Here is a 276,066-nt window from a genome sequence, read left to right on the forward strand (position 1 = left end):
AGCTATTTTATTTTATAATCCAACCCTCAAGTTTACGTGACACTTGCTACGAGAGCTAAAATAATTCGTGAAAGAAACTACATTTCTTTTAGGTGATGGGACATTTTGTTATGTTCTTTAAACTTTATATCAATCATGAGATGGTGTCGTATATGGATTTGAAATTTCCTTTTCCATTGCAGTTATTTGAAAAATTCCAAGTCAGATAAATATGCAATTAAAAATGGACATAGTACATAATCTAAAAGTATATGTAAAGAGTAATGTTTTTCGAAAAGTTTCTAACGTTTTATGAGGAAATAATAGACGCACAACGTTTTTTGTTTTATATTATTTTGTCGAATTACGTACGATCCATTTTGTTCTGTTGGGATAAACACCGCGACATTTCACAGACTTGGTTTCATGTTTGTACGAAGGTACATTGTTGTAAAAAACACGTTTGCGAAAGAAAGACACTTTCCAGACAACCTAATACGTCATTTCAGAGATCTATTCCAGCAGAAATGCTGTTTCCCATATTTAATCTACTCCTCTATTTTTCAGAATAGGCATAGCTGCCCCCAAAAGTTTTTACAAAAATGATTTTTTTATAGAAATAGATATTTTATAGAAAGGATATAGCACGTTCAAATTTTAAAAACTCATATGATGTATACGAAAACCTTCGTGTATAGATCTTCGCAAACATTGAAAAGCTGAAGTTTCAATAGGGATAGTCGATATTTGACTCGCTAATTTCTTTAGATTCGCGTCATTTTAGATCTCCATACTCTGTATGCTAGAGAGAATTCTTGCCGTATTTCGAATGGAAGTCCACGAATAATTTTCAGACACTCCTCGGTCACAGTTTTAGTTTGGACTGGTATGTTCAAATTGGCGTGACATCAGCCAATCTAGAACGGTTATTAAGAACCCAGCCCTTAATGATTTTATTTCCGTGGCACTTAGGATGTTACCCAGTCGTTAAAATAGTTGAAATAAGATTACAATTCAGCTTCCAACTGTCGCACTTCTTGCTTTCTCCTTTTCTCAATGATATCGTTTCTATAGTGAGAATTCAATTTTTCGCCATTTGTACATTTTAAGCAATTTATTTTTCCAACCAGTTAAGACATTTAAAAGGAAATGCGCATGTTTCTCTTCTCATCTAGTAACAACTTTAAAGATATTCAAGTAAAAAATTTACATTTATTTTAGTCTAATGTATAATTAAGTAGATATATATCTTATTGTATCATTTCATGTTTAACGTCGAATTGAAATTCCCAATTGTCCATATTTTACACGAAAATGCATATTTTTCCAGGTCAAATACAGGAACTTCAATTACTTCAATTATTTCTTGAAATTTCAACATCAAATTTCGAAAATCATCAATAATCTTTGACATGCCGTCTGCCTGCAATGATTCACGCTATTCCCCAACGAGAAACAAAAGCAAAGAAAAGGTTCGAATCGACCAAACGTAGAACGACTGAAACCAACAATGTCAATTCATAGTCCCCGTGTCCGTTTGCTGATACCAAACGCAGAACAATATTTCACGAAATCACTTTACCACCCGCGGCTCGTTTCCAGGTCACTAGACAGTTCTCTCCAATCGAACCAAAAGCAAACCTGTCCAAGAGGCAGACTCATCACGGTAATAATAATTCATACGGAACAAGAACAACCGAGGCTCGAGGCTTCCCCATCCCCTTCTACTACTCTCCACGTTGTTCTAGTTATACAAATATGCAGCCCCTTTCATAAGTATTACATCACATTCTAGTTTCGTATGAAACGTGATAAACGATCCACGTTGTTAGGGAAATAATTAATGGGTTAGAATTTTGTACTTGTACGAGATATTAATTCAAAATACGTACATCGTGGTGACAAATTGTGAAATACATTAGCAATAATTCTAGAGCTTTTTGCAAATTTTACAACTAATGGGTTCGTAACAAAGATGACTTTTGGATAATAATGCGCTTTAAGTTGCGAGAAGCAAACCTCGCGATACGGTGAAATGAAAACCCATCTACGTCTTGACTCAATTCTGCCAAATGACCAAATCGGACAAATTGTGAATGTAAACAACTAAATAAAAAAAAAAAAAAATAAACTTCTTGACTCGTAGTTAGAACAAAGAAAATACTTAATCTCATTATACAGATGTATCTTTGATAATTGGTGAAATTTTTATTTGCACGTCGAATACATGAATTTACAATTTAAGATTCCAAATGCAGTTTAATAATTTCCTAATAGCTTGTCAGATTTACTTTACTTTTTACTTATGAACGAGAATTTACATTGGGAAGTGTACGAGAGTCGAATCGATCATCGTTCTTGTTTTTTCATTGAACATCGTGAACGTGGCTGCCGGCCAGATTCTCCTGCGCTCGTGCTTCAGCATCGTTATAAATGTGGTATTCGTTTAATGTTGCTGCTATCGTCACCTAATAGCAATAACCTCGGAAATCATAGGTGTCGACTGCGTTCTTAATCTCGTGTTATATGTTCATGAAAGAACCGCTCGTTAGAACTTGTAATAGAACGGAAGCATAAATCCGACAGGGATTATTATTGCTTTCGATTAATTGACCGTTTGATCGATCGATCACGGTCGATCTTTAATTCGGTCGAGTGGATTCTTTAAATTTTTCGCGATTTTTGCATATACATATAAATAAGATCAAATTAGAAAAAATTATTTCGTCTGAAATTAAGTAAATACGTATAAAATATAAAAAACAGTTTGAAAAGAAATATTTTCAAAACAAATGGAGTTAGAGATATTTTCAAAAATATTTTTACTTCCTTTTCTTTTAAAGTATTAATAATTTTATAATATAATTAGTTTATTATTTTGCTAACTTTTAAATGGTTTTAAATTTAATCATTATACTTATATCTTATCTTTCTTGACAACATTCGAAGCTACCTAAGAAAAATTTCAGTGTATTATATTTTGATAAATATCGAGCAGTGTTATGTTTCATTCCGTATAATTTGTTACGGTATCGATATCATTGTATCCTTCTGACATTTATACTATTGTGTCTCAACGAATTGCATATTATACGAGCTCGTAAACCTTGAAATTGTCTGTTAGTTTATCACGTAGATAACATGGCGGACTGCCAGCTTGCGAATATTTTGCAAGCTTGCTAATTGCTCCCATAACGATCGTGCAAGCATAAACCGTATAGTTTCCATCGTGTGCATTTTGCTTCGTATACAGGATAAGAAAATATCAAAGGCTAATCACGTCGTATTCGCGGTCTCTTCCTCCTTTCGAAATGATGTTATACCTTCATTAAACTCTATACAAAATGTATGACGGAGATATTAATTAAGGGTTCGTTAATTCAAACGGAAGCAAGTAATTAAGGTTTACAAACGACAAAGGGATACAGGTCTGGACTAAATAGAAATTCTAGCTAAGAACATACGTAGAGTTAGTTACCTTCTCTAATTAATTTGAATTGTGAGATTTTAATAAAATTGTTAAATTTAATAAATTAACAATTTTTTAAACTTACATTCCTTATTTTCTATTTAAACATTTTTTAAATGTTTTTAGGCACAGTTGAAACAAGTTTCATAATACTCTAAAAATTCTATTTTCAGTATAGAATCTAACAAAATAAGAAGTTTAACATAATTTTTACATATTTGTGATAAGCGGAATCAGATAACGTAGCAGTCAACCTTGAGATAATGCTCCATAAATCACAATAGCACTTCAAACGTTATTTCGCTGGATATATACGTTAAAACATTTCGTGTTCGAGCTTTAACATTTTATGTTCAACAATTTTAAAATACACGTTACGTTATTTAAATACTTATGAAAATAATATATATCTAAAACACTACTCTTACAGAATTAAAACAGATTTCAAACGATGATACAACTTGTCAATTTCATTTAAAAGTAAATGTTAAAATGTTACGCGTTAATCTCAGACACAAACAGTAACATCGATGTAATCCAACATTCACACATGAATATATAATTAAATAAAAAGAAAGAGAGAAAAAGAGATTGTCGCGCGAAAAAGCATATTCGAATGGTATGAAACGGTCTCCGTTTCCACGGCCGCCACCTGTGTATACATATGTAGACACAAAGGGTTCCTGGGGCTTGCAATCGCGCGCGGGCGCGCGCGCGTTCGAGCATCCGTATGAAACCTGCGCGCCACGAGGTAAAGCCGCCAGTGCCATTCGTCGCCGCAGTGCGATACGGTCGATAGAAGAAAACGTGGCCGACAGTCTCCGGTGGTTGCAGCTGCCGCAGACACCGTCGCGTCGCCTCGTTCCCTCGAGCCACGTCGACATTCACAATCCCGTACCAACAATTTTCCTGGAATCGCCCTTCGACGCGTTCTTCCCTCGTTTCACCCCACGAGATCAACGTTGAGGGTGGCCACGCTCGAATACGCTTCAATCCGCTTCAGGATGCCGTGCGTACGGCATCATGACGCAGAAACGTTTGGCTAGGATTCCCGTGAACATGACGAGGTAATCAGTATTCTGACGGGGTGTGCCGGGGAACAGCTAACAGCTGGCTTCTTCGTGAGACGAACAGAGTGTTGTTTTTGGCTCGTGTTCTGGACAATGGTTATTGAAAATGTTTTTTTTTCTTTCATTTTGGAAAGGGGCGGATTATGTGTGGAGTGGATGTTGAAGCGAGGGTTCTTTTGGGGTTGGTAAATGACCCAGGTCTGGCATGATTCGCGTCGCATGGATCACCGATTGTCTGTGTTATCGTCTCGTAATTTCGTCAAAGATATTGTTTAATTGAATAGGTAAAATAAAAATGAGTTATCTTATCTGGGTATCTTAAATCGTCTTTAAACAGTCCATCAATTCAGTATCACAATACAATTTTTGTATACGTGGATATGACAAATATAATCGGAGCAAAGAGAATGAACGAGAAATATCGAAATCGAATACGAGCCAATAACAATTCGAGATGAATCGAGTGGCTACAGTCTGATATCGTTCCAATAGCTATCCACGACCACGCGATCCCGGGCACGATGGAGCGGTAAGACGAGTAGGACCGGCGCGGAAGTGCAACGACGATTCCGTGGCCGAAAACGTGCGTGCCCGTGTCATCAATGGACTATAACCGTTCGTGCGAACGTAAACGATCGTGGAACACGGCCGCGTGGTCGGGCCATGACATTGGACTTTCGTAGAATCTGTTTACACGCGTGGCTGCCTGTGACAGCGCCCAGTCAGCAGCCGATCGCGAACGCCGTCGCAAAAATCGTGCCACCAGGGATCTCCGACCTTCGCGCCAACGCTCATCAATCACTATCGACATCTGGAGTTAACGAGTTACGTAGTTAGGGAAGCGGTTCCCAGTCAGTCAGTTTGTAACAATCGCGTGAATCAGATACTACGACGTTCGGCGGTCGTGTTGCACGTGGATCGAGCGAAGCTCGAAGGAAAAGTGTACGATATCGGCAGATATCGTTTAGTGATTCGTAACTTCGCTTTGTATAGTTTGAGATTGAGGTACCATTTTATTAGCGAATCGCTATTAAAATAGGTATAATCGCTGTGATTCCCTTAAATGATTATTCGTATACGATTTAAAGCCCAGACATTCGCAAAGAGTCTATGTGAAGTTCGAAGTGAAATTCTGTCAGTGCAAAAATTCCAAGAGATACTCGCGCACGTAACAGTGGAGCAATCAATTGTCAGCAACGTGAGGCTCCATCAACGTGGCTGCTTTCCATCTCTACCCTCCCATCGGATCATTTCCACCCCGTTGAACGATCGACGTCGCGATTCTCGAAGGACCGACAGTCTTGCAGTAGGTGGGTTGGCGCCACAGGGTTTGCCAATCGATTTCAGTCTCCTCTCGAGGATGTTCCGCTTCGCGACGTAGCGTTTCGAGTTTTTACGTCGTAGTCACGTGCCAAGAAGCGTAGTGTGCCACGGTGGGGGACCAGTCCGTGGGGCTGGTCGTCGATCGTCACATCGAAGGGGGACACAGTGAAGGGGATTTTTCTCGGTACCTACCTCGACATCGTTGTGGAAAATCGATCCGCCGTGGCAGCCACCCCCGTTGCAACCACCCGGCGCGGTGCAATGACCTCCAAACCGGGAAGGTCCTACAGCATGAGGTAAGAGGATCGTTAGGCAGGGAAAAAGGGGAATAAAGAAGAGGCGAGGGAGAGACGGAACGGAGAAAATAGCCTCCCTTTTGCCATACGTCCCGACGTCTACGACTTTCGCTCGACGTTTTTCTCTATTTCATTTCCGGCCGCATCTTTCCGTGGCTGGGATTTTAAAGCGGTCTAAAGTTGAAACGCCGACTTAAGGTTCACGAGCCCGCAATCAGCTTAACGTTCGACCACGCCGCTGGAATTTACGATGTGTCGTTTATAGGGAAACGATCGTTCCATTTTCGAAACCTGCCGCACGTTTTTTGGTCGCGTGAATGCGCGTAAACCAGTGACGTTACACGCATGTCTTCTCTCGCTTTCTCGCTTTCTCGCTTTCTCTCCTGTGTTCGGTCGCGCCTCCTCGCCGTTTAAACTCGTAAGGGATGAGGAACGACCGGTAAAATCACTGTCGCGATACGCCACGTTGCTCTGCAAACAGATCACAGTGCTTCCGTGTTAGATACTTTATGAAATGGCGTCCATTAAACTCAGGGGTAAAGTTAGAACTCGGCAGAATAATAGGGATGTGCAAATATTAAGTACATATTCGGATACATTATCGAGGAAGCATATATTTTTTCCAAAATACAAAATTTTTCCGTTAAACAAAACTGATGTTTTATCGAACAAGCCTGAAATTCTTCGTCATTTTGAAACAGCACAATCAAACGCTTTAACTGTGTATCTGTTCTCTTTCTCTTTCAAGAAACCAAAGTTGTTTCGAATCTATTGTATCCGTATCCTTCTGTATACGACTGGCTTTATTCTTCTCTCAGTGCCCATTATACGATTCTTCTTTAAAATTAAAAGCGCTATTCAAACAGCGAAGAATGGAAGCTACAAGCGATACTTAACGCAACTACGTTATAGATGCTTTATTGCAGAGGAAGCAATTTTCTCAGTATCCTGATATTAATCCGCGGGGCATAATAACGTGTCGATTAAAAATATATCATCGAGTCTCGTACCTAATAATCATAGTTCCATGTTTACCAAATAGAAAGGAGGTGCAGGACTTGTAACTTAAGACTATTAACGCCAGGAAGATCGATCGTTTGTTTTATTTTCGTATTAAGTCTTCAATTTCGCTAATCTCCCCTGAAATAATTTCCTTATCGTTTCTATTTACTATTTCAGTTTATTTGAAGGGAGGAAGCATGTTGAAATAAATTTGAATTCGTGTCCTTGATTTCCTTCGTGGTCGTAAACTATCGCGAAAGCACAGCACCCACGCAAACGACGCTGCGTGAAACTTTTTAATTTGCCGGAGAATCGACCGGTCGGTCGATGCAACCAGGGGGAAATGTTGCGAACTGACTGACGGATAATTATGTTTCAGTCTGAAAGGGCCTTTCATACACTACGTGGCGAGATATTCGCCACGGCGAGATTATTCCCCGACTAAAGGATATTTCTGACCAAGAATGTGCAAAACTATGCTCGACAACTCATTTCTACGCGGAGATCTTATTCGGAGAAACGTATTGAGCGGAACAATAAACCTTTTGTGTGGTGATCTTCGCAACGGAAATATTGTAACCCTTTCACTGTCGCAGCCTCCACACGGTACAAACGTTCAGTATGTAATTTAACAGATGTACATACTTATACAAGTAAAAAGTTGAAAGTATCATCTTACATTCAATACTAAAAATGCAGAAATCTAAACCTAAATCTAAATTGTTCATTTCGAATTCTCCGTCATTTTATTACACTGTTAATAAGTTAAATAGAGTGAGTAAGTCTTTAGAAATTTTATGCTATCCCATTAACATACATTCATAGATATTAAATAGAACTAACGCTGCAATAATTCTTTACGTTCGAAACTACTACTTTTACAAAAAGACACGCTTCGTATTATTTCCAAACTATGAAGAACGACGTAACATTTTTACGTTCTCGTACAAAGCGTTTAGCTTATTTCACAATTTTTATTCCTTTTTTCTCATCGTATCCGCTACTTTCACCAGCGTCACGTTTTGACGATTAGTTATAGGTACTCTCAGCAGGTTTCCTTCTTTTCTTTTTTCTCGGATTTCCACTTAACTTCTCGCCGTATTTCCGGCTCTGGTGTTCCTACAGTGACTCGACACTATGATACACAATATGGAAGAGAGAGGGAAGAGGAAACGAAAGAAGAAAAAAAGAAAAAATGAAGTTGTTTCTTGTTATTAGAGCGTTACGCGACGAAATCGAAAGATTTATAGCATCAAACAGGAACTGAAAACGTAGTTGGAATTTCGTTCCAGCCCCACTATCTTCTTGGCTCACTGGTTGCGTGTGTTTGTTCCTTTTGTATCGAGCGTGAGTTCTTACGTCGAATCACCTACTTTCCGAGACCTTCGCTGCTAAGCTTACGTCGCCGGCTACATTGTGACCGTAAACAACTTGTTTCCTTCTTCTATTTCACCCCCTTTATGTACTATCTTCGTTGAATTTTATGGGTTGCTAGTAAATCGCTGTTTCTAGGACGCAAGCTCCTCCTTCTTTGGAAGGTCATAGGATTTTGTATATTTTTAACATAGTGTTTGATTCATTGTTATTGGAAATGTTTAATTGTCTTTCACTTGCCATTGCAGGCAAGTAGTAATTCTATAAATTGATTATATCGAATGGTTTTCGTTTCTTAGAACTACAATGGTCATTTTGCTGCAGTGTTTTTTGGAAAAGAAGTTTTGCACTCCTTTTGGTCACTTTATAAAGTTTGCGTCGTACAGATTCACATTTTTGATAAAATTGAGTACGCTTAATCCTCCATGGACACTCATATTTTTGCACTTTCCGTTCACAAACTGAATTGTGTATGTTCACATTTATTTCCTTCTTTTTTTTTTACTGTCCGGTGTCTTGAAAAAACCTAAAAATTGTCTGTACTTATCAAATGGCTTTTGAATGGCTTTTTAGAAATAGTAAAAATTCGCTTGTGAAAAATTGACGAGTAGAATTTCGTTCGGGACATGAACGACCCGCGTTGCCTATGAGAAGCTAAATAACCAATCTTCTTGCAAATTCCACGTACGGTATTCGCAAGTAATACTGTTTTCCCACGCAGTAAACGTAAACCCATCATCATACACAGGTCGAAACGAAACTTCCAAAACATTACCGGTGTATCCTTAAGAAGAAAACGTTTCTACTTGGCACGCAAACAATAAATATATTCATAGTCGTTCGTATATGCATTTATTGCTGTTGCCGCATCTCATATTCAAAGGCAATCTCCCGAGGAGAAAGGTGCGGCATGGGAATGGCAAGTTGCATTTCATGCATCTCGTGGTTCCCTTTCTATTACTTATTCATCGTTACTAACTCGTGGTATCGATCTTTTTAAATCGTTTATTCTAATTAACTGACATTTCACGACGAGGAAACGAGCTGCAATTTATGAAGCACATTATTATTTTTATTTTCTCACGACTTTTCAAATATATCATTACCAAGGTTATGATCTTTTTTATTATCTAGGTATTCGTTGACATTTGTTCTAGGAGTAAGTCGTGACAATTAATTTTCCATTTAGCTTTACGATCACATTTTCGATATTAATATGCAAATAGCATGTCGTTTGACAGGATTTTCGCTCGAAATCGTTGAATACATATTCTGTCCATCTCACGATATATCGATTCTTCCATAATTGAAGCGATAAATGTATTGCTTCCGCCAAAACAAGTTAGTCGTTCGTGTTTTCGTCCTACCGACGTTCGCAACACCAAAACAAGTTTAGTTTCAATGTGTCATCTTATAACAACCAACCATAAAAACCTAAGGCGCTAAAACAGACTTAAAGTTTTAGTTCTTTGTTCGATGGTCAAATTAATTGTTGACATTTGGGAGGAATGTTTACAGTGACACACGAAAGTATGTATGTTACGCGTGTTATATAAAATATCACTGTAGTATGACACGAACATTTATTACGTTAATATTTCTGGATATAATTACCTAGATCATTTAATTAGCACTATTTGTATATTTAAGACAATATCGTATATACCGCATCAAATGCTTTTGTGATCTCTACGAAATGTATTAGATATTTATGGTAAATGTCCTGTAATTTCTGCATACAATTTCGCATTTGTTAGAAACCAATGTTCACCAATATAATCGTAATAGTCATGTTTTACCACAATGTTGTTGATATATTTCAGAATATTTGAAAATAGTACACATAATATATACGGAAAAGTTCATGGTAGATGTTCAAAGAAGAACGTGTCATTGTGTTGTATATCTTATAAATAACCAGTAACAAGCGCAATCAGCTTTATCATCTCTTACACGAATTACATGAGTCACATTTGATAAGACGAATTACAGAGTTTTATTTAGTTACGATGTATATTTCATAAAAGTGATAAATTCTTTATTTAAAACTACCTAACTATACATACATGTATCTCTGAATTCGTAGAAATGTTCAAATATCGAGAAATTTCATAGAACTGTGTTATTTCTTCAGCGGTCGTTATCTCGATTTCTTATGTTTTGCTTCATTTCTCCAGCAAAAGATCGAAATTGTGTGTCTAAAATAGACTGATAAACCCTGTCTACTAGTGCTATCGGTTAAACGGTTAGAAACAGGAACCACACCCTTTCTACTTGGACGATATCACGATGGGGTCGAAACACGTGTTTGGGAAAGGAAACCGTCGAACCTTCGATAAGTTCAACTGCAGAGACGTGGCTAGCGGATAGATATCGCTATCAGCTCTCCTTCAACGAGAAGCGAGTTTATATATAGAAATATCGTAGCAGTCGGTCAATTGATCGATGAGCCTATTTTCGAGGAGGGTGCAGCTCCGTTAATGTAGAATAAAGGTATCCGGGTTAATAACACGTGGAAAGCACTGCCAATCTAACTGTTCTCGAATTTCAATAATCTTAAGAACTTCGGTCATCGATCGGTTATATGAGGTCTACACGCCAAAAGAGGCGGGAACCAAGACTTTTAATGTCTTTTAGGTATCGACGAGGATATACGATAATATAAATTTCTTAACATTTCTGTGTGGAAGAAATATTTGTATAAAAGGATTTTCCGTAAATTGGACGGAATTATTAATGCGATTTAACGTTTAAACGAATAATTTAAAAAGAAATGAAAGCACAAGATATAATACAAATAAATACAAGTTACTGAAATAGAAATTGATGTATTTCAGATTCTCGATTAATTTCACATTCAATGCAACGCTTGTACTTATTTTCATTTCGAAACAATTACGTAATTTGTTGAACATTTTTATATTTGTTCTAAATTACTGCGTGCACGTAACATCATAAATTTATTATATAACAAGGAAGTGGCGATATAAGTAGTAAAGCAATTAAGAGTTTTTACCGCATCTATTTTTGTCGATATCTCTGAAATTATTTACGAGGAAAGAGCGTCTAGTTGATCCTTACGTCACTGAATTACCACAAATCACCACGTAATCGTTTGTCCCGTCAATTACAGCAAAAATTATTATCGCTTTAGGAATAAACTGCAGCCATATAACAAATCGATTGTACGATTAACCAAACTCAACGATACAGCGCTAATCATCTTCGCTTTAGCCATAAATTAATTAAGTTGCATAGAAATCTCTCTGGAGAGCTCACGTTCGCTACTCGAGTTCTTGAAATACCTATATATACACGCGATACGTTTATAAACACAATTCGCATTTTCATAGAAGATAATCGCGGCGAACCAATTTCGATCGTTATCGTCTATAAAATTGACATAGCCGTGGTTTCGCGACGATTAAGAGCATATTTCAGATAACGTTACCGATAAATGGTCAATCGAGAATTGTAAATCAGTCGAGTTTGTTCAAGAACTTGTGTTAGTATGTTGAGTGAGCTTGCGTAAGTATAATCGGCGATAGTCTCCAACAGTGACAAGGTTAATTATCGTTAGAACAAACGTCCATTATCATGACGCTTCTAATGTGTTGCAGAACAACTCGAAGGAAGTTGTGGAAAGATGATATTCGTACAATGCGTTTCCTTTTCATTTTATTTGATGTGCGTGAATTCGAAGCATTTACTATGAACTTGAAGATTCGTTTCCCGAAGTAAGATAGAAAGTCGTGATGTTCTGTTTCGTTAGCCTGGTTTTTTTAAACAGAGACTCCTGCGATTGTTCAGGTCAAAAACGAGCCACCGACCATTTAACTGTTTCACTTGACCCAAAAACGCCGTCTCAAAGCGTAAAGTGCGACGGTTTCGTCACGCGTTTCTGCTTCGCCGTGTGAATCGCGCAGCACGCGCGATATCCTCCGCTTAAAAGGTACGTCATACTTCAATATCAGCTTATTATGTAAACAATTGCCGAGCGTGTCTATATCTGTCCTATCTGTATGTTCGATGTGTCTGGTTTACGAGTTTCGAGCATCCAAAACAGTTTTCATCGAGTTTATTTATTTATATTCTACTTGACAAAGAATTCCGAAGAAGCTGTTTAGAAAATATTTGCATCTTCGCTCTCAAGATTTTTTATATTCCTGGTTATTTACATTCAATTTTTCTTACAGGAAATAGATATTTATTACTAATTGCGTTACCGACGATGATATTTTTCCAAGAAAAAAAAAAAAAAAAAAACAAACGATATTTTACTAAAAAAAAGAGATAAATCATTTTTAGATTTTTATGTGCAATCTCTGATTTTATATCAGGCAAATAACATAATCTCAAAGGATGTCTTACAAGCGTTTCTCAAAGAAGAATTTTATTCTGAAAAGAATTTAAAGAGTTGTCCATAGTTCTTTATATTCGTTTCAAGGCACATGAAAAACTAACGCGTTGCGCGTACACTGTTTTACTTCTTATACAAACTGCCGATAAAACAGGTATGCGAAATTGGATGTAATCGATCGAGCACGTATTTATTTTGTACGGGTGTTATCACGTGCGCGAATACAAGGCCACGAAACTTTTATGTCGTTCGCACGCAATCCAGCCAGGGAAGTTCGATCGGTTCCTAACTCGTAAATAAACATGATTTCTCGCTTAACTGGGGAAAAAACTTGCTTCATCAATCGTGTAACTTCGATTCCTGGAATTTGTATTTCGAACTTTAATCTTATCTTTTATTCGTGTCGTTACTTCGTAGGTGATTATCTATTTTCACTGAACATCGTTCCAAAGGAAATACGATTCAACCATTTTAGTTGAGTTAATACCTAACCAGCACACTTTCAATCGGTCAAAAAAATTCTCCATACACTTTTATGTGTCCGAATTACGCAGAGAAATTGACAACTATATTTGTCACAGAATCGTGTACATTTAAGCAAGTACGTATCGGTAGAGAAATAGCAAAGACAAGCGCGAAATTCAACACGTAATCGTAAATAATTCAGTATTTTTCTTTCTTTAAAAATTTGCATAGGTCGTGTAGTAGATTTACACAAGTTATTTACAAGTAAACAAAAAACGTATAGACAGTTGCGGCATGGATCAGGAACGAATAGCAATTGATATTACAAAACAACGTTCCTAGAAATATTTGAAATATGTGAATGGAAATCGTTGTTACGCAGGTGAAGAAGTTGCTTCTGCCTTTCGATTCACATTCGTGCTTTGTCGACAAAGACAAAGACGGGTTCCGAAATGTCCGGTTTGTCTTCCGCGTGGCGAATTCACGGAACGTAATCTTCCTCCAACAGCTCGTCTGCATTATCTGACAATGGCGAGTTATGCAATCGACTGACTAATTATCGGTCATTACGCGGTGCCGGTGGCGCGTTCCTGGTTGCGTCAGTAGCCCATTTGCACGGTGGCTCGCGAATAAAGGAGAAATTTCAATGAAGAACCGCGGAAAGAAGAGGTTTCGAGGTCACACGGAGAATATACAATTTTATGAACGAAACGGAGGATCTTTGAAGGATTCTCAGTAAATGGTGACATTATAGAAATTTCATAACGTAGAAGCGGTGGTCAGCAATGAAACTCCTCTTGCTTCTGTTAGCAGGAAACTTTTCGTGTTACGAAACTTTTCTGCGGACAACCGAGGATATAAATAGAATGTATGGAAGAAATGTTGTTCGATTGGTATTATGCAATAGGTATCAAGGCCAAAGATCAGATGAATGGGATTAACTTTTGTGACCGAATGTAAATTTCAACATTTACATGCATACAAGTACATCGTAGTAAAAAATGTTGTTCGAAAAAGTTTTCACACGAGTAACGAGTTTATCGCGTAAAAAACAGAAAGACAAATGTAAAAGAAGTGGTGCAGAAGTGGAGCTACGCAAAGTGCACAAGCCAGAAAACAGACGTTAACCTAATTAAGAAATGAAGAAGATTCCAATCTACTCGTAATGAAAATTCATAGTTTATCATTTTCCCTTTCTTCGTATTTCGCACGGTAATATTGTACGAAAATATTAATCTACAAGTATAATTTATTTACAGTATTAAATTACCGACATTCTACCAAATTACTCGGCATAATTCAAGATAAACAGAGATAAAAAATAAGAGTTTCATGCACACCGATCAAATTTCTTCGGTTCTTATTTCATACGGAATCACATAGATCAATCTTCTTCTTAATTTATGTCACCTTAATTACGGACCAAAAGTCGGATAACGTAACGTAGCGAATGGTTACGTAAGAACGTCTGACATTCGCGTGTAACTTGCAATATTTCTTCGATGTTTCGTCGATTTATCTTTTTTTTTTTCTTCTTTATTATCGTCAATGATATTCCAGTATGGGTACGACCTCGTGGATCGAATTACAGTACCTATGCACGTAATGATCCGGACACCGGAAGTCAAGCCGGTGATCTTGATAGCATCATTCTCGAGAGACGCGCGTGCAATTCACGCGAACCCATTTCACGATTGTGTCGAGTTGTCATAAATAATTTCATCGAGTTGTATCGAGCGTGGTTTATCTTCATCGTCGAAAAGGCGATTGTTTGCATATTTTGTAATTGGTATGGAAAACAGTAACATCGTTATCCAATATACGTTGTACATATAAATAGAAGAAGAAAATGTTAATGCAAAGGAGAAATTTATAAAAGAAGATACATATATATAGTTAAATCTTTTTTTCATATGAAACTTGCTTTTTATCGTGAAATTTGTATTATTCTAAAAATACGTTCTATACAAGAAAATTTTAATATGTTTATCGAGGGACGAATAATCACCATTTTAACAAACGAGGAATATCTTACTTCTTTCAAGATTTTAGAAACCTGACGCTATATGAGGTCACCATCTGCTCGACTGCCGTTTTATTAACATTTCTGCTTAACCACTTGATTACGTCTCGCGATAAAAAAGTAGTGGAAATATTATCTATGTTCCTCTCGGGAATATAGGCCATGACCTAGCAGCAGCAATGGACGTTTTAAATTACTTTCTGTGGCATGATTTTCTTATTTCTTTATAGGTATCCGACATTTACGAAGAAACATAATGCAGATAAAATTGTCAGACGTAAAAAGAATTTGTCAACCAGTTATAAATCCAATTATAAAATCGAGGAAGCTTGGAAGTCATCAGGAAACATAATTCTGTTGTCAAATTATTCTGAATAAGTGAAACGTTTCATAAATAATTAATAGAAATCATTCATAAAATCTAAGAACCAACAAATCATTATAAAGTGTAATTCTATCGCGAAATTATTCTGAAAAAAATTATTTTACTTTCCATGTTTCGGATAGTATACCGTTTCGTGCCAAAATGGTGTTATGCTTTTCTGGGTCGATCGAATTGTACCGGTAAAACACGTGATTTCGTTTTTTTTCTTCGGTGCACTGTTTCTTAACTTTTTCACAAAGACAACAGCTGACATGTAAGAGTGGCGACCGGTTATCGTACGTTTTCGTTCGTGCCCTGACCGACAATGAATGACATTGTAATGCAGATTGCACTGCTCTGTCTACAGTGAGCGTACTCGGCCTTGAACGACTAACGTTATTCCGTGTCGCGTTCTCCCGAACGCAGTTATGCAACGTTATCAACCCTCAGCTGTTTCCAGGTCTAATCGTTTAGTCGTCTAAACGTAATCACGCGATTTATCGTGTGAATGAGTATAAAACAATGAGCTCGTGTTGTGTTATCACTGTTATGTTACCGGTGGAAGTACTAATTGCTCCTTATCTAAATCATGTTTCTATGACGTCGTTGGAATTTAAATCAGTCGGATGAAATGGAAATTTGTTTTTAACTGATTGTCATTCACGCCCGACTGCTTGCGGGATATTTTTATTTAATTAGTAGGAAACCATTTAATTTCAGTGTTATTTTTTCCAACCATAATTCTATCTTATATTCCATTGCAGATACGATATTTAATAAAATTATATATATGGTAAAATTTGATAGAACGTCTACTTATACAAAATTCTATATGGTTATTGTCAATTTCTCAGAATTCATTCAATAAATAATTATTTCATATTTGCAGTGAACCTACTCTAATTGGAAATCCAAGTAAGATTTAACGCGAGACGTTAATAGCAATCTCATTTGCAGAAACTTCCAAGTATAAATCCAATCTATGGTATTGGATAAATGACGTCAATTACTTTCCATTTAATATTAATGTACACAGTCGCTGTAGGGTGCAAAAAATATATCCGCTATCATTTCTTCGTCTGTGAATCGTACGTGGCTCCTACTCATTCTCAATTCACGAGCGTCAGTGTCGGATTATCGATCGAGCACGGTGTTGTGGTAGGTCATGACACATATTGCACGCGTGTCGTTCATGCGATGGCGTATAAGCTCTGTAATAAGTATGATATTTTATTTCTACTAGCGATGGTCACGTGCGTCGCTTGCGGTCATGCAAATCTCTCTGAAAACGCACTTCCATGTCCGGTTAGCGTGCAACTGACGCTGGTTTCGCGCTCAGAACGGTTATATACTCTTCGTCTAATTGCAACATTGACGGCTCGCGATCTTATCTTTTACGCGTTGCTTCATTAGCTTCCAAGAACAACGTTGTGCCTTTTCTCATTGCACGGAGACACTCCTTGCAGACTGTTTCTAATTGTTTATAATTTTAGGTTGAAATAAGATGGAGATTCTATTTTGAAGTTTCGAATGCGTACTATTACTGCTAGACTACTGACTGTCCTATGTAAAGCGATGAACGTCTATCTTAGTCTATGTTAGATGATTCAACGGAAGGCATTGATAATGCACGCGACAAGGAATACCGTCGAGATGTAATCGAAGGTTGAAAACGATATTGCAGAAATGAATACGTATAGATCCTGTTAACAAGGCCTCCGACATTCTCAGTCTTTTTTTTGGGATCCGGTGAAACTCGTTGCCGTTCCTGTTGAAGCTCAGCTGGACCTCATTTAGATAAGTTTCATGTTTTCAGACCTTCGCTCGATTGAAATTTTATTCGCCGATCGAATCATTCGGTGTCACATTGTTCTTTAATTATAATATATGTTGTTTGGATTAACCGGTGCTCGGTTTGAATTAATCGTACAATATACATTCAAATCCTAAATATAAACGCAGAAATGTTCCTTCAGCCGAAAAAACATTTCCATACGAACAGCGGGTGAATGCTTACAATATACAAATGGGGAAGGGTGAGTTTATCAGATAGGTGAATCATAACGGAGGAATTATTGACACAAAGTCGATTCAATGGTCTCAGGTAACCACATACAAACCGTAGCCAAAATTTCTTCGCTAGGACGCTTCCTTTCTTCAAGGTACCTCGTAAGGCTTCCATTGTCCTCGTCGTAACAGGCCATTTTGCGTTTCAGTGTTCTTCATGCCGCGCCACGGAACACCGTTTGTTACGCGATCGTACGCTGTGGTGAATAATGGTCACGTATCGCTAGTAAATTAAATTTGCCGATAAATTATGCAGATAAGGAAAAGTGCGCGTACGGAATGGAAAAACGTTCGTTTGTTTGGAGTTTAGTTTTTGTGTATTTCATAAGCGCTACACTGACACTCTTAATAGCATAATAATGAGTAATCATGGATAAGTGATTTTGCGTGTTCCATTAAAAAAAAAGAGGTTAAGCTTTTCAATTACATTAGTGTCGCGTTATATCGTAAGTAAACTTGTTCTATACAAACAATGATACACACTACGTAATTCCGTAAATTATTTTTCAATTTGAAACGACATTCTAAACAGATAGCCAATATTCACTTACGACCATATTTTACGATACAAAATATACTTAATGCACCCTAATTGCAAATATGAATTACGAATATTCTTATAAAGACGTCCATAATGTATAGTAAAATTAAATTATTATCCATTGCCGGTACACGTGATGTCAGAAACACAAATCACAAGAGGGCTATAAAGTATCGAACCGTGAACCATTCTATTCGCGTCGACCTTCGAGTTTACACGGCCCATAAAACCGAAGTTTTATACTTTAAAGCGTTATTCCGGCGACAGAATTCTTGCCGCCTGTTGTTTATCATTGTAACCGTCATGAAACGTGTTTTTGATGGTCGAAGCGTGCGATTAGATTAATTAATGGTGTCTTCGAGGCAAAATCGAACGACGACGATCAATGGTCACTCGAAGGAAAAGCGCTCGGACGTTGGAACAGGTGTTAAGCCAGTTGCACGTGTTCTCCGTGAACACGTTGATGCAGGGGAGACAGAGAAAATGAGCGAAGGAGAGGAATACCGTCGTGCTGTTCCAGAGCAGTGATTCCGGTCAGCCGGAATAGCGGTACTCGCTCGGCCGTACATCTTCGTTCTCCAATTATTACGCTGCTTTCCGCGGCGCGCACCGTACTTACGCCTTGTCGCGAAAGCGGAAGAAACCGCGCGCAGGATGCGTTTCGATAAAATCGTTTCAGTTTTTGTTTCTCTCGGTCGTCTCGGCCGTCTCGATGTCTCTTTCTCTCTTTCTCCCTCTCTCTCTCTCTCTCTCCCCGTCGTTTTCTCTTTTACTCCTCGACGGTGGTTCCCTCCGGTCTGTGTAATTTAGTGGAACTCATTGCCGGGTTTCTTTTCTTGTCGCGACAAGAAGAGAAAGAGGAGATGGAGAAATTGCTAGAGGAGACTCTTTCGCTTTAAGCTCGTACGTTTATTCCTGTACGTGAAATTCGAGATACCGATCGGTCTGGAATTTCCTCGCCTTCCAGAAGAATCTTTACCGTTGCTGGAAGTATAATGGAGAGCAGGAATTCGTTAAACCTGTGTTTCTATAGCGCAGAGTAGGTGCAATTGGAAATTAGAACGAGTGAAAGGAGAATTTGGAAAACAGGACGATGCAAAATGTAACAACGCGTGTTTCGATCGCGCTGCGTTTCAACGGGAGAATCTGCAGCGGCAATTCGTAGTGAGTTTCGTGTATCGTAACGTTTTGTTCGAAGATTTTATCGTGTGATTTTTTTTTTAATTGGCGAGTAACAATAAATAAATAAATAAATAAATGTTAGAATAATTAGGCTAAAATTAGAGATGTTAACGACAGGTCGATTATCTGAGTCACGAGTCAATTTGCTATGTGCAACAATTTTATACAAACTATTATTATTTCAAAACTTCAGAAGTGCTTATTTTGTTCTCGATTCATAACTACGAGAAATTATAACCGTGTCCGGTTTTCTAATCACATGCTTCATTTAACTTACCGTAAAAACGTTTAACGTCTGTTACGTTTTAACCACGAAATATATCTATATCCTTAGGAGAAACACGATCGTAAAAGTTTCAAATTAAAACATGAAAGATGGTCGAAAGTGTTTTTATAAATTAACGGTATACACGCTATTTTCTCGTGAAAATACCTATTTTGCTCTTTTAGTAATTCGATATAACGAAAGAGACATCACTCGTTTTATACAGAAGACGTAGTAAAATAATTAATACATATATATAACGTATGGCTCATTGCGAAAACAAAAATTCGCAACAGTTATCAACTATCCCTATTTGTCAAGCAAAGAGCGATACATTTTATCCTCGTATAAGCGAATAACCTCAAACTAATTTAACGAACAATAGCCAAATCACTTTACCACTTCGATCAAATCCATCGAAACATCGCAGCACTTGAAAACTCGCGCATCGCACGAACCACGAAACGAGGTGTATGCATATTCGGTCAAATTTAACGCGAATAAGAGAAAAACAAAAACAAATTACAACAAGACGGATTAAAAAAGAAACGCGAATCTTCTGGAAGGCTGCACAACGACGCGCGGAGCGACGCTGCATCGTGCGCGTTTATGAATGCGATTCCCTAGAAGCGTACAGCGGCGCTGCAGCTGCGCCGGGTAGTTGGTTAAGGCATGTGCGCCGAGTAACGGCTAATTGGCCACCTTTCCTCTCCGAGACCGGAGAGGCCCGTCTCTCTTTCTCGTGGCCCGACTCTCGTACTCTCGTGCCAGTTTTGTTCGTTCTGTCGTGCGGTTTGTATCGAGAGAGCCGAGTTAGAGTGCCTCGACGAAAGGATCCAGTGCCACGGTCCGAGCCATGGAGTCTTGTTCACGCGCAGCTTCGAAACGAGGACGCTTCCTTTGATCCCGCGTTCGATTGTCACGTCTTTTTTCTCACCTCCATAGTTCGTGCCGACAACAGATTTCCTACTATTTCTCGAAATCCATCACCACAGTGTCTTGTTTCGTGTTTCGTGTTTCAGTTGGACGAGACTAACGATCTCAGGTTGGATCGTTGATTTTGACGGGAGTATATCGATCTCGCCGTGAGAAGATCCTTGCTTCTGTTTTATAGACAGCATAAAAGAGGTCGACGTTCGAGGTTTGCGGTGAGTTCTTTTTCGTTCCCTTGTTTTTTAGGCTCGTTTTCTTTGATATATAGGGGTTCGTGATCGAACGAGGGAGATAACTATAGGAATGTTGGTATTGGAAGAACGAGTTAGAGGTTCTGTTTCGGTTCGATGACTTAAACTGGCAAGTGTATTCAAAGTAATGCCGTGTTCTCGAAGTGAAATGTGGTTAGGGTATTTCGTAACGTGTTACTATTAAATTGGACTGTTTTGTTTGGCGAGAAATAAACGTGAAAGAACTCGTGACTTCGTCTTTCGGATGGTCGTTTGTCCAATCTGAGGTCATCCGAGGGCACCTCGTGGTTAGGACGTTATAAATATGTAAATGAAGTATGTGTAGTCGTAGTAAAACGCTTATGTTGATGAAGATATAGAACTGAATTTGAAAAGTAATGTAAAAAACCGTTCATATTAACGAACGCCATTATTTCATATAAGCGAAGATACTTTTTTTAAACAAAAAACGATATTTGTATTTTTATATTACGTGAAAAATTCTCCAAATTCTTTTAGAATAGAGTCAGCATGGTCTTATAATTGTTTACTTTATTCGGTAATCATTTTTTCTACTATCCGAATATTCAAAATAGAAATGAAATTTTAGATAGGGGTATACACAAATCGTGTATTTTCATTGTAAGAATAAAGTAACGTTATTTAATTTATCGAAAGCTAGTGTATATTTTTTATTCATCAGGATTTACGAAATGGGATTACATAATAAAGTAAGGACGATAAGAAGAGATGAAATTGAAAGTGATTCTTCGCTAATTTAGAACGATCAAAGCATCAAAGTATTATAGTAAACTATGTACGTGTGTATAAACTAGATGTTGAATCAGAAGCGAATACGAGTATAGTACGATTCTGGTATTCTAGCTGTTTCAGAAACACTGATTTACTGCAATTGTTTTTCTGTCGCAACGAAATGCGGGTCGAATCGCGCGACTCCGATTTACGTAACTTAATCGTCATTTTTTGCCTCTATACCTGTGCTATTTTACTCATTCGTTTCATTTCCATAATCCTTGGCTCTTTAAGCTAAAGATAGCGAAAAGGCACAGTTTATAAGAAAAAAAAATTAACAGTTCCGTTTAAATACAAGCAAAGTACAAGTCGCGAACCACAATGTTCGTTCATCCGAGCCAATTAACTATCACCCTGACACAATTTTTTACAACGGCAAAAGTAACTGATCGTAAGATATCCAATATAAAGGAAACACCCTATATACATGTACATATCTCTTTTAAAGAACCTACACGCTTGTAACACCATTCGCCATAATAAACTATTAACTGGTATCATTGTCATTTCACGCGAGCCACGTTCAAGTTTTGATCCAGATTCGGATTAAGCTCTTGCTTCACCGAAGAAAGCCCAGTAACACTTTCAAATGATTTACGATCGACGAGCTTTACTTTTTCCTCTGGCGAGTGCATCGGAGCCGAACATATCAATCGGCCGTTTCCAATCGCTGATTCGCAATTTCACCGTTCCGAGCACGACCCCGTATCGTGCTGCGATCGTAAAAATCATTGTCAAGCGTCTTCTTCGGCGTGCGAAACGGTCCCTCGAGTATAAGAGTAGATCCGCAAGAAATTGCGATGCTAGAGACACCCACTATACTCGCCCCTCCGTTGATTAGACGTTCAGAGAAATTCAGCCTTAATTGCCCGCGGAACGAGAATCTGACTACGCGTTAACGACGAGGTTAACGAGGAGTCAGCGGGCGTAGTTTTAAGAGTAACGAGGTCCCGGCAAGCAACCGGCTTAATCGAGTGGATAATTTCGGGTTGCAAGCGATTTCCCTCGAAAGGGAATTCCAAATTATTGCGGATACATCCCACATACTGTATTAGGGTGAACAAGCTAGGGTGATATTCAAAATAATACAGCAAGGTGTTAAAATTGGTCAATTGGTCAAGCGTTGAAATTTATGCGTTGGAGCACGCGAACGAACAAATTAACAGAAATTTAAGGCGACGAGAGCGCGATGTGCATTTTAACGCTTTTTATTACGTACGGAAGATGTGTTGGAAGTAATATCATTCGTGTGATGTTAGGATATATCCGGTGTATATTTTCATTAAGACACGAGATATCTCGTCTACGGATTTATACTAGCAATGAGAAACAATAATAAATAATATCCTTGTTATTTTTCTGTTGTATGAATAGAGATTTTGTTCACTGTAAACTGCTACGAAAAGGCATACATGCAAGTGACTTCTTTTCTTATTGAGGTTTTTAATTTGTCATGATTTTTTCCTCTTTGTCGTTGAGATCGAGACGCTTGTTGTTTATATTGAAACTTTAGAAGAATAATTGCTATATGTAGAATCAGAAGAATTGGTATAGTAACGAGTCGATCTGACATTGAAGTTACGTATGTACGTCGTAGTAAATCAGTTCGACAATAATAGCCACTGTTATTATGTAAATCCTAATGTAAACAAAGAGTTTTTATATCCTGGAAAGAAAAAGGTTCCGGTTCTGCGATCAGAATTTTTTTCCCGTCCTTAGAAAGAATACGATAACAAAGTGTAGCCACTCATTTTATTTACATCCTGTACACAGGGTGACACAGGTAAAGTGACACGACATTTTTTTTTTTTTCTAAAAGATTAATAGCGACATTCACTGCACTTTTTATATGAAATGGTAACTGAGATTTGATTTCTTGTTTTTTGAAGTCTTAGTATGCATATACAAACACGTATCTTCAAATCTTTTTTGGAAAAATTCGTCAATGTTTGAAGCAGGCGATGATACCTACCGTAATCATAAATAGTGTCAACGAGCGACTAAATTATGAACAATTGCAGGTCTTCGTTCTATGTGCTTCATTATACGTTGCACGATAGTGTTAGGTTGTTCACTCATCGCTATGAATACCGAGCTCATAGACCAAGAGATGTTATTACCACATTCGTCGTAATTAGATGTATCTACCTTCCCTCGGCACGCACAAAAACATATTTCCCGTTATAGCAATTCTTGCAACAATAATTCGTAGCCCCGAAGATTGTTTGAAGAGTTAAGAATCGTACGAACCCCGATGAAAGTGAAATTCAGCTGAATGCTATTATTGTATGTTCGGTAATTATAAATTTAGTTCGAAAGGGAAAATGAAAGTTTGTTGTATGAATTGAAATGTTTGACAGATCTGTATTGGAAGTGTAAATATGAAATGTAAATTTGATTCGAAAGGGAAACGAAAGTTTGTCGTATGCATTTAAAAAAATCGACGTGTAACTAACAAGTAGTATAATTTCAACGATTCAGGAAACAACATTATAATCAATTAAATTATAGAGTTGGAAATTTCTAAATTATTTCTTATATTAAACACGTTACGATATTTCTATTGTTTTAACTTTTAGCTTGTAGAAAATGTGTCACTATTGTCATAAAAGTCGAATAATTTATTTATATACATTAATTATGTTTGTCTATCAGGAATGTGATAATAAAGTTTATAAAAAAAATTAAATTGTTTATACACTTTGATAGAATAATAAGCAAGTCTAGGTAATAATAAAGATATCTGAAGTATCTCAAAAATAGATCAAATTTCTATTGTTTTCAAGATAGGAAATATTTGCTAATTAGTCTGTAATTATACCAAAGTAAATTATAATATAGTACGGAGATTGCCATATAAAGTAAGAATATGTGTACGTACCTTCAATGTGTAAGGATTACATGTAGGAAAACTATATCTTTGATTCTAAAACGTACACCGTTTGTCAGATATCATTTGTCATATTATCGCTCTACTTAGCGATTGATTTAATTAAATTGCATTACGATGATTCTTCTCTTTAATGCCGTTATAGCTGACGCCTACAGGCGCTTTATCATTGATTTTATCATTGCGATTTACGTCTAGAAAATAAGGGATCAAGATAAGTTATCCGATACAATGATCCTAAATTGACAGAGTAACGTTACATAGATATTCTAAAATATTTTTATTTTTGCTGCGATTTTTCCAAGGAAATATAGTTATTCGAGTAAATATATTCTGTCTGCTGTCTTAAAAGTGCTTGTAAGTACGATAACTGCAATTCACGACTCGTTATAAATATATTTACCTCGTTAACAAGTCACGCAAAGCAGAGTAGGCATTACAAGTATCGTAAATATGCGCGTATATGTTTTTCGTATGGGATTGGAAAACTTATGACGTTCCCACGAGGAGAAAAAATTCTTATAAGAAAAGAACATCGTGTAATTTATTACTTCAACACCGTTAAATTCTTACCATAATTTTATTTTCTAACCGTTCCATAACGTGATTTTGTAAAATACGATCGTCACGATTCTCTAAACTGCTTCCCAAAGCGTTTGTTTTCACACTGTAACGCTAAGAAGTTGAATTAGGGTCTCGGTTTATTGCCCGCTATGCTAATAGGTTTCAAATGTAGATGACAAATTTGCTTTATTATACATTAATGAGAATAGCACAACATAAAAATGTTTAATTTGCAAACTTTGGAACACGAGAGCATCTTATGAATAGACTGCAGATGTTAATGAATAGATATAACTAAAGAAATTGAATCCAAATAAACATTTTTATTTCACTTATGAAATATTATCACGAGTACTTTATTTTTGTTTTCAATATTTTATATATTCTTTCATATTAGGCGCAGTCTGTAAATTTTTATACTTTTAAGTCTTCCATAAATGCGTAAGTAGGTATTCACGGTCTATCAAATATTATAATAACAATCGTTTTCGTTTGTACATGTTATTAGGTTATTCGGAAAGTACATAACGTTTCCAAGATTGGAAAATAATCATTTATTATAAACTCGTGCGAAGTAACGGAATGTTAAATTCTGATAAATGCTACTTATTAATTATTGTATGTATAGAATAATTAAGAAAAGAAGTGCAAGATTAATCAATAGAAAAGATGTTTTTTAGTGTATCAAATCAAATCAAAACAACAAAGACAATGTATCAATAATGAATATGCCAATATTGTTCTATATCACTCGAACTCCATCCGTCCCATTATAAATAGCCAAAAGTTATTACAAAAGGAATAGCGTATAAATTGTTTATAAAAATATACCACGTTTAAATTTTTCTTAAATTTCGTTTACGAATCTTTCGAACAATTCAATATTATCATTTATATTAGTTGGACAAAATTTCATCTTGTCTTTTATGAATACAAATACTAAAATTTCACCACATTGCTATTTATTCGGACGAACGAGGAAAGAATTTACAAAGTAACAGATTCTCAGCATGCGTCTTTGAACAGAATCGTATTTCATAAAAAATTCATTAAGAGAAAAAGTTGCGGACGTCGAGTTAATCGTAGCATGAAAAGCATTTTAATTTTAAACAGGGAGCATTCGATGCAAATCCCCTCACTCTGCAATCTCGAATAATCTGTTTCAGGTCCCCGCGAATCGGAGGACCCCTCTCTCAGTCGTTAGCGATGATTCCGCCAACGATGCACGGCCATGAATTCAATCAACCTCTGTCGAGGGTGGTTATGGTCCGTAAAACGGATCAAAGGACCTTCAGTAAGGGTAGACGGGGTGGAGAACCTCTCCTGGAAACGGTTACCAGGGAAACCGTCGAGCTTTTCAACGGCGGTCGTGCTGAAAGAAAATACACGTCCGAGACTAGAGACATCGTTACGCCAAAGTCGAACAGGTATGCGTCATTTTTTCTTAATTATATTGACTGAAAGGGAAAACCGGGAGAAACCAGACTTCCTGGAACGTGAATGAAGCGATATGTTCGATGCGTGTATGCGAAGAAATTTCGTTTCGGTAATGTGCTTCCTTCTAGGTAACGTATTTGCAACAGCGTTGTTGATACAACGAGAACCGGTTCACGGCTCTTAGAAATGCCGCGTTGAACGTATCGCTTGTTTCTGGGTAAAACTTCAGAAATGCAAAAGTAGTTTATGTATTTATCCTTTTTTATAGATGTACGTTTCCTTTTTTTAACAGTTAACAAATTTAGAGCCGTGTTTCCTAACAATTTTGGCTCCTGACTCTCTTTTACAACAACTAAATAATCTTTCCTCAATTTTTTTTTTAATCAAATATGACAATTCATTTTGGCTTACTACGACAAAGTAGACATATTAAAATATCTAAGCGCTACAAATATTTTTAAAACTAATTGCGAGGGCCACGAACCATATGTTGGGAATTCGGAGTTTAGAATATATTCGTAATATATATTTACTTTGTTCGAAACGAGTAGAGAATCAGTTTTACAAGTGAATTTTTGTTAGTCGATAAATTTCGTTATTAGCGTGTGTAGTTTGATATGAGATAAATATGGAATGAAATAATTGTAAAGTTCAATGAAATTAAGCTTTTAATGCATTTATAAAAAGATACTCGAACGTAATAACTGTAACGTAATAACTGTAAAGATGTATATCTTACTAATACATACGAGTATTCGAATACCTCTTTAGTGTACGAATTTCATTCACGTATTTATGCTCGTTAATCAGGAAATAATTTGTATAAATCATAGTAAATTTAGTACAATTTATACAATTTTATGACCGTCAGCTCATTCAATACATTTTTCTGTGTAGTGTAATTATAAACTATTAGTGAAAAAGTGCATTATTTGTAATAAAGTTTGCCCTTACGGTCTTCAAACACACATAAATATCTGATTTGAGACAGATCAGAACTTATCAATTTTTTTTCTTTGTTATGGTACAGGTTTCCTTATACGTGTAAATATACATACATACATAGGTACTTACACGTGTACATATTAGAACAAGATGTCCCGAGAGAAAAACCTTAAAATACGTAATATTATATCACTGGGATTCGGATAAGGGATAGACATTCGTTTACTTATGATGTCTGTTGATTTTGCACCATGTCTGCTACGGGAGAAACACGAGTAAATATTTGTATAGTATGCATTTCGATTTTCCTATACGAATTTCGTTATTCCTTTTTTAAGAACAACTTTTATTCGGTTCTTTTCTCGAGAACTGCTAATAAAGTCCATCTTATTAAAACGTATCATTTTTTTATGTTCAGTATAGCGTTTGTTCTCAGATTCGAAAGGAATAAGAAGGAAATAAGTTTTTAAACGTCGAAAATAACTCTTTTGTTTTAAAACAATCGATGATTAAATCAGACGTTTAATTTAGCTGACCTTTATTGACGTAATCGTACAATTTCGCGAACATGCGATTATCGAGCAGATTTGGTTTTATAATTTAACTTCGTCGATTTAATTCATTTTCCATTTAATCATCCACTCGATGTAAACTTCGAAAGCCATTCGCGCAAGCAATTAATCTCTCAAAAGAGCCAGAATAGTCGACGTTTCACCGTTGAATTCCAGCTGTTAGGTGACATGGATCTCGCGTGAATAAGTAATTTTGCTGGAAACACGACCCCTACGCTAATTGATTCGCGGTTAGATGCGTTTTCCGCGTTAATTTCACTCGGGACATCTTGAACGATGTATAGTAATTCTAAGTAAAAGTCAAAGGATGTCCGGCTTGTGTATATCGTAAATCGTTACCCCTCCTTGTAGTATGCCCTCGCTCAGCGTTAACGGAACGAAAAAGAAGGTGGTCGGCTTTGTCGACCAGTTGTCGCCCGAAAGGTATTCACCTATGGTGTGCAGACTTGTAGCCATGCCAAACGCCGATTCTAACGAAGCCGAGCAGCGCGTGAACGAGAGTACTCGACGATTCGATGGCGCAAGGGAAGAAAAAGACGAGAGAAAGAGAGAAGGAGAATCCACCGTTTGTACCTTTCAGGGCTTCGTTAGGTTCGGTGAATGGCCTTAGTGTTTAATAGTAATGACATAGTCGACGAATACGAAGCCGAGAGAAAGTCCATTTAGTGCACGAAATTGAAAGAAATATTGACAATTGTCGTTGGTATTTTATCGAGTGTAAAACGTGTAAATAAAAAAAAATCCTCGAATAAAACATTTACTCGAAGAAAATCAAATGCAATAACATTGATCACGAAGAATTACCGCACGCATAGAAGAAGCTAAACCTACCAGGTGAACGTAAAATAGAAAGGCAATTGAAACCGATAGCATCACGGTGTAATCGCACGAAGCTCAACACTCGCGCAACTCAATTCCCATTCTTTCGTCTGCGATACTTAAAACACCAAAAAATTCCTATGATTCCATCGAACGAGATATCTTTAAAAGTAACCGGTGAAAGTTTTCGACGATTCTTAAACGAGATCATCTCGAGCACTGCAGCAGGGAATCAAAAGCAAGATTCTCGTGCGTGCAAAAGTCCGGCTGTCCAACTTTCCAAATTTACGTTCGCGAAGAACAATGCCCTTTCCATCCGTGCGTTCACCGTTTCCCCTGAAAGTTCGCGCTCGAACGTTCGCGAGGGTTAATAAATCGTTGTCGACGCGCGAGAAGCAGCGGGACGCGAGAAAGGACGGGGGAACGTTTCTTCTGGTGGCGAGTGGCGACCGTGGCCGTGGTCGAGGAGACTCGTAGGAAGAAGGAAGTAAAAGCGTGCACGCGCGGACGACGGCGTATGGAAGCGCGCGCGCTCGCGTGAACCTGAAACGGTCGCGGTGCGCGCGTAATTCTTGCCGTGGCATCTCGCGTGTTCCACGACGTTCTTGGTGTCCCACGCCGCTTTCTCTCGGCTTCTTCGTCGTTACTTCACCGCCTGAATGCTGATACTGTAAATACGCTGAGCTGTTGCCTGACAAAAGGAGCAACGATGGCTACGACGGTCACGTTGAAAATGTCGTGCCTCGCTACGATCTCCATTTTCAATGGAGGAGTCATTCACTGTCGCGACGTATTTGGACGCTTCGCCGGGTTTAATTGAGTTTAGCGCATTGAGTTTGTAATGCCTGCGTGGCGATGATGTTGGTTGCGATTGATTATCGAAGAATAGAGTCGCATTTTCAGATGGGAAACAACTGGCGGAAATATTTGATTATTTATCGTAAGGAATTTTTATGAATATATTGTGTATATTGTGCGGAACTTTTTGAAATTTTAGGCGATGTCTGAGGCAGCATGTCTGACATTTTGATAAATTATTACAAGTATTCTGGCATAATTTTTAAAGGTTATCTATGAAGTCCTTGTTAACGCTATATCGATGCATCTGCAATTATTAAACAAACGTAACAATTATTTTCCCAATCGAATAGCCGTTCGCATTTAGATCCACTGACGAGCAATAAAAGAGAATTAGAAGCATCGCAGACACGATAGATACTCGTTAAAAGTTTTTCATGAACATATATGTCTTAACGTATGAATCACTTCTTGAGTACATTAAAGACAGATCTTCAATTTTACAATGTCTATTTTTTTTAAGTATTATTATCTATCGCCAAATAGTTAGATTGTTAGATTATATTTCTATGTATGATATTAAACATTGCTTGGATATTTTCTCAGAATCGAAATATGAGAACCACTAAAGTCGCTTAGGATCTTTCATTTAATTCCTCGGTATAATACTAAACCCACCAAGAATTTCATGATTCTTCGTACGAGACTCGTCTCGCGTAAATTCATCGCGTCGACGAACGATTGGCGAACAAAGCCAGTTCCATGTCAGATACAATTACCAGGGATAATCCTTGGTCGTTTGCTTTTGTTGGGTCGTTTATCTCGCTCTAGAGTATTCTAGACGATGCTATTCGTTAAAATGACGCGGTATGAGGCGCCGACCATAAATTTCACGCGCATTTGCAAACGACGCGTCGGGAAAGCAATTGTGGAATAAATTGTTAGCAGATACTTGCGACAGATTCACACGTAACGTTATATTTTCGTGATAATAGACGCATAAATGGACAAAGAGACTCGTTAACGATGCTATATCCTGCCGGCATCACAGTATTCAGCCCACAGTGGAACATACACTAGAAATAGATTAGAGGCACTCGTACAATTTCACGAAGCACGTTTAAACGATCTTCTTGTTCGACCGCTTCGGCTCGCGTTTTGCATGTGCCGCAACGATTTTTCCTTTCTGACGACGCACAGAGGGAGATCGCCGGCAGTTTCGCGCACGCTTTTCTCGACCTTTCAGCTTTTGGCCACGCGAGACACAAAAGGCTTCTGTTCGCAGATCCGTCGACGGAACTCGGATGGATCGTCGAGTTCCGGGCGAAATTGTACGGCGCCGGCTTTAACGCTGCTTACACTTGTTTAATTTCGTTTGATTCAGCGTCTCGATGAACGAGAAACGAGGCTGAAGAGAAGCGGACGCTAATTTAACACGTTCCCCGCCGTTAGCTCTTTTTGCTTGTATCCTTTAAGGAGCTGTTGAAGTTGAGAATTCCGCTGGCATCTTTAAGGGAATGTTTTAACAAAGTAAATAAAGAATGTTTTAGCATTTAAGAGAATGTTTTAGGAGAGTAAATTGGCGAATTGTTTAAATCGTCCGATTATAGTAATGGCACCTGGGTATTTTGATCCTGTTGCTTCAATTAATTTAGATATGTCCTGTATCGATCTATTTGTAATCCATTCATTTCTTAAGAACCATTCCTTTCGAAGCTACAACTTTAATAAATTCGGAGAATGATTTGATTTTAAGAAGAGATTTAACGGGCCTGATACACGGAACTGAAGATTTGACAAACAGCTGGTAAAATTCCGATAAACGCAACGAAATTGGAGAGTTTATCGGGCATGTGTTAAATCCACGTGAATCTGTGATTCGTTCGACGATGGAATTCCAACGAACTATCAAAAGACGTGTCGCGCATATGTTGCAGGCAGTGTGAACGCTTTAAGAAAAACAGACAAGGATCCTCAGCACGTAGCGAAACTTGTGACGAATAATTGGAAAGGCGAAAGCGGATTAAGCAGAGAAATAGCAGGACACCGAAGACTAAACATTCGTTGCGGGAATCGAATAATTTCAAACGATTAAGCGACTTAGCGAACTTTCCATTTAAGCCTTTGGGAAAGATGGTATTTTGAGAAAATGTTTGCCTACGAATCTGCAGAATTGCTTGCCATGCTTTTCGCTTTAAGTGTTTGTCGAGTCGGGTGATATAAAAATAACAAAAATGTATGATTCATGGATTAATAGCTGGAACCGAGTTTCTTTTTCTTGTTCATCCATCTTTCAACTTCAGTCCACTCGTTTCCAAGAAAACGATCTTACTACCACCACACTCTAGCGAAGAATTTTCGAAACTGCATCGTACGAGTATCTTCAATTCCAGATATATTATAAATAAAATTTCTAATCTAGACAGGTCAATATAAACGTAGCATAATCTACAGATAAAATTTAGAATTAGAAGTTGACGTGATAAACAAAGTTGATTCGTGAATTCTACAACCCCGTATATATTCAATTTTTTCCTATATCAGTCATGGTCGTTCTTTAAATTATTGTCTTCGTATTTACCATACAACACGTATGCATACTCGATTATCGGAATTCTCGTGAAATTCAAACAATCAATTTCTCACTCCGATTAGCTTGTACCCCGAAAAGAATGGTTCTTTAAATATATCCAATCAAAGCTCCTTTCAATGCACAGCTGACTTGTACGCTGCTACGAATACAAACGGTTCAATCACACTGCTTTTTGATCGACTCCATTGAGATTCGACGTACGTCGAAGCTAAATCGCCGACAGCTTGAAACGCCGGCGACACAACGCAACATAGACCCGTTGTTTCCGAGGAAACCTTTCATAGAAGTTGCTTGTCTAAATCTGTGCACCGCTAGCCGCGAGTGTCACTGCCTCAAATCTGAAAGGCTCGCTGTGCTTCTGCATCGAGCGTATAATCGATTTACTGATTTTCAGGTCGAGGACGGATTCGGTGAGATCGAAATCTCCTTTGACAGCGTCGCCAGCGTCTCCAGGGCCACTGTCGAATTCCTTGCACGGCAGTTTCCACGGTAGTTTAGGAAGCGACGGCATGTCTTGCAGCAGTGCCAGGTCATCGTCGGCCTCCCCCGACTCTGCAAGATATTCGTCGACACCGGTAAATATATTTTTCCATGATCGATCGTATTGCGATCGAAATTCTGCTTCTAAAGAATTTTCTGTTATATAAGAAGGAGAGAAAGTTACACGATTTTGAAATACGAGGGTGGAATTCCATTCGAAGTGGAACTGCTTGTGAAACAAAATTTTAGTTAGCGTCGAATTAAACGAATTCCTGTTTGTTCGCTCCATCTATCAAACAGTATATCTTTGTTATACGCAGAAAATAAATTTAATCAAATTTCATTTTCTATGATAAATCACAGACAATGGAGAGAGTCGATTAACTCTTATTATACAAATTCCAGTTATATGAACCGCTTGTCCTTCGATTCAGATAAATGAATTTCTACCGTATAGAAACTTAAATGCGAAGTAAAAGTTGAACATTTATTTGAAAGTGCATTAAATTCTTCTTGCAAGTATCTCAAATGGAAAAATTCCCATATGTCTGACATACCTTACCTATGTACTGGTAAAAGAGTTACAGCGAGAATGTCACGTAGTAGATACAGGAAATCGTGAAATTAACAAATTACCGGTTGTCTCCTCACGTCGTTTGAATTATTTCGCGATAGTTTGAACGTTTCGCACGTAAGGCGAGACATTCGAACTTCAGATATGATAGTCTACATAAAATTTATTATAAGAATACGACAGAATAATGGTTCAAACTGTTACAATAGACTGTGTCGAGTGCCGATTTTAGGAAGATTTATATACCAAGGTTTTGGGTCCTATGGAGGGGTTGTCACCCCTGCGCCCAGCGCCTGTCAGAAAGCGCCTATCATGTTACTGTCTTCTGGGTTTGGGACACTATCTGGTTATTGTCTCAATGGCTGTGCCCTGCAGGATGTTGGGAGACGTGGTTATCCTATTATCGTTTTACGAGCTTGCGACAAAAACATAAAATCAGTCCTCGGGCAACATCGTAATATCTTTTTATCCTTCTGAGATGTTTTTCAGGCTTACACGGTATCGATCTAGAATTATCTTTTCTTTTGTAATACATAATTCTCCATACTTATATACGTATATAAACCCAGACGTTAACTTTTAAATTAGTACATTTACATCCAGTCCATTAATTGCATTCCTTAAACCCTAATTACCGCAACATATCCACAAACTATCGATATATAAATCATCCCTTGTCAAGAAGAAAACGAACGGCGATTTCATTTTCATTATTCATCGTCAACGTGGACGAAACGCGTGAAAATCGAAACGAAAAGGAACAGACAAACACGCACGAGTTACCGTAATCGGTTACCGTTTGAAGGGTTAAACGGCGAAGTAAATCATCGTCACGCGTTCACGCGATCACGTGAATCCTAACTCCGTGTGTAGACGAGCGAGCGACATCGGGGTACGTTGGCATCTGTCGATGACTCAGGATCGTTCCCTTTTCGAGAGACACGTCTAGTGAACGGCTGTGCATAACGCCTCGGGAAATCGTTACTCTCGCAATGATGACTAATCGTCTTCGAGAGTCGAGTTCGCGTGCTGTGTTGATTTTTCTCGGCTCGCTTTTACACTTTGCGTCCATCCGCGCTGTTCTTCTATTTGTTCTATTTAATCTTCTATTTATTCCTTGTACGCGAGGACACTGTGCTCTCGTTTACTATGACTCGCGCGCAGATCGAAGAGAAACGAGTATAAATAGGAAATTGGCAGGGGGCTGAGTTCTCTCGAGACTCGTCAACTACTTGATTTCGGACGAGGTTTCTCATTTCCGCATAGAATAATTGCGTTAGACAAGGAGGGTGGAAAATAAACTAATCTAATTAGAGTAGATTAGAGTTTGGAGCTTTTTGAACTTTCGCCTCATATCGGCAGATATAACATAAGAATTAACAACCACCAAAACCCACTAGTTATTCGATTACTTGACACGACGGATCAGATTCGCAGGCTAAAAAGCATTACCTTCTAGATTTAAACATTAGATAATCAAACATACGATAATCACTTATTATTCGTGTTATAGTACCACGCCAGAATAATTTAATTATAATTGTCAATGAGAATTGATTGTAAACTACTTCCAAATAAAAAAAAAAAAAAATATCGGCAGATGCATCGCGCAATTATAGAGGAGCGTGGTATTTGTTGAAGAATTAATTCGCGGCGAGTCTACATAAATTCGTACAGTTTCAATTGCTAACATTTTAAACGATAATACTACGTTTCTACGTTTTAACAAAATATTATATTTTATCGCAAGTTTGTAGCGAATCAAGGTAGAAAAGTATTCGCAAGTATTCAAGACCTACAAACTTGTTCTACGTCTTTGCTATTACTCCCATTTTCCATAGTTGGATAGTAGAGAACCTGTGATGGAATTTACCTTATTTTTCATTCATTTTCCCCACAAAATCAGTGTTTTATTCACGATATCGTTACGCAGCATCGTTATAACGAAGAATCTAATCAGAATCAAAATCTAGGACGATCTTCAACGTCTCGTTGCACTTCTATTTACACCATTTGTCTTGTCAGCATCCGTGGCCGCATTAATCAAATGGCCAACGAAGCGTCGCGTGACATTTGCGCGGAAATTAAAAATACGCAACGACCGGTCGATAGTGCATGTTGGACAAAAATATATCTGAAGTTGGCTTTTCTTCCGGCTATCGACCGATAAAATTAATTACTATGCCGCTGTTAATCATATAAATCTTTCCGTTTAATCGTTTCAACTTGAAAAATTACATAGATCCGTAGATCGATTACCGGGTCTCTTCTTATACTTGTTAGTTGCGGAGGAGTCGAAGCTAATCCGAAGAGAAACGCGCTACCGGAAACCCCAACGATAGAGGAGGACGTGCCGATTTTACGATAGCTTGCTTCCTGACTGTCGTGTGCTGGAAATGATCGCGTTACGATAGCACGATGGGAAATCATTTCTGCCAGTCAGTCTACTCCCCATTGGATATTCCGCATCTAGGTTATTAGGGACGTCACCGTCTTTATTGCTGGCTGCATTCGCGCGATCGCGTGATTTCGCTTTGACCGTAACGTGCACGCGTGCACATATACAGGGTGTGACAAAAGGTTGATTCGTCGTGTTATTTATGAGATAGATTTATCTTAATTTAGATAAAGTGCAGCTTGATTAATAGAAACTCCGGGTTAAGCCGTTAACGAGATTAAGCGAATGTTGCATCAGTGTAATCTTTCATTTGTAACTCTTTTCAGTTAATTTAGATTATTAGATACGTCGTTTAATGTTGTGCCTATGGAAGGAAATTCCAGGTATGTGCTTCGTATAATTATTTTTCGTCATTACTTCGTCTTTTTATCTAGACTTTAGAACCTTGACAAATTCCACGAAAATGAAGTATTTCATTATAGAACTTTGACAAATTATCTTTTTGTTTTTAGACATTGACATTTTGGCTTTTGCAATCGTAATTAGTACTTTTGTAATTTTGTTCGAGTTTTGCTATTAACTGCTCGCCATTAGGGAACGATGCTGATGGATTAATACTTTCAGTATGAATATAACCGATGTGGGAAGGTTTTCTTTTCTATAGACCCTGTATATGCACGTACAAGGAAAACGGCTATAATAAAACTGCGATCGTATTGCTATTCTCTAATTGCAATAGCTGTTTCAGCAAATTAAAGCGTAGGAGCGTTTGCTTTGAGACGATCAGAGGGCGCGATGTTTTACGAGAAGGAATATTAAATTAGTTTCGGTTATATAAATAATTTTCGTGAGGTCAATAACCTCAGAATTAATTGGAGTAAATACCAAACTGGAATAAACATTTTGCACAACGATTTGATATTACTGATCAAATTAGTTATATAATTAAAATATCTTATTCTTTTTAATTCTGTACCAAAGCATCGCGAACCCGATAATAGAGGAGACTTCTCTCTAGCTCTTGAAATCGAAGAAAATATTTGATATTCCGTGACTGAACGCAATCTTGATTTTATTTGCTGTGTATTTTATTTTTAAAAGGTTTCATATTGTTGTCCTATTTATATCGCACAAACTTTGTCTATCACGCGGTATTCTGTCTGTGTGTTGTAGATATCAAAGACTGACACACGTAAACCATCTGTGCGCAGATTGGGGCCTCCTAAGGAATTTATCAACGTTTGCATCGAGACGCACAATTTGTATCGCGCTAGGCATGGAGTACCACCTCTTCGTCTCAACAAACAGGTTATTTCCTCTTCATGTTTATCGATAAATAAACTCGGCTGGTATATGTATATATATATATAGCTGAATAAATTAAATCTTGCGTCAGCAGAACCTACGGTATTTAAAAATATTCTCTATCGTATTAAAACGTATCGTATATTTAATTATTTCCTTAAAGATTCGTTGTTTAAAAAGAATATTAATACACCCCCTTTCGTTTCAATATCAAGTACAGTATGATGATACTTTGTAGAATATTTTAACAATTTTTTCTTTATAAAGTTGAAATTTTATAAAAATTGTAGCATAGAACCGTTCAACTCTATATTTCATATTTCCTCTATTTGTTTGCAGTTATGTAAAACAAGTCAGGACTGGGCCAATATACTGGCGGCTAGGGGTAGGTTAGAGCACAGGGCAAACATAGATTACGGTGAAAATTTGTACTGTATGTGGAGTTCCAACCCGAAGACTATCGTAGGTGGCGAGGAGCCGGTAAACGAATGGTAACTATATGAAATTTACGTTCAATGAACTCGATGTAATTGATGGTAAGAATCGTGATAGCGATGTGTGGCGTCCACCTTTCTAATTTTATTACACATTTTATTCACAGGTATGCGGAAGAGGCGCAACATCAGTACGGAAAGGAGCCCACCACCCTAAAAACTGGCCACTTCACCCAAGTCGTGTGGAAGGACAGCACCGAGTTGGGCGTTGGAATGGCCAGGAATCGAAACGGCGAGGTTTACGTCGTTTGTAATTACAATCCAGCGGGAAATTTCTTGGGCAGCTTCACGGAGAACGTCCTACCTCCAGGAAGTCCGAGTCCTACTAAAAAAATCACCTTTTTAGATCCTAAATCACATTACACGTTAGACGAACAAGCGTGGCAACAAGAGGCTCTAGTCGTTCACAACGAATACAGAAGGAGACATCGTGTCCCAGACATGAGGTTAAGCGTAGAATTAATCGCTGCTGCTAAGGTAACACTTTTTACTCTATTCTGTTGGATTGATCGTAATTGTTGAACTCTGATTTTGATATAATCCTTCGTAAACATAAGTTGCTTATAAGCTTCGAACTATTTTATTGACGTTAATATCAAATAAGAATAAAAACTTTTAAATAGTTAAATTTATAAATGATAAAGCGAAGATTTTCAATTTCTCCATTAATCGTTGTTTCGATAATCAAGATTCTACTGTAATGTAATATTTTTTCTATGATTTAACATGATTTTGACTTGTATTTAACAACGAAACATTTTAGCAACGTTAAATGTATTTTAGCTATATTTTTAACTATTAAATTTGATATCTGTTCATAAAAAGATTCATTTTTAAAACGTCCTATTGCAAAAATAATATTTTTTGCTTTGTAGTGCTAGACTTTATCAACGGATCAGCAGTTCGTTCATGATGCTTTTAATTTACGTAATTGTAATTTGTCTGGAACTCCATGCGGTCATGACTTAGCTAGTTTGCAATTGATCGTGCACGGATGGACTCAAGAGTAACGCTCGATTACGAATTTTTTCCTCTATCTTCAGGCGTGGGCGAACACGTTGCTGAACACGAACAAGCTGATTCCCCAGTCGACTTCTCCGTACGGGGAGAATATCTACTCGATGCAGTGTTCCGATCCGAAGTTGATTGTACCAGCACGAGAAGTTGTTTCCAAATGGTATTCCGAGAGGAAGGATCACAAGTATGGAACGGAACCAAAGGTCTTAAACACATGTACGTAGCAAACGTACAAAAGCTAATTTATCGATTATCTTCATCAATAATATTGCTAAAAGTAATTTATTAAAAATATCGATCAACGAAGGCTGTCTAGTTTCTAAATAGTACTAATGTATATTTTCTTGCTGTTTAATCGTTAACGTTGTAAGACAATTTTTGCTAAAGTAAGCGTATCATATTTTATAAATTATTCATTTGTAATATTTTTATATCTAGCAACAAAATTGATATATGCTAATTTCTTGCGAGATAATAAATTCTTTACAAAATTTAAGAAATTATACTTTTTGATGGTACTCCTCTGTTACCGTTTCAATGACAACGATCAATTCTTTTTAACGTAAATTGCTGCATTTTCTATCGATTTTTTAAAATTTATAATAATAAATCGAGACATTAAATGTACAAGACAAAATTACGATTGTTAATAATTACCTATTTCTTTTTGTTTAGGTCATTTCACACAGATCGTTTGGAAAAAGACTGTCGAAATGGGTATAGCGATGGCTAAAAGGGACGGAACCTGTGTAATAGTGGCGTGTTACCATCCGAGAGGTAATATCGTTGGTCAGTTCACGGAAAACGTGTTGAAGCCTGTGAAGAGCCACTAGGTTAGTTCGTTAGACGAATCTGCCCACACTTGTCGATACTGTATTTAAGCGATGTATTTATAAAATCATGAATAGCGACAATACACATAATATATGTATATATAACAACACAGATGTGCATACACGTAGAATAAATGAAAACATTCCACGTACTACACGAAATCGAAACATCTCGTCTGTTTTATTAATCGTCGGTAACATAACATGGCGTTATGATATTGAATCCTAAACGACGATGACCACAAGATGTGTATGTACGCGTTTAATCTTTGAAGATCGGCTTCCGTTTTGAAAAAGCAGACTGTGACATTGATATCACTTTTTTAAAAGGAATATTTCAATCTCACTGTTATATAGGGGAAGAAGATATTAATTTGGTATGATGATAGTTTCTAGTTTTTTTTTTTTTGACATAAGTACTTTTAGTACTTTCATTGCTATTTTGATAAGTAAAGGAATAGAAATTATTTTTTGTTAAACAGCCGGTTGTCAAGGAACCGAAGAGTAACACGATAGTGATATGTAATTTCTTACGGATAAATAGTATTAATAAAAAAGAAATTGTCAGAGACTGATCGTTCCTTCGCTGTTTACCTCAGAAACATCACGAAGCGAGACATACCTGTAATTTTTCTGACAATACAACTACGGATAGAGTGTAGTATCGAATCGAAAGTATGTTCATTATTTAAAAAACACGTAACCATTATGTAACACTTTCTTTTCACTTCGAACAAACAAAACAAATTATTCAAGAACTATTAACTCAAACATTTACATCGATTAATATAAAATAGTTAGATTACAAATTACTAAACATGTTTCAAGCACATTCCTAAAAAGAAGAAAATGAAACAGACATTTGTAATACAAGTTTTCACTCGATCTACGTTACTCTAAGCGATGAAATGAATGGAATTGTACGTTCACGAAATAAAATGCGACGTATCAGAAGGAAACGATGTTACTGCTTTATAATAATTTATTTATAATAAATTTACATGCACGCATCGCGTGACAATGTGTCACGTGGTATATATATATATATATATTTATATAGATATAGATACATTCTCTCTCTGTTTTTCTGTTCTTCTTATTTTACATTACATACAGCCGTTCGTAGTTCCTTTCGTGGTCAAGGATTAACTTTTTAATTCGTATGTTGTGGAAACGAGCTCGACGACACTGAAAACACCACGCCCTCGAGATTCGTTCATTTCATGCTCCCTTTTCGATCTTGTCTGAAAGGAAAATAATTTTTTCACCGAAATTTTTATGCTTTGCGAATCGATCAGAAAAGGGAACATGTCCTTTCACGGCGCATACCGTACGATACATCGAATGGGAATAGTTTCTTTAGTTTTTTCAACGATTTTATACAGTTCGGGATTTGTTTTTCTAATTAATTGACAGAACGACAACTGTGCTATAAAATTTTAGGGTATCTACGAATGAATTAACAATCAAGACACGATAGAAATTAATTAAATACGAGAGATATGATCTACATTATGTTGCTTTTGCACTGAATGTTCGAAAATTTCGAAATACAGGTGAAGTAATGTTTTAAAATGATAAAAGAAATTAAAGATATTGTTATGATTGTAACATTGAAAGGAACCACTACTTTAAATATTTTGTTGAATATCTTCATAAGATACTTATGAACATATTTTTCATAAAACATGAATACTTCAACCTATTTCATCTTTATAACATACTCTAAAAATACAAATACTTGAATATTATTCAGCACAGCACGAGATTTTTTTTTTATAATAAAACATTAATGTAATTTTTCATTCTTCATTTGTTATGAAAAAATTCGCTCTTCGTCGTTATTTCATATTGCACGCGTAAATGACATTTTACAATCGAATTACACACATATTGTATGTTCTTTCGATCCTTATGCTATATTAAACGACGTCAAAGAGAAAATTTTCATCGAATTTTTCAATTAATAATCTAACTCTTTCATAGGAACAGAAGATATATCAAATTATCACTTTTAAGAGAAACGATGTCTTAATGACATTAATTTCTTCAATATATTCGATTGCTTAAAGCAATGGTTAAAATTTTATATAAAAATACGAGAAAACAGCTTATAATAAATATTTTCGTTCACGATTTGAAAATTAAATTTGGACTTTAGATTTAAATCTTTACGGACTAATTCTTCCCACTTAACTGGAAAAATCATTTTATTCTCAACTTCAAAGAATAAAATTGTAAAAAGAAGCACGATCAACGATACAATACTGTTTAAGCAACAAAATTTGCTCGAAATAAAAATAGAACTAATCGATTTTGTAGAAAACCGAAAGATACTCTGCTACGAGGAATCTCGTTAATAATTTTACCGAACCTCGAGGCGAACGTACATTCATGAAAAAAAATTTCTTATTACAGTAGATTTGACATTATTCATTATGGACGCGTAAAAAATTCACGCGTAATTCTATAATACGCTCCATCGAACGTTATCCGCACGTTTTGTCTTCGAGCTCTACGTACAAATAAAGAATACAATTTCAACGCAATATCCATGAAAAATCAATTTACCGTGAATAAATTACTTTCAAGTACGCTCTGTATTTTTCACATAAAACGATGGATTACTGGTCAAACCGCGCGCTGTGTATCGAAAAAACGAGAAAATGTAGATCGTCTCGATGTCGCAAGCTCGGCAGTTCGCTTTGTAATTTAACTCTCAGAACCCTTATGATCGACTAAAAATCGACAAGGAACTTGCGAAAGGGTTATCGATTCGAGGATTCACGCGCCGATAAATCAAGATTGTTCTTTGGTTTTTTTTTTCCTATGAAGACACGACGATAATTTTTTTTTTCTGATATATACTCGTCTGAAGTTTCTTAATATTACCGTAATATTAATCTCCATTGTTAACATAGCGATATATCCGCGAAATGTTCGTTCGCGTTCTCTCTTTACTTTATTTTACGTTTACGCTACCGTTTACTTTGTTTCCCAATTGATCCTTCTCTCGTCTTTCTTCGTATTTTTCTTTTGTTTTCATTTTTTCAAAGTCGCTTGTTAATAAAAAATGTCACTTGCCCACTCACGGATACCAGAGTTTCGCGGTTTTACATCGTTGCTAATGTTTATACAAATGTTAACAGAATCATGGACAATCGGTTTTCTTATGTCAGACGTAACTAGGATTTTTCACATACACTCGAGGACAGTTTTACTTTCACATCGCTTTTTGTCGAACAACAACGCATAGTAATAACACGCTACTCGCTTTAGTTTCAGGTCACATTTGTTTTCGATCGATTCTATGACAATTAATCTATGTACACTGCTGAAAGAATGTCTTTCTGTTAGTATCTTATAGAATTTCGATTACTTTTTTTTTCTTTTATTATTAAATATATCCCGTATTTTTTTTATGCTTTTATTGTTCTGTGTTTTTTTTTTTTTTCGTTTTCACTTCGGTCGTTGAGTCGGTAAAGATATAGGTAGCAGAATCCCTTTAGTATCGAAAAATACAAGATTCACAGGAATTTCTCCCGCAAGAAGATTTCTGTCGAAATTTCGTAATTTTTGTTTCAATCGTGTTTGTGTATCACGTTTTGCAATTTCGTTTTCTTAACACGAAGCTATTTAGTTCTTATTTAATCTTCTATAAAAAAATCTGAATTTATTTCACAAGTATCACCTAATATCGAACAGGAAAAAGAATCATTTGCATAAAAATGTAACAATTTCTTTCAACTTCTATTCTTGTTTTTCAATTTCCCCTACAAAAATGCATCTCTAAATTTTCGATTAATCGAATGTTCCATTAATTGATATATTAATCGTCGATAATCCAGATTTCACTGCATCACGTTACAGAAGATTAAATAAAAACTTGCCACGTATGAATATTTATCACGAGTGCTACGAGCTTATCAACATCCATCGATGTCCTCGAACTTTGAAAAGCTTATACATGTGTTTTCATTCGTTACCACGTTATAGCTATACTTTTCGAACTTCTACATGCTTTCTGTCTTTTATTAAACTAAACGTTTGTAGAATCCTTCGCATCGAGTTTTCATAATCAGAGCATAACGTACAGATCTCTGGATTAACCAGAGACTCGTTTTCGTTTTCGGTGCTTTCATCGGTCGTTAGATCGTAGAAAATCATCGTTGAAAAATACCACGGCTGCGTCTCAAACTGTGTACTAAACTCTACGAGCCATCAACGTCGACGAAGATGGTCGATGTACGTAGACGGGACGGGTTTCGTTACGCTAATCAAGGTGAGAAAGACAGAGAGTTAATGAGCGAGAGAAAGTCAAAGAGGCTGAAAAAACGGGCCAGAGAAATATATCGAAGAGAGTGTAAAATGCTCGCGGCCAGATCAACGATTTATCGCTACAGAAAATTCATTTGCATATTTGGCTAAATAGAATAATGATTATGTGAACTATAAGGATTGATGGGGAGATCGATCGATTCGCTTCATTTATGCTCTATAACGAAAAATGCAGAATCTGTTTGGCTTTAATCGGGCTCGTGCTCGGAAAACGTTCCACGCTGGGCCTTTTACAATGATTGTTTTTGGAAATTGTTTCGTATTTCGATATAGTTCGATGAACTTGAGTAGTATACGAAATTCATCGATTATAGTATATTGACAATATTCTTCGACTAAGAACCAGAAGATGAAGCTAATCCGATCGCTGATAATCGAACGACAAAACGGGCCGGGCGTAGCGGAAGCAGCATCGAAGCAGGTACTCGATAAAATGACGTTTGGTCGGAGAAACGTGTAAATTGGTCGAGAAACGATTGAGTCAAGAAATATAATATATAGATACAATTAAGTCGTTACTAACGACGGCTACGTATTCACCTAACTGATTAAACGGATTGTCGAAACTTTACTCTCTTTTTTTCTCTTGATTCTTGTTTCTCTTTCATCGCTAAGAACAAACAATTCGTCTGATTAAACATTATAAACTCGAAGGACTTCGATAAAAGATTTCAACGAGGATTGCCTTGTTTCGAACTAATCATAAGAAGAGAAGTAAAGATCGCGTTTGCTTAAAAGTGAGTAACCTTCGTTCGATCGAATGGCAACTACAATTTCGACTAGACGATTATCTTTTGTGTTTATTAGTCGATTATTTCGATTATTTCGCAAACGTAGAACCAGGCTTACGGACCATTATAATCGAAGAATTTTTATCAAGCTTCGTTCAAATTACTCAGTTTTAGCTCAACTCTTATCCGAGTTCAAACCATTGAAAATCATTTTACCAATGTGAACTTGTCATTTACTTGTCAAAGCGAAACTTTATTCTCAATTCTTCGCTCTTATAGGTCCTATCCTGTTCATCTTCTCTAGACGTATAACGATCCTCCACCAATCGGTGTTTTTCTGAGTTCCTCGCATGATATGATTAAAATGGTCATGTATTTATATTTATAATCATATTTATAAGATATACTCTTGTCGTAAATTGGTTCTAGTATAAAATTATCTCACGTTCACCCCGAGAACGTGACTCTACGTAAGAATCGGGGTTTGCACTAGGGAGACGTTTCTTTCTTCTTACCTACTTCTGTCGGCTATCACGTGTGACGAAGGACAAGAATTTATTTTCTTCAGCGTTGTATACTAAATATTATCGTATATAAACTGTTCGTTTTACCACATACGGGCAAAAATCGTACATGCTGATACTTGTTACGTTGCTCAAAAAAATTCCTGTCAATGTATATTTACGTGTTTTGTCATTTCTTTTTATCCGATAAAATGATAGCAAATTCAGAATCTACTAAGTATTCACAAACTCATGATTGGGTACAAAATAAGAGGTATAAAAGTACCTTACAAAAGGTACAAAAATGTTTACAAAAGTAAATGTCATCGTTGAAAATATTAAAAAATTTTACTATTGTATTGGACACTTATCAAAATCAAAATTATCTTGGTTTCGAACGTTATTAGTGGTAAAAAATGATACATAATTCATAACGTTAAAGTGCTAAGAGGTTTTCAACGCTTTTGTGTCCATAAATAAATTTCTGATTAATCTGCATGTGTGTCATATGCTCTAAACAATTTTATATTTATGTAATTTCGTACTGATATAAATTTTTAGGTTTCAGTTTCTTATCGAATAAAAAGAAATTATACTGTTTTAAATATTTAACGATAGAATTAATAATATTTCATTCAATTTTCAAATGTATCATAGAGTCGTTAAATCTTGTCCATCGTCGCAAGCTTTTTTCTTCTTCGTTTTAATAATTTCTCGAATTGATTAACTGCGTCACTGGACCTCTGGCACGCGTTACCGCGAGTTTCTTCATCTAGCATATACTCGTCGTCGTTTTGGATCGCTGAAAATTTCGATCGGATCCACGGAGGTCGGGACGCTAGAGTCGACTAGAGAGCAAAACGTTTTAAGAACATAGACCACTACACACGCCATGAGATATATCAATGGATATTTTAAAACGAAACTCGCAACAAATTGTGGTTGCTCGAAACGCGTGATCGCACTATCTACAAATAGAGAATTAGTATTAACATAGTATCGTACCTTCGTTGAAACAACTATACGTTGGTTGAACTGGGCATCGTTCGAACGAAATTTTCAATCGAATAACGCTTCTACATATGATTCATTTTATTCGTACTAATTTAAATAATTTAAAATTCGTATTAAACTTTGAAATTTTCAGTAACGCTAAATCAGAATTACGTATATATCGAACGAGAAGAAGTCGATAGGTTTATCAGAGATCAACCGATAATTTATCATTTGAACAAACGTAATTAGATCATTTGTTCGGCTAATTACGATTATGGCTTGTAACAATTACTTAATACGAGTCACGTTACAACGACTAACGCCCAGTTCCATCCAAATGTAGAAAACGAAGAATCAGCTTTCTGACGTATCACAGTCGCGACTATACGACGTCGCAACGCTTAGGTCCCCGATGGTTCGAGTCAAGTATCTTCGTTCTACCATCGCCGCTAAGCTAAACTCAAACTACCAAAGTAGAACGGAGTAAAAAATTCTTCTAAGCTGTTCACCGTAATCATAAAAGTCCGGCCACAGTGTGCCATCCTCCTCTGTGACATTGAAACACCTTTGCTCTCCGGCCGCCTCGTAATTCATCGTTATCGTCACTACCATTTAATCCCACCAAAATCGTCGGCAATCAGGATGCTGAGAATCAACATCCCAACTAGTGATCTTGACGTGTCATGTGGGAACGCTACAGCCATTTGTTTCGCACCATGCCGGAGAACCTGCGTCCCCACATAAGGTTATATCATACGATCGTCCCCTGTATGTACTGAGGATCCTGCGTACCGCCTTGGATCTGCGGCGACTGTGAACCTAACGGGCCCTGAAGATTTGGAGGATCGTACAATCCACCTAGAGATCCACCTAGACAAGGATCGATATTGGATCCCAGGGCAGCGGTCAACTCTGGCATAGAAGGCAGACCAACGTCCAGGATTCCTGTGTTGCTAGCTATAGCTGTCTGGGAGCCTTCCTCAGGTGGAGTTACTTCCAGACCAATGGATCCATTCAGCGCTATTTTAATCGGGTTGTGATTCGAGGGATGCGACAGAGCACCTAAACCTATGTCTTCTAAACTGCTTTTTCTTCTACTTATCGTCAGTCCTTGCCTCAACGAGTTGCTACGTCTCAGCAGAATGTCGTCGACCACTCTCAGAGAATTGGAACGACCACGTAGAGCGCCAGCCACCGTCGGACTGTCTGGTAAGGACAAGGAATTCGATTTGGTGGTGCTCAACGGAGGAGCTCTTGGCAAACCGATTCCCGATCCTCGACGACTTCCTGCCCCAGCTCCCGGTAAACCGGCCGAAGCCACCGCTGCGCTCATTTGCGATACCAGTTGGGCCGAACAGAAGCTGATGTTGCTCTTCCTCCTCGAATTGTGTCGTTCGAAAGTCTTCTGCGCGGAGAACGGACTTGGTCGAACTAGGTACACGATGTCACCTTCCTCGAGCTTCAGATCGCAGCTGGGATTGATGATCACGTAGGAGAGGCTGTTTCGCTTCTCGGAGACGTCGTCGTAATCGGCTACTGGGAGGTTCAACGACTCCATCCGGGAATGGACCAAGTTGGCGATCTCGGCTCTCTCGATCTGCTGGGCGTGGTTGTCTCGTGCCTCGTCCCCGAGGCTTACGGAGTACTGCTTTGAAAGAAATGCGTGGATTTTAGTTTCGATTTGTGGAATGGCGGAATATTTTTAGAACGTACGAATAACACATTGTTAGTGCTTTTTCGGATAGATCATTGATTGATAAATTATTGGCGAATTGGACGACTTGTTGACACTCTTGTATCCTTTAATTCCGTTTATTTCATTCCATCGATTTCTTGATTTAAAAAGCACGTATTGAGGTGTATCGAGGAAATTTTCAAGCCACGATAATGTTCACGAATTAATTCATATTTCTGTCAAACAGAGTTCGTTTAATAGCAGTTCTACCGTAATTGCTCGATCTTCAAGAATTACCTCACGTATAAAAATGAAAGAGCTAAATCGAGTAATTTAGTAACAACTTCAACCATTTGCCAAACGTTTATCAATCACCGTCCATCCAACGTCAAAAGGTCAATCATCAAAAAATTGAAGTGTGAGTGCTCTCGATGCTCGATCGAGAGGTCAATGTAGGCGGTGAAGACGAACAGAGAGTTCTTGAACGTTCACAGGCCGGAAGCCACTGACTGCTTTGGTACACTGGGCATGCGCTCTGCAATATGGTGAGTTTTCTTTTTTTTTTTTTTTTTTTGAACACCAGCGAAAGAAGAACCAAGGCGTAGAATGGAGCGATAGAGAAAGTAGTATACGTGATAGAATAGATAGAAAGGGGCAAACAGAGAAAATAGAGATGCGGCGTACGGGGATTATATAAAGAGAAATAGTATGGTGAACAATATACAACATAGAAGAAATCGATCGAGAGAATAAACGGCGACCAGACAACGTCGACTCTGTACTCACAGCTGAGGCACCCTTGTCGCGGGTGGCGCAATTCGCAAGGCACGAAGCTGCCGCCGAATGACGCACCTTGTACGTCACGCCGACGCCGGCATCGCTCTCCGCGTCTGAGTCGCCCTGCCAAAACGATAAGCATTTCTACCCTTACTAATGATAGCCCACCGTTCACATTTCGCACGCACGCCGCTGCTCGATCGTGGTTTTCGTTTTATTTCGTTTTCTTTTGTCATATGTACATGATCGGTGGCTACTGTGCTAGTATCGTGTACGTTCATTGACTTTTGTCTATTAAGCTTCCTCCGTGGAAGCGGCGTACAGGATGCCCATAAGAAGCGATGGGCTCGAGTCGCAGGTTTAATAGAAATGTCTTTTGATAAAGAAGCAAGAACATTAACAGAGCGTATTCGGAAATTCTGCAAGTATTTCGAAAAAAAGAAACGGTACTTTTTAAGTAGATTCGAACCCAAACGCGATGCATTCGAACCTTCTGTGAGTACTTGGGGGAATAAAGAAGGTAGCCTCAAGTGGAATTAATAAAATAGGTTGAATAGGCTCGAAACTATATGAACACGTTGTTAGAAATTATCTATTTAGCTTAAAACTATCTATCTTTTCGGCAATAATTTTTACATAGTTACAAGCGTAAATTATTTTTCACTTTTCGAATGTTCATTGTAATCGAAGCATACGTATGTTTTAACAATCCGTTCGTATAAATACTGCTAATATAATTAGACAATTACGATATACCGAACTTTATCCACAAACTAATAATTAATAGTAGCAAATTGCAACCTTCACAGGCCATTGTATGTAGGTATTGAATAAATATCTATATTATCCAATATTTCGCGTGATCGTGTACATACACACACACACACGCACGCGCGGAAGGTATACTAAAAATGAATCTCAATAGTCGAATTAACGCGTTATCAACGGAAGAAGCATTTCGATTTATAATAATAATATATATAATATTTCTAACACGATGCAGGTTCAAAGAAACGAACACGTTCAGGATCGAAGGACGTGCTACGAGCATCGTTTCAACAAGATGCAAGAGCCCTACATTTCTTTGATTCTCATTGAAAGGGATCAGATATCTCTAAAAAAAACGCTGCACGAGCTGACACCGGGATAGATACAGAGCATAAGATAGAGCGGGATTACAACCATGCGCTACTCACAGCTGCCATTCAAAAAGTTGTTTCCTGCCCTTATGAATATGTATAGTACACGAACCAATCACTTATAATTATAGTTGTCACTATCGAGAAAGAATAATCTTTTTACTCACGTGAGACGTGTCTGAAACTGTGGTGTCTTGCGTTCTGTAAATACCAATGGGAATTTCGCAAGTAGTCGAACACAGCTTTTGGTATAATCTACCATAGGTTCTGATCCACATGTCGTCCTTCGTAATTCTCATCTGTAATTAACCGGATAATGAAGCAATTTGAGGGGGTGGAGTTTCTTTCTCCCTTGGAAATTTAGATGTATTAGTTAATTACAGTTTGGGATGTACGAGTAATTAGATTAAGTTGGAAAATGTGTCTAATTAGGGGCGTAGTTGTGGTTAATTGGAAGTAGAATTATCGCAAAATATGTACATGTAGTGTAAAGTAATTGAGTTGGAAGTGTCGTTAATAGAGTTAAAAGTGCTGTTTTTTAGCTCGATCGATGAAACCATCAATTAAGACGGCGAGGTCAACCATTCCTTCGTATCTCTTTCACTTTCCAAACTTTTCGAGTAAGTTTTTACTCGGATAATAATTAAACCTCAATCATTTTTGTGTTGAAAAAATGTGCAATATAGAAATTGGTTGGTCTAAATATAGCGCAGATTTTTTTCAAGATACTCGTTCAAAATATGACTTTGCGGTATATGCGTAATTTTCATTTTTCAATTATTAGACTATTATTATTGTATAGAAAAAAAAATAATAAATGTTTGTAAACAAATAGAGTCATTTATTTCCTATTTTTTATACATATATATGTGACGTTGTGTATGTAAAGTATACTTGATTGTGAATTTCCAATGTGAGCGGATACTTTTGCGATGAACTCGACTGAGAAACAAGGAAGGATGTGAAAGAATACTTTCGAATCTTTTACCGATGTTAAAAATCCAGAGCCTGGCGCTTGATCCACACCCAACAGCAATCTCACGAACGTTATCATATAATCTTTAACAAATGCTTGATAAAGAAGTGTATCCAGCATAGAAGCACTGAAGACACTGCCAGCCGCAAAAGGCAATCGAAACATATAAGATATGTGCGAGCCTCTTTCCTTTTCTCTCTGTTAAAACAATTAAAATGATTCGAAATATACTCTTAATTACAGTTAAAAATTTGATTAATTTTTATACTACACAGAAAATTATTTCACCTTTGAGAATTCAATTTTCTTTTTATTATGGAAAAGTGTTATTTTATTAATTATTCATAATAGAAACATATTTCTTTCTGATGTGTTTGCAAAAAATGCATAATACACTAAAGCTTAAGACGAGCTTTACCATTTAATTCATTAACAATTTGTCAAAGATGAAAGGATTAAAGTGAGATAAAAGTCTGAAGTTTTCAAGAACAAAATTATTTTAACTCTTATAATATATTAAGATGCAAGCAAATCTATTTCATAACATAATACTATCATCATTAACTCCAAGTATTGAAGAGGTTTCCACTAAGTAAAGGTCAAGTATACGTGTTTATAATCACTAAAGGCAAGTAGCGTTGTAAGGAAATACGAGATAATCTAAGATAACAAATTTTACGTATTATCAAGCCTCATTGGAGATTAGTTACTTAATTAAGAAATCTCCGTAGTAGGTTACTTACTAATAAAGTAGAGTAAACTTGAATACATGGTAAACTTGAATGCAAATTGTTACTTCTATATTTAACGTTAAAATAATTTCATCGCTTCCTTCTTTATTTAATGATATTTCACTTTTTCACGTGACACACAAATAAGCATAAATTATTGTTTAATTTAATAATCAGTGGATTAATTATTATTGAAAGATCAAAGTCTGCTATTAATTACGAATTGCTCGAGCGCTTCTAAAAATTATCATTTAAAACAATAGAGAGAAATACCTTTTCCATTTTACTGAGATGAAGAGCGTACTTGTCGTGTGCCCTGAATTGCATGAAACGCATATTACTCGATTGTGAGAGCTCCGTTATGCTTTTTATGCTAGGAAAGAATCTGCAAATTCACAAATAATGCTTTCAGTAAATATATTTGTGTATATACATATTCATCACATAATGTAATTGTAAAGGAATTAAATCGAAATCAAAATGAGACAAAAATAGAATAAACTTGGAACTTATTCAAAATAATATACTAAAATATCAAGTATAAATACTAAGTTTAAATACGTATATATTTATCAAATAATATATGCCAATAAAATATAAAATAGTACGTGTATTAATTAAACATTCTCGAAATTTTACACTATATTTTCATGGTTTAGTATAATAGTTATTTGTGAAAGATTTTCAATGCTTACTTAAACATCGTCTGAACCGCGACGATGGTATTGCAGTCAGCCAAAGTGTCTTCTTCTGCGGAATTACTAAGTTCCTTGTTTACGACGACGACATTTTCCGCTAGAGTGATACCAGCGCGAAGAAGATCGTCCAAACAATCGATGGTACCTCGCATCCAGTATACCAAAGGAAAGTAAGACACCGCATCGAGGAACGCAATTTCCGGTGTCCGTTCCAGCAGAAGAATGATTGGGTTCAACGAAGTTTTTGACCTAACACAGATCATTGATTAGCATTATGCAATTTTTTTACACTAAAATATTCTTTTATTTTGAAATTTAATTTCCAGTAAGGATAGATTAGAACAGTTCTGAAGTATAGACAGTTTGTAAAGTACAGACTTTTGAATGATCGTACAAAGTTTACACTATAGATAAATTGCATACATCATTTTTTTGAGGATACCTAAAATGAGCCCTTAAAGGAATTATGAAGTTATAGATCCCATTACTAGCGTAATCAGCTGCCAGGATAATGGTCTTATTCTGCCAATTGTACTCTTTCGCGTTTCTGTAGCTACAATGTTGGCACACCTAACAACCAAGAACATTTGCAATTATAATTTCAGATCAGCATTCACTTTGCAAGTCTATCAAATATTCACCTGTGCAAGCTGAAGACAGCAGAGTGGTTTCTTTTCTTTCAGCAAATAACATAAAGTTGGCGAGACCCCTATGAAGGGTGAAACAGGTGGAAATCCTTTAACGATCCTATAATCACATCGACGTTGTATTAAATTGTTGTATAATTCATACACAGTATGCATTGCATTTGACTTTGTAAGCAGGTGTAAGCTTTCGAATGCATGAAAAGACATTTTGTTTCTTTCTGTTTGGAATCTTTTGTCACATCGAAATGTAAAGCACGAAGAACACTTGCTGCCTGATATTTATAATCGGAACCATTTTTTACATATATTAAAAACTATACAATTTTTAATATATAATATACATTTTTTTCTCTAATAACATAATAATCAAATTGCAATTGATGAACATCTATAAGAATATTCTTTTAATGCTCTTTTCAATTGTTTTATTTTTAAATAATATTTAAACTATTTTCCATATGAATTATTATAGACTGAAACGAAGAAAATGTACTTTTACACGATTCGCAGGTTTCAAATGCAATGTGTATCGCACTAATTATATCGATACAGTGATAAAACGTGATGTTATACTGTTGACGTGTACAACGTGACAAGCATGTGCGAATGTGTAGAATGATCAAAATATTAAAAACATGTACAATTTTAAAATAAAATAAGGGTATTAAAATAAGAGTCGTGTACTGAGTATCGAGCTATTTTTAAAAACTGATTCTTCAAATTATTTGAAAGTAAATAACTGCATCATTTTCAATTTAAATGTTAAGTTATTTAAGTTACAATACTGTCAGATAAGATTTTCGCGTGTGATCTACATACATACATGCATTATGCAGAAACTAATATTTTCCATCATTCTGCTATTTTTGCTGCATCTATTTCACATAAAATCATTCTCAGTTATTTATAGATAAAACTAATACGTGTTAGTGTATCAAAATATTTCTTATTATTATTGCCTATAAATATGAAACGATATGAAAATCATTTTACCTCGAACTATTTATATACAGATTTAGTTGTCGTGTGATTTTTTGAAATTTCGATAAACACATCTACAACATTATACGCAACAGATATATAAAATCTGACTACATTATATAAGGATAAATTAATGACGATATCGCGAAGAGAAAGAAATTCTCCAAATAGGTAAATTCATCATGCCACCTTTACAACTCACGTTTAAATAATATGTGCGTGACTAAAGAAGTCACGTGGAATAACATCTTAATGCGTTTAATGTTATCTAATGAACGATTTGCATATGAAAAATACCGAGTAATACGCGTTCTATAATATTTATGCTTATACTAAGCAAATACTAGCTTATAGTGACCAAAGTGGTAAATGAAAATGAAAATTATGAATATGAACAATCATATTTATGCTTGAGATAAGCATAAAGCACCGCGGTTGTTCGTACATATTCCAATGGAATGTATAAATTGTCAAAGTTTAAATGGAAAATACGCTTGGTATCTCTATATTATTCGTTTCTATGGGAATTTCATCCATTCAGGTCGGTACAACTTTAAAGGATGCATCGTAACAATTTCCTGATTGTTACGCGTTAGTCTTCTTTTATTTTTATTCGTTTCTTTTTTTCTTTTAATTGCGTTACGTATCCTGGCAATTGTAGACATAGTAAAAAATTTCTTTTTAATACGTTGCATAAAAAGTATGGTCAAAAACTGCAATTTCAATAATTTCTAAGGAAGCTGTTCGAAGCAGTGTTACGAATTACAATTATTTATCTAATAAATTTACTTGGTGCTACACGAATACCTTGAAAACCGATCAATCCGACCTGATGGAAAGTTCATTTCGGCTACGTCCAACATTTTCGTAACTTCATTCACCTTGCAATGCCGCGTGTTTCGTATCAGAATAACTTCAATTTCAGAGCTCGTTCCATTGCAAACGATTCAACGAGCCGTATTAAACAGCGAACCTCGATGCACGATGTAGATGATTAAAGTTTGCTTGAATCAGTTAATAAATTCCGAAGCTGCGTATCTACCGCGACCTCTTTATCAACTTCCTTCGCCCATTTTCTTCGCGTGTGTCTCGCGATCACGCGCCACAACTTCCGCTGAAATATGCATGCTGCGGAAAGTGTCTGGCTAATCAATCTTTTAAGAGCACGAACTAATTCACGCTTCCCTTTTCTCTATACATAATATTATGATAGGTAATAAGCGAGAGAACGTTTCCAAATAAAAACAGTTTTTTTTCCTATTAATAACGCGACTAAAGCAAGGTATTAATTAAGAAAGAAAGAAAGAAAAAACAGAAACAGAGGATTTTATAATCCTTAAGAGTAAGATAAAGCGTTGATTTCAATTACCAAAATATCACACACATATACACGAAACCCTTTATAGAGAAAAAATCTATTTCATAGAAGATTATTACCAATTTTATATTTAAATTGACGTAATTCTTAATTGAAAAATTCTTCTCTCTTAAATTTGTAAATTTAAGTTAAATTTGAAGAACAGTCACTTTATTCGACACAGTAGAATCAAATGTAACTTCGATCGTTGCTTTGCAGTGGTAACATATCGAAAATTCAAAACGATTCGACGTTTTCGTTCTGAACGTTCCCTCGACGCGACGCGAGGATAGTTTGTACGAAAGCATAAAAACGTGAACTCACCCTTTGAAACTGCTGGGCAAAGGTCGTGCGTGAAGACGGCAGTGCATAAAGACGATGCAAGAAGGAAGACATCGAAAACATCCATGAGGACATATAGGGTGTCAGGCAGGACAGCATCGAGCAGCGATTCAATACCATCGACGGTCGATTAGTGTGGCACAGGCATCGAGAGACATTCATACAGGACAGACCGACCATCAACGTAAACTTGCGTTTAATTGTATTTTAGGATGTTGAATGACAGGTTTCGCGTGACAACGACCTCTCGTGCTCCAAAACTTTTACCTTATTCGCCCTGTCTGTCTCTTGTCACCGTGACATTCGAACTTTTCAGATCGCTCGACGTTACACGCTTCGAGATGGAAATTTCGTCGTCGTCATCGTCGTTGTTGTCGTCGTTCGAAATCAAAATTTTTTCAATTCGACCAAATTTCGTTTCGAATTTTTTATGTATTGTATCGAATGGAAACTTTATTTCGAAAGTGTTTGCACGGATGTGACGAAGGTGTGGAAAAGTGTCGGATGGTAAATACTGGATGGGAAGAAGAGAAAATATAGATTTTGTATCTTCGAAAATAAAGACTGCAAGGAAGAACACGACGAGTTACATTTTTTCTGTTTTACAAGGAAGCAATTTTAAACTTTGAAAGATCGTCAGTTTATTTGATTTCGACAAATACGTGTGTTTTCACATCCCCTTTTAAATTTTCAAAATATTTTTCGTCGTAATACCGAAGCAACGAAATATCGAAGATATTAAAATACTGTTTGTTTTAATAATTATACCTTAGCTTTCCACGAAATTTTCCGATTTATCAACTATTTGAAAATAATTACATTTTCGAAACTGACAGATTGTTTCCATTTTTAATCGTGTCACGTTAAAATTCTCCCGTTTGATCATAAAATCCTATTAAACGGAAAAAATAAAAATGGCTGTACTTATCGTGATCTTCCCCTGTGATCTTCAAACACTACTAAATCATTATAAGACAGGAAATTGATATGGTTACGTTATGGGTACGTTACGTCGAATAGGCGATCAGAGGAAATAACATCTAGGGGTGCAGAAACAAGATGAGCATGGTGCATAGTTTCTGCAGCGTAGCTGCTAAACGTTGTTTCCTATAATAGATAGTAACTCTGATAAGATAGTACAGATTTTCGTTTACTTAATTAATCCTTAACGACAGACGATTCGTCTCAGAGATGTTTCAACGTTTACTTCATTACCACAATTTAATGGAGAATATTACGAGCTTCGATATTTGAATGTCTTTAATTGTAAAAAGTTTCACCAAAGAAATCTATATATCACTGAATAAAATCGAATCACGTTAATTTATATTATCGTACAAATTAATAAATAAATAAAAGTACCAAGTAATCCGACAGACTACATCTGTAGTAATGATAAAATATATGGACGTCTGTAATTGAACGATTGTGCGTAAACGAGATATCAAAAATGAATATTTTATCGACTGTACGATCCTACAGTGTATCCTTATTGCGTTCCAAAGAAAATACCGGCAATATTCTCATATATATAACGCTAAATAACAATCTAAATAGTTTGACGTAGTATAATGCAAAATCTAATATTTCAAGTAGCCAGTATGTTCTTCCTAAAAACTAATATCGAGAGGTATAATGTACAATATTCAGAATATAAAAACAATGACAAACATTCATCCGGTATATGTATAAATATATAAACAAATATAAGTATATATTCATATACCAATATATATTACATATGATAGTAATATGTAGTATATAGATATGCATATGTGTATATGTAGAAAAAATTTATACACAAAATACGTTCGATGCACAAGAGACTGTGCCATGCAAGTGCCCGAGATAGTGCATGATCGTTTCACTCGTAAAGGATTTCACGATCGTGCTTCAATACATAGATCAAAAGGATATGTCAAAGAGAGGAAACCAGCTTTCTCATCTATCTAATAAACGTATCTATAAATTTGTAGCGAGCGCTAATCTTTGACCGTCAGTTTCCTCGCGTTCATATTGGGTGTGCTAGGAAACCTTGTACCTTCGATCCTTCCGACCTTGGACGTAAAAAAGAAATAAAATGAATTGCGATCAGAAATCGATCATACTCACGCTATTTTCTCGCTGGGCGATCTCCAAGGTACGTCGTCGTCCATTTCGTCCTCAGACTCGTCACCTTCGTGGTCTAAAGACTCTTGACCGGGAAGATGCAAGGTTGAGCTCGTTAACATGTCCGGAACTGGTAAAATGCTCGGTCTCCTACTTCCTGCAACGTTTTGATGTAATTTCCTTTATAAGAATTCACATGTTATAGAACTTTATGTATTTTACACTTTAGTACGCACACGTTTTGTACAATTGTGTTTAGATGATTATTCTGACTCTTTCTAATATTTTCAAATAAAAATACACGATACTTTTTGTAATATAATTAGTCGAATTTATACTTCGCCACTATATGTTTCGGTGGCCTGGAAATTAAACGTTGATTGGCAGCGATTAAAAGAAGAATCACCATCGTTCCATTTTAAACATTATTTATCAAATACATGCTATAATAAATGATTTATTGCACTAGTACTCTGGATATCAAATAGTAACCGCTTAAAAATGTATTATTTGGCGTACATCATGCGTTTCCTTCAAAAATTGCAAAATTCTTCTCCTGTACCTATAATGGTTGACTTATACTACTTCCATATTTCCGTATCTGTCTTTGTACATGAATTTACAGATTTTAACTAAGCATGCGGAATAATATTGGTTTAATTATTAATTTACCTCTTCTTTGTGTGAGGATTTCGGGACTGAGCAGATTGGGATTCGGATCTAAGGATCGTGGAACGTCCAAATGATTTCCGGTTATCGGTGTCTGCGGCGAAGATCCTCCATCTTTCAAACACTGTCGCGAATCTCCAAATCCTCCTGGGTCTAAATAGGTTGCTATAAAATTAGAGGTCTGTTATTAACAATTATTTACATACATCTCCTAAAAATATAAAAAAGTTTCTAATAAAAATAGAAATACAGTCCGTTCATCATGACTGATAAAAAGAGGGGTATAAAAAAATATCCTTTAAAACATTTCATGAAGAAATATTAGTCTATGTGTAAATTAAAGAATTTTCAAAACTGTGTACTGTTGTTCACTTATTTTCAATAGTTTACATTTTCTGTGTATATTTTATTCTTTTATCACCATTAATTACGCACCGTTTCTTTTAATATCTTTTTCTCCTTAATATCTGTTCAATTTGATAAGTGATATTGAAAAATAAATTAAGATGTTACATATCTTCAGTTAGAATTTTTCTACGTATTTAGTAATTTTATTATAATGCAAAGTAATAGTGGTAATTTTATTATTTTGATCGAGGATTATTATTTGCAAGCTGAATACCTCGCTCTTGTAATTTGTATGTATTTGTATATGTATATGTATTTGTATGTATGTTTATGGAGTCCATTCATTAGTGATTAAAATAATGCGAACTTATTTTTTGAATTCAAGAGAAGAAAAGAAAGTAGGAAACAGTTCGTCTATATTTTAATAGCGGATCACATAGAAGATTTTATTATTATTTAATGTTAAGCACTTAAAATATTTTTTTATTTTGATATCCACCATGGTCTAAAATAAAGGAATTACATAAAATGTGTCAGTGTTGTTAATTCGAGTTAAATTATATTCGGAGTAAAAACTCTTATACATAAATTTCAATTCTATGCATGCGTATTTTTTTTATATAATAACATGCATCTACAAGTCACGAGAGAAAAGAACATTTACATAATGCAAAAACATTGCATTAAGTTATAAAGCCATGCTACTAAGCTTAGATGTTTATTTGTTATTCTTATCAATAATACAATTTAAACGGCTAGTACAAGCAAACTGAGTTAAGAAAATAAAAATATCTTTAGATAAAACAAGGAACTATTTATTTAAAAAGAAGAAAGTAATTTAGCAATTAATGCTGTAAGGTAGTCATTTATAATTTCATACATATTAACTTTCTATCTGCTTTTATACGTTCCAATCTACTGCATGCAGAACTGTAAATTAGTTACACAGCGACAGAAATGGTAATTAATGAGAGAGATCGGTACCAACAAAATTAACATATTAAAGTCTAATGCAGCATAAATTCATAACATTTGCGTCTAATATATGTATTATTCATTTGGTACGTATGAAACCCTGATCAATCTTACATTATTATACTACGTCGATCGATTTATCGTTCTGTTGAAATTTATACAACGTATTTTTTCATAAATCTTTCTCATAAATGATACGAAGAATATAAGTGTACCAATTATTCTAACTATGCAAATATAAAAACTGACGTCATATTTCTCTAAAAAGAATCCACCGTAAAATACATTTAAAACCCACAGAAAATTTGATAACATTAATTTATCAAGATCTTTTATATTGTAACGTTATGGTATAAAATATATAATTGTAAGTGGAGCTGTATGAAATGACAGAGTTATAAATTTGTGATAATTGTTGAATACATTTTTCCACAGAATTAAATGATAATGTGTTCGAAGCTTCTTACAGTTAATTCCATAACTAATTTTTATTCAATAAATATTCCCTAAATCTAATACTTTCTCAAACTATATCTATCTAAGTTATATTGAACCATATTCTTTGACAAATTAATTATTTATAAATCAATAATATACAGAGGCATCGTTAGAACCAAATCCACTCTATCGTTCTTCATTATTTCTACCGCATAACGCGAAATAAATGAAACATTACCATTTGCCATTAATATCATAGATACTCTTCTTATCTTTCTTACAACGATAATTCATTAATAATCGTACTAACTTCATCCTGTCCTTCGAACTTTCTTCCGATAACGTATAAAAATGCCCAAATATCCTTGCGTAAGATTAAATTGTCCATCGATATAAAAGAAGGGAAAACGGATATATCAAAGTACAGCTATAAATCGTATCGCCAAAATCAGATGAAAGAGACGAAAGGAACAACAACGAGAACCAATACCAAAAAGAGAGTAAGATAAAAGAAAAGAAGATAAGGGCAAGCGCATGCGACACTCACGGTGGACATTGGATGCGAGTATGTTGTGGTGTTCGAGTGGTGTGGGCGTGCTAGGGAGGACCTGCAAAATAACCTGTGGGGCCCTGTGTGCCTGTGTACCGTGTACGTTCTGTCCACGGGGCCCCGTGCAGGTCGTCTCCTGTCTGCAGCAAGCTGTTTCGTTCAGCGCATTGTTACAACTGTTGGAATAACGATGGTGCTCGTTGGCACCGGGCTTGTTTGCAGTACCGTTCCCATCACCACCGGCGATCGTGCAGCTGGTAGAGATCGTCGTCGTTGTCGTCGTAGTTCCTGCCCCTGTGCCAGAGTTCATCGTGGTAGTGGTGTTGTTCGTTGTTGTGTTAGTGGCCGAATTACTGTTCATGTTTCCGGTCCCATCGGTCTTCGTCTCCACGACTACTTGCGTACCCTCCGCCACGGTTCCAGTTTGGTTGTTCGCCACCACGAACGCCGAATTCTCCTCCTTTGTAATGCTCATGTAGTAACAGGTGTCCGTTTTCTTCATTATGTGTCGCGGACCTTGTGATACATTGAAGCGAGTTAGATAATTTTTGAGAAGCTCGATCGATGGTAGATTTTGATAGTTAAGAAATTAAATAAAAGATTTTATACGTTTTTGAGGAAAAATACGTCTTTCAGTGTGATATGTTGGGGCTAGTTGTTATTTACGTGGTTCTTGATTTTGAGTGTGAGAATACGTATAAGAGCGAGAATATCATGCGTGAATTATACGATATTCGAAAGTTACCAGGATTTAAAAGGATGGTATCTTCGTAAAATTCCGGAAGTTCCGCTGGGCGGACCGCGACTAATGCCACCCCATATTTACGATGACTGTGAAAGGACGCGTAAGTGAAGGATTTACCCTCGTACTCGCCGAAAAATCGAGAATCTCCGAGAATAATGTGATAAATCTCGTTTCCGGAACATTTACCGTACAGCCTGTGCCACTCTTCTTGCGATTGCTGTCCCTCTCTAAAAAATCAGGGACAGACCGATCAGTTTCTTCCAATAAACTTTATCACTTCCAATAAACTTCCAATAAAATTAATGACTTGCCATGACAAAACACTATTTGATTGATTTCTGTGTAATTCTTTCAATAGAATGATTCGCTTTTATACTTACTGTCCCCTGGAAGTGTGCAGTAGAAGAGTAACCAAGGTTGAAGCACCAGGGCACGTGCAATTATTCGCCAAAAGGGCGTACTTGAATTCGTCTTCGCACACCACGTGTTCCGCGAACTTCACGTGAAGTTTGTTCTCCGGACGGAAGATTTGTACGTACTGAGGAACGTTTGGTGCAAAATCCTTCACTGCCCACGATCTGTTACCGATCATCGAAATATCGATAAGACATTCTTCTTTATTCTCAGTCAATGGGAAAAATTATTGTATATTGTATGACATGTTATTCACATATTCTTCGTGTGTATAAAATTATTAAAAATTAATCGTCCAATAAGTTAATAATTTATCAATGTTTCATGTACGATTTTTCTTTTCTTTTTCAATTCTTCGAACGAAACTGACCTGAGTATCGTGTGCTCGTCAGCAGCGGTTTTGTCAGCGTAATTTCTTGCAGCAAGAACGAAGCAGGCTTCGGCCTCGTTCATTCTCGCCCTGGTAAGATCACTATCTTTCAAACACGATCCTTGAATATAGATTACCCTTTGCGCCCAAATGGGCACTTGTAGAATCATTCTCATCGTGGTATCCAGCTCCATAGGTGACAATAATACAACGTAGTAGTCCTAATTATAATTAAATTCATGAAACTTTCGTCAAGAATATACCGAAACTCTAAGCGTTATAATTACGCACGAAGCGTTGATATTGTTAAGATGTTGGTTTACATTTTACTTTAATTACTTTAATAATAAGGTAATGAATTATAATTGTTAAAATGGAATTTGTAAATTTGATGGCGTGCTATGTCAGTAGAAGAGAGGAAAATGGAGAAGAAAATCGAGAAGGAAATTAAATCGGCCAAGAGTAATTACACGATCGAATTTCTCACCTGTAGAAGGGGATGGGCGTAAAATTCATTTAGAAAATCCATGATGGTGTCGGCTTGCAGCGTTGTACTACATACCACCACGTGTTTCTCGCTTTGCGCTCTGTGCGAGGAATACGAGCCACCTAGTTTTTGTCTTTCCATCCACGTGAAAGCCAACTGTTCAAACTGTTGGAAAAATTTCGGATGTCACTACAAAGCTACTTGTCATTTATTAGCTGGCTGACTATAATTATTGTAGAATAATCGTATTCCCTATTTTTTCGAGTAAAATGCAAGGACAACTTTTATCGAGATAAAAAATCAATTTCGAAAGTACTTTTAGAGTTGTAGCAAATTATTAGGTCGTCCGAAAAGTCTCTTTCGTTCTATAAAGAAATAATGGATGCACATTATTTTTCGTTTTATATTATTTTATCGAATTACGTATGATCCATTTTGTTCTGATGTTGATGAAAGATGCGTCGTTGTGAAAGATGTGTCTGTAAAGGAAAGACACTTTTCGGACAACCTAATATATTGACAAATTTCTAGAGTTTTCACCGAAAGAGAGATTTTCTGAATTTTAAATTCCAACAATTTAAAAACTTGCTATACTTATTTTTTCTTTGCAGTAAAAGATTTCTAATTTTCATTGCAAATCGTTAAATATAATTTTATCGAAATTTATTTTTATTTCAAAATAAATGTCAAATAAAACTATACCATCGTTCGAAGAATTATCGTAATTTTACAATTATTTGAGATCAATATAACAGATTGAAAAATATCGATTAAAATAATAACATTACATTACGAAAATTATATTAAGTCATTAAATTCTGCCAATTCTAATTCATTATGTAGATGTATCTGTATCCTAAGGGTTCCTTTCATCACAATATTCGCGTATTATACGTCATCGACAGTCCTGACGGCTGAATCGCACGTTTATCGCTGTCATCGCAATCTGTGCCATCAACCGACAGCTAGCCTTTGATATCTCCTACTGTCATTAGTCAATGATTTCGGTCAACAAGTAGGATAGGGTATTTAGGTTAGTTTCCGCCACCATAAAGGATTTAATTAAACGTTTGTTACCGACGAACATTAATTAGATTACACGCTACACATCGAAATTTTATGAATCCTTTCATAAACACACAAAGGGCTGGCAATGAGTTTTGTATGCGACGCTATTTACTTCTATAGCGTAGATTAATTACTGTAGCGAAGTCATTTATGATGATAACTAGCTGTACCTTTCATTTACAATTATATTCACAGTTATACAAGCAGTATACGTATTATACATCGTTGACTTTATATCATTGCAACCATTCGCAGAGCTCCAAATAACATTCCATATTAACGGTTATTAGCTATTTGCTTATTCAATCATTAATTAACGTAACGATTAATGACACGACTATGGAGAGAGATTACTTTTTACTTTTAGTGTTTTAATTTGGTTGAGTCTAGTTAAGTTTAGTTAAATTTAGTTTAGTCAAGATATAAGTACTTGTCTTACTCGCTTGTTTTATTATACCGTAGCACACTCGTAAAAAGGATTATGTGTACTTGAACTCGAGAGATGTGTCGGTATCGCGTTTTAGTTTAAATTTGAATTGCAAACTGGGCTTATTAAATATAGATTATGTATAATAATTCAATGTGTCACTTGACACGATGACGCAGAAGTGAATAGCGTACTTATGAAATCTAGAAAAATTGTATTTCAGTAAATTTAAAGAGATCGTTCAATCGGTGAAATTTAGTCCTCTGTTTTCTGTATTTTAAATCACGAAGATCACCATTCTATTGTATAAAATACAGAATACAAATTAGAGTTAAATATCTTCAAATTAATTAACTTAATATAAGAAATATAACACGATAAAGATTACCAGGGATATTCATCATTATGAAATACCACGAAATACAACGTATAAATTAAAATTAAATAATTCAGCATAAAGTTAATTCACATTTTTTATAGTCGACTATAGCGCAATGATATCCGTTGAGAGTATCCCAAATAAAATTCCAACAATTAAGAGATGGAGTTTTATATTACGTATCGAATCTCACAACATTAAGTTTCTGATATCTCAATTGTCGTATAGGAATTTGTGGCCATTAAGTTCAAGTAATTTCCCGACCATTAAGTTCTTCGATATAAAAGTCTGATGCCATCACCTGCCTTTCGATTTTCGTCAGACAATGATCAGGGGAAAATCGATAGCGCTTTTACGATCGTCAGCAAACGCACGCGTCGCATCGTTTCTGTCGTAACATTCGTCGTTAAAAGGGAAATAAAGTTTCATGTGACTGGTTACTCACCGAACGATAAATATCGCTAGAATAGCAGAAAGTAATAGTCGAACACTTCCTGTCTTTGTGACGTTTCGTACAGCGGAAAATTGTGTCAATTGTCGTAAAAACGTTTTGCACGAATGCAAAATTAAACTGAATAATTTATTAGTAGTTATCGCATATAACACGAGACATTAATATGAAATTCAGCTATTGATATATTACTGTCCTATCGGTTTCCTCACAGTTAATTAAGAAATAGATGAAATATCAGCAAAACTATAATTCGTAAAACATAACACATACCTGAGTAGGTAGAACTATGAGAGCAACGCAGATCATGATGACCATGTAAAGCTGCGAGGGCCAAATGTCAGGTACAAAATCCCCGTAGCCGACCGTAGAAAACGTGACTACAACGTAATATGTGCTTTGAAACAGATTCAGATGCCTGTGCCCCGCTCTCTGGAAGTGTTGAATCCCACATACGCTGAAACAGGCAAATTAAAACGCGAATCATTAAAACATTTTACGAATCACGAGATCACAGATTTCGTCGCTCATTCAAGTTACCGTGTTTCAGAGACGATAATTTACGGACACGAGAATAATTCAATTGGCCTTACATCGGCCAATGTATGATTTACAGTCGGCTGGAACCGATTGTACAATTAGTAGTTCGTATTTCTCGAACATCAAGAGATACCATCGGATGTCCTTTCATCCTCGAGAGAGCAAAAGGATCGTTGAAACTTGGCGGTTAAAAAAACGTTTACCTCGTTCGGTAAACGCGAACTCTTTCTAACGAAGAACATTTAGAAACGACAGCAGTCCGTATTATGCATGCGGCCTCGTTCTCATATCTGTATCGAGTTTATATTTGTGCGAATTGGTCTTTTCTCTTTCTGTTCGTGTTTAACCAACTATTTTTATACTATAACGAGGTGATTGTATAATGAGTCCTTTTTTATTTACAGATGTATTTCAAATACCTTCTCATGTTTTCGTCAAGTGTTTTAAATTAAAATAAATTTAACGGTATCGCGTAAGATGTAATCGCTGGATTTAAAGAAATACTTAAGGATTCTTTCAGACAATTGTTTTCGATGTTTCGACGATAGGAGGTTTCAGGAGTTTTATCTTCTTTATTTTTAGAACTGTTCCAATATAATATAAGCTTTTTTGATTAGTTTTGTTAACAGTTGATAGATCTACTTCCCTCAAAGGAATACCCTTTATCAACGTGGTTGCTTTTCCAGCAAAAAAGGGAACAATTTTAAAACGTCGAATTCCTTCGCTTTCGTTGCATTCGTTAACGTTGTAAGATATTCTGTGTAAAAATCATTATCGAATGGAATTGATCAATTTGGCCCTACTCAAGGCAATATTCGCACTATATTATATTGAGGTTATTCGATGTATAAACAGAGAAAACTCGCGGATAAATTGTAAGGCAGAAAATATATTTAAATAGAAGTGTAATTATAAGTAAGAATACAATTTCAGCTGGTCCAGATCCGCACGCTAGCTGTGTTACCCAATAACTGAAAACCCCCAAGCCAACGTTGCCTGTCTACTGTTTGTGGTCTGTCTTCGTCGCAGTCTTTTTTGTCTACACACTGTCGATGGCTTCAGTGCTTAAGAAAACTAAAAAGACCAGATGTAGAGTTTGCTTAGGAGTGGTGACCACTTCAACATATTATTTATGGAAATTCAAACGAAACGTTGAAACAAAATCGCCTGATTCGTGCGTACGAATTTTCACTGCACATTTTGACCCGCGATTTAGTATTCCCATTCGAAAACGTTGCTTGGCGAGTCAACCGAAATAAAAAGGAAAAAAAAAAACGAAACAAAGAAACGTTGAATAGCGAGAGGAGAGGAACGATATTGCTTTTTTAATTGGACGACTTTCGTTTCGCGTTCGAATGCGTTCATGTGTATCAACAAATATCCAAACTATCCTCACGCTTTCGGACTCGTTCCTCGTTTCAAAACCGCATTGTTTCTCAAAATCGTTTGCACGTTTATTACGATTCTAGTTACTCCCACAGTGTGGTATCGATACCGCAGGTAACTTCGCGTCGATCGACGTACTTTCAGATTTTATATTGAGATATGATAACTGGTTTAATTTTCCAGAAAATACCTAAAAGTTGTCAAGTCGACTTAAGCTATCGTAGATTCGTGTTTTGACAAATTTCAAAGTTAGAGCAATAGTTCGTCAAAACAATGAAATATGTCGGAGATGTAGAGACATCGGGCCTTTCTTTTGGAACTTTGGGAAGATCCCCAATACTTTGGTCTAAACTATTTATTATAGCTGTACTTGGATAATAGAACTTAGAAGTAGTTGTTGTGATACGATCTGATTATGTTTGCCCCAGATTTGTGACAGTGGGCTTAGGCTCGAAGTGACACAACTGGTCGCCGAACGTAGCCACGGTCACGGGATGTACGTTTTTACTTAACAGTAGAAGTACCAATATCGAGGGACACATGCTGTGTTACGACCGTTCGCGGAGAGACGCGGTCGCGAGGAAAACGCGTCAGCGAGAGGCGTAAATTCTCGCTACGATTCGGTGAATCGACGCCGCGAAGTAGTCGTTCCCCTGTTTCGGTTAAGATAACAGAGGTGGTTAAATGAATATGACACAGTAGAGTAAGTTATATTTCACCGTTTATTCCAACAACTTATAACGAAGACAGTTACGCTGGTGCGTATGTACGAGATGAGTGAGTGACTGATCTACGGGTGTGTGTACCCGGTTAAAAGGATGTTGACCGTTCGAAGGATAGAAAATCAGTACTGTCTTGGGAGACGATGCTGTGTCGGAGGGAAGCTAAGGATGGGTGTGTCTAGCGCACGGGACCATCGGATTTGTTGGTGCCGATGTTAGTTAAGAGAGTGAGGGAATAGGCTTCGTTGTTAATTGGTTAAACGAAGGGTCTTAACCGCCCTCGAGAGAAAGTGGTTAGTGGGAGGAAAGTTGCATCATACGTGAGAAAAACTAACTTTCCCTTGTCAAGCCGTGGTAGACAATAGTCTTTGGAAATTCTTCGGAAACAGACGTTTGTTTGGTTTGAAGGACCTCTACTAGGAAATCTATGAGATTTATGGAAGGTACTTGAGACTGTTGAGGGTACGCAGTGAGTATCCGAAGACATCTGGCCTGGGCTAGGTAGAGTGTTACGCGACGTAACACGCTGTATTAACAAACAAGCCCCGGACAGGAGCAATAATGGCTCTGCGCGGGTCAGCCTAGTAACGGCGCCCGGAATTTTGTTGATATCTCTGGTCAATATGCAATTGACAAATACGATCGTATCAGTCTTTTATTCTTGTGATCACCTTGGAGAATTTACACACATCGTCTAGTCGGTCATTCAGAAAGATACCGAGCGACACAGAGAACGTCACTTTGAGTTTCAAAATATATTCTATTCAACAAAGAGTTTTCCCTGTTGACCGTGGATTCGTTATTGAACTTAAGAACATTGTCTTTAACATTTAGAGTGTCTAATTAGCACGGTTAATTGTCAAACTCTGTTAAATCAACATTTGTACATATAATTGTAAATATAATCTGCATTGAACAACAACGATGGCTTGTCCTAGTGAAGATACGTTACACGCCCCTAAGTCTAACGCCAACCCGACAAATATATGCAAAATTTTCGTTTCGCGAGCCTGTATATGCATACTTAATGATGCGTGCATTTCGATCTTCTGGCTTCTGAATGCGCGAACTCATACGAGCGTTAAACACATGAATCCAAAACACATGAATTTTTATGAACTCGGTTACACTGTACGCAGATAGTTGGTCACATGCCGCGTAAATTCGCACGACTCGATTAAACTATAGTTTGATTTTCGCCCGTGTTCCGAAAACTTTTCCATTTTCTAAATAATAACGTTCTAGCACTCAGAAGTTACATTCACCACATAATAGAATCGATATTATAAAAAAATGATCTATATCTTGATTTGCTACCAATATATCGAATACAAACTGGTTGATCCTATAAAAAGATTTGCCACAAGATCGACAACTTCATGATTTAACTAGATAATCGTTCTTCTGCCATATAATTACAGAATACATTTACAAGGATTATGCAGTACAATATATCTTGTTGCGTATCATGCGCAATGTGATGCGATCGGTTTCGAAATAAAAATTCTGATCTCCAAAATCGGACAAAATTTAAAAGATATTTTCATGAAAAGTTGAAGAAACTTTATTACGGAGATCGTAATGTCTTTGTCGAAACGATAAGTCGAAATTATATTTCTTTCATCATTTAGCAATATAAATAAGATATAGATATCGAATATAGATTTAGATAGCAGAATAAATAATAAACAACAGGAATTTTTGTGCAATTCGATGATTGTATAAAAACATCACGTTTATAGAGCAATCAAATATCTTTAGTAAATTTTCCTTAGACATGAACGTAGGTAGCTTTTCGTAGAACAAAATTTCGTCCAGGGTAACGATAATCATTTATAGCGCGTTTCACTTATTCTATCTATTTTCAAGAACGCAGGCACGCTAACCCTGCCGCATTATCAATATTGATTGTGTAGAAGAGTTGCTCGTTCCTTTCAACTCCGAGAATGCAGCTTATAAGCAGAGCCTGTTCCTTGTAAACTCTACAAGTAGTCGTTCTAACGAAGCGTGGCGGCAACTATACATCTTCTAAGCGCGACAAGCCCATTCGTAAGGCGAACGTCAAGCGATTTTCACAGTGACAGTGAAATAGATAACGTCTGGTCCGGCGCAATAACTGGACCAGAAGATAATAAATTTCGCTCATTAACCGGCGCGTGCTATTTACGAATGTGCGCAAGCTGTACGCATAATTTCGCCGCGCTGTTACCAGGTTAACGTTATCGTTTCGTTGTTTCGTATAAAAAATGTAACGTGACAGGTTGAACAGGTTTGTTTTGTAACGAATTAAAAAGCACGTTAACGTAAATGCTTGACATTTCGCAGTAATTAAATACGTGATCGTGAAACAGATTTTACGTTACGCAGTAATTAGGATGAGCAGCGTTTGGCTCGTTTATATTATTGAATTCTCCGTTTTTTAGATTTTTATGCACTATTGGATTCTTGAAAACGAGATAAATTATTTGTAACTTATTTTAAATCTCTATCCTTTCTTATCGTTTGTCTCTGTTAATTTTGTTGTATCATCTTAAACCTTGTTCTTCTAACGTGAATTCATTATATACAGGGTGGTTGGTAACTGGTGGTACAAGCGGAAAGGGGGCGATTCTACGCGAAAAAAGAAGTCGAAAATATAGAATAAAAATTTTTCGTTTGAGGCTTTGTTTCCGAGAAAATCGGCTTTGAATTTTCGCTCGGTACGCGTGCACTTTATCACGTCTCGTTATAACGGATCTCACTGTAGATCGTTGTCTCGATGGAAAAATTAAAAAAAAAAATTTTTTATTCTATATTTTCGTCTTCTTTTTTCGCGTAGAATCACCCCCTTTTCGTTTGTACTACCAGTTACCAACCACCCTGTATATTAATAAAAAAAAAAGTTAATGTTCAATATTAATCAAAAATGAATCCGTTGATCGATAATTCTTTAAATTAAACCAAATTCGATAGATTCGATGGTAAATTGTAACAATTCATGATAACTCTCAGGTACTCTGAGAGGTCTAACAAGGTTTAAGATGATACAACGAATTTAACAGAGATAAACGATAAGAAAGGATAGAGATTTAAAATAAGTTAGAAATAATTTACCTCGTTTTCAAGAATCCAATAGTCCATAAAAATCTAAAAAACAGAGATTCGATACAGAGATGTAATTTATACTCTTCAAAACTCGTGAAACTCAAGTTTCTGCGTTGCTTTACAAATGTTCGGAAACAATTCGACTCGAGCGTCTTTTCCCTTGAAACGTAGCCGTTTCTCTATGCCACGGCTGCGTTCCCAAAATATTTCACCGTGGAACGAACGAACATAGGCGAACCGTGACAACGTAAGTACGTGCACCTTACCTCGTTCCCCCGTTTGAGAAACGACTTCCGAATAATGCCGTGATCGGCCAACAGATAGGGGACATCCGACCAAGTCGCGGTGGCAAGGGCGAGCTTACAAGTACGCCGTTCTAGAATTACACCGTAAATAATGAATCAGGACGATCGATGGCGATACCAATCCATCTGCACGAGCCGCCACGATTACTTATTAACATTTGTCCCACATTGCGATCTGGGTCAATCAGGCAAGTTTCATCCCTTCGTGGCGCGATCGTAATCCTTACGAGGATATTGCATACATATGTACAATAATGTGCATATGTACGCGTGTTAACACCTTTGCGTATCGATCTTCCACGTAGGTTTCAGCGTGTACTATCTTGGACAAATCTTAACTTTCAATTGACGTCGATGTCGGCAGATTTAATGACAAGGCTCATGATGAGAAGTAGCCCGGAATAAAGGACCATACTGGAATATTTATAACTATTGTTACAGTGTGCTTATATAACATCTTTCTTGTTATTCATACCTATAGAATATATTAAGAAAGCTTAGTTAAAAAGCTTGGTATATATACTCTATAAACGCTGTACGTATGTACGTGTATGTATGTATGCTCTACAAGTCCAAATGTTAAGATATCTCTGATATTTATTCTACTTCCTTACATAACCAAATTTCTTTCAACGAACAGTAACAATTGTTGAATGATAAAGCAATATGGAGAGTGTCGAGATCATCGCTGAATAGAAAATAGCTATCCCACTGGTTGTTTAACTTTCCGTTTATCTCATTAAATAATACAAAATACAGGTGTTGGATAACATGGATGCAGGAAATTTTACATAATTCTCAAGCATAGAATATTATTTGACGTCATTCGCATAATAAATACACCGACGTCAAAGTTAACTTTTCGTGGTTCCCAGGCAAAGGAGCAAGTTAATAATACGTACGGGAGAAATGAAATGCTGGTGTTAATCCACTGAGGTATCTTGAATTATCAATAATCCTACGCGAATGTTATTATATACATCGTCATTCATTCTAAATGGATAAAACATCACATTGAACCCTCTAAGAGAATATCCCAGATAGATTATAGATTTAACAAGTACGCGGAATTATAGTTATTCTTTGGTTTTAATTGATAATTTTCGAGTTCCCTGGAATATTGCCTTTTATCGCTCGAGCAACGTCTAACTACTCGAACAAATGCACTGCCTTTAGAATGGTATAATGAGTTTTGATAGAAGATTGGAAATTGCGTTTACTAGATATAATAATCTTGTATCGCATCTATATAAAAGTGAGAACTGCATGTTAAGAATAATTATTTGAAATGGAAATTAAAAGAAAATTCTAAATAAATGTCTCGAAATTTCTGAATTACTTTTATAATACCAAATTTAATATCTTTTTTTGTAATTATCAAGATGTATCTTGATTGTCTTGTTGTCAAGATGTATCAAGATTTGTCATAAATTCGACGAAAGAACCTTGATTCGAGGAAATTAAGCCTGGCATCATTGTTTCTCTGTCTAAATCGTAACACCGTCCAGGAAATCTGAGAATTCGTAAATGGAAGCGTCTGTTCCTGATTGGCAAAGTTTCCTCGTTATTTGGATAATGTAATATGACTTGTATGCAAGCCACGTAACATGCGCTTTGGATAAACTTACATAATTGTTGTGGACGGCTAAGGAACCGAGAGAAAAGTCGACCAGCGCGAAGACGGAATTTTAATTCGTTCATTCGTTGCATCGAAGAAAACAGAAGTTATTAAAGGAAAGATAGAGACTATTTCATTACACAAGATGATTATGTTTCTGTTCGATAAATATTATTTTTTTATAATCGGAAAACGAAATTTACGTATGGTTGTAAATTTACGAAAATCGAGAAAATATTTTTCTTTTTATTATAAGCAAAAGATTATGTATTTAGTGTCTATCATGAAACCTTTAAGTTGAATAAATTACTTTGAACAGTGTTACATCCTATTTCACAATACGGTGAAATTATACGTGTTGATATTTTTATGAAAAGAATTATTGACTTACATTTGAATTTCTAAATTTCTATTATTTTAATAATAAATATTTAGAATAATTTATAATTTTACTCACCTAGTAAAGACAAGGCACAGTAACGTTGCACTAAGGATCATAAGTTGCTGACTTAAAGCTGATTGGGACTTCTGCATAGCTCTGTGTAGATCGTTCTGAAACACGAGTATCGATGATAACGAGATGAAGATGAATAATTTAATATTAAGTAGTATATGTCAATTACTTACGAACATATTCTGCAATGAATGTTTTGCCAACCAGCAGTTTAGGAATACCGGGATGAACAGATTTCGCATTGGTGGATAAAGTAGCTAAAAATATAATTAATAATTTGCTACTAATCATACTACTTGCTACTAACATTACTGTGTAATAATTTACTGTAAATAACTAGATATCGTTTAATATAATTATTACCAAAAGACATTTAAACATTATGAGCAAAATTATGTTGGTATTAATAAATTTTTGTATATAGCAGTAACAAGATTGGTAATGAAACAAAAATTTAAAAGTGATTTTTAATCGTCTTGTTCAACATAAAATCATAAAGTTATAAAAAATTATTCGTTCAACAGAAGTGTATGGTCCACACTCAGTACAATTTGCTAATATATTAGTTAATAAATTATTATACGAGAGGGCCCAGATATTGAACTAATTTTAATCTGTACTTGTGTATCATTTGTGAACAGAATAATTTTTGTGGAAAGCTAATTTAAGAAACGAAAGACTCATCTCATATACATTCTATCGAATATATATATTTGCAAACGCAACTGTAAATGCACGCAAGAATAATGAGTTTGCCTATTGTTCTCGCTTCTCTACCATCGAAGAACAAATATGCTTCAAGGTGACAGCAATTAGCGTCCATCACTGTTTTCTCCAGGTACTTCATACATCCATGTAACATTTCTTTGGAATAAAGGAAGCGAGATTATGTAAGAAATTTCGTTGATGACGAATACAAATTTCGAAAAATATATATATAAAAAAATGTAAAAAATGTACGATTTGAAAAGTTTGGAACCTCGAATAAAGATACTATATCCTAAATTTTCAAATTATAAATACGCTAATATAAAATATGAAATGAAATAGAATTGGTAACTTTCACACTTAGAGAATTGAATTGAAATTACATAAAGATGTGATTAATGTTTAGATACGTGATTAATTAGAAAGTTCGTGAGCTATTGGCATCAGTTCATAAGTTAATTGAAGCTTATAGACTGCCAGTTAGATGATCATAATCGTAAATGATCATTAACGTAAAAGGGAAAAGAAGTTCTCATGACAGACTTTTTAAAAATAAAAGTCGTTAAAAAAAAAGTATAAGCCACGCTCGAAAGTCACGAATAGCTCGTCATGTGATGTAAATGCTGACCTAAAAAATGAAACTGCACTTATTTTTACGTAATTTTAATGTTGTTCAGAATGTAGCAAAAACAAAACATAATTGTATATCGAGAGTCCTCATCTTTTTAATCTATTATCGAATTAAGTGAGATGTTCCATATAGACAGCATTTAATTTTGTTCGAATCTCCATATACATGTACAGAAAACAGTCAACAAAAATTGTATAATATATAATAATTTTAAAATTAATTCATAATTTTTCATTTCGCAATATATATTTTGATATTGCACGCGTTATCTAATTTATTTTACACGGTGTTTTTTACAGAACAAATTTTTAATTTCAATTTTCAAATTTTAAAAGAAATTTTATATTAAAACTTAACGTACAAAAACTAATTAAAACAATAATTTTGATATTAAAAGATTGTGAAAATCGTTAACTGATACAGTCAATAATTCGATGTCTTTAACATGCACACATTGGCTTAGACACATTTGTACACATTTTGTAAAATTTCTATTGTAAAATGACTATCGTATGGCTACTGTTAACGGGTTACATTTTTCTTAAAACCAGATTTATTTACGTTCCATAGAACAAATATTTTACGAGTGATTATAGTTCTAAGGAGCGATGACTTGGGATTTACTGGACTTGCTGAAATGTCACCGAGGTGACACAATACTAATGAGTCTGAGCCAATTAAATTCCGTGCACAATCCTCTGATGTTGTTAAATCCTGTTCGCTTTCAAATCAGGGTTGGTCCCAATAGGGCACAGATCGATACACCAAGATCGAATCTAATTTATCCTACGCGTTGAAGAAATACTATTAAATTAATACTACCAAATTCCTCAAATCGTGATTAAGAATTTTCAATTTATTAAAAATTGATATTTCAGCAGCCATTAAACATGGTCGTCAATTTATTTGGTCAAAATTGCGAATGTATTAATAGTCAGAAGTTTGTTAAATATCGACTCACTTTTTCTAGAACTCTGGAATCAGTAAGAGCAATAGCATACTAGAGGCTAGGCTCCCTTTCTTTACTTTCTTTCCCTACTTTCTTCTTTTCCTATCCATTATTAAATAATTCCATTATAAAGTATGAAATTACTATTTCTTTTTTTTAGTTATTTAAACAACGTGAAAGTTTAAAGATCGAAAAAATTACTTGTCACAATTTTTCTATGTGGTTCTCAATTGTTATAAACTTTTAGTTTCACATATGTAGTTCGGAAAAAGCGTCCATGTATGATATATATCTGTATACATCGACATTGTATATCGAGTCGGTGCAAAGCAACAAGTTCTTTACTCTTTCGGTATGATAGCTCGTTAACATAACCATGGCTGATCGACTATATATCGTGGTTCGAGATTCGACCAATAAAGCTCCATTAGAATCTTTTGATATTGCGTGCAGAAGGGACGTAAAACAGGTAGATTTTTATGGATTTCTCGGTGGAATGGAATTCAGAAGAAATCACACGGTTGATATAATTCGTTTTATTGTCTGCCGCAGGCTCCAAACGCCCGAGAAACCTTTTCCTTCCTCTTTCTTATCAAACCGTGTCTTAATAAACCGTTTCATGGCTTTATGTACTTCTGTCTCAACGTTTGGAAAATGTAATGGGCGAATTGTTCAGCTATTCTTACGATATTTTCTTTATATTCGTGAAATGTCTGTGAAATACGATTTCATTTTCCTGTTTCCTTGTAACTTTATTTCTGCTTCGTTTAATATCTTTTAGAGAAGCAATGTATCGTTGATTATATACATTATTAAGTACGTACAGTTATTCGCTTTTTTTAATTTTTTTATTCTATCGACAAGAAGTAAATAAAAAGAAAAAACACTATATTAAAGTATAATATACCAATGTACGTATTACTATCTTATATCTAACGCAAAGTATACAAAGCAAAAGGATGTGTCAAATTGTTAAAAAGCTATATGTAGAAAATATAGAGAGTGAACGACTCACCGTGATGGTAAACGGAATGGTGTTGACTAGTTCCAGGATGAAGTGGAAAGAGAGAAGCTGCTGCCAGATGTTTCCCTGTGAACATGACGAAGACAGCTCAAAAAACCCAGTGACAATTTAAAGAAAAATACAAGGTGCGGTGGAACGTTCCATGAACAACATCGAACAGCCGTTCTGCATTTTCTGTCCAGTATCCTTCTATAGTAATTATAATATACGTGCGTACGCGGGCCTTGTCAATGTTTCCCAGAATGTTACTTTAAATCAACAGGTGCCTAGTTAATTACCGAAAACCAATTTAATTCTGTCTCCGGATCTATAAACTGCCGGGCAAACTCGCATAAGTAAATATTAATTAAACCATCCTACAAATACAATAATCGCATGGTTTCGTTTAGCAAAATTATCCGAAATGCAGTATCGACGGATTTATACTTCGAAATACTTCGCGATCGGGTACATTAGGTTTATGTATCGGTGAATTGTTGATCGAAATCGAGTCGAAAGCTTAAAATAAGATGTAAAAAATATAGAAAATATATAAAGATATAAAACAATTAGTGAAAATTTTTCAGTGATTAAATTAAAAGAATTATCGATATGTATTTCATTCGATTATTATTTTATATAAAAGTTACGTTTAAGTTATAATATAGTATAGACGCAAAGTTTGTATTATTATTTTTTTTTCCATTCATTTTCGAAAAATTGTATCGAAACTAAATTTGTAAATAGCTGTGTACACATATTTATTATAGGATTAAATTGTTAAAGACAACTACAATTTGATTAAGTATTCAATGAATCTGTCTGAAAGCGTTCTAATACCATGTTTAATTGAAACAAACGACACGTTCATTTCGACGTGGAATCCATAAATCACTGTGGCACATCTCCGCGTACATACATCTTTTAACGTGACCTGTCAACGTATATCTGGTCGTAGGTAGAACACTGATCTGCAAGAGAACATATCCTATACAATTTCAAGCCAAATAGTCATTTGGCTAACAGAGATGAATCAACATTTTAGCTTTCACTGAGTTTGGAAAAGCTTGAAGAAATATTCAAATAATATACGTGTCTAGTTTGATGGATAAATTCCAATGACAGTTTAAAGATCTTTTAAAATCCAATAAACGATTAATTTGAATCTAATTTTTGAAACGTTGATAAATTTTGCATTTTAGATAATCATAATCTAATAAAACAATTTATCGAAGCAACTTTATCTTTATATCAATCAAAACTCAATGAATTACTTAACGTACAAACTTTATAACTTATAAAATTTCCCAATTAAATTTTTATGCTTAACTTCATTAAACATGTAATAAAATAATTCGATAAAATCTTAATTCCTGTGCTTAGTTAAGAATTACTAAATACAAAATGGTATTTAATAAATGTTGCTCGTTAGTATCTTTTGTGCAACTAAAAGAAAAGATAAAATCCGCACGGTATTATAAAATTTACTGCTGTTTTGCTGTCGTAAAGCTCCAAATTGAAACAATTTAATACAAAATACGATTCGCGTCAGACTTTATGCTCGTTGTAACACGCTAGTTGGAAATTTCCGTGTAAACCAAGGGGAATTTTACTCAAATGTAAGAGTCTAAGCAAATGCAGGGTATCAAACTGTGTATAATTTAACATTCTTATCTTATTGTAGGATGAACATGTGTTTCCACAACTTTGTTGAGTTTATTAAATAGCTAAACATCCTCAGAAACTATTAATAAATGTAAAGAGAACTGGTCGTTGACTATTTCGAGCTTGACTCGTTATATGAATTGTTTCGAATGAAACGAAATATGAATTGTTTAAAGATGTTAATTAGAATTTTTTCATGAAACTTCTTCCTTACGAGCATACAAAAATTATACACTTGTCTGATGAAGAATTTTGGTAAGAATTTTTTCTTCGTATATTATATTTTTTTCTTTTGTAAAGTTCAAAAAAGAAGATGTAAGGAATATATTTGGTTAAAGATTATTTAATAAATAAATCTGACGCGCGAATAAATTTTGTTTCGTTTATTTACATGAATTAAAAATTATACGAAATTTTACCAAGTTCCTTTCCTTTTTTGAATAATCTAATTAACATCTTATCGTGGAATCATAACACACATGCGTTAGTTTCGCCTAATAAATTTTAGGTAAAATAATATTTTGTAATTTTGAAGCTTTCCTAATATCTTTTTTTTTTGTTATTCACATTTAATACCGTTGAACTCAAAAATATGAAAAATTCCAAAAACAAAAATACGATGTACGAAGAATGTTTCGATACTAAATATTATTATTACGGTTCAAGTATTATTTTTAGTCTCTTTTCCGAAAGTATCGTTACAAAATTTCAGATACGGTCAAAATATGTTTTTCTTTTCTTGACTCATAGCAGCATCTACTTTCTTGGAACAATAGGGATCAAAGAAACAATCAAGAACGATGGGCTGCGCATATCTTTGAGATTCGTGAGGAAGCAGCAATTTTATCGCGACAGAGATCTCTTGATACTCCCTACGAGCGATATTACGTTTGAAGAAGGTTGAAAACACGATCTTCTCGAGACGTTCGTGCAACAACGGACTCCTTTATGCATTACGGCTTTCTACGTGTTGTAATCTAAAAACTGTTTAATTCGTGGGTTGAAAATCGGAATATGAAGCGATTAATGGTTTCATTGACGTACGTCACTCGTCTGTAATTTGTAATTCGATAATAAGCGATGAATAAAAATTATCATACAGATCGAATTTTTTAATTGTTTTATCGAATATAACTTTTAAGTATACAGTTGAAACATATTTTGATCTATTATTGTTAGATAATTACACAATAAGAATAAATAATAAGAAATACATAACAGACTACTTTTTCTTTTCAAAAACAGAAGACAATAATAATTATATAAGTAGGAATAGCAATTCTGATTCTTTATAATAATTATTCAGAATAAAGATTCTACACAAACGTTTCACGAACAGAAATTAATATAATAAATATTTGCAATGTTTTTTTCACAAAATATGGGATTGGAGGGAAGGTTAATGATTTAGTCGAAAGTGATTCAGTGGGCTGTATTTTTTCTAGATATCTATAGTTCTATTTGCATCTCATCTATTGGTAAAAGTACTAGTAAAGTGTAATACAAATTTTAGGTGTAGATATAAATAAAGAAAATCTAAATGTAGGTGGAGAACAAAATTCGATTGCATCTCATCTATAAGAAAACTGATAAATGAAAATGAAAATTTTAAATGTAGGAACAGATAAAAAAAATCTGAATGTAGGTATAAATAAAAGGCCAAGAGATAGTAAAATATTAAAGTTTGGAAGATATAAATAAACATTAATTTCCGTTCGCAATCAACGACCTTCGGATAAAATTGGAACGAAATAGCTAAGTCTGGAGTGTCTACGAACTAAATCAGCAGCTTTCTCGAAAGCTCATCAAAGCTTTAAAAATCTAGCAGCGGTGCTCCCACACGATAACTGGATCAACCTTTCCTGCAGGATTTCGCAATTATTAATATCCCCGGAGATTTACGAACAGCAGGCGAATGCAATTTTCATGGTAGAAAAACGTCTATCGCGCGACGAAAGGAGTATCTTCCTGAAGGCTGCTGCCCTAAACCATAAACATCCTATTAAACGTTGCTGCGGAGATGTAACACTCTTTCGAGAAGAGTGTGTCAAGGGATCTGAGATGAAAATCGTGTCAAAAATATTTTTCAAAGATCGTTCGCGTACAGTCGTCGAAGTTTTAACAAAGTAAAATTTATTGTAAACAATGGACAGATTTTTTAACGGGGATTCTGATTTCGTTTCTAATTTGGTCTTTTCTGGAGTTCAAGCACCGTTCTTTAAACAATTGTAGCTAAGTGTGTAAACGGAAAGAAATTGGGGAATATTAAAAATATGGGGCAGTTTTTGTTAATTGGTAATTTTATAAAAATACCCGTTGACCTTAATTTTGTTTTTTCTTTCTATTTAACAATGAATAAGTATATCTAAAACAATGAACAATGTGTGAACAAATTGGGTTTATAATTTAAAATAAGTTGCATTTACGTTTTGTTACTCATATTTTTGGATATTTAGAGAGTAATTTTATAAAACAATCTTTTAATTTCTATTTGTATCGGTTCTCAAACGTTCTATTAAATTTTTATATAAGACAATTTCTATTTATTTGTCAATTAAACTAGATATTAATTTATACGAAATTTTTGGAATTTTTCTAAGTACGAAGTGAATTACTGAATATAAACATTTAAGCTTGTGTTTTACATCATATTCTTAGCATTAAAGGGCAAATTTATTCGAACATCTATTTTCTTATATCCACCTTTTAAATTACTTTTATCCAACTGATGATCTAAGACTCCTAGTGACTAAATGAAGAAGATAGGAACACGTATCGTCTCACAAAACAGTAAGCCACTCAACCATCATTAGCCTTAGTGAAACTCTCCTCGATGAGACGGGCCAAATACACAACTACCAATCGTGTTCGCGAACGAATATACATGAACAAAATACAGCGTTTGCGTATATGTTCTGGAGTATTCGCGTGTGTCGAATAATATCCGAGCATTCGCTGTCACTTGGAGTATCGAGACCTTGCGCGCGCCCTCCTTCGCAATTCCGAGGTAGAATCGAAAGCCGTGGAACTGTGTGGTTCTCGGTAATCCTATTTTCTGACGGACTGTTTCGGTTAACTCGACAATCCGTCATACGAGAGATCACTCGTCGATTTCGAGCATGTCGACACTGTTTGGGAACTTTTCAAGCAGATTGTCCTCGAGCGAGGTGTAACGATCGCACGAAAGTGGTTTGTTGAAAGGTACAATCTTGTGTGTGTGTACTGCTCGTTTCTTTTTACAGAGACAGATACAAAGTTCGAATCTATGCAAATGCATTGTGTCGGAGGACACGGAAGGATACGAATAGATTGTATTGTAGATTGTATTGTCCTTAGAATATTTCATGAGACAGGAGATTGCATATTAGGTTTTCAAATATTTACCTTATAATTATTTAAAATTGATGAAATAATTGTTACGTAAGTTAAGGAATTCAATTTGTCTTCTGGTCAATTTGGTTTAGGGTCTTGAAACAACATTTGAATTATTGAAAATAATTTCTAGTTGGATATATTTATGCGTCAAACTTAACTTGGTAATTATTAACCGAAATAAAGATTTTGAAACCACTTGATCTTTATATCGTTCCAGATCACACAAACTATATCTTTAGGTCCTATATTACAGAAAAGAAGAAAGAAAAACTTTTCATAATGCAATTATTTGAATTTACGAGCAAGCATTCCCTATTCATACGCTCACCACATTAAATATAATCGTAGAATAGAAATATAATATCGACGCGACGCTCGTTTAACTGTTCAAACTACGATAACTCCGCGATTTAAAATCGCCGCGTCAGTCCATAAAACGGACAATATTAAAAAGAAACTGCGGCTAATAGGGATGACAAGTAGTATCGGCGAAACGCTCCCATAGAGGGTGGAACATACGTAAGAGAATAAATCGAAAACTGTGACAATAATATCCGGTGGTAACAATAACTGCGATAACAATAATAATAATAACGTAACAACACCGACTATGCCTTTAATGACGTCGATAAATCATGAAAATGATGGAAGACAGCAATATAGAGAAGAAACAAGAGAAAAATGGGTAGAAAAAGAACAATCTACGTAAACTACTAAAAAAAAAAAGATTGTTTCCTCATTCTCGTAATCGACGATTTTCTGTATGGTATCAGAGTTTCATAGAACTCTATAGGAATGTGTTTTGGAATTTTACAACCGGAATGCGTATAGGTACGAGCAGCAGCTCGATCATCACGTTTTACATGATATCAACGTAGCGTTATCGAGTTTGTCGGTTGTTAGAACGTGACGAATCGGGTCGCTGGAATGTTCGATTAGCGAATAGCGTGCTACCACCGATCGGCGACCGCAACACATCGTTAGAGATGTTATCGAGGATCCTGCACGTGCAAAGGCAACCGGCTTGTTACAATCCAACACCAGCGGTGAACGATAATTTCACGGGCCACGATGGCAGTAACTGCGTTTTAGGAGTTTCTTTGTAATTTCTATGACTTTCGTAATCGACTTGCTTCCGCTTTATGTCTTCACACGGCAAGCTTGTGAAGTTTACGAATGAATTTTTATATAATTTATGATGTGTTGGATTATCCAAAAAATTAGTAACGATTTCATGATTAATGTGTTTCGTCTGATATTAGAGTAAGTTGGGATTATTTGTTGAATTTCACACAAGGTAAACAAAAACATCGACGTCAATTATCGAAGAATTAGAATTAAATAAATTGTAAAATTGATCAACGAGAAAGAAGTTTACGAATGAACTTTTATACAATTTATGATGTGTTGGATTATCCAAAAAATTAGTAACGATTTCATGATTAATGTGTTTCGTCTGATATTAGGGTAAGTTGGGATTATTTGTTGAATTTCACATAAGGTAAACAAAAACATCGATGTCAATTATCGAAGAATTGGAATTAAATAAATTGTAAAATCGATCAACGAGAAAGAAATTCGGGATTGGGCCTGGTATATCAACGAAGGGTAGATGAAGAATGTCGAATACTAAGTGTGATGTACGATTCCATCCTATTCGTTATTTTGGGTATAACGTAGATCCACTATCATTTAAAGTAGAACTGCATCTATTGGAAGAAGATGTTAATTATTGTTTGATTAAACAAATTACTGCCGATTGAATTTATTTGTCTGAAAGTAAACTACTATTATACGTCATAATATTCCTTGAGTATCATCAAAGGCATATGTATATGAATTCCATAATTCATACTTGGTATCATTTTCATTAAAAAAGCCTTTGATCTCTAAGAGAATCTCATGAAAAGTTTCACTATTTTCATTTCTGTGACACATTAGTAGCTGAGTGGGTCAACCAAGAACGTTTTTCCATGCAAGTAATTCTAGAAATTGGTTATGATTATTACTCCACGACATTTAAACAAGCAGAAATACACGATACAACAGTTTAGTGGACACTGCTGGACACTATGTTTGACCGGTAATCATGATTTTGGCAGCAACTTTTATATTAAATTTGCAATTTAGAGTAGAACAGACGTACTTACATAAAAGTAAATGGTATCGCAGAATCGGTTGAAAGTTGAGAAAAGGCGATAAAAAAAGAAATTAAATAGTATAACAAAGTTCAAACTCTTATTGCTGTAATCTTTCTTTTGACGTAACGATCCATGCAACCCAGATATACAAAATGGAATTTTCTCCCTTTATTACTAAAATTATACTTTGTGCTTCTTGGTGCTTTGCATATGCAGTTAAAAAAGAAATGTTTTTATTTTACGTTTTTGACTAATAACATGGCTCTGAACTTTTAACTTACTATCATACAGCTAATATTCTTTGTATATAATTTATATCTCTCTATACTTTAGACACTTACTGTATGTGATCTTGTCTATATTATCCATCTTTTTCAACAAATAGGCATCGGTATAAATAAGATTGCATTTCTCAAGCAATTTCGCGAAAAAAATTCTGGAAGAAACGAGAATTCCCCTCCTTCGTTAGGAAAGAAAGAATTAATTTTGTAAATGTATCGTGACAGTAATAAAGTAGATCATAACGAAACAAGTTTTCTGCCTTTAGTCGTACAGGAAGTACATTAAACTGACACTAATTGCGTGACACGTTATATATATTTCTTATTTCTTCGAGTCCTAAAGCAAACCTTCAAACTTTTGAACCTAATTTAAACCTAACCCAAATCTTACTAGCCTTAGCTTGCCTAACTCTAAATATTTTTTTACAACTGCCTATGTATTAAACAATGTCCTTTTGGAAAATAAATATCTTATATAACTTATAAATAGTGTTATACCATAAATTTGAAAGGCAAAGTATGTTATATGTCTAATTCAGATCACATCGGACCGCGAAAAATCCACGAAACGGTCGGCATGGAATAAAAATATTCGATTTCTTAAACATCTTTTTCCGACAAAAGCGCTCGCAACCAGAAATGAAATTGGAATTTAGGTATAACTACTCAAGTCGAACTTTCATGCGTTCGTAAGTCTTCTACAGATTTCCCGGCTTACTTTTGAAGCGAAATAAGGAAAAACTTTTGAATAGAAGCCGACGTGTTTTGTGACTACCGTCAAGTCGAGCCGAAGTTTGCAAAATTTTGTACTGCACCAGTAAAATTGCATTGGTTTTATATTTCTCGAGGATCGTGCCTAAACTTTCAGTGTGCAAGATGTTTATAACTCGATCGAGTTTGACAGGGCTAGAAACCAGAACAATCGTTTTCACACTAATATTTATCCATTTATAATATGATAGCTCGTCGTCGATTTGTCGAGTTGAGAAATAATCAGGACGAAATTGCAGAACGACGAGAAAGCTGAGCGAGAAGCAGGGAGGCGTTAAAAATTTCGTGCTAGTTGCAATAGAAAAACTCGAATACATAAAAGAACAAAAATCACATGAATTTTTTATTACAAATATATTTATCACGAGTATAATCTAAATAACATGTACAGTCAGTCAAAAAAATCTATGTGTATTCATTGAATTGTATGTATCCGATTCATCGACAGAAACGGAGAATCAATTTTTTACACTAAAAAATTACACCAGAAATCATGATCATTTCATCAAATTATTTGGCTAAATTAAATCTGTCTTGTACTTGAAATTAAATCTGACGTATCTTGTTTCTAATATGTGTTATTTCTTTTTATTTTTTTTTTTTTTAACATAAGTCTCCATCCAATTAACGTAAAATTTGATACTAAAAATATTGTCAGAACTGTCTTCGCTATGATACTTCAAATCCAACAGATGTATGTAGACACTGTAAACTTTTGTGACCGACTATACATACATACACATAGGTATACAATAAATCGCAATAACCATTATAGCAAAGTTGAAATTTTAAAAGCGAAACACATAGTCAGTGAGGAAGTGATCCTTACGGGTGGAAAGAAAATTTCGTTGCCTGAACGGAATGTTCTCGAGAGCAACGAAAAGGAGACGCAAGAGGACTTCAGACGGCTCAATTGAATTTTTCTTATTACGCGTAAAATAAAAGCGAGCTTCTTAGGAATGTTCCGTCAGAATACGTATAAAGAATCAAATATTTCGCGCTTGCCGCAAAATCTCTCCTTCCTAGGAAGCGTTTTTAGTCACCGAACAAAGAGAGAGCTCTTTGTGAATTTTCCTGGCTCGCTGCAGTAAAAAAAAAAAAAAAAAATTATAATCCGTAGCAAAGTAGGAAAAAGCTACCCTCTATGAAGCCAGTAAATTGGTTGGAAAAGCTTCTAGCTAGTCAGCCAACTGGCATCTCTAACTTTCTGACTTTCGGTTACATACACCGCGCTATTCAATGCCAGTCAACGCGAACCTTCGACTTCCGTTTTATTTAGTCTAATTCGTTCAGCCAACAGCGGAACGGTTGGCGATTAGACGAGCGTACACCGACTACCATGCATAAGCAGACAATGAAAAGAGAGAAACACATAGAGAGGAAAACGACCAAGAGAGATATACGAAAGCCAGACGTGTAAAATAACTCGCTGCTTTATTATCGCACAGAAAAAGTCGGAAGGAAAATGAAATTCATCGACGGATGTCCTGCAGACAAACGTAATTCTGCAGATGGCATCTGGTCAATTAGGTTCTAAATGGTACTTTGTCGAATGAAATCTGTTAATGTATTTATTCGAGTTTCTTCTGTGAAAATTTGTTATTAGAGTTTAATATATGAAAAATTGTGCTAAGTGTTTGGTCATGTTAATGTAGGTACCATGTTTTGAAATATTTGCAATTCGATTTAAAAGTCTACATTCATATTACATATATTTTAGGTAAGGTAATAATTGTTCTTGCCAACTCTTAGAAAGATATAGTATCAGGATTGTTTGATGAAAATGAGTGATTCCATTTAAAGTATGAGAGATACTGTAATTTTTATCGGTAATTTTCTAATCTGAGTATCCAACTATATTTCAAATATATTTAGTAAAAAACACACAAACGTCGAAGATGGTCCTACTGAAATCGAGGCTCATTAATATAACGTACAATTAATTTGATGTACTTTAAATATTTGTATCATCTCTGTGAAATAAATACTTGTACTAAATATTTTGTAATTTCTATATAGAGTTTTAGATTTGTTTCAATTTGTTTATCAATATAATCACGACAGTCAGGTGTCTTTACAGTACTAATAACATTTTTTAATCTTCTGTATAACACATAATATATTCATAAGGGATGTCCACGAATGTTCTAATACTTTTGTGAGCCACTGTATGTTACATTAGCTATTTTCTTTAAAATATCGAATGACGTTAAAATAAAGTACTAAAATAAGAAAGGTACTATCTAATTTAAAATTCGTACGTCTCTGTGCGACAATGGAGAAACGAGATATTTCAGACGAGCGGCCGCATGTCCCATAATCGAGTATTATGCGTGAAATCAAATTTCCCGGGAATGAAAGGATGCGTACCTTGTAACCCAGATAGGCGAGCAGCAATGCTTCCGTAAGTGATACTATTGCCAGGATCACCTGGACGACCCACAATTCCAATGGCCTTCTCACCCATAAAATCGCGTCCCAGTTGATGGTCGGGTGCTCTTGAAATTCCTCCTCGGTAAGATTCTGGGATGCGAGGAACTCGGTTTTGTTGCCGGGCGTGCAACCGTAACTGAAAGAAAAAAGAAGGGAATTTGCCTTTTTTCCGGGTTTTAAAAGCACTACTGATGAAGAGAAACTCGGGCACAAAGCAAATTTTTTAAAAGCGTACGCGCTATAATTTCACGGAAATTTTCGAAAGTAGGTAGTCGACTATGACGACAGGGCAACTGCTTAATTCACTCTGCAATGGTATCTGACTAATTGTACCATGGAGTTTGAGAATTTGAAGATTAAATGCGACGAAATAATCCGATTATATATCGAATAGATTAAAAAATAGAGGCAATGTTATAACAATGTTAGTAATCTTTTATTTGTTGTAAAGAGAGAACTCAAGAAACAAAGATCACGAAAGAAGTTAGGAATGCAACGTTGGAAGGAAGAGTGGAGAGATATTGTACGCCGAAGGACGTACGATAAGTAATTTCGTACAGGAAGTAATTTCGGTAACACGACAGATAGAAGATAACGTGGAAGTAAATTGAAGATCCATAAGAAGGTAAGAGGGCTAAAAATACTTAAACAATATCGCGAATGTCAGATACTTGCAGTAGCAAAATGGTATATCAACCCGCGAAGTCTAATCTCGCTTTCATTTTCGGCTATGATAGCTCGTTCTCCGAAATATCATAATTTCGAATCGCGACTCGAAATGGTTTCCTTCGTCTTCGAGCAGAAATTCTTTCTCATCGTCGCATTGCAGTGAAACATTACCAAGTTAAAACAAAATGAGATAATAGAGAAAATCCTTTCTTTGTTTGTGGTACTGTAGAATTATTTTGATTAAAATATTTTTTACTTGATTGTAGATATATTTGGTAGGAATTTTTTTTCAAGAAAAAGAAAAGAATGTACAATTTTGATATCTTTGCAAGAGATAATTAAGATAGAATTAAAATTGATTATATTAAAAATATAGAATTCGTCGTATAAAAGTAATTAATTTCTTCAACAAGCAAAAGGATAATTGTCTTAAGAAAAACTGTAGCATAAACTTGAAACGAGAAATCGACATATACTCATAACGATCTTTTTTATATTGTTCCAATTTTAAGAAAGATTTTAACGATTGAAAATGCCTGACAGACATTAACACAGAGTTAATTAAAATAACAACATCGAGCTCACCATGCTGCGTAAGTTGGATCGTTGTCGGTGATCACTCTGAATATGTATAAGAAGCATGTTAGTAGCTTGAAGAACAAGTTAGCCAATCGTATCCTCAAACCTGAAACACGAATAATCATTATTAATTGTAAATAAATACAACTGGAAGTAATAATAAAGTGCGATTTGACTTTATAAAAAGTCCCATTTAATATCTTTCTTCTGTAAAATTGTTCTAATTCCATAGTGGTGAAACATTTATTTTAACTTTTAAACGTGCAATTTAGTCGAATCCTTTTATCACGACACGTCAACACGCGATAGGGTAAAGGTACGAGAAAATCGGTAGAATGAATTTGTCACGGATAAAGAATGCCCAGGTGGAAAGGTATCGATATTCACGATCTACAAAGAACAGTTTTTAATCGTCCCCTCGTAGCGTTGTGGAACATGGCAGGGCATCGATCTTTCGTTAGGCATACGGATAGATGCAAACAATCGATACCAAGAGAGATCGAGCAACGATATCGGTGCGACATCCGCTATCTGCTAGTGCCAGCAGCTTCAAAAGATTATGTCTCGCTGCCAGACATCTACATGGTTGTCGGTGTCACGATGGCATGCCATTCCCGAAATTACGTTTCTGGCATGCAACGAGCAACATGTCTCCAAAAAGAATTTCCAGCACCCTGAACTCTTTCACGATCAAAAGCTTGCCGATCTTTTCGAGCGCGTTGATGCAGACAGAATGACCTTTTGCCATCATTCGTCGAGTGTTTATTTTGTCGCAGACATAATATAATGTATAGTGAGTCATAGAATTATTTGCACAGGCGAAAGCTCAACAAGAATTTAGGAATAATAAAATAAAAAACTTTTCCATCATTTTTATTTAGAAATATAAGATAAGATTCTGTGATAATAAAATCGTAAAAGATATTTAAAAAAAGTTTCAATTTGCATGTACGAAGGAACACATCACAGTTATAACGTAAAAAGAATGCTTGTTTTACTGGGGGAAAGACGTATTACATTTCATATCATTTGTTAGATTCTCAATTGTACAAATAATCTTGCAACACACTGCAGATCTGACGTCTTATGAGAATTCGTATCACACGAACTGAAATATTACCATTGAAGAAAAAGGATTAAAGATTTTGTTTTATTTCTTACAATTAGCTTAATCATTGTAGTTAGATCCACGAAAAAAGATATGTCATGTGATGTAGTTCGTTATTAATGGTTGCTTGCAGACAGGGAATTAATCACCCAGTAATGAAAATTTGTGTTTTTATGCTTTCTGTTACATCTTAATAACGTTAATGGCATGGTAATTTCAAGGAAGTAATCGTATAAGCGGAATTGTCGAAGGAGAAAAAATGTCTACTTGATTACGTATTTGAAGTTAAGTAAATAGTAAACAGTAGTAGTAGTATGTAACAGTTTAAATGTAATACACTAACAAATTGCTTGACGTTGATATTGTTATTAATGAAGATATTTTTATAAACCAATTCGATGTTCATGGAGAACGAGTTAAAAAGAGTAGGCTCAAAATATGGTATCTTGAACCAATATGTGAATGGATTATATATATGTATTATCTTTTCTCTGAGAACTGGGAACAAACAAATCAAATATTCATACCTGCTCCGGAAAATTTTTTGAGATTTATCACGTTGAAATTCAATAAAATTATACTTCTATTCAAATTTTCGAAATTTCGATGTCTAAAAAGAAAATTTTTGTTAATTGACACGTAACAATTGTAATAATTAATTTGATCACATTCTGCCCAATGAATGAAGAGACTAGCATATTTCTATTAATGAAATATTCCACAAAAATGTTTCATACTACGAGCAATGGAAGAAAAGACAAGCTAAAGCTAAACTATTTTTAGACTATTCTGATAAAAGCACGTTCGCGATCGATCAGTTTTAGATGCTCCGCATTGTGTTACAAGTAAAGTGAAAAACGTAACACGATTTACGAGATGACATTGGCGCAATAGGTATATTCGTATGTACCGCTATAACATGAAACTCTGGCGTTAGACCGAAAGGTCTATTTAAAACTGCGACAATGAACTCGGTCTGCGAATGACGGTATAAGCTATTACATGGCATTTCATACGAAACGTATCAATGCATCTGAATAGAGGACACGAATTTACAAATAGGCTAAATCAATATAAAATATATTTCATCTATTTCATCCAATGGTCTATTTATGCGTTTAACTATTTTGATTTCTACTTGTGCAATTGCATGAAAATATCGGTGAGGTGTTTGATAAATTTTTCAATTCAAATGTTTTAATCCTTTACATTTTGAGGATTCTTTATCATTCTTTTCCGATTCTTTTACAGCCGATTAATGATACTACTATCTTTTTGCGATTAAACTTTTTCGAATCAAACTTTACGTTTCGAAAAGAACAAGGTTGGAAATATTTCTGAAATATCTACGAATTTATAATTTATTCATATACGTAGTTTAAAGGATCAATTTATCGGTCATTGACTTCAATATATAAAAACTATACTCGGTATACTTACTCGAACGTTGATTTTTGATGAAGTACAGCTGAAGTCGTTCCTTGAACGTGTTTTCGTTCACATAATATTCAACACGAACTCTGTAAAGAAGAAGAAATTAAAATTACCACTTGATGTTTCATAGGTTAAGTAATTCTAATTATTGAAAACAAATCCAATATTATGTACAGTATCGAGATTAACAAATTTTCAATTTTATCCGTTTGATGTCACAAGCTCGCAATTGTTAATGCCATTTTTATTTAATATCATCTTCTCACATCTCAAAACTTGATACCTTAACGCCTTAAAGGCAGGACAATAATGAATCTCTTGACCTAGGTCAATCTATAGCAAAGAGGTTATCGAATAGTATTTTTTCGTAAGTAAAAAAGTATTAGCTGTACCAAATTATAGCAAGATGCCTTCGACTCCTAATATCCTCATAAATCGTATAACGCTAAACAATTCCTCTGGGAGTGGTAAACTTTTCCAATCCAACTTATTCAGCTAATCACGAGTCGAAATATCGTTGAATGCAGCGTGGAACAATCGCAGTTCGGTGGATTTCTATGAAACGCATTCGCGTCGAAAGTTCTCACGAGGCAGCGTGCTGGTTGTTCTCATTATTAAGCAACAGCACTCCTATTATCGTTTGTTAAATCAAAATCAGTCTACCAGACAAATGGTTCGCATTACTATTGCAACAGCGACCGTCTAATAACCTAATCATTTCCACCGAGAGACGTAACTCCGATTGGTAGTTATTTTTCAGTCAGTTGAACGATGCGCCGCGATTTTACAACGTCGCGTGTCATCACTGGATCAACATCGACGACAACGACCATTCGCACGAAACAGGCTCTTGAATCGATCGTCGATCAAGGGATGTTCACGCGGAAACCTTTGTGCCTTGGAGAGTCATGCTGCAAGAGCGTGGTTGTACTTTCGAGTGTAATCAAGCGAACGATGGCGTGAAAAGAATTCCATGTTATAGTCGGGGCAGGGTTACGGCTTTTTGCCGCTTTTCGAGAGCTCTTCATTTGAAAAAAAAAAAACAGGAAGTTTAGGTTTTCAGGAAGTTTAATACTCTGAGAGTCTTTTGCAACGTTTGTTTGCCTGAGGTGAATATGCGATTCTTGTAATTATCGTTGGAATATGTTTTGTGATATCTCCAGTTTAGATATTCTTCTCATTTCAGTTGTGTTATTTGAATTATTAATTTTTAACAAGATTATGGTTTCTTAGAGATAAACGCCACGAAGAAAACGTCGTAATTTCAGAAAACGAAATTACGAATGTGGTGCGTGCAACAGGGACAATGAATAGATATAACATATACGACGGTATAGACGTTAATAACATGGTAAAGGAATATATAGTATAACAATTACCAATGCCCATAATGTATTTAAGCTCTTACTGAAAACACTTTTGAGATTTTTACTAGATTAGAGTTAAATTCCTTTGTCTTAAGTAATTTTGGAGTAACGCGCGTGATAATGAATAATTTGTAACAATGTGTAATGAAAAAACAAAATATGACGTGATATTATATGAGATAGAGATATGGATAAAATTATAATTTTATGTGATCATAATATTTAATTACCATTGTAACAACAGCTGTGTGTATGTCTATGTAATTTAAATACACATTTGTTTCATCTAATAAGTATCATAAGTCTATCATAAATTTATACATTTTTACATCTTTAAATTTCTCATAAATCCATAAACATCAATAGTGTACAACAAATGTAGGAATCGTAATTATTTTGCAATCGAAATCCCAACGCTGATTGATTTGACAGAACAATTTTCGCCATATAGCTTAAGCTGTAATGGTTATCGTATGTTTCACTCGCTTACAAACCTATAACTGACATTTTGGAGGGTCTCGGAGGAGGTTCCATTTCCTTGAAAGCGTCCTCGAGGATTTGTCAACTAGCACGACGTTGTCGAGGACATATTTATTATAGCACCGTTGAAGCTTCGCGAAATTAAAACTCTCGATGATATCAATTTTCATATCAATTACAATTTTTCGTATCATACACTTTTTAATATCTCATATATTCAATTATTTAAAATACAAAAGTATCGTGAAAGTTGACCATCCAGATGGAACTATCTCCTACACCAGATTCAGCTTTGATATATGTTTCAGTCGATTCAATTTCGTTCAATCTCGAAGCGATCCACAGATTTCAGCTATACGCACGGTGTCAAAATTTGAATAATTCATTAGACACCTACGTCAAAATAGCTTCACTCTCGGCCAAACTCATCATTTACAGCATTATGCAAATTGTACCAGTTACAGGTTTAATCTCGTACATTCAGCACTTCATTTCGATGCATTTAAACATCTACTTTGTCAACTTTTGCATTCTCGATATTTCGCTTATTTCAATGTCAGAATCTTTCTACTTTTTTTTTTTTTAATCGTTTTACGAGACCATCAGAAAGATAGGCGAACTCATCGACTCCACCTTCTATAAATTTTTCAGCTTCATTAGCCGAGTAGGTGATTAGTGTCTAACTTCTAGAAATAAACAACTCAGTTACTTCCATTTCATAAGTTTATTCGTTGCAGGCGATATAAATCGCAAGCTTTCAGGTAAGTTTTAAGAAATATTTGTAACTAACATTTTTCTGCTTTTCAATTTATGGAGTTAATCAATATCGCTACTGAACCCATATATTACGAGCGATAGCGATACGGGCATACTTCGTGTTTCGTTCTAACTTTAACAGGATACCTGGTCCCACTTATGGCAAGATGATTAAGTATTAACAGCAATGAAACGTTTTTTTAAAAGTATTGTAACTTTGAACGTATAAGAACGAATTTATTGATCAGATTGCACCAGGGATCTTCTGCACGATCGAATTAATTTACAAACTCTTTATTTAAGAAATTTACAAACTTATAAGCAGCACAAATACACTAATATCGCTAACTTACCGTGCTAGTGCTATAATGTATATATAATTTAACTTGAAAAAACTGCTTACGTTAGTCTGATTCTCACGTGCAAAATTACAGCAAAAGTTCCTGACAAGATCTATTGGTTGAGGTATGGGTGTGACTAACCATGTGAAATATGCCAGAGAAAACGTGTGTGAGCACGCGCGAAATCGGAAACGGAAAGCTCGCGCGCCGTTGCACGCTTTCGTTCGTGAACGTGCACTACCTTTGTGCCGAAACTTTCAGTTAGATTGCACCGCGTGATGCATCGGGCATCGGATATCCTCAGGCGAACGAATCCGGATTAGTCAGTCATGAGTGATATCATAGCGAATTGAAGGCGGCTTAAAGGCGCGTACTCAAAACACCGTTCGCAAGATGTTCGCAAACTTTTTATGACGATTTTGCGATGTTTTTTCAAACTCTGCTTATATTAAATTCACGAGAAGTATATTTTATTATATGTCAGCGACGACCTATTTTTAAATACTATCGAGCTCAGTTAGTTTGGTGTTATTTAGTTTTGGAATAGTTTGACAGGTAATTATTAGACTGCGCAAAGCAAAAGAGAGTTATGGACGCTTAAACGATTTGCCTATACACAATATTTCCTACCATTGTATCAAAAGTTCTAACACATATTCTGCATTGTGTAAAAGTCCACCTATTAAATTTTCGTTTTTACGAATGAATATGATATTATTTCGAATCTGTTACACTAGCTCGATTCGTGTTTAATTCAAGAATTATTAGTAATTTGCTCGAAAATATCGATTAATATATTATTTCTATTAGCTTTTGGTCGTAAAAATTTCGGTTTCAAAAATGTATATTTCGTGAACACATTCGCGAATAGTAGATATGGAAGAAGATGACAAACAGATAAACTATTCGTGAATATCAATGACTGTGCGTTATAATTTCTTCGTAGCCATAGTGATCAATTTTATCGTTTATTTTTTTAGCCATCCATATACATTTTCTATCGTGCCGTTCGCTTGATTTATCGGTCGGACAACGACAACTTTTTTTCTTGTTGTTCGCGGCACGGATAAGGAGCTTGACAGAACGATGAAGATAACGTTTGGACGGTGATGGCGTGAAAGTGCGAATAAATCGTTCGTTAGGTATATCGGCTATTTCTTTGTTTTTTGCTTGAATGTGAATAACGAGGATGGTGGCTTGATAAATTTTTGATGGCGATCGATGCCGAGAGGGCTGACCGTTTACGTGGAAGTATATGAGTTATTTGTTTTTGAGGCGAATGTTGTGACTTTATATTATAATGCTTTCGTTTAAAGTGGATATTAGCAGGTATTTTGCTGGCCATACCATTGTTCGTATGAACGTCCCGTTCATACTCGAAATGGTATGATAATTTGTAGAGATTTATCGTTTCCTGTACTGTTCAGGACAAAAGTTTTCTTACATATCTGTTATACATTTTTCAATTAAAATATTATTATAGGCATAATATTATATTATTGACTGGACACGTATCCAAATATGTTTAGGACACGGTTAAAATCATCGTACAACGTTGTCAAAGCTTAAAATTGATAAAGTGCTTAAGTAGCTCAAATATTATTACTACAATATTATTACAAACAGATAATTAAACGTATCATTGTAACCAGTACGAAAAGAGTTCTTAAATAACAATGAGAGACGAAGGTACTGTGCGAATACTTTTGTCTTCACTGTGTCGATATACATACATATATATGTGTGTATTTTATTCAAATAGATGATGTAAAAGTAACAGCGAAAACAGCGATTAAAGCTGTGTCATATTTCTTTCTAAATGCTCTATCCACCTCATAAATTATTTAGTTAGTTAACTCCTAAATAGCGAGAATCTGAAATTAAATGCGCGCATACCTTGGTCCGTCTCACTTTTTAATGATGGGAGAACCAACCACTTTGAATAGGTAAACCGTAAACTAATCATCCAAATGCAGCATTCCAGTAGCTCAAAGTCCATTTGTCGATATTTAATTAAAATGTGGTTAGAGAATTTAGAGCGTTGACATTTCCAGTATAATTGGAGTCGCCGAATTGATTCGCAACCAATAGGACTAATCTGCATGCGCGAGTGATTTCTAAAATTCCGATGCAATCGTCAACGAATCAGTCCCTTTGATCTTAAGCTGAAATATTCAGACTTGCGAACCTCATTTCTCGACCTTTTAGTTCGCAGACGTTTACATTCACTTTTTATTTCGCATTTCCAGTTATGTATCGTCCTTGACAATGTTATCCAATGACGAAAATTGATCAATTAAAATTTATTAAAAAAGTTATATTATCTCCTATTGGTTTTACTTTTAATGAATTAAGATAATAATATTACATTTTTGAAAGAATTGCCTTAAAAAAAAGATACATATTTTTAATTTGAAATGAAATACTGTACAAGGTGTCTTCCTTAAAAATGGTTACTTCTAAGTGTCAAAAATATCAACGGACATTAATTTGACGAATACGTCTTCGACAAATCAAGTTTTTATATCATATGTGCAATTCATTTTCGAAAATTAGGTACGTGTTGCGATATTTTATATGCAATAACAAGCTGTGCAAATGGAACTTCAAAGAACTTTTTTTAATTCTTTATGTACGAGTATTAAGAAATAAAACTTATACAGTTTCTAAAATGTAGCAGGAGAAATCGGATATTAGCACGTGGCACACACAGTCCTATAGCAATCAAAGGAAAGGGGAAACTTCTTCGTTTTAACGAAATTAATGACTACGCTCCCGTTTCGGTCCTCGCTAAAAGGTCAATTCACAGTAACGAGTTCCGGGAACTTTTTCTTGTAATTTAATGTACTATCTATGTCTTACTGCGTTCAGTAAGATGGGGGTTTTCGTCGCAAATATTTAGCTACCTTCGAATAAATTATTAGACCTTTTAACAATCGTTCAATCCGCGTACATAAAAAATATTATTATTACAGCACCACAAGTAAACATAAAATATACAAAGTCCGAATTGAAGGTAGAAACGTAGGTACATACTTTTCTAGACATTTTTACTGCTTACTACTGGTAAGTTTATTGTTATGCAACAAAACTAGAAAAGTATGTACCTACGTCTATAACACAAAGTTGCAAAACAGAATAACGAGTTTTTAACCTTCACTTCGGGCTTTATATGTTTTATGTTCACCTGTGATGATGTCATATTATGTCATACGTTTAAAACGTCAATAATTTTTACTTTTTATCAGACAAAAATCTTCCTAAACAAAAGATATATCGTTGGAAGGAGGCGATAATCATTTCTACCCATCAGCATCAACACCGAAACATTGTCTAATGAGATAACGTTTATAGATGTCTACGTATCGTCTACTTTCCCTTCGGTCAGCTCGACGGCTGACCACGTAATGGATTTTCCACTTCAGGAAGGAAATACTCGTCCAGCTACGGAATTGTACCTCGTTACTTGAACCCGAAACGCCACTCGGAGCAATTTATATAAATTGAGGGGAACATTCTCGTCCCCGGTCCATTCTCTTTGTCTTCCTGCTTCCGATCTCCGTGTTTGTCGCAGCTTGTTTGTCTCTATTCCCTTCAACCAACGCTATACTCGATCCGATCGTCGCGTCGAAAAATTTCGAGACGAGAAGCACGTCTTCTTCGAAATCCAGAAAGAAAGTTCGAGTATTGGCTGGGAGAATGAATTTCTTAAAGTATATTGATGAAATTAACGATGAAATTAACGATGAAATTAACGATGAAATTAACGATGAAATTAACGATGAAATTAACGATGAAATTAACTCTTAAAGTAAATAACCAAATAAATCATGTTTGCGCGTTCATTTCTTTAATATTTTGAGGATCGACGAATCAATAAAGAAAAGTAAAAAAAGATATTGCTTTCGATGGTTACAAATAACGTGATAATAGAGTTAACATGAAAAGAAAACTCAACAAACAAACAAGGAGTGAAAAATCCGCTGAAGAAATTCAAACACGCTCGAAAGACTAAAATGACTCCTCGATATTCGGAATTAAATTGCTCTAACGACCGTGTTCATTCCCTAAACTGAATTAGAATCAGCTCAAGTTGTTGACTTTAGAGTTCACGTTTGTTTACTGTTTGTTTGCTGTTTTCGTGGCTAGCTCAGTTACATTGTGCTATGTATGAGGCCTTTTTGATCAGGCAAATTCCGTAAGTCTTCCTTATTTTCAAATACTGCGAAATTCATTCGAAATATAAGCAAACCGAAGTAAAATTGTATACGACAGCTACAATAAGAAAGAATTGTTGAAATATTTCATGAAAGATAAAAGTTAATCTGCAAACAAGATTATTCGAACTAATTCGAAGAGATTACAAGAAACTTTATTTCTCCTGCAGATCTTCGTTGCGCCCTTAATTCTTCATTTAACTTCACCAATTAATAAACGAAACCGTTTAAGACTTCCAACTCTGCTAATGAAATTACCACGCGATGTTCGAAACACAATGACGATCCCACTGTTCGCCTGTTCAACACTATTCACATTTATTCGACCACAGAAATTTCTAGAAACTCATTTTCATTAGTCTTTGAATTCTCTGCTGACAGTAATTTCACGGTTTATATGACGTTTATTGCTCATTACCGGGCACGAGGATACTTAGTCTGACTCCACTTTCAAAAAGACACAACAATGAGCTTTTCGTATTACTATGTAACGTAGTATTACGTAGCGGAATTTATCAGCGATATATTACGTTTTGCGGGTTTATAAGTACCATACGATTCAGTTTCTATTAGAACATTAAAATAGATTTTATTACATATAATCGAACTTGACATTCGCTGATTTACTTGGATTCCTTTTTTTTTTCAAATAAAATGCTTTTTACAGTATCTTTAATGGTTAAATAATATTTGGAAGAAACGGAATATTTCATTGAAATATAAGGATTAAATATAGAGAATGAATAAGATATTCAGCGCAATGAAAATCAGCTATCGTTTTTGGCTGCGAACTTGAATTTCCGCGTATTTATTCAAAATCAAAACCTGTCACTAACAAACGCGTCGTCGAATCATAAACTTTGATGTTAAAGCAAATAAATTTCTGCGTTTCGACAGGTGAATTCGACAAAACAATTAACCGTTTAGTTGGTTTGACTATTGTCACTATAGCAACGCAAACGTATCACTTTGAAAGCTTCAATTAAAAATGTTTTTACTTTAAAAATAAATAAAATACCATACAGTAAAATTCTATAAGACAAATACATTTTCTATTCTTAGAACTAATTTAATACGTTAACGAAACTCCGGATTATTACGAATGTAATTAACGAAACAGAAGTTTTCCATATGCGTGGGGGAAATTTTCATAGACAAACAAAGAACGAAAATTTTCAAAAAATATACGCTTCAAATTTCAAAAGTACTTTTACCTAGAAAGTTATTTTTAGATCTTCATTTTCTCGTTGAACATTTATTTCCGGTGACTATAAGTACAGGCAGAAGCGTAAAACTACCGGTCTTTTGACAATTTCCTGAACTTGCATGCAGCCCGTTTATTCCCGCCCTCGACAATCGCTCAACTCCTCTCCTAAACTCTCCTTTTGCCCAAGTCTAGAATCTTTCGATCAAACGTTATTTCATTCTATCAGCTCTTACAGCCAAACCAAGGAATCACGTAGATTCTCAATCACAAAGTTAACTTACGAGTTACCTTAACCTTTAACCGTTACTCTGAGGCTCTAAAATACCACGAAGATTATAAACATTGTTATAATTTTATTCTAAAGAACGCATATCGCAAAGTCCCGTTAATCTTCGATTAAGTTAAATCTTATAATTAGACGATGGAGGAGGATGCCAGTCAGGCGGCCTAGAGCCGCTTCATCGTCGTCCCAACGGACCACGACTAGAAGGGGCGATAGCGCTAGGGGCAATGGCCCCCCTAACGCCCTAACAGACGGAGAATTTTAGAGAAAGAGGTGCAACAGAAGATAATTCATAAGAGGTTCCTGGAGCACTCCTGTCATACGCGTAGAATGGCCATCGTGGAGTTTTAGTCGGTAGGAGTCCGACACTACTCTGCTGTTACCCGATTATTAGCAACAGCGGAGTGTCCATGAGGACTCCACGTACAAAAAAAAAAAGTTAAATCTTATAATTATAAGTTGATATTAAAATTTGATTTCACCGTATCAGTTAAGAGTTAACAATGTAATTCTCATAGGCGTCTACAGGTGCTAGGTTTCATGTACTCTGTAACATAATTAAACCTATAATTCATAGATCTCACTGCGTTTCATTTTCATTCATTTTAATACATTAATTCGTAATACGAATAAAAAAGAAATCTTTTATTTTACCAGAATTTTAAATTCTGTTGTTTTGTACCAATATGGATAAAAATTAATAAAACTTCCCAACTCATTTTACTCGCAAAACTCAATCACATGTTTCCCTTGTCTTGCTTTACCTGCACCAAGAGGAGTAGCTTTTAACCTAAATTTGTTATTCTAAACGACACGTTGCATAATAATCTCCGACCGAAAAGACGTTGCTCCCGTAACGGACGGATTCTCGATAAACTCAAAAGCGCGGCTCGCTGTTCCGCAGTGCTTTTACGTAGCCTGTAACAGTGGGGGCGAAGAACGGTCTAAGAGAAAGAGAGAGATAGAAAGGTTTCGTGCAACATCGTGGTAATAACCCGGCTTTCCCTGGTTGCACGTAAGATTCGCCAGGTATTAACGGCCCGTAAAGTCGTCGCGCTAACGGTTGCTAATACCCCCGAGGTAAAGGAACGCTGTACATCGGGGCACGTCACGCAAACTACCGCATAAGCCGTGCTACCGTCGCGTCGGATAGATGGGACGTCACGACTCGTAAGCTGCTGCTCGATGTTCCGTCTTTCCTCGAAAGCATCGCTTGCGATCCTTATGTACAAGTATCCGATCCCATCGTCCATAAGTATTTGGACGTTCTCAAATTATCGTCAATGTACAGGGTGTTCGGTAACTGGTGGCATAATAATTTGTCATAAAAAAGAATAAATGGAAAATGTAGAATAAAGTTTCTGTATTTGTGGCTTTGTTTTGAAGAAAAAAATATCTTGAAAATTTACTCGATACACGCGTATTAACGCTGAATTTGGACATATCGAAATTCTGATACTCCCACATGACAAATAAAATACGTCTCATGTGATTTCAGATGAAATTCTTTGATCTAATTCTGGTCTCTGATCCGATCTCTGGCAATCGATCATTGGATATCGTATAAGTACAATGATTAATATTAATTAACGTATATAAGAGAGAAATAATTGAAGGTGGATGCAAATTTCACCTGCGAAGGTGCCTTAGTCACGTGACTCGAAGTGGGTCCGTTCAACGTTGAAATTTTAAAACCACAATCGCGCTTATCTGCAAATAGAAAGAGTCGCGTGATTAATAAAGTTTTCTCGATTTTCCTGAAAGCTATCAATTCCATGTTCTTCCGTGCTATCGGTGAGTAGGCCATGCTCTCTCCACCCTGGCTGATCACGAAATCGACGAAATCAATCGCAGGCCATCGTATTAACAAACTCCATTCAATTCCCCGGAATATCGATCGGTGTTCCATCCTACCGTTCAACGTTTCTTGCAGATATCTCGAATCGGTAGGGTGCAGTCGATGGACGATACGTCATACGCGTCCCGCGGCGATATTTACGAGCCACCTGACGATCGTAAATGCTTTTATGTATCGACAGGAAATTCGAACGAGCGTGGTTCCGCGGTACACGCCGACTGAGCATCCTATCCTGTATCGTGGCGCTGCATGAATTATGCAACCTGCGAACCGTATGCTCGTAGCTTGTTTAGCCGTCGATCGCTTCTACCTGCAGTAACATCGATCGCCTGGGAATGACCCACTATGCGACAACTTTCCGTTCACCGTGTACCGTTTCGATTGAGTAACGACGTTACCCTCGTGTACTCTGCTGACCATCGCTGCGAGCAACGCTCCAAGGATGCGAGCAACTTCGAGAAACTACATTCAAGGATCGGCCAGCAATTTTACTGCTGTTGTTCCACGTGGTTGTAGTAATTTGGGGGTTTGATTTGTGGTTTGGAATCGGTGCTGTGTTTGGATAGGGGAATTAAATTCTGCGTAAAGCTAAGAATAACGTTCGTGGACGATGGAAACGTAAAGGTTGGATGACTTGTCCGTGACGAGAACAGGAAGTTTAACTCTTTGACATTCTAAGAATTTTTAGGATTTGATCAGCCAAAGACGTTAACATATTCTTAAGGAACGTCTCCTTTTGTAAAGAAAAAAGATTATAAATGTTTCCAAATTTATTTAAACAGCAACCTTTCTTTCTGTTTCACTTTTCATCGATAAAAGTGACGTAAGAAACAGGTTTTACATTATTATAGTACAATGATATCACGTATTTCCTAGAACATTGCAGTTGTGCAATTCTGTACAAAGGCTTAAACGCTTTCGATATTCACAGAACGCAATGTAATTGTTTCACGCGAAGCCTCTTCAGTTATGGCACCAATTGATGCGCCAGACCAATCATGTGTTAATATAGAATCATGAAAGAGGCAGATGACCTCGATGTGTGAGGATAGCACGTAAAATGATGTTATTTAAAGCGGACAAAAAAATTAATTCAAATTTTATATATGAGAATTTGCGACTTAAATATTTTTTATTACGTTGGTAGTAGTAAACTATTCCGGCGACCAATATGGAAAAGAAGATTATAGAAATATAGATGACAGATTAAGCGAAAAAAGGAGACTAAGTGTAAGTCATAGGTTGCCATATAATCGTTTTTTATTTAATTAATTAAATTGTTCTATGATGGACTGACTGAATATTTATCTGCTCACTTGTGTTATTGTATTTGCCAGTGAAGTCTTTGAGTGACCTAAAAATAAAATTGATTAAAATGAAATAGCAATAAAAATGAAAATTTAATACTTTTGTTATTATTTCAGCTTTAACTTGCTTTGCAGGTAAATATCTGTGAACGTGTTAAAATGTCTGACAATATTTTATGGAGTCTATTCGTCTTTAGCATTCCATAAAAATTCATTTTGTTATTTTTCATGAAAATTATTTATTTAGTTCATAAAAATGTAAATTAAATCTTCGGTATAAACAATGCAACAAGTGGTTTACTAGAATTTGATACGCGTGCAAAATCATATTCAAATATCAAACTCGTTAGTTTCACATTTGTGCACGAAATTGTATAAAATATTTCTAGTAAAAAATATAACTTCAAAAGCCAGCATTGCCCTTTGCGTTAACGTAACATTTTATTTGCAAATTTTTTCTCTTGATTTACATTATTTGCATTCTGATAATTGACATTACGTCTATTGAACGAAAGCCTAAAAATATGCTGAATTTTCACCACTCTTTCTTACACATTTCTACAATTTTATAAAACTTAAAGTATGATGATAAATCTGTTACTTGATCCTCATTGGGTTAAGGTCTAAAAATAAGTCGAAATGAAATTTCTATTACGTACGAAAGTCGTATTAGTTTACGGTACAATCCATCGTGCCATTTTTAGATTAAGAACAGTCGAATTATTAACAGAACGTCCATCCTATTGTCAATTAAACGATGTTTCATCTTTTGGGAATTTGCCCAGGACTTGCAATTAGTAAGTTTCTAGCTATGTTGCTCCCTTCGATGTTATCCCCCCGGCAATGTATCGATTTGCTCTCGCCTACGCAAATATTTAGCAATGACGATATTAATTCGCCACATTCTATTCCCGTCTCGTCTTCAATCCGTTGAGGAAGTAAAGAGGAGAAGTCAAAATATTCGCTGCCACCTTTATAGAAATGCATGTTATTTGATTTGTTTCTAAATGTCTGGAAGAAAATTTGTGATAAAAGAAAGTTACGCGTATAGTTCAAACGTCAAAGGGTTGAAACGGTCAAACAGTAAAAGTCGAAATATTCTACAAACGATATGTCAAACGATTAAATCGACAGAAATTAATTTACCGTATACCTGACGATGGAAAATCTTTCTGCAAACATTGTTCGGTGAAATGAAATCAACGAACGTGAAAACAAAACCGGGGAAAACGTACACTTTCAGATATCCGTGAAAATATTTTTCCACCGCGCGATTCTGGACAAATAGAGCTGAATGAACATGACTGTTAATCGGCGGAAATCAACGTTCGCACACGACGAACGTACAGGACGCAAGATTCAGTTATGCAATTAAACGATCGGTACACAAAGAGACGTTTTATCCAGATATAAAATATCGTGTTTCGATATTCACACGTTTCTCATGATTAAATTATATCGCGCGCTGAATTTACACGTTTCAGTGTCGTGTCCGCCGGATAAACGATCACATGATTCGCTGGCAGAAACAGCATGCAGCCGACCGTTGAATTGCATTCATCAAACTTTTGTACGCGTGAAAACTTTGCAAACAGGCAAATTGTAACGTGTGAACGATCTAGATCAGGAACTAAATCTAAGAGAAAATATTATTAGGTTTCCCGGAAAGCATCTTCCTTTCGCAAACGTGTTTTTTTACAACAGTTCACCTTCATACAAACGTGAAGTTTGTGAAATGTCGCGGTATTTATCTCAACAGAATAAAATGGATCGTACGTAATTCGACAAAATAATATAAAACAAAAAACGTTGTGCGTCTATTATATCCTCGTAAAGGAAAGAAACTTTTCGGACAACCTAATATAAACAAAGAACTTCGAAGATGCGAAGATAGGCAAGTGCGTCTATTATTTCCTCATAAAAGGAAAGAAACTTTTCGGACAACCTAATATAAACAAAGAACTTCGAAGATGCGAAGATAAGCAACTGAGTTGAATAACGTAAGAGAATTTAGTGTCAGATATCAATAGAAATCCGATAAACTATTATTTGCGTAGCTCAACAATGTCTCAATAGTTTCGTTTCAAACTTTTAACTATATATAATATTACTTAATCGTTTTTTAAAAATTGTATCCTAACAATATACGAAAATGATGTATTGTAAATGTAATTATACTGTATTTGAAACTATAATTTACTTGGTAACGTATAAAGTATGGTGCTTTGCAGAATAATCTCTACGTAGAGATTTAAATTGCTTAATGAAAGAAGGAAGGATAGTTGCTCATCCTCGATGCATCGAGTAGATTCAAAAATATCGATCGTTTAACGAGCTAAAAGACGTGAGACCACAGAATTTTGAATTATATATGAATACCTATGAATAATATATGTGTATAAGTTAAAAATGTGGATGACTCACATACGGCATATGTATAAATTGAAAGACATAATATTAGAGGTTGCAATGATAATCTGATAGCAGCGTGAGTATTGTACGATCTTTTATCGTATCTTTTCATATCTATATAATATTTAATTTAATAAATACAGTTTTGTATTAAAATTTGTCGCTTTCTGCTTATAACGATCGAAGGATTAACATCCATCAATATCGACAAATATATTTCTAATGATTGAAAAGTAAAGGGCGGAAGAAATAAAAATGCGACACGATCGACCGTAACGACTCACATGATTAATTTTTCAGTAGAGCGATTATTCTTTTCTGCGAATGTGCATTCATCGTCTGTCTCGTATAGGTTAATTATATATGTGTGTCTTCGCGTTCTATAAATAGAAACTAGTAACATGTCGATACAGATAAATAAAACCCCGCAACCTTGCACTGCATTGACTGAATTATAGTTTCACAACGAACTTCGTTCGCTTTCCTCGATGCATTTCTCTCTATTCTTAGTCTCTTTATTGCATTTCGATGAGAAATGGATAGTTTACGCAGCCGTTTGTTACGATCACGTACGAATATAATTTATGTGCCGATCGAACACATATGTGGACGTAGAAGGGATTAGACACGGCATGAATTATTGGAAATGCACGAATGATACAAACGAACATATCGCAGAATGGATTAATATTAAATTGATCGTGTGTATAGTATTTTAATAAATGATATTGCAGGTTTTACTTCACTTGACAGTTCGCGATTTGTATATGCATAAATTTATTGAATACGTAAATTCAAATTTCTTATTTGTAAGCTAATCGATTATTTAATATAACGATAGAAATAAATTGGCGGGTTATTTAAGGATTTTATCGTACGAAGTTTCGTGCACGATTGTTAATTAAAGTCAACAGAACTGAAATAACGTGACAAGATAAAGGCGTATAAATTCGATGGACCAATTTCATTAAGGAGATTATTTCCCTCCCACGAAACTCTGGCCCAGTATTTAAATGTCAAGGGTTTACGATATTGCAACACGCGGAAAAATAGTTTCACGTCAATTCGTTTCTTTCGATTAAAATATTTTGCGATGTTAATGTTTGATAATAATATTAAAACGTCGTTATAAAATGTACGAAGGGTAAAAATGTATAGCACGTGAAAACCGTGGGAAACGATATAAGAAGATATTTCATATGAATACCTTGTTTCTATAAAAGAAATTAATTAGCAAGATGTCACACCGCCACAAGTTAATATAAATTGTACAACTTTTGATTTAAGTTTTAATCCAAGTTAATAATTTTAGTGAAATACGCGACTTTTGTTTTAGATTACGTTAAGACTTAGATTTTAACTTAAGATCATTTGGTCTTATCGGGAAAGTTATGTGTGGGGCGGATATAGAAGTAATACCTTGTGCAAATCCAGTTGAACGTAAGCTGCGACGAAGAAAACTGTGAAAAATCTTAGTTGTTCAGCAAAATATTGTCGCGCGAACCATGAAAATGACAGAGATATGAACCAACTTTTTACGGCTGTAACTTTTATGGATATATACTTATCAAAGAATTATAATGCTTATAAGTTTTACGTTAGATTTTTTCGTAACGATCACCTGAAGTTTCCTTTAAAAGAATGTATATCTGACAGTACTAGATACAAAAAGAAGTTTCAGAGGAAGAATCGAAAATTAGCTATGCCGTATCACGTATGCGTAGTTACAAACCAGACAACGATAAATATTTTACAGAAGGAAAGCACTAGAAAAAAGACTACTTTGCTGAGTAATGCAATGTATCGATCTAACATTAAGACAGCTACCATTTGTAATGATTTCTTTTTTACGTCAACTGACATCGCCCATTGTAATCATTATCCACGGAGTTACAGTTTTAAATAGATATCAAACATCTAATAGCAGATGTACTCCGCAATTGACCATTTAATTGGCCCTTTAAAGTGCTAGTTAAGCTCAATTTACAACACACGATGTTAATTCCGGCAATCAAACAAAAATATCTATTTTTGACACAATAATCGATCTTCCAAGTTTTGCGATGTCTTCGTCCACTTTTTCAACCATCATTTGCCCATCATGTCATTAAATGTAGAGCCTACGTTAGATCTAGAGTTCGAAGTAGACCTAGTTAGAAGTAGGTTCTATTTTTCATCGCTTCATTTCCTTCTCCGATGTTTTTATTGCGCAACTAAACAAAAGGAATGAACGTACAAACGAATAAGATAACGCAAAGCACGTAGAAATAATGTACGACATCACGACGAGAATGCTGATGTTTATCCTATTGGACGAAACATTATTGTCAATTTATTAATATTATTAATTGACAAATTATCGTAAAACAGACGTTCGAACTAATACTATAAATGGATTACAGATGTTTATGGAAATTCGTATTTTTATAAATACAATCGAAGAAATGGAACCTAACCGGAACTATGACAAAAGGGAGACGAGATTGAAGGAAGATTGGGAAGCACTGCCTTGAAAGGATCGTGAACTCGGCTCCAATCTTGATTTACGCGATAAAGTTTCCAATACGCATAACATTCACACGATCGGAATTACAGGCAATTTTTCTTCGATAATTTCTTCGTTGACGTGTTTTCCCGTTATTCCTCCCCTTTCAACGTTTCTTTTGTCGCATTGCTTCGTCGAACGTATATACAATCGGGTCGTGTCGCATTCCCTTGCAGACCCAATTACGGAAATAGCAGGCCGTTATCTTCATCGTGTTATCTGCGCGACTATTGCACGGAGAGAGAACTAAAAAAGGGGAGAAACGTCGTCAGTTGGTATCATGCGTGTTCGCAGATTGCGTGTGCTGGCGTGGTCGACCGTCGTTTCACTCTGTCGTGTGCAAATAAAATAGTAGGCTGGAGAATAGCCGCAAGTGGGTGTCGTAAGCGTTACACAATAATGGTAATGCTTCGTTGTTATTAAGATGAGACGTTCTCTACGCCATTGCAACACTATCGCGAAATACTGTTCGTCTATATATACCTTCGATGAAATACACCAAGCGATCGAGTGGGTAGCATTATGGGACTGATATGACCAGTTAACGACAATTTATGGAGGTCAATATTGGAGTTTCGTTTTCAATCATTTTCAATATCTTTCTATAGACATTGATAAAATGATTCACGAATGTATTTGTACACGCAGGTACTATAGAAAATTTGTACGTGTATTGTAGAGAACTTTGAAATTTCTTGATTCTGCTAGTACGATCTGAAGCTAATTTAAATGTATAAAAAAGTAACAAGACATTTACTGCTGACATACGTTTGCGGAAAAATTAATAAAACCCGAATTTAATTGCTTTATGAACGTTTTTATCAACGAATGTAATTTCGATCATCTTTCTTTTTCATTTTTAGAATCGCTTTCTGGCACTCACGTTGTATATTCCAGTTTTTATACAACATTTTATCAATTCATATGCCTTTTATAAACTTGTCGGGCAAAAATGATCGATATGGAAACTGCAGTACGGTGACATTCCATAGAAATGCATAACTTGAATGATCGAAGCTTCGCGCATTTCACACCTTCAAAATGTATGCACCGCGAAAATATCTAAGCGACCGTAAAACATTTTTACTCCTTTGATCGATCATATGCTAGCGTTATACTTACTTCCCTACAGATACGGGAATAGCATATGTAACATTGAAAAAGTTTCCTGACCATCGACTGTGTAACCGTGACGGTTGGGAAATGTGGATTTTTAGATTACGCGTGCTTCAAAGCAACCCAGTGGTTGTGCACAAAGGTAAAGATATTTCTAACAAATACGATCGAAAACGAAAAACAAAACACGATCCTTGTTTATGTTGCTTTCTGGGAAAGCGAAGGAATAATCTGTCTATGAATCAAGATACACTATATTTTTTATAATTTTTTTAAAATAAATTTTTTAAAATAATTTTTAAAATAATTTTAAAATAATTTGAATCTTCCGTGAAGATTCAAATTGTCTTAATAAAAGAGAAAAATTACAATTCTACTTCGACGAATAGAAAAAGTTTTCAAAATATACAGTTAGATGTTGAAACTTAAAATTGTTAAAGTTCAAGACAAGGAAACAGAAATTTGATAAAAATTTGGCACGTTTTGGTAAATTAAAATTTATCAAGAAATGAAGAAATAAGAAAATATAACGTGTAACTTGAGGATATCAAATCTACGCGATACGCACGAATACAAATAAACCTATGATACAGTTTGTCAGACACTCTTGGGGTCTATTGCCGCGTTATGCAATAAACTGGGGTCTGTCTCGAGACAGATTTTCTAGGTCCGTGTCCTACGATATTAAACTCATCACGAATGTTTATCGACCTGCATAGAAGTTTCTTAAAAATATGTACCCTGCAAAATTGCAATTCTGAGGAAAATATGAGAGCTGTGTCGCAGCCAAGTTAAATATCGCGGCAATGATTTAATATAGTAATTTAATAATTTAACATACGAAAATGTATGATGTAAAATAAAAAATTTAACACATGTTTAACATATTTTTTATTTAATCTACACTTCTATAATAATTTTATGTTATTTAACATTCTACCTGCCATAAACTCAATGTTTCAAAATCTATGTTCAAAATTGGTTCATATAGTAATTTTCAAATTATATCTAAATGAAGTTTCATAATAACACATTTATGCAGCAACATTTTTTAAAGCATAATTCTCGACGATACAATGATATTCCCTAAAATATTATTCATCAACAATTTTAATTACGTACTCTCCATTTTGGTTGTAGAGTTTAGGTACAGTATCAACTTTTCATACAGCATCTCATGCATAATTCTCCTACACATAAATTTACATGAAATTTCTTATTTATACATTTTTGCATCGATATTTTAAAAAATATAATTGTAATTATAAAAAATGCTAAAAAATTGCTTCGTTATAATATGAAAAAATTTAAATTTCTTCCTTAATACGACAAAAATATAAATGGCTTTCTTCTTTGTTCGTAAAGATTGGTTCGAAGGTGGCTAACGAAATACGACGAAGTGCAACGAACCAGGGCGAAATAAAATTAAGCTGGTCGATCTATTCATCGCGCGTTTCTTTTTAAATGGAAATTTCGTGTAAGCAGAAGCAACGCATACGAGTAAATGTAATCGATCGAAGACACTTGGTTCGTTGGATACCGAGCATCGACATGAAACGTGACAATTGTCCGATACAAGCTTTATGAAAATTCGATCGAAGACCATTGACTCGCGTGGACTGACCGACCCAGAAAACACGAAGCTGGTCACGATAAACTTAATACAGAAGATAACGTGAAACGGTCGCACGCAATTAATTTTAATATAATCATCCATGGTTACGTGAATTCGATGACATGCATCGATGCGCACAGAAGACAGCACGAAGGTTATTCACCTGCTCTTATTAAATCCGAGTATACAGAATGGTTGGTAACTGGTGGCACAAACTGAAAGAGAGTGATTCTACGCGAAAAAAGAAGTCGAAAATATAGAATAAAAATTTTTCGTCTGAGGCTTTGTTTTCGAGAAAATCGACTTTGAATTTTCGCTCGGTACGCGTCACTTTATCACGTCTCGTTATAACGGATCTCGCTGTAGATCGTTGTCTCAATGGAAAAATTAAAAAAAAAAAATTAAAAAAAATTTTATTCTATATTTTCGACTTCTTTTTTCGCGTAGAATCACCCCCTTTCCGCTTCTACCACCAGTTACCAACCACCCTGTATATTCCAGTCTTCGTAATCGGTCTTATAGAAGTCGAATAGACGAATAATCGTACTTTGTCAAAAATACGGAGACAGTGGAATTAATTCGTCGTACGAAATGCTGTTATGGATCGAAATTTTAGTAAAATGTTATTTCGTAGATTTGTGACAAGGTAATTGCACAATAATTTCAGACAGAGCACGTTTGTAAAACATCTAAAACTTAAATATTTGAAAAGTATCGAATATCATAGTTGTTAAATTACTTGTTAGTTAATACAATTATAATTCTGAATTATAGATACATTATAATATTAACTTTTAACCATAATGCAATTTATACCGATGTACGTTTGTTCTGATTTTCAGGGTAAATAGTAAAGAGAAGCGTCAAGCCGTATAGGAGACGGGATTATTATACTCTGTTTCACTTCTAATCTCTACGTACAACTTACAATTATAAAGCCCACGATGCTTTCAGCAAAATTAAATCGCCGACAACCAGATTATAGATTATTCGTTGTAATTCGAATTTCGAGAATAATACGAAGTGAGATATTTTATACAAAAAATGTTTTACGGCTAAGAATTATTTTATTTTATCATAAATCAAAATTTAAATACTTTTCTAGAAATTAAGCGTAGTGTTAAGTAATTAAGGTGCAAATTACAATTTTCTATCTCTGCTAGCACCGAAAATCCATAACTATTCTCTTATCACGGAAACATTTGAGAAAATCTTCCTTGCTTTACTAAAATATTTCTAAATCAACTGCAAGAAGTCCAGCTCGAAGAATCGTCGCGTAGCGAGCGATTCACATTCGCGTTTTAATGAACATTACTCAGTGTGCTATGCGAGATGGATCTTAACCGGACCTTGCGTATTTTGGCAGGAATGTTATGTTCATTAAGCCGTCGACGAATTTAATTACTAGCTAAGATAATCATTTTTAAATCCAGCTATTCAAGAAGAAGGCTATTATTAAAAGTTTCAATAATTAAATAGTCCGAGTAAATTCCACAATGCAGGCAGATTAAAAGCGTAATCGAATGATTTCCCGATTTGATTCAATACAGAGATTTCATTGCACAAAGAACTTGTACAAATAACACCATCGAAAGGTCACAGTAAAATGTTATTTCCAATAGAATGACGAATGCTATGAAGAATGGTTATTAAATTTTTATGTAATTACCACGCGATAACTTGTACGAGAGTGACACGTTTATTCGACAATCGGATGTCTTTTAACATAGTGCAGAATTTCAATTTACGAGACTCGTAAAACTCACAGTGACGTTTAAGTATCGTGGTTTTAAACACGAATACAAAAGTGAACGAACCTTTTAATGACTTTTAATATCGCATGTCTATAGATGAGCGTATATATCCCGTGCTAAATGTGGTATGATTTTCACAGGTAGTATATAAAGAGATATTAATATAATTTTATACGATTTTTCGATTCTAATGATTTAACCCAAATGAAGAAATAAGATGAATTCCTTAGAAACGATGCTTGTTATTTTAAATTAGTTCATCTTTTAATAACGATTAATTAAAGTTGTAGTAATGATAACGATAATAAAGAGTTAATGACTTGATAAAATTAATAATTTATGTAAATCAATCCTGAAGTATTAAAAATCGATATTATAAATAAAAGTTGCAGATTTTTCATTTATGGCGATCTAATTTAGTCTCTGATTTAGCAACTGTACTTTCGTTCAAATAATATTGTTGCTGAACACCAGACGATCATTGTTTTTCGACGAACAATGGATTTATGGCAACTAGTTACAGAAAATTGCGTCGGATCGTTTCAATAGTTCGGATGTGATAGTATAATGCACGATAAAGTTGTAAAGCCGCGAACGCAGTAAGCACAAAACGAGCAACTGATTGCAAAGACACGTGGTGACAATGCGGTACAGGTCGACAATATTGATTCGTAACCGCAGCATGGTGATACACTGGTCACGAATGGTCCCAACAAAGAGGAAACTGAAGCTAGACACGCCGCTTGATAACCGAGTTAAACGTTTCTAGTTACCTCGTCACACCTTTCAATGTCTAAAATCGATGTAAATGTACTGCGTGCGGTTCGAATCTGATTTGAGCTCTCCACATCTATATTTTCACCAGTCGCTATCCCAGTTCCATTTTCTGATAAAATTATCTTCTACCAGCTCATTGTTAAATCTACTTTCTACTATTTTCTACTACTAACCCTTATTCTAAATTTCTGCAGGATATATTTTTCCATACTTGACGTTATTGGATCCTCCGTTTTTTAACTTTTAAATACGGACCATTAATCTTTGAAAGAAATCTGAATTTTTAGTTTCTGATTTATCGGAATCTAGTGGAGAATTTTAACAGATCTGGCATGAAATTTTCAGATACGAAATACTGTAATACTAACCTGAATCATTTACTAATAACTAATACGAATCATTTACATAATCGCTCATCGAGAATATTCTATTATGCAGTAAAACCGTTTGTTTTACCATCTTCCGAGCGTTTAACTCGACGATACGGTGGATCAATGTTTGAGTAGAATGAAATACGTCGAGTATCGCGAGATAAAATTTTAATTTGAGGTCGCATCTGGTCCGCATACCTGTTTTACAGTCACGCGGACTCATAGAAACGACTGAGGTTCATTCTAAAATTAGACGACCGTCTCATCTTTTGTAATGACTCTCATCACCTCGAGAGCTCTTACTCGAACAATATATGGAACTAGGATTTCCTCCATATTTACACGTGCGCATATACATCGTGGCGTGTCTAAACCAAGATTTTTAGCTAGAAATGCTCGTTACCATTAGGCAAACGGTTAGGCTGTTAAAGGAAAAAAAGAAAGAGGAAGGGAAGTAAAAAAGAAGAAAAGAGAAAGAGTGGAGGATTAATTGGAACGTGACGAAATGAAACATATCGTATGTGACGCTTTAATCGCGACGAAACTTGCTTTCCGGTATTAATGAACTTGTGAATTTTTTAACAGTTTTTCTGTACTTTCATTACGTTGTATAAATCTTTATTTCCTTTGAACAATGGAGGGGCGGAGATTTTAATTTGCATAGCAAATGATTTCTAGTACGTGTTTGCTGTAATTTTCAGTTTATGCTATTTAGAAATAATGTTTGAACTCTTCCAGTTGGTAGCAACGACTTCATTATTATATTCATACGAATGTAATGGGAATATAACGACTTGAACCAGTTTTACATTCACGTGATGCGAATATACTGTGTAGTGCATTGTATAATTAAATTCTAATTAAGAACATTGTGTTCTAATTATAACTGTATGAAATGCTGGAAATGTAAAATTTTGATATTTTGCAAATTAATAAGTCAAATATGAAGTAACGTAATAACAACGATAATATAATATTTGATTTTACAAAACAATTATTCGACGAATGTTCCTTTAAATTTAATAGAATTTTAACTACCTAAGACTACGATTACGTGATAAATACGATAATCCTAATCTACGGTAAAATTTATAAGAAGCATTAGACGCTGAGGGAACTGAATGACTAAATATACGAAAGACCAGGAAGGATCAGCAGAGAAGGAAACGAACCCATGAATCGTTCAGCGTCGTGTTCCCAAGCAGATTTAGTAATCCACAGTGGGGCGTCGATCGAGCTTAGGAAAGAACGAGCGGCGCAACGTTTTCTCGACTCGATGCACCGCACGCTTCTGAGAATTGCTTTTCTAACAGATTAACCGCGTTTCAGTTACGAAGCACGGGCTTCGTAAAGCCGACGTGACGGATCGACTTCCGCCAAGTGGTTGTTCCTGCTCCCATGGCGAGGATTCCGCCAACCTTTTATTGACGAAGAAAAAGGGAAGAGGAAGAGGAAGGAAAACGAAAGAAGAGAGGAAGAGACGAAGACACGAACGAAGGAGAACGAAGAGAAACGAAGAGAGTGAAAGATGGACGAACAGCGGAAGAGAGGAAGAGGATGAAAGACACAAAGAGAAAGCTTCGGTGGTCTCGGTAATTTAGTGGAGGAATTTAGACGTCACACGTCACTAACACGCCCTGAAGCCAACAGGAAAGTCCTTGCATGTAGCTGGTGGGCATGTCGGAAGGACATTTGATCGCTCGAGTGCCTGTCGAGACTCTTGTTTCCCTTGTATTGACGTCGATCCGTCGAGCAAATAACTTCCGGTGAAAGACAGTGCGAACACGCTCCCCTCCTTCCGTTCATATTTATGCAATTTTCCTTGGAATTTAGCTACTCCCTGTGCTTTGATAGCGAGGATATTGGATTTTCCTTTCTCGTGTGTTTTCATTAAAGATTTAAGCGTGTCGAAGGATCTTTAATGTTAAGCCAGCTGGTGTTATTTAGTACGTAATTATGAATTAATACATGAGAAAATATTGCTTATATTATTTGAAAGTCGAGTATCAATTTGGAATATTGAAAGAAAGTTTTCTCATATTCAGATCATCGATATTCCTTCTCCCTCCCTAGCGTTCTCCTTTTTGGAAGTAAAATGATAAATCCAATATATCCTCTAATGGTGTAAGTTTGAACGATTTCGTTGGGCGATTTAAAAAGTCATCTTAATATCTGCAATTATTTGAAGAAAGCCAGTCGTTCGAATACCGATTCGTATTAGCAGGAATAAATTCGATACGTTGTTAAAATCGACGATGTCCCGATATTACGTGGAATAAATGTTATGTGCAATAAATATTCACATATCGATATGTCGCTTTTATCGTATGAAGCTGAAATATATCCGATCTCAGAATCGGTTGATCCCTGATCTTTTATTTATACAACACCTGTTTCATATTTCTTATCTCAACGTTGGTAGGTATTCCATTTATACATATATTCGCACGCTGCAGTCGTTCATGATCTTCTGCCACGTTTCTTACGCGTTCCTCCCGCCGCTTTTCTTGCATTTCTAACTTTTCCAAAATTAATATCCACTTCTTTGGGCATAAATTAAAAAATACGTACGACACGCGCACGTATAGATGACTAAAATGTGCCTTCCCATCTACGTAAAAGTATAATATAAAACCTGTTGTATTCTCTTTTGTAAACTTCATGATTTTGCCTTCACAATATTACGTTTGATTACAGGATCATCGGAAACGTACGAAGTTCGAAGCTTTGGAGGCTCGAAAGTTCACAGAGAAACGCTTTTAAAAAATTAGAATATTTTAAACAGTACCCTTTTAATATTAAAGTTGAAAAATTATACAATATAGCTATATTATATTAAAGTAAATTGACGTATCTGATTAAAAATGATTTTTATAAATACATATGGGAAGAGATGACTAGTTATTTGGTTATTGCAAACGAGGATTACGTGGCTTAAAAAATGTTGGAAAACACCGCTTTAAACTCTAATCAGGAGAATGTGGCAAACAAAAAAAAAAGATAAATAACGGTGAATATAAAAATTTCTGGTTTCTATTTAACGTGCTCGAACGTTATATCGAGGGAAGAGACGCGATTAATTAGAATCAAGGATTTTCTCGAGGTTGAATGACGCGATTTGAATCAAAGCCATTATATGACGTCGATTCGGATTTTGTGACGTGATAAAGTTGGTGGAAGATTCCGTTGGTAGATCGAACGCGAAGGAACAGTTTATAAGGAAGAGGAGCGTGATGTTACGATCGTAGGGAACGTTTAATAATGCGAAACAATTTCTAACGGATCTGGAATGTACAGATAAATCACGTGCGATACTTTTATGTCTATTCGTATATATTAATATATATATAAATGTGGATTACAAAGATATAAATCTTAATATTTATTGTTTATTTTTGCCTATGTCTCTGTCAATATTTATTAGCTATTTTCGTTCATTTAAATGGCTAACCAAATATACGTGTATTGTATTTCATTCCTGTATTTTTACGAAATATATTATAAAGCTTATTAAGTTAATATTCGCGTGTCAAGAAACATCAACATGACACATATGTCATTTTCATATCTTTTTATTTCAACAGAAAAACTGTGACATGGATTGATCAAGGTTAATTTTTTATGATGAATTTAGCAACTAAGAAAAAATCTTCCATACGTTTTTATCCACGTATCGTTCAGGTTGCGATAAAATTGAAAGGCTAAATGATCAAGGACGAAGGAAAGCTGTTCGAGTTAGTGTCCGTTCTCGACTCCTTCGTTTATGTAGGAAAATAAACTTGCCAGCTAGAAACAAAAGCAACTGGACTCTTCTCCAGATTCAACTGTTTTATCGTACTCGTTGCACTTGACGTTTATATGTACGTTCCTTGTCAAGGTATAAAGTTTTATGAAAATGTGTTCCTTTCTTTTTCTGAAACTCTATTCTACGCAACCTTTCGTTTAAATCCTTATTATTATTATGACTTTCTACTTCTTTTGCTGGAACAAATTTTCTGGACAATGGAAATCTTTTATTTTTACCGAATCTTTTATTCGCACTCTTCTATTATTTTAAACACGTGCGTTCAATTTAATTAACTTAAGAATCAAATCTTGTCGACTAGATTAATAAAAAATCTTAACATTTTAGTAAGGAGATAACTTTGTTCCTTGTGTTAAGACGTAACGAAGAAAAGTGTGATATGAATTTAAATTCGCGTGGCTCCACGCGAACTGTATCGCAAATTTAAATATAACGTCGAGGAAAAGGATGATAAAATTTGAGACCATCCATTGGAAATCTTTTCCGCTACTACATGAAATTTGAAAATTTCTTGTCAAATATACCACGCTTTTGTCTATTTTCCGCTACGGTAATAATTTACAAAATTGTTCATGGAGATATAAAAATTTCTCTTCTTAAAGTAAAGTGCACGTTATAGTATTTAGAAGTCGACGTAAGTTTTCTTATAGGTTTCGTTATTTCTAGTCGCGTTCACAAAAATATAAATTTGCATACAAATTTGCAGTCCGTTAGTAACTTCCTCAAGTAATAAAAATTCTATAAAAACTTTACAAATTATAAGTTTGATTTTAACCTGATTGTTATATCTGTCAAAAAATTGCAAAACTACGAGAGAGTTGTCCCAGAGCAAAGACTTACAGCAAATTAATGCGCAAGAGAACTCGTTAAATATTCTAATACCCTTTAACTTGAAGCATATTTACGCTTCTGTTCAAACACCAGTCCAAACTAAACCAACATCGTAGATCATAATATATCATCAAAATACATATATCATCCGCTGCAATAACTTAACGAAAATGAAATATCAGTCAAGAACACATAACACTACCATCTATCAATCTCCTCCTCAACATTGATATACGGTTTGTTTGATAACCCTTCAACTATCTAACGGCAAGAGGAAACGTGAAATAAACTTCCTGATAAGTAGAAATTCTGACCAGACGATTGTCCAAGGGTGGCAATTGTCTGGTAGGGCGTCGCAGTAGTTCAAGCACTTTCCGATCAGACAACCGTGAGCCAATGTATGATCGGCCAAAACTTATTTCCCACGGGTGCCATGATTCGATTCTACTCGAGAAGTAGTAGAGAGGTACGCGCAGTTTCGCTCCATGCCGCGTTTTTTTCTCCCTTCATTTCCCCTTTCTCTCTACAGGGTTTTCTTATCCAGTAGCATCAGTCTGGAAAAATCCTGCGGGTCTCGCGAGATCAGTCTTTGAGAAAGATGCGGCTGTTGCGTTAGGGAAACGCAAAACACCGGCTTTCGATTACCTGTTCGACGTTACGCATGAACATCTGGGAGAAATTGGAATTTAAAAGTTACCTTTTAGTCGACCCTTCGATCTTACTTCGATGAAACGATCGATTAGAATATGTACTGGGTGCTGGGACCATAGAAAGAATTTTGTGTAAATTTAATCATTTCTATCGTGACAACCAGATTTATTTAATCGGTGTATACCTACAGTTTTTTTTTCTTCACATCTTTTTTATATTACATTACATGTTCATGGTGCCAAATTTGTTGTAGTCGTACGACAGAATTTCTCTTTTTAAGATGTATTTTAAAAACAATTTATCATACTGACGAAGAATGTTCAAAGATAAAACGTTATTCGAAATCAGGAATACTGGAATTGCAATATTTCTTCATGCAAATCATTCCGATCTTTCAGTGTGGGTATGTAAATTTTGCTTTCTATATGCATAGACCAACTCCCATTCTTTTTCCACAGCGGTAATTTTATCCTATAATTCAAGCGTGACTAACTAAACTAAATTCAATTGCGCTAAATTTCTTTTTCTACTAACCGACTAATTGATTAAACTATTTAACTAATATATTATTCAGATTAACAATCATTTGGGAGAATTTATCGTCATTATTTGAACAGCCAATACTAAAGATAGACCAAAAATTATCAGCTATAAACGTTCAAAGTTTTACTAAGAATTCGTTTCATTTGCGACAATCTAATTCCCCTCGCATCTTTCCTTTGGATCTCAAATCCTTCGGTAAAATCCCAAATCTCAAAGCTGGCAAAATCTGTGTCTCAACTTCTTCTGTCTCGCGTACACGTGTTTAGCTGCAAACACGATTTCATTCACGTCGAAAATAATATTAAACTCGGTGAAGAGCGCTCTATAAGATTAGAGTTTATAAGATTATTAAAATTCGCAGCCTGTGAACACAGTTTTCCAGCATGGATATTCCCCGAAAGGTCTCAGAGTAGTCTTTCGCCGACCACTTTCGTGAAACAACCAGGGGCGAACGTAAAACGGGGTAGGAGAAGCTTGAAACTGAATCTGCGAAGGTGAAAAAGCGAACGTCGAGGCAGAAACATCGAATTTCGTCGCGGCTTTGCCAGCGAAATCTTTTTGGCCTGAAGGCGTTCTAACAAAATCCTGAGGAAAACGACGTTGGCTCGTGAGCTCGTTCGCTTCTGAGACCATCATAAACCAGAAAATGGTACGCGTTGTCCCAGAGTTGAAGCAAGGATGTCGTGAAAATACCCGAACTTCGAAGATCTTGACGAGATAAACGCTCGTGGTGATAACGCTCGCTAGACCGTCGCCACTGCTAGGTAATTGTGGTTAAAGAGAAGACTCTTTTATCATAGTTCGTGTTCTTAAAGCCTTTTCGTTGCTCCTGAGATTTATTATCGGCGTCGTCGCGTACAAAGATTTATTTGCGATCATTGTTGTTGGCGTTCGAATGAAAAATTCTAAATAGGAGGATGCTTTTGCGGAGGAAATAATATTTCATCGATGGTCTTTGTATCTTTTGTACAGATTGAATACAAGAGTTGGATTTTCAAACCGTTGACATGTTTAAAAAATTGACTGGAACGTGTTAATTGAAATCACAAGTCGAGTTTTCGAATTTTTGTAGATTTTAGAAATTTTGGTAGTCGTGAATTTCAGGTAATCTTTATCCTTTTCAAATGATCGATTCTCTTAAATGAATTCTTCCACAGTCGTTGAGCACGCTTGAAATTCCATCTTTACGGATTTCAAATCGTAGCGGAGAATATGGACTTCTTAAACCAAACCGTCGAATAAATTCACCACGGTTTTAAAGCGAAGACGATCCGAACTTCCGAATTGAAAATTAAACTCTGGTTTAGTAGATCCTTCCCCCGTGGTCTTATTGCAGAACAATGACATCGTTGCTCGTTTCATCCATCAATTTTCTCCCTTTCATTCGCTATTATGTCCATGGAACGCGTCGAAAAAGCAACCGATAAAATTGAATCGTACGTCGATTTTCGATTATTCATTAATTTCCGAATAAATTAAACGGGTCAACTGTCTTTATCGAAGCGCCGCTAAAAGCGAGTGTAATTATTGGTGAAATATTATTTCTTTCTTTTAAATCTGCCTCCATTTCACTCAAAATCAAAGGGTTCTTTTACTCACACGCCGTACGATACACCTCGAAAATGTTTCACGTTTCACCATTCTACGATCAAAACGCTTGTATCGACGCGTGTTTCGTGAGCTGTCAAACTCGTCGACGATGAACAAAAATGGAACAAAAATGAAGGAAAGTCGACAAAATTCTAATTTGGACGCAACTTTTATCAATAACTTTCGAACCATCAATGAATCGAGTGAATTTTACAATACTTAACCCCTTAACCTACGATTTACGTTCGAGAATGTCCGTAATATTTACGTTTGGTTCGATCATCTACTACGGGCTGTTGTCGTAATATTTACATTTGGCCCGATCATCGTACTACGGGTTATGTTCGTAGTTGTAGGTTAAGGGGTTAATCAACGACGCACAAAATATTGTCAAATGTATGTGCGTGTGTATTTAATATTATTTATGACATACGAGCAATCGTATTTACTTCGAAGTTCCGATTTCAGTAACAAAGCGACGAATGATTAAATGTTTACATTTGGTTCTCTCGATTTCGAGCTTTTAACTAACAATTCGCGAAGTAACCGATAATTAAATAAATTTTGTTCGTCGAAACGAAACTTTGCGACGTTTAATTTGCTAACTGAATAAAATGTAAACTAGGAAATATATTCTTAGGTATTACTAGATAATATTTACGAAAATAAATCTAAGCAAAGTGGAGATGAAATTAACGTATATACAGGATGGTTGGTAACTGGTGGTACAAGCGGAAAGGGGGTGATTCTACGCGAAAAAAGAAGTCGAAAATATAGAATAAAAAAATTTTTTTATTTTTTTTATAATTTTTCCATCGAGACAACGATCTACAGTGAGATCCGTTATAACGAGACGCGATAAAGTGCACGCGTACCGAGCGAAAATTCAAAGTCGATTTTCTCGAAAACAAAGCCTCAAACAAAAAATTTTTATTCTATATTTTCGACTTCTTTTTTCGCGTAGAATCACCCCCTTTTCGCTTGTACCACCAGTTACCAACCACCCTGTATAAATTTTATGTAACCTGTTTATTACCAGAATATTTTTCAGATTTTAAATTTCGCAATTGTTTGGTTTATTTCTTATTGAGCAGAATCTTACCTACATTAAATAAATATAATTTCCATTTCCACTAACTAGAACAAGTATTGTATCGTATAAAGAAAAATATTCAATAACATTATTATAAATAAATATACAGAGTAATCATCTTTCGTGCATCGTGATATCCAAATATTAATAACAGTCACTATATCTGTCAAATTGTCAACAACGAGAATGTACTGTTAATAGAGAATACGTTGTTGTAAGTTAGTCACGATGTTTATTGTTGAAAGACAAAACAACATTACGTACTGCAGAAATCCGAGATTACTTTTTGGCAACCGAATACATCCAACGATTGTCGTTGGAAAGCAAATTGCCAGGCGCATATTATTTAAGATCGTGCGAAATCCGAAGCACGGAACACAGGTCATAGCTGGGATTGTAGCTTGATTCATGGACTTCGTTAGCAGAACAAAGCCATTGCACTTATTTGTCGAGCCATTTCCCTTTGAGAGATTCACTCAAGTGTTACCTCTGTTCATCGCGAGCTCGTACCGTGTCCCAGAAATATTTTTGTTCTCGCTGGCCGTAACGGAACTCATTAATTAGAGGATAAAACATAAAATTGTCAAACAATTTCTCATCGAGTAGCTACCGTACTCTGATGTTATTAGTAATTTACATTCTCTTCTCGTTTATGCGCTTGATAATTTCATCGGAATTACGATTTGAATATAAAAGTTTCATCAGTACTCTGAGTGAGTATTGAAGTACCGATTGAATGACAATCAGAGAGGATATATCTTAAATTTATATTTTTACGAACACAGTTAGAAGAGTAGTGCCTAAGCTGAAATTCGTTTTACCTAGCAGAAATAGAAATGCCATTTAGCAAAATATAATTTAATATAAATTTATGTAGATTGGATATGGATTTGTGGTTGGTAACTGGTGGTACAAGCGGAAAGGGGGCGATTCTGCGCGAAAAAAGAAGTCGAAAATATAGAATAAAAATTTTTTTCTTTTTTTCTTTTTTTTTTTAAATTTTTCCATCGAGACAACGATCTACAGCGAGATCCGTTATAACGAGACGTGATAAAGTGCACGCGTACCGAGCGAAAATTCAAAGTCGATTTTCTCGAAAACAAAGCCTCAAACGAACAATTTTTACCCTGTATATTGTAACGAAGAATGATTGAGATATAGTTAAAAATATTCTCTCCAGTTAAAAAGTTTCGTTCGAGTATTCGACTGGTGGACTTTACAGACTGACAAGATGAAATGTACCTTTTACAACGGGATGCATAACGTTACATTTTATAGCAGACTTTTATAGCACAGTATACCTTTTTATGGTAACATCGTTGCTAGCAAGAAAGGGTTTAATCGAGTGCTAACTGTGAATGAAATGTTTATTAGTAAATGTAAGCTGTCCCTAAGAAGATTACGGTTGGTTAAAATGTAAATATATGGGTGAACGAGTTTTTATAAATTAATATATTTTCAAAACGGCGTAGTGATTACAACAAGTGTAACAGAGCAATAAGAAAAGTAGAAAAAAATTTTTAACGAGTAACACGGTAAGTATAAAAATGAGACAGGTAATTGCTCTTGATGCATTTTCATATTTAAAGTTGTTCATGCAAAAACTATATTCCTTTTGTACATTTAATATTTTCCAAGTAATCTAACAAAATTAATTCCATTGCACGCACCACAAAGCAATATTTTTATACTAAATTTATAAGAAATTTTTAACATCAATACAATCCTAACACAACGATATAATAATGAACATGTTACCTTCGATATTTGACGAGTAAGAAATGATATTATACAAAACTGTGAATTGTCCTGCATCTATTTACGTATTTCACTTGTATTTAGCAGGTTCCGCCAGAGAAATATTTCATTTCGTTGATTCAAGCAGCGAATTTTCCTTGACAATAAAAAATTTAATTGTCTCGCAATGAACAAACGCAGACTGACTTGTTAGGAAAGCTGAAAAAGAAAGAGTTGTATGCGACGGTTTATTATGATATTTTAATACCTTCCAATTCCGCTTTCTGCCTTGCTTCTTTAGTATTCGTAAATCATTTTTATTACTGCTATAACAGTTAGTGAATGAAAATGTAGAATCGTTTCTGCAAAGGATTTTTGCTAAATGTTTCTTAAATAAATCGTGTAATATTAAAATTTCATTCGATAGATTATCTATCAATCAGCCATTTAATAAACTATCCTAATATTTTTAGAAAAAAGAATATTCTTTTCGGAATATTTTTAAACAAATTTTATTTTAATTTCAATTTCATCTATTAACTTGGAGTAACGGCATGCGAGAAGCTTGCTTCTGATATTAACTTTAAATAATCTTTTAGCAATTTCGGTAACGTTTCTCGGAAGCGTTTCGTGATTCACTTCATGATTCCCCGTGGCAAGAGAAACGCGAGCTAAAATCGCTTTAGGAATCTAATTCGTTTAAAGAAGGTTTAGACGTCGACCGATAATTTCACTTACGTGGTCGCAACAGGTGAGGTGATCTTATCGAGCTTTCCGTATTCGAAGCAAAAATGAATCGCTTTATCTTTCCTTCGAAGACTCGTAGTAGCTCAACCATTATTATTACATTATCGGAAAAAAGAACAAATTACGTTTGTCGAGTCGCGCAGACGAGTGAACTGTAAGTTAAATCGCAGACAAATGAACCAACTACGTAAAAAAAGAAATTATACGTACAACGATTACCAATTATTATAATCTTTTCTATATTTTACAGATATTTAATCTTTGACCACAAAATACTTAGGGACAAGAAGAAAATTAAACGCCACGTAAATAAAATACATTCTTCAATTGGAAACGCTCTTACCTATACTTGTTAAAAAGAAAATTCACGAAATAAATTAAATGTTAGAAAAAAGAAGGTTAGAGAAATGAAAACTTTTTCCTTGAATAAAATGAAAATTATTCTTTCTACACACTGATAGCGTTATAAATGAGCCGCTTCTTGTAAATTTATTGCTTGATGCGAGGAAAAAAATAACGTGTAAAAGCACGTAAAAGGACATGCAGGAAAGAACACTTAGACCCGCCCCATCGGCTATTACCATGTTAAATATCCACTCAAATGATGCCAGTCATAAGATCATTTGCTTAACAGGAAATACGATACCGCATGGAACAGGATTATCCAGCGTGGTTATAACGATATTTCTGCATGTGACGGAAATGCGTTTCGAGGACGAGCATCGAGGAAATGAAGTTCATTTTTCTTTCCCCTAATGGGTTCCGTGCGTCTCCTTTTTCGCGTTATGACAACGATTCTTGGAACAATTCCGAGTTATAGTTAGTATACCAGTTATGAAACATTCTTTCTTGACACTTGTATTTTTATAAAGTAAATCTTTTTTCCTGTTAATGATCTATTTGAGTATATACGTTTCCAAATTTTGGTAAATTGACGAGTTATTCGATTGTTACTTAAAGTTTGAAGAAGAAATTAGCAAATTGTTCGGCTCTACGATCTTCCACTGCATCTTCCAAATGCAAAACGATAATTTCAAATTCTTCTGGTTTCACGCATATTTGATACGTACATTTGATATGAATTTTTGGCAAAGTTAATACATAATTTTAATGATATGGAAATAAGGCCATATATCCATTTATTGACTCACATTATTACTTTCCGACGTATTATGTTACTGCAATTATAGTCATCCACTTATAACATAGTAGCTTAATATTTCATTCCTCATAATGTACTTATATTTGGTTACTTCAAAGAACCAATTACACAAATGTTAGGAAATCTAAAAGCTAACAAAGAACTGGAATTTCCATTAAAAAATGGTAGAATTACTAATTTCTGAAATGCATCCAATATTCATACGAGCTACGATCACAATATGCATAAATTATTCCCAAGGCAGCATTTTCCAGTGAAGTCCAGTACATTCCTTGCCACGAAGTGAATCATTTGTCTAAACGCCTGAGTCCTTCCAACTCCAAGTTTTATCGAGGTCACCATTTAACTGGCAGCGGCTGAGCATTTCGAGGCCCCTTTCGTGGCATTCACCCCTTAATCGCGATTGCTGGCCCCTTCGCCGTGAAACGGTAGGCCTCGACAATTAACTTGATCGATAGTGGTCGGTTTCGCAGATGGAAAGAAACATCGGTCTTTCGTTTTCACCCCATTTTTCCTTAGCCAAATGGTAAACCTAAACACCAGGTAAGTACGATCTACGGTAAAACGAAATGCGGCGGGATGAACTCGTAAATTTGCGAAAACTAGCGAAAACCTCGAACGAATACGATTATCGTGGCATAATTTCAAGTGCTCGTTACCGATGCTAACGATAACGAGGGGACAAATCGCCTGACATTGTAATTAATGGGATTGATAGAATTTCAAGGAGGGTTGGCCGGTTCGTTCGATGAAAATTACATCCTACGGCAGAGAAGTGTCGCGCGTGTAAACACGATCGCATAATCCCAATTGAAAAACGATTGCATCCGTTTCACGGTGATAAGCTTTACTCGGCTCTGATAGCTGGTTCCAGTGTTTTAAGCAATGTTTTTCGAACCTGTTTGTTCACCGTAGTCAGATCAAAGCTTATCGAAGCTTCCACGTTTTTCATTGCTATCCGATTATCTTTGTTTCATTCTGTTCCTGTCCATCTTTTTTTTTTTCTTGATAATGGACAAAGGACATAGATTGGGAAAATCTACGGTGAACCATGTAATTAATCGTACAATCGAGAATGGGAGAAGAAAAGTACTAAATGATGAAACACATCAATTTTTTCATCGTTTTCCTACATACATATTCTGTAACACCTTGCTTCAGTCGTTACACACATACGATGAGTTTTTAATTAAGAAGGGTGCATATACAGAGGATAACAATATTGCTAAATGGTAGAAGAAATTTCTTACGTTTTGCCGTAATACTTTTGCGATCATATTACCAGAAATATATTTTTCAAAAGAAAATAGATAAATCTGGAATAAACGATATATATATATTTTATCTTGCAGGTTTAATACACGCGTAATAGGTAACATTATACACGAAATTTATGTTCAGCGAGTAATAAAATTTCGGGTTTACGTCGAGTAATTTATAAAATATTCGGATTTCCTGTTTGATGTTTTTGTCGAATTTTATCCAAAATAATTCAACGTACTTTTATCGTTTGATATTGCTGACATATGCGAATTAACAATTCCATACGGGAGGCGCTCGATAATACAAAACGAAATAATAATACATATAAGTATTTTACATTATTTTACATTATTTTACATTAAATGCTATTTTACATTAAATGACCGTAGATCGACAAGGGCAGCGGAAAAAGTACAAAAGCGAATTTCCAATCGGAAAATGAAATTGTATTGGTTCATATTTAAGATCATACGATGATTATTTATCTGATTGAATATCTGATTTTCCATTATTATTAATTACATAACAAAGTTCACATTGATTTACTTACAAATATTATATAAAAATTGTGATAGAAAAGATGTTGAAGAAATAAGGGTAGTTTCAAAACAAAATTACTAGTCGAAGGATTATAATTTAAAACTATGATTGAACTATTGCAAAAACCAAGTTTGTGACTGTCAAGACAAGCAACATTTCAGTATCTTTTGTAATTTTAGTATTCTAAGATGCAATCAATAAAAAGTTACAAGAGGGTAAAAAATATATATCTAGTTCTCAAAATTACATAGAAGGACAATTTTGTTAATATGAAATTAATTGACGACGTACGAATTTTAAAATTACTTTCATATGAAAAATATGACAGACTTCCATACAATAAAATATGACTTGTTACCTCACCGTTAGTTCTAAAATAAAATCCAACGACTTACATTCTTTAAACCCAAAATATCATGACATTTTTATGTAAATTCCACCAAGAGCACGAATCTCCCGTTGAAATGCCAAGCATCCATCTCGCTTACTAATCTCATCTTCGCGACATGTCAAAAGTGCATCTGTCCCGTCGGTCGTGGCACGAGAGCTACTAAGGAAAGGTCGAGCAACGAAGGAAGCAATTACGGCGTTGCGGAATAGCAGCACGACATTGGCGAAACACAACCAGCGACTCCCATTGAATTAAAGTAGAACCGCGATATATTAGGACTCGCGAGACCAATATAGTCTCCTAGATGCGACACACGTCAACACTTCGGCAATTAAACGTTGAGTCCAGGGTCCGGTTGATCGCTGTCACTTTTATCATCAATTTACTGCTCCGTTCGAAAATTCAACGGTCAACAGTTGCTCGACGTTCCACCATGTTTCATTAGCAGTTGCCCGGAAGCGATTGGGCATCGACTTCCGTCGAAATACTTGTCGGTTACTGGTATTGCAAACGAACAAGGTATTTCGATCAGTGCCAGTCCTTCAACGTCACTACGAGAGACTCGTGCACGAGCAGGTCCTAGCTTCAACCGAATTCGGCCACGTTCAACCCGACTAACTGCGTTTCATGCGATTGCTCGATGATACGCGTTGCTTTCGTTCGAAAGAGTAAGAGAACGAAGTAATCGCGTGTTCAACTAATTTCCAGTCTCCGGTCACTTAACAGTTGGATCGTATTACTATCAGGTCGTTCTATGAGAGGGATGATAAGAATGATCTTGGTATAAGTTATTTGGTATAACTCAGTTAGTTATTTGGTTTCTGTTGAAAATGACAACGTGAGTTCGTGCTCGCCATCCATATGCAGATGCGTTAGTTATAAGAAATAGTAACTAAAAGATAAATCTGGTTACAATCGATAGATTTAATCGATAGGCTTAAGATGCCTTTTTGTTTTTATCCCTAGTATTTGTAGGCGCGTGCAATAAAGGTTTTTTTGGGTTACAACAGTGTGATAGATTTATCCATTCAATAAAATAATAACTATTGTGATCCTACTTCTGAGTATAGAAATAGCAACAGTTTCTTTGTTCACTATTATAATATAATACTATTATAATATAATATATACAATACGTAATGTATATAAATAATCATTTTGCGAGTATTTTATCTAAACAACGTTAAAAATTATACCAAACTCGCAGAAGATAAGGTTCCTCTCAATGTACTCCGTTTCGTAAGAGAAAGCTGTAGAATTTTCTTTGCACGGTTCCATAAGCTTCAAATAAACGTCATAACGAGTAATTTTTCTGTTTGTGTCTAGTAAAAGGTGAAGCCTCTTCATATTTTTCCTCTCTCCACTCCTGTACATTCTCAGATAATTAACGAATCTATGCTACTGGCAAAAATAAATCGCTTCAGTTTATTGAGAAACCTGCATCTTTACTTGGATACTTCTCCGAGAGGTGAAATCGAATGGAAACGTTTTCAGAAAACGAGATGGTAAATCTCGGTTGAAAGTCAAGTGTTTAACTTGGATAGTTAGGGATTTGCGTTACAACGAGCAAGGAACGACTCGTTTTACATTCGCGCGGTTACCTACAGTTTCGCTTCCTAAGAAAACTGTGCTACGATGGTATTTACAATCGCAGAAACAATAGAATCTGGGTTAAGTTTAATTAATTAAGTCAAGCATTGGATGTAACTGAGAAACTATGTTTCAACGACTATGTTCACGTTACAACGACAGTGTACGATTACTCTCTCGTTCGTTATGTCAAGTCCAATTTAAACACCACTACTTATCGCTGCTGTTGACATTTCGTTCGAACGAAAGCGATCGTGCTTTTACTGATTAGGATCGAAGCAATGGAGATTTACATAGTTTCTAGCTATTGAATTAGAACCACATGCAGAGATTTCACTCCTTTCGTTACAATATGTCATATACGCATAGGTCGTCCAATTTTAATCTAATTTAAATCTAAAATTTTAAATAAATGCCAATTGCTGGCGAATTGTCCGTTGTGCAAAAAAATAGTTCAGATAGGAATTGCATGGTTTTAAGATAGCACATAATCTGTTGTAATTAGTGTTTAAACATTATTGACCTATTCAAGAATTATTAAAATAATCTGTAAAAAATGATGATTAACGATTATTGGTGTTCGACGATAGTCCGTGGATAAAGCTTCTTGCACGATTTTGTTTCTTTCTATTTATCGTTGTCAGAGAAAACGAGAGTTCGAAAAAAGATCAAAAATGCCGTAATACAATTTCTATTTGAGACTTTTCTCTATCTTTTGTTTCTTTATTTTCCTGCTGATTAAAGCTGAAGACGACACGAAGGAATGAGGGATGTTTGATATTATCAAGCTAGTGAGTTTGAAACGTTTCATTTTTGCAGTTATTAAAAATATACAAGTACCTTTGGTAAAACTCGTGTTGACTTTATTAAAACGAGAAACTGATTTCATATTCGTACGTATTTCCATCATAATACTTTAATTATAATTAGAGATTCGGAGCATTTATATTGCTAATATAATGTATTCAAGTAATTCCAACGTAAAACTTAGGTTCTGAATTTTTTATTCGCATTAAATTCTTGGATCATGTAGTTACACAATACAACTATATTAGTTTATTATTTGATAACGACGAGAAATTTTAATTACAGCGTAAGATCGTAAGTATAAATAACCATAAATCGAAAAGTTTTTGCTTGGATTTCCTCGCTACCAGAATTTATATAAAATAACACTGGTTAAAAAAGCTTTGTCATAGCAATCACTAGTATTCACTAGTATGTACCTAAAAAAAAGGTTAAAAATAAAATTTTCTCTCCGTTATTCTAATCTGTTGTCAAAACAATTTGGACTGCCTTCACAGACAAGTGGTTTATAATTACAGATTACGTGGAATGTTCCTTAACCAAATATTATAAAAAAACCATTAGTTGTCACCTTTTAAGCAATACTCTACAATTTATAACTGTATAAGATGATATAAGTTGCTAAATATTAAACTACGCCACTAAAAATCTTACACGACAGTGACAAACTTTCTATTTACATTCTATTAAGTTGTCCGAAAAGTGTCTTTCTTCTACTGACACGTCTTTTATAACGCCGCATCCTTATACAAACACGAAACCTAATCTGTCTAACGTTGTGATCTTTATTTTGATAGAACAAAATGCATCATACTTCGATAAAATAATACAAAACGGAAAATGTTGTGCATCCATTATTTCCTTACAAAACGAAAGAAACTTTTCGGACAACCTATACTTCTTATTCAAATTCGATATAGGAAATGCAACATCAATATATTTTATAAACCAGTGTAACTAAATTGAAATAAAAACCTATGAAATGTTTCCCTTTCGCACCTTCGTACCAAATTAATACATAACGATCGAATAAGTAACAACATTTGCAACTGAAAATTACACTCGACTTGCCCATCTTGCCAACTATTATATTTCTTCGCAGTCTCGAGTGTCTTCGATTTCATCGCTTCGAATCTCCATCAATGGCCGAATTGTAACTTTCTAACTGCATTACCATGTTGTCGGAAGCTCGTAACAGACTAGAACATCGAGATGCACTCAATAGTGTTGGAAATCTATCGAAATTCTATTAACTCTTTGAAGGATACTCTTTGCGTCTTGTCAAAGAACTACGCGACAGCGGCCTTCTTAAAACGTGATTCGATAAAGGACAAGAGCAACTGGTCGTGCAATTATTCGTCTTGTGACACGGAGTGCTTTGTTGAGACACCCTCTAAATTACTTCGATTATCTTAAGGTCTTTCGAAGGTTAATCGAATAATTAAGCGCGGAAAGCTGGTTCAAAGCTTTAATAACTAACACGGATAATACGATCCGCTTGCTTACTGGTAATAAGGCCGGGTCAATTATAACGTTATTAATTATTTTGGGGCTTATAGATTGTTATTACTATTTGTTGAGTTTGGCGAGGTGTAAATTTATTCGATATCCTTCACGTTTAATACGAGCGCGAATTAATATGCTATCTGTGTAAATTAATGTAACAGTTAATTTAAAAGGTAGTACGAGTTGTGAATGTTTCACGCGTTATTTATCGATACAGTAGCAAGAACGATAGAATATTTTTCGGTTCGTTAAAAGAATCATGGAGGGTGGCGCGATTAACGAATGGAACTTACAACGTGCTTGCAATGATCGATCAGATTCTTTTATTTTAATTTCGCGATTATAGGATTAGAACAGAGTTGACAAGTAGGCGACCCGCGAGCCAAATTCAGCAACATCGTACAATTTGAATTTGAAAGTTATATTTCATGTTATTATGTATGAAATTCGCTCACACGCTCTCTAATATTATTGAAGAATTGTAAAATGTTCAAAGTTTCAAATGCTTCTGATTAAATACACTTCATTCGTTGTTTGTTTCAGCAACAGAAACTGAAATTCCAATATACATGCTACGTATTGTTATCATCTTTTGATAGAAAATAGAATCGAGATTAAATAGCATTAAATTAGAATAAAATAAGATAATAGAAAAAATCATAATAAGGATTAAAGTAACATTATCAGAACCCAGCATCCTTCGAATCCATTAGCGAATCTAGCCATAAGCTAACCATAGATGTAATATTATGCCCATGATGATAATTACGATGCTCTGTTTATCGATCCGTTTAATCGTGCACGGTATAATTCACTGTCATTAATGACGATGGAATCGTACGCTTTGATTCGAAATTAATCTTGCTTATCTAGTGATCGGTATGATTAAAAGAATTTTGATTAACTGATACTGTTACTAGGTTAACAAAATATCAAACCTGGGAAGCGTTATTCCACAATTGAATCGTTAACGCGTTAAGATATTCTTATTTCTTACTGCTAGTTAATAATGATAACTTTAATACTATAACTTAATAACAGATAACTGAATTGCTAGTGTACCATGGATACGTTATTATACCGCTAGTAACAATTGTCCATTTCCCTCGTCCCCAATAGGATATCGATATTCATTGCGTTTTCAATAATTACGGACAATAATTAAATCATGTCCACGTTCGAATCTGCATTCAATTATGTTATTAATTTGTATCCCACGTAGACAGTGTGCTTTGTCGATTTAAGATGTTTTTATTAGATATAGGAAAAGATTCTGTGCTTTCAGTTTTATATTTTTTGTATCTTCGTGAACGAACCGTATCTTTACCTTCGAAAGTAGAAATATTTTCTTCCCATTTTCTCAAACTTCTTACAATCACTGTGGCCTGTTAAAGGTAAAATCTCATTTCAAAAATCTCTGATATCGTTTTTTACATGTTATGCATATCGTAATATTCCCATTGGAAATAGAAAAACATTTCTTCTGTTTTAACGAAACGTCATTGAATTTTCATTGACCTGAGGTCTAAAGAATATGCAATGTTAAACATATACTTTACCAACCGTAATTGTATTTGCAATTATGTTTTATATATTATCGATAATTATCGATACGTTGAAAGGCAATGAGATATTTGAATTTTAGCATAACAGAGTATGAAACTAGAAGCGCAGAATTTTTCTCTACGTCTAATAATATTTAGCTCTTTCCTGATGGAAGCTGGATCTGTATCTATGCGATAGAATTAAATCAATCTTCATCGTCCAAGTATTAATTAATTGCATGTATATTAACCTTCACGAAGAAACCTAAACGTTAATTTAATAACGATAGATGTAATAAAAATAGTATTAAAACTGGCTCATTAACCTATTTTTAATCTCTATCTTCGGAACAACATTGTATAATCCTACGTTGATTATATTTTTATTTTTCTTGTTGCCCTTTGAACTCGTAAAAGCCACGTAATCGAACTACAATGCGTTTGCGCAAGCTACGAAGCACGTAAGAATGAAAGTTAGATAATAGAAGTTGAAAAAGTAACATAGCGTTCGAGCTGGTAACGAGTCAATTTCCAGCGCGAAAATTGAGACGCGACGCGGGACTAATTACATCGCACACCTTCCTTACTCTTTTCAACAAGCCTTTTATTGTTTCTCTTCGTTCATGTTTATTCTGAAGCTTCTCGCGTATAATTCCAACAGCGTACAAAGGTTTAACCGGTATTTAATTAGACTTGGAAACGGCATCAGAAAGAGAGAAAGCTCGTTTGCGCTCTTCGATTTCTGTCGAAACATCTGTCAACATATCGCACCGTGAAGTATTCTTCCCAGGAAGCTGATCAAAATTATTTTCTCGTACTTTCGATGAACCCACGCACGCTTTATAAATGATAGTCGCTAATTACTTGATATAATTCTAGAGTTGTGAAACTCTTGTCGATTCATAACTTGAGACTGTCATCAGACTGAGTCCCTTCCTCGAAATGTTTCCCAGAGACGTGAAATGTCACTATTGAATAAACGCGCAGGCAACGGAATTATGGCACGTGAACGAATATATGGATACGTGTAAATGTCACACAGTTGTTTCGTTGCTTGCAAAGACCTCGTAAACCGTCGTTCATTACCAATTAACAGATTTGGGTCATCGGTCGTGTAAACTATTTTCTGAAAAATGTAAGACTATGGAAAGGTCGTAAGGGTTGGATGTTAAGAATCTGTGGAATTTCATCGCCTATAATAATTTTCAAATTGTTCAGATTAGAGGGAATATTCTTTGACCGACTTTACGACTGTGATATTAAATTTGAATGATAATGTTGTTGGTTGTATCTTGATTTCGTAGTTAAGTGGAAGTTATAATAATAAGATTATTTGATTAACATTGCTTCTAAGGCATTTTCATTACGATCGGCTTAACCTTTACCGAGAGATTGGAGAAGCAAAGCAATCCTATTAACATGCTAAATCTCTTATAGAGATGCAGCTTTTAATTACAAGTCACATGCAGAAGATATGTGCGAATTTTACTCAAATTAAACGCGAAACGATCTAAGCACAGTGTCAATGTATTTAGCGCCAAGTGGTGAGCCGCGTATACACAGAGCCCTTAGTTAGCCGAACCCGCAAATTCAGAATTAGGATTGCGCATCAAATATTTACCGACCACTTGTCCCATAATTGTCCCAGGTACCGTGAAAATTCTCGACTTGAGCTTCGTATACGATCTTTGAAGAATAGGCAGATAAAGTTTCTTACGAATCTTAATTTAATAAATTCGATACGTTCGTGTTCGCGGTTATCGACGACACAAGGCAAGTGGAACAGAAACGTTGATCTACGTAGAAGTCTATAATTGGGATTTATAATTACAGACCTATCGTGGTATTCGGGTATTAATAAGGATCACTGTATGCGAGGATCATGCTGGTACGTATTGGTCTCCGTAATCATCTAATTCAGCCCTTTAAGAATGACTAAATTATTAGAAGAAAAAATAAGTCATAAGGTAAACCGAAACGTATTCGAACATTTGTAGACACATTTTACGAATATATCACGTGTCTCGTACGAAACAATTTGAAAGATAACTAAAGTAATTAGCTGATCTTTATGTAATTCCATAATAAAATTCTATCTAACAAAATTTTTTATGCGAATTTGTCTTACTGTTTTAAAAAATCTATATTTTACTTTAAAACCTTCTGGTTACTTCGTTACTTTCAAACTATAGTTAGCGTTTTATATCGTTAGTGTTTCGAAAAGTGAACTGCGTTTATGGTACGTAATAACAAAGGGTCGTCACGAAGCTTCCTGACGTGGTACAATGCATCATAAATATCTGACAATAAAGATAATATTCCTGACAGCAAACGGAACAGAAATCTTGCGATTTAGATCTGTGCACATATGTGCGCCATTTGTTCGAGTAATATAGCATTCGGAAATTACATATTTCATATCGTATCTAGTTGTATTTGAATGAAAATTTACATTAGCATTATTTTGAAAATTGTCGAGACTACGAAACTAAATTTATTCGAATAGATTTTAATTAGTACTATTACACGTTATTTCTCGGTTTGTAATGGAAGCCTTGAAAAGTATTGTTAGGCGGTAACAAGACTGGCCTGGAGACCGTGAAAGACGATTATTAATTATGGTAGTCCCACCCCTAAGTTATTAGAATTCATCCCCTGTCAAAGACTCACTTTTCTCTTCAAACAAAGATTAATCGTTGCAAAGCTTAACAATTTACCTAAATAAACACCAATACTGAATCATATTATGATTTTACTTTTTTAATGGATACTGCACGTTATCTATCAATACAGTCCATGTTATCTGATTTGTAGTTCATAGATATTAATACTTTTTAAGAAATATTCTATCGCCTTCTGGCCGCAGAAAGCTTTCGAACAGAAAGATTTCTCGTACAACCTCAGCACTGATAGAAAGTATGGAGATTGAAATATAGGATATTAACGAATAATATAGAATGTTAATAAGTTTAGTGTACAAAATTACAGAATATTAAGGATAAATATAGGATAGAAAAAAACTTTGAATATTTTAAAACAAAGTTTACCATTGCATTTCAACAATTTCTAGTTTCTGTGTTTTGATCGTAGTTTGACGAACAATCAAAATCTTCTTCGTGGAAAATCAAACTATCGAACATGTTCAATACTACAATCTACTTTTTTAAACTTCTATCACCCAACTGTTATTTCTACTGCAATATACACGAGTATCTAGTTCCTTTACAAATCCTTCATGGTAGTATTATATTCGAGAACTTCCCGATTCGGCTGTTGTAAGAATTGATTCTATCAAAGTTTTCGCCACGAAGTTCACCGACGAAGAAACATGGGAATCGAACGTGAAAACCATGCGACTGGAAATTGGTTGCGAAAACGACGCGATTGAAAATGAAACGAGACTTGTCGATAAAAATACGGATCATTGGTAATCGAATTCGTCGTCGATTAAACTATCGTATATTGAAATCCATATTGGGAGCACGTCAGATCTTTTGGATATGAAACTTCATTTTCTCTATTTCAAGTAATTTGAAACCTCTTAATTTTTTTATTACACTGTTATTTGCTTAATTTGGAATATCCTTTCAAATTTTTATTCTTATTCTCGTTAATTGAGTCAGTTGAATTTACGTAGTTTCAAACACTTTACTAATGTAAAGCCATTTTACTTGGCTTGAAATATTCTTCCACATTTTTACTCTCATCCTCATTAATCAAGTTAGTCGAGTTTAATTCAACGTTAATTTAGAATACTTTACCGATATAAAATTTTCGTTTTACTTAATTTGAAATATTCCTTAAAATTTCTACTCTCACTCTCATTAATCAAGTCAGTTGATTTTAAGTAATTTAGAACGTTTTACTAACGTAAACTTGTCGTTTTACCTGACTGTTTTTTCCTATAAAATTGAGACGATTTTAACTATCCTTTGACTTAAAAGGAGCAGTCCAATTTCATACCTGCCAATATTGACTTCCTAAACCAAGTCAATTTTTTTCTGATTTTTCCGTTAGTTCATACTTTGTATATATCATTATAATTAATATCATAATAATTTACATGAGTGCATAATCGATTCTTTCATTTCCTATTCGATATTCGCCTGAAGCCAGGTTACTTTAACTCGGCTAATTTGAATACGAATAACTTGACTAATCTGAACGAGACTTTGAACATGTATAACTATCGAATAACTGATTTGTCGTGATTAAAACAATTGAATCGTTGACATTGTAGGAGAGAAAAAAAACGTACAATGTCTCCTGCGTACTCGATGTTAGTTTCGAGAAAAAATTGTTCCTAAGATCGAGCGTAACGCAACGCTCGAGGCGAACAAGATGATTAATTGCTTCACGGCAAGAAGATTGTTTTAAATCCAATTTGTATTCGAGACAGTGAAATGGGACGATGAAATTGACCGATTTGGATTGGTTATATCGTCCAAAGTTGGTCATTTCTTTTTTACTCTTTACAATTATTACAGTAGCAGTTGTGTTTAAATTTGACACTGATTTATCTTCTAATTCGTAATTCCTTCCTTAGTATTTGTCATGAAATAATCAGTTTTATAAATCCTCCGAGGAACGATTTATAAAGCTACAGTATTCCAAGAAATCTAGAAAACACTAAAAGAAATGTTTACAAAAGAAAGTCTTTATAAACGTACTTTATTTTGTCATTTTCTGCTACTTATCTCTGTATTTTTGTTACAAATGTAAGTTCATTAAACGACGTTCAAAAGATATAAAACGATCGAGGAGAAGAAACTTCTGAGTGTTTTTAGGAAAATCATTGAAGAATCGATCAAAGAACTTTTGAAATGCGTTTCGCTACTTGAAATTCCAAAGAGTTACAGAACTTTGTGTCTAGCTTTACTACATTAGCTTACATGAAACATACACTTGCAATTTTATTCCAATAGCCAATTTCCGACGATAATTTCGTGAACTTTGTCCTGAGTCATCTCCTTTTCTCCAGTGAAATAGCGTGCACGTGAAACTGTATTTCCCGTGCGTTCTGTTATCAAAAGAAGGAAAAAGAAAAGGACACAATCGTTCTTACCTAAAAACGAAATATATGCATCGTTCTTTCCCCTGATGTCCTTTTATTGGCTTTATGTTGAGAAACAGATTATTTTGTAATTGAATTACCATTGTTCCACCGTAAAAAGTATGTAATCCTGCTTAAGCTGCGCGTCAGATTCGAGAGTGTACCCGATAAAACCTAAGTGTCTGTGAAAATCTACGAGCTAATTTACATTCCTTGCCTGGAAAGGTGAGAGAAACACGCCTGGGTCAAATGTATCGTATTGCACTCGCATGAAATTTTGACGCGTTTGAAAAAAAAAATAGAAAAAAGTGGACACATTCACGGTACATTAACAAGATTGAAGATTGTATGTTTTTCATTTATTTATCGTACTTGTAGTTTTTAGTAATTGTTTAATCAATAAAGTTTAATAAGCTGTCTACCCTTCATTTTCTACAGTAATCATTTGATAACAATATTTAAGAATACTTTTTTTAGATTTTCATAGATCGTGCGGAACATGCATTGTTTATCTCTAAATTAATAATATTATACGTTGGAATAGAATATTTATGAAAGTAATAGGTATTCTACGAATACATTGCATTTCGGAGGAAAAATCTCAGTAACATCTCATATTTGTATTCACATTCTCGTTTTATTAAAAAGTATACTTTCAGCAAAAATATTTCGATATACGTAGATAAAAAATTCTCTCTACTCTGCTCCTTATATTTATTCATTTTTGTATTTTAATGTATTACTATTTGCAAATGTTTATTTATTATATATTCTGAAAGACAACAAATTCAATGACTTCGTCCGATAAATCGTATATTTATAATCGAAAAATTTGGTCATACATTGTTCTCCAATTTATTGCAATATAAGTTTCTAAGATATTTCTCGTTATAATATACGTTTGTATTCGGAACCATTTCATTTCGTAACCGAAATTAGTATTCTTTCAATTCTAGAACTCTGTACTGTTAAAAACTACAGAGAACAAAAACGTACTAATTATTTTCTATTGTCGCAAATAAGGTAACAATCATATTATATTATATATATTATACGTAAATAAAATTAATATCTTATCAATTAAAACACGATCAGTCGCGCTGTATTATCAAAAGCAGCGAGAAGCGAACTATTTTGTACACAGAAAACAGAGTTGCCAGTTGTCATAAATAAAATATGTATTAATCAATTCAGCAATTGTAAGAGCAAAAGCAGAACTCGACATGGGCAAGGCTAAACCAGGCAACACTCGTTTCAATAATTCACGGATAGCTCGGAGAAAGCATCGTTTTCAACGAGAATAGGATGCTTGTGGCGTGAATCATGTGTCTCGCTTAAAAGTGTGAGCCATTTCAAACAAGCTAATCCCATAATGGAAAATCTCGTCGTATATAAAATATCATTCTACTACCTTGGTATTCTGTCATAGCTGTCCCAGCTGGTAAGACAGTTGTAACTGCTGTATCTGCTCGAGGTCGTCATAGCTAATGCCTTGCTCGATCACACATACTGAGTTTCTTCATCGATTTTCACCTTTCCTCGATCGACAGAGGGCAGACACTTTTCAAATTCACCAGCGTCACTCTGTCGCTTTTTTCCTGGCTTTCCACGCTTGCAAAACGTTCAGTCTTGAATAACCAGTCTTTTTCTAGATTTCCTCCCTCTTTTCTCGTTTTTCTCGCATCAAAAATCAGAAAGACGCAGCTCGTAGTTCGTGGCCATTTCAGTTTAAATCGTTCACGACGAGATACAAACTACACTCGTTCACGAAACGGATACTTAACGATACAGGTACATAACTCTAGCACGTTCTATGTTTCATTCGCGAGACTTTTGGCGATGGAATCGTAAAAAATAACGCGTTTCGCCGATTCATACGAGGTACATACACACACAAGAACGGATTGCACGGAAACGATCGATAAAACTATGCCACTACTAGTTGGACCGCGACATTGAAAAGATCGGTTTCTATTCGTAAGTTGGACCACGCTTCGTCGTCTTTTTCTCTTCGCCCTTGCTCAAACGGTTAAAACGGTAAACGTCGATTAAATTCTACACTTAATTACCAGCCACCTGGGACACGGCACGCACGCGTACATATAACGCGTGCCACGCGCCTGTCTCTGTGTGTATGTATTAAAAATACTCTACGTTTTTGGACCCGCCAACCAGCGTGCTCGATAATATCGTAATTAGGAAGAAAACGGTGCGGCCGCCTTTTTACTTTGCCGCGGGACACGCACCGCCTTCAGGAATCTCTTTCGTCTTTTTGCAAAGACGACTCTCTTCTTAGCCAACCGTACGCTTACTTTATTGCGTTAAGTTGGTTCAACGGGGGGAACGAACCCGTCGCCACCCGTAATTCTCTGCTCTTCTTCCTTTTTTCTCCTTCCCTCTTTGCCCTCTAGCTCCTTCTTCTTTTTTTCTTTCCTATTTTTTCTTCTCTTTTCGCTTGCTCTTCTAATGAAATCTTCAGTTACGTTAGTATGCCTGAGGGGATGATTGTAATGGATTGGAATGGGGTTTAGAAGGAGTCACGGATGACACGTTCTTGGAAAAAAGATGTCAGTCGGGGCTCCGGGGAAAATAATAAAGAACAGCCCTTCTGTCGCATGCTCCCGTTGCAAGGCCACGAATTACTCCGACAAAACTGAGAGGAGCGTCTCCAAGGTTTACCAAAGCTCATTTCGAAGATTAAGGATAACGACGATTACGAAACATTTTTTACACAGTCAATCGTTGCTACTTGATATGTTGATTCACGAAACTCGTTCCAACGATGACTCGAAATTTCCTTCGTCTTCTTAAATCGAATGGTTCGTTTGGTCTCACCGGAAGCCGCAACTTCGTTCATCTCTCTGCGACGACTGACGACACTGCTTCGTCGAACCAGGATCCAAGAACGCGTCCTCCGGTTCTATTGGTCCCGCCACAAGCTCGTCGATCATAATCCAGAATTTTAGAAACCCGACTTTCAACCGAACGACACTCTTTGTCACACTGTCTTCCTTTCCTCGACGACAATGACCCGATAAGAACGATAACCAAAACTATCTAAACTGGCTCACGTTTTTTTTCTTGAATTTGATAAACAACAAACTTTGATGGTGTCGGTTCGTCGTAACAACGATTAACGACAAACAATTGATCGACGTTCAGCGGCCGTTCAACGATGTTTCAATCCTCTTAAAAACTTGCTCGATCTGATCGATGACGGACAGGTGGTCGACGATCACAGCCGTTGATGGTCACGGTGCATCTTCAGCTGGAGACAACGGCATTTTCTCTTGAGGTACCGCATCTTTTGGAACGTTTGGCGTGTCGCGAGTCTGCGGGCAGTTTCAAGCGGAAACGCGGCGCTCTCGAGGTTTCATTAGCCCGCCGTAGAGGCATCGAGAGGTTGCCGCGCTGGCAGCTCCTCTCAGCAAAGTTCCGCAACCACAAGGCGCTTCGCGTGGCGTGGCCCAGCGCCGACTAGCGGGTTCAGCCTTAAGCTTTCGTTTCGTTCGTCGACCAGCAAAGCTGCGCGCAAGCTCGCGCAACTTCTCCCCTCCCGTTTTCTAACTCCCTCTCTCCTTACTTTTGGTATTCGCAGCACTCGTCCTTCTCGCGACAGAAGCCAGCTTCTTTTGGTGAATTCGCATAATAAAGTATCAAGGAGAGGGAAAAGAGGTGGCTGGAAAAGCAGATGAAAAATAATAAATCGTTCGACCAGCGTCTGACACGCGCTTTCTGATTCGTTCTCCGCTTCGATATATTCGCTTACTTCTCGTGCCGAGAAATTCAGCCTGATGAGTGCCGTTCTCTCTCACGCTTTGCTCGTGCGATCGCGATGCGATCACGCATGCGAGGTTCGAAAGCGTGGCAGAGGCATTGTCAAGTCGGCTTATTAGCGCGATCTTTTATTGTTTCTGCTCCATTGTCTCTACCTATTGTATCATCTGTTTTTCTGCGGTCCCGATGAATTGGATCGTGGAATACTTGCTTGATTAGGTGGATGGAGACTGACTTATTGGTTATCAGCTCGTGGATACGGAGGGGTTAATGTCGCTATTATATTATATTATAGCTTTAGAAACAAAATATTTGTCAAACTTTACTTCGTATTTGATAGGACGAGGATTAACACGCGAGATATTCGGAAACGGCATTCAAAATGTTACACGAACGACACTCTGTTACGAGAGTAGCGTAAGATGAAGATACAGAAGGGAACGAAGATCCCTGCTGGGATCGAATCCTTCACATCCCTGCTGGGTCATCGAAAAGAGGGAAAACGTAATACGAGAAGAAAGTGTTTAAAAGACGTTGGATATCTCGATACCGATCCTGGATTGCGTTACTGTTGAACTATCGACTCATTCCTCCTTCTTCTTTATTTTACCAATGACAGGGCTGTTTCTGTATAACGTTACCGTTTCCATATTTCTGTGCTTCGTTTCGTATCACGTTTCTTCTATCTTTTTCTATATTACACCTATATTTACGAAGAAACACGTACGATGAGATCACACGTGGAACATACCTATGTAATATATCTCAAACCCTGACACTTGCTTATTTAAACAAGTTTCCTAGACACGGAACGATCTTAAAAAAAATCTCCAATTTTTTATGTGCGCGATATCGTTGCTTTTCCCTTCCGGCAATTTTATTTATTGTACTATGCTATACGGTACGAAGCTAAGATTATATCACGTGTTTTTAAACGCACGAATTTTCCCTCCGATATTAATTGGTTTACATTCTTCCTGTTCTCCGAATATGACTTTGAAATTTATGAGACCCCCGTGACGCACATTGCAATCGGTTCACGTTCAATTTCAAGAATCGTTGTTTCGTACTCGGAAATCTTCATCTCTAATTCCAGGTACAGCAGCCTGGGCTTGTAATTAAATCGACTAAGGTTTCCATGGTGTACAGAAACAAGATGTGAGCGAAGAACACCGAGAACGCTTCCAGTCTTGCCAACGTTCACCGCAACAATTTGTTTCCTTATCATACGATATTTGCAGTCCCGCACGAATTATCCCCAAGACGCAAGAGTTCGAGGCTCCGTGTTTATCCGCCTTGAAAGAATACGATCATTTCCTTTCTTGCATCTTTACGTAAATCAGCGGCAATAGGCAAGATACAAAGGAGGAAGAGAATATTGCAAGTGGAAGAAATCGCGAGGGAGGATTGCTAAGCTCTACTACCACTTTCATGCGAATAGTTTATGTCTCTTCTGTCTTCTCCATGGCAAATGAAGTTCTTCCTTGCCTAGTCATGATTTAAGTCCGCTAGAGATACAGCGTCACGACAATTTTGCAGCGGTGATACTGTGCGATTCGAAAAGCTTGTACAGGCTGATTCTCTCGTTAATTCAGTCAAAAGCAATGCAATTACGCTGTGGCGAGAACATTGTGTGGGTATATGTGATTTGTTATCGGAGACCAACATCGTCCTTGTATCGAAGCCAATACGGTTAATAGGGTATTTCAAGATTTTCCTGTACACATTTTGTTAGCGAGTCCTGTAGATGAACGTAAGAGTAAAATGATACCAAACGTAAAAATAAGATGAAAAGCACAAGACTCATATTAGCAAAATAAGACCGAGAACGCGTGACTTGCAGCGTGATATTACAATTTAGATCAAATAGCGAAACAATCGTTCTATATTTAATCAAGAAACTAAATTGCACAATCTCACCATTGCAGAATCCATTGTAACGTCTTATCTAAAAAATAGAAATACTACCTTAAAATAGTTGTAAGATAATTTCAGAATAATTTCGGGTACACGGATTGTTTCTTTAACGCGTCGGTTTCCTCGAGGGACAGTAACGAACGACGAAAGGAGTGCGGCTAGCGAAATAAAGTTTGATGCAAAGAAGACACCGAGGGAGATATCAAAGAAAACGGGACGACCTTGTCCTCAACATTTCATCCATACTAATTTCAACGTCAGCTGTCTTGGAAAATAACTGTGAAAAAGAACAATGTAAAAACTTCGAATGAAACAAATGGAAGATAGGTCTAGTCTGAGTATCCCGCCTCGAAATAAATGAAAGAAGGAGACATCCCGATGAAATAATCGATCTCCAGGCACTAATTTATTCCGAAGTTGCAGAGTTTGTTTCTACGTGTGAGAGCATTGGAAACCAGAAATCATATAAGATCCTTCGATTTAAGGATTTTGCTGATGAAAAGAAACTGTGTCACCACAGGATGAAACATCTCGATACAGTGATTTGCGATTTACGAGGTAAGTTTTCCTTTAACCGTAAAAGTACCTCTTGCTCGTCGTAAACCTTTGAAACGATACGGTGATCAAATGATGATAAAAAGACTTGGATTCTTAAAGTAATACTTGATTGTGTACCCGGATCATCGAAGAGTGGCGAAAGAAATATAAATGGACGAGTTGGCTATTATCAAACTGTACATGCTTATGCATTTAGGGACAATTTAAAAGTGCAAAAATCTGGAGAATCCACACGCTATGCAGAAATATATAAAATATAATAATCATGTATAAATTCATTAATATACGAGAAAATTGGCTTTTAAGATACTTTTATGGTTTCTATGAAATTTATGTTTTCAATAAATATGTCGTAGCTTTCGTGCACATTTTCATACTTCTTTTAAACTTTATCGATATAATCATAACGGTCGTATCTTATCACAGTGCTAATAAAATTTCAAAATGTTTCAAAATGTTTTGTATAACGCACATAATATGTTCGTAAAAGATTCCTATAAATTAATATAAGTGTCCTAATGGCTTTTTGAACCATTTGTCTTGGTCATTTTAGGGTATGCTAGATCAAAATATGTTCAGCATAAATTGCTTTAAGTAACTTATTGGTTATTGAGAATCGATAGGTTCTGTTAACAGAAGTAGTTAAGGAAGATCTATAGCTTGAGATGCATGCTCGTGAGAATAAACCACGCAGAAATATTGATACACGTTATAAATTAAAAAATTGCAATAATATTTAAAATGCATATATCAGACTCAATGTATAGCATTGCCTCGTTAACAGAAAAGTAATTCCTGCTAAAGTTATTTGCGTAAATTATTTTTTAAATGATTTGTTAAATCATAAATTTTGGACTTCACATTCGGTAAAAGATTTCATAGATGGATACCTAATTGCCGAAATTTTTATAAGCGGATTAAATGCTTGGCCAACATTTTCCAAATTCCGAAGTAACAAGGAATATAATATCTCGCGAATATATAACTTCCAAGTTTCTTTTTCTCTTGTTTTTAAGGAAGCAGAACATTCGTTATAATAAAAGAAATAGATGGAACGTGTGTAGAAAAAAGATGTTATAGCAGATAATAAGCACTTTCCTACTTCATTTCTCTGAACAAAGATTTAATCAAGTTTTATCGCCTAATATATTTTCTCGTTTGTTACCAATCCTTCAATATCTATTTTAATTCAATTTTCATTGAATTTATTTTAAACACAAATGAAAGGCACAGTGTTGAATATTGCACTATCAGCAATAAAGTTGACTAAAATAGATCTTTACTTTTGTTTTTCTAAAGCGAAAGTATTGCATTTGCACAAGCTGGAAACAATCGATACTTGATTGTTGCGATCGCATAAAAAATCTTTAAATATCTCGCAGTTGGTTGATTATAAAATCGAGAATAGTCTTCGATCCATTTATTTTTGCTGCTTCATAATTGCTCGCAAAGTTACCCAACTTCCTGATGAATAAAACTTTGCCACTTTAGAAAGAACTTTCGTCATTTCAGTGTACGCAAACTCGGCTCCCTTCGGGGCAATTATTTCACCGTATGAGAATTACAGGAGAATATCTATGTATGTGTTACAAACAACTTAACAAAATAATAATATAACTCGTAAAACTGTATATTTTTGACACGATCATCTTCTGTATTTTATAATTTTAAATTCATTATATACTAATAGAATTTAATGATAAAACTTTGTAATATAGAGATGTAATCTATGACATCTGTATAAAATTTCATACAGATGTTGAAGCGCACTAAATCTATTTTGTACATGTATAGTAAATTTTTTATGATACATAATTAATTACATTTTATAATTATAACGAAATAAAATTGTCACGACGTTTCATAGAACCCATATTTGCTACAGAAAATGTTATATAATTGACTGTTTCATATAATGTATTGCTTTATGTTCAAAAACAAGGTATAAAACTTGGTAATCTTCATAGTAAAATAATATATATTGAACTATTGTTTTATCTTTTATTATTTTAATAATTTATTGATCACTATTATATTTAAGCAGGCATAAATAATTAATTAGCACAACATTTTATTGATAAGAACTGTGAATAAGTGATAACATTCATTGCGAAAAATTGCAATGACAATCTACGATCCACCATATAAATAACGATCGATTCTTTGATAATGTTTAAATTAAAGTTGAATATATTTGAACGAAACAAAATTTATTATACTTTATAACTCCGATTTAATGCCACGATAATAGCAATAGTTTCATATTTTAACGTTATTTTATGTCGAACGATTTAAACGGAAAGGATAAATTGTAATCATTTTGCATAATTAACATATCTGCTCATCTCGATGTTAATTATTTCATTCCATCGCATCGTATTAATTCGATGAACACTTTTTTCCCCACTGCCTCGGTGTAAAGCAGAACACGCGTTTTATGCGAAATTCATTCTTTCCCTCTTTTCCTTTTTCATTCTCCCACTTATCCATACATACGTCGATGAATTTTCATGAATATTAGAATCTTCTTATGTTCGTGCACGCAGACCTTGTTTGGACATTAATATTCGATGTATACGCAGAACTTTTTCAAACCTGCCGTTCGAGAATCCTGTCAAGACGATGGCGTCGCTCAAGAAAATACATATTAATTTCGCGTATTATAGAGCATAATGTTGGCAAAAAGCCGAAAGCTGGAATAAATCCATGATAACGATGTAAGGAAAGAAAATTCTATAACTTTTTAAAAATTTTCTTTACATTAATTATTTTTATTTAGTCACAATTTTTATACCTTTAAATATCAACAGAACAGTGTTAAACCAACTGAAAGTACTGATTCACGCTAGCACAGAGTAGGATATTTTTTAAAATTAGTCATAATCACTTTTAACTAGTACGAATCGATATTTCATCCACTTCAAAAAAATGCGTAGCATATAAATAAGATCTATTTAAACAAGATCTATTTATCAATAACAAGCATGCATATTAACCATCGATATTTGTACTATAGGAATATTAATTATGTACAAAATACTCAATAGAGAAGAATATATTAATAGGAATAATGAACAACAAACAAAAGGAACGATAAACTATACAAATGTGTTACAAAATAAAGTTTGAGAAATAAATACGTAAGACAGACTTAAAATTAAAATAAATCTAATAAGAATAAAATACAGTTAAGCAAAGCGGTATTTCATACACGAAAACGTTATGTGTAAGAGTAATTACCTGAATCTATTAATTGTTAGAGTTACGATCAACTAGTGTTACCATGCGTTACTCTGGAAATCTATTACAGTTTTAGATATATTCTAACTTATGATGACAATTAACCATTTATTATCAATATGCAAACGAGGCACAGATTGCCAAGGTATCTAGCTGAAACCTATTTTATGAACATCGTTAAGTTATAACGGGGAGCCGATTTTCGAATCAAAACGTTATTGGACCTAAAACTGATTTATCGTTCTTTTGCTTAATTTAAACTACACGTGATGCCAATATCACATTGCGGCGTGCAATATTCGAGCACTATTGAATTATCCATTCCGTTTGTATCACTGATAGAGAATTCATTGTAGCTGACAGTGTTAATAACGCGTTATTTTGTTACTGAACCAGGTATCATACTATTATTCACGTTTATTATACAAATGATACTATATGTGTAAGTTGGAATTGATGTTTAAGAAATGCGTAAAAATAATACTGTATGATCACGCTGTATGATAAAGACTACAACTAGAAGTAAGAACATAATATAGATACTCGTATGCATGAGTGATATTTTTTAGGAGAATAATTTCGAAATATACAAATTCTATTTGCTCATTTAAAATAAAAAAATTTCATATAAGCGAACAACGTTCTATTTAATTTTGCATTATCCTCCTGAACATTTGTTTTCCTTCGCTTTTTTTTAGAAAATGTATGTAAAATGTAAAGAAACAATCCTTTGCTTTTTTACAAAATCTCGTAAATATATCAACTATTTTTCAACTTCGAAGAAATTGGTATTGAAAAAATCTCAACGATATACCTCCGGTCGGTATATTTTTCCTATCGTCTTTAACCGCTGAATATTTACATTATACTTCGTCATAAATGGTGTTCAAACGTTCCTATAAGTTACGAAACACGAAAAGGTACCTTATGATAATTTCATATTTCATACGGCACGCGAATGAAACAAGACAGCTGAAATCTACGCTGTAACTCTTCCGGACTTGCCTGGTAAAAGTATAATTTATCACGAAGAAACTATAATACAAAGTTTCCAATCCAAGAAATCACACCTAGTAACATTAATAACAACCTAACAGGACACTGTCAGAGATATCGCGCGACAGTCCTCTTGAAATACTAATCAGACATCAGGTTCACGAAGTCAGCTACAACTTGCAGATTCTTAATCGCCGTTCGTGCGTGCCTGCTACAGTATGTTTAACCCTTTAAGTACAAGTACATTTTCATAAATCGTTCCCTCCAGGCATACGAGATAACAAAGCTAAACAAAATATTTCGCACCTTATTTTAATTACGTGGGACGACTTGTATAGACAAACGCACGATCGTGCGCGCATATTTAGTTTACGTATGTGGGAAGGTGTGACGTCAAGGAAGGACGTGGCTGATTGTCTATAAACGTTGCCAAGATATATTAATGTTGTCAAGGAGTGTTGTGAGCGTTACCAAGGTTTGTTAAGGGAAAAATGAGCGTGGTAATTGCTGTCAGAGTTGAATTAATCGTGGTCGAGAGAAGTTCATCGTGTTGGTGTGACGTAGAAATAGTGAAAAGCGAATTCGTGAAACGCGATATTATATTCGATTTTGTGAGAGTGTAACGATATTGTGTTTATCACACTGTCTTTTCTGTTAATTTATAATATGACATTCCTACACGTATAATTTCCAAATAGAATCGTCAAAAACCGATTCTCGCATCTCGAACTCTATTCGAATCTTAATATAGCTCACCGATGAAAAAATGTTCATTTCGTTGTAGGTGTACGATGTTAATCGTCAGTCGTATTTACAAGACTCACGGAGCGTCTATTTAAACCAACGAGTGTTTCTAACGGTTGTTCTTGGTCCTATCGTGACCACAGCGGAAATTAGTGCTACGAATGAGAGGGCAGGATACGAACGATTCGAGATAGAAGAAGGACGTCAGCCTGTAAACCGAGAATTCAACCCAAAATTACGGTGCAGCGACGTGCAAAGCGGAACGTCGATGCGATTAGAGGTAATATAGTTGAAAGTCTACTTCCGCTGCATTAGCCTTGCGAAGCGATGGCGACAGAGTATCTGAAAGAGAACGTGGAGAAGAGACTTTCGTTAGTGTAGAAGCATCAGGGAACGATTACAGCGTTTGCCCGTCTTTTTTCTCACTCCCTTTTATTTTCCATTCCCTCGATTTGCCGTTGGATATTCTTTCTATCGTTTCTTCTTGACTCTTTCTTGCCTCCAACTGTCTTCCCTCTGTCCTCCAAAGCCATCTCGTTCGCTAACGAGATTACTCTCGACGGCCCACTATTCTAAACGCGCGGATCGGTTTGTCTATGTGTTTGAGAACGGCCTTTAAGATCCCATGCAGACAAGCAATTTTTGTCTTGCGTGTCATTGCAAGCGAGTGCTCGGCTTTAGCGAAGATGGAGCAACGCGCACGTGGCGAGAAGGCAACGCTTATCTTCAGGATTTTCCGGACTGGTATCGATCAATTAAAATTAAAGAGCAATAAACTCCGAATAAATTCTTGCTACACCGAATACTTATCCATTAATGGTAAATACAATTTCATTCCTTCTTTTTATCTGTTCTTTTATCCAACTAAAATTTTACCGAATTCTGATCTGAACGGGATTCCACATATTTTATTTTAAACTCTAGACATCTAGAGAATTTCTTAGTTCGACGAACGACCGTCGTTCCTCGATAATGGCAGCACCGTACGCTCGTAGCGAGGTTGCTGCCAGCTGCCCCCTATGCGGCCAAATCGACAGACAGCTACGCGCCGACGTCTGATCAGACACGGTACCTTATTCTACTTCGTGGCCTCCTTCGTGCCGCGTTATTCCAAGATCTCTCGTATATCGCTACAAAACAAGGAAGACGACGATTTTTGAAACGATTTAAAAAGATGTGGATACTGTTCTGCGATTACTGTTTAAACTATTCCGGTATATGTAGATTCTCGTTCCCTGGTTTTGTCGAGGTGGACATTATATGAGAGAAACGAAGAGCTCTTTATAACTGGCGTAGAATCGCTGCAACGAACGTGCGTTATTCATGAAAGTATTCGATGACAAAGCATCGATAGACGAGAGCGTGATTTGATTGTTTAAAGTAGTCAAACAATAATCTTGTCTGCGTCGAAACGAATGTCGAGTTTGTAAGTTGAGAATTGTATACTCACGTTCTTCTATTCCGAATACTATTGTTTCAGTATCAGTTTTTCATTTAACTAAATGAAAATTTGATATTCCATTCGATACGTCGTTACAAGAAAATTGCAGTTTCGTCTTTCTCTCAGCATGAAATCTTTTCCCATCTTACTGCGAACGAAGCTCGTACAAGTCGACAAACATTGTACTATTTTCACATAATCATGCGCATATGCGATCATTAATATTCTTTTGCTATAGAAGATTTGAGGTGCGTACATTTTACATCCGATACTAGAGGTGTAATAACTTTTGACGACAAGAAGTAATTATTCTCCAAATTGTTTAGTCCGACTTCTTCGTCATTTTATTATACCGGTAAAGCAATACGAAATCTCAAACGAAAGAAAAGAAATATCCATTTATGTAATTTGGTTCATTTTAGGAAGTATTTGATCTATTTCGTTTGAATCGATGAATATTCATTTTATTTAAAACATTCGATCAAATACTTCTAAGAAAATCTTCCGAATAAAATACATTACATAAATAGATCTGAGACAATTCCTTTATGTCTGGGAACACTTCATTTCCGCTTAAGTGAGACAAATCGTTCGGTATAACCAATTCATTACTTCTATAAAAGATTTACGACAATTCGTAAAAGAAGCTTTTCGTTTCCATTTGCTTGGGTGTCATCGGTAAAAAAGTAAACGGATAATAAAAACTAATCGAGGAACCGTGGAAGAGAGATTGGATTGTAATAGAAGTAAAACGCATAAACAAGACCTAGCTTTATTTGCCTGGGAATCTACTGTCTTAAACAAAGTTGATGGCCGTTCGTTTCTTTATATTCTTTCTGTCGGCATGGGAGGAAAGAAACACTGATTGGATTATCGAACACTGAAGGACATTAGCGTCACTTCGTAATTAAAATCTCTCAAAATAAATTGAAACGATCTCGCGAGACATTTCGCGAATAAATCAGAAAAAATTGGATAAAATTTCGTTTGCACTTCTAAAGCAATTATCCTCGGCTCTTTGACGCTTAACCAGCGTGATTGGAATCTTTAAAGTTCTTTATCGCAAGAAAGGCACGATAAAAGCGTTTCAATTGTTACGTCGTTACATTTTCCATGATAAAAATGATTCTAATAAATCCTTTTAATTATCATCGAACGCTGGCACGTACGATGAAACGACAGCAGCGAAAGAAGTTGCCACAGCTTCCATTGAAATTATCTTCTTCTCCTTCTTTCATGCACGACGTTAGTAAAATTGCTATAAAAACACTCTAGACAACCTCTATTATCAACGTTACTATTTTATAGCTGCTTTATTACCTTCAGAGTTTTTACTGGATTACTATTAAGATTTCACTTTTCTTTTAAATTCCAGGATACTGGATCAGGAGGTTGGTACATCGATCAATGTGTCTAATAAACATGATTTATTATTGTATCCAATGTAGAGGACGTTTCACATAATTACGACAAACTATATCTAAGATAGAGATAAAAAATATCTATATAAAAATTGCTATAGATAAGCTAGAGATAAAAAAATTTCATTAGATTTTTTAGATTCAAGAATTTTATTAGACAGCCTGCATACCGTATAGTTTACATCGGTGCTCTAGTTTCAAAATATTTTCGCGTGGCAAACAGACTATAAATCTTTTATCACACTTTGCTATAGAACAAGGATCGAAAAATCATTCCAAATCTGTTTCTCCAACAAACAAACGATACTATAAATTTGTCTTATCGGTAGTATTCGATTTTCTAATCAATTTTCCTAACAAACGGTAAAAAGTTAATTTTCAGAACGAAGAGAGATTTTTTAAAGACAAAACCACAACCGAGTCGGAGATCTCGGTTGATCGCACGAGATAATTAAGAATAATTAAGAAAAATTCTGGAAAATTTTCGAGCATTTTCAGAATAAATTTCGCTTCCATAATTGGAATCAGCACACAGCAAAAGATCCTGCATTTGATATAAATCTTCGGGGGATTTTATCTGCCGGACCTATCTCGAACGTTCGCTTCATTACGGACGCTTGACGAGGGTGAGACGATCATCTGTCGCAGAGGTGTGATAAGTGGTCCGGGTTCACTGAATCTCTGGCTTCGTGTTTCACGCGAGGGGATAAGCTCTTCGATTTTCTGTGTCATACCAGCGTGCACCTTGCTTCGATCCCGTTATTTTAGTTTGTCATGCACGTCATACGTGAACGAAACCGCGTGATACGCGATGTACACAGTGTCTGGTAACAATAGTACAATCAGGCAACGAGCGATCCCTTGTCAAAAGCTGATTCGAAAACGCGGAACAAAGTTTTTTGACGTTGCTCACGTGTATAAATACAATTAGAAACACGAACAAAAATCCGTTAAATCGAAACTTACAACTATTACACCGGTCAGACTTTCAAAATCATATTTTTTTCTCGAAAACGAAACCTCAAATGAGAAATTTTATCGTTCATTTGCGACTTATTTTTTCGTGAGAAATTATCCTTGCACAAATATACCACTAGGTACCAGACACCCTGTATAAACGTAGAATTATTCTCGTTTCGTGTTGTCATGCCACTCGAAAACCCATTATTTCCCTTTACTGGTACAGGCATCCATCCTCTTTGCTTGGCATGCCCGAGACAAATCAACGGTCCATCGGATTCGACCATCGATTTATGTGCACTCTGATGTGATTTCGAGATGAGGAACGAGAAGTGATGTTAACGAGGCACGGTAGCATTTCCGTTCTATAATTTCCCCGGAATTTCTGTTCCTCAACTTAAGCGGTTTCAGCTGAATAGGACGCTGTTTTCTCTTTTCCAATGGAAGTTCCACTTCCAGATATTATATACAGACAGTGTGGATGAGCGACCTAATTTGCGCGGTTTGTTAAATAATGGAGTTTCCTGAACGTATGTACGTAAATGTCAAAATCGTTACTGGCGATAAGAGGTTTATTTCAATAATGTAAAATCAAGATGCGGTTGTAGTAATGTGATCTCTGGTAATTTGTCTAGCTAATGGTATTTGTATAATTAAACGAGGCACACGTTTATCGAGGGAATTATGCTTATTACATATTCGGCAAGTAATTTCGTGTTTATTTGCGTAATTTCAAAAGTAAAGATTTTATCGAGATTTATAGTTATATATAGTTTCTTAGGAATTAATATATTTTCTGCAAATATGTTGCAATTTTTTAATAACGTTGTAAGTTCGGTTTTTGAAAAATTATTAAGATTCTGCGGAAATTATTCAGTTACGTTTGAAAATGTTGTATCCTTATGGAGGAACTTGGGTTTCACGTGAAGTATAACATCGTTCTATCAAAGGGGCGTGTGAATGATTAATTTACATGGGAGTGTTACTAATCGCTACGCTTTCCTCTTTTATTTTTTTACGACTCTCGTTTGGACGTGTCTCGGTTATTAAGGCGGCAATTATCGAAAACGGTTCCTTAAATATCGTATAAGACACGGATGAACAAATATTTGGTGACTTCCATTAGAATACACTTTTTCGTTACAGAAAGGGACTAAACGTTGCTAAAATAGACTTTGGCATTTTGTAGAAAGCAAAGAATTTCTATTTTGTAATATATGTACCTGTAACTGTTCGAATACTTCAACTAACATTCAACTTGATAATATGAAGGGCGTTAATATTCTATTAAAATATTATTAAATTTTCGATACTCGTAATAACGATATCCGTTTTACATTGAAGGTATAAAAGCAGTGTTATCCTAGCCGAAGTCCGATATTTCCTTTATTTGCGTTTATTTCCTTTTATTCCCTTTAACAGTTTCCAATTCGTTCCAGTTCGATTTTAACATTAAGGAAGATTATAATACTCCGCCTTTTCCTGCGCTCGTAAGAGTTTCTATAATTAGAAGAGTTACTTCTTTTACTTCTTGGGGAAGCACGGAAACGCAATTAATCCAGCGAGAATGCTAGTAACATTAATGGAGTTTACGCGATTCAACTGAATGCACGTGTTGAACGTCGACGCTAAACTGTCGATAAGATGAAAAATTGTGAAACGAAACATTACGATATTGGTCGTTATGTTGCAATCTTCGATCGATAAGACCGAATGGAGTGATAACGTAGTTAATCGTAATATGTGAATAAATTTGTAATTGAGACACTTATTCCATAGAAAATTTCAATAAATAACATTTAATCCAGATATCTCAGAATTTCTGTTTGTATCATATCTCAAAATAACGTTGTTTTGTAAAATATTAATTTTTATTTTTAAATATAATGTTTTGTAAAAAATTAAATTTACATTATCAACTTGAATGTTACGAAGTATTCGAACAGTTATAGGTGCATATATTGCAAAATAGAAATTGTTTGTCACTTATGGATTTTAAATTGAATTCAATTCAATTTCCATCTCGCATAAAAGAAAACTGGTATTATTATGGAAAATATTACAAAGAGACTGAGATATGTTCGAGTTAACGTGATAAACTAAAAATAAGTCGATGGTGAATGTCGTATTCTCCTTCGATACATTGAGAATTTAACATGTCTAACGCCCACAACATCTCGTAGGTGTTAATACCATTTGTTGCGAAAAGTAACTTTCAAAATGTAACTCTTTTAAAAACTATATTTTTCCCCCTGGATCGTCACAATTGAATTCATTCAAAACCTTTTGAAAATCATGCACCAGTGGTTGCCACGCGTGTTTAAACAACCTTTCAATAAAAACATCGAAATTTTCAGGGTCGAATCGCGCAAAGGTCGTGACCCATCGTGTCCATCGTCAACGATTTAACGAAGCCTGTATTCGTCCTGGCAAGTTGCATCACCAAGCGACCAATTCAACGAAAGCCACAGCTTGCCTTTTCAAGTTGTTTCATCTCGACCTTTGACCGTTTCGCGCGTCCCCTTTGCCCACGGGCCGCCTTAAACTTTTCATCTAACACGAGCATCGAGACAGGGGGATAAAGTCCGCATCGTAAGTGTTCTGAATCAGGTCCGTAAAAGTGCAGGCTTGAAAATTGCATGCCCCCGTCGATCTGCAGCGTAGAGAGCGCCCTTAGAATTCCAAGGGAGTCTGGCACGCTTCAAAGGGAGGAAAAGTAATGTCCATAATTTATGGGGAAAAGATGACACGTCCATTAGGCGACAGTATCTGATGAATGAAGAAGAACAACAACCCGCCAGAGTTGTAGTACGCTTAACTGTGCTTGATAAATGGTGTTACGATATCCGAATGTAAACAATAAGACCATTTGCTAGGTATAAGATGCGTTCGCAATTCAATCTTGTAGTTTACAGGCGATAAAAGTTATTAAAATGTCTCCGTGGCTTGTTTTTATATCCTGAATATCCTGAGATTGAGAAGCTTTGTTTGTCGCTTTCGAACGCATTAATTTCGAAATATGATGTAATTTGATTTTTAATGAGTTTAGCAACACTGTGTAGGTATAATAATAGAAAAGAAATAATTTTCACATTATTTGCTTTTCATATGTGGCTAGAAGATTGATGTATCCATACTGAAATATTGAGCCGATATATTTTAGATTATTAACCTTAATTGACTACAAAATGTTTGCTACGGAAGGAATGAAATAAGAATAAAAGTTTGAGATCATATTCACGAAAAAAAGGAAAGAAGACGACAAGGAAAACAAAACGAAACTCTATAGTCGTATTTGTTGTTTATCTTTGGAACCGGTAATACTTCGTTCTGTCATTGAATATAAATAGATTTTCTATAGTATTTACAATATTTGGATATATAAGATTAAATACAAGAACAGAGGATTTATAATATTCTATCGAATATTATGATAGTACTGTATCAATTCTATTTCATTAAAATTGTCAAAACATTAAAAATAGTTACAATGTTTTACTTAAATATTCCAATCATCGTTTCATAATTTTTTAAATAATTAATGAATATATTTATAAAATGATTTCTTGAAAAATAAAAATATTAATCCATACATTAGAGACTTCAGTTACAATTTTATATAGCTTATACAAACAAACCAAAGTTACGTTTAATCCTAAGCTTCGCAAACAAGATCAAAAGATTTCCAGATATTCAAACATACATAGTAAATAAATTCGCGACTAGTCCTAAATTGGGAGAGCAAGGAGAATATTTTAAGAAAATATCTCTCTTTGAAACGCTTTTACGTACGTTCCTCGCTCCTTACTATACAGAGAGCCGCAAGAAATAGACGTTTTATTTTACGTGCCGTTATTTTATGAGAAAACACTTTCTCGATTTTCATAAACCTTCATATCCCTTCCCTTTCTAAATTGAGACATCACGTGTAAAAAGCATAGATTCCTAATAATTCTACATTAAACCAAAGCACATTATTCAAGAGATAAGGAAGGAGATCAATATAGAAGCTCTTATATAGGGTTTCTAAATTATTTTTATTTGTTATATTTCATATTTTTATTTTTATGAAGATTTCCAATAGACACATGAAACCAATTTCTGTTAATTCTATCAATTTTATCAATTTTATATTTATCATTTGAACATTATTGGCTTTTGGCCTTTATCGCGTTTATAGATTTAGATTGAATTTAACGACAGAATAATAAAAAATATGTCGGATTGTATTAATTACCGTCTAATTGGTATTTACAATCGCAGCTGTATCTTGCAATGAATTTAGAAATAAAACAAATTATTCCAGTAAACATTCTATTTGGATTTCTTGTTCTATAATATAAGATTTGAAAGTATGTTTCTTATACTTTGTAGCACTATACATATGAAATAGTATTCAAAGTTTAATTTTCTGTAGTAATTACAAATTACATCGAGTTAAATTTGGTATTATTATTTCTCTTATTTATGTACTTGCTATTGTATATTCTTTTACCATATTCTGTCAGAATTTTCCCACTAGAGCGAACATCCCTTTTTTTTTTACACCTACACGCATCATTTATATTCATATTTCAACTTCTCCGTTACGTCAAAATCTACACATTCCTCACTCTCGGCCAAAAATACTCTACGGAAAAATTTCTAGAAATAATAATAATAAATAAAAAAAGAACAAATTGACAGTATGTATCATGCAACTGGAAAATGTTACCTGGGTATTTGAAAAGCTATTTCATCGAGGGAATCGCTGGGCTGCAATGGAGCACGCTCGAAGAGCTTGCTCGGGCCCCGATGGACCCTGTTGCAACAGTGCATGGATCCGGCTGTCGGTTGCGATTGGTCCGTAGAATTGGTCCCACGTTGACCACTTTGACTCGATCTTCCCTTCTGCCGCTTTTTTCGTACCTCCTCCGCCTGACGGCGCAGGTTGTGCAACCGGAAGAAGTACATTGACATCTCTGTTCCGAGGGGCGAGTATATACGATCAGAGAGCTGATGAACGGGACGACGAGGGCGTACATCCACTCTTTTCGTGCGAACGAATCTTTTCCGAGTAGCCTTTTTCCCAAGCGAAATTGAATTTCCGTGCCACGAATGAACGCTGACACGATTTGAGTTGCGTTTAGAGTAAGACCGAGGCTTTAAACAATTTTGCTAGAACCTTTGTCGTTTAGAAACTTTTAAAGGAACCGTGATACTTGCGAATATCACAACAACGTGTAAAAAAAAAAACGACTCGAAACGCCATTGTACCATATCGACGTCACACTGCGCGAATAACGAATAATGCAGAACGTCGCCTAGAAGTGACCTCTCTGAAAATGAAAATCGTTTAGTCGAAAAATTTCTTCTCGAGAAGGCTCGTTCGCATCGATCATCCCAGTGAACACGTCTTCCAGCAGAGAATCATGCAACGCAAATCTAACGGAAACACGGTCTAATCTAACGAATACACAGTAAACAGCGAATAAAGAGTACCAAACGGAGGAAAAAATTGCAAGAAAGAAAATATAAAAAGGAATAGGCAATAAATAATTAGCTGTAAACTTAGCGTGATCTCTCCGTGCACGATAAAATATTAACATGCTAATTAGGGAGCGTATGTCGTCCATAAACGCACAAACGTACATTCGTTATGGCGCATAACCAGGGAACCTGACATTTCAATCCGTCGTGTCGTCGCGTAGAGCCTCGAAGACACGCCGTAAATAGTACGTACACGACATTCTGCGGAACATGCAACGGCGTACACTCACGTTAACCACGGCTCGCCAAAACCCGAACTTCGAGTAGCCGAAGTTTGACAGCGACAACCGAGGGCTACACCGTTTCCCTTGTTGACATCGGCGACCCGCTAAAATTTTAATAAATCGTGGACAATTAACTTGTCCGACCATGTCCATCGATTCGTTTCCCGCTGTTTCTAACGTGCGAATATTCAATGCCGGCGGCTTAATGCGACCTTGTAGAATAAAGCAGCGGCTGGTATCGAGGATACGCGGGGATCAGTTTCAGAGGACGTCCAGAGATTTAAGGGCTTATTCGGAAATCCAGTGTTGGAGAGGAAACCGTGTAGAAATAAATTAACCGCTTTTTTTTAAAAAAATATGTTGTTACTCTATGTTTTCATTAATTATTCGTTTTCACTAATTAAAACTCAATGGATGTGTATGTTACAGTGTATATGTCAATTTATAAGTATTTGTACACAGTTGGTTTCATATGAAATATGAAAATCGATCTAGCGCAGGATAATGATAGAGAATGGAGATAATAGCAGTTGACAGAGATTGTTTGCAAGAGTCATAGAAAATTAATGAACAATTATAATTACAATAATAATAATTTACAATTATACGTCGTAGCATTCTAATCTAATGCTCACAGAAAAAGACTTAAACGAATTAAATGGAAGATTTTTAAATTAATCGCGTCATTGTCAACGAGAGACCACTGATTTTCCTACGACAGATATTTCAAAGAAGAGTATATCAGAAGCGAATAGACAAAATTAGTTTAAGGTATTTTTGTATACTCTTCGATATACGTTATACAATTTGCCTAATACAATATACGTTGATCATAATAAAAGATAAACTGGTTCAATTGTATCGACAGTGTAAAAGAAATTTCTGAAAATATCTACTTTTCAAGCCATTACTACAGTTTCTTCCTCCCTAATACGATTTTCATCTGAAATATTCCTTTCTTCTATTTTATTTTCATTATTTGATCTTTTTTTATCTATATTTCATTATAACGTAAGAGAATTTTTAATATTGTCTTTTTGTTTGTCTTTTTATTTGAAACTTCATTTCCAAATATTTACTCATTTCGAAGCAAAAGTAAAGGATTCCCTTCGGAACGCAAATGCCTTGTGTAAAACAGACGTTGCGTAACAATTGGGCGTATCTTCAGAAAAAAGACCAACGCTTTCGGGTAACAAAAAACAAGCCTGCACAAATATTTGTTCCGTGGCAACCCTTCTTCGATAGAGACGAGTCATTTTCCCGTCACCATCGTGTTTTATAGAACGGATCCCATATACGTTCCATTTGCAATTGTAGTATATGAAATCGAGAACGTTTCGTGTAGGACACTGTCACGCGAAAATATTTGATTAGGTATACCTGCTCGTCACGATTGGGTCGATCGAATGCCCGAGAATCTTTCCACTAATAACCAACTCTTCAGACACATGGTTGAAGTTCCCCCAGGACTATTTCACGAGACTTTTTTCCGCTTCTTTCCTCAGCAATCGACATTCTTTCAGATCAGCCTCGAAACGGGATTCGCACGTCGATAGGTATTGGGTATCATTCCCTTTCGATTTTTTGTTACTGTATTTATTAACATTTTTCTGACGAACTTCAACTTTGCCGTTATTAAACAAAAATACAATGCCATTAAAATATTAGTACATTTACATAAAGTATTAGTATATTTATTAATGCAATAGGCTTAGCGGTTAGAAATTTACCTAAACGTAGAGAAAGTTTTGATAGTTAGAAACAACAGTTATCAATGTACATATATGCGTAATAATAATACGTTACTATTAATTAATAACGATAATGATACGTTATTGTTAATTTCGTGTTGTATCAGGTTGTCCGAAAAGTTTCTTTCGTTTCGTAAAACGATAATAGACGAACAACAATTTCTGTTTTATATTGTTTTATTGAATTAGGTATGATCTATTTCTTTCTATTTCTATTACTATGTTCGTGCATAATTCAATAAACTAATATAAAACAAAAAACATTGTGCGTCTATTATTTCCTTATAAAACGAAAGAAACTTTTCGGACAACCTAATACTTGAGTTAGTGTAATTTCTGAATTTCCGTAACAATGTTAAATTTCTAACAGCGAGGAACGAAATTATCCTGGCGTGAAAAAACCCTAAACGAAGATATCCTTTACGCAGCTTTCCTAAGGTTTCGTCCTTTATTTTCTTCGGCATTTCATGTGGTCTTATATTACACCGTGTGCACCGCCATAAATCGAGGATCCTCCCACATCTCTCGAAATTCTTCTATTTTTATCTACGAGTTGATGATAAAAGCTGGGTATAGCAGAGTCGATCCTTAAATACATATATCTTAAAACCACTGCAATCGTGTATTCTTTATACATATATAGCATGTTCGTTACGTGATACACACAGGTGAACAAAAGGGCATTTTACACGAGAAAGACGATATTTCTTTGTGTTCTAACCTTTTGGAGAAGCTTGTCGGATGGGTGTGTACAAAGCGACAAATTTGCTTCCCAATATATTGTTCAAATTGACACTTTAGGGAGATAGTTTGAACGTGGATTTTTCTATAATTTTTTACATCATAACCTTTCTTTCTTTTTTATGAAGATTTCTGGATATAAATTGTCTAACAAGTTCGTTTAGGTAGTTTCAAAAGAGTATCAAGGATCACTATTTTCATATTATTGTATCGTTATTTTTCTACATTTTTAAGGTCTTCTAAATTTTAAATAAACTTTATTTATTATCCTTATTTTCTTCCTTACGAATGGTATTCCAGAAAATATCGAAAGACAAAGGAACTCGTTACACAACTCGATATTTCGTGTGGTAGCAGGCATGAAATTTTGGGGACGACGTTTTATCGGCATATCGATATGCATTTACGAACACTGACACCGTAGAAAGAGGGGCTTGGTATCATAGTTTCATATTCAAATTTCTCTACGTTACAGAAATACAAATTCTTGTACTTTCAAACGGCTCTGCAATATTTCTCAGGCGTGGCAACGAAACGCAAAGTGAGTAAAATGGAATCTCGACAAGGTGGATAGGTATGAAAATAAATTGCGACAACGTTCAGGTTCGAGCTTCATTTTTCAAAATGAAGATTTGTTCGTCGAAGAAAATTATTCAAACTATACGTTACGCTTGGTGATTACATGGATTAAAAGTCCTGTAAAAGAGCTGGTACGTGAGTGTAAAGAACAAGAGAAAGGTCATTATATCCAGTTACAATGTGATCTAAGATACGTCCGAGAAAAAGAATGTTGTGGCCTCGTTGTTCTATGAAACCGTGACTATTAGATGAGGAGAATAAGGGTTAAATGCTGCATGCTCTCGTTCTTTTGTTTCAAAATCGTTACATCTCGCTACATCAAACTTCTTCTTTCATTTTAACGTACTTGACTTATTTGCTTGCTGAATGCTATATTGTAGTTTAACTTAAACGTTGTTTGGTCGTGCCCCCTCTGGCATGATGAATTACTTAACGAACAAGCTACAACAGTTGCGAACTGCTACAGTGATAAATCAATGCCATGGCATGGACATAAAAGACTTTTTCGGCAATTTATTAATCATTGTAGCATTGACCGTAATAGCCTAGCCGTATCGTTGCCTCTTATAAGTATAATTAATTAACTATTTTTCATCGTATGTTGTCATAGTGGTGGCATTTAAAGTTTGTATTTAAAGGATAGCGCTACTATGGCAGTAGTAGATATTAATTATTTCTACAATAAATGCTGCATTTATTGTTGCAAAGGGTGAACAAGCCAGAGTACGATTTTATAAAAATGTAGTTCAAAATATAAATAAATACATTATTTGATAGCGAAAACTATCTATATGACCTATAGCGAAATTATAATTATTTGAAAAAACTAGAAAATATACTTAATCATGATATTCGAGTCTCGTAGTGATAATGAAATCTCAAAGTGTTATGTATAACACTGATAACGTATTGATAAAAGATTTCTACAAGTATTCATAATCTCTTCATTAAGAATACTTTCACTGTAATTCTAAAATTTTAAATTTATCCACTTGATTATCTATCATCCTAACTAAGGTATTCGTCTTCATCCGCCAGATACTGTTCAGATACGGAGAAGAACGCTAAGCTCTGAAAATTGAACAGAATACAAATTGCCAATTCTCTACGACAAAATTGTGAGAAAGCTCTGCAGACTATTTTTCTTCAGGATAAGCGAAGATATCCTTAATTGCAGGTGTAAATACGCGACTGGCATCTGGCTAAAAAACGATCAGATAGAAGTAAATTGCGTCCGGTAATATTTATAAACTTCAAAAGCTAAATGCTGCCTCTCGTTCCGTGAAACAGCGTCTCAAAGATCGAAGCCTGGCTTTAAATATGCGGCTGATGCGATGAGGTGTTTATCATATAACTGTCGACATTACGATTAACGATGCAAACTGAACTCTCGCGGCTCGTGAAATACGTTACCGGTTGGTTCGCCTGCATTGTTTCCGAGAAGCTTCTGTTCCTCGGTCTTCCGTAAAATTTGCAATAAAACGTGTTTGCTTCGGCTTCGAGTAAATTTGCGGCTAACCAAAATAACAGTAAAAAAGTTCAACGTATATTTCTTTTCCGTGAAAATATTCTGTTGTACTATGGTTTTAGAAAATTGCTACGAAAATATACTGTCCAATTCTTCCACGATCCTAGAAAATTAAACAAATATTTATAGAACGTTATTTGCCAACCGAGATCAAGTTAATTGTTTCCACGAAGAAATCCGAAGATGGATTCCCTTTTAGCTTTAAATTTACGTTTCGGTTTTAAAATTTTGAAAATAGACTCCGAGATATTTTCTCTTCTTTGCTGATATATGTATTTTTGCATAAAACATACTACATATCTAACACGATCAATACTTCTGATCAATCGACCAGTATATAAGACTAACCCTTGTGGTCTAATAATTACGTTTCATAAAACTTCCATTCTGAACCAAATCACGTTAACATTGACAAATAAATCTGAGACAAGTCTTTTTAATCTATCTCTTCGTAAAATAGAAATATGTATTTCGAAATCAAAAGATCACGACACGATCTTTATAATCGATTTTATCCGTCTGCAGCATTAAAGACACAAATCCCTTCGCTTTAGCCAGATGATCCTACTTTAAAACCATATTGCGTTCAAAGACCGTGTCATGGTAACCGTCTGTATAAAAAATGCGATGCCATGTCGTCCGGAGATGCAAATTTCATGCGTGTCGAAGCCTTCCATCATTGCCAGCAACGGAAGTAAATTTATAGCGAGAACACGTGCACTTCTCTGACATCACGAATCCCGACACGATGGCACCGTACAGTAAACCCCTCGTAAGATAAAATGGCTGATGGCAATCAGTGCGACCCACTCCGATATTATGCAATCCTTAATTAAATCGTCTCGGATGGAATGGACACGAAGTCTAGGTCATCTCGCAAGACTCTATTTCAGAATATTCCTATATTTCTATATTCTCGCGATTGCTTGACATTCTCAACAATTCATAGCGCGTCGAAGCTATTATCCTATCGCGAAAAATCGCTCACTGTACAGATTAACGTCATCTGGCGCGAAATGCGTTGCAAAGTTTGCTAAAAAAAGATGCTTCATTGGGGAATAAAAGAACGTACAAATATTTTCGTAATAAAAAAAAAAAAAAAAGAAAAAAGAAAAGGTTATAAGCAGAAATAGAAAATAAAAATTAGGTAGTAGAAAATGGACGAAGTTATAGCTTTTTATAACAGCCAGACGTTTTAACACACCGTGTGATTGAAGACGATTTCGTGCAACGAGTAACTCGGCCACGATACTTGAACTGCACGAATGGCCACTCGAAGTAGACACGGCTTCCGGCGAAAGGTAACTTTAACGATATTTCAAGTAGTTCGAAGACCTCGAGAATCACGTAAATTCATATTCAAGCACCTGATATTAGACTCGTAACTATTGACGAGGAAGAAGTTACTTTACCTCCTGTACCTTGTAAGGGTTTTCTTGTTTCTTTTTTATTTTTTTCTTTTTTGTTACGCAAATTTCCAACTGTATGGATAGAGTAGGGTAGGTCTATGTTTAAGTCAAGAAGGTTAACACATTAAATCATTTTTAACCCAGTTTGTTTTTCGATTCAATCCAAAGTAATCGTGTTCTAGACTTTTTTACTTCTTTCCCAAAAAGTAAACAGTTTTTCTTCTGACTGTTGTGCTATTATTTATCGAATACATTCTCGTAAATTAAACTTATAAAAATATAATCCTCTACAGGAAGAAACGTTGCAACATACACACGATGGCATTTCTTAATTTCTCAAAAACATTTTTCTTACAATATTGATTTCTCAAATACATTTTCTCAAGCATAGTATTTTCATACAAGGAATCTTTTACGCTATATTTACGCATCATAATCAGATGCTAAAGTTATAACACTCATTTGTCTTCTTTCGGTATATTCCAGTAAAAGAATGACTAACAAGTTATCTTTTCAGAATTCCAAACTATGTTATGTAAGTAGATTCTTAAAAATTGATACACTCTATGCTCGAATAGTCTTTGAAAATACAGGAGAACACACTTTTTCAAGTGAATCTATTGTATGGCAGGTATTCCATGTGGAACAAACGGATTCCCAAAGGATTCTCGCGAAGATAGAACGCAATGTGAGCCGAGAGAGTCTTTGTCGGACAGCATTTTGTTTGCATTGAATGTAAATTTCTAACCCAGTTTATTCTAGTTGAATCTGGCGATAGCTCTTGTAGAAACGATTCTACGTTATAAACTGTTATAAAAAGATAATGTTGATATTATAATTGAAATAACTGATATAAACTGTCACAGAAAATAATGTGAACCTACGATCAAGATAGAATTTTTCTTTGATGTAAGTACCAACATATATTGAATGTTAATCAAATTTATAATGGGGATATTAAATTGATTAGCGTGATTAACGTGTAATTTTTACAAAATCATACGATTAACCTCGACGAAGTCTATTGATTCGATTGTTGTGTAAATCAATTAACGTAGAAATGACTTCAAGAAAAGATATTAACTTTATCGGGTGTATACTTTTTACCAAAAGTATATTTTTCTTGTTGTTTGCAGTGGATTAATTTGATTAATATCTCTTGAAACACTATCATCGCGGGCATCTTCCTAACTTTAGTTCATTCTCTAAGTTCATTTTCTAATGAAAAATGACCAGTCTTGAAGGAGGCAAATCTAGGTTGAACTTCACATTTACACAACCTCCTCTAAATGCAGAATTAATGTTTCCAACTTTCACGGTGCTTCTTTCAAGTTTAAACTCGTATACGAAAATCGCATAAATACGATTATTCATAACAGGCGATAAATAATTTCCAATATCCCCATTATAAATTTTATTCACATTCAGTATACGTGTGTTACGATCAATTGCATTTTCCTTTTTTGATATTCGTTGAAAATATGGTAAAATTGAATAAATCACTCTGAGATTTATAATCTAAAAACCCGGTATTCAATAACTGACTATGAAATTGATGGCAACGTTGAAAATTGCTAATTGTACAGCAAAACAAAACACGCATTTACGTATTTAAAATTATAATTAAATACCTTTTCATAGAAAAATAACAGAGTTAAAAACAAAGTAACTCGTTTATTGCGTCAGAATTAAACTGCAATGGCAAATAAACAATTTATTATATCCTTTTGACGGAATCGTAAAACAATTTTTCTCTCCATTATATTTTATCGTTAAACGAAGAAATGTTCCACACGAAGGGTCCACGAAAAAAAGAGGGAATGTTAAGCTTCAGCATCTCCCTGAAGACGAACATTTATTTTCCCATGTACAATGTCACAACTTCATATGTTCTCAGAATAATATCAAAATAAAACATTTTATTCTTCATTTTATGCTGTATCATCTGCAACTTTTACTTATAATTTTAAGTAATATAGAACACATTAAACTGTAGAAAGTGAAAAGTACGTATACGTCCCAGTTTCTTCTAACTACTGTAGAATTCAGCAAATTTTTATTCAAATTAGTACAACGTAATCAGTGATAAAGAGCACACATGGGGGCATACGAAAGAACGTTAAACTCAAACTTCGTTAAAACTGACGTTCCTGCTTCTTTGCGCGGGACCTTCTTATATAATTAATGGAAAAATTTTGTAATTAAATGAACTACACGTAAAATAGATTTATCTAATCTAGAAAACTAATGAAACAGTTATAAAAAACGGAACAATAAATTATCATATAACGCAGTTCTAACACGGAAGAAATCAAGACGAAACTTTTACGCGTGAAAGAACAACGAATTCACCTAATCTCTAATTTCACATTTACAATCATTATACAATCAATATTTATATCAATATTCACATAAACATTCGTGTACTCCTACTCTTAAAGGTCTTAGGACATTCGTTTATTTTTAATAACGCCAGTAGCAACGTGACACGATTTTCTCATAATGTACTCAAAAATATTATACACTGCTTCCAAGTTCTCATAGAAAACACTTACAAGTAGTAGGCTATAAAACAACACGTCCACAGTAGAGTAACCTTTCATTTCAACACCGTATCTCCAGAATACAACAAAAATATGAGGTTGATCAGTCTGGCACAAAATTCCATCTACTTCAGCCGAGAACGAAATGACAAACGACAGTAAGATTAGGACAAGCTCTATCAAGAGAACAATATGTCTGTTGTAGCAATAAATTCCTGCAAATTACTTCGTCGACGTGTCTACAGGCCAAAAACGACGCGACACGCGTTGAATTCGTTTCCACAACGTCGAACTGGGATTTAACGAAAAAGGGGAGAGGCAAAGTACGCGGCCTGAATACCAGTCGATCAAATAAGCGAGAACCGCGAAGAAAGCCAATTTCTCTGGCCTTCTACAAGCTTTTGAAACGGTGTATATCCTCGACCGTCGGTGTACCGTGGTTACTTTGCCTCGACGACGAACGCTCAACGATTAATTCCGCTACGAAACACCCGGGATAAAGACTTAAAGACTATTATCCGACTTAACACATTTCACGAGTTTACTGGCGAGATCGGATAGCCAGAGATAAAGGCACTCTCTTTGTTCTTGTAGAAGGATTTATTAGAAGCTTGTTTGTACTGTTACGAAACTTTCTTCGTTTGGCGCGTAGTGTGTACGATTTGCGACTTTGTCACAATATGAGTTTGAATGTTTTATTGCTTTGAGAGAGAAGTCGACGAATGTTCTAAAGAACACACGCATTGGAGTAAAAATGGCAATAGGATAGAATACATGAAAAGAGAAATTATAATAAAAAGAAATTGAACGAGAAGAATCGTACGGAAGTATTAAAAATTGATTTAAAATTATTTAGAAGTGCTTTAGAAGTGTGCTTTCTATTAAAGGTTTATTATTTGACAATCAAGTTCTAAAGATGTAGGAATTTTTATGTCTTAGATGATGACTCCTTGAAGAATTAGAAAGTTTTTGGTTTATAAAATTAATGCGAATGTGCAAAAGCTGAATTTTACCGCTGAGAAAAGGTTTTCCGATACAACCAAAAAATGGTGTCCTCTAGATCGTAAATCAAAATTACGCAGCAAGACTGCTTATCATAAAAACGTCATCTTAGGAGAGAAGAAATTTCAAATAGTTGAATATTGATTCATATGAAGTTCGGATTCGCATAAAATATGGGTAGACTCGAAAATTTTCACAGGTTTCCTCTTGAAAGTCAAAATAATATCGTCCCATGGAAAGAGAATTCTACGATCTTAAATCATTTCAAAGAATACATTTTTCCGTTACATCATACTTTTTGCACTATTCTTCACGACAGAATATTTAAACATATAATTAATAAATGCAACGTTAACTCAAATAATTCCATAATAAGCATAAGAGCCATTTTATAAAATAAAATGTCATAAACTATAATAACTAAACTATAATATTCTTCCTAATAAAATAAAGATATAGGTAAAAAACCGTAACAGAAGAGTCACGTCAAACAAACGTCACTATGTAAATATATCTTTCGAACTATAGCGAATGAACTGAATTCTGTTAACGCACGTGGACAATTTAATCCAACTATAGGACATACGTGATGATATTGAAAATAAGGGAGCGGCTTAGCGGAAATAGAAACGTGAGAGGATAACCAAAACGCGATTGGTTTAATGAATGACAGTATCACTGATGTAATGGGCATGCCATTGGATGTCAGGAGAAATAGACATTTATTATTAAATAGACATTTATTCCCGCTTGAATAGTTTAGGACCTATTAATCATTTATTCGAGGATACAATTTAGGAGCACGTGGTTTCGTATGCGGTGAATTGTTTAAACGTTTATTAAATTTTATTAAATCTAAGTTCTCTCTGTTACAATTTATGTAAACAGTTTATACGGAGGAAGTTCCACAAGTCAATTAATAATATCCTTTTCGTTTATAAATAAATACGTTTCCATAAAACAAAACACGTACAGATAAATATGAAACGTTAAAACGAAACAAACACTTAAAGGTACTGAGGAATTTGAAGTGGAACAAGAAAATTTGTTGTCTAATCGAAATATATTAATATTATAAGAATTGAAATATCGAGAAAAATAAAAATACTTTAACGCCATTTAAAGCGTTGTCAAGATTATTACGACTAAAAAAGCTATAATAGTGTGTAACTATTTTATAAATTCTCTTTCCGTGTATGTGTTTGTTTAACTTTTATCGTTTAATTAATAAATAATTTACCTAAGTGTGATATCGCGTATACGTAACATCCAGTATGAAAGGAATAATAATTGCATTGTTCAAATAGCATTAACTAAAGGTTTGTTATTCTCAACATTTCTCTGAATCAACTGCAACTTTAAATTAAATTTTTTGCTGCGCGAAAATACGGCAATAGAGACCGATGTGATCGTCCATCGTGCGAATAATTCATGCATAAGATTAAACAAACAATACTAATTCTTCGGAACTTGCCCAACAACGAATAATCATCGCGAAACAATTGTTACAAAAACATTTACAGCCAAGAATGAATCGTCACAGGTTTAGCTTTAATCATCGTGACAGTATTCATATTCAAGAGCCATTCCGAAGCTGACTATGAAAACAACCGATGCTTTTTATTCTTAAAATGCTGTACATCGGTAGTTCTCAACCAATGGTACATGATACGTAAAAAATTTGCACAATATACGCTATACAAAATTTTACTATCCAAAATTATTAGTCCTACATATAAAATATATTATCTTCGTTCTTAGTTAAAATCTTTTATCTACCATTTCGAGATTGAGGAAAATTGCGGTTTTATTACCTTGTTTGTGTAACCTTTGTTTTTCTTCATTTAACTTAAAATACTTATTGTTAGTCATTATTTCACAACTGAGAAGATAGGAAATACGACTAATTTCAAACGTTCTACCGCATTTCGAAAGATGAATAAGACAGGGTGCTTTAACTAAGGGAATATTTTTTAGTTTAATACTATTAATGCAGTATTTTTTTTTTTTTTTTTTTTTTAGTGATACTACAATTTTTTAATTTGGATTTTTGTGCTTGATAATAAAAAGATGGACAACTTTCGCTATGTATCATTAAACAGTCTATCCCCTCCAATCTCTTTTTTACTTCCCATTTGTCAATCACAATTCTAGAAATACGTCAAAGAAACATTTCCCTGTTTAACGACAAGGATCAGGATTTCTATACGAGAGAAGCAACATATATTCCGTGGTAGAATCGTTTTCAGCACGAAGTAACACGTATCATCGCAACTGTTTCGGGCCATTTAGCTCTTGCCATCTGCTTCGGCCTCCTCTCAAGAGATACGGAGGGAAACCTGAGAGTGGATTCGACCTATTTAAGAAGCTTCTTGCCACTTCCGGACGCTTCTACAGGAACGCGAACTTCGCCCTTACGATTGGCACGCACGTGCTGTTCTATGTCCCGTAAAAATCTACCCAGAAGGGATAAACGCGCATCGAATTGAAACAGTCCATTTTGTGTCCCAACTCGCTATCGGTTTAAACCGCGTACCATATGTTAGAACACGACGATTTTGGTTCGCTAAGCTATTAAATGAGACACGTCGTGTAGAGACTCGAAGACCCACCAAATTTGCAATAAATTTGCAGTAAATGGACTAAATTTAGCGTTTTCACGATTGATTCTATACAGCGTGTTTCCTACTTTTCCTACTTTTCCGGCCGAACTGTAGGACCATAATGTGGTGAAAATAAGAAAAACATATTATATGTAGTTTTGCTGGGAAAGGGTTATTACAAAAAATGAGAGACACATTATGAAAACAAAAGTTATATACTCTTTGTGTATTTTTCTGTGGAAGTTTGTAGAAATTTGTATCCCAAAATTCAGTACGTATCTGTATGCATAATGTTAATAACATTGTCATATTTTTTGCGTTCTATGCAAACGATCTATGGAGATGTACTCGTACATGAAGAGTTGACGCTATTTGGAAAAGACATTTAATTTTTTTGTTTTACAAAATTTCGATCCGATGCGGTTTAGAGAGAACCGGAAGAATCGAATTATCTTTTCATAGAATTCGATCTGATTTAACACAGCTCGAACGATTAACCTTTTAAAAATTCACACGTGAACTATTGAACTATTTGAAATTTAAGTGTTTTTCGTGTATTTTTCTTGGGCTTGCACTTTGACATACGTTATTCCCGGAATTTAATTATCGATTGTCGGAGCTGTTTTTTTTTATTCTCCATTTTATGGAAAAATTGGATAGAAGCTACTCCATATGAAATGAAGTAATAATATCGAGTTTCGAGAATTTCCTTCAATACATCGTATTAGAAAGAATTCTTCTCAATTTCACCTTCGATACATACGTTGGTATCTATCGATCTCTTACTTCGTGTTTAAAGACGTGCATGCAGATATATTTATAAGTAAAATAAAAAAATGTTTTGAAACGAATAAAAATTTCTTTCAAGATTTAGCTATTACATGTCAGAAAATATCTTATTATTTCTACTGGATTTCTACGCTTGAAACCAATTTTCTATTTTTCCTTATGGGCAGTATTTCCTTCTATACGGTTTTCTTTTACATCGTTTCTTTAGGAGCGTATCTACAGTGTAAAAATAGAACCAGGTGTTGCAGCATTGTATGTATTTTAATCTGTTGACCGAGAAAACCGAATTAACTCGTCCCTCTCGGTTTCTTAAATATAATAATTTCTCTATGTATCAATTCCCTTTTAATAGAGCAATTTTATTTGAAAGCAATAATTTAATGATCAATTTCAGCAGAGTTAGAGAGTAACTCATTTCATGTACTTGAAAAATAAAGAAGCTGAAACATCTTATTACTATTTATACAGGGTCTTCCTGGAGAGGCAATTCATAACCATAAAACACTTAAACTGTTCACTCTCCAACTCTCAGATCTTCCTATTCCCTAGTGAGGGATACGAAATGGGGGCCGACGAATTTTTTTTTTTTTTTTTTTTTTGAGACACTGATACTACTCGAAGGAACTCGCAAATGCCAAAAAACATTTACAAGCATTCGTGCATGTTCGTATTTCACGTATTTACTAATTGGTTGTAAACGTTCGCGGGTATGGAATAGATCGAATTCAATATAGTCTGGGAAATTTAAGTCAACAGTAAGATTCCAATATTCAAGATATTCAGAATATTGGAGAAGATTAGCCCCGGTGATTGCATTTACGAAATTGTTAATTCAAACAAGTCGATTTGATTAAGTTTCGAAACTTAGATCGAGTGGGTACTAAAATTTGTAAGTGTACTTGTAACTGTTCGGATTAACTGTTATTTCACGGTTAATGGGCCAATGTAAACGTAAGATATATCGTTCCCATCTATCAGTATTTCCTTATTTATACGTTTACGACCGAATTCGTGGAATTCGCAGAAGGGACGATACAAGAGACAAAGTTCATCATTTAAGGAAACTTGGATAAAGTTAAAGTTAGCTAAAAGAAAGTCTGTATTTTTAAACACTGAAATTCGTTTCCATGTGTAGTTATACGGAAGGAATTTGGAAGTTTGTACCAAAATCCCTAAAATAAATACGAATGTTACGCGTCGTTCCTTATACTTATCTCGCTACTGAAAAAAGAACATGCAGCAACACATTTTTTTAACCGAGCTTCTTATCTACGATATTTCTCAAAGCTTTTATACACTAGAATAAAGTTTTCAGAACTTCATACGTATATACCAAGAATACGTTTTACAAAACTTCAACAACCTAATTTAGCACTGCTTATCTCCGAATTTATTATAAACGATTCGAGAATTTTCCGCATCAATAATCGCTATAATTTTATGTATCTTTAACGTTATTCCCATTTCTCGCTTACTTGTGCCACCAGTGGATACGTGGCTTTAGACGTATCGCGTATCGTGACACGATAATGGAATTGCCGGAATATCGGTTGTAAATACGTTCACCTCGATAATGGAGAAAATTAAACGGATTATACCGAGCTGTTCTTTGCTTCACGCTACATCGCTTCCGTATAAGTTAGCGACAGTAACCTAAAAGTTCCACCACATGAATCGGAGACTCTAAACAAGTTCCTGGAAACCTTTGACAAAGTGATCACGGACTTCTACCTTACCCAGGTCCCACAGTTTGTTAGAACTTCACTTGTTTCGTGTGATCGTGCTGAGATATGTAACTTATCGGCCAAGGGAATAAGGATTACGCGAAAGTGGCAGTACATTATATTGGCTACCTTAGGAGAACGATCACGATCGACCCAGTGGAATCGTTCGAGATGAAGTTTAATATTTTTGAATTGTTGGATCGAATGAAATGTAAATTTCAGTCAATGATTCTGTACTTGAGAACCGGATTAATCTACGTCCATTTTCTTTCAAATTAAATCACAATGAAATCAAGGAATTAGATTATAGTTGCAAATCATCTTCTTAATATAGAAACTTTTTAGAAACTTTTTTAACAGTATTTTCTACCTATATTTCGTAAAGTACAACGATATTATGTACAGAGAATTATAAAATACACTGAAACTTTCCTAATTACAAGCTGTCGACATCAGCAGACAAATCGAGCAAGCGAAAGCTACGAGAGAGACATGGCGTTCGGTTGTGGTGAAATTAACACGTGTCGTGCGTTACCTTCGAGCGCATAGTAATAATGCACCTTCCAAGGCAATGCCGATGCTCCCGTTTATTGACTCTTCTTCCAGAGTATGGTTGCACGATTATTTACTGTAAAACATTGACCTGATTCAGAGTTCTTGCACACAACAGTTTATATTGAAACACTTTGTTAATGAAATTGAAGCTCAATTTGCGTATTCAACGACGTTGCATATTCAACGCAAGTTATATACAGTGGAACCTTGATTACCATAACATTGATTAATGGAAAATTTGAGTATGACTCTTTGTAAGAAAGATTGAAAAATAAACATAGAAACTGGGAAAAATTGTTATATTTTTATTCAACAGTTTTTACATCAGTTTAATATTAATATTTATAAAATAGTTTTAAATTAAATTAAAAATTTTAAATTAATTACTTACGCTACATTAACTACGAATAGGTTTAATTATTTACGCCGCATTAGCTATTATTAGTATACCTGGTTAAAATCATAAATTGAATATTATAATTTTCGGAAAAGGTTAGTTCATTGTACAAATTTTAGCAGCTAAAATGTTTTAAATTATTTATTATGCAAGTGAAATGAATATTAAAATATGAATTGGTAATTGAAATAGGTTAAAATAGCCCTCAGTTTAAACTATTTCAAAATGATCTTTCTTCGCATGTATGTAAAAAAGTTAGATAACCTGAACAAAGGGTATCATGATTAGCTCTGATAATCAATGTTTTACTGTCTTATAAAATAACTTTATTCTATCCTACAATCAAACGATCAAATTTTATCGAGACTCTTTCGAGTTTGATATAAAGATTGCATAATATTCAATAAGAAATGGATTTCCCTTTCTAATTTCCGAATAACAGGTATCATGATTAGCTCTGATAATCAATGTTTTACTGTCTTATAAAATAACTCTATCCTATCCTACAATCAAACGATCAAATTTTATCGAGACTCTTTCGAGTTTGATATAAAGATTGCGTAATACTCGATAAGAAATAGATTTTCCTTTCTTTTTCTTCCAACGCGGAATCGAAACATAAAACAGGTACAACTATCGTAAAATCAGTCTGGATGCGAATTATATGACATCGTGGATGCACTCAATTGGCTTAATGTCTCGAATCGTCGGACAACTCAAACAAGAAAGGAACGCGCCTTGGTAACACGTATGAAAATCGAGATTGAGGGTTAAATAATTTCAATCGTGCTTGTAACATTTAAATTTCTAGAAATCTTAAGACATTGATCGGAATATTTAATTTCTAAAATTGCCAAAGTATCGAGGAGAGTATTTAATTTCTAAAAATTATAAAGGACGAACCAAAATATTTCAAGAATTAATTTTCTTACAGATGAAATAAATATTTCAAATTTTAATGAATTATCCAACATTATCGAATCACTAAATCTTTCCTCGTGAGAGTAATGGAAAGAAAAGTGAAATAAATATCGTAGTTGTATAGGGCAAACAAATTGCATTCTAAAAAATGTATAGCGTATCCCAATCATAATAAAGCTTTCTATACGAAAAAAGGAACATGGCTGTTGTCGCGACTAGAAATTGCTTCGAGTCTGTCAGCGTGAAATTTGTCAAAGTGTTTAACTACTGAAATAACTGAAAATCCTTTTAAAGACCAGGTGAAATTCACCTTGTGGAAAATTGCTGTTTCTCGCGTAATTACAACTTTCAACGCGACAAATTTTCAACATGCAAAAACCAGAAACGCTGTCCAACGGTCCTTTAAAAATTGTTAGAAATCTATTAACGTACTATAAAGGCTCGTTGAACGATCTTTGATGGATTCAAATCGGCGAGAATGTCTGATATTATTACGTTCCAACAAAAATGCTTTGATTTGAAGAAAAACAATTTCTTTGGTTCAAAGAACGATTTGAAAATCCAACAATCGATTCATTTATTACAATTATTGATTTCTTATCATCACGTCAAATTGCTATCAAGGGACGAATTAGAATTTAATTTCCAATGCTACAATTAAGAGATTGAGCGATCTACGATATTTCAAACACCCGATTGTCAAATGAATTCTCCGACAAATCCGTAATTCTCTGCCAATTCCTCCATCACCACACGAGAAACAGGAATGACATCGACCAATAAAATATCGGATCAGTTGTCAAACTCGAGGATCAAAATGAGTAGTCCGATCTGTCTGAGACCTAAGCTACTTGTACGTGCAAATCTAATCCACCGATCTGCTGGAAGTTTCATGCGGATCGCTCAAGTTCGTAAATAACTAGTTGAAATTCCAAACTTTCTAGTCTCAAAATAACACGAAATCTCGGACCTATTCTTACCCAAGCTCCTTCGAAATCTCAAGCGTTCGCATAATCATGTTAACGATAAGAATCGCGAGCACAAGAGGGAAAATATTGCCCTGTTACATTTAGGATGACGAGAAGCCACTGGCGTTCTATTTTCTCGGGAACAACGCGAGTAGGAAGCCTCGCCACGAATCACGCCTGCCATCGTGAACGTGCGCAGATTTACGAGCGAGGAGTCTTGAGAATTCCCTGTAACGGATACGGAAAAGTCGAAACGAACCAGGCATAGGAACATGACGGGATACATGGCGAAAACGAGAAAGACGAGAGAAGCTAAACGAGTTTGGTGCTTTCCATGCCGCAATGCAGGCGCCTACTTGTTAACTGGACTGTTTGGTTCGACTTCTTGGACATTCGAGAAATACACGCAATACCAACGTTCTCGCGTGTACACGAGAATTCGCATGACGATTCGCGTTTCCAGAATCGAGAAGACGTTGTTTTTTAGTTTCAGCGGGCATTGAACTGCACTCAGTTCTCGACGTGGACGGAATATTTGTTATTTTTTAGAACATGGAAATTTCGCGTTGCGTGTACGGACACAAGTTTTAAGATACAGAGAGATTTTTCTGTTTTATAGGTCGAAGTAATTTTGAACGAGTGGACTTGGTAAGTTTGGCAATGTAAATGATTGTACATCTAGTGATTTTGTTGAACAGATGTTCGATAAAATCTCGCTTATTTAAAGTGTATGGAACATTGTTTGTTATTAAAATGAGATTAAAAAATTCTGTTTTGAATTTTAATACTGTTCTTGCTAAACAGTATAATTGTATTGAGTAAGTATGACGTTCTTGCGAATAGCTTTTAACAAGAAGGAAGGATAGAAATTATGAAAAAACAGGTCACAGCCTGACAAATAATATAACTTGTGCAATGATACGAAATAATATAGCGAAACGAGGATGGTATTCTAGAGGCAGTGTACAGCCAGACGAAAAACCGAAAAAGTAATAATCACTTCTAATTTAAAGCACAGTAGAAAAAGCTCACGTACCACCAATATCGAAGGCTTCCACTTTAGTTCACGAAGTAAAGAAACTTTGGAAATATAATCAATACTTGAGAGACTCGACATCTTCTGTACAATAGGGTCTGACATATCGTAATATCATCTCTCAAATTGGCAAACACATACAAGCACGACCGTAACAGTTCTCGAATTAATACGTCAGATTTTCCGGACTAGTTAATACAGGCTGGTTAATTAACGTCCACCGTTGTCACTCTGTTTGCCTGATTATTGCGATGAATGCAGTATACTGAAGAACGTGTATACTGCAATAATCCGAGAATTTGTAAATATTGAACATTTTCTATCGCTAAATTATTTCCGTGAAGCAATTTTTTGGAGAATAATATATTCTACGTTTAAAGGAAAGAAATGTATTAGATTCAGAGCACGATGATATTTTTATAACGAATCGTTTAACTTAAATTTTCTACATTTTTCTATATATAATAAATTTACATCTTGTACATATTTTCAAAATCTTTCAAGATGTGTTTATTGTTTGGAATATGTACTTGTTAATGAGAGAAAGTTTGTTTTCCTTCACGTTGCTTTACGGCTGAGAGCTTGAGTCTAAAAAGCCTTTAGCAAAGACTTATAAGTACCAAGGAAACAGTATATTCCTAGTAATTCGAAGAACGACGAACTTTCTGCGTCGGCATAATTAGCGCGAAGCTAAGATCTGTATTATAGTGAGAAATGAAACTGTCGAGCTAAATTAGAGGTCAAAAATGAGAAACGAACGTTTGTCAAACGACAACGAAATTGCGTTCTACGATCGTTGTTCCAACGAAAATTTACTATTTGTCAATTTTCAGGAATTTGGTTTCTTTAAATTTCTATTATAAAAATATCGTTCACATGCTCCATTAGTAATAATTTTTATCAGAGCATTATACGATATCAAATATAGTTGTTAAATTATTAGAGAACTATGTACCCTTATAACGTGCAAGTAAAATATATTCTAGAAACAGCATGATCTTTTCACCGAGTTTTACGATTCGTAAATTCAAATCCGATACGAATACTAAAATATCAGAAATATTAAGCCAAACTAAATATAATAGATGCACGAAACGAACGCAAGTATCGCACGATGGGTTACATATCTCTTTGAGAAAATAAATTTCAACAAATTCAAATAACAGATACGTTTAAAAATCATTCGGAGTTAAGTATTTATTTATCCAAGTTCGAGGATTTAAGCAATAATACGCGAAAACGTTTGACTACGTAAAATAAACTAGGTGACAATAAAATAAAAATGTTATCTGCCGCAATCGTTTGAAATATTGAGAGATCGAAGAAAAATATGTATCCATATTCAGTGTAATAAATAATGTTATTCAAATTCCACATATATTGGGTACTTGTATGAAAAGATACTACGTAGTAGAAAAATTAACAATGGAAATACCGGAGAATATAAATACAAAGGAATATAAAGAACTTCTTAGAACATAGCGTATCTATTTTGCGAATCAAAAAATAATATTTTAAAAAATATGAAACTGAAATTGTATAAAATTACATATATAAAATATGTATAAAATTTACATTCATAAAAATGTATTTAAATCCTACAAAATCTATAATCGTAGTTTTAATATTAATTTTAACAAATTTTTAACTATTTTAACTGTATGTGACAGGTTCTTATGCAACAGTTATATAAAAAATTTTGTTTATCTGGTATTATGGGAAATATGATAAACAGAAGATAAAATTCAAAATGAAAGAATTCCCTTTTAAAAATGAAGAAACGATCAATTCCCTCAACACGGAAATACAACTAAATGGTTTCACGGAAAAATCCCTCTATTTCTTTACAAACAAAATTAAAAATTACAAAAAATTACAAACAAAGCTATTTAGAATCAGAAATCAGTATTGTACAGTCGAAAAAAGTAAATTATATCGTTCTTCTCGCACGAAAAAAGAAAAAAAAAAAATAAACGTGATCAGGAAAGAAGTTCGCAGGTGCTTAACCTGTCAATTCGATAATATCGATCGCTATTCCGGTATACTAGGCAATGTTAAACGAGGTTTCGTGTTCTCGTTAGAGTGTAAACGTAATTTTAAAAACTAACACCAGTAACGATAAAATTGAACGTTTTAACCAAATCTTGAAGAACCATGGTTTAATAAAGGACAAACGTTTGCATTCCAAATATTGACAGAAGAAAAAAGCACGTCATTCCTAAAGAACTGTAGATATTTCGATACGACAAATGAACAACACAGCATGCAAAGCAGACATATTAACCCTTTCGCGCACGAAAACCGTACATTCGCATCAAATATAGCAAAGGCAACGTAATTGAAATCGTCAACGCGTGCAGTTCGAATTATTTCGAATTAAAGCGCAAACTTATTAATCATATCGAGTTCAATCATTTCGAGGAAAATATCCGAAAATAAAAAACGAAGCATTAAAATCCCAAAGGAACAAATTTAATCATAAAATTCCAAACTATCTCGAATCTAATTATATCCGAAGAGAGTGGTCTCTATTGCGAAAGACATTTTTAAAATAAGGTATTAAAGCTTCAAAAAGCTCGTGCATTAAATCCTTGATCAAAGAACAAGCGGAAAGGGATGTTTCAAGAGGCACGTGAAAGGGTTAAAAACAAGAGAACTTTCGTTCTCGTTCTCAATCCATTTCGAACTCGCTGTTTGACGTGCACGCGTGCAGCTGTGTGCGATATTAATTCAGGAATACACCAACTTACACTCAAGACATTTCGTGCAACAAGTATTATAACACACTTCGTTCTGAACGTGGCTGTGCACAATACCTGCCGATCGTTTCGCACTTAACACTTTGAACGCTTTGCTTTTTTTTTAATACACCGTTGATAATACGAAGCAATTGTATTCGGGAGAGTCACCTCGGTGTGTCGTTTTTCAATAATTAAGAAATCTCTTCGAAGTTCGATGCTATCGAGCTTAACAAGCTCGCGGATAATCTTCAGCAGGTTCGATATTGCATTTATAAAGATTTCAAAAATATCAAGACTTCGCGATAGTCTTTTTATTTTCTTCTTTCTTTCTTGTTCCTTTTCCTTCTGACTTTCTCTCTGTATTAATTGACTGATTTTTCCTTTACAGAATGGCCCCAGTGAATTATCAAAGATTAGATACAGATCGGTATATATATAAATCGAGATATGCTTTGATAGAAACTACGAATCATTTTCTTCCGTTTTGAACAAATGTTTCTCTTCTCGTTGGTCCATGCGTTGTACCTTGGATGGTCGATCGTAGATTACAACAATTTCATAAAAGGATGAAAATTCGTCGGAATTTAAAAGACTCGAGGTCTCGGGTCGATCTTTTGCTTTCTTTACTTGCACTCCAACTGTAACGCAGATTATGTTTCTCTTGAATGACTTTGTACACGTTAAAGGTTCATCTTCATTGTTGTAACGTACAACGTTAATAATTCATCAATGTATAACACATTTGATCGAATTAAAATAAAATATGCACATACATATGTGAATGTTAAGTTTAGCTAACAGGTGGAAAGAAGAAGGCTATCTTTTCGAAAATTCTTCTCGAAAGAAATTACAAGCTCTAAAGTAGTTTCAATAATTTGTTAATCCGCGCCTTTTGATTACTTGCTAATGTTAATTTTTCGATTGGCTGCTGATGCTTCCATGGTTAGAACAATACATTAAAGTTCGATACATGGAATGGATTATTGTGATGAACAAGAGGGTGTTCTATGGGGAGGCGTAAGTGCAAGTCAAAGTGGGTAGTAAGTAGGTACATACTCGAGCGCAATAGTAAAGGGATGTTGTCAAACGTGTTTCCATTCACCAAAGAGTAGGACGTTTACGGAATACGTGAGCCCAAATCGATCGGAAACGCATAGGAAAAGACAAACTAAAACTGTCTTCTGTAACTGAATATTTGGAGAAAATGGCACACGTTGAAATCTAACTGTTATGAACCTGTTAAGTTGCACATAGATTAGATGGAGAAATCAAATAAAATTCATAACTTTTTCTACGTATGTTTGAAGACAAAATGTGAGAGAAAAAGCAGATATAAAGATTCTTCGACGAAACGTTCCAAGGGTTTTCATTGTTATTTCTGTCTTTAGAGTTTCTTAAAAATTACGAGTTCTTGTTGTTATATCAAGGACGGTTTATTTGGTCAAGCGATCTTTAGTGAAATAACAGCTTCTAAAGAGTCAATCGAGATTCCCATTTCGAAGTCCCAAGAGAGAGGTTCGGATCAAAGAATCCAATACGATCAAAGAGTTATGCAATGCCAGGAATTACTTGCTTTTCCTAGAAAAACAGAACCTTGTCGTCTTGGTTCTTCTTTGACATATACGTAACCGATGGAAAATTTTATATAAATATAAAATACTGGGCGTGTTACGTTTGAGTTTCAGTTATTTGAATTTCGCAGAGGAGACAAACACCTCGTATGAAGTAAAAAATTCGCAAATGTAGAAAATAATATCGTAAATATAGAAAAAAAGATAGAAAATAAATAAACGTGGAAACAAAACGTGAAAGAGATAAAGTTTTGAGAGCAAAAAATGATACATTTCCATATAAAATAATCGCATTGTATGTAATTTCCTAAGTACCCTAAAAAAGATTAAAAAATAATGATTTCGTTGCTCGACTAAAATGTCCAAGTTATATTTCAGTCTAAAGCTTTCTCCAACTCGTGATAGTACCAGTATATTATTATTACGCTTCTTATATTTCTTCCTATTTACGTACCACTGAAACGTCACTCGTGTTTTTTATCACTGAGTCGATCCTTTTATTATTTACATCGTGGAATTATAATTACGAAAGGAAATACAAATTTAAAGCAAAACGAAAGAGGAGAATAAAAAGAAATCAATGATAAAAGAATTTATCTTCTCGTATTTACTATTAATCACTGATATTTGAGCAAAACATCGAATTACACGTATAATATGGACGATTAGTTAAATTATCGCAAGTTAGAGAAAGATTTATTGTACGGAACGTCAATGAAAGTAATTATTTAAAACATTCCTAGCGATCAGATCAAAAGCAGAGCAACAAAACATTTGGAAACCTATTTAATCAAAATTCTACTTTGTTTAAATCGGAACTCGTTAAATTCACCGGTTGCGGCCAATGTTCACGATAAAACATTGAAATTACCTTCAACTCAGAAATCACAAAGATCCATTTATTTCTGCCTGTGATTACCAACCGACCCTTCTGTTTCCACAAAGCTTCATTAAATTGATCGAATTACAGAAAAGGACAGATAACCATTTCACGATATGACAGATGATCGTGACATTTCTTGCCAGGACACCGTACCTAAAACGTCTTCTAATCCGCTAATAGAAAGTAGATTTGATATAAAAGCAATTCTAGTCGCGTCATTGCGATTCGGAGATAAAAATTTGTCATAGCAGCGGCTTTCCATTTGACCGATGAAACACGAATTTCGATTGGCAGTACTGGCCACAGTGTTTTATTTTTGTACGATCTAGCTAAAACCTTTGAAATTGTATCGCGTTTACTCATCTCCTTTTACGATTTATTTCCATGATTCGTACGACGGTTTCGTATTTCTTCATTTATTTTAATAATTCGACCGATTAATTTGCTTTTTAAATAGAGATGCCTCGAATCGGAGGATTCAATAATAATCTGAGAGATCCTTTTTCATCAATTCATCACTATTTCTAAACGATGTCGTAGTTATTTGATTTGCGTTTAATCTACAACCGGTATGTTATTTTATCTGCGGTTAAATAAGCATAATTTATGGTTATACAATAACTTCCTGGTATTTATTTTCAGCATTGGCCATCCTTTTTTCCTTCAAATAGGAAATACGGGTATTATAAATCATAAACTCGATGAAACTTTAGATAACAAATAATGTGCAAAGAAATCGGTGGTTCATTCGTGCACAAACTAGGCAAAGATTATCATATCTAGATTAACGCTTAACACACTATGTTTATCTTGCATCGCTCTTAATCTACAGCCAGATTTTACAGAAATGAATACGTAGGAGATATACGTAACAGATAACGAAGGGATGGACAAGAAACTTTCGTGTTATTGAATATTTACTTCGAGTCCCGGAAACGGACATGAAGTTCTAGAACTTTCATTCTAAACTTCAACATCCATGGAAATTTGATTATCTATATATCGTAGAATGTCAGTACCTGCTGAGATCTATCTGTAGACAGCAGAATTTGGATTGCAGACTTTTAAATCTCAATACTCACAGAAATTTGATTCCGAATGCCTGAAAGCTCGAAATGTCAAGGTCTCCGGGATTTTGATTCCAGATACCAGAATCCTGAGAAGCCCGATTCCGAAACCCAGAATTTTGATCTCAAGCATCGAAACTCTGAAAGATCTAATTTAAAATCCCAAATCTCTTAAAATCCAGATTCGTGTATCATAGTGCAGATTAAAAAATGTCTAAAAACTGAAATGCGCGCTCTAAACTTCAGACGCTAAATGGAAAATTCGAAACCTCCGTGATCGTCTCGAATTCCGGATTCTAAATTGCCTTAATCTCTGAGAATACTCTCGGAATACTGAATAACCCTAATACCGAAACTAGTATAATTGTTACAATCTCCTGCCAGCAGTTCTTAGTTGTTTCGAGTTTAACGTTAACCTTTCTAGGCGCTAGGAAATTACTATCCCATAATTATAGATTCTTCTTTTAGGTTTGTATTCACTTTGATAAATTTTATTTCCGTTCAGTGCGCTGGTATTGATCTATATCATGAATTTTAAATGAAACGTAAGTTTGATTATAATTTGCATCTCTGATACTGCCTTTCCAACATTATGAAAATTTAATGTTCTTCTTATCCTATAAAAGAAGTTGCTTGGAATCTTCTTTTCTTCTTTCCAATCGGTTTACATAAATATTTTTACATGCAAACCGATTGCAATTGCATCTATCCACGATTGTTGTATTTTTAACTATTTTAATAATTGCGTAATATAATATTGATAATACCGTCGTAAAACATTAATAACAATAATTCTAGTCTTAATACGAGTAATGGTACTAATGGTACAGTCAATTATATTTATAAAATGAGGCTGACGCTTACATAAAAAAGAACAACGATTTATTCGCTTCTCAACTATAATACTTACGGTTATGTATTGCACAGCGTATGCTAGATTTTCAACAACTTTTAGACTGTTACAGATATCAAACACCTCGTATCGCGTCAACAGCGAACAAAGAACCTCAATTAGAGGAATGGAATTTATTCGGAAATTTCGTCGTGTGTCACACTCTTACACAAACTTTTAATATAGAACTTTCGCAAGAACCATTTTGTTAAGTACTTTACAAACTTCTGTCTCGCGAACTTTTATTTTTATATAATAAAGTCTGAATCACAACTTTGAATTACTTCCATCGTGTTCCTTTCATATCTTCCACGAATATGTCAAGCTCGGATGTCACACTTCTACGGGAACCATTCCGATACTCTTTTTTAATCCAAGTTCGCGGTAACGAATTACAGATGGCAGACGGTATCCGATACGAAGTCGAGATTCATCCGGAGAAGGAACGTAATCACAGGATCCAGGTCAAACGGGACTGTGATTACGACTTTCGATCTGTTTTGCACTTTCCATGCGGACTGATCGTTTCCTCTAATTAGTGTGCGTTTCGGTGCACCACAAACGACGACTGTCTACTAATCTTGCGTAGGATATACTGGTAAGAGGAAGAGAAATGGAGAGAGAGAGAGAAGATCAGATTAATCGTAAACCCTTTCATCTGACACGTACATCCTTGTATACTCCTGTACGAGGAGTAGCGTGAAAGACGACGTACTGGAGAATCCAAAAGTGTTACATTAAATTAAAGCTGGAGAACAAGCTACAACTTCATCCTTAACGAACCTGTCTTGCGCGACAATAGACGATGGATGAGAGAACGAAGATAGTTTTTAGATTATCTTGTTGACTTTATTATATTGTGCACGTTGCAGGAATCGAGCTCCAACGAGGAAATTATCGGCACTCTTCTGGCTCTTGTTAGTTTAATTACATAAAGTTACTCTTTGCCGCTCTTCTTTTCTTATCGTTCTGTTGATCCAGAATTTTCAATCGATTGTAGTGTATTAATTATTTTAGTTTTAATACGCGATCTATACTGTTAATCATGGGAAAGATAACTTTCGATACAGAATCACGTCAACACTGAATTACCTTTGACTTTTCTTACCTTAATTACATAAAGTGTCTCTTTATTATCCTTGACCAACATACTTTGATACGAGCAGTTCTAAAATTTATTGAAGTTTTTTTAAAACGAAACAAAATTGATGTCTTCTGTAGACAACCGAACATTGGCATTTTGAAATTCTGAAATCTTTCTTCTAGATACGTTTGATTAATAATAATAATTTCCAAACAATGACAGCTATTAATAAACTATATTATAGAATAATACTTACGGTGTCAATTATAACATCGATAAAAATAATTCATCTAACAGAATTTCTATATCAAACTTTCCACGCTAATATAATTTTAGTTATATCTTCAGTAATCAATTTTAGAAATCGTAAGTGCGCTACGAGGAAAACTTGCTTTAACGTGGTTCTAAACTCGATTCCACGACATGGCCAAAAGGGACTGACCGATTTTAATTAACGAAGTAGTCATACGACACGAGTAGAAGGATCGCTCAGCCAAACCGACAAATCTAATGGTATAGGAAATTCAATTAATAGAAACTTTATTGCCTAAAACAATATAAACAAACTAGAAAAGAGAACTTCAACGAGTTGAATGTCCTATTTTCTTTTTTATCTTTGTTGGAAGAATTACTAAAGATTTAAAAACGCTATCCGCATAGCCCTTGAGGAAGCTAATGGAGTCTCAAGTAGTCATAACTGCGTTTTAACTACAGAGAACCTAATTTCCGCCGATCTCCGCATTCCTGCATCTATTTACATTTTTTGAAAGCAACTCGCAACTTTCTCGATTCATTTTCTCCAACGATACCGAAACAAATAACTTGAAATATAACGCGTAATGGCTCAGAAAGGCAAACGAAGTGTGTGAAAATTTTAGACAGATAAGAATAATGAAATAACGAAACAAATGAACATATTAAAGGCATCTAAATCCTTTTTATAATTCTGCACAATGCTTTTTCATAATTCACGATTGCATTTCCAAAGGGATGCGTAACGATGGACAGGTGACAACAGCGCAGAAAATCTCGATTTTCGCCCCAAAGAATACATTTTTCGCAGTTTTACGACAGGCAAAGTCGGATGGAAAATGTTACGTATACCCGTGCTCCATCTTTTTAATTTTTTAGACAAATAATACGAAAACTAATTTTTAGTTAGACAAAGTGCTGTCAAAAATGAAAACTATTTTATATATAAAATTCTTAATGTTATTATTCGGGTAAACAATCAGAAAACAATGATTTATTTTCATAAATTGACGAGCTTTCCGAGGAAAGACCCATAAGTCTATGGTAGGTACACGTCTGCGTGAATATTTGAGCGAATATTTCAAGAAACTCCAAAATCAAAAGGCAAGTTTAATATATAAATCAGAGGAATGCTTCTTAGTTAAAAAAAAGTGAACATCTCAATACAAATATCTATTATTTTGCATAATTAATCATAGTATAACAAATAAAATGGAATACAATAATTTTATCTTAAAATGTACATTTACATGATTTAATAAATGAATACATTTCTCTATACTTGAAGGAATATACATACAGAGTTCGTGAAAATTATGAATACCAACTGAAACGTAATTAAAATTTCTAAATTAGAACTAGAACTTCCAGTGCAGTTTACTCAGTCCATCATGTCGCTTTATGAAACCTAGAAAACTCGTCGTAAAATAAATAATCGTAATGACTCAAAGATAAATTTTCGAAAATGTTTGTAATCCTGATTGCTCTTTGCATTTTTAATTTATAGAATTGATTGGCATAGTTTCTGACCGATAGATAATATACGAATATATATTAAACGACGATGAGAAAATCATAAATAACATCGATAACCATTAGCTGCATCAAAATAGAATAATTTATAAATAATTATATTCTAAAATTGCGCATTGCATCGAATACAAAGTACATTAATAGTAACTCGAAGTACTAATAAATAATTCGTGTAAATGTGGAAATGAACATGAAAATTGAATAACGTAGAATCACAAATTTTATATGGGATTAGTTAGTATGAAACTGATTTTGCATGTATTAATGTCATAATTCCACGTAACGAAATTAGCAAATTGAAATAGCTTCTCGTGTATTTTAGCACAAGTTTCGTAATAGAAATTAAGAATTTCTAGACGTGTTAAAAGCAGAAAAGTTGTTATACAGGGTGGTTGGTAACTGGTAGTACAAGCGGAAAGGGGGTGATTCTACGCGAAAAAAGAAGTCGAAAATATAGAATAAAAATTTTTCGTTTGAGGCTTTGTTTTCGAAAAAATCGACTTTGAATTTTCGCTCGGTACACGTGCACTTTATCACGCCTCGTTATAACGGATCTCACTGTAGATTGTTGTCTCGATTGACGTTATTTTTAAAATTTTCAAATTTTCAAATTTTTAAATTTTTAAATTTTTAAATTTTCAAATTTTTAAATTTTTAAATTTTTAAATTTTCAAATTTTTAAATTTTTAAATTTTTAAATTTTTAAATTTTTAAATTTGTAAATTTTTAAACTTTTAAATTTTTATTTTCGACTTTTGTTTTTGCGTAGAATCACCCCCTTTCCGCTTGTACCACCAGTTACCAACCACCCTGTATAAAAATTATACTATATAGAAATAAAACAAATATCTAAATCAGTAACAGCAGAGACAGAGAATTGAAGAAATAAGAACAACGCAGCTTTTCAACGATAAGAATATGATAATTACGAGAGAACAAAGTGCTCGTAAACTCGTAATATTTTGTCTTAGAAATCTACAGATTGTTTCGACGAATCTAACATTTAATTTTATAATTTGAAATCTGACATAATCACAATTAGGAAAATTCGAAATCTTCAGAAATTTGTTAAATTCAAAACTTACAGAGTATTCAGAGGAAATTATTCACGGAGAAATTTTGTTGTTAAATCGATAAAACATTTGTTGGACGTTTTTCTTATATGCATTAAAAATCCTTCTAATTCTTCGAATCTCTCTTTAATTACTGTCATAACTAAATCATTATAATGTAAAATTAATTAAACAGTAATTTTAAGAGTAAAAGTATTTTTAAACAAATTTGTCCTTTTCATAACCATTATACAATCCATTACGTAACCTGTTTAATTATCTGCCTCGACTAATTAAATACCTATTCCGATAACACAACACATCGCGATTCTAATCTTCTCAACTCTGTTTAACGTCAAACACACCCCGACTTGTCGTGAAACAATCACCAAGAAAATCCATTAATTACGAGGATCTGTAACTCGTAATCTGCGGATTACATTTATATTAATTGACGTCGAACTCGACAGTATTGCGATCGTCGCGTATTTCTATAAAATCGAAAGGAAATTAAAGCTCCGTAAAAGTCCTCGAATTTAGCCGCAGGGGAATTCATGACATTGGAACAAAACGAATGGAAATTTTAGTTTGCATTTCTAGGTCAAAATTTCACAGTACTCTTTCTAACTTTTATCTCTTTGCGAATATTTTCTCTTTCTGAAATTTCTCTCCTCTTTGATTTTTTATTTACACCATTTTAAGTCTGTCACATACCTACGTGTGCCCAATTATAAATTAACTGGCACGTAATTATTTCAACGCGACGTCTAACCAAATACGCTGACATATTGTACGAATAATTAGTTCGCAAATATTTTACTTAAATAGTGGTTAAATTTGATATACGTGTTGCTAATTGTAAAAACAAAGATATAGAAGCGTAACTAAATTCTGAAATATTTTTGAAAACGCTTTGTTAAACACAAATAAAATGGGAATAAACATCAAATGTAACTAAAAGCGCGGGACTGAAACTCGAATCGCGGATTGAAATTAAACGTCCAAACAGCGTCGCCGTCTGTGGAAGTTTACAAGATCGAAACGGCGAGGAATTTCAATGTTTCGGCGCGATCGAAGCCACTTGGATCTGTTTACGTTACCGAGAGCAGTTTATTTGATACGCTCTTCGACACTATTACCAAATCGAACGAAATAAATAAAGGTTAGGCGCGGTTAAGCAACCCCCAATGAAATCGAGGAAAGTACATCTTGCTTCTGTAAAAACTCTATCGGAGGAATTCGACTGGCCCTGCGATTAATTTGATTTTCACGGCCATTTCGTGAGGGGAAATCGAAAACACTTGGGGAGAGAAACGTTTTATGTCAGCTAAACTATAAAAATTGGATTTTAAGATTTTGAGGTCGAGAAAGGTATCGCTCTAACAGAAAAAGTAATGAAGAGTACAAATCGATTTTTTTTTTTTTTAGAACAATTATTTTGCCGATTTTATTTTGCGTAGTTAGCATTTAATCTAGAAATGTAACTAATAATTAATAGAATAATATAACTGAAGAATATTGAATTTGAACGCATTTTAGCTTTTAACTAGAGAACACTGGTCTCTGAGAGAAATTTGAATTTTTATTTCCTCGCTACTTTTAAGCGTACATGTCTTTCATCTTAATAGATAGACCGCGTGTTCTTAACCATTTATGCGAGAATTAAAAATGTAAAAGTGCAGAGAATGCGTAAATAAGATAATGATTTGATAAGTGAAATACAAAGTGATTCAAAGGAGTAGGTTTCTGTGGAAGTGACAAAAATGCAGACGTTCGTACATAAGAGTTAAAAATACTTGGTCGATTTCAATAAATGTATACTGTTTTTCTCACGAAGACGTCCAGAAGGCTGCTTTTGTACGCAGAACGATTTATAAAATTAAACTCTGAAACGAAATTTTCTGGAACAACCTAGCGATTGCAGATTCTTAAGTATCGTTAAGGCGTCGAGAAAAGACCCTTGAAAGTCATTAATTTCATGGAGAGTTAACTTTATTCTTCTTGTAAATTATAACTACGCTTGCAAATGAGCAGGCAGGAAACGCAGAAAAACGAAATTGATAAAATCAGCGAGCCGGAATATCTTCTTTCTGGGAGAATTCACAAATTCAAGGGCGGAGAGATGCGAATTGTAATGTCGAACGTCGATAATTCGCTTCGTTGAATCTCCATAAGGAACAATAGCTACTGTAAACGCCATTATTATCGTACATAAATTGCGACGATTGTTGTTTATATTTTCTTCTGTTTTCAGAAACATCGGAAGTTATCGATGACGATAAGATGTCGAAGCGAAGATATGATCTAATTTGGTAAAAAATAGCGAAGTATGTAAAAGAGAGATCCAACTCATTCGAAGAGAAAAACGTTCTTGTATTAGGTCGTCCGAAAAGTTTCTTTCGCTTTATAAGGAAATAACGGATACACAACATTTTCCGTTTTATATTATTTTATCGAATTACCTATGATCCATTTTGTTTTATCAAGATAAAAATTACAACGTTTGTATAAAGATGCGTTGTTGCAAAAGACGTGTCTGTAAAAAAAAGACACTTTTCGGACAACCTAATATTATAACCAGGAATTTATAATTAATAATTAATAAATATGAAATCTCATACTCGCGAAACTTTTAATTACGTTAATTGATTCGAAGCATTAGAAATTCATTTGCGACATATAACGAATTAAAGCTGTATATAGTTTTAAGTAAATAATTATGTGATAAATAATATTGAAAAATATTTTTATTCTATTTTACTAAAATATTTTGGTTTAATTTTTATGTAAAAGACTGATTTCGTTTTACAACATTCTTGTCATACATACAACTCATCTGAAAATTATAATACACACTTCGCTGCAAAATAGCAATGTGTTGTTAAACTTCTGATTTTTTTGATTAAATAGCTTCTTATAGATAGTAATAGGTGAAGAAATCAATCGTTTATTACGAAAAAGATGTCCTATTACTAAATCAATGTACTTTTATCGACAAATTTTTGTGTCACATTACCTCAAATTGCTAAAGGATGGCATTACCAATTGGGATGAATATCGCAGAAACATATTTGCACAGGAAACATTTCTTGTCGAGAGATAAGCTCTTTATAATTGAGAATTGCACTTTTTCTGTGGATTTAAAGCAGGAATAGGCAGAGATTGGAAAAAGCTCTTGTTTGATATTTCATTCGCTATGATGAATGCAACAGAAAGATAGAAATGCTTTTTACCTTTTATTAGAGAATCCAATCAAAACGTTCTTGAGCAATTCGAGTTATTAATTAGGTGCTCTATCGATCATGGGAGAAAATTGATATTCCATGTGTGTTTTGAGTAACACGACGTAACATTTGGGTGGCCTACTTTTGGATCCCATTGGATTCTCTTTCCATACGATTGCGTCTCGATTAGAAATCCCTGTACATATTTCTTTTTGATTTATCGCCGAGAACTCGCGAAACTTTTAATTACGTTAATTGATTCGAAGCATTAGAAATTCATTTGCGACATATAACGAATTAAAGCTGTATATAGTTTTAAGTAAATAACTACGTGATAAATAATATTCAAAAATATTTTTTTTCTATTTTACTAAAATATTTTGGTTTAATTTTGATGTAAAAGACTGATTTTGTTTTTCAACATTCTTATCTATTGCTGTAATTGTTTATTAAATTATTTTTCTAATCTCATTGTTGGTTAAATCTCAATTGATCAACAAATCTATCCGATAACAAACTTCAATAACGTCAAATCTATTAAATAATAAATATATTAAATAATCGCTTAATTTTTCAATTTTCACAATTTTCATATACTTGTTCACATCATGACAATTCTTCGATACTTTGAGAAAATGTATACAATTAATTTTTACATGCTTGTTTACGTTATTCGAACAGTTTTAAACAAATTGAAAAATTCTTAAAACTCTTATTTAAGCTACGTTACAGTAAATAATAATGAAACAAACAATTCTACTCTAAATTCAATATACGTATAGCTACATATATATTCCTCGTAAAGCTGCATTCTATGAGCCATTACAGCAAATTCCAAAGATTCCCCGAAATGCAACAAGTTGCTCCGATCGTGAACCGTATCCTAAACATCTTCCTTTTCAACTGTATTTCAAGTTGGAATTTGTAACAGCTTCTGCTAACTATCTCGTCGTCTATTCAAAATCTTCAACTACAGTTACAGAAACGAATTTCATTCGCGATACGTTAAACACCGTCTACGCGATGGCACGTGTTAAGCGCGCTCACTGATGGTGTAATCAAAAAATCAATCCTCTCATTGGTATTCCATTCACAGATCTCTTAATAGTGCGTAATTATTTCGGTGGCCTACTTGACGTGTCATTATGATCGTCCGTGTCCATCCTTTGTTAGCGCTATCAAAATTAATTCCCTGGTCGCGAATCAACGTGAACCAATCGAGTACGTTTGCGTATTGTTATGAATTAATGCGGATTCGATAGTCTTCCATCAGCTCACGCGTAAACCAATGGAATTCGTTTGTGTGCAAGGATCGCCATGGCATTGTATAGTGGTTTTACTTCATTTAATGCAAAATACAAAACAAAATGTTATACAACGCCATATTCGTAGAGCTATTACTGTTTGTCGTATAATATGGCTGTCATCATCAAAGGCTCACTGTACGATATTTTAATGGGATCGATTTCAGCTGGCTATCTAATGCAAATTGTATGAAACGAATCGAGTATTCCTTTTTCTACTTTTTCCTTTTAGCGTATATTTGTGAAAAAGAGGAAAGAATTCGAAAGAAAAAATTTTTTTTGCTTTTTTCTTGTTGGCGTATACGAGCGTGAAAAAGTTTCTGGCCAGCCAGATTTTCCACTTTATATTCCAAAAGGGATGTTTTAAAAAATTTCAACTAATGCTGAATATAAGGGCATAGCAAGTGAATTAAGTATTAGTTACAGTTCTTTCAGATATCTCCTTTTTTAAATATGAACTGGATAACATCTGGTCGGAAAGAAAGCGACGACAACTCGACGAACGTTTTCTTCCTTTTTTGAAAGGAGATGAATTTCGTTCAATATTTATAGTTGATGTTAAAGTTCAAAGTATCTTGTTCTGATCATTCAAATTTATATTATTAAAATTTTGCTGGCTGTTTACGTAATGCAGAGATGAACTGCTCGCTATGTTATTTCAAATATAAGTACTGAAAATATAGCAACGATGTAAGTTTCTGTTAAAGTTATATAATATACGAGACTGTTTAAACACGTATCGTAGAATGCTTTTACACGTATGAATTTATTTTATTATTATATTGTACAATATAAAATATTTTGAAATTTCACCAGCACAATATGATTATATCGTTAAAATTTCAAACGAACCTGAAAATGTACGTGGATATTAAAATCATTTAATGCAAATAGATATCTAGTAAAAAATTAATATAGAACATTACATCTCATTCTATGAATGGAAATTGTTCATTAACGAGTTCAGAATGAGAATAAATTCGAAGAAGTAATCCAGATTTTCGCCATTTTATTTCGAAATGTAGAAGATAATAGCGATTCGTTTTTCTTTTAAAATATTCAAAGGTTCCCTAAGCAATTTTCCCTTTCCGTTTTTTCGAGCGACCTTCCTCTAAAAATTACATTTTTACATTCAGATAAAAATTCTCACGCGGAAACCGCATCGATGGTTGTACATGGCTTTCAATTTTTTCCCCGTAGAAACACACGGAATTTCATCCGTTCGTTACGAACCTCTCAAAACGTAAATACGTCACGATCACCTCCATATGCAGCAGCGTTAATTAACTTGAACTCGACTATAATTACGCAGTCATTCGATATCGGAGTCGAACTTGCGCCGCAACTGAATTTAAAAGATCCGTTTAATTTCGCGTGATTGTTGATTACTTCAATTCTAGAAATTCGTTCTACCTGAAACACCTGTCGTGCCTCGGTTCGTCGTTAATCAAATAATCGTGTTACAGCCACCGACGTGATTGCTTATTTCAGTAAAGAATCGTTCCTTTCCGATGTCTCTAAGAGAATTGATTGCAAATTTCCAGTAGAGAAAGTAAACAAAAAAAAAAAAGTTCCAGAAAAATACTTAAAAATACATTTCTCGTGCTTTTAAGCATTGCAAGTATGGAACAGTTTCCAAATTTTCATTTCGAATACTGATCACAGATTAAATTAATTAATTATAATACAAAGGTTGTGCACTGTGTCTGTAGTTACATAGCCGCCACTGTATACCATTTCAACTCGATTAAACAAACAAATCTCCGTTGGTGTACATGGAGCCAATAAACGTCATTAACTTCGAATTATCGTTATTCCGTTATCGCGATACAAAGGGAATTATTTAATTCGTGTTACCGAATACGTACCGTGTTCGGAACTGAAATCCTCGTTTTGATTAAATCAGCCCGTCTTTGAAATGCTTGTCGCTTCTAACGATAAGGCATTCTGGCATAAAACATTGCTATTATCGATGTTAACTATGCTTCCCTAAGTCAATTCTGATCACGGAAATAGCTTTCATGAGTTACGAAGCAAAAAGAAGCTATGAACGACTCAACAGGTTAATAATGACCGACATTTAGTAGACGTAGTGAACGTAATCAAACGGCTATTTATTTTTATAGACACACATGGCCATCTCGATAACATCTGTATGATTAACGTTAGTCTAAGATTGACAAACAAATATAAAACGTAAAAAAATATACAGTCTAATTATTAGTAAGGTATATCCATAAACGTTTTACGATATATTTAGTAAACAGGAAGAAATTACTCATAAATTACGCCACATTTTTTCCTTGGAACAGTTTCTCGAAACAGGCTGGGAAAGTCCGTCTGTTTCACGATGACACGCCCGCTACTCGCAGTAAAAATACTGGTTACGAGTATTGGCCGGGTAGGGTCATTGAGGGGTGAACCCTATTATGTCAAATAAACGAATGGAACATATTTTCATAAGGGAGAAGACAAAGGGGCTGTTTGCAATGAATAGATGTACGAAAATCATGTTACAGTGGCAAATAGGCCTAAAGTTTGGATGTAACCATTTATTTAATTTGTTTAATTAAGTTGAATTGTCTGACGGGTAGAAAATTACGCGTTCTTTGACTCTTAGAAGCTATCATCAAAGAAAAGTAATACCATTGCGGATGAAATTTTACGCTGATACGTACTTTTTATTTTAGAAATCAGTAAGAACAAACAAATGCCATCAGACGTTTCGTTATTATTTATTATTATCGAACATGAAACTTTTTACGAATAAATTATGCGTATTATATGAAACTCGTCGAAACTTTGTTAGCGATCTAATGAGACGATTATCACGGTTATATCGGTAGAATTTGAAACAAATTTGAAAATGTATATAAAAGTCGACAGCCACTTGCTACAAATGTACGCTTAGTAAAAAAGTAGTTTGCGGCATGAACAATGGTCTCAAACACGTAATTAGTGCTAGTTGATTATTTAAAAAATTTAACGATCCCTACCATGTCCATGCGTTTACAATAAATGTCTTCTAACTTCTATACAGGATGGTTGGTAAATGGTGGTACAAGCGGAAAGGGGGTGATTCTACGCAAAAAAGGAAGTCGAAAATATAGAATAAAAGTTTTTCGTTTGAGGCTTTGTTTTCGAGGAAATCGACTTTGAATTTTCGCTCGGTACGCGTGCACTTTATCACGTCTCGTTATAACAGATTTCACTGTAGATCGTTGTCTCGATTAACGTTATTTTTTTAATTTTTCAAATTTTTAAATTTTCAAATTTTTAAATTTTTAAATTTTCAAATTTTTAAATTTTCAAATTTTTAAATTTTCAAATTTTTAAATTTTCAAATTTTTAAATTTTTAAATTTTTAAATTTTTATTCTACATTTTCGACTTCTTTTTTCGCGTAGAATCACCTCCTTTCCGCTTGTACCACCAATTACCAACCACCCTGTATATGTTGTTATTTCTATACTCAAAGGTAGGGTCATAATAGTTATTATTTTATCGAATGGATAAATCACACCGTTGTGAGCCAAAAAAACCTTTATTGCACGCGCTTACAAAAACTAGGGATAAAAACAAAAAACATCTTAAATCTATCGATTGTAACTAGGATTATTTTCTAGTTACTATTTCTTATAACTAACGCACCTGCATATGGATGGCGAGCACGAACTCACGTTATCATTTTCGATAATATACATTTTCAGATTCGTCTCAAATTTCACCAAATTGACTACGACTGACATATCTCATTACGATGCTAATGTAATTCCAAAATGCTTTATATAACATACATACTACATTCATAAAATGTCTCTATAATTGATTACCTGCTTAAACACTTTCATGAGTCATTGTATACTCACGAATCACGAAACAACTCTTCACTGTATCACGCAAGTTAATGAAATATTCCCATACATGTTATTACACAATCAACGTGCGTATTACGCACCCTCAAACTTTCTGACATTTCCTCCGACATCCTACACGAATCTCTGTCTGTAAAATGGGAAAGAGATAATTTTTTCCAGGAACAAAACTGTTGAAAATGACAACGTGACTCTCGCCATCCATATGCAGATGCGCTAGTTACAGTAAATAGTAACTAGAAGATAGTTCTAGATATAATCGATAGATTTAATCGATAGGTTTAAGATATCCTTTTCTTTTTATCCCTAGTCCATGTAAGAAAGTGCGATAAAGGTTTTTCGGCTCAGAACGGTGTGATAGAATTATCCAAAGAAAAAAATAACAGCTATTGCAATCCTACCTCTAAATACAGAAATAACGACAAGTTATGGGCCCAGATTCAATAACTAGCTATTATTTTATTGGAAATATTATTAATAGTAATAATATTGAAAAGCGCAGAAGATAATCTAAAAAATAACAAAAAAGAAGTACGCGATCGATGATTCAGTGTTGAATATCATAAAGGCGCTTTATCGAATATATAATAAACGCTCACGTGATAATACGGTTATCAAAAGAATATAAAAATGAGTTTAAGTACTGAAAAGCTAAAACAAAGGCTAAGTAAAAAGCTAAATAACTCAGAACAGTGTGATAGATTTAGCCAAAGAATAAAATAATAGCTATTGTGATCCTATCTCTAAATACAGAAATAACAAAAACTATCTTCACGACGAACGTGATACATAAGATCGATATAGACTAGGAATTTAATATTCAGGTAACAGAAAAGAGCGTAGAAGAGAAAGACACGTTTGGCGTATTTTTTTCACAACCGTTTCTGCCTTTAATCTCGTTTACTGAGAAGAACCAACGCGAGTTTGAGGATTTTCGAAGGGTGATACCTTTACAAGAAAGGAGACGAATCGCCACCCACCAAGTCCAATTAATTACGAACAGAGGCTTTAATTAACCCTGGCAACGATGCGAATTCAATTTGATGCTAGCCGTAGTAACGATCCGTGGTAAAATCCATTTCACCAGAGTCGAATCACGCGGAATACGCGTTTTTCAACTAGAAAGGAGAAACCAGAGATCGTATGTCCTCGCGCGTCAATTTTCATCTGTACCACGATACTCACGAATTGGACGCTGATAAATCGTATGATTTATCTGCCTTGCGTCAGAATTATTGTCGTTCAAAGAAATAACAAGGATGTATGCTAGAGATTGTTCATGGAACATTCATTCTCACGAATGAAATGTCAAATGAAAGAGACTTTTCCAGAGAATTTGAAACTTCTTCTCCATATGATAAATTTTAACTTTATTTAATAAGCGTATTTAACTCTACTGTAATCCTGATATTTTTACGTTTCAAGGAAATGTATCATGTAAAAATGAAACAAGAAATTACGCGTGTTAACAAAATCTTTTTCATATTTTGTTTAACGTTGGGAAACGACCGAGAGTTATAAACCAGTTACATATCCTTTTCTTTTTTAATAAAATAAATTTTTCTCCGAAATTTAGAAGGGAATTTAATTAACAATTTCAAGTTTAAGTGGAGGAAACAACTTTTTATAACGTAAAAAAAAAAGCGAGTATCATCTTTGTATTACATCTATTTTTGTCAGATTCTGATTTCAAAAAGTAAATGGAAGTACTGTGCAGACTTTCGTTTCGAGATATTTTTAATTTAAAGAAGTCAGTCTGCTACTCTTTTCCCTTAATTCCGTGTCACCCATTAGATGATATGAGCACAAGTAGAAGATTTCAATAGCCTTGATTGTCACAAAAAAACTGCATTTTCTGAGAAAGCATTTTATCCTGTAGAAATCGCGAATTAGACACTGTAGATGCAGTTGAAAGCGACGAAAGTAACTTTTGCCAACGAGATTCGTGTTGCAATCGTAATTCTGCCTTATGCGCGTTCTTTCACGAATATTTTCCCGAATTACTACAACATTTCTCAAATCTGCATATTATAAAATGTTTCACCGAAATTACGTTATTTCTCACAGTGACACGCACTGTAAATAACACGTCTACACTGGCATAAGCAGGAACACGAGTTTCAAGTTGAAAATGTCTTTCCTAAATCGTTGAAAATAGTCTTAAATTTACTTTGTAGTTTTCTGAGAACAGATATAGTTTAATTGAGATATAATTCTAATTGAGAATAGCAAATTCATTCAGAGAGCTTTTCGATCACAACTTTCGTGTACTTCGTTCCACCTGTTGAGTTCGTTATGCACATACGAGTGCTAACAAGAATGCGAAATAAAACTCGAATAAAATAATTGTAAATTGGACTACAAATTAAAGAAAAAGCATTTTACTTAACACAACATTTCATATCTAAGGAAATGGAAAAACTAGATTTATTCTAATAACGTCAAATCGAATAAAAATTACAAACTTGCAAAAAAATGTTATATTAAAGTACTACACTGTCGAGAAAAATCGCAGTTCGTCCATGAGAGGAGATTAGTACGACAAGAAAATCTATACAGGTCAAATTGCGAATCGCGTGTTATTTAGAATGTAAAAAAAAAAAAGAAATTGCGATGTATGCCTGTTCGTTTCAACAGTTCATCGTTTGACGTACAAAATTAAAAAAAGCACTCGTCGCGTTTCGGCAAAAATTCCGCGCGACTAAAGATCGATTCGAATGCGAGAGGACAGAATATTTTTCACATATTTGCAATAACTACGCCAAACAATAGAGCAAACAATATACTGATAGATACGGGACAAACAACAATTTACAATTGGTTTTGTAAACGAAATTATATATTTGAATTTATCAGCTCGAAGATTTTCAATATCTCAGCTTACGACGAAGTTTATGTAAATCGTATTAATTACGTATGATCTGTATCGTTAATTATCGTTCGTGCGCAGGGTTGATGTCTCGTGCTTTTTCGTTTCGCGAACACATGCATCCCTGAATTGCTTAAGGGACCGTGTCTGATTTCCCCGGACAGTCCAAACGAAATCAAATTCATAATCCGATTCTGGAAGTTGATAGCAGAAAAATCTATCGATCGCTTGTCTATGTAGCATATATTTGTCCCTTTCGAAAATTGGACGATAGAACAACCACGATACAACACCTGCAAATTCTCTAAATTTTTATTGCAGAATGATCTTATCTTAACGATCTTTCTGCGAGACTATCTCTGGAAACTATCCAAGGAAAAAGCATTTATCCATTCAACAAATTATTTAAAATCTTCTTGGCCATTTTCTCTTCTTTTTACGATCATGAATCGAAATATATTTTTTTATCGAAGAGCAGATTGAATCTGCACGAAGAAAATAATGTACACAGTTCTATAATGGATAAGAGATAGATAGATAGATAGATAGATAGTTAGATAGATAGAGAGAAAGATTATGAATAAAAGCCTGTCGCAAGCTTTCCTAGATAAAAAACACGTGGTCAACGTAATTTACAAATGTCAATCCGATTTACAAATTTCATCGTGGCAATTTTTTTAAGAATTTAATTTCTAGGTGTATTAACGCATTTTTTATGCGGAGCAGAGCCGAAGCACGATTGGTTTGCGCATGCGAGTATCATCGGGCGGAATATTTGCCGAAGACTGGGTCGAATTTCCGTAAAAATTTCTCGTGCTATTCTGATTAAGCTTGCTGTTCGAATTTCCGGTACGTTAATGCGAGAATGTATTAATAGCTAAAGGTATAATATCCTTGGGAACACCTTTCAGCTCAAGGTATTTCCGACAACATTTTTCCAAGGAATTATCGTATCTTCACGAAACGTGATATAAAAACCCATATAATATTTACGAGAATGCTTGTAAATTTAACGTTCCATATGCTGACGCCAGAAATGCAATACAACGAAATGAAATTTTCATAGAAACAAAGTATAACGAAACATATTTAACTAATTCGAGTATTCTGTCTGCTATTGACAAAAGAATAATATATGTCTGAAGAATAATATATGTAATCTTTGCAAATTGTTGGAAATGGAAATGTTTCCAGGCAAAATATCGCGAATCGTTTTCGATTACTATGGAAAACCAAACAGATTAAATCAATTACCATGAAACTGTTATAAAAGTGACTTCGTCTTGGACAGATGCATTCGTAATTGGGCACTATAGTGAGCCAATGACGTCGTAATGTCAGAGCTGGATTGAATCGCCGTCAGGGGACAAAACTGGCGTTGTGCCCTGTTTCACTGGCATAAAATCGATCGTAATACGCGCGCCAGATTAATTGATTTCTCGATGAATTCGAGTCTCTCTCTACCACCCTTTGCAAAAGGATTTGTCTACTTTCGGTTAAAGCTTTGCTACCATAAGCATCTTCAAGAGGATCACTCGTGTTCACCCTCTTTATCTTAATTTTAATTATACTTAACAACTATATTCTAAATGTAGATAAATACAAAATTATACTTGTATAGGTCGTATGCGTATGTATACACATATGCACGTGTTTTTCTCGTTATTCTCTGACGAGTATAGGCGTGTTACGTTCTAGGCGAGTGTCGGGTCGCATCGATGCTCGATTTCATTTCCTAGGGGACTGTCCGTCTCTTTGTATCACCTTGGCGCGTCCCAATGTAGTCAATTAGAAAACTCCAATTAGAATAAATGAATTAGAGCGATGCCAGTGGAGCTCGTACGGTCGTGACCAGCGTCTGTATGGCCATCCGAAAATTTATCGAACAACGCCACGATCCAGATTGAAATGTCGTCCCTTGAAAAGAACAGCGATTGAACCCTTCCGGGGATGTCTTCAGAGACACGGCTAATATATACGATGTACCTGTACCTAGATACGTTATACGCGTTATAAGTATAGCGCGGGATAGGTGGCGCCAAGTTCGCACATGCAACAAACTCGAAATACTGATCACGAGTTCTCCTTTCTTTCTCCCCTCGTTGCTGCAAACTTTCCCGCGTTTCACGGCGATTCGAATTTTCGTAGATGTCCCGTGTCGCGTTCGAAGATATTTCGCGTCAGGGAAATTATTCCGTTTGCCGTCACCGATCCTAATTCAACAACGGTGTAACGAGCGACCGTGCACCGACTGATCCCGGAAGATATTCTTGTTTGTTCTCGGATGCTGGTTTACTTTTCTCGTTATTCTAATCCCTCGGGATACCTTGAAGCCAGCGACGACCAAATCCGAAGATACCTCCGGAGAACATGGAGAACACCTGATCTGGCGAGTTCACGGCCATTAGTCCGATCTTTTCCTTCTCAATTGTGTGAAACTTCTTGTAATCTTGTTTCAGAATCACCGAAACACCGAAGAGACCCTCCAGAAACTTCTCCGAGGAAAGTTACACCGCGAAAATAAACGCTCCAAGAAAAAACGTCGATTCACGAGTGCGATTATTTTTTTTATGTTGCGCGATAATTTTTACCCGATTGCGAGCGCGTTATCGGGCAACACGGGGGAAATGAGAGGATAAAGATGATTCAGGTGGCGAATGGGAAGCTCGAGGATAAAATGGACGATCGAGGAGAGATAAGAAGTGCACGAGGTTACGGTGATACGGAGGTTTTAGGAGCACGATGGCTCGCATCTCAACCGCGCGGCGGCTCGGAATCGACTGGCATCCCGAGGGCTTAGACGCCTCCTGCTGGTCGCTCGGTGGTCCTCTCTCGCACAACCAGGCGCAGACGCCCCAAAACAATCACCCGCCACGATCTGTTATTCTTGCTTCACCTCACATATCCACTTACATGCCGCTTGCTTCCTTTCCCTTTTCTTCCTTTCCTTTCGTTCCCGACTTTCCTCTTTTTCTCTCTTAATTCGTATTTGTTAAAAGTTTGCCAAACGTTACACAATGTGTCACGTTTTCATTTTCGCGATCATTTTGAGAGCGTTTCATTTCAACTCTGAAACGGCTTCTGTTATAGTCTTTCTGAAGCTGTACGAGGTTTTTCATCTTTGAAACAAGTTCCACATATTACTCTTTTGTTCTGAATTTTCATCACATTGCTCTGTTACTTTCGTTATATACGCTAGCGCTGAAAAATATATGGATACTTGCTTATGTTTGACAGAATGTAATTTAGTTAGAGAATTACGAATAGGAGACTCAGGATGAATTTATTCTTTATTGGAGCCATCGTAGAATACTAAGACGTGATGATATTTATTTTTAATTGGTATCTGCAAGTGTCAAACGCTATGCAGCTATTTCTTTATTTATATTGTTCATTATTCTCAGATTGTTTGGTTGTCAAGTTATAAATATGAAAGAGAAGATTTTTTTAATAATGTTTGAGGTCTGTTAACATTTCAATCTGTCACGTATTGAATTTTAATATAACACTGGCAAACTTCTAAATAAACAATTCAAATTTCATATGTTATATTGTTCGTTTGTATGATACGAAGACAAAAAATGTGATTTTTGGTGTTACTTATTATTATAGTATTATTCTCGTATTTTTAATACAACAGAAACGAAGCTTTCATGTAATTGCGAGGCGATGTACATGCTATTTTCCATGTGGCTGAAGAAAAATTGATTGTTCAGTATGGTTGATTGCCACCGTTTATAACGAATGTTAAAATATGCAGAAATAAGTGCATTTTGACGTAACCTTTGGTACATCAATATAAATGGAAATTGTATCACGGCTATAATATTTAACGCACATAAATGAGTGAGTAGTTTATGAGAATAATACGTGTTAAAATTGTCTCTAGCATAATTACCTCATAATTCAACGAACACTAAAAATCAATTATATAAATAATTAATTAATCGTATGGTATCCAATTATATCTTAAGTATTTCATTAAAATTTTTGTAATTTCTGTTAAATTAGTTGCATCGTATCGTATCTTGCTAATTAATATTTTCATAAGTTATTAATGTTATACATTATAACATTTTATGACATGATACGTTTTATGTATTTGAAAGTATTATAAAGTAAACTTCATTGAGACCACAGATGGCATACTTTTTCGATTCCGTTTTCCATTTCTATTTCAATTATTGTTTCACGAAAATTTGCAACAACCTATCTCTTCACTTCGGAAAGCATTTTGACATTGTCTCGCTAATCCAACGACAGAAACGTCCACTTTCCTTTGAATTTCCTTCCTTTTTATTAATTTTTTAATCCCTACTCGTCCTCTTTTTCCGCTTCGAGCACTCGTGCAACGTATGTAAATGTGTATGTATATACGTACACAGCACAGTTGCTTCATTTTTTGTTACTCGTTTCGTTTGATTCGTGCTGTTATATTCGCATTTTCCATCTCGGATTTATCATTTTCACTCATTCGTATTCATGCATACACATATACAGACATATAATAGTTAGACAGCGGGTCTACGATTTGAAATATTCATAGAGCTTATCGATTGAAGTAGAATATGTTTAATCAACGTACATAATTCCTGACATCGTTCCTTTTAGTGTAAAATATAATAGAACTTTACATTTAAAAGTGTTCAGAACGTAAGCAATGAAAAGAGAAATGCCTTGATAAAATATCGATGTAAATAAAAGAATCTAGAAATATATTATCTAGAAATATATTAGTTGCATTTAAGAGAAAAGAAACGTGTTAACGATAGATTATTAGTAGAACTTCGTTTATCCGAATTAATCGTGTTACACGCAGTTTGAATAATCGAATTTTTCAGCTAATCGACTAACTCGCGTATAAGAAAAAGTATTTCGAAATATTGTATAAATATTGATATAAAATAGGAAGAACAATTTGCATAAAATTGTAAAGATTTCCTTCAGTTTCTATTTTTGTTTTACACTCCTTCGTTCTACGATAGGTTGCACGTTGACCAATTTTCTTTTGTACCAATTCAGAAAAATTACAAACTCCTCTCTTTAACAGCCTGAATCTCGATCGGCTTTGAAAACTCAGCCAAAGTGTGAATCGAATTCCCCTTACTTCGTGGTTTCTCACTTTCGCGCCCCTGTAAACTTTTATTATCGTATTATATATGTATGAGTTTTTACCAGTTTCTATAATTTCACGGCTAGATTTTATTCGAATTAGAAAAGAGTTCGTCAACGAGATTTCATACGACGTCTATACGATATGCATGTTTCTAGAAATGTGAAAGGGACACAAATTTTCCTCAATTTGTTAACTCGAGAACTCCAAATGCGATGCAACGTCTAAGCTGAATTAGAAACAGTTTTATTACTTCGTATTCAACTGTTTCAAAGAATTATAAGTCGAACTTGGACGTAATAAAAATATAAGAAAACAAAAAGAAATATCGAAAGACATATGTGATGCATCGATAATGGAAATATGAAATAAACGACGCGTTGATTTATAATTTATGAATGCAAATAATGAACGTTTGAGGACATTTTCTTTTTATTAAGCATTTCTACGATCGTCGATATGTCGTTTTATTCTTAAAAATCAGTATTCTTCCGTTGTTTTGTTTGTTTGTTTTTTTTTTTTTTTTTTTACTTCCCTTTAATTCTCATTTTATTTTCTGAAACACTGAAACACCTAGTATTCTTGACCTATCTCATGCCAATTTCACAAATATATATTAGGAATAAATGTTGAATATTATCAAAATGTAAAAGCGTAATTATATAAATATTACGACCATGGAACATGGCTATAGAAAATGACTCGACTTATTCACATAATTATGTTCAACGACGTTAACGCAGTAAATTTAGCAATGAGGTCCGTTTCTATTCATTTCGCTACTTCCTGCGGCTACTTGGTATGTTCGATGTACGATGAATTTTCGTCTTTGTAGTTGTTCACTGGCCCCAAATTAGCAGAAGTTACTTTCTCAATCGCTCTTCGTTCTTCTTCCCTTGGGAAACTTTCCGCATCACTTTCTAACAACGTGATCTTGCCTCGCTTTCATTTTTCCTTTTTGGCCATCGCAAAATTATTATCTTCGATTCTAGACACAGTACTGATCAAAAGTTTGGAATCATTAATTGAACGGATATAATTATCTTCAAAAATTCTTCAGAGAAAAGATCAATTGTAAGAAAGTGCAAATGTACAATTATCTCAAAAAATTATTTAGCAAAAAAGGTTCATTAAAGGGAAATAAGTTATTATTAATATTCACAATGTTAATTAAGATACATGTTTGATTTGACTGGTACTGTTTAAATTAGGCGAACAATACTAACTTTTCCGGTACAATACGTAATTCCTTATGTATTGAAGCAACGTGATATGAAGTTTTTATCGGATTTGTCTTTGAAAACGGTTCATCCGTTTGCTGCTATTGTGAAAAATGCAGAGAATTCTGTCTGGATACAAAGAGTCTTTGAATTCTATTCGTAGCTGAAAAGTATATTTTAATATCTGATCGAATGCATTCGTGTGTATTATATTTTATTTCACATATTTATATCGGATTTACTCGATCTGTCAAACATACGGAATATTTATGTGCTTGGAAAACAAAATTGCGAGAATTTTAGAAATCTAGACAAAAATTATGTATTGTATAGTTTTCGTATTTTACGAAACAAATTCGATGTCTGTATCGAGTTCTCGTGAAGATTTGCCCTATTTCCCTACCATTCGTTATTCTGTTGAAGTTTTATTGACAACCGAACTTCTGGTGTTTTTTAAACATTTCTGGCCAAATATTCGAAAAGATTGCCGGGACATTTATAAAAAAAAGCAGATTTCTATCATATTTAAATTTCCTAAAATTTTTAAATTTTTTACTTTTATCTTCTCTCAACGCATTTTTTAATTCTATTGTCACATTATAAGCTTTACATTCGACATTTGATATTTTTTAATAATATTCAGAGCCTCGAATTTTTAGTGTTAAAATAATAAATCCAGAACAATACCGCGTGCGAGCTTTTCGTAATTACAAAGACATTCAGCAGAGTAACATTATTAGGATGGTGAAATACGAAGAAAAAATTTGAGCTGCATTGTTACTGAATGTCACGTGCAGACTGCTAAAATACGAAAATAAATTCTGATTTACCGGCAAATAAAGAGAATAAAATAATGATCTTTTTTTTTAATTTCAATAACCTTATCTGCCCCAGCGATTTTTTTTCGTTGTTTTTACGTACCTTAATCAACAATTTGTAACTCCGATTTTACAATTGCATTGTAAATTTTATCATTTAAACACTAGAATTTTGAGATATTCCATGAAAAAGGATTTTTCATGAACAATGTTTAATACATACATATAAAAATATTTCCACAAAAGAATTACATATCATGGCAGATAAAATTCAATTTCCAAGTACAAACAGAATTAATAAGCATGCAACTTGTCTGTCAGGCGTATTCCTTTTTAGAATAACGAGGTAATGCATATTTATAGATCAACGTGTTGACATACGTAGCTGTCATTTCCTTCGTATTCCTCGCTCGCAAGTCCACAGGTGGAGCTTTTCGAAATCATATCAGAAATACACGTATTCATTTTCGCATCGAATTCACATTTAAAAAGAAAAATACAGAAAGATAATTGGTAATTACGAGTAACTTATCTTCTGTTTCCAAGTTTTATCTTGCCTCGATAGAAAAATATTTACATATAAAAGAACATACATTTTTTATTTATGGTATATTATCTTCCTACGGTATCTTCCTTTGAGAGGAATTTTTAGTTCAAAATGCTGCCTCGGAGGATTAAAAAATATCCTATGTGTAATTAATTACTAATGCAGTATGCTTTATTAAGTACAAGTATAGTTGGCAGAAGGCTATGTACTTACTTTCGACATTTACATTTTGTTTCGATAATCTTTACTTTGTTAATAAAATTGTACATTCATTTATACTTGGAAAGTTGTATTTTAATTAATTTTATTTTAGTTCGTACAATATACGTGTTTGAAATTGTGAATTTAAGATATTGAAATTTTATAATAATTCACAGAAATACACTGCAAAAACCGCGATATCGAAACAACAAAATCCTAATGAGTTCCTCCTCCTAGAACTGTTCGATCTCGAATAATCTTATTATCGAAACAGTTTGGTGCCAAAGGAAGAGCATGGACAATTATATATGCGTATACGCGACCAGATTTTATGATTTCTTATTTGTTTCCTCTGTATCTGTTCGAAAAAACGAAAGATGGAAACATTCTGTGAGAAAGAATTACGTATACTAAAATAACATGTTCCTATTCGTGAAAAATATTCCAAAAAATAATTCAAAGGTTAAACATTGATTTCATCTACCAAAACAATCAAAATGACTGATATTAGATTTTTTCCCTGTCGTTCACATATTTTTAAGAGAATACTTCATACTTGAAATAGCTTGTTTATTTTATTTTTCTATAAATATTATCTTTTACAGAAAGGTTTAGATACGTGTACTTCTATACCCTTAAACAATTAATATCCTTCGAAATATGTATCAGCAAGAAAAAGACAATGCAATATTATCAGACAACTTTTCAGACATTCCAATATTTAACTCTATGTCATAGGTTGTTAGTCCTAGTGTTAAGTAAACTAAAGCTTCAATGAACCGTTTTAGGAATTTTAGAAATACGAGAATCTTGTTTCAAGGGAATTCTCCCCTCAAACTCGTTCGTCTGATTAAATTGTATACACCAGAAACGTTTCTCCTCTCATAGCAGCGTAATTCGTCAACACAATGCATTGGAGCGTATAACAGTTATAAAGCAGCACAATTTACGAGCCGAAGCTATATATCTCCGAGATAAAATGTGCTATAACCGAAGCCAGTCTCTGTCCCAGTTTTTCCCTTTCTGCCTTCCGTTTCTTTTCACACCAATGTTCCCTCGTTGCGTATGCACGTCGGTCTTTGTCAACGTTTGGGTTTTTATCCCGTTGGATTTTTTAGGCTGCGTTTTTATATCGCTCGATAAAGTTCATAATATCGCTCGAATGACGCGATCCCTTGACACAGTCTTCGAATTGGTTGATCGTGCAAAGGCATTGACTACAGTTGACGAAAATACTCGGACACCTTTAAAGATCTCTGATGAATATATTATGCGTGTTGTACAGAACATTTCGTTTCTTAGAACCATTTCGATTTTGAAATTATTTGTGATATCTTCTTACGGCGAATGAACCTATGAATCTGAGCCATTTGTTCATTTACGATCGAATATTAATCGTGTACTTACGTAACGAAATTAACAAATTCATAAAAATAACAGAGTCGAATCAGTTTGATTTTTTAGAGGTTCAAGTATCTTGTGCCTTCTGTATACACACATTTTCAACGTAATTTCCAGTTTTACCAATATGACAGTGACAATCGTATCTCATTACACGTTAATCTGTGCTAATGACATTTCAAAATATTTTGCACAGTACAATATATACATAATACTTTTGCGAGCCAGTGTACCATAATTACGAGCTAAAGCCAGGTTTTCGGCCTGTATTCGCCAAACGTGCTCTCACCAGTTGTTTCAATTCGATTTCCATTGATGTGCTTTGAGGCTGAAAGTACAACCGTTCTCTATGCATGAACCTTTGTCGCGGAATTACGCCGTAACGTTATAGCGTTTCGGCGGCAGACATTGAGAATAATTATTGCTTTCGGTTGTAAAAGGTAATGGGAGAGGATAACTTGGGAAGATGAAATGATTTAACGTGTAACGAAGGGGAAGAGAAATGACAAAGAGGACAATACTGACGTTTGGATTTAAAGAGACGTCTGTTAATTATTGGAGAAATGGGGATCGTGTGAAGAAGACTAGAATGTAAAAGTGTAGTAGGGACACGTTTCGAGCGGTCACCAAGTGTATTATGCGACATTGCGTAATCCTTTGGTCGCATTCGTGTACTTTTCTGCTTATGAAATTATTACACGTATTGTTATTTTACAACATAGAAATGTGAAATCGACGATTTTTTTATAATTCATATTCGTTTTCAACTTCGTTGCGTTCTTTAAGTATCTTTCTTTAAGTATCTTTAAGTATCGTTCTTTTAAGTATCTAAGTTTAAGTTGTGTTGTTTGATTGTTACGTTGTACGAATACAATTTAGGCATTTATGGGAAAATTAAACGCACTAAAATACACAGAATGCGCGTAATGAACAGAAATATGTAAAATGTAAACAATTCGTGTTATGATATTTAGTGGCTAAAAGAAACGTAAAAGCAGAGATTCGAAATACACTTTCTTTTATTTCTTTTACAATGGTAAAATATTTCGATATTTTTCGTAATTTCGTTTGACCCTTGTCAGAACTTTGAAAGTACCTTCTAAAGTTTTTTCTATTCTCAAGGGTACCAAATCTCATTGATCCTGTAACTATAACACTTTGTGAAAGTAAAATTGAAGAGGAAAATATCATTGATCATCTCCTGGCTCTGTTATCTCGCTTATGCAAATCATAAGTTCTACCTCTACCTCAGTTTTGAACGATGGGCGAATATATTTCAATAATTTAACAGGAACGTTTTACGTTAGAAATTATTCTAGAAAATTCTAAAGATCATTTTTTCATAAGAATTGAGAGAGCAAAGGATCATCAATTTCATCTTTTACTATTATAAAAGAAGACTTAACCTTTGCTTCGTCCGCGATAGCATATCCAAAGTTTCATACGCGATGTTATCGATTTCGAGATCAAAGAACATCCAAGAATCTGGGCAAATTGATTGTGAAATATTTTTATCAAGCATTGTTTAGTCTATTCTGAATTAATATTGGAAAGAACGCGCGGTCTGTTTATTTTACGACTTCAGTTAATTCAACTGGAATTATGAGATAATTTTTTATGGCTTGGAACAGTTATGATTGCTTTCTTTGTTTCATGAAACCACGAAATCGTACAAATTAATTAAATTAAACGCAATGTCTTCTCTCTTAAATTCAATCAAATAATGAAGCAAGTTTTAATTGCTTCATTGCAGCAATTGTGAAAATACGTAAATACGTATTTCATTTCAGACTAATTAGTACGAAATATTAATACAGTGCTGCGACTTGATTTCTCTTCAAAGAAATTCTACCGAACAGAATCGACTTTCTACCTCTGCAGGAATTTTTTTGGAACACTTCGATCGAATCATAATTTTTAAAAAATTTGATGAAAGAAGTGGTATATTAGAAATTTAACACTAGGACTATCTAAAGGAGGTTAAAGTACAAAACTTGTAGCGAAAGAATTTATATAAAATCAGTATCAGTGTCTTCAAATTAATAAAGTTCCAGACAAAGTTAGAAAAGTGCATCGTTGTCGTAAATCCATAAAATTTTTACGAATTAATCATTTCAACTATTCTGATAATTCTACTGTTAAACTTTAGAACTATAGAAGTATCATTTTCATTTTGAACATTTCGGTAATATTTAATAAAATACCCTTAAAAAAATGTCGAATACGTTGGCTGAAAGCGGAGGAAAACGTAAAGCAAATGGACATGGAAGATGGACAAATCTGTGTACATCTAATCACAAGCGACAGTAGCTGGATCCATGGCTTGTAGCTTTCAAAATAAGATGCAGGCGTATACTTTCAAACAATAGAACTTTTTTCATTTTTCCCAAATTCTTTGTTCGATTCTCTTCTGTTTGTACCACCAACGAATCATGAATAAAATTTCGAATATATAAAAAATTTCTAGACAAGCAGAAGACAAATAGAATAAAGCATTTGCTATAACGAAACCAGTTATATGATACGTCGTAAAAAGCATCCATTAAAAGGAAACCAGCACGAGGAACAGAACCAATCTTCTGTATGCCGTCGAACATTCACAGGACTCCACAAAGGGCAACACAGAACATGGATCTTGGTTCTCATTTCCCTAGTTATATCCGGCGGGTACAACTGCTTGAAGAAACGATGCTTGACGATTCTGAATACTGCATTCTTACGACTGACGAGATCGGTTCCGCGTTTTCATCACACTCGAAAAGATCACTTTGTACGGAATGAAAAAGTTGTCTCGCCGTCATTGCCATTGCATAGGAAGAGTAGATTGCATGTATGCTCACGAATACCTATGTAGATTTAGCGATTCGCTAATGACGACAAGTTTGCAATTTCTGCTTACAGAATTTTATTTGGTTCTTTCCTTATGTAGCTGAAAGATAATGGATTCTATTGCGTAGAAATTCTACAGTGAGCTGCTTATATCTTATAAGGGTTTTCACCATGATGCAACGCTCGTTTCAAAAGCGTTAAACCTTATTCAGGATTAACACTGAAAAAGAAATTATTTTCAAATAAATTGACTTATCGATACTGATAATATTCGGTAATACTACAATGTGGCAAAGTGATCATTGTGAAAGTGATGATACTGAAAATGTGATATATCGTATGTATATTGGAAATTTTTATATGGTTAAAATAATCGATCAAATATATCATTATCGGTTATTTAATAGTCAAATATTTTACAATAAGACGATTTAAATTTACTTCACGCCATTCGAAGGGAAGAGAAGTCGAATATCGACTAAAATACAATTGATGGGTCAAAAGTCACGGCAGTCTAGTAAGTGCTAGGAACATTATTGTAAATATTTGTAAATATTGTAATTGTAAATATTTGTAAATATTGTAAATATTTGTAAATAATCCTATTTGACATCCCCCCGCCCCATCCCTCTCATCCTCCCCTCCCCAAAGTTACACAGCACCCAAAAAGCAAGCTACCGAAGCGTCCTGTTTTGCGACCAAATTTTCAGGACAGAAAAAACAAATAAAAACAAAATCACATAGAAGCTCGGCTCCCCCAGCGGCTTAAACCCAAAAATTATATTAAACACGAAAAATGTAAAGCACCGACACATATTATAGCATGGCTACGTCGTACCGTTGCGTATCGGTATTTTTGCCTAAAACATCAATACAAAAATTCACCGTTTATTGTGAATACCAAAATGTATTTAAAATTGTATCTTGGGTTTAATAAACATCTTTAAATAAAAAATAAAAAAAGTGCCAGGAACATTAAAATGAAATCGACAGGCGAGTGTCATACGAACAGAAAATTATTTGATTTATTTTCTTCTTTTGCATTGTAATATGAATGTCAAATATGATTCGTATTATCAAATGATAAAAGTAACATTATATTTTAAATATAGTTTCATTTTTGAAAATTTACCAGTTTGCCTATGATATACTTTTACGAACCGAAATATTTCCATTTCCATTTGTTTCTGCAATTTGTAGTAATTCGCATCACTTGTTATTACTTTGCTGGCTTTCCTTCCCCTGGGAATTAAAGATGGGAATGTAATGAAGATAATTTGAAACTGAAATCGTTCTCGGTAAATCACGGGAAACGAGGTGCAATATTACTTGGAAATTCCTTAACCGATACAACTTAGAAACGACAATTTCCCTACCAACCTACACAAATAATAATAAATTCATCCTATGATACATAATTAGTCCAAATAAAACATATATTCTCCAATAAATCGCATCGTTTTAATAGAATCTTTCCTTTCTCCCGTAAAATTGAAAAAATAAAATTTATTATCTCAATTAATAAAATTAATCAGTAATTAAATATATAATATAATTCACGATTAAATCAAATTAAATTTTGTTAAAAACATTTAACCATTCCTAATAATTTTAAAACTTTCCAATAATATCGTACTCTGATCAAGGTGTATTCCTAATTGTTGGACAGTAAATGTTTTATCACAGAGGGTGAGAAATTTCGTGCGTATCCTTCCACAACGTTGACTAACATTACGGTTTCATTAATATAAAAATATTGATCGTAAATATTGACGCAAGTTGGTTTCATTTTCTGAATGAAAAATTTGCATTTATATTAAAACTTCACTTTAAAAATTGAACTTCGCATAGAACAACAATTTATTATTGTTTTCTGTTTTAAAAATATATTTTAATTTTCTCGTAAAAATTTGACAAGTATAAAAGTGGCTAGTAAACGAGAATTTAAATAATTTTTAAAGTTAATTATTTATATTCAAGGGGAACAAAAATTTCGAAAACGATTCTCGTACATATTTTAGCTTTCAACGAAATGAAATCGTGGGGCGATCAATGTCATCGTATTTCATCCTTATTACTCGGGATCTTACTGAAGTGAACATTCAAGACTTTCATAATCCTACTCCAAGATAAGTACATTGAGAGCCCCACTTTCGCTAAAATGGGAGGATAAGAAATTTGGAACTAGATACAGAGTGAAGAACCATCATCACGATACTCAAGAGGGGAGCGAGTCGCTGATAACAATCTCACTACTGAGATATACTCGAAATAGCCTGATTACTGGATCCATCGTTTATTATTTATCTTCCATGTGTTTCTAGAACGGAGGGATGAATAAAGTTTAAAATTGTATATGGTAATATGAAACTGTAAAAATTGATTTTGACACTTATTTGCTATAAAATCATTTTACTTTTGAAATTTCATTGAACATTTCAAATTGTATTTGAAGGTTCCACTCGACCATGAAAATTCTTTACTGTAAGTTTTAAATTGTGGATTGAAATTTGAAAACCTAAAGCTAAACCCAAATTTATTAAACTAAGTGGCATATTAATGACGTTAGTCTTAGGCGAATCCAAAAAAAAAAATGTGTAACTCAAAGGAATATTACAGATCAATGGCTGCTAATATAACAGAATATAATATCACATAATTGTTAAATTTAAAAAAAATATTTTAAACAGAAATATCTTGTTTAAAAATTTTGTAGAACCCAACTATGTTGCGCCAAGTGGCCGGAAATTCACCTTCAACGAGCTTCAAAACTACCGGTAAGGTAGAATGTTTGAAATTAGGATCGTTTACGCTCGGAATTAATCGAATGCAAAGTGAAGGAAGGTTGTCTGCACTTCAAAAAGCTTCATGGATATCTACCTTACCAACAGAGATAAAACAACATTCCCCTTGCAAGATACAAAAATCGATTCGAAAAAATAAACTAGAGAGCAGGAAATACCTTCCGCTTCCAACGGTTGATAAATCGCTTCCGTTTGATAAAAGAAATTATCCTTGATATCGTCAACCGACAATAACGATTGCTATCAGGAATGTTATTGGGAATACTAGTTATCACTCAAAAAGCACTTGAAAGGAATGTAAGTCTGATTGATTATTTCTAATAGATTCGACATAATCATGAAAATAGCTATGCGTATTGACCGAACGTTTCACATCTACAAATAGAATAATATCGCACTGTATAACAATCAGTGAACCAGCGCATTACTCATCTAAAATAGCCTCTACATTCTACACTCTACGCTCTAAACTCTACGTTTTATACTCTAGATAATGAGATTTATCTCGAGACGAGGTATCATGCGAACTGAATTCTATATCATAATACCTATTCACAATCAATAGCTTTGATGCAGTGAAATATGAAAAAAATGTTTTGAAAAATGTTTTTATCTTCTCTGTACTAAATTCGAGTACTGATTAAATTTTTAATAACTGTATATTGTTTCCTAACGACGAAAAGTCAGAAAATTAACGAAACTGGACATGTATCTTTCCTGCATAATCTTCAGCTGTGAATAGGTACCACATGAGGTCTCGTTCGAGATAAATCTCATCGTGTGAGGTCTGCTTTACCTCCATGTCATCTCAAATGATGTCTCAAAAAATGCCACCTTCTTATACGAATACATTGTATTGACAGAGAATAGTTGATGAATGAGAAGTTGTAGAAGCAACAAATTTCTTCACATTATCTTTGAAAAACGAGACTGGATAATTAGCCTTTTCTGTCACAACGATCGATACACTTCCACTGGCTTTTTATACCGGACGTTTTTCTGGGTCGCGTGCCTCTTTGTGCAGCGTGGAAAAACTCTTGTTTAAGAACACGTGCATTCATCGAAGAGCAATCGACTAAATATAAACATCTATTACGGCTGAATCACAGTTTATCAAGTGCTATAGAGCTAACGATATTATGGCAACAAAATGCGGAAGGTATAGCTGACGTTGTGTAAATTCTTTGGGATATTTACATCATGAAACTTCTATGTAAAGATTTGTCATTTAGGTAGAACATGTACTCAAAGACGTGTATGTATTTGAGTACTTTGCCTAACGTCAAAGCTTTCGACTGCATCTAACGCCGAATAGTGTCACAGCCATATTTTACATGAAAGCTTCTCAGAATATACACTCACATTTTATATGAAATCTTTCCAGAATATACACAGATTTATTCACTGTGGAAAATTATCGCGAATATGAAATTTTTGAAATTTCATTAAAATTATAGTAAAACAATTTGACAATTCTAACTGTATTAGTAAAATTTTGAACCAATCTGAAAATCTATTATATGTATATGATGACAAAATGGAATAAGAAGGAGCCTGTTGCGTAACTGGATTCGTTTATCGATTCCCAAACGGTACATGTGCAGGACATTACTATCACTGTTTGACACCAACAGTCACTCAACCTTGACAGGAACTATGAACTCGTTTGTTCGATCTAGAACTTCGTTCAACCGCGAAAGCTGGTTCAGCGTATAATTCGGTACTTACCCGTATCTAATTTACTCATTTAGGAAACCAAAATTGGTAACAAGTAGATATTGCGAAACTACTAACAAAATTATCAAAGATACGTATATGTCGTAAATTCTGTTTGAAATGCGTTAATTACGAAATATTTACTAATTAGAATATACTCGATGCGAATAACTTTCTAAATAACAAGATTTATCAGCATTTTTACACGTGTATTAAGTCAATCGTAGGAAGAAATATTTTCTTAATTTTAAGGTTGCTGGTTGGTTAAATTAAATGTTTAAATAAGTACAGAAAATAAGTAGATTGCAAATTCGTATATATCTATGAAAAATCTATGAGAGATCTCTGCATAGGTTTGCTTTCTTTGGTATTTTTAAAAACTTGAGTCTGCATAACTATCCTCTGTATGAAAATAATTCACAGTAAAAATAATGTTAATAGGACCTTCGCACGTTAGGTAGGTTCGAATTGCAATAAAGATATTTCTTTAAAGATATGTGTTTGAAAAGCTACGCTTTGGAACTGTGATTTTAAAATAGAGAAAACCGGTTTGCATACCTTCCATATCATTACATTGAGAATCAAATGGCGTTAAACAGAGATTGCGGTTATAAACATAAAAGTATTGTAATGAAACTGTTATTTTGCGTTTCGGTAATTTAAATCCAAATAATGGGGTATACGAGGATACAATCTTACTGCGTACGCGTAATAAAGACCATGGTAATAAAAACTTATGAACTATGAACTGTATCAAATGGTATAACTTACACCTAGCAACTCGCTTTTTCACAAGATTTGTTTGCCTTTCTAATGCGATTCACGAAACCAAAATCCTCATTGAGTTTAATAAAATATTAAAGTTCAAAGAAAGGAAAGATATAAAAGCTTTTCATATTCACTTCATATGTACATAGATTAAAAATTTAACATATTCATCTATTATGGATTATGGAATAGATGCATCAGACTCTTTTCCACACGACTACCAATTTTTATAATGTTACAATTAAGGTTTATGGATATTCTCATTTAACCGCTTCCTTCTATGCAGATTATATTTTTATGTGAAATTATTCATTCTACACTTTTTGATAATCTATCGTTATATAGACTAAAATTTAATTACTTACTTAATATAGGAATCACGACCTTTGAATTATCACTTACCTGAAACAAACAATTAAATACTACATAAATATGAATGAATAGTACTTAAATGTATGGTTGCTTCATTACTTCAAATCATTATATCGTTTCATTATTTCTTTTATTCGTTTTGTTATTACGTTATCTCATTATATCAAACAATGTAATTAACATCATTTCATAATATTGATGTTAGCTATATATCTAACATATATAAGTATTTCATGTATATATCAATCTATACATATGTAAATATACATATACATGTTGTTATAAACTTTAATATAATGTGACATATTATCTCTGACACTTCTTAAAAAATTACGAAACTGTGCTTCAGTCCTTTCTCAAATATTTTATACAATGTTTATTGTTGACACTACTCTATCATTAAAACATTTCTCTCGATGTATTAAACAAAATTTCATTTCTAATTTTAGTAAAAAAAGAAAAGAATACAATATAAAAACAAACTAGAACGAAGTGAAGAAGGATAATATTTTTGCGTTTCATTGAATGCCTAATATAAAAAAAATTGAAGCTAGAAAGCTTTAGAAAACAAAAACCATTATCGTCAGTTTTCAGCCAACTGTAATGCATCACACAATGATAACTAGGTTGAATCCGAGAGAAAGAAAGAAATATCGGCTTTAGGTATAACGTAGCACGCAGCAAATCGCTAACATTCCAGGTCAACTATTCCATAAAAAAGCTGCATCGATTTTTTCAAATGTTAGAATACGCACAACCCGAGAACTACAATATTTGAATAATAAATTGGACTCTACAAACGACAAACAAAAGTCTGAAACAATGCATAATAAATAAAATAATACATTGGAATTGAATTTTTGGATAATCGAATAATTTTGACACACGATAGATTATTTATTTAGAATTAGATCTATTATATAGCGAATTAGGCAAGAAATACTTCTCAAGTTGACCAATAACTTTTATGAAACTACACTCGATACATTAGTAAGCAATATATTAGCAATTATTGTATAAATAATTTCTAAACAAAATAGGAAGACTCTGGCATCACGTCTCACCAATGCACGATTCATTCTACTGTAGTCATGAGTAACCAACTGGCGCTCAATCAATTTATCGCTATCGTTAAATAATTTAGTATACCTATACACAAACAAATTATAAGAACTTATATCAACACCATGGTAAAAAAATGTAAATATTGATTATAATAGTAGAATAGTAGAATTTTTAGTAGAATCGTAAAATTTTGGTTATACCAGAACTAATCGTGACAAACGCTGTTCGCATAATTGAATGTTTAAATAATCATACGAGAAAATTTATTAACCTTATATAAGAAAATTATTTGTTTTCCATTTACATTATAACTATTAATGTCAAATAGGAACAAAAGATGTTATTCTGACAATTTTTAATTCGTTCCTCCAATGAAGCATTTATTCAACAATTTTATGCGGATGAAAACCATAACACAACACGATACAACGCAAAAACACGAATAAGGTATAAAAATTCTAATATGAAAGCTAACAAAAGAGAATGAAAAGGAAGAAAAGTAAAACGTAATGAAAAATTTAGTAGCACAATGACCTGTTTCGCTAGCTCAGGTTTATAACACGTGTTTCATCGCAACACGCAACAATTATCCTCAAATTTTCAGACACCGAACTATTGAAATGAATGTTTTAATAATCGTCGGTTCTGATTATCCCGGTTCTACTCTGAAATAATTCTTACGAAAATCACGAATTCATCAGAACGACTCTATACACCACTTTTTCCACTTTGTCGTTTCAACTGTAGAAGAGGCAATGTCAACATGGCTGTTATAGATGCACGAGAGGCAGCGAAATAACGTCCAGAATAATGGCTGCAGTCGTTAATCGTAATGGCACCGCATTGAAGTCTACTGAATGAGGCATAAAAAGGAATACAAAATCCGTAGGCGGACTCGAGATCGAGGATTAACATGAAAGAACCACCGGAATAGAATGTGGTCCTCGTTCTCCAGTCTGTAATAGTGAGGATCAGCCCTTTAGCCTTTTTCCAACCTTGTTCTTACCCGAAGTAAAAGGGATCGTGCAAGAATAACGGACTCAATCTCGCATAACATTGCATAACAAACTCACAGCTACCAATATATTCAAGCTTCGATAAAATTAAAGTATTTTATGCGACAGTTAAAACGTCAATTAACTTTTATCGAATACTAGTGCCGTAGTTTCCGAATCGGAGTTTTATCACGTTTTATACGTGACTTGTATATGACTTTTACGATAAAATTACAGTAGCATGTCGAGAGTGACATACGACCGATAAAGGCTGAGAATTTAAGGTTTTACTTCCGACGACAAAACAGTGGTCACACAACGCTTGATAAATATTAAAAAATTTAATACTATTTATAATACTATTTCTATTATAATACCTAGACTGTAAATGTTTATGCAAATTCATGTATTTATAAATATATCTCAAAAAATGAAATCTAGATAATCTTTCAAGCTTCGCAAAAATATAATAATGATAGTCGTTACAACGCTAATAAAATTTCAAAATGTTCCATATAACACAAAAATTATAATTTCTACAAATGTTCGGATACCTTCGTGAGCTATACTAATCTCGAGGGATCTAGAAGTTTGGACCAACTGTTCTTGCGAATCCTCATGATCCGAATCCGATATTCGTTGACATATGTTTAATGTCTCTGGTCTCGAGATATCATTGCGAGATTATTCTTGTTGATTTATATGTCTTTCGTATGGAACGAGCTTCATACTCGTAATTGATACAACATCGATTTCTCCACCCATATGTACCTGCATGGACCGAAGTTTGATTCTGTATTTTGATACGATCCCTATCATGGATTTACATTCCTCTGGTGATCTGTAATGATAATCAACAGTAGGTATATATATGATGCAACGCGTATCCTACAACTCTCAGCGTTCCAGAGATACGTTCCGTGTATTACAGTTACTATGAAATTTTCGTTACCATAAAATGGACTAAATTTCTGTTTGTTTCGTTAAACTTTTCAGAAAAATCTCTAACATTTCTCCTATGCTATTGTCTTTTATCCTAATATCTCATATAGTCGGAGTTAGTTATTATATCTCTAAACGTTACGACAATCACTTTTATAAATTTGGATAAGAATTTCCAATTTACTTATAATATACTATAAAGTATTAAATAGAAAAATTGGTTACGATGTATCGAGTGAGTGTCGTAATGGTGCATTTTTCAAAAACATTTTATGTATAATTTGCTACGTTCGTTTATATTTTAGCGATTTCCATTAGAATGGTAATTTGAAATGTGTAGTTATTATGCACATTGGCAGGAACACATTGGAGAATGCAGCGACAAATTGGGACATTCACGATTTTCTATTTGTCTCGACTGGCAAATTCAACTCTCCTGTTGAATTCTCTCACTATACAGACAATCCAGGTGAAATAGGCTAGCGTCAAAGTAAACATGACCTTTGCACATGAATACCCTCACATTTTCGAAGAAAACGATGTGACACAAATATTCATACTGAGCAGTCGTATTCACTCGAATTAATTTTAACGACACCTTTCATTTAACGAATATAATATACACTTGAACTTCATGTCATGTATGAACATAAAACACGCAGGAAATAGGAAGAAATTTAAATATAAAAGTGAAAACGAAGAGTATTAAAATTCGATCCTCGATATTCTAATAAAATTAGAAATGTTATAATGTCTGATATGCTTTCTTTCAAAGCCTTTCGTAAATTATGTAAATAACACTACATTCTTCTATCTTTTATTGAAATATAAATGCTACACAAATACATTCAAAATCACGTTGTACTGTTCCTTGTTGATAAATATAAATGATTCTGTGACAAAGTGCACTTTTAGTTGCTCTATTTATGTCGTATACACAAAATTCGACAAGTGTATGTGGATTTCTATAGCTGACTATATTTCGAATAATTATTTCATACAATTACATACAGTTACGAATATACTACTTTAATTTACTACTTTGTGTTTTACCAATAAACGTTTAATCCCGTCAACTAAAACTCCCACAAAATTACTAAAGCGCGGTTAATCATGAGTCATAAGGTACGTTAACAAGGACGGATTTATGGTAATAACCAACGTGGAAAACTAAGATGTCCTGTTTCACATTTTCTCCATAAAGCAATTTGTAAACTAAAGCCCCTCTAATGTACGACGTAAATGTAATATGGAAATCTTGTACGATATAGAAACAATGACATTTAATAGATACCACATAACGTACTACATAACAGCGGATATTCAACTAAAATAATGGCAGATAATCATATTGTGTTTCAATATATTTTCATAGATATTCTTCGTCCATGTTTTGTTACAGCTTCCATAAAGAGAAATCACGTTAAAGCATATTTATAGGAGCATTTATTTATAATTATAACGTTCCCTCGACTCGCCTATAAAGTATAATTATCCATAAATCGTTCATTGACGATGCATGAACGTAAAGATTAGCGAAGGAATTTTCGATGTCACAGGAACTTCGTAAAAAGGTGTATCACTTTGTCAGGGACCGTACTCGACTTTATAGCAGTTTGGCTGGTATAAAAGAAAAGGAACAAAGTGGGCAACCGGGCCATTCGGAAAGAAGTACCATTAATATTTCATTCTGAAAAAATATGACAAAGTGCACTTTCGAAATGCACACGCTTTGCGTGAAACAGTGGTACTAGAACTTAAAAGTTCTAAAAGCGTCTCACGTTGCAGACATACAAAAATACGGGAAGGATAAGAGAGTTGATCCTTTCGTTTTAGGCGGATCTTCGCCAAAGCCTTTTAAGAGGTAAAGTAAAATTCAGGCCTGGGCTAAGGAAAATTAGTTTTCAGACGAAATTGAAGCTGTAGCTGCTGAATATATATTTTAAACATTTCTATATAAAATCATTTCAAGAATGAATATTTGTCAAATTTTCTATTCCGTGTTTCTAGATTAACTTCAATTTGTAATATAATGGTGTGTTTTCCTAAGGTTCGTACAATAATATAATAGGATTTAATAAACAGTAGCTTTAAGTTAAAATATCTATATAAAATATGAAAATCAAAAAATGTTTATATCATCTAAACTAAATTTATGAATTTAAATGTTTGATATCCCATAACTAGTTGTGTCGATATTACTATTTCAAAAAGAATAACAATTTACAGACTATAGAGATATGATCCATAAATGGAAAAAGAAACACTATAGATATCAAAAGGAGTGCAAAGTCTGTTTAAATTTTTTATATAATTTCTGTTGAAAGAAATACGTTATATACGTATGAGATTATATTGGAATTTTCCTATTATCGAATGGTTTCGCACTTTAACATTAATACATACTCCAAACTTTCCACGTACAAAATTTTTCCTTTTCTTATTCTACGTATGGTAAATTCCAACGTTAGCTGGTAGCTTTAAAGTACACACAAACACACACCTCACATAGCGCTTACAAGCGTTCAAGAACTTTCACAACATTCCTTGAAAGTAAATTTATGTATCTTCACGCGCGATGCTAGTTTAACGAATATAACGTTAAAAAGGGAAATAAGAGAAAAGCGTGTTGTGCAAAGCTCTTGAATAGCGTTACGTTAAAAATAAAGGTGATGCAAATTTAAATTATTTCATCCTTGTATTGACGAAAATCCTGGAAAATACATGCTCTTGCTCAAATATTTGGAGCATGTCTTAATTTCAAAAGAAATTACTTTCTTCTATGAAAGATATTTTATTCGTAATTTTATTCGTAACATTATCTTTTCGTTGCATTACGCTTATGTATTAATTATACAACGCGATTCAGTAATATCAGGAAAGATACTGTCATATGAAACAATTTTATTCTATATTTGTCTCGCCGATCGTATCATTATTACCACGGAACATCCTGTATTTAAAAATGAAAGCCATAATGTTCTTATTTCTCAGAGAAACATACGTTCAAACGGCGAAGGGTGATCCAAACTTTTGAACGAGAGTCTACGTTCAGAAAATAATGACGACAACGATATAAATTCATAGTATCAAGAAATGCCTATATGGCAATAAATCCCAAGCTACTTTCTTTACGCAATAAATTTCCCTTAGAAATTCTGATATTAAGTCCGTGTGACACTACATGAAATGTGTGTCGACCTTTTTCCAGCTTAATGGAAGCTTCGAAATCTCTAATTGACATTTCTCGATATTACCGAACCAGGGTCGCTATTGGTTTTCGATGCGTTGACAGTAAAACACTTTTGGTTAGTCCCTGAAACGACCACTGATAATTAAAGACCGAAGCTTAGCAAACGTATACAAGGAGTTGTTTTAGGGTTAGGTATCGGCTGGTTTATTTAATGGAATATACTTTTTTTTTCGTTCGCACGATATAGGCTATCTTGTATATACGAATTTATATGATAGAAGAGCTAATAAATAGAAGGGAGAATAATGTTTATGTGTACCTGGCAATAAATAAATTGCCAGTTTTGGTTTAGTTTAACAAAATGTCAGCGAAAGATATAACACACGTCAACATAAAAGAATAAAAAATAATAGACATATTTCAATGTCATTGAGCGTATATGTTTCATCTGTAACCACTCAAAAACATACAGAAAATGAAAAGCAAATGTCGCAGTTTGCGTAGATACAGCAACATGTAAGTTAAATTCAGCAAAATTGGATGAAACGCGTATTGCAACACTAAGCTGTTGAAGCGGGACATTTTAGTCCTATGTAGTCCTATGTAAATTCTTCTTCCTTCTCACTTTTTTATATATTAGTTTCTATATTACAATTTCGACGATTCATCCATGTTATTGCATTACGTTATAGTTCCCATTTGAATAATATTGTTAAATAAATGTTATATTGCCAAAAGTTGTTAGAATGTTTATTATATTTTTCATTCATATGCATGTTTTGCTACTTTTATAATGAGAAATGAATAATTCAGATGGTGATGTATGCATATAATATAATAATAATAATAATAATCATAATAATAATAATAATAATAATGCATGTTATAAAATTCAAACATTTTGTATATCACCAAAAAAAATTCAAACAAAGTGGTGATTTGTTTCTACAAAGTGTTACAACAAACATTGTACTTTAAATATTTTATATATTTTTACATGCTGTGTATAATGTATTAAATTTCCCATAAATGTATAAAAATCACAGTTAATTTGGATAATCAAAATCCTACTGTATTTCATATTTTATATAGTATGTACATGTATATAGTATGTATTATATACCATATATAATATATACCATATGTATAAATACCCATCTTATTTAGTTTTCTTTTCTTGCTTCATCATGCCCTCGACATGTTGATATATTGTCGTTGATCATAACGATACTAATATTTATATCTTATACGCAATTTATCTAGATAAGTGGGTGAAGTAAATAACTTATTTTTGCTAGAGAGCAGTAATTTACACAGGACGATCGCAATATTGCTTACGTATTTTTGTTTTATATTTTTCTTATTTCTACTATATCGATATTGATTTCGATATTAATAAACGACTTTAATACTAGTACAGTCTATCAGGGCCACAAGGTATATTATTTTATAATAGAACAATCAATTACTAAATCTGTATTTTAAAAAGAAACTGGCGTGACAATAGAGATATAAAAAGATATAGGTATAAAAATATAGGAGATATACAAAACACATATTGGTAGGTGAAGAATTCGTTAGCTTCTTTTTCGCTTTTGAAACAGTTTTAAAAGTGCAAAATAATATAAAAATATCAGATATCGATATTTAAATTTTTCTCTGCGTGGCATACGATACTTTTAACAGTTTTAGCTATGCATTCAAGCGTTTACTCCGAGCGTGAATTTGCAAAGCCAGAAAGCTGTACATTTTGAGCAGGTTGTTCCATTTCATTTTCACAGAGGAATTTTAAATGCGCAAGTTTTCTTTTATAATAATTCGCGGAATACGTAAAAGGAATAAGCCAAGGAGAAAAGTTGTGCATTAATGCTTACGACGTGCCTAACTTCCTACTTCCTGCGAAGATTGTAGGAAGGACGTTACTCAGAAGATATAAAAGTAGAACCTATTGGACATAATGTCACATAACTTACTAAGTATGTGAGAAATCTGAGAAAGTACTATCTTTTTAAAGGTTTACCCTGGCTAAAGGCTGGAAATTTATATAATTTATCTCAGTTAGAAAAATGTGTTATATAATTTCTTATACTCGTTTAAACCTACATTCGTTTGTTATATAGTTGCGCTAATAAGAAATTCCATGTGTGATTTTGTGTGTTTCATGTGCGATACGCGTCTAGACTATAAGCTCGTTGACCAAAAAAGTTTTACATCGTCTCACTGAACTTCTCAAATGGTTCGCTTCATGCTTCAAATATCAACGACCTACCTCTCATCGAGTTTGAACGACGATCTCGACAGATCACCCCATGCACTCATGCTTCTGCTGCGTCTCCTGCAGGAGGATTGAGGAGCGAGTAACCTTGAGCTGCTCCGTCTCCTGGTGGAGGCCAAATTCTCTGCCTGGAAGTAGACCCTCGGCGGATGCGTCTTCTGCTGTGCATTTGGCGGTGTGGAAGTAGGTGTGACGGCCGCCGAAGTATGGAGTTCCGGCAGTGCCTCGTAGTCCCATGCTCTAGCGCCCATCTCGAGTAAAGGAACCGACGAGGCAGCGTTTTGGCCTCGAAGAGGATCCCGAGGCTTACGCTGATGAAACAGGGCGAACAGTTGACGGAACGCCGACTCGTTCGCCCGATGTTCTTTCTTTCCTGGTGGAAGCTTCACTTTGTTGCGCGTGATCGTACAACTAGCGTACGAATCGATCTATGATGTCCCTCCGATAACATCATCCTCAAATTGCCACTCTCACATTGCGGACTACGTCATGGGAATATAATGCGTCCAAACGTCGTATTTCAATAAGTCGCGAATTACTTTCAAACAGTCAAACCGATCGCACAACTTGAAATCGTTTTCCATCATGATTAGCAGATTAATAAAATCACGATATAGAATCGAATATTGTAATTATTTGATTCTTTATTTTTGATCCTTTTTTACTTTCTGCTTTCCTCTGTTCCTTACGATAATTTATATTATGAATATTGATTTTGATTTTTTAATCCTCTTCTCCTTTTGCTTCTTTCTGTTCCTTAAAACGATTTATATTAGGAATTCTTTATGTTATGAATTTAATCACTTCGAAAGCAATTTGTACTCGCTTCGAGGTATCAATATAATTTCTAATCGATACGCTTGATGTATCAAACTCGATGATTGCCACCTTCGGTGGCGAAGCGTTACATCCTTAGGAACATATTATTCTTCCTTTGCAGGTCGTTGACAAAAGTTGGAATTATCTCTCGAAAACATTCTATCGTGCAAACGATCAAATAAATTGTTCTCCGACTGTAAAAGTTTGTCCGAATGCTTTCGAATTGGAGGAATTCGTTAATTGAATTTCTCTTAACTTCGCTGGAACGTGTAAACTATGTAACCTCTATATAATGTATGTTTACAATTAATTAATTAAGAGTTAAATATTGGCAATTAAGCGTGGGAAATTAATAACTATCCACTTTGAAATTTGCTTTATTAAACGTTTCGTAGAACGTTTGGATGAAACGTGAAATTACGCTTGGATTGAAAAATGCAAATTTTCGTTTAGAATCGATCGACAGAATCGTATTTTAGAAATTTCTCAGGGCTGGTGACCCCAGTTAACAAGTGCAGTATTCTTACAATATACTCTATGCCTTACAATCAAAATCATTACAACATTTCGATATATTTCTGTATATTCTCGACATAAATGCGATATCAATGTAAGGAAAATTGTTTAAAAATAGGTGCGAAATAACGTTTCGCATATATTGCATAACTATGCAACAGCTATTAACCAATCTAGCGTAACTATCAAATGTGAGCAACTTCAACAACAATCTCAAAAGTATCCTCTAAGTAATTCTATCATCTATGTTTAACAATAATCTTCAAAAATTTAACGAGTGTAGCAAGTCTGCTGAAAAAGGTTTCGTTCAACAGTTATCACCTTTTTAATTGATGTCAAATAACAGTCAATCTCGTGGTTATTGCCATTGTATCGATAAACATTATAATGCTGCATTAACAGTCGATGCACTGAAGCTACGCGATACATTCGATAAATACATTCTCATTATTCCCAATGATGCTAATTTCAGAGAATTCAAATGATCATTGTTATTTGTACAACGCATTGTCAGAACTCTTTTTGATCCATGTGCAAATGTGAATGCTTCCGCCAATGCTTGTTCGTTGTATCGACCAAAAGGAAACGTATCATAAACATATAATTAAACAAATTGCTTTAACGTTCTCAGAGGCGATTTAACTGATCGCTGTGGTTTTAACGACCAGCTTTCCATTCAACAAAAATAGGTAGCAGCTTCTTGTCACGGCAGACTTCTGATTGATCTAAACGAAGTCACGTGATGGTCAGTATCTAAGGTCATGATCATTGCAATATTATTTCATCATATTGTTCTTGATTGAAACATTCGATTGTATGGTGGGAACTATTATAAGCGTTTGATTAGAAATGTTGCGACAAGTTGCAAAGCGATCAGCTTTATATTGCCCACTAATCTCCTAGAAAGAGTATCGTTATGGCTTGCCGAGTACTGTGCGTGTTTCGAAATTATTTTTGATGTTACCTTCAGATTTCGTCCATAATGTAAATCTCTGAATGTACGTTAGCACAAACGTCATATGCTTCACGGATAAATAACGACCGTACACTTGAAAACAACACACGATATAGATTTTCCTTCTTTCGTAAACAACGAATAGTTATCAATTCGATGAATATTCACTGGAATGTTACTGTCTACTTCGTCTTCATCAATCTCCGTATTCCTCGTTTCATGAACGAACCGCGCATTGTTGGATTTGATCGATACGAGATTATAAGTATAAGAAAAAATTCTATGGAACGTTTTCAAGGTAACCACTGATGAATATTAAATCGACGTTCATCGTCGTCGAACGTTAATAATTTTCACAGCCTCGATTGCCATTGGCGAAGAAACGGAGAATCAGCTGATCAGGGCTCATGAGGAAATTTCACGGAACATTTAACCGCTGACAAATATCACCCGGTATTTTCAATATCGCGGTAATGTGGCGCATTTTCCTCCAGCGAAATCCAGAGACAAGTGTCTAAGATCGAGATACCGTGGTTGAACCAGTGAGACATATCGACATGTTACATACTGCATCGGCCTTGACATAACACGAAAGTTACGACATCCCCATAGATTGTCTGAATTACATCCACACACACGACAAAAATATTTTTCCCTCTTACAAAGATCGAACAGTTTCTCAAGGAGATACGTAAAATAACGAAGTTGTACTTGATACCACGTTCAATGGTATGAAAGACTCGTGTTGATGCGATTCATGAGAATCGAAACGTATGAGAATTTTGGTGAATGGAAATGGCGGATCGCAAACCGCTTGGACAAGACACATCAGTCCCGATAACATATCACTGTGGATTGTGTCAGGTTGTCCTCCAGCTCACTGGTTTTTCACTGTCGAGGAGCCAGCTCGCAGCTCACCACCCCGTACTGCGGTACATCGTAGCGGTTTTCTCTCGTGCTCAACCACCCCTTACTCTCTCCTCTCCGATCACCAACATTCGCCCCACTCTTTTCCTGCCTCCTTCTTCAACGTCATGATCCTTCTCCCTTTCTCTCCTTCATTCCGCTTCTCTCTCACTTTGTCCACTCAACTTACTCGCTTTCTCCTGTTCGATGGCTTCCTCTCCATCTCGCTTCCGACAAAACGGCACACATGCACGTGGCGCCGCCGTTGTCAAGGCGACTGCGCTGCACGAGATGCTTCTACTGTACGTACGTTTTTGTGTCATCATCATTTACTTACGCGAGATCCTTCTTATCAACTTTGACGTCGCATCGATGTTTGTGATAAATAATCCTGCTTAGGTTGAATGAATCGTGCCTGAGCATATCTTGGGGCCAAAGTGTCACTTATATCGATGTTATTATGGTATACTAGATCGTAATACGAGCTTCAGAACGAGTTCATATTTCGAACTTATGTTACATTAAGGATTCTTCGAAACTCATAAAAGTGCTATATGATTTACATATGATTATTTTATAATATCTTCATAAATAACACGTGTCTCTCGACGAATGGGTGAACTTTACTTCCTGAAGTAATAAAATGTAATTTATGCTTTAAATTACATGGGATAATTATCTTCGTATATTATCAAAGTATGATAAAGGTGTATATAGCCAGTAAAGGCAGTCACTGTTACATAATTCGATAGAAAAGATAGAAATGTTTCTTTTTTATCTTTTCTGTTTTCTTCTTTCAAGATCGTCGTTAAAATTGTCATTTTTTCATTAAAGATTTTCTTAAAAGTTGTCTAAAACGGTACTTTCACCCAATAATGTCGTCCCGATAGTTTTAAACGAACCAGTATAAATTCGTACCAGATTAAATTCTGTAACGTCGAAGGTTATACGCAGTGAGAGCGAAATTATTTGGGAATAACACAGCCGGATGAATGGACAACCGGAGTACAGCATCGATTCGCGCCGGGAAAAGCTGAATTTGCGTATCAAGCCTGCGCACTGATGACTAACGTAACGCGGAAAACTCGGACTTTCAATACGCCACGTGGTTCACCTCTCGAGATATTCAACTTTCGCATGACTTAAAATAAAGTTACGAAAGTATGTATGTAAGGTTGATTTAACAACAAAAGTGGTTAGTTTATAAAGTGTAAGGGAAATACAATAGCTTTTTAAACTAAAATCTGTCATTTAAGATCTGATATTACACTGGAAGAATAAAATGGATATTTCGTGATCAGAAATTGTTGACTGTTGGGGACATGTACGATAATTTAACAAGTGATATTAGTAAATTAATAAGTTAAAAATTATTTATCGTCTTTTTACCGTTTTTTTTACCGTTAAATAATATTTCGTTAAATAAAATATTCAGGTAACTTGCAATTTGAAAAAATTATTGTACAGTTTCTTTTGCCTTTAATATCAAGCTTGTTATTGTTATAAAAAGATATTTATTAATATTGGTAATATTGTTAACTTGTACTGTAAAAGCAATATATCATATTATTTTTTAAATTATACGAAAAACTTATGACTAGACAAAGAAGATAAAAGTTACCACGGTCTTTATCTTATGAAAAACCTAGCAACGTCAAGTAGCGCACTCTACATAAGAGCGGAAGCGTTATAACGCTGAGTAGGAAATATAAAACTCGCAAGCTCAAAAGCTTTATAAATTCCGTAAAAGCAGTCGATAAGGTAGAAAGATGTTGTTTTTCTCCATAAGAATACTTTGATCCTTGGTTCAAAGAAATCTACTCCTTTGATCTATGAAGATTTTTTTCAAAAACCAGGTACGCGAAAACATAAAAGAATCAGATTTCAATAAATAATTTGTTTCAAAGCGTGCAAAGAAGCGTGCTTTCCGAGAGTCAGAAAATAAGTAACATTAGATTTTTGCCGGGAAACTTCAGAAATGATTCTTAAGGAACCAAAAAGTTCTACTTTACCTACATAAGAGTAATTTAGAAAGAGTTATCAATAGATAGAGACAAAATTATTTTTTAATTCATTATTTTCGTTTTCTGAAACAATTACAAATATTTAAAGTAATTGATATTCATTTTTAAAAACATAATTCGCTATATGAATACTACGGAAAAGAAACATGACGAGTCATGCCTCCTTTTTCAAATTGAATACATTGCTAATTGGCATGTGCATATTAACTACATTTTTATTTAATTTGAATATCAAATACTGATTAATTAAATATGTGCTATTTATGAATATTAAAAAAGATATTGAATATCATAATATTATGTATCCCGTTGTGTTATACAAAATTTCTTGGAATCAGAGAATCAACAAGTATAGAACTATCATGTTTTTTCCGAGTAGCTTTTATATGTAAAAAAATGAATTAATAGTTGCATATTTATTATAGTAATAATTACATAACAACGCACTACGTGCAGTGCAAGAGTTTGTAACAACAACACAGTTGGATTGTTTTGTCCAATTTATCGAACCTGTTTGCCAAATGTTCAAAATCCATTAATTGTGATTACTTTCGAGTACGCTTATACATTAATCGTCAGTAACAAGGTATAGTATTCTTCATGTTATTGCATAGTTCAGGGAATTGAACATACGCGGAAATGAATAGATGCATCGATTAACAGAACTAATACCACAGTAATATAGGGTATTGACTATCTTATCAACTGTAATTTTCTTTTAAGCAGAGAATAATAAAAGAAGTGCTAAAATTTTCATAGACGAAAATATGTTCATGACATTTATGTAAGAATTTATAATGAATAATTTATCTACTCTGTGTGTGTATGTGTGTGAATATTAGAAATAAATAATATATTTAATTGTAAAAATGTGATAAAATTGTCGAGGTACTTGAATATAATTTTGATAACATTTAATTAATCTCACAGAATTAAGTCAGATGACATTTACCTCCCACATACTAAGGTAGGAAAATTAAAAAAAGAGTGAAGCAATTTTCCTAAGTACCCTTGCACTGAAAGGACTTTAATAATTCGTAACTGTAATTACAGTAACAAAGGCGAACGTTTCACTTTGGTCTCCTATATTCATGATCTATTCTCTATGAAGGGAATTTTATAGAATGGCTTAAATTAAAATAGAAAATGAATTAAATTAAAACTGTAGATTGAATCGTTTACGGTAACAATTCAAGATTTCCCCTAATTATCTAGATATTTTAAGTAACTTATTAATGCGATGTAAGAAAATTTGTAATTAACGTCATACCATTTTCCACTGCAACTATTGATTTGATTGATTCTAAACTATGGTTTTGGTATATTCTTTTTTAATCTCTTTTAGTACTTTCATCATATTCGCACTTCATTTCAATTTAATTTCTAACTGCCCCTTCTAGCATGTACAACTTTATGAGTTCGTATCTGTGAAATTATAACTCCGAGCTGAAAGTGAATTTTGTTTAATCAGCCGAGAAAAAAGCGAAGGTGAACATATTCTCATAGGAGAAATGACTGTAAAAGAGAAGTTCGCCAACTTAAATCACGCCAGGACCCAGAGTAATAGCAATATAGTCCTGATAAACTTTTTAATATTCACAACACAATACAAACGCAATTTTGTTGGAATCTTAGATAACAAGAATAACATGATATTGAACATTTCATAGTATTTTTAATAATCATTAGTATTCAAAACAATGATATGATTAAATAATTATTTCCTTATATATAGCTTTGTTTGGTATTTTGCAACATATCATGAGTAACTTTCTTTTCGCGATTCCATCATTAAATTATTACAATCAAGGAAACCAAATATATATTCCTGTAAGAAGTGATTATGATCAATAAACGCCACGGCATGTTGCCTTATTCATTACTCTAGATATCCCATTACTATATTGATTTTCAATCGAATCATTGAACTTTCTTAATATTTATAACATTTTTCTTTCTTTCATTAATCATTTCTTTGAACTGTCCAAAACGTTTGCTTATGCCGTCTTTCATATACATCAAAATTAAAGACTATCCTCAATATACTGTTTGAACATACTTATAAAATCATAATTATAAAAGTGTATACTTTATAGTCATATAATATAGAAATCTTTCCTAACATTAAGAAGTAATAAATAAATATATTCTATATTCTTCACTATAGAAAAAAGTCACAAAAATTATCATTATTATTAAAAGGAACACACTATAAAAATTATAAATCATACGTCTTGATAAACTTCATAGTATACGTATATAAGCACACGTATATTACGATTCCAAATGTTGAAACATGTCCCAAACACATGGTTGTAGCTTTTTTGAATACATTGGAGGATTGCAAAAATGCAAACACCGCACAATATATGTTAGTAGAGACATCAGCGACTCAAACAGATTTTCAAGAAATATCTCTATCATTTGTTCTCGGAAGAAAGATTCCACCAACGACCAAGATTCGAAATATCGATTTCCATGGCAACCGGTTTTGTCGAGTTTGTAGTTTGTCATTGTCGTTGAACGATACGTGGGCAAGTATAGACGGTGCCTTCAATTTCCTGCCAACCGGAGATGCAAAGACAATTGCAACTTCGAAAGGTTGACCATTTAGGCGAGGAGATGTCTCGTTTCCAACTATCTCCTTTAATCACGAATTTCCTTGACGAAGAACAGAGAATCGAAACGAGAAGTTAAAAAGCATGTTGGTAATAAAGAGCTCGTTCATCGACACCTGTATGTAAATCTCAGAACGCGCGTGTTTCAAAGAAAATTGTATCTTGCAGATATCAAGAAAAGGCGAAAGGAGGTTTTAAATCATATCCGAGTAAACGATTAAAATGAAATAACGCGCCATCTTACAACTTAACCGCCTTTGAAATTAGGAATTATTCGTTATTATATTCTTAACTAGAGATCTTCTCTGACAACGAAATTTCAAACGAGTTTGCACAAGTTTAAAGAGAATTTCGATAGAGGAATATCGTTCTGTTTAAATTCATAAACTGTTTGACTGTTAATATTTATAGCTGCCTTTGATGGTACTTACAAATAAATTTACGAATAAATATTTATAAATGTATTCCCTGTTTTAAGATCTACTGTATGAAGAATACATAATATTGACCAGACAATATAATTAACAGGCAATATGCATAAAATCAATGTACGATAAGTTCTCTCAAGTTTTGTTGCATATTGTGATTTCAACGGACAATGAAGGGATTAAACTATTTTTATGCTTCTATCATTTGTAGTAATTTTTAGAATAGAATTTGCGAAAAAAATAAAAAACTAAAATAAAGATATATATTTTAATTAATACTTTAAATACATACTTTGTATAAATGAGTAAGAGGTGTAGAAAAATTTTTATGTGTTAGTTAAAGGTTGGTGGTCCCTTAAAAATGTTAAAGATTAAAGGATCTATCACTAATTTTAAGAAATCTTTGAAATCAGATAATTTAACACTAATTTTGAGAAATGTTAGAAATTAAATAATTTATTGTCATCTTCTTACAAACTACAGTTCTGCGACCTTATTTATATTTTTTAGTAATTATGTAGATTTTTTTTCCTACCTATCATAAATTCCCGAATGTAATTCCATTTCTATGTAAATTTTTTAAGAAGCACTTTGCAGGTGCTAATATTGCCTTGTAATTAATGACTACCTGAAAATTGTAGGTTTATATGAATTGCGAGAAAAGAACAGAATTTGAAGGCATATAGTCATTACTATTCCTTATTTCGGTCAAGCCTGTATTAAAGGTGATATGCTCGTCTAATCGAAACTGATATTTTGTACAACACATTCGCAGCAAATAGCAACTAGAATTACCATTTTCCTTTCACACTTTAATTTTACTGTATCTTCTCAATCCTTATAATTTATAGACAGACTGCAAATATTTTGGCATTTATAGGAAATTTAAATGTGCAAAATTATATAGAATGCCTATAACATGTAAAAATACACAAAATATCCGAAGTAAAGTTCTTTTATCATTTAAAGAATAAAACGAATCTCTATTTAGATTCCATTTCTTTGACTGATGTTTTTCAAATAGTAACTAAAATTATTACTTTTCTATTTCCATTTTAGTAATATTTAATACTTGTTATAATATCTCAAGAGGGAGAAAAATATCTCAATTTAGATTGCATTCCTATAGTTAACTATATTCAAAATAACATAAATTTGCATTTGCGGGGTATTTGTAGGTATTTGTAATTTATGACAATTCGAAATTGTGTTTTGCTTTAAATATTATTCAGTTAAGCGTTTGTAAATATACATCTATAAGTATGTTTCATGACAATGGTGCGGAAGAGTAAACCGGGTATAATAATTACCGTGAAACATAATGATGTTTTATGGCAATTTTAGTGCGAACTTCCATCATTGCAGCTAATTGTAATGATATCATCCGGTATCGGTACCCAACAAGAACATTAAACACAAGTAATATTAATACAGCATTTTCGTAATGAAATAACACAGATAGATGATCATACAAAACAAAATAAAAACCACAGAATTTAATAAACACGAATTTGGATGTAACTTCAAATACATTGACATAGGACTATCGAAGTAAAGAAAATTACTATCTATAATTGTCTAATTATATCTAACAGGTATTGCAAAAATGATACCAAATTGTTGATTGTTCATGTATAGATAATAATATACAAAAACGAATAACAAGTAAACACAAAGTTCCCTTAACTTTTCTAAAAAAGAATGTAATTGTATGATTTGAAATTCCCCAAAGTTCAGCACAATACGAACCGATTTCACATAGCAACAAAGAAATATGTTGGGAAACTTTGTCCGATAGCGGTTTCGAAATCGTATGTCCAGTGAAATGTTTGAAACTTTGTTGTATCTTGGATCGCGTATACGAAGCAGTTGACCAAATGAGAAGAGACAGCGGAAAATAACAAAAATAGAAAGACCGGTCGATATTAATTGTGTCAAGTGTGGTTCTTAGACCCAGCCTCAGCCTCATCACGAAATAAGACAATACTTCACTGCGTCAATCTTAAAATTCGGTTGGTTTCAATTCGATAGTTCTATACATACATGCGATCAAACTATTGCACAAGCTCGTACTATTCGTCACGAGTCTCTGATGAAAGAACACTATGACCATCTTGTCATGGACCAAGGATTCTAGTTGGTGCTGACCTTGCATATATTTGCATCGATGAATCTAAAATCGTGTTAACTGCCTCTTTATAGTTAATTCGAGACCACAAAGAGGAGAATGCACCGTCACGAAGATAGCATATCGTCCTTATGAATTACGTACGCGAGTGAATCGCGGCATGAACTTAACGACACGTTTTGGTGTATATTTTAGGGATGGTACACTCGAAACCTTTCCAGTTTCGAGTTCTCAATACTCGAAACTTTCTGCTACTTTTGTGGATCGAAGCTCTCGAAATCCAGATTAACAGTAATTTGTGTAAATAATTTACGAGAATATTGCGGTATAAAACTATCTTTGTTTAATTAATAACATAATCCAATTTTGATTATTCTTTAAACTTATTCTGATTGATACGATTTTACAATCGTATCAATAAGTAAGCATTCCAACTTTTGAGTTGAGATTCGAGTTTTGATAATTTCGAGAATTATACTTACAAGATTCTGGATTCGAATTTCACGTATCTAAAGATCAAATTTCAATCTCTCTTGATAGTTAACTGCAAGTCACAAAGATGAAAGTACGCCGATACGAAGGTAGCAAATCTATCTTTTGAGTTATCAACGCGACTGCATCGCGGTATGAAACTAGTAAAACACATTTTGGCGTGGCACTATATTTGACGTTTTCCTTGGATGTAAAAATTCGATAAAACGGGTACGTGAACAAAGTGTAAAGTGGGTGAAGTGAAACGAGTGTTGATTTCGTGGCAAATAAAAATTTTATGAGTGATTCTTTTCGAATATTTATAAGGTACAACTAAAGAGAATGGTAAAAGAAATAATAAATATATGCGCAATGGAAGGAGATACGTATATGAGAGTGGATATAATAAAAAAAAGGTACAAACTAAAAGTTTCATCATTGAATACGTGTTTCATACATATAGGTAGATATGAAGTTGCAGAGGGTAATTTCGGTTGAATTCAACTCAGTTATCATAGGATTCGACCAATACTCTTTTCTTTTTTTTATTTCAAACGCGTTTCTGACCGACTTTCTTCTAAAGGATGAGAAGGTACTGGAGCGTAAAAAACTAGACTTTCCGCTCAAAGAAACGATTCAGCGGCAGTCCAAAGCATGCAAAATTGTCTCTGCTTTTTGTCCGGAATTAATAGATGAGTGAATCTCAAATTAACTCGCCTGTAGTCTGAATTAAATAAGGATTGTGACACATTATTAAATTAAATTAAATAGCTAAATAATTTAATCTAATCTAATTTAATTTATTTAATAACTGGTACTGTTCTAAGGATTTTATTAAAATTGATAATTTCATTTGTTTGCTGCAACATATAGAAATTATTTCTGATAAACATTTCTTTTTCTCGTGAGTATGCTATAAAAAATATTTCCTCAAGTTTAATCTACTTAACTTTATACCCAATTTAATAAGTGCTAATTCTCATCTCCTGGATATTAAGAGAGATTCAGTGTGATATACATTATGTAATAAATATAAATCCAAGAAATAGAATCCCCTAACCAATTCTTTATTTTTTCTTTGTGCAAAAAAACATAACTGTACACATATAATAACTCTAATTATTTTTATTTTTTAACAGATCATGTTCCAATCATCAGATGCTGTAAAATATTAAAGTATTCAAAAGAAACCAGTTTTCTCTACTCGTCTTTCTTGTAACAAAATATGTTTTTTCTTGTACGAGGATTTTATGGGATTCCAATACGAATGGTAAAAAATGCGAGACAGCGTGTTGTCAAAAGAAGGAACCCTTTTATAGAACCTTTTATTACGTTCTTTCTAACCAAGGGGAGGAAATCGATTGTGATGAAGATATGTCGCGATAAAGCATCAATCAATATATGAGAAATAAATTACTTAGTAGCTTTCAAAAATTTTTCTTCTAAAAGAATAAAACGATGTGCCAGTCTTTACCTTCTTTCTAAAATTATTATAACTATAGAATCATTTGAATCTCTACAAAACTGTGATACATCTATACAATTTTTATGACAAATTCTATATTTATTATTTCGACCATTCTGATAATTTTAGTATTATAACTATGACAATTCTCCAATAAAAAACTTGGTATCCTATTTATTCTAAATTCAGTATTATTTCTGGTTCCCCTCCAGAGCTATCCCATCTTTTGAAATTTCAAGATGACTATCCTAATAGATATTGTGCTATTCAATTCATGACCCACTCTCTGTTCTCGTATTATAAAATTTGAATTATTAAATAAACCTGGGGGAGGGGTACATTCCGGATCGAAGAAAAAAAAATTAAAAGAACAGGCACAGTATAATGAAACATGATGCTCATGCTGTTTAATAAATATCTGATACATTCAGAGGCTAACTCATTTGCAATTTAAATCCTTTTAATGCTAGACATTATTGTTTACAATATTAGCGTAGCTTTCATTTACAATGTTGATTTTGTTGTATTATTTAAATTTCAGTTTTTTTTCTTTCTCCTTTGATATTTGTTTTTCGATTTTCCTTAATATAATAAAATGGTAATTTATATCGTACAAATAAAATGTCAATGAATCATTTTCACTGAATATTCCTTCTAAATGTAATATCGGTGCCGTCAGTTTCGTGAACATTTCTGAGAAACAAGATATTACGGGTCAGGCACAAAATCGGTGATCTCAAACACGAGATCATTTCTTTTTCAACCCCAAATCTCCTCTTTCGTAACGAAAAGAACTCATCAACTGAGAAAACAGGCAATTTAATTTGTTCCCTCCGAACCTTTTTTCTTTTCGTGAAACGAATTAGTTTCCCCTGTGAATTTCATACTTGTGTATAAGGTCTCTCTACTACACAGCCACACCTTTACAATCACTTTACATATCCATATTAAAACACATGAACGCGACGTCAGCATTATTTACTTAATTTTAAACATTTCTCGGTAATCAAAATCTTGTTTAATTAAATACAGATGTAGGTGTGACGGATAGAAGTAATTATTTGTAACATATAAGAGGATTTTGTTTTAAATTACAATGTATCTATAGCCAAGAAACAGCTAGTTGATGTGTAATATTTTGTATAATTTGCGTTTCAATGAAAATTATAAAATTGAAGTCAATCGAATCACTATTTTAATTTAGCAGCAGCGAGTTCAAGATTGAATTACAAATACAGTAAAACAAAATAAAGTATGGTTAAGAAACACAAAATTATGGATAGAGAGATATATAAAATTAAAAGTACCACTCTTATAAATAGATTTATCTAACATTTTAGTAAAAACTCCAATCACATACGAAAAGTAAAGCATAATCTCCTAAACGACTAACTATATTCAGCAAGATTAAAGTATTATACGCGTCTATACATAGATCAATAATTTATACATACTATCTCTAATGAAAATGAAATAAAAAAGAATACGTTTTAATATTTCAGTATTTCAGTATTTGTAATGTCGTCTACCTTAGTTACAACTTTTATAACAGTGAAAAGACTAAAAGTGCTACACGATTAAAATTATATTGAGAGAATGAGAGTTTCGAATACTCTTGTAACATAAACAAATTATCATTCTCTCTTTTATCTGAAAACTTACTTTTATACCGGACTAAGAGAATTTACATTAAGATAAATGTCCATTCGCCCAAAAGACATTAATACGAGAGTCGTATCTCACGAAGATTTAAATTCATGAGTACGTAAGTAATACTTGAATATTTCCTAGTGAGCACAGATAATTCATCGAAAATTGGTACAGGCGCTCGAATGTCCTTCCAACTTCTTTAAAAGAACTTACGACATATTGATAAAATTCACGCAATGATACTAGTAAAATGATATAACTTTCTTATATGAAAAGAGAAATATCTTAAATATCTGGAGATTAGACAGTGATGTATATTTTGTTTTCCAAACATTTGAAAGGAAATATGCAACATTAAAGATTTACTCACCGCTCGCCGTCATCATTAAAAGCATAATCCCCCAGGAGGAGATCGCGAAGTCTATATCTCGGAGGTAAAATCAGTGGTAGACAAGGATCTGGTTCATTCATTGTGCACGAACCGTTTTCGATGTTGGACAATTCTTTAGACGTTGCTTTCGTGTACTCCTCGATCGTGCCGAGGGTACCACGAAAAATACTGTTTACAACTGCCACTGTTGCTGGAAGCTTTGTAATCGTTGATACGATTCGGTCATACAATCACCGAATCACGATCTGAAACAGGAATATATAAAATTTAATATTTGATATTTTTTAATTCGGTATAAATCAAGTTCAAATTTAATTCAGTATAAATTTCCAAATTCGATTCAATTTTTTGGACCACAGTTATTGCAATTCGTCGTCATTTTTATTAACATTGAGAGGAATAAAACATACTACGAGTATTATAAGGAGTACTCTATTTTGAAAATATCATATATTCTGAAATATATGGATTTTGTAAAGTTTTGCACTTTGAAATTTCACATAAATGCGTAAACATCCTCAGATTATTGATAATAGTACTTTTGTGCTATTACAACCCCACGAAAGCTTCCGACTAAACTACATCACAAAGAACATGTGTGTATCCTATATACATGGTATCCTTCCTGACATATGGCGATGACCATAGGGAAAACCCACTAATTACTCGATTACATGCTGATATTCGATCTGTCGCACAACGAGAAATTATTCACGTCGGTGGTAGAACTCAAGTAATAAGAGAGTACGCTACATTTACTGTTTGGATGATACTCATTAGCTTCAGTTAATAAATTAAAGTAATCAGTTAGCAGGCGTACATTTTCCAAGAAACACAGATATCTCTTTAATAATTTAACTTCACAGATATATACTGAATTGTTTGGGGAGATTTTAATACTATTTCTCGTTAATTATTTATTCTTTTATTCTCTTATATCCACTCCAAACAAAATTGTAATGGTGCGTTTAAGTTTAATTTAAAATTGAATTTTTCCGTATTTTTCCATTCGTTTGAGATATTTTTATTGAAACCATGCCCACTCAATTAGCTTTATAATTATACATGCATTTATGTTGTTCCGCTAATTCGGTGCGAATTAATACTCTCATTGATGTTCTCTGTACTTGCACGTAATATCCATTGGCGGCCAATTAATAAAACGTGCCGAACAACTAATGAAGGTGACTGATTATTAATACTCTGATGAAGTTACACGAGATTCGGAAAGCTGCAGCTAACAGAATTTTAATACTGTTGACAGATGTCAAGATCGCTTAACATGTAAACTACGCAACTTAACGTCAGCTCTTTTGAAAGATTGAAGACAAGACGAATATTTAAAAATTGCATATTAAACATATACATTTATTAACATAAAATGTAAACGCATCTCATTTAAATGCCCCAGATACTAAAATTGAATTCAGCAAAATTGTCCAGAGATCAAGGACATTGAATAGCTTTCAACTAATAAATAAGATTGAACGGTACATTGAGATCACGACATTGCTAAATTAGATTTATTTGTCATGTCACTATCGAGATGTTCCTAACATTTAGCAAATTAGGAAACCTTCCACGCGACCGAATGTCTCCAAACCAAAACTCTATGGAACCAAATTTAGAGCTATGTTCTAACCGAAATAATCTCAAGATATTGTCATGGGATTTAGGGAAAGACGACGAATCGTATATAGATCTCGGAAATTGGGTAGGTTGCAGTGAAGAAATATAAATCTAAATTTGTCGGTAATGGTATTCCAGATTTGACTACCCTTCTACACCCTTACACTGTACGATAATGAAAACCGGCAATTCCTGTCATAAAATCGATTCATGGTAAATCAACGATCGAAAGCTTTTATAGTTTCAACCATTAACAGATTAAATGATAATACCTTGTAACACGATTATTACTTTTCTTGCTTGTGTTAGACTACATTTTGCGTAAAGGCAATAACTATATAATTACATTATACTTTATTGTAATTTTGTACTCAATCAAACCGCAAAATATTCATAAGTATTAAAAGGTACAGGAAAACTCAAAACAATTTTACATTTTTTTACAGTTACTACTTTTCTCCATAATTGAAATAGGTACTACACTACCTTATAAAACTGGAAAGTTCTTTTAATGTTAAATTTGCTCGTCATTAACTATTAGACATAAAACAGATAGAAATGTATAAAATTGCAATTTTTATAAATTTCAGGATCCCTAATATATCTTACATTAATTCTAGTTATTACTAAAAAATGATTAAAATATTAATTTTTAAATTGTACAAGACACAACACAATTGATGATAAACATAAACTAAATGCCTTCTTGAAAGATATGTAATTTGAATGACAACGAAGTCGACGATTTTTTAAACTTTTCCAAGAGAAACAAATTACTTGATAAATTAATACAGTATTAATACAGTATTTCGCACATAGCATGTTCTCTCAAAATATTGTTAATTACCTTGTTAATAAATAATTAAATTAGTAAATAAATGTCGTTACATTAAAAAGTATATTATATTTTGGTTAAACATCGAAATGTATATAATATTCATAACAGACCTCAAGATTGCAGATTACACACAGAGCCGAGAGTAAATAAAGCACAAAAATGGAGCTTCCGATCGAAACTTATTAGTGATTAGTGGTGAAGTGTCAGTAGTACATATACAATACTGTTCCGCAATTACGCCTTGTTCCACTCAAATGTATTAGGTAGATATATTCTCTAGAGGAAGGCCATTTGCCGAAGTACAATAGCATTGCATTCGAGTGAATGTAATTGACTACACGTCAGATACTTCCAAACGAACAGTTTTGAATGTCGCATTTCAGTGATTACTACTCTAACACTTCACATAAAAAATCAGTATTACTCCTATTTAACGTACAGTAGAAGATTGATTATTATTAAAATGTTGATTAAAGTAATAATGATTTCGATGATGGTCGAAAACATTGATTAATAAAAAATTGAAGGTCTTTTTGTAAGAGAGATCGAAAAATAAAAATAGGAACTGGAAGAAATTCTTATTTTTAAAGTCTACTCGAGAAAATTGTAAGTGATAAGTTCAAATCTTGCTGATTTCTTAATTATTACGTCTTAATTATAAAATAAATTAATAGATTTAAAGATATAATCGTTTAAACAAGTGATAAATTCTCAATGTTCAGTAAAAAAACGAATAATCTTAGTTTAACTCAATAGATACGAGTCTACATATATAACTAATGTTTTAAATATTTTTTAATGTTCAAGAGAGTAAGAAAAATACACTTTTAATCTCAGAAACAAATATAAACCTAGTTGTGTTTTTGTTTTAATTAGATTCTACGATCGTTCCTCTATAAAAGATAAAAAAAACGTGTGATGTAAATATCACTCTCCTTACACTGAACCTCTAGCAAAAGTTTTCAAACACATCTTTTTGCCCACGAAAGATTCTGTTTACGTAGTCTTAATGACTTCAATTTATTCTTTATGTTGGCGTATTATTTCCTGCTTGTCAACATGTTCGAACTAGACCAATTTAAAGGATATAAAACAGAGCACAGGATGAAAAATTTACATTTCTCTTAACAAAAAGAAAAGATTATTAATGTGAAAGACAAAAACGAAAATTTGTGTTATTTCATCCTGTTTTATGACAACACAATTGTGTTATAATAAATTTGTACTGTTTCCAAATTTGTATATTCTTAGCCACTAACTACTCTTCAAAATGTAACATACAGAATATTCCTTCAACAATGGCCTGAATATTCCTTCAACAATGGTCTGAATATTCCTATAATTAATGATATATTTTAATTTACATAAAGTAGATTAAATACCGTCGATATCTTAATATCATAACAAACAATATACCTAAATTTACGAGAAACCTGAAAAATACATGTTTAATCCCGAAACTAAATGATATGGAAACAGTCCATTAACAACATAGTGAATTTTAAAACTATATGCCTGTAAAAAAAAAACTGTAACTGTAACTCCATTACGTTTTCCTGTAGTCTACATAGTCAACAGTCAGCTCTTTACATTTAGATTACAAAATATTATTACTGATATGTACTTACGTAATTGGAATCCTCATCTCTCAATAGATTTTCCATTCTTTTCTGTCGAATCAGATGGCAACCATCGTCAATGGTTATTTCCTTCAAAGAATCACAGGTCAACGGAATTTTCATCATATCTCATGCATTGACACAATTCTTTTCGATCTTACAATCTTCTTCTATCGATCGTCGATGTAAACGATGTTTGTAACCGTTTCTATGTCGTGCATGAGACTGTTAAACAATTCAAGAAAATCGTATCATTCTCATCGATTGGTCAAGAGAAATGCTTTTACCGAGAACTATCACTTTCACGAGTATCGACACATTTCCACGCAAGGCAAACATCTCGGATCAATTAATCAAATTCATCAACGAAATGTAAATCAATCCCATTGTTATCGAAAGTAAGAATACAACAAGCACCTTCCGTTAAATCAAATTATATCATCGTCTTATATCTCGCGAATTACTTAACAACAAATATTCTCTTGTTAAGGTTACCGTTACTGGCAATCACTTTCACTGCACAATTATATATTTTTTAATTATCATGTTCTTGTTTTCGAATAATTATTATAATTATATATCAAAAACATGATTAATGTCCAACCGTTTTTAACTCTTCAACGGAAAGATCACCGAATTCAAAACTGTGTTTAAATTATTCACTGAAATATATTTACAAAGTAATACAGAATTCTTACTTTATGAAAAATTAAAACAAATCTAGCGTCAACGAGCATTATTGATAATTCTACTAAAAATGCACAGGAAGTGTCAAACGTAACGTGAATTTGAATCACGTAGTAAAACTGTCATTGCGTGTAATGGGACGGTAGTGTAGAACGCGCGGCACGTGCGACGCGATCACGCTTTATTTCTAAACGAACAAGCAGTCGAATTATTCGAAGCGCGCGCGCTCGACGCTTACTCAACGGTGTCTCGCGCTTCAATGATGACGCATCCTCGTTGCTCGCAACGTCGACCACGCTCCTGACGACGCCCACCGACGACCTATTCGATCAACCGTTCAAACACCTGCTAAGATAAAAGGGGACGAAAATCCTCGGATTCAACCGCAGCCAAAAAAGTGACGCGTATGAAATCTTGATGTATGAAGCTTTTCAGGAATCCTTCCGACGATGAAAAACATATTGTGGTCTATTGGACAGATTACAGGTACGTATTGTTTATATCCACAGCTTTATTTGTAATTTTGTTCCTCTCGTTATTTACGTTTCTTTCTGTACAAATTTTATGCATGTAACAATCAAGCAGTTAAAAAGGTTAGGTCGTTCCTCGTACTAAATGTCAAAAGATTTTATTGTTCCTTTCACGAATTTAGAGCTAACGTTATTTGAAGATACATTAAAATTGAGAATATGCTTTTGGATAAAGTTTAAAATATAATGATGTGTTTGTTAGTAACAAGTGTAACGAATGTGCTTATTTTTGCATACATGGATAATTTAATGCTACTATTTGAAAAGAATTTATATGCAAGAGAATTGAGAACGCTACTTAAAGAAATAAATGATATGTATCATGAAAGTATTATTGTAAAAGCATCAGGTAAAGATAATTCAGACAGATACATGAAGAAATCATTGCTGCCTGTATAAATATTTTAAACGTTAGTCTATAGAAGCATAGTCGAGAATAGGAACACTCTAATGCAGCACTAGCGCCATCGGACGAAAATAATTGTTATTATTTCAATTTTAAATTATATTTGATTATAAAATTAAGTAGATTTTACGATGCTTTCAATTTTACTACTCATAAATTATATTCACATATTCACCAACTTAAACATCCAATCTAAATACAGGTCAATATCGATCGATGATTAATCTAAGAGATCAAAGGATGCAATGATGTTATCCAAAGATAGAATATGCTTGAAACATTTATTGACTTTACTTTTTAGAACATTTACCGGCCATGTGAACAACAGTATAAGCCTCAAAAGTTTCATAATCGGTGTAGAATCATTTACATGTTCATTTTCTTCCTACAATGTATTGAACAATTAACGGAAGTGCGATTTCTGCGTCATTTGATTGTACATACAATCCTCCCGGCAACTGTTTCTCTTTGAAGAATTATTAAATACGTATAGAACATTGGTTAAGGTTCAATATGTTGATTGTAATAACGTTTCATGAAGCATCGTGATAGATTCTTTCTACCTCATTAACATATTATATATTCAGTGTAAAGCTACGTATATATATATACGTATTCAAGTTTGAACTACTTAAAATTATCTTTAATCACAGATGCCGCGATGTTCAAATAGTTATTTTGCATGTTCTGATTACAAAATGCGCTTCCAACATGTGCTATACATAAAAAGAATATTATATCATCAATATTATTGTGAATATATTGGAATTACTCGAGGCCTCTTACACAATAATTTACCAACTAATAATATTAGTGAATTGACAAGTTACAGAATTCTTTTTCATAATTTTACACCTTTACGTCAAATAGGATAATTAGAGATGTTTTAATTTGTAAAATTTTCTTTTAAAACTTCATTTCGTTTATTATCATACTTGTTACCATAATGTTAATAATTTGTAAATTGTTAGATTAAAAGAAATGGTCCAAATTAATTTCGTTCCATAAATCTGGGGTGATCAGTGTTAGATTCTATGGTGCTGAAACTTTCATCTCAGCTTCCACAAATTTGTGCTTATCCATAAAATCTCGTATATCAGAGAAAAACATCATCGTTGGATTTCACAAATTCTAGGATAGTTTGTATCTTCTCGTATAACGGTCATTCATGTTGGTTCTGTAGTCTAGTGATTATTGTATCACATTGCAAATTCTGTGAACAATAGGGAAGTATCAGAATAACAAACATTACATTCTCTACCCTATAACAATCTGTTTAAATTATATGTTTTGTATGTATTGTTTATATTATATATGTAATCATACACTTCTTTTCTTTTATATTTTGTTGTTTCCTTTAAAAGGTATAGTTTCTGTCTATTTCTCTTTCTCGCTTTTTATAAATCTTTCTTACTATATTTTCTAATTATAGAAATGCTATTCAAGTACTTGTTAAATCAAATTATGATATAAATCAGCTTAAATCGATGTAAACTGAAAATTCATCCAATATTAAAACAAAATTCCAATGTATTCTCTGGATTAGTAGTTAAAAAATATATACGTTATGATTGAAATTCAGAAAATGTACAAATATAGAAATACATATCTGAATTTCTACTTATGAGATCTTTGTTTCAATACAATTTCTTTATTACAATTAGCATTCTTTCACAGAAGAATAATTTTTGTAAACTACTAACGTGATAATCTTTCTTTATCAAACTTATAGTACTATTTGAGATTTCATTTCTGAAATAAACATATGAATGATTTGAAAATTCCACTGTTTTTAATCGGTAACATTGGAACAGACACAAAAATGATAACGAGGTTTGACAGTTATCTGAATCCCTTACCATTTTCACGTCATATTCGACATTATCAATTTAGGGTAGATAACATATGTTCTGAAATACCGATTGTTCAAACAGCACAGGTTTTGTTATGTCCATCTGTGGTTATGTCCTCTACTATGGACGACGTATCTCCACCGACGAGGTACAGAATAGACGTGACATGCAATGCCTTTTCGTGTTCCATGTTTTAGGGGTCGCTTGTGCATCTTCTCATTTCCGTTCCGCATTCGGTGTTATCGATTCAGTATATAGTATTAGCGTGAATTGAAACTACATAAAATCTTATACATATGAAATTATAAATAAAGTATAGAGCAGGATATCCGATAATCGCAACAAAGTATAAAATTCTATACTTCTACAATACTTCAGAAAGCATTAGACATCATCAAAATAATAAAATATTGTATACACATTACGTATATTATGTTATCGAGAGCAGAAGACGTAAAATTATCCGATGGTAAAAAAGTAATGTGTATTGAAATTTGTTAATTAGAATCTGAAAGTATTGAAGGCTTGTAGTATATCTGATTTCAATACATTTGTATTTACATATATGCGCGAGAGAGTAAAAATTATCGTTAAAATATAGCGTGCAGGTCAGTGTTGTCTATTCATAAATATGTATCCTTCATACGTACTGTTATATCTTATTAATTACATCTTAATTAATTACAATTTGATATTCAATTTATTACAAGGAATAGCACACAGCATATAAGAAATTGTTAAGGACATTGAACTGCGTTATATTTGACTCAAGTTATTTAACTAATAATTATGTCCTCGAAATTAAATAGAAATATATGTTATGACAATGAATTGAAATTCATTAAGACAAAAATAAAATTTTAGAATTATTCTCAGGATTATACGCAAGGGTAGAAATATCTTTCAAATATCTTTCAACAAAAGTATATTGAACACTGTTAATTATTAAAATGAATAGGAATGTCGTAGAACTCGTGGGAGTTAAGCTCGTATGTGAACTCAAATAATCGTATTTAAAATCTGAACTTATCGCCGAGAAAATCAAATCACGGTTTGATTCCTTGGCTTTTGAGTGTACTTAAAAAGTTACATTTCACCCATAAACATTCAATACTTATGCCTTGTATTAACACAACAAATTAAATGCTGTATTTAAAATTGAAAAATAAAATTGAATAGAAAAAAAAATAACATTCCAGAGATTCTAAAAATTTTGTTAATATTAGATAAACGAAATCATTAATTTAATTATTACTAATTGATAGTATTGTTTTAAATTAATATAGTATGATTGTTTTCAATAAACGATATAATTGTCATAAATTAATAGGATAATTGTCAAAAAATAATTGCTAAGAATTAACAGTAGAATCGTGTTAAATTAATGACTTTAGTGCTATAAATTAATAGTATAAATATTATAAATTAATAATTTAAAATGTTACAAACCAATAATTAAATTATTAATGGGTAGGAGCTTTCCTCCGATCTTTACAATACGGCAGTTGAAGCAAGAATGAGCTGGAGTACGAGTCGAACGTTGCTTACGTATGTATACGAAGTGCTATACCCTTGAATGAGTCGCGTAATAATCAACGTACGAAGTATATGTATATATTACATCTGCTCATTGCTATTGGTAATCTATATACGTATATGAAGCTTTTGACAAAAATTTCGAATTTTTTTAAATTGACATCATTCATGATTGATACTACTACTACCACGAAGACCATTGACAAAAGAATTTTTAACATTTACTGGAAAAATGACTATTTTCGGGTTTGGGGACTGGTAAACATCCGATTCGCAGCTTATTAAAATTATTGACGCGCAAATCTTCCGAGAGTACAGGTAATTAATATTAACAATTAATATCATTTAATAATAGTCTGGAATATGTAATAAATCAATTGGAAAATTTGATTCTAAAAGATCATTGGTCATGTGGTTTACGCGGAAATATATGGAAAATTTTAAACAACCAAGAGGATAGACTTTAATGATTCGCTGTGCATTTTCTATTTAACTTTAAACAAGCTTTTTATGATGAAATATTTGTTCCACGATGCAGTTCGACACACAGCTAGTAGCCAGTATCATGTGTCTCGTTTAATATTCCATAGGTTTAATGTTTGCCATTCGATCGGGTTCAGTTAATGAAACGCAAAATGAACAAGCGAAGCGTTAATATTTGAAGAAGAAATGGCGCTCTATTTCGACGAAAAATAGTAAATAATTTATACTGGGAATCGTCCTGTTTGACGACAGTGTACTTTGTGCGGAAGAGGAATCAAAAATTAATTCTTTATTAGACAATACATCAAATATAGCTTGTGGAATTCTATTGCACAAACATTTTTTACAATTTTATAATTGACAAGTTAAGCCACTAAAATAATGGAATTATGATTTTTACGACTATCTCTGCTATCAATGAAAGTATGTGCTTATATGGAATTTTCTATTAAGGGGCAGAAGAAATATTGTGTGATATGTAGCATCGTTAATAGAAAAAGAAAATGGAAAAGAAAACAACAAAATATCTTTATTCCGTGCCTTTAATCACCAATTATTAGTTAATTTATAAACATCCATCTTGTAAAAATGTATATAGATTCATATCGAAACAACTACCGCTCGACTATAGTTCACTTCATAATAAAGTGAATGTATACCTACGTCGTTTTGCCCCCATAATCCTAAAAGTACATCATAAAGACATTATATCACGATACAAAATGATCATAACAAGTGCGTTAGGAGCTTAAAAATTACTTGGACATTACACTGGTGTGGAAGAGTTATTTTGTCGACCATTACGGTCTTCCCCGTTTCGTTCGCTTGGAAATAACAATATTTAACAATTATTAAAGAATATAGCATTATTTCATGCGTGTTGGTGCCTCGAATATGACTGTACTACGATCGCTGATGACGACGGAATTATCTTATCACGCTACATTTACGAATTAAATGTTACAAAGATTATAAATTTTCACGCTTACATATGTATTAGAAGAATGAGGATAACAGTAGTTAACAATCAACCATAACACGATATATATTACTTTATTGCTTATTATCGTTGCAAATATTATTTTACGTTTATTACACGTTCTGAATCAACTTTGAATGAAAGAATTTCATAATGTTATAGTTCATAATCATTCCATTATAAAATTCAATAAAATCACATTAAACAATCCGAACTGAATGCTAGATATAGTTAACGAGTTTTATAGAGTTCTTCTTTCAATTATTGCTTTGATAAAAACTGTTGTGGATACACGATAGAAATACAAATGGAGGATTAATCATTTTTGCTAGAAGTTTATAAAGCGATAGAGATAACACTTGTCATCAGACTAGAAAATTATAGGATTCAATATTTGGCTATAGTTAAGCTGTATATACCTATTTATATACTATATACATGTATGTATATTCATTCTCTAAATATTTTAATACGTACAGTATTTTTGATAATTCTATGCATTTTGCATTTTAAGTTTGTCATAAATATGCATAAACACGGATTAATTAAAATTGTATGTCGATTATAAATAATCTGCTTATATCAAAGAAAAATTTAAGAATACGACGCTATGTTCTAAATTTTTTACTTAGTGCGTCATACATGCTGTTGTTATTTTAACATTATCAAAATGGTAACATAATGAAGAATAATGAATACATATTATTTAATGTCATCGTGTTATTAGATTTAGTCATATTTTCGTAAACTGATACACCATGCACGCTATTATCGCTAAAATCCCGAAACAACATAAAATCCAAACACTTCGTCATGCGTTAATTTTCTGTGGCAGACATAACGTATGTGGATAAGTCAGAGATTTCAAATAATTGTGAGAACAGTTATTTTCAACATATATTTCGCGTTTCACGATTTCAAAATGTCTATAAAGTAATAGAATACATTTACAATTATGAAACAAAACTATGGGTAGAGTTTGACATTATATCCTGTAATATCGTTTGCACTTGCAAGTATCCCATTGAGAATTCGATTTCATCTAATGGTTGCTATGCATAGATATACTTTGTTAACAATGCAATTTTTTTATTGATCGCGTATTATCACAGTTATTATGTTTGCTATCAAGGGAATATGTAATATAATATTTCAGGCAATACTGTATTTGCATTTTCCAGGAATATTTCCAATCATGTAGATTCAAGTATATTTCCTTGGCATAAATTTCACAGATAATTTAATAAAATCAGAAAATATTGTAAACAGTAATCTTTTTTCTTTGTTATTTTCTCAATAATTTTTGTGTAACTGCAGTTGGTAATACTTTATCGACATCTGATATATTAATTTATATTTATTTAAAAATACATGTAGAACTTCTTCGTATAACTGTATTTAGACATAGATTATTCATATATTTAGATTGAATTACATTGTGAACGTATTCATTGTAAAACAATAAGTAGGATTTTCTGTTCCTTTGTGCTCTGTAGATGCTTATGTTACCGATTGTAGATGGAACGTTATTTTTCTAACAAGTTCTTTAGCTTACCGCATTTCAAACGCAGATGTCATTTAATTTATAAATAATAAATATTATTAGTACGTAATAATAAATTTGTATTCTACATGTTACAAATGGTGTCGAATTAAAGTATGATTCTCGTATGATTGTATTATTATAAAAGATTATAATCACCATTACATTTTAGGTTTTTATAACAAGTTCGTCAACTTCTTTCTTAAATTATAGTATTGTTGACTCAAAATTTATTAAGTTAAGATAGTCAAAACTTCCTTTCAGTATTCAAGTGTATTACCCAATTATAGAAAAAGACGATAACTATAAAAAAGTGTAAAACAGGATTCTTTGTATCTTTCAATAATTATTAACATTTCGTGTCTTTGTTTGGCCTAAAATATTAGCAAAATATAATATTCTCCTAATAGAATCGGATATATATTAAATACTTTTCGACGAATCATCGACAAACAAGAAAGACAGTATTATGTATTCTAAGACATTATCATTTAAGATAGTTGCTGAAGCTGTCCGTTGAAAAGTTTGCTTTACCACGATTTGCTACAAGTTGTTTCTTCGATAAATATGTGTGCTCTTTCTCCATAATATAGGCATTATAGTCATACGCTCCAATTTCAGGATGCAGAGTAAAGACATTATCGGTTTACTAAGAAAACATACTACAAAGAGAATAGAAAAATAGATATACCAGTAACTAGACAATAAACAGTTGACAAAAGGATCATATTTGTGTCATGTACGACTACCAAGCTTTCATCAAAATATAAGTTTTAATAAAACTTGTCAACAATCGATATTTCCATATTTAAAGATCTTTTACTCGAATAAAAAGAAAGAATTGAATGTAATTCTTATACATTTATCAATTTTTTAATTTCGATTAAAAAAGTTATCGAAACGATGGTATTCGCGATCTAATTATAAAACGAATGAAATTGTCGAATTAATTTATCGAGATTGAAATTCCATTCGACTACATGAATCAAGATCAAATATATATATCCAACGTCACCATACTTCCTTTTTTCATAGTTATTTGGGTAAAATTAAATTTATACACGTCCCGTTGATTTCAGTTTATCCGTGACATAATGCCTGATTCGATCTATTGACCTGACTCGACCTGAACAGACCTTTACGTTCGTCTGGACGAAAATATGCGCAAATTAAATGGGCTTAAATTTAAATCTATGAACTTAAAATTAAATCGAAACACTCACGTAAAACACTTTGCTAAGTTTAGTTAAAAGTGTATATATATAGCATAGGAAATTAATATCTTGAAAGCTAAAATTAATTGAATGAAAGAATAATCAGCAACTTCATGACGGTTAATTTTCATATTCCATTAAATATACCTCAGCTAAATTCTATGATCTAGAACGTGAAATATGAAATGATAAATAATTGAACGTGTTTATATGCGTTATAACAATATTTTTGATCTTTACTATTACACTTACGTATCCATATGACCTGAAAATAGTAAAGTGCGTCTAAATTAATGCTTTCAACAGCTTTTACGATACATTTTCCAACTTTAAGCCCATAAAATGTTACGCGAATATCCCGATGATTCACGACGCCAAATAATGAAGTTCTACTAGTTTAATAACAGCTCCTATTAATATTCAACATACGTATATCATAGTAAATTCTTCGATATGGCTTGTAATAATTAAATTTCCGACAAAATTTACCCCTCTATTTATTTCTTTTTAGTCGTGTTTATCCTAAATATTCCAATATTGTTTTTACGATAAATTTATTATTGTTTTCTTTTTTCGTTGCCCGAAACGGTTAGAGAAGGTCAATACTATCGAACCAATTACACAACAAACAAAAACGAAGTCATAGGCTTGACAGCTGGACATGCTGCTCGTACGATACTATAATATAGTCTTTAAAACGATCAAGAAACAAATATACCAACACAGTTGGTGAGTACAGAAATTAAAGTAGATAACGACCTCTTCATTATTTCGAGCAGTGTATATACTATAAAAAAGATAAATATAACGTAACATCTCTTACAATTATTAGGACACTCACATATACAGAACTACATGAAAGCAGTAGAAAATCATTCTTCGGAGATTGTTAGTTTCCTATTTACAATTCTTCCGCCACGATTCAGATTCATTGGAACGTAAAATCTTCGAAATCGAGAAAGAAACTTTAGTAGATGGTATTTGATACGTCTCGAGTTACGAATACGTAAGGGGATCTTCCATAAAGGGAAGTTCTTATTTTTGTACGGTTCGAGTTCCGAGAAAAGAAACCGAGCTTATTGTTGGTCGGGCCGACGATACGTGTCGTTAATCAAACGGACGTCCACGGATAAGATCGTTCGGCGTCATACAAAGGGAAACGGTCATCGTTAATTCATTAGAAAATGATTCGATCGTCGGGGCTATATTTACGGGGACTATAGGTTGCGGTCGAGTCCTTCGAAGACGAGGCCTCCCCTAAATCGATACGATCGTTCCTAGAAGGGGTAGAAATACCTTGACACACGTCACATTGCCCAATCAAATATTTATACGACGCTGTACGTTATCCTTCATCGTATTTTCGTCCGTCAAGTTAAGCTCCGTTCAGATTGGCCGCATTATCTGAATTTAAGTCGCTTCGATCTAAATAACTCGGCTTTAAGTTTATATTTGTACGAATTAAGTTACCCGTTTCAAAATTACTTGAACTTAAGTAACCCGACTTCGAAATGTCCACGTCAACTAAGTTGTTCGAACTAAAAATTCCGTTTCATCTATAACCATCTTTGTTTCAAACTTCTTCCGTAACAAGAAAGAGAAGAATTCAGTCGCGACACGAGAAATTCCATGGAAACATTAAGAGCGAAAACGACACCTTAACTAAAGTATCGTCGAGGAGTGGAATTTGAACGTTCGTTCGGTATAGTTAGAAGTAAACTATTGGCAGAAACTGATGGAATAGAGGCGTTCCTTGTTCCCTTAAGTTTCGAAGGTGAAGCATAGTTGAGGAATTCCTGTACAGCCAGTCGATACATATTTATTTATAAGACTTGTAGCGGCTGAATGGAGCGATCGATCTTTCTTTCGAGATACATTTGATGCTGTTACGGTTGCTCTTAATGCCTTATAACGGAATCGATATTCATACGTAAGTAAGCACGTATATGTGAAAGGAGTTTCTCATATCCATCCTCGGAACGTTGCTTCCGCGTCTAACGCGTATACATCGCGTGATAGCAGCGAGTTCTGTTAGATAATGTTCGATTTCCTTTCAGGAAACGAAATTATTGCTCGTAGCTTGTGCATCGACGGTTCGATGGATTCGTAATACGATTCGCGTATTACGTTCGAATAACAGGAATTATTCCGGGTACATTGGTCATACGTAGGATAATAAAAAATAGAAAATTTTATGTTTTTTTATTAAATCCAGTAGTTTAACTTTTTTATTATCCTCCAGAATATAGTAATATTTGAACGTTTGAAGTTTTTATTCTAAATTTTAGTTCGAGTTAATCATTGATTTGATAATAGTTAATAAAAGATATAGGAGTTAAGTTAATAATCGTAGTTGATTTGAATTGTTGTTTGGTTTTGTACGAGAATGCTGCGATCGTTCCAATTCTCTACCTGAAAAAGAAATTTTCTAATTATCTCGATACGAATCGGTCGAAAACGACCCGAAGAAAATATCAGACTCGATCTTTTGTTTCCAGAAAATACTACTTTATTCATGCGCATAGAGTCTATATCATAGACACGACACCGTTTGATCTTTAAAACAAACTAGCAAACTGCCAGCAAAGTGTCTGCTATCGCGTAACACCGTTTCTCGCGACGATCATTTCACGTTGACGTGCGTTTAGTACACGTTATCGTACATAGTTTTCGAACACCTACCGTCGTATGAACTTTTCACGTTACGACTAATGATTGACGTTCAGGAAGAACGATCGATGGCGTTATGCACTCTTTTTACTTAACAAATAATATAGTAGCAACAGAATGAAAAATAGCCGAATTATACGCGAAACATCTTTTCATTATTTTCTTCTTTCATATTTGCCGCGTTGTTTATGTACGAGTTATTTATCGTTTGACATACTGCGACACAGAGAAATATCTGAACCTATCATAGAGAGCTTCTACAAATACGTGTGTTATAAAAAGCATTTCGAAATCTTGTTAGCACCGTAATGAACAGAGAACGTACACGCGATGTCTATTAATATTTACCGAATGAAACAAATTTGGATTTAGCAACGAGTCACAAATATCATCGATCAAGTTGAAAACGATTAGAAAATTTACGTAGACGTTATGAAATATACAGGTTGGTAACTGGTGGTACAAGCGGAAAGGGGGTAATTCTACGCGAAAAAAGAAGTCGAAAATATAGAATAAAAATTTGTCGTTTGAGGCTTTGTTTTCGAGAAAATCGACTTTGAATTTTCGCTCGGTACGCGTGCGGTACGTTATAACGGATCTCACTGTAGATCGTTGTCTCGATGGAAAAATTAAAAAAATAAATTTTTATTCTATATTTTCGACTTCTTTTTCGCGTAGAATCACCCCCGTTCCGCTTGTACCACCAGTTACCAACCACTCTGTATATTACAAGGTATATTTATTGGCACGCGTTCAAATACCTTTGTTTATCACGGCATGTGAAATAGAAAATTGTTCTATTCGCAATATCGCAACGCATTAGGATTGCAACGAATTTTATATTATTGGTTTCCAATTTGGCAGCTTTTCGACAACGTAACCGATTTATTCGATAAACTTTCGCTACCAATATTTGAACGTTACAGTGCCATCTCTTATCGAACAGCAGTTCCCCATCCAATTCTCTGAAACAAAAAAATTCCATCTACCATTAGAAAGATTACTCCTTACTTCAATTTTCTGTTCGAGACGATCGACGAGAGTAAACGATTCACCCAGATGGCGCGCGTTATTCCCTTCTTTCTGCGCGTTCTTCGAGTTCTCGCGAGCCTCGCGTCTGACAAAATTAGCCGGCTGTCGTGTAATCAGCTTTGCGACGCGTTTCCTCGAGCACGTGAAAGAAGAGAACCCGTATATCGAGCTGCGACCAAGCGCTAGCTGACTCGTTCCCGCCGATAGGAATAAATACATTTCCGATATCCCCTGCCGGCCGGTACCCGACGTTATTAAGAGCGGCCATTTAATAACTGCTTGATGAAAACTTGAGAAGATTCCTCATCGAAATGTCAAGATTAATAATGGTCGATATGTATCCGGATTGCCGTAGGAAGCTTTCTTACCACGCTGGAGAACAGAGACGGTGAAAGAGGGTTAAGAGTTGGGAAGGGCGTGAGAAGAAGAACGGCGTGGAGGACAAGAGGGGCAAGCAAGTCGGAGAAGCCACTCAGAAAGTAATTTGCTCGATGCTTGGGCGAACAGGGGAGACCATGTAGAAGCACGGCCGGGATACGTTCATAGATGAAGAAAAAGGAGGAAACAGCGTGGCGTGAAGGGAAGTAGAAAGATTGCCACAGAGACGGAAAGTGGCGGACGAAGATGGAAACGAGAGAGAAAAAGATGGAGGAACGTCTTGCGCGCGCGAGGACCAGGGGAGAAAAAGAAAATCGGTGACTGCTTCCGTGCAGAGAAGAGGAGAATGCAAAATGGCTTTATAGGACGTTCCAATAAAAAACCACTCCCACGCTCCCTTTCGTCCTCCTGTTCGTCTGTGTAACGCCTTCATTTCCAAAGTAAATGAGGACGTAGCCTCCGTTGAACGCGCCGTTGCGAAAACATAAACAGCCGCTGTCGTGATAAAAGAAAAACAAATCGGCGGTGGATGGGCTGGGTGCAACGCGAAGAAGCTCGAAAAAGCTCGTCTTCCCCTTTTACGCTTTGTCGCACGGCCTGGCTTCGTCGAGAGAACGAAACGAGCAGGCAACGTCGATAGGTAAAGGACTCTGTCTCTTGGTTCAAACGGTTCCACCGGCTTTTCTATCGGTTCGTGTTTCCTTTTATCGAATCGGCAAACGACGCGACTTAAGAACAGTGTGGCGTCGAGAGTCACCGGCGCCACGACGACACGCAAGCGTTGTCACTTTTAATCCACGTCGCAGTCAAGCATCCACACCTCTTCCATTTTTCCTTTTCTTTTTTTTTTTGCTTTGTTACTTCGTTGGAACGTGTCGTCTTGAGTGATTTTATCTTAATGCGCCTTTGAATAACGCGATTGCAAGATTACTTGAAAAGACTGTATACATGTGTAGCATACGTGACAGGAAGCGTGCGAAAGTATACGTGTATCGTTGCCTTGAACGCACAAGATGAACAAACAGGAACGATATTCGTAATTGAGTATTTGTTCGTCTTTCCTTCTGTGCTCCGTTGAAGACTTGGCTCATTCGCGACATGCAAATGTACGTCGATTCGAAAATCATCGTTATGCATGAACTTTTGTACAATGAGGAGGACTTTACGTATTGTGTGACAGTTATTTCTATATAAAGTTAGTTACGTTACTTGGAAAAAGAAATTTTTTTAGTTGTTGCGCCATTGGTCCCGTATAGCGCGGAAAATATTATATCTCTCGCGTTATAGGTAATTCTACTGTACTTCTATATTGCTACAAAAGTTTGATATTATGAAAATGAAACGTAGAACGTTATGAAAGAACACTTCGTCAGAAAATAAGAGCGTGTGCAAATACCTTTTGCAGCCACTGCAATATCTTCGACTGTGAGTTCAAATATTTCGAAAAGCAGCTTAATAGAATTAATCTACCGAGGGATATCGATTCTCAGACAGCGTTTCGACACGTTCCTTACGAACGCTGCCGCGTTTCCTTGTAATTGAAACAACGGTATCGGCAGAGCGAATCAAAACGACCAAAGTAAATAAGAGACCAAGGAGGGAGAGTTAAGAATGCGAGACAGTTTCAAAAAAACATTTATAATCCGTTAACAAAGAGACGGGAACAGGAAAAGGAAGGAACGAGTAACGTTTAAAAACCGGCAATAGGAAAGCATTGGCGGAGACAAAGGAAACGAAAGAAAACGGTGAAAAAGGGACAGCTTGCGACTTGAAAAGGAATTGTTTGCTGTTAATATTTTCACCACGCGTCATATTGTCACGTGCATCTCCCTTCTTTTTCTTTCTCCTTTTTCTTCCCCCTTTTCTTTCTTTCTTTTTCTCTTTTTCGTTGAATATTAACCGTAAAAGTTTCAGTCGGTAGTTCAACGTGGATTTTGTGTCAGCCCGCGGTAGCTAGGCGTGCGTTGACATGCCAGCAGAACAGAATAATCTCATTACGCGGCTGAAACTTCGGTCCCGGAATAATAAGGGGATATAAATGCAAATGAAAATTATGAAAATGAGCGATTAACCAGCCATTCCAGATACAAAACTGCCGAACCGGCTTGAAACTTACGATCGACTTCTCCTTCCGCCTGTCACCGCGCCCTGCTTGAATAACATTACTCGCGCGTCGTGTACTTTCCACGCGCCAATTTGTCACCATGGCACGATGATCATCCGAGTGGATCTTAGTTTACGAGAATATCAATTCATGGTACCCGGCTGCATGTAAACTTCAAGATGACGGCCTCTTTTGGGATCTTATTTTCTCATTTGCATACGAAATGCCGGATAAAGAACTTGACGAATCGATACAAGGACGAAGATAGTTCTCGTCTTTGGAATAGCGATAATTAAACAATAAACTGATTACGAAGATACGCGTGAGTAATAAAGTCGCTTGTTAGAAAGCGACAGCGTTTTTATATCTTTGTGGATAAGGGTGAATGTACATAGATTCTCAAGATAATCAAGTTTAATGGAAAACTTTCGATTTTATACGCTTCGAGATTTATTAGAAAGATTTTACGCTATGATAACTCTGCTAAAGAATGAAATCATTCTAGGTGTTTCTATGTTATTGTTGAGATATGTATAATTTTCTGTGCTGGACTGGGTTAACTACGTAGTAGAGATACTTGTATGTGGGTATCAGTGTGTGGAGGTAGGTGTGTGCGCGGCGTCTCGAAAACAGATGAATGTAAACTATTCAGTCGGTTAACAGTCGGGTATAGAAGAAAGTGTTGAGACGCGTGCAAGTGTGTATCGATGAATATATAAGAAATCGTCCATAAAATAAATATATTACTATTCTAATATTAATCCCAAGTATAAATTTAGTGTTCCTATAACATTATTTCGGCTTCAAAGATCCACAATTCTCAACAATTATAACGCTCTAATTGTCTAAATTACGAATCTGTCGAAAATAAGTGTCCACATATTTCCAGACAGTAGCGTATAATATTTTCATTTTTTCTCATCTAGATCGTTGTCTAGAATTCGCTGTACCCCTATATATCCACAGATCGCATAGAATAACTAGGTTCGATGAAAGGTGGAGGCAATTGTCTGAACGCTGTCTTTCGAATAGTTCGCTGTCGAGAGATGTACGGAATGTTTTCACTGCGTGGATGGTGAAAAAAGCTTAGACTGGCGCGTAGTAGTCGCGCGGCGATTACTGTCAGTCACTTTTACCCCGGCGCAATCAGGGGCGGTTTTGCGACGCGCGTATCACAGACGTACACCGCGGAAAACCATCGAGGCTGAGAGGTTCTGTCAAGTGTTCGACAAATACGCGACGTGTTTGCCGTCATCTTACGGTAAAATTTGATTACTCGTTCCCCCGTTGTCTGTCGTCGAGCCTGGATTGACGTAAATCTCCCCCTAGCCCTCCTTTGCTCGTAATACCACAACTTATGAAAAGTCTTCGCGTTTATCGCGGCTTTCCCGGTAATCTCCTTCGTCAGTGTCCGCGGAGCGAAACGTAGCGCGACAGTCGGGATGAGCACACGATCGAACGCAAACTGTTCCCCTTTCTTAAACCTTCCTTCCCTATCAATTTTCCAGCTGAATTGAAATTAACGTGTCATGAGGTGTGACAATGTCTTTTTTCAGAATATGCAGGATAAATGTCTGGTTGAAAGTTTTAGATTAATGATGTTTATCGATCCGGTCGAGAGAAATGGTTAATTCGTTTTGTATTTTGTATTTTGTTACGGACACGATACTTTTAAGAATATTCGTTGCTTTTCAGTTATATATTATTACTTAAGAAAGCAACGATTTCGTATTCCAATTGCCACGTGTATCTATCAGAATTTCTTGCACGTACCTATATCGTCAGTTATTCAGCTCGCTAATATTCAGCTGTAAATTCCGGAAGGTCGCTTTATGCAAAGCGTTCAATTTTTCCAGTACGAAGCAAAAGCCTGGCTGACACGTATGTTTGTACAGTCTAGTCTGACCACGTACAAATGTTACATGAAATAAATATTGACTATCCATCTTCTTGCGTACACGTTCTTTTTTCCATTTCGTTCTGTTCTCCATACAGTTGTAGTGAGTTTGCTTTTTCAAGATCTCTCGTTCTTGGATTTGCGCGCCTATCATGTGTGTCGTCACAACGATGCGATCAAACGATTAAATTTAAATAATTCGAATAAATTGATGGATTATATAATCGTAAAAGTATCGATCGTGAATTACGTTGTTCCATACATATGCACGTCTTTATTCCGGTATTCTACTTGAATTACACTCTTACATCGAAAATAATACCATTGAAAATGTTTCTAAAAATTCTTAACAAGACGCATCGTAATACAAGCTACTGCAAATAATATATATACAGGGTGGTTGGTAACAGGTGGTACAAGCGGAAAGGGGGTGATTCTACGCGAAAAAAGGAGTCGAAAATATAGAATAAAAATTTTTCGTTTGAGGCTTTGTTTTCGAGAAAATCGACTTTGAATTTTGGCTCGGTACGCGCGCACTTTATCACGTCTCGTTATAACGGATCTCACTGTAGATCGTTGTTTCGATGGGAAAATGAAAAGAAAAAAAAAATTAAAAAAAAAACTTTTATTCTATATTTTCGACTTCTTTTTTCGCGTAGAATCACCCCCTTTCCGCTTGCACTACCAGTTACCAACCACCCTGTACATCTTTTATTTGTAAGCAAGCAAGATGTTAACGTAATTATGACAGCTTAAATGAGAAACATCATCCTGTATATTTATGCGGTTTAACGAGACTAATGGGGAAGGACAATAGAGTCCGTAAAAACAACACTTTCCATGAAGAGAATACATGGCCTTGCCCTTCCGTCGCATTTACAGTTAGGATCTTTTTACGTCGAAAATTTATACAGATATAAATTATCTGTGTATCTTTTTAGTTCCCGCAAATGGAAAGGATACTTCGGCTTTATATTTAGATAAGGAAGAGGAGAACAAGGTAGTGCACTTAACGGATAACGTCTACGATCATATATTTTTCACATGGAAATAATTTATTCGCGTATTCGTACGCGGAGAGGGTGGTTGTCCATTTTTCACGCGTTTCGTCGTCGTATATTGCGACTAATTAAAGAATACCAGATTTGTATTATTCCTATTTTACAGTCAAATCGACAGTCAAATTGAGAGAGGTACATCGTCTAATTTTCCACGAGTGACTGACTTCATAAAATTTAGACTACAATATTGAACGGAAAATCAGATGTCTATCATTGTCCTATGGTCAGATTCATATCTTTGTCCTATGGAATACCAACGTTGTTTTGGTTTGCTAAAGGTAAACGAACTCCGGACAAAATATTATTCCGGAGTTACATTCGAACTTCTTATAATAACATCTGTCGATAAAAATAGACGAACGTGCTCTTTAGAACAGTCATTATAGCGAGTCATAGAGTCGAATAGCGAGCGTATAGTTGAACAGTTAGAGAATTGAATAGTAGCATTGAATGAGCGACGATTACGATCGGCATACGCTATCTCTGTACTTGTACTTAAAGTGATTTTAATATAATTGACTATTACAATTTTATCGCTCGTCTCTTTATTAAACAAAATAACACGTTTAATATCTACCTCACATCTACTCATTGTATATAGCACGGTTGCTTTAAATAAAATCAACGATCCAAATTAAACGAAAGAAGATTGTTTAAGAAAAGTAAACTTGCACGTATGCAAATGATTATGAACTATAGTACACATAGTAGCTGATTGACGAATTCTTGTCGTACTTTTATTAACAAACTTTTATTAACAAACAATTATTTAATTATTTTTTAATTTTCCTGTTCGTACGAGAATACCTTTCACTTCGTAAGGCATCGCACACAATTCTATGACGATATTTACGCGTCTATATTTCTCGGTCGTTTCAACGCGGCGTAAATAACAAATACGCGTGAAATTTGGCGGACCGAAACGCTCTTGCTGAAAGGAACCATATAACCTTTTTTCCACAGGGAATAGATCGATGAATAGCGCGTTGGGATTTATAGCCTGCGGGGTTGAACGCGTGTACGCGGTAAATTCGAAAAATTCATCAGTGAATGGTCGGACAAAAGCACGAGGCTTAATGGTACCGTTGGAAAGTGAAAATCAACGATCTGCTAAGAATGGTCGCGAATCGTTCGCTATTTTATCTTATTATCGATGGTGAACAAATCATACGGTTTAATATCGAAGTTAAAGATATAAATTCGACAGATAGAACCGTATGTATCTGCGATCAGTTTTGGTTACGAGGAATATTATGGTAAACTGTAAACGCAATTATATCGTAGAAACGTCGTTTTGTTAATGTATTAGATCGTGCAAAAAGTTTCTTTCGTTTCTTAAGGTGATAATAGACGAACAACAATTTCTGTTTTATATTATTTTATTGAACTAGGTATGATCCATTTCGTTCTATTTCTATTATTATATTCGCGCGTAATTCAATAAACTAATATAAAACAAAACACATTGTGCGTCTATTATTTCCTTATAAAACGAAAGAAACCTTTTGGACAACCTAATATATTTGTTTATGGGGTATCGTTAGCAGTATCGTGTTGAATTCGTGGTGTCGTTGGATTGCCTTGAATTCGGTGATCGCGAAAGAAAGCTCGTCGACCAAATCGAAAGTTGGCACGTGTGACTAACGAGCTCCAACCAGGCGAAAGAATAGAAAAACAAGAAAAGAGCGAATGGGTTCGTTTTAATCTGTGGCTAGGAGCACCGGTAACTGCCATCTTATTGGTCTCCCATATTGGCTTCTCCGGTGGTCGCGTCTAAACCCCGGAACTCATGGCGATACCGGCCAATCGATCGTTCTTTGTTCCTACTGGAGAAATCCCGGAGGATTTTCGGTCCAGTAGGGCCTGGGTTGCTTTGTTGCTCGAACTGGCTCGCAATATCGGTGGAAAAATAAAGTATCGACATCTTTCTTGATATAATCTCCTGTGCTTTTGAAAGCAGAAGAGTTTTCCACTTTTATTCCCATCAGTGTATACTTACTTACCTCTGTGAAACTTAAAGCGAATCTAACCTCACCTCGGACTCCCAGCCGGATGAAAGGGATGACGATAGAGGGATATAGGGGAAGCGGATGAAACGCGTTCGCGTATCTATCGAACGCATACGTATGTACGCCAAATCCTTTAGCTTTCTGTATTTTAATACATTCCGATAAAACGCAACAAAATTCACTCGCTCGAATTTAGTCAATTTGCAGCTACGATTTATGCAGGTACGTTGGGCTAATAGAAAAATGGAAAAATCGAACGATATTATAAACATAAAATATTTGTTCGTTGTTAAACGAGCTTGAACATTAAAATTTGTTTCACCAAATGCTTCACCGTGCAATATTTTTTTTTGGCAGTTGATTTTACAAGTAATTCAAGGTAATTGAGCTTTGAAAATACGAAGGGAAATTTTTGGAATTAAAGAAGATGATTCTGTTAACAGTTTAGTGCGTTAATGCGAACGCTAGGGACGAAGATTTGATGAATAATTATCAGATCTACGAATGTTCATGTCGCAATTGAAAATAAAATGGTCGGGATATTCCCTACTATGGTTTTAGAGATTTCGAAATTTATTAAATATACCGCGTGATGCTGACAGGAATATGTCTTTCTCCATTTGAAACGCAAATACTTTCCTCTTTACGGGAATCTATATTTCGATCCTTTACATCTCTAAGCTAACGTAAAACGAGCATCTCGAAATATCCACGCTCCATTTTGAACTTTATTTCGTCCTGCTACAATTTCGTTTCGGAAAACTCGAGTCACGTTTTGAAATCGGGATAATCTGCGTCCAAATCCTGTCCTTATTTCCAACCAGCGACTTCTCCTTAGTGAAATCCACGTCAACCATGAAAGGTTTGACCTGTCTGCTCAGGATTCTCGATTCACAATTCCACTTTTATAAATTGAAGCGATGAACTATTCGTTGTATAGATTCGTCTCCTTTTTATCTTTCAATTCTTCTTTAACCTGCTGCTTTGTAATTTTTCCTATGAGTAGGTATATGGTATTTCTGTTAATTATATATATACATATATCCGAATGATATTATCTTTTATATTTTACTTCACTTTTACCGTAAAAGCTAATTAATAGTTTCTTGCTATTGTTACCACGCACAATTCTTTATTAGAACAATGACCACTTTTATTATTACTTAGAAATTATACGAGTCTCTCATCTATAATTATAACGCGGATGTGTTAATCAGAGGCAAAGTGTTCCATCTTGCAACTTCCGTCTTGAAAGACGATTGACGCGTCCCGATGCTCCTCGGAGACACAGAGGATCGATGTCGTCGTACGGGTTGTCAGAACGATTCGAAAGGTGTGTTCGATCTAGCAATGGAACAATGCTTAAGTGACTGTTATCGCGTTTGAACACAAGTTACTAGGCGTTCCTGACCTATTTCCTGAAAGGTTCTGCGGATGGCTATAATACATTTCCTATTCGAACACGTACTACAGATACGCACCATATGGTCTACCAACTATACAAAGAGAAATAAATTTTCTATTATCGATTTCGATTAATTACTTACTAATTACTTACTAATTACTTACTAATTACTTACTAATTACTTATTGATCGACCGAAGAAACAATCTTCCAGCTGCGGCTGATTTTTTCACTTTTCTCTATTAAATCGAGGACTAAGTTTATCGTCTATTGTTTCTTTTCGTTATTTACGTTACGTTAATGAGATGTAAAATGAAGAACAAATTTCTAAAGTTTTTAAAATAAATCAATCTTCGGACATGTAACGAACACGAGAAAGACACCGTGTTATACTACGATAATTGAATGATATTTCAGACCTTCCTCAATTCCTAACACAAAATTTACATTTATTTAAGAGATCGTCGTATTGAATCAGCGGCGTATTGATCTAGAACCGAATAACAGTAATCAGGAGGGAAATGCCACGCGATACTGCGATAATTAGCTGAAATTTCAATGCTTCTAGTAGCGGCACGGTAGGCATTAGAAACGCTATCGCCATCATCTGGGGATAAGCGGAATATTAAATTTTAGTGGCTCAGAGTTCATATCGAAAGCCACCAGCCGGAAGTCACTTTAGCTCCAGCATCGTATCGCACGTAGTACATGATAAAATGATTTTAATTCCGATTTCTCTGCGATACTTTATTTTCGTTAACGGAAAAAGCTTTTCGCGTTTTCAACTGACAATACGTTCTAGACGAATATCAAACGGTTGGAAATATTGATTTCTCCATGATCCTTTTGACGAGAGAAGAACAAACGAAAACCTTTTATTTTGTACAACGGTACAAACAAACAACGGTTTGACAAAGATTAAGAATAAATATTCTGACATCCATTCATTAACAGAACATTCCGTTTTGTTTCGTGTAAAAGTTGTTGTGTTTGACAGTCACATGACAGGAATTGTTGGTAAACTCGAGGTCATTTTGTTTGAACTTTCGTTATCGCTTCTTTGATAAAAGAATTATGTAGAGTCCGTAAAATTCATCGACATTGGTATGTACATATCGCGAAAGAATTGTTTGCGTTTATCACGTACAGTCAGTTGCAAAAGATTACTTGAAATCATCGAATTTTGTGCGTCTGATTTGTCAACATATACAAAAGCACACTTAGTTACAAAATCGTTAACACTTACATATCGGTAGAAAATAATTTTTTTAACAATTTTTCCTAAACTTTGAGAATTACTTTTATGTTACTTATCCTGATTTTTAAGATTTTTAATAAAAGTAGAATAGATGGTGTTATTTGTTTTAACGTTTGTTTATGTTTAATGAAGAGAAATATTTAAAAACAGTTGTATATATTATAATATGTCGAATCGAATCGATGCAGATCTTCGATGATTGACTGTACACCTCTGGACTCGATGATTTACCAAAAAATACATATTTACGAAATTTGAGACAAAAAACCTGTATTGACCTTGCTAAATCTCTAATTGAGTGGACTGCAAAAATCGCGTTTCATCGATAAACAGCGATCATTTACGTAATTGCGAGTACTGAAAGAACAATGTGCAAATCAGCATTAATAAATCCGCGATGCAAAATTGATCATACAATTTGTTGATAAAGTACTCGTACTAATATCCGAAGCTTTTGTTTATCACAATTATTTGATCGAACTCGCTGAGTGCGTGAACACAATTGTAATTGGTCAACGTGATAATTTAATCGATTTAACGAATTATAGATGCGTCAAATTAAGTACTACATACAGAAAGAAAGACTAGTAGCGTTTGTGTTAAGCCGTTAAGAATCAACATGGATATAGTTGATGCAACATTTTATTTGCAATTTCTCTTTCAATCGAGCGATATTATTTAGTTCTATTTTTCTATCTTCACTATGAAAAAGTATTACTAAAGGAAAAGTATTTCTTCTTTCGAATGTGAACTTCTCTTTTAATAATCAATGCAACGATATAATAGCACGGATTACGGTACATTATAATTAAAAACGACGAATAGATTAAACATAATATCGTAAACCAGATATGAAGATTCATTTATAATGGGATCTTCTGTTCCAATGGATCTTAGTTAGCGATGTCAGAACAACAGCAGTCTGCTTAAAAGTTCTCTTGTAGCGTATTTTTACCATGAGTCTTGAGAAAGATGAGTAATCTCCAAGCTCAAAGAAAATATAGTATTAATAACATTATGCTAAACCATTTTTTAAAATCATATTACATCGTATTTGTGTACCTGTATTAGCGAAGTAAACTTCTGCAAAGTATTTATTACTGTAACACTCTTTTGCCAAAAGAATATGTAAATTACTTTACTCGCATTTTTCAATAACGTTACGTTCATACGCAGAAATTTTCCCGAATAGATAATCACTACTGGATTACCGATCGCTTGGAGAATATTGCTCGTCTCATCGAAATGCATAATTCGTTGGTTATTCCGAACGGTGGGTTTCGTCTTTTTACCTGCAGAACCTTCGATTTTTTGAAAAGCCGATGAAATTTCACCACAAGCAAAAAAAAAAAAAAGGAAAAAAGAAACAAGCAGACTCGAAAGAGGAAAAAAACGAGAAGTAAGTGAGGGACAAAAAACGCGGAAGTTTTTCCCCGAGGCTGGTGTGCACGCAAAACGGCAACAAAGAAAAAAAAACGAAAATTCGATAACAACCGGCTGTGTTCTTATTTTTCTGGGTCCCATCGATCATCAATAATTCATCGTTTGTAATCAAATTCCCATTGAGAGTCGCGGCTTTTTCTCCCGTCAGCGGTCTCGCTTGAAAACCTGTCACTGAAATTCGTTGGACGAAAGGAAACTTGTAAAAAGGCAGAATAGGGGTTGTTGGGTTCGTTGAGTCAGGTGTTGGTGATACGAGACAAGTGTCGTCTAGAATTTCTCAAAACTCTCCCTTGAGGTTAACATAGAGAGAGGGGGGAGAGGAGAGAGAGAGTGAGAAAGAGGAGAAAAGAAAGAAATAGCGAAAGAGAAACCGTTCACGCGAATGTATTCCTTGAAGGTAGCGTAATTCCGTGACCGGATATCCTAACTTCCGGTTGGCTTTTGTGGGGAACGCCATCGACGAATCGACCAAGGCGAAGGTAGAACGCGAAAGATCCGCCCTTTGTGCTTGGAGCTTTCCACTTCATCACGGGGATGCGAGTTTTTCTGGAGGAAAAAGGGACACGATTCCCAACGACAGACTCACGGAGTACATTTTTTCAGCCGAAGATCTCTTTGACGTACTCTGAAAAGCAGTCAAACCGGAGGAAACAATATTAAGTGGACGAACGTGTTCTTTACGCGCTACTAAAGAACGACATAGGATCGCAGCGGTTAAACGTCTGTCATAAATTGTAGTTCTTAGTGCGGTAATGCGATTTTTTTCCTTTTACTAGGTTTTCCTTTTTTATTGTAAGGAGAGTGTTATTTCGTGTTTTATTTTAAATAGAAGTAAGCTAATATTTAGTAGGTGCGTGTAAGGAGGTTCATGTGGATTTCTGATGTAGTGGGGTGGTATAATGGCTAGCGTTCGCGTTAAAAGTTGTGTACCGGGTTAACTACAGCAATTATAGTATACCTCGTGTTTTTATCGTTCATCGATATTGAAAATAAAAATTACGATCGAGTCTAACACGATTCGGAGAAGGTAGCCGGATTGAGTGTAACAAACTCGTTGAATCGAATTTCACGCCACGCGCAAATTATGTCATTTGGTTGCCATCGTAGAGCCACATATTTGAAGTCTATTAGTTCAATGAATTTCTAATGCAATTCTATGTATATAGCGGTAGTTTTTTCTCGTGATTTTGTTAGCGGGATCGCGTTTGGCGAAGCTCGAGGAAGTTCGATCGATGAATTATGTAGGAAAGTGACATCAATTACGGGTAGGCAATATCCGTCGTTTAATTACGTCAAGCATTATAGTACGTAGGCTGGTATCGCAAAACTTATTAGCACGCTGCGATACTGATCTATGCGTCCTATTTGATATTCACATATTGCATACTATCATTAAACAAGTACATACGTATATTGCTAGGGGAACTGCAAACCTAATAACAGAACATCCCTACGAAACATGTGAATCGAGGATATGAATTCCCTTCTTATATAGCGTTCATCGAAAAAGTGTAAGGGTTGTTGCGCATCACGTAAGGTCACATTTACTCGTATAATATTTCATTATGGATTGTAGGATAAGCGTGTGGTTTTGATATAATCGAACGATACCGAAGAAAATGATAAGACATGTATCAGGGCCTTTTTGTTAAATTTTAATTACAAGTTCTATAATTACGAGTTACTGATAACCATGTGTATATGTTAATATAGAACAGCAATGAGAATTCGTAAAAGTCTTAATTTTTGTTTTATTTAATATATTAGGTTCATGATTTTAATCACTTTTCGTGTGCAGAACACGTTTTTAATAAAAAGTAATAAGAGTAAAGAGATTAAGGTTATCTGAAACTACGATCGTATTAGATAGATGGTGATTATAAACTAATTTTCGTAGAAAATATAATTAAAATCCTATTTCTAGATTATATAGGGCAAAAACTCACAGTACTGTGTTAATTTATATTGTATCCATATCGAAAATTGTTTAAATACAGATTCCTATCGAAAATTTTTGCATCCAAGTTGCGATATACTGAAACGCACGATGATGTAAATTTTCTATGTAATCTGTACGACAACGTATAAAATTATTTGTTCAATTTAGGAAAATTGATCTATCGTTCCTTGTTTTGTCATGAATTTTTAACAGCTAGAATATTGGTTTATATTTGTCGTGGCAATTGTAGGTCTCATCGATACTCACGTTTTCCCAGATAAGCTTGTTATTTTCGCGTTTTTGTGACTGTTCGAGAGAACGTTGTATTGCAACTAGCATCGACGTTATTATCCATTTGTCGACACTCGTGGTAAACTGCGGGATCCAAAACTATTCGAATCGATGGGACGCGAATCGAGGCAACGTTACTTCGCGACTAAACTTTGGTCTTGGTAACGAGAAATAAAGCGCAATCTGTTATTGTCTAATTTTCTTTGAGTTTTCCGTTAATTTTTATTGTACCACTTAATTAATAAATAGATCGCAAATATTTATGCATTTATGTTTGATAATTAAAACACGTGTCGTCGATATTTATCTATTCTTGAATATTCAAAAAATATTAATTATCATAATATTAGTTATTTTGTTTTCACACAAATATTCTTAGATTTATTTTTCTATTCTTGGATCTAATATTTTTTGAAGGTAGTACTCACATATATCTTTGGTCATAGGAAATTTCTTTCTTCATCTAAATTTTATTAAAATACTCTTTTCTAGCTGCCAGAAGTATTTCGTTACAATTTCATAGTTCGTTGAAACGATTGTAAAATTTTGACACTTTGGTGACACTGTTATATAAAGTAAAATTCTCGGAATATTATATTTCCATTTGAAATAAATAATGAGATAAACAATCAAATTTTTATCAATCAAACAATCAATTCCTTATCAATTTTATCCAAATCTGTAATCTGTAATTACGATTTGTTACGTTTAGTAATCTGAAGTGTGGAAATTTTTTCTTTCTCTTCGTACAATTTTAAATATTATTCCGTTAAATATACGTATTAATAATTTTCAGGGTTGCTTTCATTATTAACAAATGGAATTTGGAAATTAAGATATGTATATCGTTTAAAGGATAAAGAAAACCAATTTACTGTTAGATCTACGTGATTTTAATTAGAGTAAGCGTCGAGTATAGAACAGACAGCTTTGCACGTTGAACTAATAAATTAATTTCTATTACAAAAGCTTCATTTCTATTTCGTTCTGTAAGATGTATAATTACATCTCTTGGATTCCGGGCCACTGTAAATACGGCAGTTTCTAGATCTTTGTTTCGAATAATGATTACAAATTTATTAAGTTGAATCAGAAATAAAAACGTCTCCTATTTATATGCTTGCCGTTATAAATTATTTGTCTTTCAGAAAGCGAGACACTTTCAATTTAAATACATAATGAAATTAAGAAATTTACAAACGACTGAGTTGATTAATTTGATTCCCGAGGATTTCGATTTACACTGACGAAAATCTTCAAGAGAAAGAACAAACTCCATATAACTGCATATAACTATAACTATATATTTTAATTATTTGCTATGACAAATTTTTATATCCTTCTTCAATTTCTTTTCTCAATATGTAATTATATTGCATTAAATATCAGGTTAGAATTACGTTGTAAAAATATGATATTTTATATTTGTACGTATGAGCAGCCGCTACGTATTAAACGTTTCTTCGTATGACATTTATTTCAGATTAATATAGTGAGATGATTCTATAGAAATACAAAAATTTATTAGTATCGTGTAAGACAGCTTCCTTTGATTACTCTCGTAGAACTCGAAATTACATTCTTTTCAACCATTTTATTAATTTCGATTCTTGGCATAGTAATAAAACACTTTTTGTTGCGTCAACGTTGGTCAATGTTCGGGCAACACGCTGCCTCGTGGTTTGCCCAAACTTCAACGAAGAAGAATTCAAATTCTGAAGCGTTTCAGACACCTTGAGGCAGACACTCGCTTCATCGATTCACATCACAGCCTTTCCTGCTGTAATTATAGATGCGAAACATCGCAAACGCGATCTGGGCGTAATCACTTTGACGAGTTCAATAAATTGCCCATGTTTATTATTTTAAATGAAAAACGCGTTAAAAAGATTTACTATATAATGTTGCAGTTAAAGTTGACATTTTGGTACATGACAATTCAATGCCCAGGGACTTCGTAATTTTGCAAAAATTGCTAGTTCCACGATCGAATATGGAAGATTCCAATTACTTAGCGTTGATTCATTGAAATTGCAACCCAAACGATATTTATTCGATTTCACAAGGAAAAATGATTTTCCAACAAGAAGCCAATGATTTTTCGGGTCGGTTTGATTAATCGCGTTCGATTGGCAAAGATAAAAATGCAATTCCTTGTTACACAGGAAACGGAAAGTGCAGAGGTAACAAGCCAAACATTGAAATTTCCGTGAAGACAAAAAGAGCGCAATATCGAACGGAAGTCGTTAAGTTTCAGCGGACATTGCAAGTTTCGCTGGTTAAATTGAATAGACCGAAGGAGGCGTGTGCGCGCTTATGCGCGCGCGTGTATGTGTGTAGTTGGTAGTTCACTAACAAGGTATGATTAAAGCGAGTCCGTTGAGCTAAAAGATATTCCGTTTTTTGCTCATCCTTGCAAAAACATCTTGTTATAATAGCCTATGTATCTTTTGCTAACGATGTCACGGCCAATCGGATTACACGCGAATAAAGGAAAACGCTATCTCTTACGGGCGAATTAAAAATAAAATCGTAGCAAGGAGGCATTAAAACACGACCATTTATTTCCTCAGGCGGAACACCGTGAATATTATAGAAATGGTATAACTTCTTTACTGAAATAACATCTTTCGTTAAACAGAAGGATGATTTTGTTAGCTTGCAAGCGATTACTCCTGCTAACTACAATTTCGATCGAGTTCAAACAACCTTTAATTATATATCGTCGATTGCGTCGACATTGTTAGTGAAATTTTACACGTCGCGTGTTACAAATTACCAATATCAATCCAGGTGTTCGCAAATTCTATAATTTCATCAAATCGAGTCGAATCGGTCGTATCAGTGGATATACGCACGTCCCATTCTTCAATCGTTGTGATCTTTACGCGAAAAAGATCGCGATAGATCCTTCACCCTCGCAATCCTGTATTGTTATCTCAGCGTTTAACATTCCTGCTCGATACGTTCAATTGTCGTACGCGGCGAACATTCGCGGAAACGTAATAACGCCTATTACCGTTTACACGTGCCTCCTTTGTTCAACGTGGCTGGTAAGCAGCAGCCAACGAATGCCGATGCGAGTATATCGCGGACGTGGAGCGGAATCTCGAGGAGGGAATAGTCTCCTGACAAGGGGTTGGGGGGATGGGAGGGCGATGTAGAACGGGTTCGCGACACAATAAACCATTCCACGGAAGGCAAAACACAAGCCCCGGCGCCGCCATAACCGAAGCCCAACGTGCTGCTTCATTATGCGGTGCGACGTGGCAAAGTGCCAAGGCCTTTGATAAAGGGGGTAGCCACGTCCTACCAGATTCTCACCCCGTTCCACCGCCTCCGTCTTTCCGCCCTTTCGTCGTAACACAGGGCTTCTGTCCACCCTCTGACGCACATCCTTGACTCGTACACAAGCAGCTACTACTTACTGGCTCGAGTTCTGGACAAAGAATGGAAAGCTGCCGAGGGCGAGACAGCTTCCGATGCATGCTTTCTCGTCTCTTTTTCGCCGTTAGCTTTTTCCGGTCACGATGAACCTCGACCCCTGCCGCTCCTTTGGTTTCTTAGAGGGTTGGTTTTTAAGCGGATTTCAATTTCAATCAGCGAGAATACGAGGTTTGGGTAAATTAGTGTTCTTTGAGAGAAAAAGGAGACAGACGACGCGTTTGTTGGAGATGAAAGATGTAATTTGGGTGTTGTAAGGAGTTTCTTTAGATCGACCTAGAAATGATTATCGCGTATGAGTATCCTTAATTGTGGAAGATCTTTCGGACAATTATCTGATTAATTTGATAACACAGTAATTTGATGATTAAAACAGCAACGCTTTGGAAAAAAACCGATCTTCGGAAAATAAAATCGTGTAAAGTATAAAAATCAGACGTATAACGATAGATAAATAACTAAATGGTTGGAGGAAGTAGCTTGTGCAAGTTAAAAATGCTCATTTGGAGAATTTTTGTACTGTAACGTAGCATGCGACTAAATGGTATTAAAAGATTACTCGTCGTTTTAATGTAACTGCTATATAAAGTTATTTTTATTGTGGGCAGGATTTATGATACCATTATGTAAGTACATTTTATTGTGATTGCAATGAAAAATTATTGAAGTAGAGTTTAATACAATATTTGTATAGCAGATTAAACTGGTGACTAATTAAACCTTTTCTTGTTTAATACTTGACGTGTATTTTATAAAGTTTTTAAAATGTTACGGATATCGTAAATAGAAGATAGAAAGATATAATCTTAAAAATGTAGTTATTACGAATCTCACGTTGAACGAAGGAGTTATCAGTTTGGCCATGTATGTTTTTCGTCAGATTAACAGATTTCGTCAGATTAGATAGAAACTCCCAGATTAATAGATTTTATTCTGTTTACTGATAAATTGAAACTATAAAAGTTCCCATTTTTCGTATCTCCGGGAATTCTCCATGGAATATTCGTGGTATATATCGAAGAACTCGATAATAGAGAAAATCAGATACCGATCGAACGTCAGCTTTTACACGTACGGATAGCCACTAAATGTTATGATCGATACAAATAAAATTCCTCTTCATTACAATGTATGTATAATACCGCACGATCTTGTCGAGCATTGCATGTTAAATTATTCATTGGAAATCACTCACGCACTTGTATATCTATATACATTTTACAATCCTGTCGAGAATATTAATAGTATTTTGTACACTATATAATACTGATTTCTACTGATTAAATTTATAGCCCCTTCAATCTCATCTTCTTCGTTCGAAATTTACTTTAGCATTTGTTACAAATATTTTAAATAATTTAATATACTTATTCAAGATTTTTCATAGAATTCTCATCTTTCAAATTCTTGTTTCGATATATATTTTTAGATAGAATCATATACTTGTATTATTTCTAATTCAATTCAATTACTACAATGTATATGCAATATATTACAATATGAAATAAATATTTACTGCGTGACACATTGTAGCATACTGTATCAGAATGTGCGTATTTTTAACTATTATTGCACAACA

The 276,066-nt window shown here is 34.5% G+C and overlaps 3 protein-coding genes and 1 long non-coding RNA gene across 11 annotated transcripts; 1 reads left to right on the forward strand and 3 right to left on the reverse strand.

The window, feature by feature from the left end:
* The first annotated feature begins 4,201 nt into the window (after positions 1 to 4,201).
* LOC117157915 (uncharacterized) lies at positions 4,202 to 40,434 on the forward strand. Of its 7 annotated transcripts, XM_076627810.1 has the most exons (10): positions 4,203 to 4,515; positions 5,011 to 6,137; positions 20,803 to 20,928; positions 26,377 to 26,637; positions 32,769 to 32,949; positions 37,000 to 37,134; positions 37,471 to 37,622; positions 37,733 to 38,102; positions 38,669 to 38,858; positions 39,318 to 40,434. In XM_076627810.1, the coding sequence occupies exons 4-10, from the start codon at positions 26,417 to 26,419 to the stop codon at positions 39,473 to 39,475; spliced, it is 1,407 nt and encodes a 468-aa protein (XP_076483925.1). In that variant the 5' UTR covers positions 4,203 to 4,515; positions 5,011 to 6,137; positions 20,803 to 20,928; positions 26,377 to 26,416; the 3' UTR covers positions 39,476 to 40,434. The 7 variants fall into 7 exon arrangements, with proteins under 7 accessions (XP_033192138.1, XP_076483925.1, XP_076483921.1 ...); XM_076627806.1 differs by lacking the exon at positions 20,803 to 20,928; XM_076627812.1 differs by lacking the exon at positions 5,011 to 6,137.
* A 5-nt stretch (positions 40,435 to 40,439) lies between these two features.
* On the reverse strand, positions 40,440 to 227,305 carry SLO2 (slowpoke 2). Its single transcript, XM_033336237.2, has 23 exons — positions 225,864 to 227,305; positions 90,659 to 90,738; positions 88,117 to 88,216; positions 86,800 to 86,998; positions 76,209 to 76,283; positions 73,079 to 73,162; positions 72,909 to 73,003; positions 65,070 to 65,253; positions 62,472 to 62,636; positions 61,985 to 62,205; positions 61,581 to 61,778; positions 61,201 to 61,427; positions 60,453 to 60,971; positions 58,148 to 58,309; positions 57,479 to 57,632; positions 52,681 to 52,786; positions 52,482 to 52,609; positions 52,037 to 52,288; positions 51,615 to 51,726; positions 50,623 to 50,808; positions 49,802 to 49,933; positions 48,505 to 48,618; positions 40,440 to 47,691 (listed from the first exon to the last, which is right to left on the reverse strand). The coding sequence occupies exons 1-23, from the start codon at positions 226,118 to 226,120 to the stop codon at positions 46,795 to 46,797; spliced, it is 4,647 nt and encodes a 1,548-aa protein (XP_033192128.2). The 5' UTR covers positions 226,121 to 227,305; the 3' UTR covers positions 40,440 to 46,794.
* Positions 157,425 to 202,385, reverse strand: LOC143305144 (uncharacterized). 2 transcript variants are annotated; one of them, XM_076627814.1, is made up of 4 exons: positions 201,224 to 202,385; positions 180,081 to 180,643; positions 157,680 to 157,926; positions 157,425 to 157,595 (listed from the first exon to the last, which is right to left on the reverse strand). In XM_076627814.1, exons 3-4 carry the CDS (start codon positions 157,922 to 157,924, stop codon positions 157,523 to 157,525), a joined length of 318 nt encoding a protein of 105 aa, XP_076483929.1. In that variant the 5' UTR covers positions 157,925 to 157,926; positions 180,081 to 180,643; positions 201,224 to 202,385; the 3' UTR covers positions 157,425 to 157,522. The 2 variants fall into 2 exon arrangements, with proteins under 2 accessions (XP_076483929.1, XP_076483928.1); XM_076627813.1 differs by having other exon boundaries at positions 200,865 to 201,226.
* Positions 227,306 to 255,747: 28,442 nt separating the features above from the next.
* On the reverse strand, positions 255,748 to 260,353 carry LOC143304170 (uncharacterized). Its single transcript, XR_013060875.1, has 3 exons — positions 259,754 to 260,353; positions 256,989 to 257,192; positions 255,748 to 255,969 (listed from the first exon to the last, which is right to left on the reverse strand). It is a non-coding gene; the product is annotated as an uncharacterized LOC143304170 (long non-coding RNA).
* Positions 260,354 to 276,066: the final 15,713 nt, after the last annotated feature.

Source organism: Bombus vancouverensis, chromosome 2 (genome assembly GCF_051014615.1).
Source record: "Bombus vancouverensis nearcticus chromosome 2, iyBomVanc1_principal, whole genome shotgun sequence".
Taxonomy (NCBI): Eukaryota; Metazoa; Arthropoda; class Insecta; order Hymenoptera; family Apidae; genus Bombus; species Bombus vancouverensis.

What these genes read in the sequence shown, in the direction of transcription:
- LOC117157915 (XM_033336247.2), top strand. Translation starts at nt 4,472, where the DNA reads ATGACGCAGAAACGTTTGGCTAGGATTCCCGTGAACATGACGAG. An exon ending in GTTACGCCAAAGTCGAACAG is followed by an intron (nt 26,638 to 32,768) that starts GTATGCGTCATT and finishes ACTGATTTTCAG; the next exon opens with GTCGAGGACGGATTCGGTGA. An exon ending in AATTAATCGCTGCTGCTAAG is followed by an intron (nt 38,103 to 38,668) that starts GTAACACTTTTT and finishes CTCTATCTTCAG; the next exon opens with GCGTGGGCGAACACGTTGCT.
- LOC143305144 (XM_076627814.1), bottom strand. Translation starts at nt 157,924, where the DNA reads ATGTCAATGTACTTCTTCCGGTTGCACAACCTGCGCCGTCAGGCGGAG. An exon ending in ATAGCTTTTCAAATACCCAG is followed by an intron (nt 157,596 to 157,679) that starts GTAACATTTTCC and finishes ATTTTTCCGTAG; the next exon opens with AGTATTTTTGGCCGAGAGTG.
- SLO2 (XM_033336237.2), bottom strand. Translation starts at nt 226,120, where the DNA reads ATGGGCGCTAGAGCATGGGACTACGAGGCACTGCCGGAACTCCATACT. An exon ending in ACGCCCATCCCCTTCTACAG is followed by an intron (nt 62,206 to 62,471) that starts GTGAGAAATTCG and finishes AATTATAATTAG; the next exon opens with GACTACTACGTTGTATTATT. An exon ending in ATCTCAGTAAAATGGAAAAG is followed by an intron (nt 50,809 to 51,614) that starts GTATTTCTCTCT and finishes TTGTTTTAACAG; the next exon opens with AGAGAAAAGGAAAGAGGCTC.